The sequence below is a fragment of the Tachypleus tridentatus genome, chromosome 12 (genome assembly GCF_004210375.1).
Source record: "Tachypleus tridentatus isolate NWPU-2018 chromosome 12, ASM421037v1, whole genome shotgun sequence".
In the NCBI taxonomy this organism is placed as follows: domain Eukaryota; kingdom Metazoa; phylum Arthropoda; class Merostomata; order Xiphosura; family Limulidae; genus Tachypleus; species Tachypleus tridentatus.
The window spans coordinates 46,484,765-46,773,122 of record NC_134836.1 but is presented as its reverse complement, the minus strand read 5'-3'; the positions used below and the strand labels follow the sequence as shown (position 1 = coordinate 46,773,122).

General features: G+C 33.2%; 2 protein-coding genes across 10 annotated transcripts; both read left to right on the top strand.

Moving 5' to 3' along the window:
• The first annotated feature begins 17,155 nt into the window (after positions 1 to 17,155).
• Positions 17,156 to 66,625, top strand: LOC143233197 (uncharacterized). 3 transcript variants are annotated; one of them, XM_076469172.1, is made up of 7 exons: positions 17,156 to 17,402; positions 51,621 to 51,986; positions 54,994 to 55,305; positions 58,952 to 58,972; positions 59,176 to 59,196; positions 64,708 to 64,812; positions 66,441 to 66,625. In XM_076469172.1, the coding sequence occupies exons 1-6, from the start codon at positions 17,324 to 17,326 to the stop codon at positions 64,773 to 64,775; spliced, it is 867 nt and encodes a 288-aa protein (XP_076325287.1). In that variant the 5' UTR covers positions 17,156 to 17,323; the 3' UTR covers positions 64,776 to 64,812; positions 66,441 to 66,625. The 3 variants fall into 3 exon arrangements, 1 of the variants encoding a protein (XP_076325287.1); XR_013018024.1 differs by having other exon boundaries at positions 17,157 to 17,402; positions 64,708 to 64,826; XR_013018025.1 differs by lacking the exon at positions 58,952 to 58,972 and having other exon boundaries at positions 64,708 to 64,826.
• An 80,758-nt stretch (positions 66,626 to 147,383) lies between these two features.
• Positions 147,384 to 287,975, top strand: LOC143233196 (uncharacterized). 7 transcript variants are annotated; one of them, XM_076469170.1, is made up of 8 exons: positions 147,384 to 147,840; positions 264,459 to 264,571; positions 266,512 to 266,721; positions 271,170 to 271,247; positions 275,565 to 275,717; positions 277,009 to 277,158; positions 284,667 to 284,787; positions 285,456 to 287,975. In XM_076469170.1, the coding sequence occupies exons 2-8, from the start codon at positions 264,467 to 264,469 to the stop codon at positions 286,031 to 286,033; spliced, it is 1,395 nt and encodes a 464-aa protein (XP_076325285.1). In that variant the 5' UTR covers positions 147,384 to 147,840; positions 264,459 to 264,466; the 3' UTR covers positions 286,034 to 287,975. The 7 variants fall into 7 exon arrangements, with proteins under 7 accessions (XP_076325285.1, XP_076325284.1, XP_076325280.1 ...); XM_076469169.1 differs by lacking the exon at positions 147,384 to 147,840 and adding an exon at positions 154,854 to 154,949; XM_076469165.1 differs by lacking the exon at positions 147,384 to 147,840 and adding an exon at positions 155,632 to 155,777.
• The last annotated feature ends 383 nt before the right edge of the window (positions 287,976 to 288,358 follow it).

The following is a 288,358-nucleotide window of genomic DNA, read 5'->3' as shown; positions in this document are numbered from 1 at the left end:
AAGAAAGTTAAACCTAAATAGTGAAACTCCATTAAGAAGGACTGTGTCCATTTCGTTAGAGGGGAGACAGTTAATCTTGTTGAGAATAGTGAGCTTGATTTAAATATGGGGAGGCAGATATGAAGTGGCTTAAGACAAAAGTTACTGAAATTTTGTCAAGACTTGATGACTTTCACTTAATTAAAGTAAAGGTCGAAGAATTAGTGACTTCCTTTCAATATTATTCAGAGAAGGTAGAAACTATGAGTGAGGATATCACAACTTTGAGAGCTGAAGTTAAGGAGTGTAAACAGGAAAATAAAACATTAAAGCATGAAAATGAAGAATTGTGGAAGGAGATGGCAAGTTTTCGGAGGAAGATGTGTGAAGCGGAACAATATTCTTATAACTATAATGTTTTGATTGGAGGTATTCCAGAGAAGCCTAATGAGAATTTGCAAGAAGTTGTTGAGAAGATTACAACTACTTTTGGGGTTGACTGTGCTCCTACAGATATTGACACTGTTCATCGTATAGGAAAGAAAACAACTGAAAATAAGAGTCCGAGACAGATTGTTGTTAAGTTTTGTCGTAAGCAAATTAAATTTGATCTGCTTAAACTTAAGAAAACTAAATTTCGCTCTCTTAATACTAATGATATTAAGGTCTGTAATGAATCTTATCCAGTTTATGTTAACGAACATCTCTCCCCATATTATCGTGATATTTTCATGCAAGCAAAACGAAAACAGAAAGATCTTGGCTATAAATTTCTTTGGGTATCGAATGGTAATATTCTTATTAGAAATCAGAAACTACTCAGCCCATTGTTTTACGTTGCTTGATTGATCTTAATAATTTATAAATACTGCAATGGCTGATGATTTTGATGATATTGTTGGTGTTACACCAACTTTGTCTTCTCTTTCTGATTTACCAAATGTTTTTCTGTTGGTCATTTAAATTTAATACATGTTAATATTCGAAGTCTTACTCAAAATTTTGACCAATTTCTTGTTTTTTTACAATCAAGCGTTGTTAAATTTCATATAATAGCTTTTTCTGAAACTTGGTTTGTTGAGGATGGATTTGTTTCCTTTTCGATTCCAGGTTACTCCTTTTATTCTTCATCTTCTGGTCTAAATAAGGCTAGTGGAGTGGCAGTTTTTGTTAAATTTGAGATACTGACTATGATAAAAGAAGTGCAGTACATTAAGTCTGATGCTTTAATTTTATTTTGTATGATTCAAAATAAGAAATTTAATCTCTTTGTTGTTTATCGATCTCCTAGATTGCCTGTATTGAAATTTATTGATGAGCTTTCATTAGAATTGAATTTATACAAATATGATATTAATATACTTGTTGGTGATTTTAATATAGATGTTTTGGCATTTGATGATGTTTGTTATAAAAATGCATATTTTAAGTTTTGTCTGAGAACAATCTTCGTATTATTATTTCTTCTCCTACACGGATAACCAATGTTACTAATTCTTGTATTGATCATTTTTAATTAGTGGAAATACTATTAAAATTGTTATTCTTATATTGTTGAGAGTTTTTGACCGATCATTTTCCAATTGTTTTATGTATAGACATTTTATCGGATCTAGAACATGTCTCAAATGTTCAAAAGATTAAGTTTAATGAATTGAGTTCTTGTTTGAATTTTTCAGATTGGTCCTGTGTTATGAATTGTTCTGATGTTAATGTTGCTTATGATAATTTTGCTGAAGTGTTAACTGATTGTATTCAAAGTTGTACTACTACTGTTTCTGTGTCACGAAAGTTTAGAAAAATTAAGCCATGGATTACCAGTGAATTGGTTTTGTTAATGATTAAAAGAGATAAGTTAAAAAGAAAGTACATCAATTTCCTGATGATATTTATCTAAAGATTAGATTTAAGTGTTTAAGGAATTATGTTGTTAGCTTGACCCGTAAGACTAAATGGACTTATTATCATAACCTGTTTAAGAATGCTAAAACTATTAAACAGAATTGGAATATTGTTAACTCTATTATTGATGTTAAAAAAAAATAAGAAATTTTGTAATTTTGGTACTACTGATTTATCTGATTTGAATTATTTTTTTGTTAATGTTGCTAAATCTACTTGCTCCAATCCTAAATTTTGTTCTCAGGGCATGCCTCCTGCTCCTTCTTCTTCTTGTTACCTATATCCTGTTACTGTATCTGAAACTATGAATAATATTTTCTCCTTATCAAATTCAGCTTCTAATGGTGTAGATGGTGTTTCGGTTAAGATTTTGAAAGCTAATGCTAATCTTTTGCACCAATTTTGACTTTTTAATTAATTTATCTTTTACTCAAGGGAAGTTTCCTAATGCTTTAAAGTTATCATTGGTCATTCCTATTTATAAATCTGGTAATATTTCTGATTTTACGAATTATAGACCTATTTCCTTATTAATACATTTCTCTAAACTATTTGAAAAATCTATGAAGATTAGAATTTTATCATTTCTTGATAGACATTCAGTTTTGTCTCCTTCTCAATTTGGCTTTCGGCCTGGGCTTGGAACGGAGGTTGCTGTTGCTAAACTTGTGGGAAATATTACAGAAGCTTTGGATTCTGATCTTCATCCAATTGCTGTTTTTCTTGACTTAGCCAAAGCTTTTGATTCTGTTAATCATAAAATATTGTTAAATAAATTATCTTATTATGGTTTTAGAGGCATTGTTTTTGATTGGTTTTTTCTTACTTTCACAATAGAAAGCAATCAGTTTGTATCCATAATAATTATAGTGATTGGCTTACAATTAATGTTGGAGTACCACAAGGTTCTGTTCTGGGCCCTTTATTATTTCTCATTTATATAAATGATATTCTTTACCAACAGTTTTTGGAGATATCCAAGCCTATGCCGATGATATTGCTGTTGTTTATAGTAAGCCAAATCTAATTAATGAAGCCATTATTTCTAGTGATCTTAATAAAATTAAAATTGGCTTTTCTGTAATGACTTATCCTTAAATATATCTAAATCTTTTCTTCTTCAGTTTAACCTTTATGGTGTCATTCCAGCTTTTCCTTCTATTTTTATCATTCTAGTGATTGTTATACTTACCCTAATTGTAAGTGTCCCAAATTGACTCAAGTTTCCTCTGTTAAATATTTAGGAATTATTTTAGATCGAAAATTAAATTGGCAATTTCATATTAATTCTTTAGTTAATAAATTAAAATATAGTTCTATGCTAATTTTTGAACTTAGTCATTGTGCTCCTTATCATATTTTGTTAAGTGTATATTATGCTCTCTTTCAATCTTTCTTACAATATTGTATTTCAATTTGGGGTGGCACATATAAGACTTTTTTAATTCCTATTCACAAGTTGCAAAAGTGTTTTCTCTCTTATTTTTACTCATAGGCTTGATACCGATTTCAGTAAATTTAACTCCCCACTTTCATATGATAAACTTTATTTATATTTTTTAGCTTTATCTACATTGCATGTTTCTTTTAATAGGCCTTTTAAAGTCACTTCATATTTTACACGACTTCAATCTTTTTTTCCAATTAATGTACCCACACCACGTAAAACAGTTACACTTCATCAATATCTTTATTTGGCACCTCGTATTCATAATTTTATTCCTTATAGTATAAGATCTTCTATTAATCGTGTTAATCAAAAGAAATACTTAAAACAATGGATCTTAAATACTGATTATAATATTCTGGGAACTTTATATTGATTTTGTAAGTTTTGATTTTACATTATTATGTGTTTAACCATCACAGGACGAGTTAACTCTTTGTTGATGGTTTTATATTGATATTTGATTTTTTGTGTCTAATTTATTGCTTAATAAATTTATTATTATTATTATAGAAAATATTTTGTAAGCAATAGTGATTGATCAGCTGACTGGTTATTTTGTGAAGATCCATACCTGATTGGTTTAACCACTTCTGCCGCATCGTATATAAGCAGAGTATTACAAGATATGGAAAGGTGCTATTTCTTGGGAATTTTAACAAAGGATTACAGTGGTGAATTCTACATTACAATTCTTCCAAAAGATACTGAACCATATAGTTCCATTACTGCCTCGCCAAAAAAAAAAAAAAAAGATTACTCAAGTAGATGTCAAATTATAATATCTAAATATGAAAAAAAAAACGTGGTTTATTATTGCATTACTGTCTTGAAAGAGAGAGTGTCTATCGAAGAGAAAACAATGGATTGTAGGAGGAATTTTATTGGCAATAACATTGAGGAGTGCTCTGGATATTAATAACTTCTCTAAAGGAATCAAAAGACAAAGCTCCTTTTATGAGAATATTTGCTATTGCTAATAGAACCAGATAACAATATCTTTCGATAGCTTATTCAGAAACAGACTTTTATAACTATCTTAACGATTTTGCTGATGGAGCATACCTTTTTAAAAGTTAAAGATATTTTTATTTTTACTCATCGTTTCGAGGCCTAATCACGGTATTACTTCATATAAATGTATTTATAGGGCTAAAAACACTTGATTTGCGGAGCGTACTTGTACTAATAAAACTGTTCACCAGTGTACAAGAATATTTTGATAAAGACTTAAACGAAATAGTTTTACATAAGGCGCTAGAAAACACTAAAGAGCTCTACGTAAATCTATAAAATATAGATAGCAGTATCTCAGAAATCTGTTAAGGCATAACATATAGAAAAATATAGTTTTGATTTTTCTGAAATTCATATGTTGTATAAATTTTTCGGTCAACTCTTAAGTACAACTAATAAAATGAAATGAACCTAATTTTCCTGGAAACAAAATTCCTTTAATACAACTAAACAGATCAAATAAATGAAAGAATAGTGCAGTGTGATTCCTGACAAAATGCTCAGTTAACTAATATATAACTATTTAAGTCACATCAAAGTAATTTTACATCCTCTTCGTACTTCCATAAACGTATTGTCATGTCATAATGCTTGTGATAAATACGTGACGTTTATCACGTGTCACTGTGTCCAAACAGTTATTTTTTCCGTATTACGTTTAAATATGACTGACTTAATACACTAGGGGCTATCTTCAGAATTTACAAACTTGCAACCTTTGAAAATTACAATAGAGTTAAATAACATTGGATACTAAAAAAGTGGTGTTAATGTATCATATATACGAGAATACTTAAACGTGAAAATAAATAAGAAAATGATATTAGTTTAACCAAATCGTCTTCGTTAAAACAATGAAAAACGGTTATTAAAAGTATTATCATATTTTGATTACTCTAGTTTCGAAACTATCTGTAAAACTTATTTACGACATCACCACCTGCAAACATGATCTTCAAATATACAAGGTCACAAAATCTGTACAAATATAAAATCGTTCAATGAACATTTTATACAAATACTCAACGACCGTACTTGCTTTTTTTACATTTAAATATTTGCTTTTAAAAATATAAAAGATATTCTATTTATTACAAAAATTAAAATTGACATTTTAATTAGTAAGTTCTGACATGACGATATCGTTCTTTAGTTTACTATTTAATTAAAATTAAATATAAATTATGCTATGAAACAGAGATACCAACATGAATATACATTACACACTAAAAATAAAAACACGCTTAGTATGTACATGGTTGCTGTGTAAAGCCTAATTATACAAACTTATAAAAGATATCTTTACTATGTTTTTTTTTTTAAATTCGCACAAAACTACTCGAGGACTATCTGTGCTAGCCGTCCCTAATTTAGCAGTGTAAGACTAGAGGGAAGGCAGCTAGTCATCACCACTCACCGCCAACTCTTGGGCTACTCATTTACCAACGAATAGTGGTATTGACCGTCACATTATTACGCCCCCACGGCTGAAAAGGCGAGCATGTTTGGTGCGACCGAGATTCAAACCCGCCACCCCCGAATTACGAGTCGAACACCTTAACACGCTTGGCCATGCCGGGCCCTTTTCGAATTTAAATTTGTTTTCTCTAGATAGCACAGCAAGATATATATACATATATATATATCTTTTAAAGAAGACAATAAAAAAACTGGTCTTGTAGCTACCCACCTGGCCATGCTGGGCCTTATCTTTACTGTGAAACGTATCTTCAAAAATTATTTTTGAAAATAAAAACTATAAAACGTAAAGTCGAACATTAAATGGGCACGCGATCCAGGACTAAAACCTCACATATTAAAAATTTAAACACTATAGTAGAATTTCCAACACAAGCATATGTGATTGATATGTAGTAACATGTACTCTTCAAATAACCTTATTAATAAAAACTCTAAACTACATAAAAATGTATATTAAAAAGTAATGGAAATTAACTTTTTAAACTCTACGTAACGTTTTTGATAACTATGTATTTACTAAATATTTTTATACCAAATTTTTATTTAATATTTTACTTCTATAAATTTCCTGTTGTGTAATTTTATGTAACTTGCCTTCTCAGAACTGGATAGCATTTTAATTACATCTGTTATGAGTGACTTTAAGCTTTAAACAGTTGCTTCTTTAAAGCTTTAAAAATAATATTTTACTTAAATGTGTGTGTGTGTGATTTTCTTATAGCAAAGGCATATCGGGCTATCTGCTGAGCCCACCGAGGGGATTCGAACCCCTGATTTTAGCGTTGTAAATCCGTAGGCTTATTTGAATGATTTCCATAAGTAGAATTTTTATGATCTAGTTTTCGAACGTGAATATAATATTTCTTTTGTTTTTGGTTTGGTTTGTTTTTAACTAAGCACAAATCTACATAATTGACTCTCCATGCTCTGACCACCACGGGTATCGAAACTCAGTTTCTAACAGTGTGAGTCCACAGAAATACTATTTTGTAAATGGGGGAGTATTTTTGTTTCTTCATTTTGGTTTTCTCAACATTTGCAAATAGAATTCACCCCTATAAATTTTTCGCAATAGCTCACTGATCTCAGTTCGAAAAACTTAAAAAAATTACTAAATTAAAACACAATAATATTTATCTCTTGTTTCGTATAATAAATAAATTATTCATACCAAGATAAACTTTCGCAGTTTTTCTTTTCCAATTATAAGAAACCATTTCTGAAAACTCTATTTTGTGCCTCCAGTGACTCAGCGGTATGTCTGCGGACTTACAACGCTAAAAACCGGGTTTTGATACTCTTGGTGGGCAGAGTAGAGATAGCCCATTGTGTAGCTTAATTCAAAACAACAACAACACTATCCTGTTTCACACTTTCTTTCATGTTTTATTAACTTTTTATATTCAGATATTTGTATAACATTCATTTGAACTAAGGTTAAACTTTCAGTAATCTTGGTAATCGAATAAATACCTGAAAAGAAGTTATCAGGTTAACATGAATGAGAATATGAATCAATTTGTGTTATTTTTAATACATTTATCCTTATATACACCATTTCAATATCTAAGGTGGCCCAGTATGGCCAAGTGTGTTAAGGCGTTCGACTCGTAATCCGAGGATCGCGGGTTCGAATCTCAGTCGCACCAAACATGCCCTTTCAGCAGTAGGGGTCATTATAATGTGACGGTCAATCCCACTATTCGTTGGTTAAAGAGTAACCCAAGAGTTGGCGGTGGGTGGTGATGACTAGCTGCCTCCCCTCTAGCCTTACACTGCTAAATTAAGGACGGCTAGCGCAGATAGCCCTCGAGTAGCTTTGTTCGAAATTCAAAACAAACAATTTATATCTAAGTAGCGGTAGTGCGCTTATGACATAGTCAGTGGCAGCATGTTTTACTTTTAAATTAACGTTTAATTTGTTTGTTTATGTGTTTTATTTTTGTCATCTCATATTCAGTATTAAATGTTCTACCAAATTAATCTTAATGGTATGTGCATTTTCGTAATCAAGTAAAAGTGGCGAATCCATACGAAAGCAACAACTCAACAAACGAGCTTAGTTAAGAACTGCGTGGCTTTGATATTATTGTGTACGCGGTATGCCATCCACAAAGGCATACAGAAGTAAAACGTCAACACGTATTTGCTTAATGTGTTGAGTGTGCAGAGAAAACAAACGGATCGATCTTTTTAGTTACGGATTATGCGTGTATGTACGTAAACATTAAATAGTCGCATTTGTGTCTGAAACGATGACTGTTAAACTGTTTTCAGAATATTGTTTGTGTTGAAAGAATGGACTAGCATAATTCTGGAGGTTTATGATTCTTGTTGTACGTTTCTTTTATCTTGGAAAATACTGAACCATGTAGTTCAATATACATTTATAAACGCAGAAATTATATTGTTTTTTTTTTTTTTTGACTTAGCGCTCTGCAGAAGATTATATACGTTCGATGTCGTATTATTGAATTACTTAAAATAAACTATAATGTGCGTGTTCTTCAATATGCTGTTCAAAGTAATTTGGGATAATATTCTGGTCAAAATATAATTTCGTTTCGACAATAAAAATTATATTTACTATGAAATATACTATGATAAACTCAATATTGATATAACTACTTAAGTTCTAGCCGAATCAGTTTAAATGTAAATAACTTAAGGCAACGGAATCTTGGATGTGAAATTTATGATTATATAAATTTTCTTTGAAATCCAAGACAGATTTAACAGGGCCCGACATGGCCAGATAAAGATAGAACGTGAATCGTAGTCTGACGGTCGCGGGTTCGAATCCCAGTCAAATAAAACATGCTCGCCCTTTCAGCCGTGGGGTCATTATAATGTAACGGTCAATCCCACTATTTGTTGGTAAAAGAATAGCCTTATAGTTGATGTAGGGTGGTGATAACTAGCTGCCTTCCCTCTAGTCTTACACTGCTAAATTAGGGATTGCTAGCGCAGATAGCCCTCGAGTAGCTTTGCTTGAAATTCAAACAAACCAAACCATATTTAACAGAAAAGTGTATTATAACATTAAAAAAATAATAATGCATCGCTGAAAACTATTAAAGGCTGAATTCGAATACCTTAAATTTTCTTTGGGTTTTCTAACTCTATTAATTAGAGTAAAAAAAATACCATCTATAAAATAATTATATTTCATATTTCAAAAAACTGACCTACAATATCTTATGCGTGCGAAGTGTTTAACTTCGCTTCTAAATATTTTACAACCACCACAACGACATTTATACATCACTCAGAATGCATACGATGGAAAGCTTTTCAACAAATGGGATCAGAAATGTATGTTTATTTTTATTTTACTACAAAAACAAAATACAATAATTACTGTGCAACCTGATGTAAACTTTTACTTACACGTCTTTATGTTTCTATAGCGTGTATGAATAAAGGAGTATATTTTTGTGTTCGATATGGGAAGCGAATCAAACCCTCAATTCTAGCGTTATAATATAAGTCTCGAGGCTTGCTTTAAGACACAGTAGTAAAACACTTTGCAACTCAAACAAGTTAAAAAAAAAACTTGAAACGTGTTTACAAGAAAACAACGTTATAATTAGCTCAGTGATTTATGCCACAGCTTCAGAGCTCAGCGGTAAGTCAGAGTGCTTATAACGCTGAAAATAGGGTTTCGATACCCGTAGTGAACACAAAGCAAATACCTCCTTCAGTTGCCTTGTGCTTAATAACAAGCAAACAAAAAAAGAGGTTCCCTTGCAAATAAATAACTTCATTTTAATGTATCTGCAAAAACAGTTTTATCAGTAAATTCACTTTAAACATCTTTTCGTTGTTGTTTTGGTAATTCATTTCGATATTAACAGATTAAACCAGGCTTGACAGACTACTAAATCTGTCTTAAAAATCTCAGATTATTTGATTTTGTAGTATCAAGTTTCGTTTAAGAACAGTCAACAAAAGTATAACAGGCAGCATTTATGTAACTCACCCCAAAGTTCTTTCTTTCTGCTTCGTGATACACTTGTATAAAATCATTGATATTCAATTAAATATTGAGATCGAATTATATCTTGTTGCTCGCTTTTATTCATTCTTGAGTATTGTATTTTCTCCCAGGGTTGATCAAGTTTATTTGTTTGTTTTTTAATTTCGCGCAAAGCTACTTGAGGACTATCTGCGCTAGCTGTCCCTAATTTAGTGTTGATCATGTACTGCACTGCTATAAACATTGCAGGATTAAACTAATTTAAATATGAGTCGTTGTTTCATAAGTATAATTTAATGAAAATGTGTAAGACATGTAGTTACACTGACACATAAAACAATGCAAAATACCATATTGTTTAAGATAAATGGATAAAACATGATATTAATACCTATATTAATCAGATTCGTTTTCTTTCTATTTCTACTTTCAGCGAAATAAATCACTATTTCAAACACTTTTTGTTGCGCAAGGAAAAATCATCTGGTGCAGTTACTGAGCTGAATACGCAGCTGTAATATAGCGGCTGGTTCTTTTACCATTGTTCGTTACCAATACCTCTAGGTAGATTCCTGTACGTAATGAGGGGACTTCCCAGAGAAGGTTCTGTATCTTCAGTGTATTCCCCTTTTGAACATGAAAATCCACCCCCATTTTTTGCCGAGCATGTCGCCTCGTGAAGTGAAGGAGAGGATATTGGTGGTTGAATGGTGTCTGGGGTACTGCAGCATACATCTTTCGCCTTGAATTTCTGTAGACGGATGGCCTTGGGATGGTATCCAGCGTCAATCGGCTTGTCGTGTTTACTAGAGTCAAATGAGTACCAATGTTGGTTTTTTCTCAATAGCTGTTATGGACATTGTGTCTCATGCTTGTGTTCGGGTATAATGTTCATGCAACTCTGAAATTGCTTCAATATTTTTGTTAGGTATTCTAGTGCGTTACCTCGTAGGATTCTTTTTCCTTTTATTCCGGATCCCTAAAATCCCAATACTTTTTTTTTTAAATCACGAAGACTCTGAACAGCAGTCTCCATTCTATACCGCACCTGTACCTCGTTTTATCATAATGTATTCTTTGTCAAACACGCCTTTAAAGTGGCTTGCTGGCTTTCCGAATCCAGTCAAGAAGCTACATTCTAAGGACATCCTGATGGAAACATCTACGGCAACAAACAGTGAATTCTTCTTGAATTCGAATATCATTGGGGATATACCTACTGAGGTTACTCCCCTTGCTACTTTGAAGTCCTAACGATGAATTATTGTTCAGAGAGATTTAAAAGCCGTCCTCGAGTGAAAGTATTTCTCTGGTTTTTCCAGCCAAGGAGTTTCTACAGTGAGACGTACCTCCACTCCCAAAGAAAGAATTATGCGGCCTACCAGTGTTCTTATTTTGACTGAGTCCAAGAATCTCCTCCTAACCTCTACCATTTGAAAGTTTCTTTGCAGTATGCTACTGAACTTCGATTCTTACTACATCATCCCATGTGGGGTTATATCTTCCTTCTTCAGTGGACAACGCTCTTTTGGAATAGACAGTCTTTGTATCCAAGCGCTGCTGGCGGAATTGGATCTGTCAATGGATGATGTTTCTGCCATTACTGATCAGTTTATCCATAGCTAATTACCATCCCCCCTGTGACCTTTCTTTTGAATCATAAGAGAAAGACAGATACTTCCGATTGAAATTACCGTCTCATCTTTGCTGAAGACCTTTCAAACTCTTATTCTATTTCCATTTATACGTATTGTTCGAAATAAAGTAACTCTGTAGGCTTTTCCGTGGTTTTTTAAGACTTGGTGACTGTTCACAGGATTCCCCTCTACAATTTCTGTGTTTAATGTCTACTTGCATGTCTTTTCTCTTCCCTTGGATCACGTAGAAGCTATGAAGTACATAGATTGTACTATTTACACCGAATATCTTAGCTCTGTACTGGAGCTGGAATCCCTTAACTTTAACTCTAATCCTGTTCTCGTTGGTGTCGAAAAATGACTGCCAAATTTTCCCTCCTCTTCCATTAATATCTAGTTTTTCTGGATAACTCAGGTCATTCTGGTATTCGTGAGAACGAGCTCACTGACACCGCAGTCTAGACCGTCTGCTTTGTTCCGTCATGACTGTGTCTATCTCATAATGGACTACTGTCCTATATTCAAAACTCGGCTTCGTGCCAGTTGGCAATCGACTCGGAGTGAGCAACGTCACCACAAGTTCATCCAGATCAAACCTTACGTTGCTTTTTAGCAGGTTTTTTTTCCGTAAGAATCGGAAAGAAGAAGATACCTTATTGGTCTGATCCACAAGCCCGGCATGGCTAGGTGGGTTAAGACGTTCGATTCATAATCCGAGGGTCGCGTGTTCGAATCCCGGTCGCACCAAACATGCTCGCCCTTTCAGCCTTGTTGGAGTTATAATATGACGGTGAATCCCACTATTCGTTGGTAAAAGAGCAATTTAAGAATATGGGATGGGTGATGATGACAAGCTGCTCCCCTCTAGTTTTAAATATGCAAAATTAGCGCAGAAAGCTTCTGAGTAACTTTGCACGAAATTAAAAACAAACAAAGAAAGAAAGTGATCCACAAATGTATGGCCTTTGTGACTCTGAAGTCACAATATTCCACATTTTACTGTCCTTACGATCGTGAGTGGGAACACCATTCTAGTTATGTCTTTTTTGTGGGTTTACCATTGAAGTTGGACAGTGTCATTAGCGATGGCGATACTGTTCAACCTAATTATGTTTTTTTAATCTTTTCAAGCCTTTGAGCCTTTTATTAACTATTGGACATTGTTTCGTTTTAATTGGATTTATTTTTACAATGCATATAGTTTTACTTTAACATTTTTACCTGTTGTTTAGCGAAGATAGTCTAGTTGTAAAAACAGCCAACCAATCTCGACTCTTCCCCATAATTTTATGTTCGTGTGTGGTCTTTTACAGTGACGTTATTCGATCGCACAATATTTTTGCGGTGGGTGCGATCAAATTGTTAAATTTAACATAAATAACTTTGTTAAAATAGCCTCAGAGGATCTTATGGCTCGTTGTTTCACGTTCGAGAGCTTCTATAATAGCCCGGTTGTTGAAGTTAACACAAATAAATGCTTTCTCTGTTTAAAAGTAGAAATGGTTAAAGTCAGGTGGTTCTTGTGAAATTTTTCTCGAAATTCTTAAACAAAAGCTAAGGAATAATATTAAACAAAGCCATATATCAGTTTATGTTAAGAAAAAGTTCTGATAAAATTTCTAAATCTTTTCCAAAATAATTGGCAATATGACAATGATTATAATACTATATTTTTTTACAGTATATGTGATGTTATAATGAACTAAACAATTCAGGTATATTATCCGTACACGACAAACACTAACATTCATACTGTTATTATTCAAATGTAAGAACTTCAGAGAATTTTGGTAACAAACTGCTCATAAAGGATATTCAAATGTTCAACAGCATTCATAATCAAAACGAGTTTATTTTTCGAACTGAATATATTATACCGAAAATATGAAAGTCGTGTACTATAATATACGCTTATTTCATACGCCCCCACTAGTACAGCGATAAGTCGACGGACTCACAACGCTAAAATCAGGGTTTCGATTTCCGTCGGTTGGCTCAGCAGATAGAAAATATCAATAACTAAATGTTTGTTTTGAACAAGTAAAGTCACGAGCAATCTGCATTTTAGTCACCGAGAATTGAATCCCGGATTTATTTTAGCGTTTTAAGTCCCTAAACTTTCCATTAGCCCACCGAGAAACAACGGAATGTGTCATGAAAAATAGTAGAGTGCTCGAATAATAATAGCAACAGACATCGAGTCTAGTCGCTGAGTATCAATTTGCTTAGTAAAATGAGTCTGGTTTGTTTAAAATTAAGAATAAATCTATAAAATGTGCTCTGGCCACCAACGGTATCGAAACCCAATTCTGACGTTATAATTTCGTAGACATATCGGTGTGCCGCTGAAAGTAGTAAAAAGTGATTTGCTTCAAATAACTCAGCAAATGTATAGGTTATTTAAGACTTGCGCTCATATAATAGTGTTATTTTTAACCTTTCAGAATATTGATCAGTTCGTTTATCGTTTGCACCTCTTTACCACAGATGGAAAAACGCAAATCGCGCTCAGTACTTTGAATGCGTTATAAGGATCACAGCCAAGCTTCTATACTTAGGTAGAAAACAGTAGCATAACAAGTAAACGCAAGTGACGTTAACTATTGTCTATCAGCTCAAAATTAGGGATTGTTCGTGCAGGAAGTTACTGACTAGCTTTTCGATAAAACCGAAAATAACTGAACATTTCATCCACAAAACTAATAAAAAGGTGAATAAAAAAACTAAATGCACAGAGTTAGTTTGCTAAATGAGCAAGTCATTGAAATGAGAAGAAAACATTAAATTGAAGTAATATACCGAAATATGTAAAACTCATATTAGCCCAAAATGTAACTTAAATTAGAATACACCCTGTTGCTATGAGGTAAATTAAAAATATATGTAGAGAAATCTTACAAATAAACTGTGAAAATCAGAGCGTTTTTTTAAGCTCGGCCAGAGCGCCAGGATGCTCAACTCACAATCTGAGGTCGCTAGTTCGTATCCCCGTCCCAATAAATATGCTCAACCAGCTGCGGGAGCGAGGGGGGGCGTTATAATTATGGTCGAAGAATAGCACAAGAATTGGCGAAGGATGGTGGCGACTAGTTGCCTTCCTTCTAGTCTTTCACTGCTAAATTATGAAAGACTAGCGCAGATAGCCCTTGTGTATGTTTGCGCAAAATAAAAAAATAAAAAACTATTAAGCTACGACAAAATACCTGACAAGTGAAAACTCCTTTAGACAAATAAAATACCGAAGTAAAGGAAAATGAATAAAAGTAAAGAATATACTCAGCGTAAAAATACACTGAACTAGAAATAATTATTGTGTTTGTTTGTTTTGAATATCGCGCAAAGTTACTAGAGGGCTATCTGCGCTAAGGACTATTGTGTATAAGGAAACTTCTCTAACGTAACAAATCTTTCAAACTGGGAGAGTTACCAAACGTAACACGAGTTATTAAATAAATAGCTTAAAAAATATTACAAAAACTCAAACTAGGTTCTACTATCAAAATATTATTTGTATAATTACAAAACATAAAGTAATAAAGAAAGCACATCTGATTTTAAAGAATATAATACCGAAAAAATGAAAGTCCCTCTATATTGCACTTGTGTTGTCAAATAATCTATCTCCCACTTATTAAGGGACAAGATAAATGACAATATCCTTGATAAGATCTCCATCTAAATAAAAAAATATGGAGTTAAGGAAAAATATGTGCCCATAAAAACACAGTGTTGAGATGGGTAATTGTTATAAGATCACCACTCATAGTAGATTACGGTCTCCAGAACTGTGATATGGACGCTCTTACAGAAGCGCCTTTTCATAAATTAAAATTATTAAAAAATGAGTTTTATCTTCTTAGGAAGCCTTCTACAAGTGAAATAACTTTGGTAAACTGAGATTAACCACGTTCCTAATACGTAATGAAAGTTTCTTAAAATATATTGTCTTCTGATTTTAGAATTCTGAAAAATTCTAAATATATGTATTCGCTTATACCAAATCATTCAATTGTATATCTAAAAACATAAACAAAACTGTGAACTTTAAAGAATGGTTGTATACTCGTATTTATTTATATCTCACGCTAACGTCACTATCTTATTATTTATTTCCAAGCCTTTGGATATTAAAATAGTAAAATATGTTTTGTAGAGCCGTAACATGTTCCTCAGTGATACAATATACGTACCAAGAACATACCATCAGAAGTTTTCAACTCCAATATTTTTAATCTGCGTTAGCAGGACTTTGCTGGTAATGTGAAATATCAGGTCAATTATTCCTATGCAGAGTTCTCTTTGTTATCAGTGTTATTAACTCTGCAGTTATTTGATGTTAATTTTGATATTTTATAATTCGGTAACGTTGTTATTTTGTACATATATAACTTTCAGTTTGAATTAATGTTTTAATGGATTACAATTGCATGCCTAGAAAAATTTCAATCAGCAAAGCTTGTTATTGTTAGTAACTGTATTTTGCAAATCATGTTAGATCATCTTTCTGTTAATTTATTGTTCTTAACAAGATTCGGGTTAAAATAATAGTAGCTAAATAACAATTAAATTTTAAGGTTTAAAATAATGTACATTGTTACAAAAATATGCAAATTATAATATACATATACATATAATTTCTGAGAAATTATTTTTAGCCCTTCCTCTGAGTAACGGAATCCAACAACAAAATTTTGAATCCTCTCTAATATTATTATATAAACTTGAATCTTGCTTAGGAAATAAATAAAACTATAATAGCATCTATTAAATAATTTCCGGTTTTAATAGCAACGACAATATAGCAAAATCAGGGGAATCTTCGAACTTATGTTAACCATGAAAGAATCGCTTAGCTACCATTTTCGCCAGCTTTGTTGCGCATGTAATGAGTCACCTAGGTTATATTAAACGAATCAATTAAATATGTTTGATCGCGTGTACATTGTTGTAAAACTATTTGTATAATACTAGTGCTGCTTTTGAGATACATCCTGTGTTTCGTTACATTAAAGTTGTGAAATATAAGCATGAAGGTAATATGTTAATGGTTAATTTTCGCATTAACCAGTACGCTGTTCTTGTAGTGGTTTTTTTTTTTTTATGTATCATCAATCTCTATCAAGTTTAAAACAAATGAAAGTCTCAGTAAAATACATTTCTTACGCTTGATTATCTTCACTAAATTTCTTTTCAGGTACAGACATAAGTACCATGTCTAAACTGACTGAACGTGGTACTAATAATTTATACAATATAGCGTATGTAACTCTGTGTGTATTTATTTAAACTTGCATCAAACCTATGATTTATTAGACATATATGTATATATACACTGTACTTACAGTAATATGACTAAATCTGCAAAAACACTAAGCCTACTTTACACACTTTTGAAGGACACATAATATCGGTAGGTGTGTTGTCAAATTGTAATATTTCTAACTACTTTGTGAATATAATGATATTTTACTGTGGGCCTAATTGGTGCTAAACATCATCCATTAATTTCCTGTTACTTTATTTCATCAAACATTTTGTATTTCAATACACTGATTTGCTACTAGAAAGTAACAGTTGCGTTTTTTTTTTTTTTTGTGAAAATACACGACGATTCAATATAAGACCGTCACGATAAAATACCGCCTTGTTCAATAGTGAATGGACGCCACTTGCCACCTACTGGAGAATAGCCTGAATCACGGTGATATATATTTCTGAACAGCAAGACTCCTTCGCACAACAGCACGTGTAGTAGAATCAAGAGTTAGAGTGACGGGAAATTATTTAACTGGCTGGTCAGACATGAACTTCAGTTTGGTTCTTTCCGTTCTTGTTCTCGGTTCTGGTGGTATCTATTGATATATCAACAGTTGGTCTGTGATGGCTAACCAAGGTAAAAGGTATTACTCCAAGGACCATTTCTGGCCTGTCATTCTCACCGTTTGGTTGTCTTTACATGGTAAGTTCTACCAAGATAAATTTATTCGAAAATTAAACTCAGTAAGCACGTTTTATCAAAATGGATCTCATAATGTTTTTTACAACATTTTTTACACTAAATTTCAATTTCTAGTCATTATTCATGTTGTAAAATAATTATCAAGTTTATTCGTATGATTTTCATTTTGCATTCAAAGAGAAGTTCAAAACTCTTACTTAAACTTATATTTGATATTTCGAAACTGTTTAGAATGTTTGAGCTTTCTTGAGCCTCAAACATATAATTTCATGTCATCTAGAAAAAATAAGGAAAATATTCTTACTTCATATACTTGAATATTTTTAACGGTCAACATTTTCTGAAAAATATTGTTTTATTTCAAGCTATTCTATATTTTTCAGGTTTATTTCTTACACTACCTAATGAAACTACGTAGCAACAAAACATACAACTTTTTTAAACATATCTAATATCGAATTATGTTGTTGTTGTTTTGAATTAAGCATAAAGCTACACAATGGGCTATCTGTACTCTACCCACAACGGGTATCGAAACCCGATTTTTAGCGTAGTAAGTCCGCAGACATACCGCTGAACCACCGGGGGACTCGAGTTATGTGACAAACCTTAATGGCATCTAAAACCACTTAATACTTTGTTAAGATGATTTATTTTTAAATCCAAAGATTGATCCAATTTTCATAAAATTTCCCGAGAAACATTAGTGTGCTCTGAACAAAATATTAATTTCAGTTCCCATAACAAAACAATCAGACTATCTATTACGAAACTGGAAAGCAAAATTGTACAAGTGATTATTCATAGATCACCTAACAAGTAAGTGGAATTTTTATGGTAGATTTATCTTTGCCGTTTAATACCATGACATTATGAAAAAATTATTTGCTAAAGCCATAAAATGAAACGGTTTCCGCCTTATTAATATTCCTGCCGTCACCAGTTTTAAGTCTGACAATATTCTGTCTTTATTACAAATATAAAAATGCAAGTTTATACTAATTTGTGTTTAAACCGTTTTAAATTGGTATGATATCTACTCCGAGCAAGGAAAGAAAATCACTACCTGAGAGAACCCGATAACCCGAACACTTTTAAAACAAAAGGAAATTTCCCCAGTCCTTTTCTGATGTATCAGGTGTATTGAAATACTAGTAAAACAAATTAGAATTCACAGTATTTTTTATCTAAATATTGATTTCGTAGGAATGACAATTAGAATCTATTTTATAACTTTCAATTGTAGTCAAGGTAAATGAGATTCACTCAGACAATGTTTCAATTGTAGTCAAGGTAAATGAGATTCACTCAGACAATGTCAATAGAATGACATTAATTTACTTAATAAAATCGACTATTAATCTCTTAAACGACTGGAAACTTTACTAATTTCTTTACTTTTTACCTTGCTTACATATAAAAAATAACAGGAAGACTCAGATTTAAAATTACTGATTACCAACCCAAAAGTTATGTAAGATACATCATCTTATTATAGGCTCTTTTCAAAAATCGTAATGTTAATTATGTTTCTTATTTATGTTTTTCTCCACATTGTAATTACTGATATGTTTTTTTTTAATTTTATTACATTAAAATTAACAAAAAAGCTGTGGATTATTTTATCCTTGAAAGTTTGTTAAATACTAGGAAAAACGATAAAAAACATGTTTTACATGTGTGTAAAAATAAAAGATCGATCTCACCCTAAGGAATGAAACAGATGGTTTTACTAGAAACTAACTAAAGTTGGAAATGGTAACTTTTAAGACTGGACGGTTTGTTAGTTCCCGTTCTCTTCATGTTCGTTCTAATAAGACGAGTTTTGTGGTTGATAGAGGGTTAACCTCTTGAAAAAAATTGTGAGATAGAAGATCAAGATAAACATACGGTTTTCACTGGTAAGTAGTTGTTCCTTTTTTTATAAGACAAATTTATATCCCTGTGTGTACGACACTAATTTCAAAGAATTAACAATAGATTGGGTGACGTAGTTCATTAATCATTTCGATCGTTGACACTGGGCTGATAAAAACAATAACCTGTCAACGTTAGATAATCTAATACAAAGAATGGTATGTTTATATCTGAGAAGAGTATAAGATCATTAGTTTCTTACTATTTCGCTACACACCACCCTTAAAAACAAATATATGCTTCTATTTTACAATTAGCGTTTAAAATGAATACAAGGGTAATATAACTTTAAACTTCTGTACACGCAGTCAATATTCTTTACTTCTACCAAGTACGGGGTTAAAGGAGGACAGTTTAGTCTTCGAGCGCCCCAGAAATATTAACCTTATTCCAAAACAACTGCCAGAACAGTGGAACAGTGTAAGTTAAAAAAATGCGGGTGTTGGACTTATATGAAACAAGTTCTATGATATGCATCATTTTATGTGGAATGGCTAGTGATGAACCATACGTTAAGATCAAGTTGCAGAAAGATGAAATGTAGCTGTAGCATTTATTATATTTTGTTTGGTATTGTTTCAAAAGCCTTGAGCAGTGCCACAGAACAAAATTATAGATAAGATATTGAAAAAAAAACAACGGAGGAAGCGAGATATATATTCATGTAAAACAAAATACGAACACCTATATTTATTGCTGTATGGTATTTTAGTGCGTCGACATAAATCATTTAGATTGTTTGTTTGTTTTTAATTTCACACAAAGCTACTCGAGGGCTATCTGCGCTAGCCGTCCCTAATTTAGCAGTGTAAGACTAGAGGGAAGGCAGCTAGTCGTCACCACCCACCACCAACTCTTGGACTACTCTTTTACCAACGAATAGTGGGATTGACCGTCACATTATAACGCACCCACGGATAAAAGGGCGAGCATTTTTGGTGTGACCAGGATTCGAACCCGCATCCCTCGGATTATGAGTCTTGTTTGTTTTTGAATTTCGCACAAAGCTACTCGAGGGCTATCTGTGCTAGCCGTCCCTAATTTAGCAGTGTAAGAGTAGAGGGAAGGCAGCTAGTCATCACCAGCCACCGCCAACTCTTGGGCTACTTTTTTACTAACGAATAGTTTGATTGACCGTCACATTATAACGCCCCCACGGCTGAAAGGGCGGGCACGTTTGGTAGGACGGGGATGCGAACCCGCGACCCTCAGATTACGAGTCCTACGCCTTAACCCACTTGGCCATGCCGGGCCTTAATCATTTAGAAGATACATGCTTTACACTCCGAAGCTTAAGCATTGCTCCAGTAGAAGTGACCAAGCTTTGACCAACAGTAGTCTACTTGTTTAACCTTTAAACGGCGGCCATCATCAATTGATGCTGCATCCTACAACATTCCCGATGTTTAAGGGTTAACTCAATCCAGTATTGAATATTCTTAGGAACAGAAGAAGGTGACTATAATAACCCAGACATAGACGAAAAGAGGAGCATAACCAAAATATAGTTTAATGTAAGTCTAAGTATAACAGTTTATGGTGTGAAAAGTTATATAATGCTTCAAGTAAGGATAGAAACGGTAGAGCAACAAAATTAATAATAGCTATGGTGAATATCATTAATAAAAATGTATAAATGAAAAGAAATGCATACGTTAGTTTGTCGCCATATCCTTAATATCCGTAGAAAGGAATACAATTTTATGTTTTATAAATATATTTTTCAAAAGTTTCAAAGTTCGCGGAGTATTAAGTTTCTCCAACTTTAAATAATAATTATCTAAGTTATTGAAATCACTTAAATTATCAATGATCAGTATGAGCGCTACACAGCTAGATAAGATAGATAAGATACAGAATATCTATTTAATATGTATGTAATTCAGCCATGTTAGGCCCTTGTACTGCAAAAAATACCCTTCCGTCATCTAGCCATTGTTATTTTGAACTGATACATTCTAGATTCCCAGCTACCATGTTGACACCGACTAGGCAGTAGACTGCCTAAAGGATGGCTCAGGAGACGTCGGGGGTGAGCGGGTGCTATACAGATAACACTGAGATAATCTAGCTTCGCCAAGTCCTAAAAATATGGAGGCAGTGATATATGTGTGATTTAATCAAGCCATAAAGTGAATCAGAATCGTTTTGAAGTTATGCACTGGTTATAAGTACTATTTCATTATAAATTACAACTTTTACAGTACACTTAGGAAGATTATTTGAAAAGAAACACAACAGGAATGATTTTTCTATCACTAGAGAGATCATTCACAAGTATGTTGAGTGGTTGGTCCCCAGATGGGTGGAAGGTAGCAAAGCAACTACATAGTAAGACCCACACCCGCATGTATATGCCAGGCCATAAGGGTGTAAAACTAAACGAGGAAACTCACTTGTTTGCAATAGAAGCTCCTTTATCAAATCATTTACAATGCTACTGGCAGAATATCGACCTCCTTTCTACTAGTAAGGCGAAAGCAGCAACCAAGTTAGTTCTTCATTGACATTTAGAGGGAATAAGACTACTGGAACACAAAGTGTATTGTGTAACTAAGAAAACAAAGTATGGTAAATCAATAGAACAGAATAGAGCCAAAAATGTGCTAGTAACATCAGTAAAGGAACTTTCTTCTTCCTCCTGTGAGACAACCGTCGTCTACATCAAGGGTCAGCGCAACCCTTGGGATTGTCACCTTTTATTCAACAACGAAACACCTTATACGATAGAAATGGTTGTGGATGGCGTGTGGATGATGATGAATGAAACGTGAAAAACAAGATTTAAATAAACAAAGTGTAGATTTTGTATTAAAATATCTTTGTTGTTGTTTGCTGCAGTGCCGCATAACAAAATTGGTGAAGAAATTTCCAAAACGAATGAAATTGTATATTCTATTATATTCTTATAAAAAACGAAGAAAGTGAGCGCATTCGATTGAATCAGGATCTGCTTATATCCTGCTTCTTTCTAACCGACTGTATTACACGTTCAAATAGTTATTCTGCTGATCCAAGAAATCTGGGGAAACTAACTTCTACTAGTCAATCGGAGCAAGCAAAATATTGTTTTTAATCTGAAGGGTATTTTGTAATATTTCTAGTATTTATACGAGTAAAAGAAAGTGGTGAATTATAAAATCTAACTGAGTAAGAAATTAATGAAACACGTATTCAGAGCAATTTTTTAAACTCCAAGATAATGAAAATGGCGGTTATAATTATTACATTACACTCAACAAGAACTATTAATTGTTATTGTATTTGCATAGAAACTTTACTGACCTATAAAAATCACAGATGATTGAAAGTATTAAACTTATCTATTTTCATTATTTGTTAACGGTATCTGTTAGCAAGCAATAACTATTAAAATTCTAGTTAATTGCCACCGAGTTTATGATTAGACTTGTGGTTAAATTACATAACTTTAATTCAACATAGTATCAACTGTTTCAGAATATTTCAATATAACTTCCAAACAGCTAAACGTTTTAATGCTAAAAATCTGCTCTTCTATTTCGTAATGTTTTCAACAATTTAAGGTTTCTGGTTCGGTTTGTTTTGAATTTAGCGCAAAGCTACACGAGGGCTATCTGCGCTAACGGTCCGTAGTTTAGCAGGAGGGAAGGCAGCTCAACATCGCCACCCACCGCTAACTCTTGGGCTGCTGTTTTACAAACGAATAATGGAATTGAATGTCACATTATAACGCCCCCAAGGCTAAAAGGCAATCATGTTTGGTGTGACGGAGATTTGAACCCGTGACCACAAGATTACGACTACAGTGCCTTAACTACTTGGCCAAGCCGGGCTTTAAGGTTTTTACTTGCTGTTTATAAACAACCTTTACTAACATATTTTGGTAATTTGCTAGCACAAAGTCGGTTACAATGTCATGTATTTAGTTTTGATTCACAAAATTAATTATTACTACTAGCCATTGCAAAAGAGTAACTGAGAAAAGCGTTTTTCACATCACTTTACAAAAACAAAGCTTCAGAAATATGTGCACGAACATATATTCAACTTAACATCAAATGTTTAATCATTTGTTATCATGCAAAGCTGCGCAAGGCAAATCTGATATAGCAATCCTTATTCTCAACTGAAAAAAACTATAGTGAAGGTAGCCAGTGAACAATATCCAACACCAACTCTTGGACTACTCTAATCAAATACTAGGATTTTACGGTTACTCTTATAACGTACCTATGATCTCAAATGTTTTGTGGCAATGCTACGAGAGTCATAGATATTGGGATCCACAAATCAATATATCAAATGCGAGCATTGGTAAAACAACAGTGATTTAGAAAACATAAGATCGTAACATAAAAGAGGTTAATGAAGCAAGACAAAACTAAAATTTAACTCTTCAAGCGAGGTTTCAGAATTTCAAAAAAATAGAAACTAGAATCTGGCAAAATGAGGTTTAATTAGAAAGGAAACTCATAATCATTCAGAAATGTTAGTTTATTGAAAATCCGAAAAGCTGTAGTTCTTAGCTTAGAAAGACCAATTTATTTATGTCTGTTAACAGAGTACAAGTCTGTGAATTATTCATTAAAATGATAATTTGTATCTGAAGCTAAAACTTACGAAGTAAGAAGATTATATGTGGAACAAAATGATTAGAAGGGTTATAGTTGTAAGTGAAGGAGTTAATGAAAGTTATAATAATAACAAAAAATAAAATTTCTAGCTGGAACAAAGACGATTAGCCAGTTGATCTAGTTCCTGAAGATTATTATTAAACTTGTAGTTGAAGCTGTACTAATTTCGAGCTCTTGTTTGGTCTGAGGTGGTTAAACTGTTACGTTTGAATCCCACCACACTTATTTATTTTACACAACCTGGAAATGAACATTTTTATTTTTTTTTAAATCGTAAACAACAACTCCTCACAGTGCTTACTTTCTTTAGCGGTTTGAAGCTTTAAGACCATGAAACCATAGCTTAGATGACAGGGTAAAATAATAGGTTAACATTATGTCACTTTATCCTAGTATTAAACAGCATTGCTTTGGTTAACACAGTATTATCCTTATCATGCTAAATTTGATTATTTATTATTATAATTTGTTTACAAAAGTGATTTCTTTTAGCTTGACTTTGTCTTTTCACAAATGTGTAATTTATTGTCACAAATGTTAGGAAGTATTTAGTAATATCCCTTATATCAATGATCAATGGTCACTTAGTTTTTTAAGGTGTTTATTGTGCTCTTTGAACTGGATAGAAATGAATAACTTAATTTCTGGTTACTTCGGTTGTTAACTTATACGTATCTTAAGATAAAAACATATTATTAAATAGCTAGATGTTATTATCAGTTTCAATTTACCTCATAAATTCACACTTTTATGCGATAATATATTACTTTGTATTTCTAATCTTGTTGTACCAGAATATTTGAACGCTACTTATATTCTTGCTATATTTTCTTAATTCCGAACTACAGACAAACCTAGGCAACCTTTATACTTAAATATTGTTAATTATTACTCTTATTTTATCCTTCTATATAAATAAGATTAGCTTATTTTAACAGTTATTTTAACCTTTTAAGGGTTTAACAGTGACCTTAGTACAGACTGTCCTCCCTACAGTAATCTTCTAAAGGATCTCCTAGTTATAATGACCAATTCCATTTGACTTAAGTAACATCTCTCTATAACCATCACTCAAATTCCACACTATTTTCTCTAGTCTTCTAATCAAACAGTGTGATCTCTGTTCCAACTTTTCCTATTCTCTCATCCGTCATGTTTTTTTCTTCGTTGTTGTTGTTTGTTTTTCCATTAACGTCATTCGAATATCCCTCCAGCTAGGTGGTACACTTTCTCATTGAATGAATACCTCTGTTGTCTGGAAAACAGTATGCATAAGTTGTTACCGGACAAACTGTAAGGGTTTCACTCATATTCTTTCGACGACACCTCGTCTTTCGTCTTGAGATAAGGTTTAGGGAGTCTGTTTGGAGTAGATCCCTGTCATGGTTTTCTTTGTTACTGCGTCACATTCTACTTCATATGAACTAGACATATTTTTCCTTTATATAGACAAGCACAAAAAATGTTTAAAATATGTTTTTTTACATAAACTATGCGTCAGTAAATATTTTATTCTGAACTCCTGAAAAAGTCTCATTTGCATATTCTTTTGTTTTAAAGTAACAGGTTTAAAGTCACTTATATTAAACTTTACTTTTGTTTTTATATCTCATTATATTTTGAAATTTCTAAATAAACATTTTCTTCTGCATTGTTGACCATAATATGTTAATCTATGACCCGATTTTTATGTTTTACATTCATTCGATATCAACGGTTGTCAGCTTAATTTAAATGAACAAGATTGCCAGTAGACAACTAGTTTACTTCAATAATTTGTCTTATGGATTTCACAAGGGTTAATTCTATGCCGACAGTGAAAGTACAACTGTACAACTAACAGCCAATATAATTTTCAAGTTAAATAAACCATTTCTAAGAGTCAACGTAGATCATGCTAAGTTCCAACAATACAATGTATTGGAGGAGCTTTTAAATATACTTTAGAGAATAGAGAGAAACTCCAACAAATTATTTTTTTAAAAAAAGACCTTTACTCTCAAGATAATCATATAATTCAACCAGATGAGTTGAAAATGATGTTATCGACATAATTTAACAATTAAATTATATCAAGAGGTATTTGTTTTGAATTTCGCGCAAAGCTACTCGAGGCCTATCTGCGCTAGCCGTCCCTAATTTAGCAGTATAAGACTAGAGGGTAATCAGCTAGTCATCACGACCCACCGCCAAATTGTGGGTTACTCTTTTACCAACGTATAGTAAGATTGACCGACAAATTATAACGCCCCCACGGCTGAAAGAGCGAGCATGTTTGGTGCCACCGGGAGTTGAACCCGCGACCCTCGGATTCAAAAGCCTTAATACGCTTGGCCACACCAGGCCCCAAGAGGTAGTAATAATTAAACTTGTATGGTAATTCATAAAAGACAAACTTTGTAAAAATATAACTAAATATAAGTTTTTCACTAGTATTTAGTTATTCTGTTTTTCGAAGGTATATTTATTTATACACCAGTGTATAATACACCACTTCAGTTTAAGGACGCGACAGTGGATTAGGGAGACTGTCTTATTAATCACATCTATATCACATCAAAAATGGACAAAATCAAGAGACTCGAAAGATATTTACATAGGGAATGGTTTTATTATATCCGATATATCACAAACGTATTATATTTCATATTTGAAATAATAAATAAGACAAAAGATTTACTTGTATTTGAATTAATAAAAATCTACCTGTTTACTGTTGAAAACATGAGAATCATTATAGCTATAAACCTATATTTTGATAAGTTAAGTTGAATACAAAACTTAGGTCGTAGGGCAAGAACCACAACGAATATAAAGTTTTAGTAGAGCACCGTGTATAAGGACTAAATTATTTAGCTTGCATGAGTAATATTATGTCTCCAAACACTGACTGCGTTTAGAAATGCTATTAATTTCTAACGTAATGGTATTATTTCTAACGCAAAATATTCATACACCTAGATCATGACGAAGTGTTCAGATCAAGAATTTATATTTTCCAGGAATTCACTAGCATTGTAAAGTAAAGGAATATGGATCATCTTTGGGTTCAAAGACCAACCAGAAGAAGAGAAAGGATTCAGTAAGTCGAGCCCCAATCGTAGTAAAAAATGCAACATGTTGTAAAAGGTGAATAGCTACAATCACATAGGTCATTGACAAAATCTGTCAAGGCAAGAGTATGCAATATGAAAAGGAACTTTTATCTGAAAAAGTGACACGTGTCAGATGCACAAAATGATATCACGACATTTTCTTACAACCGTCGCATACCTCGACCAGATTAATCATGTTTTTCCATATGAATATATAATGGCAAAGTAGCCATTATTAGCGCTTGTAGATTTCTGTGCGATAACATAATGTTTTTCGCTCATGAACAAATTACGATTACAAACTGCCATCTGAAAATGTTACTTCGTCATTATAAATAACATTTCTTAAAATGAAATTTTGTTCATGCCAAAATTGAAAGCTCATCCCATGATTTTTCCGTACTTCATCTTAGTATGCTCGAGAGCTGCCAAAATAACTTACCTATTAGTCTATCTTGGCAAGCAGCATCCTATCCTTTATTTCCATGTAATTAACAGTACAAACGTTGACGTACAGAATATTAAAGAATGTACTACACTTTTAAAAGTAGACACAATCACTGAAAGAACATACATTAATAAAGGTCTTTCTTATAAGAAAAGTGAACAAATACCTCCGGTATTTAAAACGTTCTATAGTGTATCAGCTGGTACAAATTATCATGACAAAAAGGTTTATTATAACACAAATAATGTTTATAAGTAACCATGTAGGGTTTCCTGCACTGACGTTTCGAATATAAAAATAAACAAAAACAGTTTCCAAAGAAAGGCAACTTATTAGAATAATTCATTAATCGTTTATAAAGAGTGTCATCCACACGTTTAACTACTTTATATGAAAACTATTTTGAAGATGCAAATCAGCATATCTCTTGAGAACCATAGTCGACATAAAGTCTTGATGGACGACATGTAGGTACATTGCTAGCATGATACCACAGAAAAATAAAGGCTTTAACTTACACTTCCTTTAATTTGTTTGCTTTAAAAGTCAGTACAAATTTAATTTAGAAAGCAGATGTTTGTTCTCTATGAAAAACGTAAAACAATATGTTTGTTTGAAATTCGCACAAAGTTACACGACGGCTATCTGCGCTAGCGGTCCCTAATTTAGCAGTGTAAGACAAGAAGTAAGGCAGCTGGTCATCACCACCCACCGCCAACTCTTAGGCTACTCTTTTATCAACAAATAGTGGGACTGACCGTCACATTATAACGCCCCCACGGCTGAAAAAGAGAGCATGTTTGGTGTGACGAGGATTCGAACCCGCGAAATGGGTTTATCACTTGACTAATATTCCTAATGTTTTTATAAAGTTTTTATTTATTGCTTATTATCAGTATCTGTATATAAATAACAAAATAACTCATTAAATCTGTGTGCCTATAACGCTAAAAATCGGATTTCGATACTGGCGATTGACAAAGAACAGAGAGTCGATTGTTTAGCTATGTGCTCAATGAAAAAAAAATCGAAATTTGTTTCAAGCTTTGACGCATTCAACGAGACTTAACAACATTGAGCTGTTTCCACTGAGAATATTTTAGATGTAAACAAAATGTCGTGTTTCTTTTTTCTTGTGATTTCTCAGCAAATGCGTAAGGGAAAACTCCGGTTAGAATCATGCACAATGAAGTCAGTGATATAAAACTTTCAGGTTTTGAAAATATGTTTCGGATTATTATCTTTTAGCACATTTCTTAGTCTTTATGCTTGCAATAGTTTTACAGTTCACATGCTACGAGTGCACTGAAGAAAATGATTACATGTTACCACCAATCTAAATCAAATTGAAAGGATTTGAAAGAATTGTAAAGATGTAAGATATGTACAAAGAAATGGAAAAGTGATACAATCAACAGGGTGCAATATTCCAATACGTATATTTAGTGACCGTATTCAGCTTACTATTATCTGATTGTAACTCCACCTGAGACAACTGTACTTATGTTTCACGTTTTATGGCTCTTTGAAATGATATGGCATATCAAAACACACTCAGATATCTTGTATACCAAGTTCTATAAAATTTATCCAGATTTTGTATGTATAGACTATACGATTTGCACTTTCAGTGCAAATGAACTAAGTTTATTGATCTTTGTCTTATCAATAAAAAGTATCTCTATATTTCACTCTGAAAAGTTTGTTTTGAGTTAAGTACAAAGCAAAACAATGAGCTATCTGTGGGTATACACTATCGGTATCGAAACCCTAATTCCAGAGTTTTAAGTCCACATACATTCCACTGTCCCATTAATGGTTCCAAAGACAAAACATCCAGTTTAATTTTTTTAATTGAATATAACAGACCTCACGATTGATCGCCAATGCACAGTGACTCATCACGTGTTTTTTCACAACAAAATGACCCATATTTTACTTTAGCTATCAACAGGGTTTTTGTTTGTTTGTTTTATTGTTTTATCTCATAGAGGTCTCCAATTTATTAAGTTATGTATGTTACATATGCAACTCAAGAACAATAATACGGCATCTACGAGAAAAAGGCTTTAAAAACCGTAAACATCTTCAACACATCACAAAACAGCTCGGTTAAGCTTTGTTGAGAAACACCAAGCATGGGACGTAGAAAAGCGGAAGAAGGTTTTGTTTTCTGATGAGAAAAATTTAACCTCATGGTCCAGATGGCTTTAAACGTTACTGGCACGATAGAGATATCCCACCGGAGACGTTTTCTACACGTCACAGTGGAGGAGGTTCCATCATGATCTGAGATGCTTTCTCCTTCCATGGAACAATAAAGCTTCAGGTTATACAGGGGGCGTCAAACAGGAGCTGGTTTCATTGACATGTTGGAGAGAGCATCCTTATTGACTGAAGGCTCTCGCTTGTATGGAAATGATTGGATCTTTCAGCAGGACAATGTTGCAATCCACAATGTCCGCAGGATAAAGGACTTTTTCATGGCGAACAACGTGATTCTTTTGGCCCATCTAGCGTTTTTGCTCGAACTGAACCCCATTGAAAATGTTTGGGGGTGGATGGCAAGGGAAGTCTATAAAAATGGAAGTCAATTCCAAACAGTGCATGATCTTCGTGAAACCATCTTCACCACTTAGAATAACATTCCAGCCAGCCTTCTGCAAACGCTTATATCGATCATGCCAAATCGAATCTTTGCAGTTATTCGCAATGAAGGTCGTGAAATTCACTACTGAGACCTCTTGTTACGCATTTCCTACCCTGTTTAGGATTTCTTTTTAGTGTGGTCTTAAACTTTTGACCAGCTAGTATTTAGACTGAGTTCATAGTGTTTACATTTTCCCTATTACATGTTAAAAAAGTTTTTTGTTTTTATTTTCCCTTTTCTCTATTTTCATCTTTCAAAGCTGTACAGAAATAAGTAGTTAGTCTAACAGTGCAAAATGCATATTTTTGTTTTATGTTCATTGGCCTTGAGATTTTGGCCATCAGTGTACAAGAGCTCAACAAATTTACAGACAATGTTGAAACACAGGTACATTTCCCTTGACGGGAAATCTAGCTAGCTCTATTCTTGGTTGGCCTTGCGCGATTTATAAGCTCACTTTTCACTGAGGTAGATATCTAATGCCCTCGTAAAAACACTAACGTCCGAAATGAATTCTCTGAAGTTGAGCTGTTTATAATGTTCGAAATCTATAAATGTTCTTGTTCAAATATCTGAGTTTTTCCGATTAATAAGCATTTATCACAATTTACAGTATACCATCTATAGAAAACCAACAACATTACTCTGTCTCTTGGGCCTCGTCGATTTATAACATTTTAGGGTGAGGCTCTCGAAAGTTCAATTTGCAACAATGTGAAGCATATGTTGTTGATTCTTACATTCGAGAATCTCCTACAAATTAAAGAAGAGGCGGAAATTTTGCAATACACATTTCACAATATAATTACATTCATTTCTAATATATAATAAAAACAAACATCGATATTAATATAAATTAGTAAATCCATTAAGTTTGTTTTTTACGCGCAATGCTAGACAAAAGACTAGCTGTGTTCTGCCCATCACAGATATGAAACCCTGTTTCTAGCTGTATAAGTCCGCAGTCATGCCTGTGGGCCACTTGAGAGCAGATACCAATAGGAGGTAATCAACTTTTTGCTTTGATATTTTATTATATGTAAGTATTAAGGAGCACTTATAACTAATGCTACGTAAAGAGACATTCCATACAAAAATGTTTGCAATTTGTATTAACACCAATGTTATTAACGCTATTTGTGGTCGTCCCTAGTTCTGGCCAGAGGGAACACAGATAGTAATACCATCCTATCTCTCACTACCCATGCTGAGAATTTGACTGCCTCTCTCAAAATGCACCCACAATTTAAAGTATGGGAAATGTTTTGTGTTAGCTCTACAAAGGGGTCAACTTACGCTCCTGCTTGATAATTAAATTAGTCCAATAAAAAATGCAAGTTAATCATGTTTAAAAAAGCGACAAAATCAAAAGATGTAGAATTCAAAAGATGTCAGTTTAACAGATGAATACGGATGACATAGTGAATGACATCGCAAGAGGAACTTCCTCATCTAAACAGAATATCACAGAGTTTAGAATTGCCACTAAAACTAACAAAAAGTTCGCTGGTGGTGTTATATTGGAACCTTATTTTACCGAAATAATTATTACTAACTATATATACGCGTCACAGTGAACGTATACAACTTTGTTTACAATGATTTTTTACTTGCAAATAATCTTCGACAAAGATTGTACAAACAGTTCCCCGTACGCATTGATGAGACAGAGACAAATTGCAAAATAGTATCAGAGGAATGTTAAACTTGTCATCCTTCAGAGAAACTTGTTACAATGAGTCTTCTAAAGCGTAATTAACCTTTCTAAATGTTTCTCTTTATGCCATGAAGAATCCAATCTGGTAATTTCTTTTTAGTGAAGAAAACAAAGAGCATTATACTTGGAAATTATCGTATCAGCGTGTTAACCAATCGGAGTAGAGTATATTGTACTGATATGTAATGAAGACGGCTGGTCTTGTCATCGTATTTATTCAACAGTACATCACAGTTATTATACTGAATTGACAGTTGTTTCTCTATCGTCCATGCACGTGCTATTGACAAGATGATATATATCTGAAACGTAGTTATCCTTGCAAACAATTAGCAAGATTAACAAGAGCAGCTTGAATACACCTGTTGTGTTTAAAATCACTTCATGTGAAAATCAGTCAGGTAGCGAAAGTATGACGATTGGACAGTAATGTCGTGGAAGGTATACTGACGTATTATACTTATTAACATGTTATAAACTGTTACTCTGTGTCGCTATATTTAAGCTAAATAAATTTTAGTTATCTAACCATCTACACATGTATCTACTAATGAGCTCTGTAATCCAATTATGTTACACAGTATTTGTTTCTGTATCAGTTCATTTGGATAGTTCCTTATTTCACTGTACCCTTCCTTATATACTTAGGAGATATGTTGAATACGTGAATGTTTTTGGTTTTTTATCTCTTTTTCCCTAAGCGAATTACCTATCATAATTGATACTCATAATTCTGGAGAATAAGAGTTACAAAAATATTTTTTAGTATAACAAACGTTTACTGTTACCACACTTTTCACAACTATTCTCAATAATAACAAAATGCTTAGATCCAGGGTTCGATTTTTCACACTGGACACAGTATATAACTCAATATTGCTTTGCTTTAAAAGAAACTACAAAAACTAATTATAAAAAACAATATTTTTCTGAACACGTCTCGATTGAAATACTGTTTACATATTTTATTTATTTTAACAGTTGAAATAAACACCATCAGACTCTCAGAAATACAAGACTGGTAATCCAGTTGTTAATTTTCCAGGAAACGAATCAAAAGGTTGTTTTTCAACCACAATAAACTAGCTCTACACATTTAGGTGTTGACACGTTGTACAGATTACAGTCAACCACATTATTCTTCCTAAACCTCAAAATACTTGTATTGTGGCGGCGCTGCTTACTTGCAACCTTCACTGATGAGTTTCTGATCTGTTTTTTTAACCCATGTGTGTATAAAGTCTCGTTGAGGTTGAAAACATCAATACGACAGCAGTATAGTAATTAGACAATATTTGAATGAGTGGACAGTTTAAAAAGTTTCGTTTTCTACTCTAATTGTTCCCTACCGCTAGATTCCGTTAGATTTTTACCGTGGTGAAGCTCAATTATAAAGAAAAATTCTAAAGTTGTGTTATGGAAGTTAAATGCATAATATCCGTGTAGAACGCCATATGTTTTTCGAGATTGTTACAATTTGTTATGATTTACTTTAGACTCGTGGCCAAATAGAGCGAAATAATTTCTATTCCTAAATTATATGTTACAGTGTGTACATATGTGAGTTGTCTGCTTTATAGTTGAATTAACAAAATAATGTTATCGATTTCACAGTAAACTTAAGTGCCAGTTTCATGCTACTCAGCATGTCCTATACTTGCACCATTGCTCAGTCAAATAACGACCAACACGTTCTATTTAATTAAATATATAGCCTGTCTATTTAATCGTATCGTTCTAATCATAGTGACGTGATAGCTTCCAATATTATCTTTCAATTCCTCAAATTTCATTCGCGCACTCAAGCTTTCAGTTTTGATCTTCTTGTCTTTGAGTTTTCAAATAAAATGGTGCAACCTCAATTCTTTAATAATTAAAAATTATATTTTCTGATTATTGTTCTGTTTTTTCCTTTATCACACACTGTCACTTTCTATTTTTTCCTTCTTTATAACTTACTATATTGCTTAGTTAATGAACTTTGTGTAGTTGTAATTATTCTTTGATAAACATGGCACTCCTTATTTCTTTTATTTATCACATTAGTTCATTTTTTTTAATTGTCTTCCTTAAACACCAACGTTGTAATGTATCTTTGATTAACCTCAGAATCTTATGTATTATTCAATAAAAATTACCAGAAGTATAGAACTTAAGTTCTAACGATCAACGTAAATCTTGATTGGTTAATCTTCAGTGAAAACTTGCCTAAATATCTGCAATTAAAAGTAGCATATAAAGTATCAAACAGTTTTCAATGGTAAAATTGAGAGAAATTTAACATGTAACGGATTTACTATTATATATTCATTTTAATATCTATCTTTGTATCACTTCAATATATAGTTGGAAATACGTGTAACTTATAGCGTTAAATATCTGTTGTGAATTTCACGTCTATCCTCTAAATTTGTAGAAAATTCTCGAACGTAAGAATCAACAACGTGTTATGTGTGTAAGTAAAATGCTGTTGCCAACCGAACTTTCGAAAACCTCGCTTAAAGTTTACTCTAAATCGACATATCAACAGATAGTTTATATTGTTGGTCAGCTACAATTAGTATATCATAAGCCTCGGAAGCTATAACGATAATTAACACTTATCAATCGGCAAACCACAAATATTTGACCAGGGACGTTTAAGATTTTAAACGTTACAAATCATTTAACTTCAATGAATTAATTTTGGACTCACGATTTCTATGAGGATATTAAATATCTTCATCTTCAAAACTCATCTTGTGCAAATCGTAAGGCCAGCCAAGCTAGATAGCAAGCTTAAGAGTTTGTTTTGTTTTTTGGAATTTCGCGCAAAGCTACACGAGAACTATCTGCACTAGCCGTCTCACTAATTTAGCAGTGTAAGACTAGAGGGAAGGCAGCTAGTCATCACCACCCACCGCCAACTCTTGGGCTACTCTTTTACCAACGGATATTGGGATTAACCGTCACATTATAACGCACTCACAGCTGAAAGGGCGAACATGTTTGGTGAGACGGGGATTTTAACCCGCGACCCTCAGATTACAAGCCGAACGCCTTAACCCACCTGGCCATGCCGGTCAAGTTTAAGAGAGTTCTAACAATGTCAAATCAGAATTAATTTGTTCTTCGTGGACCTGGATCGTCGATAAAATATTCAGTTCTAGACCGGATAGAAGACTGAATATTGTTTGCAAGTTTGTAATATTTGTATTTATAAATAATTATTTGTGATAACTATTTGTAATAACTGCTATTATAAATTGTGCTTTTGTTTGTATATTAAAATATATTTGTGTTAAGAAAGAAAATTGTGTGTATCAATCTTTTAACAAATATCATAAATCGGTTGTATATCTACATTCAATTAACTTCTAAATTCGAATTAAAATTTTCAACTATTTTAAGTCGTAATACATTAACATACGTAACCTAATAAATCAGACACTCGTCTGAGATAAATAATAAATCGTAAGAGAAGTTATAAAACTTTGATTTAATTATTTTTAAGCATATTAATGTATGTTACTCTATACTCCACCAGGTTTATATGAAATGAAGAAACCGTCCAAAAATAGAATTTTGTGTAACATGAACATAACATCAAATTACAAAATGTGTATGTATAAAATGGATTTATCAAATAAAACAATAGTTTTTGGAAATCCACTCTATAAATACAAATTACAGTAACAAGTGAAATATAACATCATTTTTTTAACATTATGTCATAATGTTATCATTTGATTTTCATAGAAAGTTGGTTGTAACTTAAATTGTAGTCTATATAAAATGAAGCTATTTATATTCTGTATTTTTTAGAGTTGTTATATAGCAGCTGATGTGACAAAGTAAAACTATATTCGAGTTTCCGAATTGAAGTTGGACAACTGGCATTTCAGATTGATGTCACTGTAACAAATACGACAGCTGTATCGCTTTCTATATTGTTAACATGTCAATACACGCACATCAATCAGAAACATTGTCGTATAACTTATACATTTCGAATTACAAAGATATTTGTTTCCTGTTATTAAACAGACCTTTGGTTATCGGTGTTTAGCCGATATTTAATCAAAATAGACATTATTTTTAGTCTTAAAAATATATCTAATCTTGAGCGGACATTTCTGTGATTCAGGTTCGATGGTTTTGTGGTATCACTGAAAATACGCGGTAGCCAATATGCCTTCCTATCCTAAGAGCAAACTAATAAACCTGGTTAGCTAATTTGACACTTACTTTAACTGCTCTGGGGGGAGGGTATTGCTATGTTCGGTGGTTATACATATAAATATGTTCTTTGTGTTTACAAAGAAAAACAGCCAAGACAAGCCTCTTCTTGTATATATATATCTTAAGTTTCTCGGGTACACATTATTAAAATATAGTACAAGTAATATTGTCTTAAAACTTATCACTTGTTTAGGTTCATACTATTCAAATGTGTTTTGTTAAATAAGAAAAGGTTACGTTATCTAAAAGTAACTCTGCTCAGTTGAGGTACCAACAAGAGCAATTCCGTAGTTTACTTAAACTGTAAGTAAACATTCAAACCTTAGAATGAAATTATTTGTATCTATATTAAGCAACAAGGACCAGCATCGCCAGATGGTTAGGGCGCTCGACTTGTAACCTGAGAGACACGGATTCCAATCCTCGTCACACCAAACATGCTTGCCCTTTCAGCCGTGGGAAGGTCTTACAATGTCACTATCAATTCCATTATCCATTAGTAAAAGAGTAGCCCAAGAGTTGGCGGTAGATGACGATGACTAGCTGCCTTCACTCTAGTCTTACAATACTAAATTGAAAACGAGGCCTATATGTGCCAGCTGTCCCTAGTTTAGCTTTGAAAGACTAGGAGATTGGTAACCAGCCATCACCACCCACTGCTAACTCTTAGATTACTCTTTTACTAACAGATAATGGAATTTACTGTTATATATAATGCCCACGCTGCTGAAAGGACGAGAATATGTGATGGGGCAGAGATTCGAAATTTCCTTTTTATGATATTTTACCACATTTAAAAGTTACAGCTTTATCTGTTATTCCTATATAAATATATTTTTTACCTTGCGTCTTTATTTGCTGTAACATCAGCAAGACGTAAAATTAGCTTCTGTTCAAAACAATTTTTACTTAAAGAAGTAATGAAGTAAAGAAATGAACACAATAAATAATCCATTGTTGTTGTGTTTTCTTTTATCTTTTCATTGTTGTTTTATTTTTACACAAAAATCCTTTTATCTTTTTCTAACGTAAAAAAGTGCGTTAGTATTTCCGAGAATACACAGGATGTTTGAATGCAAATCACGTACCTAATGATTTATTCCGAACAGAATAAACTCAAGAACTGCCTATTACCTAAAAAAGCCACCGATTCACATCAAAGTTTACTTCAACAAGAAATAAATATTCACTCTGCGTTTTATGGGAACAAATTGCAGAATTGTGCGTAAAGTATTTAGTAGACAGTATGCTGCTGTTGTTGTTTTGAATTAAGCACAAAGCTACTCAATTGGTTATCTGTGCTCTGCTCACCACGGGTATCGAAACCTGGTTTTTAGCGTTGTAAGTCCACAGACATACCGCTGAGCCACTGGCAGTATGCTCATGCGTAACATAAATAAAAAAGTTAAACTTTTCTGCATGTTTATGTGATAATAACATAAAAATTGAAAAATTAACAGTTACAACAAAAATTTTAAATATATTATTGAAAGCGTTTCAATTCATAACTCAAAGTAAAGTTTACGCAATTATATTCACACACACATATTATTTTGTATATTGAAATGATCAGAATAAGAACAACAAGATAAACAAATCTTTATTTACGAAATAAGAATTCAGATTTTTTATATTTTTTCACCCCTCTACTTTCAGTACTTTGTATCAAAGTTAATGGACTTGTCATGGCCTGATTGTTAGGGACGCTCGACTTGCACTTTGACGGTTGCATGTTTGAATTCTCATTGTCAAACGTGGTTGTCCTTCAGGTTTGTCGACTGACTTATAAAAATAACGGTCAACCTCTAAGTATGTGGGATTACGTTCGTAAATTGGGGAATACAAAATTACTTCTTTTTTATTCTATATGTCAGTAGTAACATTTTAAAATGTATTATGTTATACATTCTAGGCTTAACAAACACAAAAATGTAATCTACACACTGCTTTAATTCTTGCTTAGCTTTAGTTCACACTTAATAAATTATAGTACTGCTGCTGTTTTATTTAAGCAGCTAACTAACTCGGACATGCATAATTGCTCATAGTTTGCGATAACAACATCTGAAAAATACAGCTACGAAAACCGACCATGCAAAATAGCATCAACTACCTGAGAAAAGTGTACATAAAAAAACAAGAAAAGCATTTCTCTTAAATAATGAAAAATTTGTTTGTTTTTTGAATTTCGCACACAGCTTCTCGAGGGCTATCTGCGCTAGCCGTTCCTAATTTAGCAGTGTAAGACTAGAGGGAAGGCAGCTAGTCATCACCACCCCCCGCCAACTCTTGGGCTACTCTTTTACCAACGAATAGTGGGATTGACCGTCACATTATAACGTCCCCACGGTTGAAAATGCGAGCATGTGTGGCGCGACGGGGATGCGAACCCGCGACCCTCAGATTACGAGTCTCACGCCTTAACACGCTTGGCCATGCAGGGCCGAAATAATGAGAAAGGTTACATAAATCTATATCCTGTATCATTATTTGCAGAAGTGCCATATTTTTTGATAAAATGGATGCTAGTGAAATAAACAAAAAATATAAATATTTTAATGCTTTGGTAATTTATATTATCGTTGCCAGGTACGTAAACGTTTAGAATTATTATACAAAAAGAAGTATTGAAGGAGAATCCAAAAAAACGCCGTATTTGTGGAATTACACCACTAGCCTGATAGAGTATTTGTGGGAAATTCTGTCACGTTAATCATGTGTAATATATTGATAATTTCTATTGGAAGACAGCTTTAACCACTTCGCTTCCCCAACGAGATTTTTTTAGTTAGGTTTTTGTTTTGCTTTTTGAATTTCGCGCAAAACTACACGAGAACTATCTGCGCTAGCCGTTCCTAATTTAGCAGTGTAGGACTAGAGAGAAGGCAGCCAATCATCACCATCCACCGTCAACTCTTAGGCTACTCTTTTAACAACGAATAGTGGGATTGACCGTAACATTATATCGCCTTCACGGCTGAAAAGGCGAGCAGAAAATACGTACTCATGTAATTGTATTCAATCCTGTTCTGTTCTATTCGTATCCGTGTTATGTGCTTCCTTCCATTGATTAAATATCAGAGTTGTAATACCTAAAAATATTCGTATTTCGAAGATAATTGTATATTAACTGTCATAGTTAAATACATATTATTTTGAACTTTCAAGTAGAAAAATATTTCACGTATTTTATAAAGCGAAAACATCATTTTATTTTGGTGTTATAATAACATTTCTGTAGATAAACAAGTTAACTATTTTTATCATAGTTAATAGTTCAAAATCTGTCACATAAATTGACTGCATTTTATTTAAGCGGCTTCATTGTGTTACCTATTTGTAATTATTGTTTTTCCATTGATTGGAGAGATATATTATATAAAAAAGCAAAACTGTATGTAATAGCAAGCTAGTAATCCATAATTTATCAGTAAAAGCTCTAACATTAATTAGTAGGCCCGCCATGGCCATGTTGTTCAGTCGCTCGAATCGTAATCTGAGGGTCGAGGGTTCGAATCCCCATCGCATTAAACACGTTCGCCCTTTCAGCCGTAGGGGTATTATAATGTGTTGCCCACTACCAACTACGCTTAGTAAAAGAGTAGCCCAAGAGTTGGCGATGGGTAGTGCTGACTAACTTCCTTCCCTCTTACCCTGCTAAATTAGAGACGGCTAACGTAGATAGTTTTCCTGTAGCTTTGCGCGAAATTCAAACAACAAACAGAATTGTACAAATATTCGGATTAACGCCCAGAGATTTTAAAAGGCTCCTACATAACTCTATCATTGTAAATTGTAAAGCAACAGACAAAAACATGTGTATACTATTAGTAACATTAGAGAAAAATATCAGATATTGTAAATAAAAGATGTCCAATCATCTCCTGTGTATCATTATATTCTACAGTAAAACATCCCGTGTCATTGTTACCAATATAATGTTGGTAAATAAGAACTACTTGTGTAAACATTAATGCACAGTGAAACCAAATGTCCTGAATAACTAGTTATAAATTATTTAAAGTTTAATTTCTCTTAAGAGTTGTTTCCCTAGCGGTACAGTGGTTAGTCTACCGGTTTTTGATTACCGTGGTGGGCAGAGTACAGATAGCCCTATGTGTGTCTTTGTACTGAATTCTAAACAAACAAACGTAAGAGTAAAATTTTAAAATAGTAATATTAAGTCATAAGGTAAAAATGTATCTAATTCTGATACTTTATACTGTAAAACTAAAGTCTTTATTTCGTATACTTACGAAAGAAAAACAAAATTCGCACTTACAATCTGTTTTGTTAAAATAAGTGGATATACCAGAGCATTCGGCCATATTTTGTAAAGAAACATAACTCTCAATGCATAATTCTACTTGTAGTTATTGTAAATAAAATCACTATAGGGACATCTGATGATAAGATAAATTAGTAGCAAGTATTTTAAACTTATGTGCTTTGTTGCAAAAATAATATTGGAGATTCATTCGTAGTGGCAACTTAATTTTTGTTGTTGTTCACTCTCGGGTTACGATAAAAAATGAAGTATTAACTGTGTTGTGCACATAACAAGGACGTTGTTGTTACTTCTGCTTGTATATTACCATCTCAAATCGTTATAAAAACACATTATTAAATAATGATGTAATACTTGTAAATATGAGATTTTTTTCTGACTATTCATACCGTAAGTCCTTCGAATATTATAATAATGCATCCGCTGTGAAACTTAAAACCCCTAAATATGACAAAATACGCTTAACAAGCACATTGTCCCATTTGCACAATATCTTCAGAAAAACGTGGCTAACGTTTTCCAGTGAAAGGATCCGCTAACAAGCAATAAACAAATACTTTCCAAAAAGTGGAGCGCGTCATTGATTTTACAACACAATGTTATTTTCTCTGCAACTAATGGACTTCCAATTTTAACAGTGACGTATTAGTTAGTAGATGAACACAAATTATAGTGGTTCTAAGTGACTGTTGTTTTTATTTAAAGAAATAGTAAATAACAATTAATTAATTGAAAGCTCATCTTCATATACGTGTCTCGTGAAATAATACTCATAATGGCCAAATCGTCAAACTTTATACGATATGGTAAAAAGCAAAAAGATATTTCATGTACCAACCCATTTTAACATAAATTTTATATTTTCAAGGATGCAAATGTCATATAGAAAAGTTTATGGTGTTATTCTGGTTTAATAACATTTCGATCTCTTTAATGCTATCACACATTATAAGCCAATTTAGATTCTATTATTATTATGAAAGTGTTTAAAGACGGTCAGATCATTTTTTGTTGTTTTCACTGTTAAACCGACGTTTTCAGTTTGTTTTTTTGTAAGCAATGCCACATCAGGCTATCTGCTCTGTCCACCGAAGGGAACCGAATCGCTGATTTTCGCGTTGTAAATCCGAAAACATGCCACGGTTCCTGCGGGGACCCGTTTGTTTGTAGTTCAAAATAAAGCTACACAATGAACTATTTTTGCTGTAGCTACTGCAGGTATTAAAAGCTGATTTTTAACGTACAAGCCCTAAGATTTACCTCTATGCTATCGGAACAGTTTTATAGATACAATACAATTTATACAGTTTATCTGAACATTGATTTAACAAACTATGGGAAGACAATATGTATACCAATTAATGATAACGTCAATATGTGCAGTGTACTGAACACTGTATTTAAAGATCATGACATTAAATATTTATGTGGGGTAATATTCACTTTAGTTCATTGAAGAAATTATTCTTTTGAATAACTGATTGTTCCTGCTTAATTTGATATTTATAAATCTTAGTTACACCAATAAGAAAATTACTCGACTTTAAAAAAATGATATCCAAGTAGAGTTCGAACCCCTTAGATGCAACAAAATATTACTAGCACTTTAAGCGCTTTATAATAGTGAAAATCAAACGCTCTGAATCGAAGGCGATTGTTATAATTTCTCTGACATATTTTCTTCCTTCTGTTCTGAAGCTCAAAGGCCAGGGATATCTAGGTGGTTAGGGCCCTGGATATCTGAGGGTCACGGGTTCGAACCCCCGTCATACCAATCATGCTCGCCCGTTCAACGGTGGGGACGTTATAAGTGTGACGGTCAATTCCACTATTCGCTGGCAAAGAGTAGCCCAAGAGTTGGCGGTGGGTGGTGGTGTCTAGCTGCTTTCCATCTAGTCTTACACTGCTAAATTAGGGATGGCTACCATAGATAGCCCTCGTGTAGCTTTGTGTGAAATTCAAAAACAAATAAACAAAAGCTCAGGAACAGCGATGGATAACCTTAATAGCTTTGCCGTAAATATAAAACAGTACATAAAGTTTGACATTTATTTCTGAACAAAATGTTAAAAATTATTTAACCTTATACGATGAAAAAATATATTTCCCGAATTTACGTCGCCACTGAAGCATGTGTATTGTAAAACCTCTAAACCAGTATTTTATTAATTTTATCTTCTTGGTAAAACGTACGTTTTCACCAGCGTATTAAACTTAGAATTTGGTCATTATTTTAGTTTTTATATAGTACATCAAATGTAACGCAACTTCATTAGTTGCTACAACCTTAATTAAAGGAAAATTGTAAGGAACGTTTAACATGACATTAACGTGCTTTATTACGCATAGATATTAAATTAAGTTCCATCAGAATAATTATATGGGTATTATGAAAATGTCATTTTTCCATATTATTATGTTAAAATAATAAGATGTGTTTTGTAAATCTTTTGTGTATCCGTATTATTATGTCAAAATAATCAGGTGTGCATTATCACTCTGTCATATATCTATATTATTATACGAAATTAATCAGGTTGTCATGTATCGATATTATTACGTCGTTAAGCGCATTGTTGTCAGTACCACAGTTGAAAATAAACATATATGTATATATATACTGTACATAGGAAAACCTTATAATTTTACCATTTAGTTTGGCAAAAGCTCTGGACAAAAAAACAACAACAACAAAGATGTCGCTTTATTGTTATTTTTAGTTTTAGAGAGGTGTTTCGTTAAACTCAGTAGTATGTTTCTCAGTGGTTTTCTTTCATGTCAAACTGCTTACACAGCACCAGCTGTGTCGATAACTTCCACATGATTTAAAAATCAATAGCACATTTTTAAAAATTTAACTCTTATTCGTGTTACACGTCAAACTAACTCTGAATTATACTATAAAACATTCAACAGCTTTCTATATTTTCGTTGATCAAATACACAAGAAATGAACCATATTTACTGTTTGACTACTTTCTAATTAGCACCACATTTGTCGACAACTTTGGTTATTCAACAAAAGGTGAATTTACTGAAAAATAATTTTTTTATCATTTCAAGTCGAAATAACTATGAAAAACCCAGTATTTGGTACATTAAGATTTATTATTGGAATATTTTAATTGACTTTCTCATTTTACGATTATTAAACCAACACAATTAACCGAAGTTTATTTTTCATTATCGCTTTCATATTTTCGACTTCCAATAATTTTAAGGGTCTTACCAAACCCAAAAGTCTCTAAAAGTTATTAATGCGAGTTCAAAGCAAACATTAGCTCACTTCAAATTTAGTTTCACAAAAAAGTATAGCAAAGATATTTCTCGACTTTTAATGTTACTACATAAATGTATAGGGTCAGTATCATGTTAAAGAAGTTAAAATTTAAAAATATATTCAATTTGAAATAAACTATTTTCACGTGAAACAATATCTTATTATATACCACTTGAATAACGTTATCAATATTTACTCTTGTACATTATAATATTTAAAGCCATTATTCATAATTATGTCACTAAAAGACCATGACTCCAATTATCTCTTTTTGTTATAAACATTATATTATTTATAGATGGTAATTAATATCTGATTAAATATCAGTTTTCCTTTTCTAATGGAAATACTTCACTGTTATCTTTAACACGAGCTGTGTAATTTTATTCTTAAAATTTAAAAGTATCAAAATTAGATTGCAGTGAATTACGATATAAAACATTCATGTTTCAAAACTAAAAAAATTAGTTTGTATTATTGTATAGTTTTGGCAATCTCACAATCTCTATAAAAGTAACGAAGTTCAATGTATTTTACAGCATCTCATACAAAAACTGTCAGATACAGCTTAATCGATTAAGAGAACTTAGATCAGAAAAATCTAATGACAACTGATGCAGTAAACAAGTATAATATGTTCCTGTTCATATTTATTTACTGGTTTAACGTTAATCTTTGAACTTTGTCAAAAGCACCTGCTCTAGTTTCACCAAAAATAAATAATAATGGCCAAGAAGTCAGTGAATTATGTTCATTGATTGAAATACTCTTTAATCTTTAGACAAAAGGTTTTTTTTTGTTTATAAAATTAAATGTATAGGGAATAGACATATTTCTTATAGGCAGTTCCAGTTATGTCTATATTCATATATAGTGCATTGTGAAACAAATTTAGACATAACAACAATTAAGTAAACTACTTATTTAAAAAAAAGTTATCTCCGCCCTCAGTGGCTTTCCAATAAGTTTGGAGAATTTTAAACAAGTTTTGTTTTCTCAATCATGACCTTTACTTTTTAATCCGAGGGTCGCGGGTTCGAATGCTCGTCACACCAAACATGTTCACCCTTTCAGCCGTAAGGTCGTTATAATGTGACGATCAATTCCACTATTTATTGGTTAAAGAGTAGCTCAAGAGTTGCCGGTGGTTGGTGATGACTCTCTGCCTTTCCTATAGTCTTATATTACAAAATTATGGACAGATATTGCAGATAGCCCTCGTGTAGCTTTGCGCCAAGTTAAAACAACAACAACGAGCAAAATGGAAACTTGAACGCACAGTTAGGAATAATTATATGGATACAGCGTCCCGATATGTCTGCTACAAGGAACAGAAGAAATAAACTAAATATAGTGCCAAAGCCCCCTCTCTCGTATAAGTCACAATGTGGTGGGAACATATTGCACGAAGGTGATTATATCTCAAGAGTGTTTTAATGGGGTAAATTTTTAATGTTGAAACTTCATACAGCAGGATATAAATGTGACTCTTGTAACCTTTTTTCACACCAACATATTTCAAGTAATTAAAATTACAGCCGTGAGACTTTGAATTAATTAATCTAAGTGTTATTTCTTGTGAGATTTATTAGGGTATAATTCATGTTTGACAGAATCAGTTCTATTCTCTTAAGTTTCGCAAACATTTATTAATCAGCAGTGAGACTCAATTGTCTGATATATTTCCACACGACAACTAAAATGGTCTTAGAACTTAACAACATTTTGTTTATAATAAAAATGTTATTTGTTTATGGATAAGAGCATAAGAGTCATTTTAAAGACTACTAAATCATATTAAAACCACACTTCTGCTAACAATAACCCAATCGTATGGTCTTTGAGATGCGATTTCCTTGCTGTCAAATGCACATTCAGATAGATGGCACATATCAATTTAATTAGTTTGAAAAAACTAAAATAGCACTATAAATGTTTTGTCAAGATGATGTCGACAATTTGATATTCAACCAAAATATAATGAAAATAAGTTTTAAAAAAATTTTTGCCCTACGACATGCAAGCGCTGAACTGTGTATTGTTGCATATCAAAATTTTAAAACAAACAGTTTCTCAGTGGTACAGAACAAAGTGTTCTATGTATATAAATATAATATTACTGTCTGTTCTATGTCCATGTAACTACTTTGTAGGGTTTGAAAGGATTCTGACCAAAATTGGTATGGAGATTCTTTATGTAAAAAAAAAATGTACATATGAAACTTTCTTATTGCGTTTTGCAGTTTGTTTGCACCGCAACTTTGCCTCTTGTTAATGGATCTTAACGAAAGTTGGTATGGAGGTTCATTGAGTCCAAATTTCAATTTAGAATTTTACAACTACTTCGTCTCCTGTGGATTAATATTCACTAAATTTGAATATTGTTTCTCAGAACGGCTGGTGTAAGTATTAACACTTTTATTGATAAGGAAAGTATGTTGTTCTCTGCTTATCAGCAAAAGTGTTAATACCCATACCAGCCGTTCTGAGATAAATTTTTATTCCAAGTGGGTTTCTCGTCATCAAGAAATTTGAATATTTGTTGAGTCCATGCTGAGACACGTGAAAAGTTGCTGTTTCGCATTTTGTTTTGATTTTTTTTATCAGCGTTTTTTTTTGCATTTTTACAATTCCATATAAGGGAAGCAACATTCTAAGATAACCTTTTATTAATCATGAATTTGCATAACTTCCATCTAGGGAACAGGTACTCCAGCTAGTATAGAATTGTGCTATAATATTGTGCTTATAAGTAGAGCATATCATTCTGTCTAAGTGAAGTAGCTTTATAAGTGACAACGAAGCAACAATATTTACACTGAGTCAAGAAGTCGCACCTTAATTTTCTTAACATGACTATAGGAGGTCGAGAAACATATTAATGATCACGAAACATAAGAATTCCAGCTCATTTGTATGTAAAGAAAGATGTTATTTCAAATATTTCAATAAACTAACAGAATTTAAAACAATTTTCTATGATTTTATTCAGGCTATTTACTTCTAGGCTTCGTTAGCATTGCCTCATTAACAAATCATTACAAACAAACACTAACAGATGGTTCCTTGAGGGTGTTAGTTTGCAAAATTGCAGCGTTAAAATACGGGGACTAATTCCCGCGGTGGACAAAGCCCAGCGTGGCATCCCGCTAAAACAAGCGTACTCTAACAACTGATTGTTTTAAAAAAACCTGGTTTTTAGTGTTGTAAGTTTACAGACATATCGCTGAGCCACTGGGGGCCTGCTGATAAATATTATTAACAGCTTTGCAGATGATAATAGTAGTAACGTCTTTCTATTTTATTCATAAAAAAAAAAAAAAATACATACATAAATATATATAACAAGAATTGCAATAGAATTTGGCCATTAATTGCCGTTGTCTATCCTGGTTCACAAACTGATGACCTATATCAAATTTTCAAAACAAGTTATTATCTCAGTTATTAATGCATGATCCATCCCTTACATTAAGATATTTTTGCCTGTATTTTACTGTATTTTTTTGTACTAACATTGTTTAAATTTACGCAACAATTTATGCATGGTCGATAAGTGCTGTGCTTGAAATAAAACTCAACTTCGTATTAAACATTTCTTTTAATGTATCAAGTTGGGAATATGTTTTATCATCTTAGGTAATTTGCGATTTCAATGTTTTTTGCGTCATTAAATTCTACTATGAATAACGTAAGTCTCTAATAATCGGTTGGAAATCAGACCCTTGATGGTGTCATCCGTTAGTAACGAGATATGAGGAAAAGAAATACAAAAATCATTCATGTTTTTTATATGAATTTTATATTAAAACTACACTTTGTGAGAAAGTACTGAAGATAAAATAATGTGATGTTTATAAAAATATTCAAAATCAAAGAACGTTTATTTTTTGTTGAATTTCACACAGAGCTTGTTTGTTTTTTTAATTAAGCACAAAGCTACACAATGGGCTATCTGTACTCTGCCCACCACAAGTATCGAAACCCAATTTTTAGTGTTGGAAGTTCGCAGACATATTGCTGAGCCATTGGGGAGCCACAGAGAGCTCCTGGATATAATTTAGGTCAACTGTTTATTACTTTTCATTCAATGACTCTTATTTGTTAATTAAAATAAAACGTTAAAACGTTTAATAAACTAAACCTAATTTCATTCCAAAACTACTGAATGTTTTGAAGATTTTTAACTTCTTCACTGACATAAGTAACCAACTTAAAAGTGCACAATTCAAAAACCAGCGGCTCTAACAATATAACTAAATTTTACAGTTCCTTGTCTTCTTAAGGTTTGTTTGTTTGTTTTGAATTTCGCGCAAAACTACTCGAGGGCTATCTGCGCTAGCCGTCTCTAATTTAGCAGTGTAAGACTAGAGGAAAGGCAGCTAATCATCACCACTCACCACCAACTCTTGGGCTACACTTTTACCAACGAATAGTGGGATTGACCGTCACATTATAACGCCCCCACTGCTGAAAGGGCGAGCATGTTTAGTGTGACCGGGATTCGAACCGAGACCCTCGGATTACGAGTCGAACGCCTTCACACACTTGGCCATGCCGGGTCGTCTTCTTAAGGAATGATGTGTTTTATTTTACCTAAAATCAGCTTAAGATCCTAGGACTACGAGTCGAGTGCTTTAACCACCTGGCCATGCTGGGCCATCTAATTGGATATACTTACCAACTGTGTATATTTCTTTAAAAAAAGCCTAAACCGTATTATGATATGATAAGTATTAGACATGATATTTCTGATAAATACGTCTGTCTAAACTAAGAGTTTAGGAAAATAATTTTTGATTAAAACAATTTTATTTATTAAAATTGTATTCGGCTGAAATATTTACATTAGTATTTTAAATTAATACACATTTATACAATTGGCTCTTGTTTTTAGTTTGTATATTACTGTTGTTTAGAGAATGTTTTCCGATATGGAGTTCGATTGTGAATAAAGTGTAGATAGCCTATTGTATGACCTTGTGTTAAGAAACAACAACAACTATTTAGGATGTGCAGACTTCCATAAAAAATCAGATTAAAATATTTTGTACTTGCTTTGGTATAAATAAACCGCTCTGTTTCAAAACAAATATTCATCTACATTTATGAATAATAAATAAACTTAGTGGTTGAAAACTCAGATATATAAAAATCGATGACTAACTTAGTTCCTATAAACTCCATCAGCTCGCCCTCAGCAAAGGTTTTCTTGGTCAAATAAATGGAGCAAACTGATAGATATATTCAGTTATTTACAGAAAACAGTCTTCACCAACATATGGCGGAATTTCTGCTACACGGTTTCGAATCCCCATCACACCAAATATGCTCGCCCATTCAACCGTGGAGGCGTTATAATGTGACAGTCAATTCCACTATTCGTTGGTAAAATAGTAGCCCAAGAGTTGGCGTTGGGTGGTGATGACTAGTTGCCTTCCCTCTAGTCTTTCATTCCAAAATTAGGTTCGGCCAGCGCAGATAGCCTTCGTGTACCTTTGCGCGAAATTCAAAACAAACTAAACTAAACTTTTGCGAAGTTTTTCTTTTAGTGCCTTTACGTGTTAATAATCTCTCGTTTCTTTGCGTAGACAGTGTACACACGATTAATCGTGCGTCAAAGAAAGATGTCCTAAATATCGTTTTGCCCTTGGAACTACTTCCTCTATCGTTGATTGCTCTCGTTCTGATGGCCCGTGATTATACACTATCGCCCGACACTGCAATTTCCATTGTAACAAGCTTATACAAAAAAAAAAAAAAAACAGTGAGATCAATCTCAGACCACACATCCTGCGAAACGTTTTCACAGAGCAGCCACTTACACGTGAACATCGACTTCTGAAACCGCGAATAAACATACGAACAACACCAGCATTTCTGAAGCAGCTTGGAAGAACCTGATTGGTACATAGTATAATGTTATTTTTTATTTTAATTTGTTCAACATTATATTTTTATGAAGCAAAGAACTCACTGACTTCGAGATGTGTTGTATCAAAACGTTTAAACACGTGACTTCTCAGCCTTCATTAATTTTTAATAATTTTTTACTAGCTTGTTATTTGACACAGGATACAAACTAAGCTTTTATGGAATAACTTTTATCGGGGGGGATTGTAAGGTTCTTTTTCTAATCAAATATTTTACTTTGCCGTTTCACTTGAGGTATGCTTTTTAAACCTTTTTTCTTTCGAATATGTTTACTATTCGAGTTTTTCTAATTCTATGAAAAGCATTAAGGTACTCGTTGCGTCATATGGATCTGTATTGTTTAACAAATATTCGTCTTTAGATAAGGATATGGTCCCCGCTAGTACAACGGTATGTCTTCGGATTTACAACGCAAAATCAGGGGTTCGATTCTCCTCGGTGGGCTCAGCAGATAGACCGATGTGGCTTAAGAAAACGCACATAAACACACAGATAAGGATGTGACGTTTGTATCCAGCCATAAGGTACTATGGAGGCAATGAACTGTTGAGCAGTCGCTGTGAACAAAGTATGTGTAGATATTAGCTAACGTATCCCTCTTTAACGCAAGGGGAAGACATTGGGCCCACGGGATGACGTATAGAGCTTAATCTAAACACCGAATGCTCCATGTTAGTAATAGTATGTGTTAGGTTTGAGGATAGCTGTTGAGTAGATGAAACATCTGCAATCATAAATATCTTATATTATAACTTGCACTATATTTTAAAATACTGAGATTAGAATATTATAATAATTTCAAACAAAAATAAAAACAGTTTGTGAATAAGTTGAATAAGGTTGTGAGCAAAAAAAATATTGTTAATTTTCTACACATATTCAGAAACGCTACACACTTCCTTGTTATCGTTTAAGCCTAAATTAACTTACTGAAGCCCCCCAGTGACTGAGTGGCGTGTCTGCGGACTTGCAACGCTAAAATCCGGGTTTCGATACCCGTGGTAAGCAGAGCCGCGATAGCCCATTTGTGCTTAATTCAAAACAACAACAACAACTTACTGAAGCTCTGCTGTGAACAAAAAATATATTAATTTTGCTTTAAATCTTCTAATTGTTAGTATGTTTAACTTCATTTAATACGTATTGATTGACTACAAAGATTGAGTGTGTTTTATTAAAACAATTTTAAATATGAAAATCACCGTGTCTTTTCATAATTACAATTTATAGGTTGCTTGGTTCCACCATAAATCTATAGCTTTTAAAATGGGTACACAACAGCTCTTTATCACGGATAAAGATCTTTTTAAGACTGGGATATCGTATCTCTAAAATGAGGATATCTTTTATACCTAATAACACTTGAAAACACAAAAACATATACCAACTCGGAGTACTAAAACCATGCAGCAAGAGATCTGTAACAAGTCGTACTGAGCTGTTTTTAGTAAAGTACGGCATCTTGTAACAAGTAATAATCCATAAACAGTGGTAAAAAAATCATTGATATATTCCAAGAAATTATGTTAACAGAGTTTGGGCTCACCAGAATAAGACTTCTGTTCAACTGTCGCACACCTTAAAATGGAATCAGTGTTTATGTTTTTCTGTGTGAAAACATACTGATGAAATTTTAGGATGCAGCACCTATAGATTGGTATGCGATCGAACTGTTGAAAAAAAACGCTGGAAAACCGTTGTTCTCAGACTATTGATTGACTGTGAAAACTCTTAAGGACTATTGGTGTGCTATGGATGTGCTAGCCTATTGAAGAAGCCTTTTTTAATAGGAAATTTTCTGTATGGTTATTTTTAAATGCACGATTATCTGATAGTGTATAACCGGACGTGGTGAAATGGGTATTATCGATATGTTGAAGCTCCAAATTCGTTTAAATGTAATGTACTCTGCGCTGTGTATATAGATGAGAAAAATAGTCACTGAGCGACTCAATTAATTAATTACTAATCAGAAGTATACATTATTATAAAATCAAATATATTTTACGCATACAGTCTAACGCCATTTATATTTATATCTTTGTTTTCCAGCTGGGTTGACTGTCAAGATACTGCGGCTTTCAGTTCCACACTCAGTTCAAAATGGAACAGATCACGTTATTCTAGACTGTGAATATAACTATACAGTAAGTGATCTTCGTCTTGTTGTCAAGTGGTTCTACAACAACAATTTAGAGCCCATCTACCAGTGGATTCCTAAACTGAATTCTCGACACATTTCTGAAATGTTGAAGGGTAGGCTTGACCTTTCTTATAGAGTCAATTCACCTGATCCGTACTTTTACTATCGAGCCCTCTACGTCCAGCAGCCTACTTTGGATATAAGTGGTAAATACACCTGCCAGGTAATGTCTCTTGCTGGTCATGATCAACGGCAGCAGAAGATGGTGGTGTATTGTAAGTGTTGTACTATATTGACTGTCAGAATAGTGGTGTATTGTAAGTGTTGTACTATATTGACTGTCAGAAGAGTGGTGTATTGTAAGTGTTGTACTATATTGACTGTCAGAATAGTGGTGTATTGTAAGTGTTGTACTATATTGACTGTCAGAATAGTGGTGTATTGTAAGTGTTGTACTATATTGACTGTCAGAATAGTGGTGTATTGTAAGTGTTGTACTATATTGACTGTCAGAATAGTGGTGTATTGTAAGTGTTGTACTATATTGACTGTCAGAATAGTGGTGTATTATAAGTGTTGTACTATATTGACTGTCAGAATAGTGGTGTATTGTAAGTGTTGTACTGTTTTGACTGTTAGAATATAACTGTGTAAATATATTTGAGAAGATGTAAGATATAGTTTATGTTTTTGGTGAATATAGAAGCTTAAATATCTCAACTTGTTGCAGTGTTAAAATATTTATTTATATTTTTCTTTTGTTATTGTACTTAGCAATTACTTGTGAAAGAACTAATGTGGCAGAGTTTGGACAAAAAAATAACTTCTTAAAGAAACAAACCAAACCCTTACCTTCCTCTCTACCCCCGGCAGCTCAGCAGTAAGCTAAAGTGTTTGAAATATTAAAGCTCAATGTGCACCTTTGCGCTTAACAACATGCAAATGGTATTGATTAAACAAAATAATAACAGGATAGTTTAAGTATTTCTGTCTGTAAAATGCTAGGAGAGATCATGTTATCTTAAGAACACATACGATAGAATAATTACTAGCATCTCTTGAGCTTTGCACTAACTAGATATAAGAAGACGAGAATTAAACACACCCTTATTATAATTACAATATGAGTGCAATACAGAACGAAGTGTGGTTAAACGCAATAAGTAACAATGCCAAAATTTCACTTAATCTATAGAGCTTTACAGAATTGTATTTAACCTCCCGGTACCAACTTTCATAAAATAAAAAAGACAAAAGTTCATTTAAGTTATAAATGTATTTGCGCTGTCTTAAATAAAACCACTTTACATACTGTTGAATCACGTAAATACTTGAAACACTTTTGGTATTGTTTTACTACGATAATCAATGTCATGAGCAGCCACAATCTAACTGCGAGCTGGTGGTTAGTAGAGAGGACGTAAGATGTTTGTTTGAATTTCGTGCAAAGCTACACGAGGGCTACCTATCCCTAATTTAACAGTGTAAGACTATAGGGAAGGCAGCTAGGCATCACCACCCAACGCTAACTCTAGGGCTACTCTTTTACCAACAGAATAGTGGGATTGACCGCACGTTATAACGACCCAACGGCTGAAACGACGAGCATATTTGTTTTCACGGGCATTCGAACCCGACCCTCTTAAGAACTATTAAGTTATTATTGATCAATATTTAAGTATTGGTAAGATACAACTCAGAGTAAACAATAACCTTACAGCATTTGATTAAAAGAGATAGTTCAAAATTAAGTACAAAGCTGAACAATGGGCTATCTGTACTCTGAACACTAGAAGTATCGAAACCAGGTTTTTAACGTTATAGTTCGCAGACATTTCGCTGTGCCACCGAATGTCGTGATGATAAGAACGAATAGTGTGTTTCACTTGAAAGGTTTTTGATTGATATAAAATATTGGAATAACAATAATAGAGTTGATATTTCAGTATATGCAATTAACAAGCATTTTGAGGATTTTCATTGAGGGAAAATATTGTAATTTTCAATATTTCAATAATTATCAGAACCAATATTGTATTGTACAAATTTTGCAAGCACTTTGAACGATGAGATATATTGAAACGTTCCCTCCAATTAGCAAAAATGGTAATACTCATATTATCCTATAGCCTATTTAGCTGTTTTTGATTTGCATTAAGTATAGCTATACGTAGGCTTTGACTTTTAGTTATTATATTTAGTTTAGTGTCTTTTAGTGTTTAGTTGTCAGAAATGAAAGTATTCTTTGTTCGAAGTGGTAATTACATAACCGTAATGCATCAGCTACCACGGCCCACTGGCCAGGTGGGATAAGGCGTTCGACTGGTAATCTGAGGGTCGAGAGTTCGAATTCCAGTCCCGTCAAACATGCTCGCCTTTTCAGCCATGGGGGCGTTATAATGTTACGGTCAATCCGACGATTCGTTAGTAAAAGAGTAGCCCAAGAGTTGGCGGTGGGTGGTGATCACTAGCTGCCTTCCCTCTAGTCTTACACTGATAAATTAGGGACGGCTAGCGAAGATAGCCCTCGTGTATGTTTGCGCGAAATTAAAAAAACGAACATTAGCTATCACGTGACTGCTTATAAAGTAAAAATGCATTTACTATAACGAAAATTTATTAATAGGCTGCTTTGAATGCAAACTGAAATAAGAATAACAATAACTGAAAGAAACCTTTCATAAGTTCATAATACAATTTCATTAGAACTTTTAAGGATTACAAATAGTTGCTCTATCTACATGGCTATAATGTAGGCTATCAGAAAGGTAAACATCTAATCAGAGACACCTTTAAACACTGATAATTATAACATATTTTACAAATATGTACTACGTACGTAAAGTAATTTGATCAAGATTTAGTCTATTTTTTTATTATACATAAGATCAAACATTCCGCTGCGATGTTTAATTATTTCTTTATATTTTATTTGCTGCTTAATACCTTATATTTAATTTACATATGGAAACATTGGGTCTATTGTTGTAATTATTGTACTGTTTATTTAGTCTTATATTGTCGACGCCTCGGCATCATAACATGAGATAGAACAAAATAAATATAACCCTCAGTTTATCAATGATCAAATTGTTAGTTACTTTCGGTTATTTGATTTGTGGAAAGAATTTACGGACTTGAAAAACAAACAAACAATATGTGTGGAATATTTGTAAATGTTCATAATGATGTTTGTTTTAACGTATTTGTTGTTTTTTATGACAGTTACTGAAGCTAACATGTTATATCATTTATGTGTCTCTTTTTTTTTTTTTTTTCAAGCTCAAGCGAAGTCATTCTCTTTCTCTCATACCGAAATATCTAGTTCAGAAAGAGAAATCTCTTGTGAAGCAATGGGACTGTTTCCTCGACCGGAAATGTCCATCAATGTTATCCTCCCAAAGCACTCAAAACGGCCACTGTTACAGACATCAAAGAAATACGTCAATATTACACGAGAACTATATTCTATTTGGCTCAGTGGAACATTTCATGAAATAGATTTCCCAAAGATAGATAAGATAGTCCTGGAATGTGAAGTTTATATTCCAGAAACAGATTACAAAATATCAAAAGAAATATCCTTTTACACAGGTAACTCCTTTTCCTCACCAAAATTGCTTTCGCCTCGTTTGCTCCAAAATGTTTGGTATGAAGGTTTTTGTTAAAATTGAATTGTGGCCTTATTGTATATTGAAATGGATAGTGTTTAACGGAAATAATTTTTAATATTTTATTATGTCAGAAAAAACACAAACAATTCTCAATCTGAATATAGAGAAAAAAAATAGGAAAAAAAATGGTACAATATTGAAAGGAGTTTGTTGATTTACATATATAGTTCGCCATATATATCAATATGTACCGAATATACATGTGATTAGTTATAATATGATGTTAGCAAATGAAAATTCCTGATTAAACACACAATAATAAAAAATAACGGCAACTATGTTGTAGTTAATTTGTTTATCGCTAAACTTAACAACATAATTAAAATTAGCCAGAACACGTTTTGATGTCATCGTTTATTGAATGAATAAAGCTAACGGTCTATTTTCATTAGCATTATATCACTATGTAGTTAGTTGCAGTATGAGTACAATTAACTTGATAATGGACAGTTTTAATGTTTAATTGATAAGATTGGTTTTAAATATATATTCTCGGGTAAAACAGTTACTCAATAATGAGTGTTAAAACAATCTCTGTAGGACATAGTTCAGAGTTGTCAAAGGATAATACAATGGTGAATACAAACTCTGAGATAACAAAGCCGATCTTTATGAAGCTATGTGGAGAGATAAAATGTTGAAACACATGCCACTTAAGATCTTGGAGGTGTTGAATGGAATTTAGATGATGCATTCTTGCAGGCAGTTCGTGATCTTTATAGTTTTCTAGTTCATGGTCGTATGTTATAAACCTGACATTAACAGAAGTTGTTACACTGCATAAAATCAAAATATGACTTCTCTACCCTGCTAAAGATCGTACGTCTTGACCTAATCGAGCAGAAAATCCACCTCTTCTAGAAGTAACATAAGATCAATGCGTCGTTATTTACTGGTGTTCCTCACACCATAATCGAACCATCGCCGAAACACTGAGCAATGTCGTACTGAGTATACCATTTATCTTTGTCTTTACATGCACGTACTCCAAAATCTTTAGCAGAAGTATGAAAGTCGTAAGACATTTTTAGAGAATAAAAATGCGTCCTTCCTATTTTTATAAAGAAATCCAGATAAGTTATGCTATAAGACAAGATCAACAGTTGGTCTGAATCAAGCTGTCTTCTCATTCATTTAAGTATTCTACTTCTTACAGCTTACTTAATAATAATCATTACAGTCGCTGTCCTGAAGTCTGTACCGAACCTTTTTACAGTTAACATTCAAATACCATCAACTATTTTATGCAGAATAATGACCGCTATGAAGTGCATTTGAACTTCTACGTTTTCGTTCGAGCTCTTTCGTTTTTACCCCCTGCTGGTACAGAGTTAAGTCTCTGGATTTACAACGCTAAAATCAGGGGTTCGATTTCCCTTGGCGGGCTCAGCAGTAAAGCCCGATGTGGCTTTACTATAAGAAGACACAAACACTTTTTCCTGTTTAAGATCTTTAGTTTGATAGTGTGCACAAACCCTTCTCACTACGGATCTTGAGAACAAACATGAGAAGCTAGCTGTTTCGTTTTGTTTTCTTTCTTTCATTTGACGTTTTACGCTAAATTAATAATGCAATAGGACTATGTATAGACAATTATTAATATACAAAAATAATCAAATTTAAAGAAGGTTTTGCAATCTGCTCTTACAGGAGGGTAGAACCGTGTTGAATTTCGTTGTACATTTATTTTACGAACTATTCAGTTTTAATTATTCGACTGTAAAATCCAAGATGCTAATAAGAGGATTAACAGAAAACAATAAAAGATCAACAATTTTCACTAAACTAATACAACTGTAACTGCTCAATCTTAGGACATTTGTAATTCCTTTTTGCGCTGGATACGCGTTTGAGAGTTAAGACAGTATAGTCTTACATCTTCTACATAAAGTGAGACATGAAAAGGCGATACCCTGATTTAGTATCATTCCCTGCCCTGAAATGTATACAACATTTTGCAAGGACACCTTGCTAATGTTATCTCAGGCCTTCGAATTTTTTGTAAAGACATTAATTGTTTTTTTTGTTTATTTGTTTTTGAATTTCGCGCAAAGCTACTCGAGGGCTATCTGCGCTAGCCGTGCCTAATTTAGCAGTGTAAGACTAGAAGAAAGGCAGTTAATCATCACCACCCAACCCCAACTCTTGGGCTACTCTTTTACCAACGAATAGTGAGATTTACCGTCACATATAACGCCCCGACGGCTGAAAGGACGAGCATGTTTAGTGCTCGAACCCACGACCCTCGATTTACGAGTCGAACGCCTTAACACGCTTGGCCATGCCGGGCCCGAAGACGTTAATACATAAAATAAAGTAAAAATAAACTAGTTAATATTACCTTTTAATTTGTTTTTTGGATATTGTCAACTTCAGTTATTTTTCCTACACAACATTTACTTGTTGTTTATATCGGGAAAAACTTTAGTTTGACGAGCCTCATTTTTATTAAAAAACATAAAACATTAAATCAAATCCATTAAACTCTTTTCTTTTAAACGATTATGATATCATGTTATACTCATTGTTATTAAATGTTTCATACACGATCAATATTACTTTAAAATATTCTAAGAATAACAATAATCTTAAAATTATGTTAACTTTCATATGCTCATGTATAAATATCCGATGCAATTGTTCTTAAGTTAATATTTGTAGGATCGGCATGATCAGGTGGTTAGGGCGTTCCACTTGTAATGTGAAGGTCGACGGTTTGAATCCCCGTCAAACTAAACTTGCTCGCCCTTTCAGCTATAAGAGTGTTATAATGTTAGGTCAATCCCACTATTTGTAAAAGAATACTTGAAGAGTTGATAGTGGGTGGCGAAGACTTTTCTCTAGTCTCACACTTCTAAATTAGGGAAGATTAGTGCCGAATAGTCTTCGTGTAGTTTCGCGTGAAAATTCAAAACTAATATGTAAGTTTATTCAGTTTAGATTCGCTGTAACACTAATTTTTCTTTATTTTGCTGCAAAGGATTATTTACATATTTTTTTTATTTTCTTAAATGATACCACTAAGTATCCCGTGCTTTAATAAAAGCGTCCTCCCGCCAGGAGACTCAATGGTAAGATTCAGGGCTTATAAAGCTAACATTGAGGTTTCAATCACTGTGCAGATAGCGAACTGTGCAGCTTTGATCTTGAATAAAGAAACTTTGGTTAAGAAACACGAAAATGACCAGTTAACTTTAGCGACTAAACATTGCATCAGATATCAACAAAACTTAACCAGTACGACTTCTTAGGTCCAGATGATAAACGATAGAAACTAGTAAACAAATATTTCCTGAAGAAATTTTAAAGCATATATAGTCCGATAGACGAAACCTAGAAATAAGAAAAGCGTACATTAATAAACTTCCAAAGTTTTGATAAAAACCTCATACCACTCAAGTTTTCGGAAACCAGTTTATCTATGAAATATATTAATAATTATGAATCAAAGAGTTAAATATCTATATTGAACTCATTACATAGTTGTTTCATGTTTTGTTTTTAAAATTTGTTGAGTTTAATTTTACCGAGTATTATAATTTGGTTTAAAACTTACTTATTTACAGGTATTGCATCTGCAAATAAAGGTAAGCCATGAATTTTGTGTTCATTATTAGTTCTATATAATTAATTTAATATTAATATGCTTCACAAATTTTCTTGTTGTACAAGTATTTTAAATCAATGAAAAATTACTAATAATCATTGTTGTTTTATTGTTTTGTTTGCAAAGTTTTAAGTTTCATTTTACTGAATATATTAATTTGTAAATATATTTAATTATTTTCAGGGTTTTCGACTACAAATAAAGGTAAGTCATGAATTTTGTGTTCATAATACTTCCTGTACTAGCCTATAGCCGGGAAAATGACTGGTCGACTACTACCACCTCTTCCATATACCCTAATTTCACATTTTATAATTAACTGAAATAAATAATTTTTGCGAAATTATGCTTGTCCAACAAAGAGGCAGTCAAACATCTGCAGATTTCTTTATGAGTAAATCAAAAGTAAGATCAATATAACTCAGATTAATAACTTCTAATATAAAGAAAAAACATTGTGTTTTTGTAACAATACGTTCCAACAATGGCTTTTATGTCATGTCCCTTGGAAACAAAATTATAAACTAATATTTTTCTATGTTCATATACTTAAAGTATAAAATGAAATATGTAGGAAAAAACAACTAGAAATAATTTTTTGATTTTTTTTAAATTTAGCATGTTCATTCATTAAAGAAGTTTTTTATTAACCTGTTGACTGCCAAGTATTTCAGCTGCTATGGCAGCTCCTATGCCAGTTTTTTTTTTTTCAGCAAAATTGAGTAGTTTTAAAACAAAGGAAATAAGCAACAAATACTATTTTTCTTTAAGCCAAATTTATAGTAGTGCACAAAATGAAGAAATATGTACAAAACATGAAACAATAATGCACAAAATGTCATTTTTGGGTATTGAAGTACATGACACCTTTAATAATTCACTTTCGTGTGAAACGTTTTGAAGCAGGGGTCAACACAAAGAGCCACTTTGCAATCAGTACATTCATATCTGCTTTCCCTCGTGGATTTATCAGAGCACACTTTACACTTTCTAGTGTGATACTTCTTTCCTGTTTGGGGAATAAGTGTTGGGAAGTGACGTTTTGTAAGGCAAAGCGGGTTTTCCAAGGAAGACCGGTCTCCGGTGGATTTTGGGCGCTGTGTGTGGTAATCTTCAATCAGGGTATGGATGACACCGAGTCCAAACTCCAGGAGAGACAGGTTGTTTCCCAGTGATTTGTAAACTACCAAAGCATTGTACACTGTTATATCCATCATGTGAAAAAATACTTTTTTCTACCACTTGACAGCCTTGCACATACTCAGATAAGCATGTAACACACTGTCACATAAGTCAACCCCTCCCATATAACGATTGTAATCAATGACACGTTTTGGTTTTACAATAACTAAACCAGTAGCACGGTTGATCTTTCCAGTGTTTTGCATGGTATTGTCATGTATTGTACTCAACATGAAAATGTCCCTCTTATCCTTCCAGTGAAAAACACCAATGCTGTCTTTTTGTGCCACTTCCATTTCTCCCCTTTGGATACTTGTGAAGCATTTCGGCATCCTAATTCGATTTTTCATTACTGTCCCACACATATAGGTGTCATGATCAAGCAATGACTTCGCTAAAGTGCCTTGTAAAAAAACGATCCAAATAGATCTTACAATTTTGTCCAAACAATGGTTCCATCAATGTGCGTACAACACGTTCGCCCTGTCCGCTCTCTGTAGTGCTGTACTGTGTAGTAGCACCAGTGTAGATGAAAAAGTCCCAAACATAGCCTGTTACACTTACACATAGCTCATAACTTTTGACTCCAAACCTAGCCCTTTTAGATGGAATGTACTGTCGAAATTCCAGTCGGCCCTTCCATAGTATCAAAGATTCGTTAATACAAACATGTTCGTTTGGTATATATGAGGTTCTAATTTTTTCCTGTAAATGGTCAATAATAAGTTGTATCTTGTGCTGTCATTGGTCAACAATATTTTCCTGTGTATTGTCAGCAAATTGTAGCATCAATAGCAGCAAAAGAAACCGGTTTTTTGACATGCACTGATCAAAAATGGGTGTGGCATGCAAAGGGTCAGTGCTGAAGTACATGGTAATAGTTGGTTTTCTTTCTATGCCCATTAGCATTATCAGACCCATAAATTCATAAATTTCCTTCTCATTAGTTGGTTTCCATGATTTTACTGCAGAATGTTCCTTCAAATCAGCGCGGGCCATCATAGCTCTGCATATTTATTGGTCTCTGTTACAATATGGTTGACAATTGTGGGAGGGAAGAACTTTTAAAAACAATAAAAGGGCTTTGTGTCTTGGCTCAAGTCGTCGTACTGGACACCATGATTTTCTGAGAAATAACTGAAGCAGCAAAGGATTCAGTATTCCAATCATTGTCATTAAGGCACTTTTTCTTGGAACTGTTCTTACCACGACTTGCAATTTTACGTTTACTCCCTGGTGTTATCGCCCGTTTACCAGTGTTGGTTGATGGCCAGTTATGATCATCTTCACTAACATCTGAGTCTTATATTTCCGTATTTTCCAAAGAATTTTCAAAATCCGAATCTTCTGAATTGCCACTGCTATCCTCAAACTCCGAACCAAGTTCAAAATACAACTCTAATTCTTCTTCATTTTGTAACTTTTTCGTGACGCCATTTTAGATCGAAAGTGAAAAAACTTGTAAGTAGGTCAAATGCATGTATGGTGCTGACATCTATCGTTGAAGTTAGGTATTATTGAGAACGAATTAACTCGTCCATGGCACTGTGTTACCGATCGGCTTGGACGAGTTATATCGTCTATGGCACTGAACAGGTTAAAGACGTTGATAATGTAACAGAAAATATCTTAATTCAGAAACGATTCAGGTTTAAAATTGAATGGATATTTCTACTTACATTATAAATTTTATCCACTTTCCTCTAGGATAGTTTATCGTGTACTATGTTTTACTTTATGTTTATTATACCAACATTCACTACACTTACAAGGTTTCTGGGCACACAGCCGTCACTAAAATCGTAATGAACAGACATTAATTGAACTATTCTATTTGAATAAATGCATTTTGGGCTTTATGACTCCTCCTATTTCGATAAATGAAGCGTGACGTGACACACACTGGCTTACATATATATATATATATGTATACAGATTAGAAGCTTAATTTAATACAAATATGCCTAACAAATGTTCCCACTCTATTTATATTATCACAGCGCCCCTCGTTGTTAGACTACAACTCTTCAAACACTTCTCAGTTCCTCTTATTTAAAGATGTTTTAAACAAAGTATAATTATTATCTGTTACTTATATAATAAAGATACGAAAACTATATTGAAATATAGCGTGCTGAATCATACCGGAACGACAGTATCTCTTTCTTAATTGCGTATAGTTAGTGATCTTTTTCTTGTTTCTCTTTGGTTTGATAATTATTGTATTTTTCTCTGTTTTTCAGTTGTATAAATGTATCTCTGTCGTGGAGGCTTTAGTCACTTTATTGCGTCTTTAATGTAACTTTTTCTTATAGGTTTTTATGAGTAATTCTGTTAGATTATAAAATACTCGAGATCATGGGAAGTAGAAAACAAGGATTATGAGTATTTGTAAGAAACAATATTCCAAACACATTAAGAGTTACAGTATAAACGCTGAAAACGGTCGAAACGTTATAAATCAATAGAAACCAAAACTTTGTGATACAAATAACGCTAACTGCGGATGTTTTTGTTCATATTCCTTTTTGTTTAGTCCCTCGTGAATTCAAAATCAGAGAAGCATAAAAATAGCGTTTCAGATTATTTTTGTCTTCTACAAGTCATCTACCAGGAGGATTTTTGTTCGATAGCAGAACTAGGCAGTTAGGTTAAACGATGTGAATCAAAGTATTCTCTAAAGCATTATTCACATGTGCAGTATGGTACTTAAAAATTAGAGTTTAAACACCGAAAAACAGATAAACAGTAACTTAAAAAAGTGTGATAAAAATCACATTAATTACAAATTTTTTAAAATAATTCCTTTTAATTTGTCTATCGCAGATTCAAAATAAGAGGGATGTTAAAAGAAATACGTTGTTTAACGTGAATTTTGTCACAAAGTTTTCCACACATTGGTTTGTAATGCTTCTCCAAATTTTGAATATGACATTTAATAGAAAAGCAGGTTAGTGGGTTTATTTTTCAAACGAATTCAAGAATGCAAAACACATTTAACTGTTTATGTTGTTGTTGTTTTGTGCAATACGAGTTTATCAGATAAAAATACTTTACTAAAAGAAATTTTAAACTATAAAAGGTAAACACAATTTTACTATTGTAACATGATACAGAAATTACATCTATTGTTAGAATGCCTAAGAAAAATTATATTATTTTAAACAGTATATCCAAATTATTTGCATAACTGAAGGTTATTCACACCTTAAATCATTAGATATATTATTTTACGTCGAACAGTGGATCAGTGGCAAGCATAAGGGATTATAAGATTTGGGGCTCGAATCCCACATGGGACACAATACATAGAGCATTAGGTTTAAACAAGCAAAGATGAATTTAAAAGCATTTTTCATTCTACCGTTATAATGAAAAAATAAACCACCTACAGGAAGTGAAACTAAAAATGTCAAAATCTAATATTTTTAATGTTTTCTTTTACAAATTTTGCCTTTAATTTATATATCTTACATACAACGTAATTTTAATTTTACTTTGAAAATGTCATTGAATAATTTTGATAATTGCAAAAAAATCACACGCTTATATAACATAGAATTGTTTATTTATTTTTATATTTTCAAATAATATTTTGGAGAAGTACAATTAAATATATATGACTGTGGACCTCTTGAGCGTATTTTATATACAAGTATTCAAATCGCCACCATAATTCAATTATCTTTTGTTTTCATTTCCATTTCTATTCTGGTTTGGCTTGACATGCTCAGGGGGTTAAGGCACTCGACTCGTAATCTGATGGCCACAGGTCCGAAATCCCGTCACACCAAACATGCTAGTCCTTTCAACCGTCGGGGCGATATAAAGTGACGGTCAATCCTACTATTCGTTGATTTAAGAGTAGCCCAAGAGCTGGCGGTGAGTGAGGGGTAGTGACTAGCTGCCTTCCCTCTAGTCTTACACTGCTAAATTAGGGACGGCTAGCGCAGATAGTTCTCGTGTAGCTTTGAGCGAAATTCAAAACAAACCAAAATTATTCTGGTTTTTGGTAAGTTCGGTAACTAACTTACTTCCAACAGCTCTTCGTACAATATTAAGTGTAGTGGAGACAATCAAAGTTTTACACTTTTAGTTATTAACATGTAAACATATGGTATATGATACTTTAAGTACTTATTCAAATATATATATAAAGACTGCTTTATGTTATACAAATGGTACTAAGTTTTATTTACTGCTTTTTTATATAATTTATTTGGTTTTAGCTTTCTTTTACTATTTTATAATGCCTGTAAATTAAAATATATAATATTATTTGTCATTAAAAATAGTCTGGGAACGTCCTGTATGATTATAATTTTAAAATATATATATACACATATATTTGGTCTTCTCTAAGCTGTTTTACATGGATGTTCTTCAGGTTTAAATTATACATATCAGTTTAGCTGATTAATGGTATAGGTTGCTCGATTATGGTTTTTCTATCTCTAAAATATTACTTTTCTAACATACGAGTAAGTTATTCACATGTCTTTAAAATAAGATTTAAAATACGTTATTTTTCAGAGACATCATGGGTTTTATTCTGGTTGTGCTACCTTATTTGTGTCGGTGCCCCTACCTACAATTCATAACATATCAAGTTCCAGTGGAACAGTGTGTATTTCAAAAGTATGTATCACAAGGTAATACAGATATCTTTATTTTAGCAATATTTATCAAGCTTTGTTTTATACCTATCAGTATGGAATATCATTTCTAGAATTTATAAATATAAATGTGGTTGTCCAACTTCGAATTACCTAATTTATGGCTCAATTTTCACTTAGCTAAAAAGGTCTTTCGTCCCATGACTTGGCCTCGGTTGTTTACCTAGTTAGCTGAAAAGATAAGTGAAAGTTATTATGTACGTCTACATGATAACTTCTCATTAATTCATTATTTTTAATTAATGAATATTGGTATTGTATTTTTGACAAAGAACTCATCATTGAACCGTGAAAATATAATCTTATAACTATGCTTAACTATCTGAAATTTACATACCTATAATTTCTGTACAGTTGACTTAGATAACAGCATATTGCATTTTAATAAACAAATGCTTGTTTGAGAGTATAGATTATTGAAAACCATTTATTCTATAAAAGTATCAATAATTTTCGATTTTTTTGTAAGGGAATATTTATTGTTATTTTTTTACCTCTCTTTTGTACCAAGTATAAAAAGTTAATGAGTAAAGGATAAAGGCTGATATTATCATTATTATAAATATCTTATATTACCGTATATAGGATTATAAATACATACAAAACCTGTGAGCAAATTTTTATGTAGTTAGAATGGTACGATGAAAACGAAACTTAATGGTACTCTTTATTATATGGAATTTATAAAATGTCACATTAGAATATATATATATATATATATATACATATATTTGTAAACTGAATTTACTTTCGTATTTGTAAATTTACATTCGTATTTGTAATACATATATTTGTAAATTTACTTTCGTATTTTTGAAACTACATTCATTTTTTCTGTTCCGTCAACAATAATTTTAATCGTTTGGTTAATCAGGAAATTAAAAAAGAGTAAATATTTGGCAGAAGTTGAGAAATCGTAAAGTGATAGTCATTCAGCCAAATAAATACACCTAACTTTAACAGCATAGAAATTATTAACTTAACAAGCCATTTTGTAGTAATTCACAATGAATTTGTAAATGCGAATTAAATGAATTAAACAGCTTTTAGTGGTAACAGAACTAAATATTAGATTAGAAATAAAAATGAGGAATACGCCCTCTATGGACAGGTGGTTCAGGCACTCGACTCGTAATCTGAGGGTCGTTGGTTCTTAATACCTGTTACACCAAACATGCTCGCCCTTTCAGCCGTGGGGGCGTTATGATGTTACGTTCAATCCCACTACTCGTTGGTAAAAGAGTAGCCCAAGAGTTGATGGTGGGTGTTGACGACTAGCTACCTTCCCTCTAGTCTTACTCTACTAAATTAGAGATGGTTATCGCACATAGCGCTCGAGAAGCTTTGCGCGAAATTCTAAAGAAATCAAACCAAATGAGGAATAGAAAATAAATAAAATAACCAAAGTTTTTTTTAACATTGATTTAAATTCAAAGATGACTTTATAATTGAACTTCTTAAAAGTTTCGTTTCACCAAGTGTGCCTTAAGTTATGTTAGTTGTATTGTACTGCACAAACGCGGTTCGAAGATTTTTCACTTTAGAATTAATAAGAATTCTAATAATTGTTCCATTATGTTTTGGTTTCAGGTGACGTTGAAGCAAACAAGACTTGAAATATGAGACTGACAGAGAGATAGGACGTTAAACTGAAGATTATATTGTTTAATTTAATAAGCTTTTCTTGTACAAAAAAAATACTAGTCACGCTTTCACGTCAGCTTTCTCATTCAAATTTGTTCAATAAAAAATTGCTAAAAAGCAGAACAATAAAACGTTTTGAGAAGTTTTCTCTTGAATTAAACTCTTTTTAAGACTAATTTTTCCCTTGTTAGTAACTAAACTTTGCTTTATGCTTTTAATAAAAAGAAGAAAAACTTAACTACTTAGGTTTCTAATTTTCTATTTGGCCCGGCATAGCCAGGTGATTAAGGCACTCGAATCGTAATCCGAGAATCCAGGGTTCCAATCCCCGTCACACCAAACATGCTCGCCCTTTCAGCCGTGTGGACGTTATAAAGGATCGATCAATCCCACTATTCGTTGATAAATGAGTAGCCCAACAGTTGGCGGTGGGTGGTGATGACTAGCTACCTTCCCTCTAGTCTTAAGCTACTACATTAGGGACGGCTAGCGCAGATAGCCCTCGTGTAGTTTTGCGCAAAATTAAAAAACAAACCAATTTTCTATGAAATAATAATCAATGATGTCGAGAAAACCCACTTGTAGAGAAATATATATGCAAAAACGGCTCGTTTGGGTTGAGAAAATATTTTACATAGAAGAGCGAACAACGTTTTGAAAGAAATGATATTTGATTGCTTTCTTCCTGTTCACATGTGAAGTTAATGTTGGGATGTATAGAGTTAATGTGATGGAAAAAATTAAGTATGTGTTCTGTAGATTTGAACCCCGCAACCGTGTCATCTACATATCTGTACCAGTATAGTGGTGGATGTAATGCTGTGTCAATTGCTTGTGTTTCAACTTGTGTCATAAAAATATTGGCTAAAACTGGTGATACTGGGTTGCCCATGCTTAGGCCATTTGTTTGTATATAGTTTTGGTTGTTGAACATGAAGTTTGTCTTTATCGTGGTGAATTCTATAAAGGTTGCTAATTGGTTGCTGGGAATGTCTATAGTTGGGTTAGGGTCACGGATATAGAGTTCTAAGGTTATTTTGCAGGCTTCAGTGGTTGGAACTTCTGTAAAGAGGGATATAACATCGAAACTGGCCATTAAGGCTTTATGATTAAGTTGATTTAGATTAGACTTGAAATTAAAAGAGTCTTTGATGAATGAGCTGGCTGATGTTACATATTTGGAGAATGCCCATGCTATGTATTTACCAAGATTGTAATTAAACGATTCATATGTGGACATTATTGGACGTAATGGTCAATCTGGTTTATGAGGTTTGGGGATGCCGTATATTTGTGGTGTGCGTACATTCCTTGGGACTCAGCACATGAAACAGAACAGAAACTCAACATACTAAGAAACCAAATAAACACAGCCATAAAACTATGCTCACCAGATAAAATTAACGATGAATTAGACAAAATAAAACAATACTTCATCAACATCAATAAGTTTCCTCCATAAACCGTAGAAAACATTATACGCACACACCTAGACAGAAAGCAAAATCAACCAACAAAAGTAAATATATCTCACGAATCAAAAAACCACGAAACCATATACTGCTGTATACCATATATTCCTGACATCAGCAGACAAATAACCAACATTTGGCAAAACCTAGTAACAAAATATGACATTCCAGTTAATACCAAATTTATTCGAAAACCAGGCACAAAACTGTGGTCTATACTATGTAAAAACTACACTGACAAACACCACACCAACATTATTTATAAAATACAATGTGATAACTGCCACGACTTCTATGTTGGAAAAACAAGTAGAAAAATGGAAACCAGATTCAAAGAACATAAAAAGTCACCTTCACACGTTTTCAAACGCTGCAAGTCAAATAAACACAACATAACCATAGAAAACACTCAAATACTAAATAAAGAAACAAGCATAAACAAACGGAATATTAAAGAAGCCTTACTTATACAATAACTTAAACCCAAAATAAACCAATATAAAGGAAAGCCTTTATACCTATATTAATATAATAAAATAAATAAAATTATATATTCAAACATCTAACACCGCCCTCTACGTTCCGACACTCAGTTACACAACCCCTTTCATACATGTGGTCAGCTTCCGGTCAGTTACCTCTTTCTTTGTGAACCTGACGATGACCGAAGAAGGTCGAAACGTTGTTCGCTCTTCTATGTAAAATATTTTTTCAACCCAAACGAGCTGTTTTTGCATATACAATTTTCTATGTATATGTAATATCACAAAGCATTTTCCTCCTTGTGACACAACGGCATGTCTGTGGATTCGCAGTGCTAAAAACCAGTTTTCAATATCCGCGGGGGGCAGAGCACGGATAGCTCATTCTGTGGTTTTGTGCTTAATTCTAAACAAACAAATGCAAAACGTTCGTTTGTATCCAGTATTGAGTTGTACACAGATGAGGATATTTAGTTATAAATTTGTATCTTAGGGCCGATTTCTAATTATTTTTACGATATACAATATGTAAGCAATTTGTAATGAAGTAACATTTTAACAATTGAAATGATTTAAAATTTTATCAGTGGAAACACAAACAGTTTCACAAAATTTATTTTTACTAATCTAATTTACTCTTTTTAAAGTTATGTCGTACATCAAATATTCTTATTTCTCGTAATAATACAGTATTTGAGAATATCTTATGAATAGTTGAATGTCGATTTTATTCAGAATTTAAAAAGTAAAATATCGTAAATCGATAAATCGAATACACTTAAAATTGTTTTAGAAATGAACGTTATAACAAAATTTTACATTTAAAATATTTGATAGATAACAGCAATTATTTTGTTTTACATTAGTTCTTTGGCTGTGATAAATACACTATTATGAACCAGACAGAGAAAGGCAGAAATGATGAATATTTAAATTATTTTCGATTGGTATTATTATGCTTTTAAAAATATTAAAAAGTTAACTTTATAGTTATTGATAATAAATATGTTGTGCTGTATAGTTATTGATAATAAATATGTTGTGCTGTACCCACTTTAATTAGCTTAAGTACAAAACCTCTAGAACATTCCACATCCTGTCTGAACCCACACTAGAATCACCCGATAAACCTGTAGATAATAAGGATCTTAATAGAATTGTGTATTTATGTATTTTTCAGCCCCCGTGACACTTTTCTGCTTCCTTCAGTTTGAAAATCTCTGAGTTACGTGACAGTGAAATATTATATAATATTTTTTATCCATAAAACAATATTAAACATTGGTGTTATAATAACTACAACATTTCTTTCTCATACACAACCAAGTTTATATATTCATATTAAAAATAAATTTGAAGCTCAATTTATCATTCGATTTATTACTTTTCATTCAGTTATTCGAGTTTCACGGACTTTCACCTCTCTGAACAAATGTAAGTCGAAAAGAAAGGCTATAGTGATTCTGTTTTCATAAAGTGTTTCTAAAATATGTATCATTAATATATTCTTGTGAACTGTTCAGCTGAGAAGTTGTTTAAAATATTAAATATAAGTTCCTGCGGATAAAACTAAATTCACGTGGTTATATTCAAACACACACACACATATACTATGTATGAATATAACAAGTGATAAAATGAATGATTGATTGCCCTACGCATTTAGCTTTAGTATTTTAAATAGCTTGTCAGCTAATTAGGTTAGAAGAATAAATTAGCAACATCAATGCTACACATTCTGGAAGTCCTATACTAATAAAATATCAGTGTGATGGTAAAAAGACACGTTAAAACATCACACGACTATTCATTATTCTCAAAATATTCTTCAGTACAGAAATTGTTGTAAAAAAAAGCAAAATGTAATTAGAAATCGTAGTGTAAGATTCGGTTTGGAACCAATTTGTTTAAGTATTTTTGGTATAATTCTAACAAACACTTACAGAATCCAGGAACTTAATATAAACTTAAATATTTAAGTATTTTAAAATATAATAATTTCCTTTTACATCTGACGTCATAGTAACCAGAAGATTAGTATGATCTAAAAGCCTAATACTTTATATTATTTATATTATAATTCGTTATGCTTCCTTGATAAAATAATGTCTTATTGTTTGTCCTTGTACATTATATAATAAACTTTTAAAATTTTGTTTAAATTAAAGTACATAAACGTAATATTTGTCATTTTCAACTCTTGCAACTAAAACTTTATACACGTAAACGAGTTTTAAACATTGATAAATTGTTTCACTGTATCAAAACGCTTACACGTGAAGTGTACTGATAAATCTAACGACTATCTGGAGAGAATACCTCGACTATTAACTCTACTTAAATTAAAATCCCTCTTGAAACCAATCCTCATTTTAGATGCTTCCTTAGCAGCGAAATTTCATTACAAAATTAATTTTCTTTATATGAGACCGTTACAGCTAAGTCTCTGTGAGCTCTAATTTGTCAAAAAGAATGTAATAATATCAAGATATCGTACCACTTATGAGGATACACAAAAATAATAAAATGTAAGCATTAACTACAACAATATACATTTTTTCTAAATTTACTTAAAGTTACTAACAATCAGGAAACAAAAAACGTTTGTATAGGCATGCACTTCGTAATCTGAGGGTCGCGTATGTTCGCGCCCGAATCGCGTCAAACATGCTCGCTTTTTTAGCCGTGGGGGCGTTATAATGTGACGATCAGTCCCACTATTCGTTGGTAAAAGAGTAGCCCAAGAGTTGGCGGTGGGTGGTGATGACTAGCTGCCTTCCCTCTAGTCTTACGCTGCTAAATTAGGGACGGCTAGCACAGATAGCCCTCGAGTAGCTTTGTGCGAAATTCAAAAAAAAAAATGTTTCCTCAGACAGACTTCCTTAAGTTTCCACAATCTAGAGATAACTTAAGGTGTCAATGCCTTTTAACCTAGCGGCGCCCGGCATGGTTAGGTGGTCAGTGCGATCGACTCGCAATCACCGTCGTACCACACACCCTCGATCTTTCAGCCGTGGGGGCGTTATAATGTGATAGTCAATCCCACTATTGGTTGATAAAAGATTAGACCAAGACTTGACGGTGTTGAGTGATGACTAGCTACCTTCCTTCAACTATTACACTGCTAAATGAGGTATGGCTAGCGCACATAGCTCTCGTGTAGTTTTACGTGAACTTCAAAACAAACAAAAACAAGCCAGCGAAGTATGTTTATAGTTAATTGTACTTGTCATAGTATATCACTATTTGACCAATTGTATTTTCAACACTACATTCTTTGTCTGGTTCTTGAACGATCTGCAAGAATCAAAATAGTGTACAGTATCCAATCACGTGACATTCGCCCTATCTCTTGCCGACAATGTGTTTCACTAAACCCAGAGATCATTACGCTAGTGAGGCTCAATAAACACAGAAGTATTCGATAACGCGATTTATTATTATACACTCTCCTAATTCTTGAAAATCCCCAAGGAACCAATGTATCAAAATTGTTTGATTATTCTAAAAAATATCACAGTTTCTTTGAATGCAATCTAACACTTTTTAAATGAAATTATTTTAATCTAAGGATTTAATTGTTTTAATTAACCATAAACAGTTTAAGAACTTCTTGACTTTTTATTCATTTCAATATTAGTAAACAAATTCAAATTTTATACCTTTAAATTTAGTTCAGTTTTATTTAATTGCAATACAGACAAATATAAAATTTCAAAAATAAACTATCTTAAAAAATAATTATCAGATTGCCTTTGTAATTATGGTAAGAGTAATTATGAAGACTTTTCCTTCGTTCTACCAGTTATTATTGTTTATGCTAAGAATTTTTAACTAAAAATATTAAATTTCAGAAATGCGATTCAAATTTACATCTATCTAAACTTAATTATATATTTTTAGTTTAACAATTAAAGAAATATTATTAACTAAATTTCTAACAGAATCACGCCTGTTCGTTCACATCATGTATGAATAATGTACCTAGACTTGCCTTTTTCGTAAAGCAATTTGTTTCCAGAATTGAAGTATTCATTTTTGTAAGTATAAACAAAAACAACATGAATTTATATATGCCTTATAAATGATTAACGTTTTAAACAATATTTCACATGATACAATTGTGTGTAAATAACATTCTAAATAAATTTATGCCATTCACATTTGCTTTACGATACAATTTGTAATAGCAGTTATTACTAATAGTGGTTTATATTGAAAACTTTTACAAACTAATAAACGTTACTTAGTGTTATATCTGTTCTGTAACTAAATATTTTATCGATGTTCACTGAGAGCGAATTAATTCTAGTTTAAATGCAAAGGTGTTACAAACTTACAAACAATATTCAATCTTCTATGTGGTCTAGAACTGAATATTTTTAACAAAGGTCTAGGTCAGAACGAGAATTAATTTTATGTTGATACACAGACACTTCACTTGACGGGAATGCTAGCTAAATCTTATTTTTCACACGTAATAGGAATAGATAATGATACAAAAGAAATATTAATAAATATTCGGTTGCATTCAAAATAATAAATATTTTTTATTACTAAATTATTGTTTAAACTACTCGCTTTAATAACCAAAACTGCTAATAAAAAACTTCTTTCAGTGTAATTGTTATCACAAGAATATCTTTTTTGCTTATGCTTCATTTTGAAGATTGTATGTCTGTTTCTTGAAAAATACTTTCGTGTCTTGGTTTACCCAGTCTTTAAATCACCCAGATTATTATCATTAGTTTGCTATAAACCAACGAATAAAGCAGAATCTCAAAAAACATTTACTCGGGAACTGCATATAAAATGATTTATGAGCACTACAAGCAGGTAACACTTCTTCGTTGAAATAACTTAGTTTATCATGTTAATCTGTTAATATTTATGCTACATTTTTAAGATCTCAAGCCATTAGCATAAATGATAAATTAACGTCATGTGTACTACAAAGCTGAGTTAAAATATATTTTAAAGTCTTAATTGTTACGGAAATGTCAATATAAAAAAATAAACATTCTTGATAAATGCAATTACTCTTTCGTCGATATCATGAATAAGTCTATGGAATTTCGGATGTTGTATCGTTTCATATCCATTTCACCAATGTAAGGAAGTCAATGTAATACTGAATGAAACTATGCACTCTAACGGAATATAACATTGCAAGTTTGTAACTAATAAAAAACTGACCAGCTACAACAAACTCATTAAAGGTTAGTGATAGTGCTCATGAAACCGGTGAAATCACATATAAATCACAATCACACTTTTCTTCTTCTGTGCGTGTACGTCAAGCTTTGTTCTAATTTACTTGAAAGTCCAATTGGCTCTGTACAATGAAAAAGAGTAGCTAATCAGGTTTTAAATCTGTTTTCGTTTCCGGCTCTTTATCTTTGTTCCACACTGTCAGACTCGGAGAGCTAATATCTGTTGAAAGTTGTTCTTGTTTTCTTCAGATCAGGTTGATGATTCTAAGCCAATATAGTTAGAATAATATGTTTTTTTGGAAGATTTCTTGTTTGTTTGTGTTTTTTTTATCCCAGCACCCATCAAATTATTTATCGCGATAATCGATCAACAGACACCATTAATACAGGAATAAATAAACATTCGTGTGTTGTTAAAGTTTAGATTAGGATTTTAATAACGGTATATTCATTAGCTCAAGTGCTATAAATTTATTCAAACTTTCAAGGACGGTTCTCGATTTCTTAGAATTATATATCGTCAGTTAAATAGAAAGTAAAGATGCAGAATAATCACTTAACGTGTGTAATGTTAGTGTATAACAAAAAATTACTTTGATTTATATTAAGGTTCTTCGATAGTTCTACATTAAACTAACTGAAATGGGTGCAAGTCTAGATCCAGTACTTACCTCAACTGTTTATAATAAACATATCGACTGACTAGATCCAGTACTTACCTCAACTGTTTATAATAAACATATCGACTGACTAGATCCAGTACTTATCTCAACTATTTATAATAAACATATCGACTGAGAACAAAATATGCCTTTCGTAAAGCGAACAAGAAAACAGAAACTGCGGATTTGGTAAATATTATATTTAGCGACATATTAATTAAAAAAAACTATCGAGTTAACAACATAAATGCATTTGTATCAAAGCAATATTTTTATGTGCACAACGCAAATTCTCAACAAATTAACAAGTTACGAAAATAACCCAAGATATGAAAAGAAAAGAGTAATTATACTTGGCAAGAGATAATTTCTGTGACGAATTTCAGGAACATTGTATGTAATTTTGATAGAAAAAGGAAATCATGTTTATAAATAACTGATGAATGTCAAATAACAATAAAAATATGGTTTTTTACAGATTTTCTAAATTTCAGACCTCGAGGAAAGGTTTTCTTCTCATTTTATTAACGCTAATAAATGAAATGAGTATTAATACCAATTTATTTACTTATAACAAAAGTCTGTGACAAAATGAGTGACGTAGATACAGTTAAGTTACAGTGATGTATCAGCTACTAAAATTATCAGCTCTTGATATTAGAACGATGTATTAAATATATCAGATCTGACAAGAAGAAGCACACAAACCACATTTATTTTGAATTTGAAAGTTTGGAAAGAAACAAGTTTTGTCTTCGGAATTCTGGAAGTGCATACGAGCCTTGTACAATAAAATCAGTTACACGAGCATAGAACAATGTAAATCAGAAAGTTCACCGAATTAAAGACAGAGCAATGTTGTCACCAGGAAAGAGCATTTATTACTTTTATGTTTCATGATGATAATTCAGTGAGTCCGAACTTGCAGTGGTTAGAAAAATGTAATTGATAGGAGAATGTTATTTCCCATGCTTTTAGAGCACTATCAATGTATTTTAATGGAAAATTCCAGAGAAAAAATGTTCCTGAGCTGTTTCAGAATTAGAGAACATCATGAAAGAATTTTAGATGAATTATGTTTATGTTTTATATTATGTTTGGGAAGTTTTAAAGAACGTTCTCTAGAATAATTTTATTAGAGATATACAATAAAAAACATATTTTAATGTCACCTCTATTTGTTGGTAAAAGAGTAGCCGAAGAGTTGGCGGTGGGTGGTGATGATTAGCTGCATTCCTTCTAGTCTTATACTGCTAAATTAGGGACGGCTAGCGCAGATAGCCCTTAAGTACCTTTGCGCGAAATTCAAAAACAAACAAACACAAAACTATCTCTTCCACTATAAACCTAGTACGTTACTTTTAATGAATATATAAAAAATATGAAACATTCAATGTCCCAGAAGTTTAACCAATATATCAGTATAGAAAGATTAAAACAGATTATCAATCATGCTTAAAACAGCTAAAATTACGAAATTATACATATATATATATATATAAAATATATTTAGGCAAAATATTACATAAAGGGGCTTGACAAAAAAAGGTGGCCTCCCTTTGAAAATATTGTTAATATATTATATCTTTTATTAGATAACAGAGAAATAAGGCCCGGCATGGCCTAGCGCGTAAGGCGTGCGACTCGTAATCCGAGGGTCGCGGGTTCGTGCCCGCGTCGCGCTAAACATGCTCGCCCTCCCAGCCGTGGGGGCGTATAATGTGACGGTCAATCCCACTATTCGTTGGTAAAAGAGTAGCCCAAGAGTAGGCGGTGGGTGGTGATGACTATCTGCCTTCCCTCTAGTCTTACACTGCTAAATTAGGGACGGCTAGCACAGATAGCCCTCGAGTAGCTTTGTGCGAAATTCCCAAAACAAACAAACAAACAGAGAAATATGTAAAACTACCTGTTTTTAGAACGCACTTGACGAGATCTGTTCAGATATGATCTGAAATCTAATTTTAACACTGGCTTTCATAAATACCTGGACTTTTCATGATTTCATTTACATATTCTCATAAAAAGTGTTGTGCACGTGCTGTAGTTTATTAAATGTTCTTCTTACAGTTAACTTACAAAATGATCAAACAAGTTTCTCTAATGATATTCCCATAATATCTTCTTACAATTAACTTACAAAATGATCAAACAAGTTTCTCTAATGATATTCCCATAATATCATTTGAGCAGTTTAACAATATCTTTGAACTACTGTCCTCGATTTCTATCTTCTGTTTTTCAGTTTCTTAAGTAGGAGTCATTTTCTACTTACTTGGTCTTTGATTATCTAGTCTACATATTCATGTTTGTTTCTAAGCGTAACCATGTTCGTTTATACCCAATCTTGGTAAGATGTAGAGTTTCTCATTAATCTAAGCACGGTGGTCTCGAAGTGGCTTACTTTGAACCAAATACATTTGAATTGAATTTGAAAAAAAGAAAAATACTTTCCACAACCAGTTTGTGGTTTCAACTGAGATCAGGAAATTAAATCTGAATTTCAAATGGAGAGGTTTTCCTTTGTAACTTTTGTTCTGAGTGTTGGGTATATAAATTCCGTCAAAATATGCCCTGAAAACTTTCAAGAAAATGTAATAAAATGAAGCATTGTAGTTTCTGACCACCTGAAGGTGTTGTATACTGAGACAGGGAAGAAAGAATGGCTGTAAAAGTGTCATGAAGTTGTAAATTTTGTGTGTTAGAGCTAGGAGCAGAATGATCAATAAATACCGTGTTGATGTATCCCTTGTCAATATACATTCCACTGAATAGTAGATGATGACAATGACTCTCATCATGTCTTTAGTCACCGCGCATAGAGTAGCGCATCTTTCGCCGATTACTTTTAACCTAAGAGAGACTTTCTAAAATTTATAATTCACTTTCTATGTTACTTTGCATCACTTGAACTGACTAGAGTTTTCATATCCATAATATTTTTTCTTTCTCATAAAACAGCTATGCCTCAGTCAACATAGGTATTATCATAAGTGTACTTAGGCATCTACTAAATAATACACATATATGTGTGTATAACTCATACAAAAACATTCTCTTCCAGAAGAAAATCTAAATGAAAGCTTGGTATTGATTTTTTTCACATATCCATGCGTGAAAAAAAAAACACGATATAAAAAGCACTCCTAATTTACTTAAAAAATCTTAAATAAAATATGTTTCAAACAAATATGTTTTCTACTTTCTCTTTCGGCTCGTCATGGTCAAGTGTTTAGGGAGTTCGGCTCATAATCTAAGGGTCGCGGGTTCGGATCCCCGTCACAACAAACATACTCGCCCTTTTAAGAGTATTATATCGTGACAATCAATCCCCCCCCAAACAAGTTGCTATAGGGAAATCATAATACAATGTACATTGGAATCAATATCGTGTACACACCCTCAGGATTTCCGACTCGCGGCCTCACACGCAATTACGTGGACCACGCCCAATCAGAACGTGTTTTTGTTTGTTTTTTTTAATTTCGCGCAAAGCTACACGAGCACTATCTGCGCTAGCCGTTCCTAATTTAGCAGTGTAAGACTAGAAGGAAGGCAACTAGTCATCACCACTTACCGCCAACTCTTGGGCTACTCTTTTACCAACGAATAGTGGGATTAACCGTTACAATATAACACCCCCACAGCTGAAAGAGTAAGCATGTTTGGTGCGACGTGGATTTGAACCTGCGACACTCAGATTATGAGTCGAACGCCTTAACCCACCTGGCCGAGCCGGGCCTAGCAATTTTTAGTAGTTATTTTGTATTCAATATGATTTATTTTCAATAAAACAACTTTCAAAAAACGCTTTTTTTACGTACACAAGTAAAAATAAATTGAAACTTCAAAAAACTTATTTTATGGATCAACTAGCGTGACTTAGGGAAAATGTATTATCAGTGAAAAATGATTAGAGTTGCAGAATTTGAATAATTTCAATGAACGAAATTCCAATTCAAAAGCTTTAGAAGGAATTGACAATAATATAAAAATCTTTGTTGTTTCTCACACTTCATTTTCATGAATACGCATGTCCTTAGTACCAAATGTCTGTGTTTGTTTAAAGTTAAGCTGTCTTGCTCTGCCCGCCATGGGTATGGAAACCCGGTTTATACACTGTAACTTCACAGAATGAAAACAATATGTCAATAGTGCTATAAAGTCTCAGAGTACAAATAAATGTTTAAAACTACTTTAATGGCAATATAAATACTTCTGTTTAATTCTTTAACTGATCAAGATGTATACGACGGTTGAACTAACGTGTGTCAGAAACATTTATTTAAACGTGACACGTATTGCTTTTTCAACTTGAAATCCTTCTTCATTATTACGTCGGATGCTATTGCCAGAAATTCGTGGACTTTATTTACCACTGATGTTTGAATTGCGGAGACTGTCACACTTTAAACGATGTCGCATTTTGATTACAATAACTGCGATACGTACGACTTGCTGTATGCATGTCTCTTTCTGGCTGGTCCCGATTGTTTTCCACTGTCGTTATGTACAATAAGTGTTCCCGTCTTGGGCATTATAAAGCTCCGATTTGAACACACCCTTATGAACTGAGTGTAGTTGAGTCAAGTGGCGAACAGTTTTCGCCGATATCATAATGTCGGTCCGGCATGGCCAGGGGTTAAGACATTCAACTTGTAACCAGAGAGTCACAGATTCGAATCCCCGTCACACCAAACATGTTCGCCCTTTCAACAATGAGGGCGTTATTATGTAAAGTCAATCCCACTATTCATTGGTAAAAGAGTAGCCCAAGAGTTGACGGTGGGTGGTGATGACTAGCTGCATTCCTTCTCGTCTTACACTGCTAAATTAGGGACGGCTAGCGCAGATAGCCCTCGTGCAGCTGTGCGCGAAATTCAAAAGAAACCAAACCAATCATAATATCAAAAAGTACGCTATGCCACCATTATTTTATCTCAGTTGTGGTTGTCACGTGAGTTTCCGGTTTGCGCATTCAAAATTATATTCATATATCGTATTCAACCATCCGTATAATATTTATAAAAATATTTAATAACTGTATTTTTGTTTTATTTTATCAAAATTAGAATTGAATACCACCAACAACACGCTTAGTTTTTTGTTACTACTCATCTCATATCAATCATTATGCTCTAAGTGTGTATAACTATGGTATTTGATTGTTCTGGTTTTACAGGTGTATCACAGTCCACAATATATTTCGGTAGGTTTGTAAAATGGTTTTTATGAAATATTTAATGTATGAAATAAGTATTATAAAAATTATACTGTCTTTGCTAGCTAATGCTGCTATATTATCAGGACCATTTAGGACCGAACGAGAACTAATAGAAACGTGCGAGAGAAAGCAACTGAGATTGCTCCCACACACACACATACAGATCGCACCTTCCAGTTTAGAGTCCTATATAGGTTATGTGTTTGAGTGTGTGTTTTTCTTATAGCAAAGCCACACCTATCTGAGCTCACCGAGGGGAATCAAACCCCTGATTTTAGCGTTGTAAATTCGTGGACATACCGCTGCACTAGAGGTGGAGCGTATATGGGTTATAAGAGTGAATGGAAAATTCCACTATTTTATCTGATTAGGGTAGCCTTTTCTCCAGTCTATCACTCAAAAATGAAGGACTGATGGCCTTCTTGTAGTTTTGTACGAAGTTAAACACAAACATTTCAACTATTTTCATAAAAAATATATTTTAACACCTCCATAGCAAAAAATTGGGTAACATCTGGAACGTATAAAGTAAAATGTGGTGAATATATCGCTACACAAATATCAATGTATTAACGTATATTAGCTATATGTTAAGAATGTTAGATAACTAGCACTGAAATTGTAAACAGTCTGATTCGAAATGCATTTATAAAACACTGTATCAAGCTAAAACTTCAGGTGTCATTTAAATTTGATATTGATTTCACACAAACAAAAAAGCATTGCCATTTTGTAGTAAAGCAAATAATGGAGTTACTAACAGCATTTTCTGGATCGAATTCAGGAAAAAAAAAGAGTTGATTTTACTTCAATTATATTTTTCTTTTACTTCTTACTAGATATAATTTACTTGGCTTCTCAGTTATCTTTTACAATTTTTTTTCTTGTATTAAGCAATAACTGGTCTATATCACTGGGTAAAATAATAGAGAATATTTTATTTAGTATTGACATGATTACAATAATTATACGACTTGCTTTATCGGTAGCGTTAATGTGACTCACTTTCATATACTTTTCGACTCAGGCGAGTCTCTCGCCAAATGATCATCTACCTCAGAAACATCTCTGATATTGTATCTGTCTTTTCATTCTTTCATGACGTATTAACTTTCATTGTCATCATAACTATATTCATTAAAGACTAAAACATTATTATCAATAAAAGCTACATTGTCATTTTCATCATTACAGCTTCATCATTCATATTTTTATAATAATTTGGCCGTGGACGTTTTCTTCTACGTTTTTCTCATTATTAGTATTTGCCAAAACATTTTTGGTTGCTTTCCCCACGCGTACGACTCAATTTGATAGAAGTTTATATCATACATCACACTTACAACAACTACGAGAGTATGATCAACTAGGCCTGTTACATTCTCAAGTTAATGGTTCCATACTGAAATAAAATTGAAATTTTTCGAAGTCTTTGAAGCAATCGTCAGCAATCTCGAATTATTGATTTGGATCAGTCAGTGGTCCACTGAAATTAAAGATAAATATAGGCTAAACCATCGTCTTTTTAGCCAATGACATTGTTCAAGATAAATATAGGCTAAACCATCGTCTTTTCAATAGCCAATGACATTGTTCAAGATAAAAATAGGCTAAACAATCGTCTTTTTAGCCAATGACATTGTTCAAGATAAATATAAGCTAAACCATCGTCTTTTTAGTAGCCAATGACATTGTTCAAGAAAAGAAACTGAAAAGGAAAGGTGTTTCTGTTGTGTTTTTTTTCAGCAACGGGTAATTGTTTTCTAACCTATATGAACTTGTCCAGTTTGTGGATACGGATGGCATTAAAATATGGAGTTCTAGTAGTTTAGTTACGTTCTTCATGAAAAGATACATTATACAATGAGATTTTCAGTGGTTCTGGTTTAGAACTCTCACTTATTATCGCACATGTTAATCGAAAATAAGTGCATAATTATGTAAAATAACTCTGGCAAAAATCAGATTTTCTAATTTTTGTTGAAAGTGAGAAAGTAAAAAATAATAAATTCCTATTCTGTTTATTTACATGTGACACTAAAGTTGTGTGTTTTCTTATAGTAAAGCCACATCGAGCTATCTATTGCGTTGACCGAAGGGAATCGAACTCTTGATTTTAGCGTTGTAACTCCAAAAAGACTTACCGCTAATAATTAGTTTAATTTTAAGTTTATATTCTCAAAAAGTGGTGCATTAAGGTTATAAAATATCAAAGAAGTCATCTATTTTTACCTATGCTGCATGATAGTGCCTTACGATTGAATGAACGTTTGCATGCATAAAATTTATTTCGCAGTAGAGAGGTAACGCTCAAGAGTCCTGGTATTGGTCCAACGGTCTCGTCGGCATCTGGTATAACAGATATGATATGTTTCACATATAATTATTATCATACATTCCTCTTCACTTCTTATCTGAAGTTCTCATTTAGTAATCAGTTCTAGAATTAATATTAGGTTATCAATACCATGATTACAGTTAAAGTTCTAACGAACACTAATAATACATAAAGATAACTCTATAATAAAATTTAATATAATAATATTATTTATATGACCCCCCGGCGTCTTCCCAGTACGTATAAACACTTATAACACTAAAAATCGGGTTTCGATGCTCGATATGAGCAAAAAAAACAGTTTGCCATTGTATAGCTTCGTGCTTAAAGTACAAAACAAATAAATATAGATGTCACAACCAGCGATCATAACATGGATGAAACACAAAGAACAGGATAATGTTACCTAATGCACATGTCCTTAAAACCTTTTGTTCTTGTTTTGAAGTTTGAAGTGCTGAGACACAAAAATATCAGTCGTCTATATATTTATTAGTGTTAGATATTTAGTAGATCTAAAGTGCGTAGCTTTTAATTAGCACCTGTACCAGTTGTACATTTGGGTACCTGCACGATTATTGTTGTTTCTTCAGCTACCTTCAACTAAAAACACTAAATCCAATTTCGTACCATAATTTCGACCTATACAATCATTAAATTTGAAGTCTAAATGTTTCTAGCTTGCACCGTTATTAACTTCTTGATATTGTCATACCTTGTATTATTATCTGGAGCATGTGAGTAAGCTGCACCTATCCGGTAGATAACTCTGAGAACTCTGTACTGATTTAGTAATTAACTTTTGTGCATTTAAATAGCACATATATGTTGGTTAACATACAAAAATATAGCAAAATTAAAAATTTTAATGTTTTCGAATTCTTCACTATTCCTTTTCTCGAGGCCCGGCATGGTCAGGTGGGTTAAGGTGTTCAACTCGTAGTCTGAGGGTCTCGGGTTCGCATCCCCATCCCACCAAACATGCTTGCCTTTTCAGCCGTGGGGGCGTTATAATGTTACAATCAATCCCACTATTCGTTGGTAAAAGAGTAACCCAAGAGTCGGCGGTGAGTGGTGATGACTAGCTGACTTCCCTCTAGTCTTACACTGCTAAATTATGGACGGCCAGCGCAGATAGCCCTTGATTAGCTTTGCACGAAATTTGAAAAACAAACAAACAACATCCTTTTTTCGACTATTCGAAATCACTCGAAGTTTGGACCTTTATCTTCTTTTATTTCGTTGCATCGTTTGTATATAATCAGAAATGTTAACGTTGATATCTTCAGGACATGAAGTCATTGGAGTAAGATTTTTTTTACAAATTTTAGTTTACAAATTTCATACGAATACCACAATGTTATTATATGTCCGTACATATAGTATTAGTAACATGAAGTATATTAGTAAGTGCCAAGTCTAAATGTAAATAATTTAACTTCCAGTAATTTCACTCCCAGTGCATTTTAGTCTTTGTAATAATTTATTCATTTCAAAAATAATCACAAAGAAAGTAACACTTGTTTAAAATTATTAAAAGTTATGCAAGCTAAGAAACATTCCTTGTAAACAGTCATTTTTTATTATATCTAGCAAGAAGGTTTTACAGTGCTTTGTTTACATCTTTACATTTCTTGTCGTTATTGTCACCCCGATAAAATTGAACTTTCTATAACTGTGTTAATTGTTATCTTTGTTTCAAAGTTAAAATTAATTTTCAAATGTTTGAATGCGTTATGGAACACTAAAACGTATTTTCGACATTAATAAGTTATTACAGGTAGTAAATTTACGTTGAATACAATTATCGGAAGTAATAATACTGCAGGGATAATAGTGGCAAATTACCGTGACTGGATTCTCCTACCAAAGATATAAATTACATAAAACAAAATTAAATTAGCCTCTGTACGAACGTCTTTTTCTTGTTATTATATTAAAATTACTGTTACCTGAAAGCGTTCTGAACAAACCATATCGTAGTTTCAGAAACGTATTTTAAAACCACCTGTTTATTGTTCTTTTTAACTAATATTTTTGTCGGACAGCAGTGAAATGATTCATAGCTCTTTGACGCTTTAAAATTAAACAAAGCAATGTCTACAAAATAAAGTTGTTTCCTGTTGAGAAATTACATTATTAGAAATAAGAACAGAGTACGACGTAACCAAATCTTCTCGTTTCTGTCTCTCATAGTTTTGTTATAGAATTAGCTATTACGAAGCATTAACTGCGAATACAGTGTGATTATAAATTAACTATAGGCATTGAAACAGTTTACTAGGTGGAAACTTGTAGATTTGAGAAAAGTGTGTTTGTTTTTACACGTGCGGAGAAAGAGAAAAGCGATCATCTAGCTTGTTTCCAGAAGTCACTATAGCGTTTGTGCAATATTTTTCTCATAATTTTTAATTATAAGTTGTATTGAATATTGTAGTATATAACATCACTTCACAAATCGCCAGATACAAACTTAAAGCTCACACTTTTATAACTAGTTTAGAATGTATCTCTAGTCAGATATGCTGAAGTTAAATTTGCATATACCAAATGGCTATATTCTCATATCACGTTCATCCTATATACGACCACTTTCGGAACAGGCGATTTGTTGTGATGACTAGCTGTCTTCCCTCTAGTCTTTCACCACTGAATTATGGACTGGTTAGCGTAGATAGTTCTCTTGTAGTTTTGCGTGAAATTACAAACAAATCAAGTTGTATTTGATGTATTATTTAAGTAACACTGCTTGAATTTCCCATTTCAATTTATTTATTTGTCTGATATCATCTGAATATAACATTTTATAGCAGGTCATTATAAAAAACATCAGTATATGGTATTGTCTTTCTTGGTTATTATAATACAATAACTTACGCTTAATAATATCTAATTATCACGTAAATTGGGACCGATGATTTAATCATTTGTCATGAATTTATTTCAATAGTTTGCACTGAGCAAAAACCTGTGTCAAAAATTTACACCCAACAAAAACTATGTTTCGGCAGTTGAGTAAGATTCGTTTATAAAAGTAGTTGATAATACACTGTCAGTACTTGATGAAAGACAGCTATTATTTTAATTTAAATCATCCAATATTTTTATAGCCTCATGTTCAGTAGGACTCGATTACTGGTTCACTTTTAGGATAATATTTCAAATTAAAATATATTTAGTTTACTTTTTCTGTTGAAAGTGTGTGGATGATAATTTTTTGGAAGGTTTAAAATTACATAGTTTAAGAAAAATGTTGAATGTCTTTCCTGGTAGAAGGTATATTTGAAACGCTTAATTTTACTAAAATTAACAATCTGTTTTAGACACAACTAATAAAGACCACGAATCATTATTTAGTTTATCCCGGTAAGAGTGATAATTTTTTAAATATATTTATAATAACAAGAATAAAACCCTTTCTTTCTTATTTTGGGCGTCCTAAAAATCTGGAATCATAGATATTTTAACGAATTTTACAGAATGTTTTTTCACACGCTATCCCTGTAATTCGAAACAAATTTGCAAACAATTTTTACATTCTATCTGAAAACTGTGGAACATATTCGTGTCAAAGGTCCACACTGACAGTCTCATTATATGTGGGTAGCAACTGCGGTACTGTGAGTGATGCTGTTTTCTCTATCTCTCTGGATTACGTACATTAAATTCGACAGCAAACTTCTACTTTCACCACTATTCTCTGTCACACAGGAGGACTAACTCAATCTTCTCATGCAACATAATTAGTCACCTATCTGAAGTTTAAAAAAAAGTTGTAAATCACTTATGTTTCTAGACTTTTCGAACACCCTGTCGAAATTAACGAAGTTTGGAGGAAAAGAAACTTGCTGATTTCACCTAATTTTGTCGATTTTTATTTTTGTTTTCTTTCATTTCACACAACGTTACTCGTGGGCTATTTGCACTTGTCGTCATTAATTTTCAAATAACAGGCTGGAGTCAACCTCAACCACTTCCAACTATTGGGTTACTCTTGTCACACAGTATCGTGGAATCTTTCTGTCACTCCTATAATACACTCACGGATCCAAAAGTATAAAACACTGTATTTTTGGGGTGAAAGGATGCAAAACACGGATATTCATATCTATAATCCGGCTGAAATAAGAAAACACCCGATGGTTTTCCTTTTAGTTTAACATATTAAACCAAGACACTACTGAACAAAGGTTCTTATTGTTATAGCAATTCTGAATGGCAACTCTTATGATTATATAAAGGTTCTTATTGTTATAACACTTCTGAATGGCAACTCTTATGATTATATAAAGGTTCTTATTGTTATAACACTTCTGAATGGCAACTCTTATGATTATATAAAGGTTCTTATTGTTATAACACTTCTGAATGGCAACTCTTATGATTATATAAAGGCTCTTATTGTTATAACAATTCTGAATGGCAACTCTTATGATTATATAAAGGTTCTTATTGTTATAACACTTCTGAATGGCAACTCTTATGATTATATAAAGGTTCTTATTGTTATAACAATTCTGAATGGCAACTCTTATGATTATATAAAGGTTCTTATTGTTATAACAATTCTGAATGGCAACTCTTATGATTATATAAAGGTTCTTATTGTTATAACACTTCTGAATGGCAACTCTTATCATTATATAAAGGTTTTTATTGTTATAACACTTCTGAATGGCAACTCTTTTGATTATATTAAATATCGTTTACACTTTTAACTGTTTTTTTTCAGAATTTTACTAAAGTAATTACAGAGTGAATTTATTAAAATCATTGCGTTTATGCTCATAATTGGAGTTTACAACTTGTTATGCATTTTTATTATAAGCAAGAGTTAATTAAAATGTTAATTAGTGCTTTTTTGAACAATAGAATTAATGGATAGATGAAATAAATGTATCAAACTATTTTATTTCTTTTAATAAATTACTAACTTCACAATTAGCATAAATTTACTATTTAAAAATGGTTTACATTGAAAGAACAGAACAGAAAAACATATGAAAAGTTTGAAAATAATGAAATTTCTAATAAATGTTTCAATATAGAAGAGAAGGGTTGATTTAGTGTTGAATAGTGTTCTCTATTACACTAAGCAAATAGTTATCTATTCCACTTTTTTGCCATCAAGAACAGAGAATTGTGAACAATTTAAGAAAAAAATGATAATGTGCATATATATATATATATGTGTGTGTGTGTAGTTCATTACTTGGAGTATAATTCGTGGATACAAAAAGAAAATCTTATTACCCAACACAACAAGCTTCTTAATATATATATATATATATGTGTGTGTGTGTGGTTCATTACTTAGAGTATAATTCGTGGATACAAAAAGAAAATCTTATTACCCAACACAACAAGCTTCTTAATATATATATATATATATGTGTGTGTGTGTGTGTGTGTGTTCATTACTTAGAGTATAATTCGTGGATACAAAAAGAAAATCTTATTACCCAACACAACAAGCTTCTTAATATATATATATATATATATGTGTGTGTGTGTGTGTGTGTGGTTCATTACTTAGAGTATAATTCGTGGATACAAAAAGAAAATCTTATTACCCAACACAACAAGCTTCTTAATATATATATATATATATGTGTGTGTGTGTGTGGTTCATTACTTGGAGTATAATTCGTGGATACAAAAAGAAAATCTTATTACCCAACACAACAAGCTTCTTAATATATATATATATATATATATGTGTGTGTGTGGTTCATTACTTGGAGTATAATTCGTGGATACAAAAAGAAAATCTTATTACCCAACACAACAAGCTTCTTAATATATATATATATATATATGTGTGTGTGTGTGTGTGTTCATTACTTAGAGTATAATTCGTGGATACAAAAGAAAATCTTATTACCCAACACAACAAGCTTCTTAATATATATATAATATATATATATATATATATATATATATATATGTGTGTGTGTGTGTGTGGTTCATTACTTGAGTATAATTCGTGGATACAAAAAGAAAATCTTATTACCCAACACAACTAGCTTCTTAATATATATATATATATATGTGTGTGTGTGTGGTTCATTACTTGGAGTATAATTCGTGGATACAAAAAGAAAATCTTATTACCCAACACAACAAGCTTCTTAATATATATATATATATATATGTGTGTGTGTGTGATTCATTACTTGGAGTATAATTCGTGGATACAAAAAGAAAATCTTATTACCCAACACAACAAGCTTCTTAATATATATATATATATATATATGTGTGTGTGTGTGTGTGTGTGTGTGTGGTTCATTACTTGGAGTATAATTCGTGAATACAAAAAGAAAATCTTATTACCCAACACAACAAGCTTCTTAATATATATATATATATATGTGTGTGTGTGTGGTTCATTACTTGGAGTATAATTCGTGGATACAAAAAGAAAATCTTATTACCCAACACAACTAGCTTCTTAATATATATATATATATATGTGTGTGTGTGGTTCATTACTTGGAGTATAATTCGTGGATACAAAAAGAAAATCTTATTACCCAACACAACAAGCTTCTTAATAGCAATGACATGTTTTTTGTACTAAGTACCAGTTTAATACAAATATCATTTTTAAATTAAGCATGTAGTATGAAAATAACATTTCGATAACTGTTTTCCAGAAGCGACTAATTTGTTATAAAGAGACGTAAATAATTCTTTCAACTTATTGGTTCATAAATAAAATACAATGTACATATTTTTACCCAAAGATATTTTAATGGCAGTAAATTTCAAAATTAATCAATAATAAATTGCGTTTTTGACAGTTGCTAGAATAAAAAAAAACTAACGATATTTCGAAATTTATATTTGATTTATTTTCTGTAAACCTGCTGTCAGATCACAACAAAAAAGTTTGTGAGGCTCAAATCTGTTATGACAGTTGTTCGCTTAAGTAAAAGAAATAAGAAAAAATAATGTTCAATTTAAAGGACGTCACCCAGAGAGCATCCCATCAGTTTGGAAAATAGTTTGATGCGTTACTATCTTCAACCATTAAAATTTGTTTCTGTACAAACGAAAATTATATTATTAAAAGAAAATACTTTCAAGAATGATGAATTTTTAAAGTTGTGTGCATCATGGAAAAATACGGCTTTTAGTTACACTTCTCTATAAATACCGAAGACTCAGTACGTTATTTTAAACAAATACGGCTCTTAGTTGCATTTCTCTATAAAGACTCAGTACCTTATTTTAAAAAATACGGCTTTTACTTACATTTCTACATAAATACAGAAGACTCAGTACGTTATTTTTAAAAAATATATGGCCTTTAGTTACATTTCTCTATAAATACCGAAGACTCAGTGCGTTATTTAAAAAAAATACGACTTTTAGTTATAGTTCTCTATAAATACGGAAGACTCAGTACGTTATTTTAAACAAATACGGCTCTTAGTTGCATTTCTCAAAAAAGACAGAAGACTCAGTATTTTATTTTTTAAAAATATGGCTTTTAGTTACATTTTTGTATAAATTCGGAAAACTCAGTACGTTATTTTAAAAAATACGGCTTTTACTTACATTTCTCTATAAAGACAGAAGACTCAGTACGTTATTTTAAAATAATTTTCAATATGCAAAACATCAAGTCACAAGAAATCCCCAACCAATATAAAATCGCAATGAAACGGCATTTTTATTTTAAACTAATTCTTACAGATTTATTGCTTATACAAAAAGTATGTAACTGCTCTTTGCGACTCAAAACACTGATACATTCGGATCACAAAAGTGTGTCCAGATTAAATATATAGAATTTCGAGCACGAGGATATCTTTCTTACTTTTACCTATTTCTGTGATTTTGAATAAAAAACAAAAGATGACATTTGCCTATCAAATCGTTTCTTGATATTATGTTCAAACTGTTATTGTATAAAAATAACTTGATTGAGCTCATAGTTTATATCTACAGATTGACAGGCTTAGGTACAGAAGTGATGCTAAGCTAAATTGTGGCTTTATAAAGTAAATGTACAACCCGGTTTATCATCTAGTTCATCACTTGCGACTAAATAATACTAGTTCGTAAGCCCGGCATGGCCAGGTGTTTATAGGCATTCGACTTGTCATCTGAGAGTTACGGGTTCGAATCCCCGTCACACCAAACATACTTACTCTTTCAGCAATAATGTGACGGTCAATCCCACTATTCGTTGGTAAAATAGTAGCCCAAGAGTTGGCGGTGGGTGGTGATGACTAGCTGCATTCCCGCTAGTCTTACGCTGTTAAATTAGGGACGGCTAGCGCAGATAGCCCTCGTGTAGCTTTGTGTGAAATCCAAATCAAAGAAAAATACTGGTTCGTAAAGTTTCACACATTATTTGAAAACCGTGGACAAAAGCAAATTAACTGAATAAAACTAGGTTTCACAAAATAGAGGAGTGTACATTAGACGTATTTTAGTTTGAGTCTATATTTATATAAAATTTGCTGAATACATATTATGATGTTATTAATTTATTATCCTGAAATATTTATAGAAAAACTATTTGAAATACTAAAACTACCAATGAAACCACATTTATCATTCGATTTAACGCTTATCACTTAGTTATTGTTGGAATTTTTTTTACACACAAAAAAAATCTAGATTTTTTTCAGTAAACTCAGATGAAGAAAGTTTCATAGTTTTTTTTTAAAATTACTGATTTATTTATGCAATGCTTAAATATTTTCTAAATTATGCAAGCTGTAGAAAACAATGGTGTCCCCTCCCAGTTGCACAGTGGCACGCCTGCGTAAGTAGAGTGCTAATAATTGGATTTCGATACCCGTGGTTGACAGAGCTCGGATGTACTTTATGTATCCTCTTGCTTAATAACAAACAACAACAGTACTGGGACGTGGATTCCAATGTTCCGCAGATATCCATTTTTGCATAAGAAAAGTAATAAAACTTCATTATTCCGGTGTATTATGTTTGTATGTTTTTTATTAGATTTACATTGCGTCTTCTCTTGGAAATTTTCATTATTGCCATGCGAATATACAAAAATGTAATTGTTAATTACTTTAATGATGAAACATCATGTTATGGTCAATCTCACTATTCGTTGGTAAGAGAGTAACCCAAGAGTTGACAGTGGGTGGTGATGACTAGCTGCCTTCCCTCTAGTCTTACACAGGGACGACTAGTGCAGATAGCCCTCGTGTAGCTTTGCGCGAAATTCAAAACAAAACAAACCTAAATGTTAAAGTCATCAGTTATTTAGACTTGTTGTATTTGCACTCATGAGAAAAAGGCAAAGGAATATATTACCATGAGAGGAAACAAAAAAGCCGAAGTTCAACATAAAGATATGAAATGCACAACATTTACATACGGCCCCCTAGTGGCTCAGCGGAATGTCTGCGGACTTCCAACGCTGAAAACCAGGTTTCGATACCCGTGGTGGGCAGAACACAGATAGCCCATTGTGTAGCTTTGTGCTTAATTCAAAACAATAACAACCTTTACATACGCAACCAGAAGTTTAGGAGAAAATATGTATTGTCATAAGGAAATTAAAAAGTTGTGAAATAAGCAATGTGGTTGTTCATCTGTGAGTGCACGTTAAATAATACACTTACTTATACTGTTTCATTTATTTTTGGTTACCTTTCAATAGACGTCCATATAACGTCTTTGCCTCAAGGATAAGTATAATTAATATTTAATTCTTTGGAGTATAATAAATACAAATTGATCCCCAACTTAAAAGTTATGAAGAGTTATGTTTAGTAAAGTATTGTTTCTCTATACGTTGTTATATATATGAGGCTGTTCAGATAAAACAGTCATAAGCTAAAAGTATTTCATGTTCGAGACAAATAAATATAACTAGGGTAAAGGTGCATTGTAATAAAAGGTACCTGCTAAAAATTACACAGAGGTACAGATGCGCCTCATATGAGATTTAATATATATGCAAATATATGCAAGCTTCACGTTTGAAAAAAAGATAAAAACGTAAATACGAAATTAAGAACAGATTCGAACGCACAAACTTTAGCTTATCATATCTGAAAATATCGTCCGCAGCAAGCTGTGAAGAGATAGTTGCACCTAATCACAACTTATTATTTTTATCTTTCGTAACTACAGTCTATCAGTTATCTTTTGTAACTAAAACTTATGAGTGTTAGCTTTTATAACTATAGCGTATCAGAGTTATCTTTTGTAACCACAGTGTATAAGTGTTACCTTTTGTAACTATAGCGTATCAGAGTTATATTTTGTAACCACAATGTACATGTGCTACCTTGTCTAATTTCAGCGTACCAGAGTTATATTTTGTGGCTACAGCGAATCATTGTTATCCTTTGTAACTACAGTTTATCAAAGTTATATTTTGTAACTGCAGTATATAAGTTATCTTTTGTAACTACAACTTTTGTAATTTATTCTCAAACGCATTACTCCACGGTATGTTAAGTGTAAAATATGAAATGACGTTTCTTGTCATAATAAATTATCAACTATTTATCAGTTGTTTCAGCCAACTGGTTTTGCTACCACAGTTACCAACATCGGGGCATTCTGAAATTAACGACAAGCATCTACAAGTAGGAAAGATATAAATAGACGAATTATAGTAACGTTAGTTCAGCTACACACTCTTCGGCTAACTTATTGGTTAAGAAAATGTATTTTTCTAAATATTAGAAAATGTAAATACATAATTGAAAACTTTGTTGAATTTATCAATGAACCAAGACTTTAATATCCAGAATGATAGCACACTTGTATCAATAGATATTATTGTTCACAAATGTTCTAGTAGATAATGTGCTAGATATTCCATTCAACAAATTACTTGATTGATTTAGAATATAACATAGAATCATTATATTTTATCGGACTTTATATTGGAAATTGTCTATTTAAAATTAATAATAAATTTTACGAACACGTTAATGGTCTAACAAAGGGATCTAATTTATCTCCCTTTCGAGTGATGTGGTTATTGATGTCTTTTAAGATGTCAAGTTACAATAGAAACTAGCGAAACCACAGCCAAGGGAACATGCTTGTAGAAATCAGAAATTTTTTAAGATGTCAAGTTACAATAGACTTTAATAAAACTTCTAAAATATAGAAAATATATAGACGACACCTTAATGTTGCGGTGACGAAGCAATGAAATTCCTAAGGACTTTTTAACTTATCTGAATTATGGTGACGAAGGAGGTACGTTTATCCTGGGGACAATATACACGAATAAATCTTCTAAAGTGTTAACCTTAAAAAACATAATAAATTGAAAATCGGTTTTCCTTATTTGTTTGAAGCTAGGCACAATGCTACACAATAGGCTGTCTATGCTCTGCCCACCGCAAATATCGAAAATTGGCTTCTAGCGTTGTAAGTCTGCAGAAATAGCGCTGAGCCAATGGGAGCGCAGGTTGAAATTTAGTGAATTTTTTGCTACTAGCAGTATAACACCAAGTACCATTTATGTCATAAACTAAGACATATTTTATACATAAGCTTGTGGTTCTGTTATAAAGCAGTACCAGTGGGTATAGGTTATGATTCTTATAATTATATCAAAATTATCTCAAAATACGTTAATAAGCACCCTCAATTTTTCTGACATTTCAGAAAAGTCTTTGGCAGCCCAGCTACAAGTCTCACAATTTACAATGCTAAAATTTGGTTTCTGATACCTACTTGTGAGCACAAATACGACATAGTGTAGCTTTGCTCTTAAAGAACGAACATTTCTGAAACAAAACTGCTGCAACATTCCAATCAATGGTTTATAATACCAGCTTTCATTTCTCCAAACAACATTTTTAACCAGTTACAAAAGGAAAATGAGTGAAATTCAAAATCTATCAAATCAGTTGTATTTGTAGTACAGTGTACATAAAATAGACAAGAACGAACCCAAGGACGGAATTGAAAGAACATAAGTTCGGTTCATAATATGGTAATGGTAACACCATACCCTCAACTGTAGCTCAACATTAATGGAACGGTAATGGCAATAGCAAATTGGGAAAGGTAAAAGTCATAGGAATACACAAACTAAAATAGAAAAGAACATAAGAGAAGGTTTTGCAGAATTAAAAAAGTTATTATCCAGTCGATTTTTTTTTAATTTTCCATTATTTATTACACATCTACCCACCTTCTTTTATCTCATTAGTTTGTTCTACAAAAGCGATTTAATCATTAATGGTTAGAATTCAAAATAAGCTAAGCTAACACTGTATTTACATGCCGACTAAAACAAGCAAAACAATGCTACAATAAATTTAATTTTACTCAAACTAAATGTTGTCTGAAGGTTTCTAAAGTGATTGCAAATATTTTCAAAAACCAACTAATGTTAAGAAGAATATGCCAGGTCACTTAGAATACTGAACTCCACAGCAAATAGTGTTTTAGTTTTGTTTCAACACCTACTTTCTGTCCTGTAAATAGTAAATTTGTTGTCTTGACTCAGCAAAATGTATGTTCTGTGCATTTTGTAGAGCTTAATGTTCTGGAGAAATTAGGAAACAAGTGAGATTTATTAGCTAGCGTCGACTCTGGATTTAGGCCCAACATTGAGTGTCAGGTAAGTTAATTTATACAACTTCAAGTTGTAAAACGTAAAACTTTTCTATTTACATTAATTGGATTAGACTTCTTATTTTACTCAAAATTAAAAGAAAAACACAACAAAAGAAATCATTGCAATAATATTTATTTCATTTGTAGGTGAGAGTCAATTATATTTCATTGATAAGTGATTTTAACTTCTTACTCAACTTCCAATAATTGTCCTCTAAAGGTAAGCGGTAAGTTTAGCACTGAAATCCAAGGTTAGAATTCTCGCGGTAACACAGTGTAAGTGTCTTATTGTGTAGTTTTGCACTAAAACAAACAACAATTTCAATAGCTTGTTTGTTTTTTTAATTTCGCGCAAAGCTACACGAGGGCTATCTGCGCCAGCCGTCCCTAATTTAGCAGTGTAAGACTAGATAAAAAGGTAGCTAGCTAGTCACCACCATTCACTATCAACTCATGGGATACATTTTTTTAACCAACGAATAATGGGATTGATAGTTACATCATAACACCCCCATGGCTGAAGAGGGGAGGATGTTTGGCATGACAGGGATTTGAACCAGAGACTCTCAGATTACAAGTCGAGTGCCTTAACCACCTGGCCATGCTGGATCATTTTAATAACTATCAAATTATTAATATTAAAAGCTGCAAATTCATAATTTGCAGGAATTTAGATTTTTCAGCCTTCATTACATGAAGAAAACACCCATCACATCACCCATAAGTAAATTATGTGCACATTATATAATTTAAGTTTGTCTGCTTATTAGAGACTAGAAATCTATTCCATAGTATACTCCAACAGCCCCCCAGTGGCTCAGCGGTTGTCTGCGGGCTTACAACGCTACAATCTGGGCTTCGATACCCGTAGTGGGCAGAGCACAGATAGCCCATTGTGTAGCTTGGTGCTTAATTCAAAACAGCGGCAACAACATATTCCAACAACCCGAATAACATTAAAAACAATTACATTTTTTTAATATGTATTTCTATACGTAATCTTGGTGTCTATTGATTTACAACGCTAAAATCAGGGATTCGATTCCCCTCGGTGGGCTCAGCAGATAGCCCGATGTGGCTTTGCTATAAGAAAAAACACACGTAATCTTGAATTCGAAATAATTTTCTATAATACATCTCAATAGAAAGTGGCGTTATTAAGGCCGAATACATGAAGACATAAATATACTACGCCTTAAATTTGGGAATATTTGAGACCATAATGAATAACTGTTGTTCGCGTGATAAAGATTAAATAACTTTGGGTCGAGAGGACTTAACGTTGTATTGTTTTGCCAAAATATTACATATCTTCCATCCACCGGTAACAGTTTGGTTATTTTTATGAAAATAATTTCACTGAATAAGACATAAGTTACATTTTCCTCTTCAGATATAATTATATGAGAGAGTTGGAGCAAGTTCTTCCACCATAGCGTTAGACTTGCAGCAATATTTGTTCATGCGAACCAGTATGAGTGCCGCTGGATCTTTGATGTAGAGATTGGACGAAATGAGCCATTTACATTTGTTACGTGGTTCAGAATAAAATTTACTCACAAAAATGATAGTTTCTATGGAAACAATAGCGAGCATGGCCCCAGGTCAACTAACGTTGAAAATTTCTTACTCTCAAAGCATAATCTCCCTTTAAAAATAAAGTAGTAATGTAACAGATAATATGCCTCTACAAAAAGTGCATAACAAAGATAAATCTGGTCTGTGAAACCTAACATTACTTTTTGCAGTTCTCAACAAATCCTTCCCAAGTGACTCATTGTTTAGCTCTGTGTTTGTGTACAAACAAAAGTATAAATCCATCAGATCTCAAATTTAATGCCTTCTCTTTCATATAAGAGATGTTTAAGCACTCGGTCATTTACCTTCACAGATTATTTTCTGTCCACAGGCTCGGCATGGCCAGGGGGGTTAAGGCGTTCGACTCGTAATCTGAGAGTCGCGGGTTCGAATCCCGGTCGCACCAAACATGCTCGCCCTTTCAGCCGTGGGGGCGTTATAATGTGACGATAAATCCCATTATTCGTTGGTAAAAGAGCAGCCCAAGAGTGTGCGTTGGGTGGTGATGACTAGCTGCCTTCTCTCTAATCTTACACTGCTAAATTAGGAACGACTAGCGCAGATAGCCCTCGTGTAGCTTTGCGCGAAATTCAAAAACAAAACAAACATACATCTTCCGTCCATATTATATCTAAATATTAGTGCAGCGCAAAGGACCTATGAATAATATACAAAATCGTGAAAAGCAATTCTTCTCCAACTGTGATGGTACTTTACGTTATTTTCACACTACCTTAAGTACAACTTTATCATGTGTGTGTGTTTGTGTGGTTTCTTATAGCAGAGCCACATCGGGCTATCTCCTGAGTCTACCTAATTTATTATGTATGTTCAATATTTTGTGGTGTGAGCTATAAGTACATTTGGTACAACGTCACACTCATTGGAAATGGATGCTAATATTCGTTTATAAAATCTGATAAAAGTGATACTTAATAGGTTTGGTTAGGTTTATTTTGAGTTTCGCGCAAAGCTACACGAGGGCTATCTGCGCTAGCCGTCCTTAATTTAGCAGTGTTAGACTAGAGAGAAGACAGCTAGTCGTCACCACCCACCGTCAACTCTTGGGCTACATTTTTACCGACGAATAGTGGGATTGGTCGTCACATTATAATGCCCCACTGCTGAAAGGACGAGCGTGGTTTGTGTGACGAGGATTCGAATCTGCAACCCTCGGATGACGAGTCGAGTGCCTTAACCACCAGGTTATGCTGGCCCACTTAATATGTGATCTAAATAATATTAATTGGTGCTATATATAATTCATTAAAATAAAGGCTTGGAAGAGGGCAAAACATGTTCAAATTTATTATTGGCTTAAGCTGTTTTACGATTTTCTAATCTAATATATTAATTTTCATGACTTCAAATAAAGTAGATAGTTTTATGATGAATAAACAAAGAGTTTTTCTCAAATAACCATCTATTCAATAGAAGGTGGAGGTAAAACGCATTTTCAAAACTGAAGTTTTTAGCGCCAGGACGTAGAAAAGATTCTTCAAACGTAGGAGTCGTCAACTTTTGTGTTGTTTGATGTATGACATTATGTAAATTGCTTTAAGCTAAACTCTCCATATCCTATTTTGTGTAGATTTAGCATTATACATAACATGTTACTAATCGTCTGGAATTGCCAAAGGGAAACGCTCTGTTATTCAGTTTCTTACCTAAAAGATGAAATATTGCGAGATAAGCAAAAAATTAATAACAGCCGCTGTAAGGTCCTTATAATTTAAGTACAAAAGGCATAATCACACAATATATTATCAAGCCAGTCATTTTGGTTCTCATCGGAATGTTGAGATAATCCATGATGATCTGTATATCAAGTAGAATAAATGTGCATGATAATTAATATCTGTATATCAAATAGAATAAATGTGCCTGATAACTAATATCTGTATATCAAGTAGAATAAATGTGCATGATAACTAATATCTGCATATCAAATAGAATAAACGTGCATGATAACTGATATTTGTATATCAAATAGAATAAACGTGCATGACAACTAATATCCTCATTATATTAAATTTTAATCCAAAGAGTTCAACCAAAAGTATGTTTTTAGAACTTCCACACACTTCTTTAGATATTGTTAACAGAAAAAACGCCCCCTTCAGTGGCTCAGCGGTTGTCTGCGGACTTACAATGATAAAATCCAGGTTTCGATACCCATGGTGGGCAGAACACAGATAGCATTTGTGTAGCTTTGTACTTAATTCAAAACAACAACAACACAAAAAAATAGGATTTAGGAAGTTATGCAATACGTACTACACACACGAACATATATATATATATATATATATATATTAGAAAAAGTTAAGGAAACCACGGTTTCAGAACGTCTTAGTATTTCACAAATGAAGACGTACAACTTATAAATATTGAGGGTTATGAATCATACGTATGAACACAAGAAAATTAATGAAGAACATAAGTTGGAAAAGTGGGTGAGAATACATGTGATAGTGATAGTACAATAATAAGGAAATATTCACCAAAATATCCACTAATAGGAAATGTGACAATTACGACCCGCTACACATGTAATACAACTATTACTCATGCTTCATGAGCGGCTGTTGAGCAAGTCGTGTGGAATTATTTGTTCGTTTGTTTTAGAATTTTCCACAAAACTACACATCCCTAATTTAGCAGTGTAAGACTAGAGGGAACGAAGCTAGTCATCACCAACCACCACCAACTCTTGGGCTACTCTTTTACCAACAAATAGTTGGACTGACCGTCACATTATAACGCCCCCACGGCTGAAAGGGCGAGCATGTTTGGTGTGACGGGGATGTGGACCCGCGAATCTCAGATTACAAGTAAAGTGCCTTAACCACCTGAGCATGTCTGTCCAAACCAGAATAGAAATGAAAATGAAAACAAGAGATAATTGAATCATGGTGGCGATTTGAATATTTATTTATATATTAAGTGCACTCAAAAGTTCACATTCATATATATTTCATTGTACTTCCCCCAAAAAATATTTGAAAATATAAAATTAAATAAACAATTATCCGTTATATAAGTGTGTGAGTTTGTTTTTTTCATTTATCACAATTAGTCACTGCAATTTTTAAAGTAAAAGTAAAATTACGTAGTGGGTAAAATATATAAATTCAAGGCAAAATTCGTAGAAAAAAGCACCTTAGATTTAAATATTTGCAGTTTCACATCCTGTAGGTGTTTTATTTTTTCATTATAACGGTAGAATGAAAATACCTTTAAATTCAATTTTGCATGTTTAAACACTATGGATCTAGATATTGTATTACAGGGATACGAACTCACAACCATCATAATTTGAGGCGAGCGCCCCAACTACTTGGCCATGCCGAACCAGTTTGAAATTAAGAAGCACGTTTTATACAAAGGCTACTTTCTACTAGCGGCAAAAAGAATAGAATTGCGTGATTTCAGTGTGATACACATCTCTCAAAAGCACTCCAAACGTGTTCGACTGCATTAAAGCTTGGGAAAACGCGATCCGTTCTAATATCTCGATAGCATTGAACCCGAAGATATCTGTTTACAATCCTGTATTTTTGTGATCTGACATTATCGGTTATTTAAATGAAGAAATAGCTAATACACTAGCATACGAGTGCAGGTGAGGTTCAAAAATCATTCATACAGCCATTCGACACGGCAGAAATGTCTATGATGCCATTACCAGAAAATTCAGCCAATATCACTATTCCATCACTTCCAAAGGCGCTCAGTACATGTTCTCCAGAAATAACTCCTCAAAGTGAAACTTTTTCATTGGCGAAAAACATCATTGGCTCATCTCTCAGTGTCCCAAACTGTGTTTGTAAAAATAAATCGACCCAATAAGATGAATTCCTAAGAGTTTGGGCAGATATTCAAACATAAGAGGTCGAATACAGCTGTTTAGGACTAGCTGATGGTTTTAGCCTCCTATTCTACTTGGTCTATAGAGACCCACATCAGTTTTAGGTCACTGTTGTGACTGAAAGGTAACCTGTTATAAGTCACGCAGAGACACTTCCCATGTCTAGAAACAGATTTGTCACGATAGGTAATTTATTGCCAGGACTCAATTTGTTTCTAACTCTTTCTAGTTCTATTATACATTATTCCGTCCTTTAAGCATGATACACTGCCCACGTTTAAAGTGAAAACACTGTTCAACAAGATCAGTTGCACAAAAGTTTAGCTCAAACATCAGAAGATCTTTGTTACCAATTGGAGGTTTCGTACTTTTAAACATGAATAAGACACTTGCATGTTTTGAAGATAATTTGTTATTTAGGTAATGTGCAAATATAGTTTGAGGAGTGATTGAATGAAAACTCTTCTTCTCTGCTCGTTTTTCATTTATATCACAAATGATCATTATGTTTTCTTATGTCTCATTTCTTATTTGACTTACCTTTCGCCTAAATATAGCTCATCATCTGAATGTACAAAGAGTAAATACATTTCGAGATTTCACGTTGTTTGCATAATGTATACCGACACTATAATACCTATAATGTCTTAGTGTAACATTAACACAGTGTATTCTATACCAACAACAGATTATTCAACATTTTTACCCTTTATCTACAGTTCGCTCTTAGTAAACACACGTTACTATAAGCCATTCTCACGCCCAATCTATTCTGATAAAGAAAGTAGTCATGCAAATGCATCGTTGAGAGCCTCGTTTTATTGTTCTAGATTTCTAGCAGTTCGAGAACAAACGACTATTCTGTGCATTACGTATCTCACAAAAGAGTTTTCGGTAACAATTCATATCTTTTTATGGACAATTGTTCGGTTTTTTTTTGGTTCAAGGTAATTTTCTCAATGTACTAAGACATACGATAAGATCGTTTTAAAACACAATTCCTGACTTATCAGTTGCGATTTCTATCGTCAATTCGTTTCAACAAGTAATATACCAAATACGTTTACCTTTCGTGTGTACTTAATAATTTCAAACTTTTCTATTCACAAACATTTTTAAATATTTTAATAAAAATCAATTATAAATTTATTTAATTAGATTTAAAGCTTATTTCACGTTAGATACAAAGTTCCACAATAATATATCACTGCTTTGTCCATCGAGTTAAGAGTACTTAACTTTTTTACTGGACAACTAGAGGGCTAGACCGCGGGAAATCTGTTCTTGCACAAAACGTTTTCAGCTACCACTCTCTGCCAGCTGCACGTATCTCATCTAAATATTATAACTTATCTATTATCACTTTTGCCACACCTTATCGTGACCACTTGAATAAGTTGAAATTCCATTTGTTTATGTATTTATGTGTGTATTTTCCTTATAGCAAAGCCACATCGGACTATCTGCTGAATCCACAGATGGGATCAAACCTCTGATTTTAGCGATGAAAATCCTTAGACTTACCGTTTGTTTATATTCATTAGTAACTTAGAACATGACTGATTGAACATATCTATTTCAGATCAGTACGAAACATAATTACTGGAATTATACACCAAAAGGCGCTACGTGTATAAACTTACAGGGTTTCCGCTGAGACAACAAGGGAAAGGGTGCTTTATTATATATTTCTGATCGCCCTTTCATCCGTGGAGGTGTTATAAGTGACGGTCGTTCTCACTATTCGTAGGTAAAAGAGTAGCTCAAGAGTTGGCGGTGGGTGGTGATGACTATCTGCCTTAGCTCTAGCCTTACACTGCTAAATTAGGGACGGCTTGTGCAGATAGCCCTAGTGTAGCTTTGCGCGAAATTCAAAAAACAAATAAACAAACAACATAAGTAGCTGTGCTTCAATACATTTTTCTAAATCTCCCTCATTCTGAAGGGCCCCGCCTGTATAATGCTTTTTAAGACAAGTTTTGAACGATTGTTAACAGATTTTTGCATGTACAACTGATTCAAGCTTTACGCTGATAGAAAGAGATCTTAGTGTCATGACGTATTATTTTAATAAACATATTATGTGTATTTTTGGCGCAAACACACACAATGAGCTATCATCAGTTGTGTTCTTTGAGGGGATCGAAAATTAGATTTTAACGTTTGAAATTACTTTACATAGTAAATTGTATAATTTAAATATGAAATGGCAACCATTTCTCAATAGAAGTCCATAAGAGCTTCTGGGACCTTTCACAGAACCCATTAATATAATCTTTTAAGTCATCACGTGACTCAAAGTACATGACGATGTATAGAAAGACAAATTTATCAGGATTTTGTCTTGAAACCGGAGATTAACCAGATGATCGTGTAGTATTAAAATGGCCTTCATTAGCGGTTGTTCAATTGTTTTGTATGGACAAACTGGTTGAAATTTTATTGTTGTGAATTTGTTGGTAATAGGATAGCTACTTTAAAAAAGAAACCATAGTGTGCCCTTACTCTTTTTGCAGTATTTGTTTTTTTCCATACGTCGCTATTTCTAATAAGTATTAAACTCTGAACACCTTGGTTCTTTTCTATATACCTTTAATATTCAATTTAAGAGATGACTTTTTCTCTTTCATTTTTAGTATTCTTAATGATTAGCTGAGACATTGCGACTAATAAAATGTCTCCGAGTCTTTTCTCAAGTATAATCTTTGTACTCGTCGCTCCATCCCTTGAACGATTTGAGATCTAATTACAGCCGCGGTTATTTATAATTCTCTTTGGTTTTCAAATAGCGCTCATTTTTTGGAACTTCAAAAGAAAACTATTAAATCATGAATGGTGTCCTTACGTTGATAAAAGTACAGTTGTAATCAGACCAAAGCCTTTATTACAGAGAGTTGAGTATGTTTATACTAAAACTATTTTGAATATATAAACAAGTCACGTGACCACCACAGCCCATATAAAGTGTAATGAAATTAAATGTGTCAAAACTACATTCTGGAATTGTTTCGAGTTATATTATTAGTTTGATGCTATAAAAATATGTTGCTTTTGGTAAAAGCTTGTAACAACTCATTCTGGCGTAAAATATTCATATCATAAATATATGTTCAAATCTAGTATTTAGAATTTCAAAAACATATAGTCTAGGTAAAGATATGGGAAACAAAGGACAATGGAAACATTAGAAATTTTTATGTGTCCTCTTAAAGAAAACTATATTTGCATAGTTTTTGGTAAAACTAATACCTCTGTTATTTTGCAAACTTGTGATATAAAATCTTTTATTTTCATAGAAGAAATAAAAGATTTCAGCAACGAAAATATAAAAATCATTAAATAACACTCCTGTAATGTTTTTAATTCATCATGCCAACTTACAGTGACATATGGTTTTATATTTCTAGACTGGAAGTAAATAAACTGAAGTCCGATTTCATCTTGTAAAGTTTTAAATGTTATCCTTAAGACAACATCTTTCGTTTCGAAAGTTAAATCATTTTATTGAGAACACAGCGTTACCAAGACTTAAAAAGATAAATCTAAGACGCTAGGATTGATTCTTTACTGCTATCAGAACGTGAAAGGTAAGAAATTACGTAGAATAATGCCAAGTATTAGATCGAGTTGACAATGTTTCGTTAGTCTTAGATTGTGGTGTTCATCCTACCCTGCTGTGGTTTATCGAGCATGTAAAATGGATTGGAAGTTATTTTCGTTTTTAAATGAATATTATCTCTTTTTCTTTTGGCGTTTCATTATTAAACATTTAAATTGTTGTTGTTTTTCTATTTCAGTCAAATAAAACTTTATATCATTTAAGTAACATATTGGTGATAATGTAAGAGAAAACCAAAGAGATGCATCTCAAACAAGAAACGATAAAACATTAGGATTAACTTTAATTTTAGCAACAAAGTTATTTTTTGCGGTTGACAAAGGCTGTTATGTCTAAATATATTAATTAAATAATTTATTTATGTCTGCAACTTTAATTACATTTCAAAGAAAGACTATTTCCTTTAAATTCTTTTGTATTTTAAATCCATACAATAGATGCAAAAGATTTACCAAAATCCAACTCAGACGTAAAATATTTACTAAGATCCAACTCACACGTGAAAGATTTACTAATAACCAACTCAGACGTGAAAGATTTACTAATAACCAACTTAGACGTGAAAGATTTACTAAGATCGAGCTCAGGCATGAAAGATTTACTGATATCCAGCTCAGACGTGAAAGATTTACTGAGATCTAGCTCAGACGCAAAAGATTTACTAAGATACAACGCAGGCGTAAAAGATTTACTGAACTCCAGCTGCGACGTAAAAGATTTATTAAGATCCAGCTCAGACGTGAAAGATTTATTTTAAAATATTTACAGAGTGAACGGATAAAATCATTTTACACACATATGTATCAAAATAATCTTACCATAAATTGTTTTCGGGTTTAAACGTATTAGCTAAAACGACAAATTCATATACAAAACTTTAAGTACGTGAACATTTTAAAAATGTTTCTCTATAGTATGTGTATATTTAGTAAAGGGCTGAGATTACTTCCAAAAGGTGTAAGATTTAATTGTAGTAAATATTTTACGAAACGTATTTTACAAATTTTCTATACTTGGTGAACAATCACCCTGGTTCATTATGAAGACTGGTTATGTGTGTTTTATAGAGTGGTTCTTTTGTGAGACTACCATTAACCTGTTTTATTGACAGAGATATTATGTGAAAGTGAACAGTATACGTGTACATATATGCATTTAGGTAGTTAAATACCTTACGAAATCTAACCGCTTTTCTGACGTCTGGCTTGTTCTACATATATTTTAGGGTAGGTTTATGGAAAGGTTTATTTACTTCCATTACACTATTCAGATTCGTCTGATAAAAAATATTATATTTTGAATGTCTTTTCAAAATGCTTTCCAAGAAACCTTGTGATTGGAGTTATATTTTCAATGCTCAAATATTGTGCGTATTTCAGTCAACAATAAATTTATAATTTAATATAAACAATACCGCTATCATACAAAAGGCTAAATCATGAATAAAATTGAAAAGTACAATATCTTATCTGAAACATATTAATGTTATTAAATATCTTTACGGGCATTAAACACTCACTGGTTTCTGGAAATACATGTGGGCCACGCATGACCGGGTAGGTTAAGGCGTTTGACTCACACCAAATATGCTCGCCCTTTCAGCCGTGAGGGCGTTAAAATGTGAGGGTCAATCCCACTATTCGTTGGTAAAAGAGTAGCCCAGCCAAAGGGTTGGCGGTGGGTGGCGAAACCTATTTGCCTTACCTCTTGTCTCACACTGCTAAATTAGGGACGACTAGCGCAGATAGCCATCGTGTAGCTTTGCGTGAAATTCAAAATCAAACAAACAAATACATGCACGTGATAACTGTTTAGAAACCCTATGGTCAAGAAAATGTCTAATAATTAGAGACCAGGTGGGAATTAAAGACCCATGGCGTTCTGAATATTCTTTCATAAAGGGTCTCTTGGGGAAAAAGTTCGTAAAAATTTGTAATAACTTAAACAGGCATAACTTTATGTGCATATTTTCTAAGCATGCTACATTAAACGCATCTACGTTTTTAGGATATTTTCAGTAAACTTTCTTTAGTTGGCATATAAGTGTTTCCAAAGCGTACTTAAAAAGCTTTATATGATGGGAAGCCTCTCGGCTTTATTAAGGTCAGCACGTAAAAAAGAAATAACCTAAACTTATTTGTTAAGGTCTGTCTCTATACTTGCAAAAAAGTAATCTTTAAATTTAAGGAAAAAATAACGTACACGAATTATTTAAGATAGTCCTTTAGCGAACTAAGCTGAGCCATCTTGAATACAACAGACATCAGGTTTAATTTCATTTTTTTACTAATGACATATTTTATAAGCTCCTTGAGCTATATAATTGGCTTATAAAACTCATAATCCAATATTTATATTTATTTGTTATGAAGTATCATTTTTACAAATGTTTTAGAGTTACACCTCGTCCTGTGAATTCAACATTGTTTCCAGAAGAAATGAAACTAGGTGTTTAAACCAATCTAAGTTACGCATCTTAGTTATTTCCTAACTTAAAAATCATTGTTAAATAAGATTTATTTGTTGTTATTTTTTTAATTTCGTGCAAAGCTACACGAGGGATATTTGCGCTAGCCTTTCCTAATTTAGCAGCGTAAGACTACAGGGAAGGCAGCTAGTCATCACCACCCACTGCCAATTCTTGGGCTATTCTTTTACAAACGAATATTGGGATTGATCGTCACATTATAGTGCCCCCACGGCTGAAAGGGTGAGCATGTTTGGCGCGACGGGGATGCGGACCCGCGACCCTCGCATTACGAGTCGAGTGCCTTAACCACCTGGCCATGCCGGACCTGTTAAATAATGAAAGAAAACTTTAATAATCTTTATTTGGATATAATTAGAAACTTTCCATAAATATTCTTCAAAGATATATACTGTATGTAAAAACGACTAATTTGGGTTGAGAAAATTTTTTATGTAGAGGAGTGAACAACGTGAACCTGATGACGACCGAAGAAGGTCGAAACATTGTTCGCTCCTCTACATAAAAAATTTTCTCAACCCAAACCAGCCATTTTTACATATACATTTTTCTCTACAAGTGGGTTTTCTCGTCATTACTGATTCTCCAAAGGCTTTTAAGGCGTAGAAAATATTGTTAATATGCTTCAATGACAGGTTAAATGGATATGAGGAATGCCCATGGAAAGTATAAAAGTATTTTCTGAGATTCTTTCCTTCGTGACTTGATTGTTTGTATTCTATGGTTCTTTACCTATGTTTACATCTCTCGGTTATTTGTGCGAATGTGACGTAATGAAGCCAGTCGATTTTTAATATTTACTTATTAGTAATCTGTAAATATAGACAGTAATTTTAACGATATTTCGATAAAACAACACGAGTTAAACAGGTGTTTGTGTGCATTCAGAGACAAACGCTGATAAATGTGTCAAAACAATTTCCGGGCACCTTGTACAAAGAGGGAAAATTTGTTGCAAATTTTACATATAATATTATTATATTTCAAAAACTAAGATTATATTCGATTAAAGATCATAAAGTATTGTAGAATTCTGCGATTATGTACAGACAACTGGATATTACTAGCAGCTAAAGTATGTGATTTCCTTGGATTAATTAAAGAGCAAAGAAAAATACATTTTAGTTCCTAATCATTATATATAGACTTTATGATTCTTGTCTTCAAACACACATTTTGGAAACCAAGAATAAAAAATAGCTAAACTTTAATCGTTAGATTTCGTTAGGCAGCTGTATCTATGAATGATCTATATATCATTAACTCTTATTAAACAATGTAAAATAGTTTTGCAGTTGTGATATCGTATCAGCATTAAATGATATATTAATTTATCTTAAGCAATGTCGTACTATTCTTTGAAACATTTAGTGTTGGTATAGTGGTGTGATTAAGATATTACAAATTCAAATTAATATTTATAATATATATTTATCACTGGCGAAATATTTTTAAAGCCAAACTGAGATTAGTCTAACATTAACATGCTACATATATGATATAATGACAGCTTTCTTTTACAAAAACTGTTACCACGTAATAGCAGCTGTTTTTATATAATGTAATTCACCAGGTGGTTTGTTTTTATTTTTATAGTGTTTGCAAACAAGGTACTAATTAATCATCACAATAATAAATTAATAACATACACAGCCCAAAGTTAACAAACTAATTTTATATACGTTAAAGTTACAAATATGTCTTTTATTAAGTTTCTGTTATGGACACGTTACTCAAAGTATTCTTACACATGATGGAAATATCACGTATTACAATGTATTATACTAATGTTATACGTGGCATTATATTACGTGCTCTGTTTCAACGTATGATAAATTTATTTTTAATTTTAAAAGTGGAAGTCAAATGATAATAAATCGCATATCTGGGATGTTGTAAGACTTCAGCACTACGCACATTTCCTGTCTTGTAATCTAAAATCGATATGATGTAATCACATTTTCTTGATAGCTTGGTCAATTTCTGAGATATAGATAAAATTACAGACCACCAAACATGTTCACATCTATTTACTATAATGCCAAGGAGTTTCCAAACTATCATTTATTTCACATTTTACATGTAACCCTAAATTTACCACTCGTTTTTGTGTTTTTGTCTAGCTTTATTACCAAAAACTTCATCCTGTAAAATATATACATCCATCCAAACAAGAATACATTAAATTAATTCGTTATCAAAAACCTTATAAAATGACTGAATTAGTATAAATTTCTGAGAAAGAAACACAGAAACAATTGTTAAAAAAATAATTGTAATTTAAAGGCTAGTCTTTTTAATTTATATCTGTAAATAATTCTTGCATTTTAAACAAAATCATACGTTAATACTCCTTTGTCTTGTAAATCCATTAATTATCAAATGAAATTTGCCCATTTTGATTCCCCAAAATGTTTTGCATTTAAAAAAACAATTTCGTGAATTTCGAGTATGACTCTATTTGTTTAATAAAACACACTCGTAAAAATTATACTTTTTCAACAAAATTGAATGCACCTCATAATTTGTCTAATAATTACTTTAAATAAAGTTACATATTTATTGGTAAGGTTTTAGTGAAGCAAGATCAATTAAAATCTATGTATTACAATTACCTTTAAAATTGACAAAATTCTAAACTTTTAAGCGATTTTTCAGTTTTTAAAACTATAGCTAAATTCTTACTACGAAACTATTGAAACAACAAAGTATGCATGCATTAATAATTTCTAAGAAATGTTGAGAAAGTAAAAATGTAATAATATTACATTTATTTCCCTTGAACCAGCTGCTATAGAGAATAACACTTAATATTAAGAAAATACCATTGTTTTTAATTAGATATCCAGCTGTAAATTACAGAAAGATTTGCAGTTACTATTTCTTAAACTTTGTTAAAAGAAGTTATGTGGCTGCCTGAGTAAGCTTTCGACAAGTTATAATCAATAACTATGTGTGTTTTTCTTATAGCAAAGCCACATCGGGCCATCTGCTGAACCTACCTAGGGGAATCGAACCACTATTTTTAGCGTTGTAACTCCTTAGACTTACCGCTATATTAGCGGGGAGCATAATCAGTAACTGAAAGATTTTTGTTGTTGTTTCTGAGTACAATTAGATAAGAAATTAAGTTAGGTTTAATATCAGTATGTTCAACTCATAATTTGTCTCTAATGAACAGAAATGGGTGTATAATAATAGAATAATAATCCTTGAATTTTCCACATTAATATAACAGATACCAAGAAATTATCACTCAGTAATTGTTTTTGAAACGTAATAAATACTTTTTTCTAACAAATGTTCTTGAGTGATGTGAAATGTTGGAAGTTCCTTATTTCTTTTTTTAATCACATTGTACTTTGTTTGAAATAACCAAGTTGCAATAGAAAGCGACACATCACATTCAAGGAGAGTTGTATTATAGTTTATGTGTACTCTTTTATAGAATACATATTCGTGGACTTTATCGAGATAGAATTGGGTTGTCTCTTTGTGAGAATTAGAAGAGAAGATAAATAACAATAATAGTTATTATTGTAATTACCATATTAAATACCAATAATGAGTAAATAATTTAATTATTCGCTTGTCCCGAAAGTGCTGGAGAAAAGGACCATATAATAAAATTAATTGTTTGTTGTGTACGTCATGTTAGCGTTACGTTACAAATTTCTTTTTGTGTATGTGCATTGTTTTACACATTAAGCTTTCTTTTTGTCCTAGCTCTACTGTGTCTTTGGTCTGATAGAATATTTATAGTTATCGAGTGCACATTACGAACATTTATAGATACCACGGTCGAGTTCTATTTCCTGGAGACGAGATGCATGTTATTTTGACAAGTGAACTCCAGTAATTTCTTACAACCATAAAATTGGTAAAAACTCTACACCATAAGCGCCTTCTAAAAGTGGATCTCTCTTCTTCTGGAACAAACCGCTGTGATGAACGAGCTTAGGAAGATGTCAATTTTTGCCCTTATGTACAAACGTTCATCCAATAGCATACAAAAACAAACAAACACAAATATAATATATATACATAATATGTAATACTACATAACATGTAGTGACTTTACTTATTTATACCTTATAAACATTGCAAGCTAAAGATGCTAAGATCTAAATAACCTGTGTGTTAGTTGTTATTTTAAACACTGTAACTTCAGTCTCATTGGCTTATTACAGTTATGCAACTTGTTATTTTTAACACTATAGCTTTAATTTTAATGGATTATTACATCTATGCAAGTTACAACACCATAGCTTCGGTCTCAATGGCTTACTACAGTTATGCAACTTGTTTTCTGAGTAAAGTATTAATTTCTCTGTTGATATGGTTGCACAGAAAAGTTTGTTTTTTACAAAATACATTAAACATCTCCTTGGGAAAACTGTATGTGATCCTTTTAGAGACTAAATTAATAAAGCTACAGATTTCCAGATCCTAAATACCTGAAAAATTCTTATGAATATTAATGACAATTAGAATCTAAAGAATTTCAGATTTCCAAAATAGAGATGGAAATAGTTGTAATCAAAGTTTATTAGCGTTTAAAATAAAGTGTGTTTAAAAAATAAGTTTCTCTCTTTCTTAGAGATAAAAGCACACATTCATCCATTGACAATATTTTATTAATAAACGTATGTTCCTCTTATATCAAAATTCTCGCAATGTTATATAATAGCTGAAACAATAAAAGTTTTATTTTAATTTATCTTAACTCACAGATAGAATATAGTATTCTAAAATAGAATTATTTTTAAAATCATTCATGAAGAATCATCCATAAAAACGCGTAAGATTACAGTTGTCTACCTCCACAATTTTCCTTCTTTCCGCAGAGTGAGGTTTAAACAGTATATTTTCATTCCTTTCATAAAGGTTTGTTGTAACTGCATTGTAAACTTCGTTACCCACAAACGGTCGACTTTCTTATTTAAAAAAAAAAAGTTTAAATCACAAAATTGTTAATTAAGTCAATATTTAGATATTAAATGTGTTGAATTTCCTAAATTGTCTGACAAATCGAGGAAGAATTCCAAGATAATAGGATTCTTTCAACAAAATATATTATATACAAACATCTGAATTCTCTGAACTACGACTAAGTTTAATGCATTAGAATGGGCTGGGCACAAGTTTGACACAATGAATTAATCTTTTTCTCACCCACAAACAGAATCAACGTGAAAAAAACAAGTGTATTTTTTGACATATTTATTTGAAAGTTGTTAATGTGTTCTAAGTATATTTAAACCAAATCAAATCAATCATCTTGTTTTAGACTGAGAAAACGTGGCATTGTATGCTAATAGAAATAATGTTAATGTGTTCTAAGTATATTTAAATCATGTTTTAGAAAACGTGGCATTGTATGCTAATAGAAATAATGTTAATGTGTTTTAAATATATTTAGATCATGTTTTAGAAAACGTGGCATTGTATGTTAATAGAAATAATGTTAATGTGTTCTAAGTATATTTAAATCATGTTTTAGAAAACGTGGCATTGTATGCTAATAGAAATAATGTTAATGTCTTATTTCTGAGGATATCCAAATTACTGACGACAACACTCGCTATAACATGATGGATGTTGAATTCCTGAGACACCATGCAACTTGCCAAAGGAAAATATCACTATGCATTTCTATGCAATATATTGTAAAGTACAAGATGTCTCCCACGAAAGAAAAGTGCACATGACATCCTAATTAAAAGGCCAAGTTCAGTAGGTAGCTATAGAAAAATGAACTTAATATTTCGATTGGTCAACATTCTATCATACATATATTAGGTACACATACGCATAATATAGTGACTTTTTATTTTTTCTGGAACCACAAAAGTACAAGACATCTAACTGTTATCCAGAGCTGTTACACGATCAGTTCAATATGTTATCTGATATCTTCATCACATTCTTTCCTGAGATAACATCCAGACCGACAACAGTTTCTACAAAAAAATAAAGTTACGTCATATATAAAGACAATGATTTGTTTGTTTTAAATTTCGCTCAAAGCTACTCACGGGCTATCTGCATGTTTGGTGGGACGGGAATTCGAACCCGCCACCCTCGACTCAAACTCCTTTACCCACCTGGCCATACCGGGTCAAAGTTTATGACGATATTAAAATAGAAATACCTTATTTCACTTCACTCGATAAAATACTCTGTAATAGATAAACAATGTTGCATAGACATGATATACGATTTACATTTAGAGAAATTTTTTTGTTATAATGAAAGTTTCAATAAAAGGTATTGTGATTTCGAACCTTCTCCAACAGAATGTATATATAATTAATACATATAATATTCATTGTGTATTTTGTTTAAACTATACGATACCTACATTCACATATTAACAATAAAGTATTTTTGTATTTATATACCTTTAAGCTCAATCGACAAAGGCTCGGCATGGCCAGATGGGTTAAGGCACTTTGTAATTTGAGGGTCGCGGGTTCGAATTCTCGTCGCACTAAACATGCTCGTCCTTTCAGCCGTGAGCGCGTTATAATGTGACGGTCAGTCCCACTATTCGTTGGTAAAAGAGTAGCCCAAGAGCTGCCTTCCCTCTAGTCTTACACTACAAAAGTAGGGACGGCTAGCGCAGATAGAAAACGTCTTGTTTTCATATTCAAATTAAGTAGAATTTATGTTTCAGCAGTAGCTGAATATTCGAATTATATTTCGTAGATTTGAAACATTTGCTAGCAGTAAACAAGGCACAAGTTAAACCTCGCTTTCTTTTTAAAGAAAACAAATATTTTTTTTCTTTTCATCTGGTCTTTCATCAAACAGAGAAAAGCCTCAGAGGGATCGTTAGCGCACAATAGTAGTCGTGCTTGCTTTTAACTCGTTTGTGTGGCTTAAGAGCTTGCTTATTATTTAGTGAGAGTGCAATAGTCAGTAAAAATGATCAGTTTAAAAGAACTTTAATTTTCTGGAGATTTTTCTATTTATCTAATGAAAGCTAATCGACAAAGGTCGTTTTTATCAATGGATCATAACACATTAATCAACATTTTACTTTATTTTAATGATGTCACTTTTCAGAGAAATATGAAGTTGGGATATGAAATATTACCAAAGTGTCTTTTATCAAATGAAATATGAATTATAGAGAAAAGTGTCCGTTGAGTGCTATTCAATAGAGCATTAAAAAAGCTTTCACAAGCTAATAGATTAAAAACTGTCAATTCAAATGAAACGTATCTTACAGAAACAGTCTCATAGAATAGTTGCCTGTGGAAATAAATGAGTAGGCTGAATTTAGTGAAACTTACAATGTTAAAAGAAAAAAAAAGTGTTGTATATATTTTCAAAAGTCGACTCTCACCTTCTTCTGGGATAAGGGCTGATGTCGAAGTAAGTGTACACCTTTTTTGATTAATTCTACAAATAAGAATTAATATCCACTATCAAAACCTGTTACTTTGCTAACAATAGGTAATTAAATTGATGTTTAAGAGATATATTAATTATAGATTTTAATACTAGCTGTTTCTTACCAAATTACTCCTGGACAAGACCAGTTTGATCTGTTGGTTGATTTTTTTTTTTGTTTAAACAAATATTAGACCAATTCTCTTCCTTCCGTTTCTCCCTGGATTTTCTTTTATGTCTAGTGATAGGCTCGGCACGGCCAAGTGTGTTAAGGCGTGCGACTCGTAATCTGAGGGTCGCGGGTTCGCATCCCCATCGCGCCAAACATGCTCGCCCTTTCAGCCGTGTAGGCGTTATAATGTGACGATCAATCCTACTATTTGTTGGTAAAAGAGTAGCCCAAGAGTTGGCGGTGGGTGGTGATGACTAGCTGCCTTCCCTCTAGTCTTAAGCTGCTAAATTAGGAACGGCCAGCACAGATAGTCCTTGAATAGCTTTGTGCATAATTCAAAAAACAAACAAACAAATGTCTAGTAATATTATCTAATACATGGCAAACTTATGTTAAATCACATATTCACGAATTTTGATCAATATGAGTATATATATATATATATAAATTGTACTCCATTTCATCTGTTGACTCTGGTAATGCTGTCCCTAATCTTGAGATATCAACCACAAAAAAAAATAGCTACCCAGTAACAACCACCCGCAAATACATGTTGCTATCTGTAGACCTTTTCAGCCATTTTGAGAGCACATTATCATATATTCTATGATACTATTTAAAACATAAAAGTCATTGAACAGAAATGACATAACATAGGTTATGTAAATTTGTACTCTGATAAAAAGGTTTGTAGAAAACATAATATTTTTCAAAACAGTTACAGTTTAGAACTTTCTAGATGTCAAACAACCGAATTAAAAAAAAATGGTGTATACTTATCCCATAACTTACCATTCAGTACTCAGAAGCTTTAATAAAAAGTCTTTCTTTACGTGTCTCCAAAGGAATCAGTAGTAAGTCTTTAGATTTACAAAGCTAAAATCCGGAGTTCGATTGCTCTCGATGAACAAAGCAAGTAGCCCGATATTACTTTGCTATAAGAAAACTCATTTTATTTACTTGAATATGCACCTTCTATTTCACTATAATTTTTTTTAAATATACTTCAATATTAAGAAAGAGAAGAAAACAAATGAATGAAGTATTTTTATAGTCAAGTCATAATGAAAACATTAGCTTATCATTAGCAATAAAACTGTTGTTGTACAAAACTAAACAACAACACTGAATTATATTTATTCTGAACTGACGTTAAAGTTTGATCATTATATTTTCCACCGGTGACTTAGTGGTAAGTCTGAGGGCTTATAATCGTAAAACCAGTGTTTCGATACTTAAAACTGGCACGAAATTGGTAGTCCATTGTGTACTTTCGTGTTTTTCTACAAAGAAACTTACCTCACTTTTACAGAAATTATTCTTAGAACTAAAGCCCCTGTCCGGCATGGCCAGGTTGGTTAAGGCGTTCGACTCGTAATCCGACGTTCGCGGGTTCGAATCTCGGTCGCACCAAACATGCTCGCCCTTTCAGCCATGGGGCGTTACAATGTACGGTAAATCCCACTATTCGTTGGTAAAAGGGTAGCCCAAGAGTTGACGGTGAGTGGTGATGACCAGCTACCTTCCCTCTGATCTTACACTGCTAAATTGCCCGCATGGCTAAGCGTGTTAAGTTGTGCGATTCATAATCTGAGGGTCGCGGCTTCGCATCCCCGTCGCGCCAAACGTGCTCTCTTTTCAGCCGTGGGGGCGTTATAATGTCACGATCAATCCCACTATTCGTTGGTAAAAGAGTAGTCCAAGAGTTGGCGGTGGGTGGTGATGACTAGCTGCCTTCCCTCTAGTCTTACACTGCTAAATTAGGGACGGCTAGCACAGATAGCCCTCGGGTAGCTTTGTGCAAAATTCAAAACAAATAAACAATACAATACATTGCTAAATTAGGGACGGCTGGTGCAGATAGCCCTCGAGTAGCTTTGCGCGAAATTCATAAACAAACAAACTAAAACCCCCTGTAAAGTCAATATTTTCTTTTCTTCAAACTTCTAGTATGTTATCACGATAAAAAGTACTAGCTACATTTGACGCTCACGCTGTATAATTAGCTTAGGAAAATCAGAAAAAAAGAGATAAACTTTGATACGTCTATGTCGGTTATAGAGTGTGAAAATTCTAGCAATGCCGGAAGAAAAACGCATTGGTCACCTCATTAACCCAACTCGGTCAATTACGATAAACCTCAGTCAGTCTTTCCTAATATTTAAAAAGGTCTGATATATGCTAACATAAACATAACTACTTTCTAATCATACAATAAATACAGCTTACAGCAAAATGATAGGTAATAATATAAAAATTCGTTACGTTTGTTTGTTTAGAATTAATTATAAAGTTACGCAATACGCAGTCCTCTGCCCACCTCGTGTTGTGAAACCCGATTTCTAGTGTTGTGAGTCAGCAGACACGCCGCTGTGCCACTAGGGAGCATTCGTGAAGTGATTTAAGGTTGTTTATAAATTAGGATATTACAGGAAACCTAAAGAACAGAAAATTAAGCTATTTATTAAATATAAAGAAAATTATTTTTTCATACAATAAAGACTTCAGCAAAAAATAATCTTTCTGTAGACAGAAGAGATATCATTATATCCTTTAAAGTTGTAATCACACACAAAAGAAGAAACTTGCTGATATCTTGTTATTCTTATTAATAAAACGCCCTGGGTTTACATAAATCACTCAAAAAATTCAAATCTATTGATGTCACTGAATAACTGAAAGAAGACATTTCTTTACTCTAAAGTGATATAAATATTGGACTAGAAACTATTTTATTTTCTCAAGATTTGAACAATAAAGATTATAATAAACTGTATTTCACAATTATAAAAGAAAAACATAATTATTTGTAGTTATGAGATATATATGAGTGATTTAGCTACTAAAAAGAACAATTTTTTACTATCTTTAAGAAACTGAATTTTACATATAAATGTACCCCTAGCTACAAAAAGTTTTACTGCAAATTTAAATTGAAAACGTAGCGAACCGCGCTATTGGTGTTAGATAAGGCTGAAAGCACTTGGATGAAATAAACAGACTTTGAATGATGTTCACCAATGTTTTCAGGGAAATTGCCAATAAGAACTTACGCACTCAAAGCAAGTGTTTTGGGATTTTTCTATACTTATATGGACAAAGTGCAAAAGAAGCTCAAGGTGTTAGTGATTTTATGGAAAGCTTTATGGAAAGCTTTATGCAAAAATTGAAACAGTTTCTCATATATTTATGTAAAATATAAAGTAAGTGTATTCGAACTCATGCTTAATTCATATCCACGTGTTTTTGTTTTCATTTGTTTCTACTTCCCATTAACTTGTTAGTGTTCCCATAATCAGGTGTTAAATCAGTAAGAGATACACAATATACCCTTGAACTCTTTGTTTTCTTTAGCCATTAGATATCATTTCACAAAAAACGTTCTTTCCATAAGAATGTCTACTGTTTTTGTCTTGTTTATCTTTAGATTTGTGATACTTTTAGTTACACGTTAATGAGTTGTTTTATAAAAATGACTCATCAACATATATTTTAAAGCAAAAATAATAATGCAAAGAGCAACGAATTATATATTTTATTCTCACATCTCATACGTTATTTAAGAATAATTTTTCTTCCAAAAATATAAACTATGTATGCCGTAAACATCAGAATAATAATTTGTAACTGTATGAATGAAAACACATTTAGCATGTACTATTTTATTATAGAAATAATCAAGATGATAACATATGTTAATTTCATTAATATGTTCTTAAGTATGGGTATGTTTCACATTTTATCATTTTCTAAGTTACTTCCTATCTTTAATTAGAATGGATAGTGTTTTTTTATGTTAATTAATTCATTTACTTATATGTTAGTGTTGTAAGTCCATAAGTTGACTCTTGTTCCACGGGAGATATTTCTTAAATAACCTTCATGAAGACTAAAATATTAATTGATTATTTCTTTATTTCCTAAAATTTCTAGTTTGAATCTGAAACAATTATTCTGCAAGTTATTCAGTTTTCTCTCTCAGTTTTGTCGTGATGCCCTGGGTAAAACTTGTTTCGTTTACTGGAAAAGGCACTTAACGAAATTCACAATAGTAATTTTCTAAAAGAGGAATTTTTCGATACTTCGCTTCTAATTGTTACCAAAATTATTCTTTGATACTGAGAAACAATATAATAACAACGTTTTCAGTTTTCTTCTCACGTGAAAAATAAAAAGACTCATATAAGGCAATAACTTGTTATTTCAATGCATCAAAATCTTTTCTTTTCAGATTTAAATTAAATCATTAATTGTATTTAATTTAAATTGTAGCACATTACCTATTTATAACTGAACGCATTTTGATTAATCGTAAAACGTACAATATACTTATATTTGAGAACATCGAATTTTTTGTTCAAATAAAATTTTGATATTAAGAATTTAAATTATTTCAAATCAAATTATATTGATTAAATTACCTTATTTGTGAACATTGTAATTTTTAAACAATTCCTTTATGATAAAATTATTTTTGATTTCAGTTATTATACCTCTAGCTTTACGTTTTTATTAAATTAGTTAAGAAAATATAAAAATAAATTACTATTTTATCAATATATAGTATGCCTATTTAATAATAAAAACTTCCAAATCGAGATAAAAAAATTTCGATAATTAATCCAATTCACAACACCTAACAAAAAAAATAATAATGTCATGCCTCAGTTTAGGGTATATTTACGTAGTAAACAAAAGCCCCCTGCTAGTGCAGTCACGTTCGAAATTACTAATGGATATAAACAAATGGGTACATTACTTCTAGTACAGCGGTAAGTTTACGGTCTTACAAAACTAAAATTAGCAGTTCGATTCCCCTCGATGTGGCTTTGCTATAAAAAACACACACACACATTAAACAAAATGAAAAATTGGTGTGTTGAATATCATGAATTTCTTTTTTGAATTTCGCGCAAAGCTACACAAGGGCTATCTGCGATATATCATGAATATATTAGATATTAGATTTGAAAAGTGCTTTTATATTAAAAATAGCTCTGATGAAAAATATTGTAGTATTCATTTTACGAAAATGATTTGTACAGGTGTTGCTAATTGTCTTTCAAAACCAGCAACACAAGCACTTTTATGAACACTAAAGAAACTTGACATGTATCCACATTGCAAGACGCAATAAGCGAAGTTGCTTGTACGAAATAATTCAAGTTAAAAACATAACTCCCATTAATATCATAACAATTCATTTTTCTGGTGTTATTGATGCCAGTAAAGATTTGTCCACTTGAGGAATTTCGTTATATTTACAAAAGTTTACGTCTTGACCCCCATAAATTATAAATGTAGTATAGCCCACCGTGCCTCTAACAATTTTAAAAAATATATATAGATTGCCTTATATAAATGGTTTGGCAAAAGCAGAAATAACTTAAGAGATATCACGCAAACGCATTAATATTCTCTCTCAAAAGTTAATCATATAAATAACATAGTGATTTAGAACTCTGTTTACTGTTACTCATTTTAAAGAGACCAGGCCCGGCATAGCCAGCTGGTTAGGATGTTTGACACGTACTCTGTCAAAAAATCAAATACTAATCTCCGAACAATGCAATTAATTTTATTTTGTAGTCCGGCATGGCCAGGTTGGTTAAGGCGTGCGACTCGTAATCCGAGGGTCGCGGGTTCAAATCCCCATTGCACCAAACATGCTCGCCTTTTCAGCCGTGAGGGCGTTATAATGTGACGGTTAATCCTACTATTCGATGGTAAAAGAGTAGCCCAATGGTTGGCGGTGGGTGGTGATGAATAGCTGCCTTCCCTCTACTTTTACACTGCAAAATTAGGGACGGCTAGCGCAGATAGCCCTTGTTTAAATTTGATGGAAATTCAAAAACAAACAAACAAAACACAGTGGCCATAATAATAACATTTTCAATATCGATTTTCTATATTAAAAAATAAATAAAATAAATGTCTATGACTCGTAAGAAGGCCAATAGTAGCCTAGTGTTTAGAACGTGTGTGTGTGGATCAGAAGGTTCTAGGTTTGCGCGTCGATGCGAGTTGAACTCACCCATGTTTTAACTTGTGGTGCCCTTATATCGGAACCATCGGCACTCATGCACACATAAGGCAACATTCAGGTAAAATATGCTAATATCGTTATCGAATTATAAGGGCTATGATAAGAGATCCTGAAAGAGGACTACGGTAGTCACTTGAATTTCATAATAATGGGCATATTGTTCTTAATATTATACATAGTAGATGTATTTAGTAAGTAGGTTGAATAACATGGGTGTTGGGCAAGGGGCTCTTTTACAACAGGTGTCTGTAAGTTGTTGAGGATAAATTGAAAAATAAACAACTAGCCCTCCACTTGTTTACAAAACAATATATGTATATTTGAACTAGTTAAACGTATGTGCAACAAATTCTTCATACTAAGTATATTAAACTCCTTTAGAATTTCAGTTAGCAAACTCAACTACTTTTCTTTATTTCTATCGTATTTTACGTATAATTCACTTACAGATATAACTTTCAGTAACTGTCTGGTTCTCGTATTTCAGAACAATATCGTTTGTTCCTTTTGTCAAAGTGCACTCCAGCTTGTTCAGTTACTACAGAACTCGCTTTGAAGGAATAAATTATACTTCATATCTCTTTTGAAACTGTTAGTTTTCCTCTAACATATTAATCGTTAAGCTTTTTTACTCCAATAGCGGTTAACTTTACGTTTAACATTCCTTGATCGAACTTTTACTTCTGGTGACCTCACTTTCTCCTCTGCTATTTCCCGCTTATCTCACACTATATATATATATTTATCACTTAGCCGTCTGCTACATATCCTTCACATCAATAAATTTCGATATCCTCAACATCAATGAATTATAAACACAACTTTCAATAATCATCTGCTTTAAACTTTCTTATTGTAAAAAACTAAACAATCATGAAATATTAACTAACAAAATGACTAATTAATATTACCTACGCTAAAAAGCCTTTCATACCATGATATTTTTAAATCTAAAATACGTGACAGAATTTTTTAGTATGTGTATAAATATATTTCCATAAAATAAATTGTTTTCCAATGTTTAGCTCATTGCAAAACCTTTTATCCCTAAATGATACCTTCCGTTGATTGTATGTGTGTTTCTTATAGCAAAGTCACATCAGACTATCTGCTGAGCCCACCAAGAGAAATCGAGCCCCTGATTTTAGCGTTCCAAATCCGTAGACCTACTACTGAACTGGCGGGGTGCACTTCCATTGATATTTCCCTAAAAGGCGTGATGGATTGGGTGGTGATTGTAACAATTCTCATTTGGAATAAATATGATAGCTTTGGTAAAGTCAAAATACTACTGTTCAAGTTAGGTACGTGATACAAATACACAACTATATCAACAGGCCCCGGCATGGCCAAGTGGATAAAACACTCGACTCGTAATCCGAGGGTCGCAGGTTCGAATCGCCGTCACATCAAACATGCTCATTCTTTCAGCCGTGGGAGCGTTATAATGTTACGATCAATCCCACTATTCATTGGTAAAAGAGTAGCCCAAGAGTTGACGGTGGGTGGTGATGACTAGCTACCTTCCCTCTAGTCTTACAGTGCTAAATTAGGGACGGCTAGCGCAGATAGCCCTCGTGTAGCTTTGTGCAAAATTTAAAAAACAAAGAATATCAACAGAAAATTACATAAAATATGCATATTTTTGTGGGATAAGTATGTCAAGGTTGATTGCCAGAACGCAAATATTTGCATTTTACTTATCAACTTATTCGATTTATTAAAAATAAATAAAATATAAAAATGATAGTTTTATTAAAAACAACATAATTTTATTTAATATTATTGGAAGACATTGTTTGTTTTGGAATTTCGCACAAAGCTACTAGGGCTATCTATGCTAGCCGTCCCTAATTTAGCAGTGTAAGACTAGAGAGAAGGCAACTAGTCATCACCACCCACCGCCAACTCTTGGGCTACTCTTTTACCAACAAATAGTGAGATTGACCGTCACATTATACGCCCCCACGGCTGGGAGGGCGAGCATGTTTAGGGCGACTCGGGCACGAACCCGCGACCCTCGGATTATGAGTCGCACGCCTTACGCGCTTGGCCATGTCAGGCCATTGGAAGACATAAGAAGACAATTTATTTCTTATTAAGCATAAAGATGCACAATTTATATCTGTGCTGTGTTCACCACAGGTATCGAAACCGAGTTTTAGCTTTATAAGTATTCTGACGAACATTTGGACGTATGGAAACAAACTATAGAGGGTTAATTGTATAATTAACTACAAAAGTTTAATTTACTGATGTTGTCTTTGCTTATTATACGCATGAAAAATAGGTTTCTTGAATTCTTGCATTTGGGTGTATGCATTTGCAAGAAGCCATAGAATACTGTAACTGACATCATGTTTCACGAAAGTCACTGTTCGAGTACTTTAATACTCCAATAGAATTTACTGTTTCTTATAGATGACATTTTCAAACGTGAGCACATATATTTGTAAAATAAAGTAAGTGAGTAAACTACAATCAACATTCTAATCATGGGGTATCTGTAGGTTCTTGAATCATCTAATAAGCCCTACTTTTCTTTATTGTAGATCTGATTGAGAAATACTTTCATTTGAGTAGGAATGTTCACTTAGCTGCGTATGTTGTTTTCAGAAAAGAAAAGAAATCCTGTAGAATGATCCAGTAAATAGGATTTAGAATGAAGGTAATTCATACAACTGTCGAGGAAGCTCCCACTTCACGTTCAAGACGATATTATGATATGACATTTACAGTATATTAGTCATTAAACTTGTCTTTAACGGCACCTAGGAAAAAGCGTTAACAAAATAGTCATCAGTATAAAAAAGTCATAAAACCTGGTGGTATTACTGAAAAATGAATTGAACAATTGAATCATTAAATTTTAATAGAGGAATAAAACTAACTTAAACTGCAAACTTTGTCTAATAATCTTATATTTACACAGTTATATAGTACGTAAGGTTTGATTGTGGTTTCAGATCGTTATTGCTGTTTTAGACGTTATTTTCTACAACGTTTTATATTTATGTGAAAAACTGTTAGTGTTTGGTTTTCCCGAAATGCTGTGTTCTTTAGCTACACATAGTTCAACAATCTCACATTACGAATGTTTTCTGAAGAAAGGTCTGTTTCTGTTGTGAACGTTTCTCCTGCTATAAGTCTTAGTTTACTGACAGTCTGGTATCGAATCAAATGTATTAGTGTTTAAAATGTTCTTCATTGCGATATGGTTCATATTTGCGACAAGACTAATGTATTACCACTGTGCAATTTTTTTCTTACAAAGAGTAATTAGGCCCGACATGGCCAGGTGGTTAAGGCACTCAACTTGCAATTTGAAAGTTGCGGGTTCGAATCCATGTCGCACCAAACATGCTCACACTTTCAACGTTATAATGTTATGGTCAATCCCACTATTCGTTGGTAAAAGAGTAGCCCAAGAATTGGTGGTGGTTGGGGATGTCTAGCTGCCTTCCCTCTAGTCTTACATTGCTAAATTAGGGACGACTAGCACAGATAGCCCTCTTGTAACTTTGCGCGAAATTAAAAAACAAACAAACGGTAATCAACGATTAATGTACATTTTTTTTGCTTGTATATTATATTAGTCTGTTGATACGTAAATATATTTAACTAAAAACAATCTAGATATCTTTATACATCATTAAAGAAACCAATTTTTGCTAACTGTGGATTCTAAGATGTGTTTTTGTGTTGAATTTCGTGCAAAGCTACACGAGCACTATCTATGTTAGCAGTCCATAATTTAAAAGTGAAAACTAGCTCGTTGTTACCACCCACTAAGTACAACTTGGACTACTCTTTTATCAACGAATACTGGAATTAACAGTCACGTTTATAATGTTTCTAAGTCTGGAAGAACAAGAATGTTTGTGAGAAGAGAATTCGAACCAGCAACTCGCGTATTACGAGTTGAGTGTACTAACCACCTGGCCGTGTACGCGATAAGCACTGTTCATCTACATACGATTTTCTTTTCGATCTTGCTAAACTTTATTTATAAATCAATATTAAGAAAAAAGGCTAAGAATCTTCGCAAGCCATAAGAATAGTGAAGGATAAAAAGTAATTATTAAATGATATGAAGACTATTCATCTAAGACTACTAATTTGTATTAATGAGAAATACAGGGTGGCCCGTAAGTCCTTACCCATCCATATATCTCATATATCTAGTATATCTGTGTGCTGTCCCTCATTCTCGCTGCATAATATTATGCGACGCCATGTTCTGTGAGACAAATGAGCTTAAATCGGCCATATTTCTCTAAGAAAAAAGAAAACAATTATAATTCAAGCATAATTGAATATAACATGATACATATGGATGGGTAGGGACTTACGGGCTACCCTGTAGAAAACCCTTAGAAGAATATTTTAATGACAAACCCAGATAGAATAAAGTAATTTACTCTCCTGAAGAAGAATAGTGAATTATTCGAAAGCGCTCGAGCTTTGGGTCTGTTTTAAAAACCATTGCTACTTTTGTGTGTGATCCTATGTACTAACTTTGTAACCAAAATAACGTATTGGTATCCATTTCACGAGTCAACTAGGACTTTATGTGTTTATGTGTTTGTTGAGTGATGATCGAATTCCACTATTCTCTGAGAGTGTTGACTATCCGTTCAGAATTAGGAGCAACTAGCGCAGGTAGCTCTCATATAGTTTTCCGCGAATATGCCAGATAAAACAAACATACAATAAACAAATTAGGTCACTTTACCAGCGAAACGAGTATTGATGTTTTATTCCATTTGACTTTGTTATCTTGGGGTTTTCCTTTGAAGCTACCTCTGCATAATAAATGTAAACTTCTATTCAAATGAAGTTGGAAGAAATTAACAAACTAATTCAAAAGTTTGAAATTTCAAGCAATAACGTTTACTTAATAAATCTGTTCAGAACAGGACAAGTTTTAGTTTAATAAAAACTTTAAATGGTAACAATTCACTGTTCTTTATATGAGTGATACAAAGATTCGTTCTTAAAGCAGAACACATGGTTAATTCACCAGTTAGAAACTCACTATCCGTAATTGTTATATAGCAATTACAACTGAGGCCGCAATTGCATGTTTACTGTTGTTTTATTTAGTAAAAAAAATAAATCAATGATATTTAAAACATATTTATTCTTTATCTATAGTGATTAATCATTAATATGTACATTATTTACTTTAATAATATCAGATATTAATGTAATAAAATACATATTTGACAGTATGCAACACAACGTTCGTAGATTATAATTTTACAATTATAGCATGCAGAAACTTACAATTTACGAAAAATTTATTATAATTGTCGGTTTTTGAATGTAGGTTTTTGCCTGGACGAACCATAAAATAGTTATGTCTTGGGAAAAACAGTAAAAATAAATTGAATGAAATTTGGAAATAGCAAAAAAAAAGTCTCTAATTATATATTTAAGTTCAATGATGAAAATAGTTAGGTCCATGATTAAAATTATCAGCACAACTCAGGATAATTGTTGAAATTTAATTTTTGATCAATTAAAATACAAAATTAAATTATGCTTTTGTCTCTTTGTGGCTCAGAAATATAACGTGAAACTTATAACTCTATAAAAAGGTTTCTAATTCCCTGATTGTCAAAGTGCAAACGATTGTGAAACTTTGCACTTAAGAATAAACAAACAAACCAGTTTTCACTCGATGAAACTTTGTAAAATGGACGGCAACTGCCTGTTGTCGTCCATTCTACAAAGTTTCATCGTGAATACTCTGCCTAAACAATCTATCAATTTTCACTTATTTCAATATACGTTTTAAATCAGAATATTTTTTGGATAGTCAAGATGGCCTTCCTTAATTTTCAATAGTTTTGATAGAAAATGCAGCAAGTCAACTTTTTTACTGCTCTAACGGAATACTAGGGGTTTAAGTGTTACTCTTATAACGCAAACACAGCAGCAAATTGTTTCTGTTGCAGCAGTAGGCTACAAACCATGAAGTTTCACTTCATAATCAAGCACGTTGTTCTCCGGTGAGAGAGCAATAAGTCTTTGGACGTGCATCGCTAAAATCAGGGGTTGGATTTCTCCTGCTGGGCACAACAAGTAGCCCGAAATGGCTTTGCTGTAAGGATGCACACTCAAGCACGTTAATCACAATATTTAACCTCGTTCCTATATCATAATGTCAAATATTCTGAGTTTTTAAGTCAGGTATTAGCACTGAATAACAACTGGGCCGGCATGACCAGGTAATTAAGGCACTTGACTCATATTCGTTGGTAAGAGAGTAGCGTAGCCTCAGAGTTGGCGGTGGAGAGTGATGACTAACTGCCTTCCCACTAGTCTTAAGCTGCTTAATTAGGGACGGTTCTCTCAGATAGTCCTCGAGAAACTTTGCGCGATATTCAAAACAAACAAGCGCCGAATATGAAACAAATATATCTTTTTATTTGTTACTAAACTTGAAATACAGTCTTATAATTTAAAGTCGTTAACAATTCTCATGTACATATTAGCAATTCCTCACCATAATAACAGCTATTTGAATATTAGTTTATAACTCCAGTTATGATAAATATTTCATTTATTAACTTTAACACATTATTATTAGAGTTAGTTAATTTTATATATAACATAAATGTTTATTGTCGTTTATTTATTTTCCTTCCAGAAGTGTAGGCCTGGCATGGCCAGTCGGTTATAGCACTCGACTAGTAACCTGAGAATCGCAGGTTACAGTCCCCGTCACACTAAACATGCTTGCCCTTTCAACAGTGGGCGCGTTATAATGTGACGGTCAGTCCCACTATTCGTTGGTAACAGAGTAGCTCAAGAGTTGATAGCGGGTGGTGGTAACTAGCTGCCTTCCCTCTAGTCTTACACTGCTAAATTAGAGATGGCTAGCGCAGATAGCCTTCGTGTAGCTTTGTGCGAAATTCAGAAACCGAACCCAGAAATGTAAAACGTTTAAACGAATTGTGACTTATTCGTTTATGAACAAAAAAGTTTCTAAACAATACGATGTTTACCAAGTATTATGATTGCCTTATTTCAACAGTTAGCTAGTCAACAGCACACAGCGTCAACTCTTAGAATAACCTTCCCTGACATCCCTACAAAACGCCCTCTGATGTAAAGTGAAGCGTCAGAAATCGTAATAATAAAAATATATTGGTATCAATTAATTTCACATTCATTGCATTTTAATTCACGGGAATGCTTAATGAAGTTAAAACATTCTAACAGTAAGGCTCGGCATGGCCAGGTGGGTTAAGGCATTCGACTCGTAATCTGAGGGTCGCGGGTTCGAATCCCCGTCGCACCAAACATGCTCGCCCTTTCAGCCGTGGGGACATTAGAATGTGATGTTCAATCCCATTATTCGTTGGTAAAAATTAGCCCAAGAACTGGCGGTGGATGGTGATGACCAACTGCTTTCCCTCTAGTCTTACACTGCTAAATTAGGAACAGCAAGCGCAGATAGCCCTTGAGTAGCTTACAGTACTCTGTGATTCATTAAAGAGACAACATACAATAAAATGCATTAAATTACTATAATACGGATAAAAGACATCTCACTGTAAATTAAAAAAACTTCAAAAAGTGCTTCAGTAAAATGACAATACGCAATCGACAGGTCACGTAACAGAAAATATAAATACTGATCGTATTAGATCTATCAACTTTTGACGAATATATCTACATAAACAAATGATATAGTGAGATTTGTAAATAGTTAATGAAGTTATTTTGAAGAAATGACAACTTACTGATTGGTAATGAGTTGTTCTTAATTTTAGATCTAAAAAAGTACTCACAGCCACTTGGTTCTGGATAATCGCGTATGTTTCAGAGCGTGTTTAAAACACTAGAAGCAAAGTTAGCAACAATAACAAACCTATAAAGGAATAGTTTTGTATTTCGCGTGATATACGTGAAAGTGAGAACACGGTTTACTTGCTGGTTAAGTTTTAATACTTATATTCTCTTTTAATCCCGTACGCAAAGAGAAGCCCTTTTAACAACATCTATTTACATCAAACATCCATTAACAGTAGCCTTGATACTCTTTAAGTATACAGTAACGGGTTTTAATGACCTGTTTTCAAAAGTTTACTTTAAGTTCTTCAAAGATAAATATTTTCGCAATCCAGAACGAAACTTATGAAACCGAGCAAACGTGCATAACCTTAGTGAACTGGCATTTGATTAATTTGCTGGATATGAAAATAATACATTACTATAGAGTAAGATTCGTTCTGTTTAATTGAAACTAAGTTAATTTCGATGCTAAAAACACAAACACATCTATACTTTATTTCAAAAGGGGCATTCGATCTAAGAGTAAGGTGTGTGTGTGTGTGTGTTTTTCTTACAGCAAAGCCACATTGGGCTATCTGCTTAGCTCACCGAGAGGAATCGAACCCCTGATTTTATCGTTGTAAATCCGGAGACTTAGCGCTGTACTAGCGGGGGGACGCTAAGGTAAGTAATTTTTAAAATTACGGTTTAAGCAACTTTGCTTTAAAAGCTAAGCAGCTAGTTAAAGTTAGTGAATTAGGAAGACATTTCAGCTTTTAAAGCAGTGGTTCCCCACCTTTTTTATGCCTCGCACCCTTAAAAAATTTTAATATGTTCTCGCACTCCTCACAGTAGTTATTTATTTAAGAATAAAGGTGAAGGTGGTCAAAACAAATGTTATCTCGAACCCACAAGGGGTGCTAGCACCCCTGATTGGGAACCACTGTTTTATAGGGTAATAATATTTCATAAAAGTTCTTCTCAGCAGTATAACAAACTAAGTAATTTTATAATAATAATTATATCTCAAGGGAACATTTGACGACAGTTGGGAAAAACATATCATAAGAAAGTTATGATGCTAGGAGAACACGTAGGTTTAAAAGAATGAATTAGTTAAGTGGTAATTAGCTAATTATTTAGCTATTAGTGAACTACATAAACTATATATGTCTCCATAGGTACACGTGAGTTGAAACGTTACCCCTTTATTATTACATATATAAGATATAAAAAGTTAGGAAACTGCATTATTAAAATTATATTGACACTACATGCTCTTAGGATGTAGAATTAACACTTTTTTCCTACGTCAGTGCTTATAACAATGCGTGGAACTGTCGGTAAAGAAACAAGTAAAAAATCTCGTGAACACGTGCTATGATAGAAGAGTCAGGCCTACCGATTTTAAAAGTGTTGAATTGATTAAATATATTATATAGAGTAACAAAAATACACTGAAACGGTTTTATCTTTCAGTAATTCTTTTATAGGATCAAAGTAAATTTTCTGAACATATCAAAAAATAACGTTTATTACTATCTTTTAAGATTTCATGACAATTGGTCTATTTATTACATAAATGCTTTACTTGTAAACGTAGCATAGTAAATAGGTGAACATTTAATGTTTGGGTAGAGGTTCCTCCGTGTAACAGTCGTTGATGTTCAACAATATGCCAGTCACGAGTCACATAAACATGTAATTTCTGGTTTAGTTTGGTTTGAATTTCGCGCAACAATATACGAGGGCTATCTGTTGCAGTGTAAGACTAGAGGGAGACAGCCAGTCATCACCACCCACCGCCAATTCATGAGCTACTCTTTTACCAACGAATAATGAGATTTACCGTGCTTATAACTTCCCCACGGCTGAAAGGGCAAGCATGTTTAATGTGACAGAGATTCGGACCCGCGAACCACTTGACCATTCGGGCGTCAGGTAATTTCTGCAATCATTTAACTTATCACTTATGTAAAGCACTGGCGGCTAGGGTGACAACTGCTCCCGTTATATACTGTTTAAAAGAATTTATGCCACATTTTAAAAGATGTGTTACTAAACAACACATTTGCAAAATGTTTAAGCAATATAAAAAGGGATAGTTAGCCACCCTAGTCACTCCCTTCCCCTAAATCCGCCAGTGTAAAGTCCTGGTGAACACACGGACCATTCACATTAAAGAACAAATAATGATTGCTACGGAAATTTGATACGAAAATAATGCTTTCGAACATCACCATGCTATCAACATTCATTAGAAAGCAGAGTCTAAATTTATCACCTAATATTTCAACGAAATTAACACGGCGTAAATAGACATTTCATTTACGGACGTTTACATTTACGTTCGAAATAAAAATTTTGCAATTTGGAATTTTATTTTTAACATAGATGTAAAATATTTCCAATTAAAGTCGTAGTTTAACAAAAGATTTCAATTGTCAATGAATAGTTTATTCTGGAATATGGTTCTCAATGTGATTTCTTGATCATATGAATACTTTTCCAGTTGAATAGAGTTCAATGAATGTTTTCCGTTGAACACCAAATTAGATATTTTACACGAAAGTGGGCAAACAAATGTAATTTTTGTTTTCGTTATATATCACTAGAAATCTATTTTAAGCTTGTTTGATTTCTTTATTTCTCAATAAAAGATGATTTAAGGCCCGGCATGGCCAGGTGGTTAAGACACTCGACTCGTAATCCGACGGTCGCGGGTTTGAATCCCCGTCACACAAACCACGCTTGTCCTTTCAGCAGTGGGGCATTATAATCTGACAGTCAATCCCACTATTCGTTGGTAAAATAGTAGCCCAATGGTTGGCGGTGGGTGGTGATGACTAACTGCCTTCCCTCTAGTCCTACACTGCTAAATTAGGGACGGTTAGCGCAGATAACCCTCGAGTAGCTTTGCGCGAAATTCAAAACCACATGAAATGGTTAATAGGAATTACTTATAATTTCTATTCAGCAATAGTCCTATTAATGCATCCGAACTGAGGGAAGTAACTTATAAATCAACTAATGAAAAAGTAGTATGAGTGCTATAACTCAGTATTTATTAAAACTAATCTAAAATGACAACTATTCATCGAATAACCTCAATATTAATCGTATTTTCAACCATAATTTCAGTAATATCTCACTAGTCGTGAAGTTGTATAATAAGATACTGACGCAGATAATATTCTTAAGTATAAAGTTAATATCATTAATACTAAAATAATGAAAACAACTAAAACATCCAATTCATTATTGTTTGTTTGTTTTTTAATTTCGCGAAAAGGTGCACGCGAGATATCTGCACTAGCAATTCCTAATTTAGCAGTGTAAGACTAGAGGGAAGGCAGCTAGTCGTCACTACACACCGCGAACTCTTGGGCTACTCTTTCACCAACGAATAGTGGGATTGGCGTTACTTTATAACGTCCTCACGGCTGAAAGGGTGAGCATGTTTGGTGAGACGGGGATTCGAACCCGCGACCCTCAGATTACGAGTCGAGCACCTTAACCTCCTGTCCATGCCGGGCCTATTTAAAGTAAGTACACAAATATTTTTAAAGAGTATGTTTGTTTCTTCTTATAGCAAAGCCACATCGGGCTATCTGCTGAGTCCACCGAGGGGATTCGAATCTCTGATTTTGGCGTTGCAAATCCGTAGACTTACTGCTGTGCTAGGGGGAACATTTTTTAAAGGAAGACACATTTGATAACAAAAATGTGCTTGTTTACTACACGGAAACAATTATTCTTTAAGTGATAATTTTACCATTTCATTATAAACATTGTAAATCATATACGATGTTAGATATAGTAGTATATAGTAATACTATAACGCCTCCCCCCACCCATAGCTGAAAGGGCGAGCATGTTTGGTGTGACGGGGATTGTAACCCGCGACTCTCAGGTTACGGATCGAGCGCCCTAACCAACAGACCATGCTGGACCAATAGAAACTGAAGAATTCGCAATATGCTTTACAAAGTGCCCAATAGGTAGAATTAAATCTATGGGAAAAACAAACAAACAAACATGTATAGTTTGGAAGAATTTCTTGTGCAGCTTGTTTTTTATAAAACTGTTAAACACATTCTAAATGAACACACGTAAAGTGTTTATAAACGCGTAAGTGATTCATGTCATTCATTTATTATCATGAAAGTCCTTGCTTGCATACCCTACTTATTGTACCATAGAAACAACGTTCTGGTTTTTAAAACAGTGCAATCTTTTCTTCAATATTATAACGTATCGGAAGACAGAATTCTTTTTTAAAGTTTCCATTTTGACTTTTCTATAAAGTCACATTTACTGACTTACACTCATTCATCTTACAGAGTAGAGATCGAAAACGTTTCAGGTGAAACGATATAGCTTATTCTATTAAAAAAAAAGAGAGATATTTGCGGCTTGAAATGAACACTTAAGTGTCGGCTACTTGAAGAACATCGCTTATCATCTGCTTGAGATAGTGACTACTCGTCAACGACATAAAAATGGAAATCCCTTCTCTCTACATCATTGATATACCAACTGAGGTATATCATTAAGAAAAGACGAAGAATAATGATGTCAGGTTCAATGTCCGACTCTTCTCCTATAATGAAATATGTCCGAAGAATCATATCATGATTTACGAAGCTAAAAAAAAACATGCTATTTAAGCGTTTGAGTGCTTATCTTATTCGGAGTCAATACTGACATATTGACATTTCTCCTTCAACATGTCAAGATATTATTTTTGTAATTTATTTGGATGAGGTATGCAAGACAACAAGTATATTACCAGTAAAACACGTTTAATAGAAAATAGTATCACGTTTAATGCAATGAGATACCACAGAAATAATATAACTACAGATCGTGCTTTATAAGCATGGTCGCTATATACCATAAACTTTCTACAGAAGCTGACGTCGTTTATCTTCCATACATTCTTGTAAGAATAATTTATTTTAAATAAATATGCTAATTTTCGTTTTCGTCTTCGTGTCATTTAATTGTAGTTGATTTTCAATAATTTTCGGATACATAGATCAGCATGTATTTGGTATTTATCAGCATGTATTTGGTATTTATGTTCTCTTATTCGAACGTCAGGTAGAAATGGAAAAAGCTCTTACTTGCTTCGGACCAGCTTGGCCAGATGGCACTCAACTCGTAATCTGAGGGTCATGCGTTCGATTCCCAGTCACACCAAACCTGTGCACCACTTTCAGTTGCGTGGGCGTTATAACGTTACGGTCAATTCCACTCTTCATTAGTAAAAGAGTATCCCATGGGTTAGCGGTGGGTGGTGAAATTTAAAGAGATGCAATCAAATTCTGTTTTTGAAGAAGTTTTTCTATAATTTTAATAACTGATTTTACACAGTTTTACACAATAATCGAGCTACAAAGATGTCTAGGAACTACGTTAATTAAATGTTATATCTATTTATTTCAGTAGATCATGAAAACTCAGTTACAATCTTGAATTTAGTTCTTGTTTCCTTTTTCCTTTCTTACACGAGTATGATGAAAACTAACCAAATTTGTTTTGTTTATATGTTTCTGTTGTTGTAAAATTATTGTTTTATTATAAACTTTTTACCTTATATTCCCTAATACGATTAACAATTTATTAAATGGTTATAAAATTCTTACACAACCTACCTTCAAATTGTTGTTTTGAATTAAGCACAAAGCTACACAATGGGCTATCTGTGCTCTGCCCATCACGGGTATCGAAACCCGAATTTTAACGCTGGAAGTCCTCAGACATACCGCTGAGCCACTGGGGGGCAACTGCCTTCAAACTGCCTCTAATATGTTTACTATTATAACCTATTCAATTATATTTTTCTACTCTGGTTTATGCTTCCAATTTTAATATAAATTCCAATAAAATGTTCACATTTTATCATTTCCAAAATGTTTATGTACAATGTACACTTATTCTGTTGTTGTAAAATTATTGTTTTATTATAAACTTTTACCTTATATTCCTAATACGATTAACAATTTATTAAATGGTTATAAAATTCTTACACAACCTACCTTCCAATTGTTGTTTTGAATTAAGCACAAAGCTACACAATGGGCTATCTGTGCTCTGCCCATCACGGGTATCGAAACCCGAATTTTAACGCTGGAAGTCCTCAGACATACCGCTGAGCCACTGGGGGGCAACTGCCTTCAAACTGCCTCTAATATGTTTACTATTATAACCTATTCAATTATATTTTTCTACTCTGGTTTATGCTTCCAATTTTAATATAAATTCCAATAAAATGTTCACATTTTATCATTTCCAAAATGTTTATGTACAATGTACACTTATTCTGTTGTTGTAAAATTATTGTTTTATTATAAACTTTTTATCTTATATTCCCTAATACGATTAACAATTTATTAAATGGTTATAAAATTCTTACACAACCTACCTTCAAATTGTTGTTTTGAATTAAGCACAAAGCTACACAATGGGCTATCTGTGCTCTGCCCATCACGGGTATCGAAACCCGAATTTTAACGCTGGAAGTCCTCAGACATACCGCTGAGCCACTGGGGGGCAACTGCCTTCAAACTGCCTCTAATATGTTTACTATTATAACCTATTCAATTATATTTTTCTACTCTGGTTTATGCTTCCAATTTTAATATAAATTCCAATAAAATGTTCACATTTTATCATTTCCAAAATGTTTATGTACAATGTACACTTATTCTGTTGTTGTAAAATTATTGTTTTATTATAAACTTTTTACCTTATATTCCCTAATACGATTAACAATTTATTAAATGGTTATAAAATTCTTACACAACCTACCTTCCAATTGTTGTTTTGAATTAAGCACAAAGCTACACAATGGGCTATCTGTGCTCTGCCCATCACGGGTATCGAAACCCGAATTTTAACGCTGGAAGTCCTCAGACATACCGCTGAGCCACTGGGGGGCAACTGCCTTCAAACTGCCTCTAATATGTTTACTATTATAACCTATTCAATTATATTTTTCTACTCTGGTTTATGCTTCCAATTTTAATATAAATTCCAATAAAATGTTCACATTTTATCATTTCCAAAATGTTTATGTACAATGTACACTTATTCTGTTGTTGTAAAATTATTGTTTTATTATAAACTTTTTACCTTATATTCCCTAATACGATTAACAATTTATTAAATGGTTATAAAATTCTTACACAACCTACCTTCAAATTGTTGTTTTGAATTAAGCACAAAGCTACACAATGGGCTATCTGTGCTCTGCTAACGTTTGAATTAATATAATATCAACTCCCTACACTTTATCATATTACCTAATATTCAGGTAAATAAGTTATAACCTATAGAATGGATATAATACAAAATATCTTACTATGAAACGAAGCAGATGTAGTGTCAGGTATGTGACTATGATATATATTTACTGACATTGGTGAAACTACATCGTCTATCAGATTCATGCTATGTTTACAGCCTCAAAAGAAAGTGTAATTATAATTTAAATGTGGCAATAAGGCCTATCTAAGATTCTATTTAACTGACATAATATTACAGAAATCAGGATATTTCTATATCGTCATCTTAGATTTCATCATGCTATTCATCCATTACGAACGAAGGAGAACTAGCTTCGGGTAATAAGTTTCATTATCGTCCCAGTTTTTTATTATTTTTTTGCTTCACTAGGTAAACCCATAGACCGTGAAAAATAGACACAGAATATCACGTATTCTTTTAGACCTTAAGATTAACGAGTTCTTACTACATGTTTTCTTATCAAAATGAAAAGTAATTGCCCATTCAGATGAAGCTATTTACAAGAAAACTCAAAAACGACGTTATAAATTACCCTCTGGCAACGAACTAAGTTAATACATACTTCCTTGCTACAGAACGTTTCACTCACATAAAAAAAAAACTACAATTGGAAAATAATTGTTTATTTTCATACCAGGTAATGTTTTCAGTGGAGAGAAGCAGTCTTGCTTCAAATAATAAAAATTCTAATTTGGCTCAAATATTTTCGGGGTTTTAATATTTGTGATACTGATATAGCTAAAATTTAAAAACAATTAATCATGAGTAGCTCGTTATACAATCCAAGTATTTATGTTCCCAATTTAGCAATGTTGTAAAATTACGTTTGTATTATTTTTATCAAAACTTTAAAAAGTAAGGTGTGCGAAAATGCTCTAAATATATTATACTTGTTATTTCTAATTAAATAATGGCCCGGTATGGCCAGGTGGGTTAAGGCGTGCGACTCGTCATCCGAGATTCGTGGGTTCACATCCCCGTTGCGCCTTTTAGCCGTGAGGGCGTTATAATGTGACGGTCAATCTTACTATGCGTTGGTAAAAGAGTAGCTCGAGTGGTGATGGGTGGTGATGACTAGCTGCCTTCCCTCTAGTCTTACTGCTAAATTAGGGACGGCTAGTGCAGATAGCCCTCGATTAGCTTTGCGCAAATTCTAAACAAACCAATTAAATATTCGATTTTTTTCCTTAAATACTTTTTACAAATATTTTTTATATTAAGATTACTTGTCACTTACTCATAGTGAATTTTTCTTTGTTTTGTTGGTTTGTTTTGAATTTCGCGCAAAGCTATACGAGGACTATCTGTGCTAGTCATCCCTAATTTTGCAGTGTAAGACTAGATGGAAGGCAGTTAGTCATCACCACCCACAGACAACTCTTGGGCTACTTTTTTACCAACGAATAGTGGGATTGACAGTCACATAATAGTGCTCCTATGGTGGAAAATGCAAGCATGTTTGGTGTGACAGGGATTCGAACATTCAGATTACGAGTCGAGTGTCTTAACCAACTGGCTATGCCGGGCCCTTCAATTTAGAAGAATCACCATATTCCTGATGCTTAGTGAGGAAACCAGGTTGATGTGATCAGGTTTGATCAGCTTGTTTTCATTTTTGTTGTTGTTATTGTTTTACTTCGTGAATTAAAGAATGACTAAAACCAGAATCAAAATAAGTTTTTGAGTACACATTTTTTTCTGTTAATAAGTGTCTTTCAGGTCTTTACAATACAGTACATTTTTGTGTTAATAAGTGTGTTTCAGGTCTTTACGATACAGTACATTTTTTTGTATTAATAAGTGTTTCAGGTCTTTACGATACAGTATATATTTTTTTGTATTAATAAGTGTGTTTCAGGTCTTTACGATACAGTACATATTTTTTCTATTAATAAGTGTCTTTCAGGTCTTTACAATACAGTATACATTTTTTCTGTTAATAAGTGTGTTTCAGGTCTTTACGATACAGTACATATTTTGTCTATTAATAAGTGTGTTTCAGGTCTTTACGATACAGTACATATTAATTTTATTTTCCATATTAAGTACTGAGTTATCCATTTTCGTAATTGAACCTACACATTTTTCTATAGCATTACTTGAGAAAATGTCATTAACAATTTCTGATTCTGATTTGCACCAACTGCTACGAGACAGCACAGTGTAAATGATGTAATCTGATACGATATTTATAGTGTACTTGTAGCAAGTGCTTTATATCCAAGACATTAAAACTATATACAGCAAGCAATATACTTATCGATCAAGCATGCTTCTATCACTCAGTTCTTTTCTATATTGATTAAACTAGTTTGATAAAAGCTATTTTCATCATTCAAGAAAATCGATTTTTTAGCTCTCCTTATCTAAATCAACATATTATAAAATGTGTTTCATAAGTATGTTCTCTCTGGTTTGTCTGATAACATATGGTAGTAACTTTCTATTGTAACTCATTTTATTATAGTTTCGAACTGAAATATTTTTAATTTTTAAAGAACAACTGTGGTTACTCTGTCATTAATAATAATATCTTTCATCTGTTCTTAAATTACACCATTAATAATAGAAAAACTGCAAAAAAATTCAAGTTTTTTAACATAACACATCACTCATGTTTACTAGGAAGAATATTCATTAATAAATATAAGACAAGATATCAAGCTACAGATAAAAAGTACGTGTATTTTAGCATTATAATTAATTAAAACTGAAGTTCCTAGCTATAAACTCAGGTCAAATTCTGCTAAATGTGTAATATAAACAAAACTGATTAAAAACATAATAATATTCTGATCTTTATAAGTGAAACGAGCTTTAATCGTATTTTTTGAAGAAAAGTCTACTCAAGTAACTTTTACTTTATTTCAAATCTATGACACGAAACACAAGTATTAGTTGTTCTTTTCTTCTAAAGTATGGTGTTCTTACTTCATATTTTTTAACTTTTAGGTATCGAGTTATGTTTCTGTATCTTATTAGATTTATAACTTTTTAATGTATTTGTTATCTGAATTCCAATTCATTATTTTTTATTCATTATTCCTACATCTTTGGGTCACATTTTTTTTTAATTTGGCAATATGTTCTGGCTAAAAATAAATTTATTAGAAGTTTAATGACGAATAAAAGTACAACGATGGCATTAGACATGTAATACTTGAATGTTTCGGAACAAACATATTCCATCGTTATGTGTGTGCGTGTGTTTCGTATAGCAAAGCCACAAAGGGCTATTTGCTCAGCCCACCGCGGGGAATCGAACCGCTGATTTTAGCATTGTAAATCTGGAGACCATCATTATCAAGGTAAATTAAAACATGGATAAATGTACGATACAAAACTTGCTAAGTTTATTAATTTCCAACACATACTAAACGAAAGTTAAAATACGGAATATAAGAATGAAATAGATTTAAAATAGGTTTAATATTCGACATAAATGTTACACTTTTTCCATTTTTACCGGTATTGCATAAATTACTTAGAACTGAATTGTTGTTATTATTCAGAGTTACAGGCCCAGCATGGCCAGGTGGTTAAGGTACTGGACTCGTTATCTGAGGGTCGCAAGTTCGAATCCCCGACATACCAAACATACTTCCCCATTCAGCCGTGAGGGCGTCATTAAATACGGTCAATCCCAATATTCATTGGTAAAAAAGAGTTGGGGTGGGTGGTGATGACTAGCTGCCCTCCCTCTAGTCTTACACTGATAAATTATAGAAGGCAATCGCAGGTAGTCCCCGTATAACTTTGCGCGAAAAAAAACAGAGTTACAAGTTTATTTATAATGGATAGATCATCTAACTAAAAGTTCAATACCTAATGATCCAGATAAAATGCTTTTAAAATTCTAAATGAGATTGCTATTGATTTCACTGTGCGTGAACTGCAGAGTGTAGAAGATTTGCACTCCTATATCTTCACAGGTTCGTACATGTAACTAGCGTATTCCACTGTCAACTTGAGTTCTTTACAGCCATCGCTTGTATATTTATACAGTGAGCGAGAACACATGGGAGTACCTAATTAATTACGATTCTGATCGTTTACGCTGTTTAGAAAAGTGTGTATTTTCTAAGAATTTATCTTCCTTAAAGAGAGAAAAAATAAATTAACCTAACGTATGGCAGTGAGAGTATTTAGTCCTTCAAAAATGTATTTGCAAGCCCACTCATGGGTAAACTACATCTGTAAACTAACCTCCTACCCTCTCATCTGAAACTCTTATAAAGTGAGACACTCATTACTTCTGATGGCACTCATTCCATAAGTCAAGTACTATTTTATACAACAAAAGTGCCCTAACTGAAACCTAGCGCGTATTTTATAAATCTTAAACTTGTGTCTTTTAGTCTGATTATTATCAGAATAGAGCACAGTCAGAAAATAACTTAACAGATCTTAAGCTAACCCTGTAGGATAACCCTCAAATCCTTTAAATCCTCGTGGTAATCATTCACTGAAGTCTTTCCAAAAGGTCAACATAATTTCTTTAGATAAGAAAACAGTATATGGTATTCCACGTAAGGCTTAACTTGTGATTTATAGTGAAACATAAATATATATTTTTATTTCTAATTCATATATATGATTATACTCACTTTACTGCTAGCAGCCAGGCACTGCTTCATTGAATGTATTGACTTATCATGCCAAGAACCTTATTCTTCAGTCACGCTACTGAATTAATTTTTATCGATATTAAAAGGTTGATTCAAAGTATGATAATCCAAGTCCATTACCTTACACTTACGCGGCCCGGTATGGCCAAGCGTGTAAAGGCGTGCGACTCGTAATCTGAGGGTCGCGGGTTCGCATCCCCGTCGCGCCAAACATGCTCGCCCTTTCAGCCGTGGGGGCGTTATAAAGTTACGGTCAATCCCAGTATTCGTTGGTAATAGAGTAGCCCAAGAGTTGGCGGTGGGTGGTGATGACTAGCTGCTTTCCCTCTAGTCTTACACTGCTAAATTAGGGAAGGCTAGCGCAGATAGCCCTCGAGTAGCTTTGTGCGAAATTCAAAAACAAACAATACACTTACTCAAATATATATATATATATATAATTTAATTGCATTTAATCTAAACAGTTTTATTGTACATAACTGGATTGTGTGTGTGTTTTCTTATAGCAAAACCATATCGGGCTATCTGCTGAGCCCACCTAAGGGAATCAAATCCCTGATTTTAGCGTTATAAATTTCTATGCTTTCCGCTAGTACTAGCGGGGGGCTAACTGGATTGTGGTACTTCGTATTTAAATTGCAAAATTAAGTTGTTACAGCATTAAGTTTCATTGATGAAATAACATAACTACGAAATAGCTCTGATATAATATATAACGTATGTTTGAGACACTTTGAAAAATAATCCAGGCTTAAATACAAATATTTATATATTTTACATCAAGTCAATATCTTACCCAATATATTACACCAAACTCATTCGATATCATAATATACAAAATGTTAGCACACTTTCATTGTGTATCGTTAATGTATTTGTTCGACAGCAAATTCTATTATTAATATTATTGTAAATCATACATAAAAGCAATATCATTAAAACTGATTAATGTACACGAAACACAAATACAGAAATTGAGTACGTTATACGAATAATGCTGATAATTGTTTTAACAGTTCAACCACACAAATATCCATAGACACTGAACTTAGTGCCTCGAACAACAGTCTTTGCCTTGAAAAATAAGAAAATTTGTTTTATTCGTAATCTATTTCAAATATAATATTGTCTAATGAATATGTCAGGCAGATCCTTCTCGACTACGTTACATATTGCTGCTTAGGACACAAAGATGATTTTGCTACTGACCTATGTGCTCGTGGATTCTCACTTCTTACGAAACGCTGCACTTTGCTTACAATGGTTAAGGTACGACTTGTAGTGAGTCTCTTTTAGCATGGCCTGGGACCCAAAGCTTATCCATAATAATTTGTTTTATAACATCATTAAATGCTTTAAAATATCCAAATATTTCTGACTTGTACGCATTTTTCTTGACTTTGTGTATAAATAATTTGCGTCAAAAAGGATTGTTACATACAAGCAAGGCCAAAATACACTTTTGATACGTGCCACTATACGGCAACTTTTTATCAATTCTAGTTGTCACGTAATTCGTTGATTTGAATTTTCTACATTTCTTAAATGCAACGCACCTAACATTTTCAGTTTCTCTTTTTATTTTCTATACAGTTCAAATGTAATAACCCTGTTTGAGTAATCTGATAGATAATATTTTGAAATAAATTATTATTTTTAATCAAAGAATACTGTTTCCTCTTCAATGGAATACTTACTAAGCTCCACAAAAAAGTCATAAATGTAATTAAAATTAATTTTTTTCATCTTAAATGGAAAGTTATTACTTTTTAAATTACTTTGTCACTTTTGAAATTAATTCTACTGTAATCGTACTGCAAGTCAAAAGATTTGTTTTTTGTCCAACATTCCTACAAATGCTATTTCTCTGTACAACATAAAAACTTAACGTTTGAGTATGATAACTATTTTGCAATTGTGTAAAGAAATTTGTTTCATACGTTGTTTACATATTTCTTCTGTAAATCTTTTGTTTAGCTGGTAAGCACAAAACTACACAATGGACTATCTGTGCTTAACCCATCAAGGAGAGTCTTTTATAAATAATTGTTTGGTTGTTTGTTTCTTGTTAAACAGAGATTTAAGCAGCTAGCTATCTATGTTCGGACCGAAGTTTAGTTTCGTAAAGCCAGATGTAAACGGAGGCTATTTTTTCTTAAAACTCAGAGCATTTTATAAACGAATGATAGATTAATATTTTAATAAAAGCACACGACTAGTGTTAGAGTCGTATAGATTTTTATTTTGTTATAGGAGGTTAATCCTCTTTTTTCCCCTTTATTCAATAAATAGTCGGTTTCTCTTTGATTTCTCAAGTTATCGTTTTGAGAGAAGATAAGCTTATCGAACTGCCGCCTACCGACTTTATTTACAACTTCTTGTATCAAAGTAATATATAATTAATTAACTAATAAAATTTGGAAGTATTGAGATTAAGCGAACTGTAACAATAATTTAAAATATCGATATTTTTTTTATAAATAGTGAAGCATGCGTTACACTGATTTGACTACACTATAATAGTTAAAAGTTAAAACTAAATTATCATAAATATTTTATAAATTAGTTATTTTGACATATACGAGATAAAAATAAGAACATAGTTTGAAAACAAATCAGCTATGAACATAGGATATAATATTAGAAAAATATTATAATATATTCCGGCATTTTTATAAAATTATCAAGATGATAATATTAAAAATTAAAATTATAAATTTAATCATTTAAATTATTAGAAGTTTGTTTTTTCTACACTCAATTTGCTTAATGTCGCATATTTAATACCATGAGTATGCACAGAGATGCGAATTGTGTAAAAAATATGAGCAGCATTTCGTTGTAAAGTAACCTAACTGAAAGTAGAAAAAAATAAATATACGACAAATATACCCGAATTTCATGGTATACGCATAGTTTTTGCTACACATATTGGTAATTTCCATGTTGAGTAAAATGTTCGTTATTGAAATGTGACGTCTTAAAAATAAATATTTCTGTAAAACCAGTAAAGTGTAACGTGTTTTATTGTAACTAGATATGGTTAGAGAGTATCTTATTTTAATATTACTAGGCTACAATAATATAACATTTTTAATTTTTGTCCGATCACAATTCTCAACTGTACCATGATATCGATTGTGACTCCAGAAGAAATAGAATATTCACTCAAAATTTAAAAAAATTTTTTCAAAATTATTTAAGTTTTTGACTCACATACTTTAAAAATGCATCAAAAGCTTTACTAGAAATATTTATAAATTTTACCACGTAAAAGACTGGAGGAAATAAAAGCACATTAATTTCGAACGCCAACCCCTGGTAGTCCAACAATAAACATGGAGGTTTACAATGTTAAAATTCAAGGCTCTATCCCTGTGATAGACACAACACAGATAACCCATTGGACAAGTAAGTCACCATGTCGACTGTTTTTATGAAACGAGTAATATTAATTCTAACATTAATAAAGATAAGAAAAACACGTCAATTGTTACATAACTATCTTTATAAATAATGGAGGTTTTTATGTTACTATCAGCAGTAACAAAGTCAAGCTTAGAGCTGAAAATTTTCCATCTTTAGGAGATTGTTAGGAACAAACTACAATTAAATAAAAACCTTATTATTTTCAACAATAAACAACAACAGAACTAATAGCACTACCTTGTGTAACTCCTGTTGATGGAAGAAAAACGAATTAAAGTTGATTGTTTCTATGGAACATTCATTAGGAATGTTGGAAGTCAAACGGGTAATACTTGTTGGTAAATAACATTGCAGTAATTTCTATTATAAGCACAGGCTGTGATCAACTATTTCCTTGGGATATACATAACTAGATGTGTTTTTTTCCAATTTTAATTAATAGTGAACACTTATTCTGACCAAGTGACAATTCGTTTCCTTTAAGAATAACGAAAAAAGAGGATAATTTATTCTAGTGACTCTTAATAATTGTTTGAATAATAAATTCATTCAAATTGTTTTCCGTAATTTGCCTGAACAATTTATCCTATTTATATTGTAGAGGTTTTCCTCCTTACTTTCCTCCTGTATTACTGAAAAGATAATATAAAAATAAAATCTAGTTGCTAGATTAGTTAAATTTCTATAAGGTTTAAACATTTAAAGTAATCCAAGTGCCAAAGTTATCATTTACTTCGAAAGCTCGATTGTTTTTCAAGCATAAACTTGCACAATTGACTACCCGTGTTGTGCAGTTGCAAGGAATAGCTCTGAATTTTGGTATTATTAGCTGTCACGTTTATCTCTGATACACCAACAGAGGAAACCTAAAAATAAGCGGTCAGGTTAATAGTATTTGAATTAGAGATGCAGATATAAAATATGTTATTAATACTTGAATCCACGTGTGCAGGTAAATAGTTATAAAAATAAAAGTAAAAACTTCAAAACAGAGTTTCGGAATAACATACTTTAATTAATAAATTCTGTTTTATTTTCTGATAGCATAAATAATGTCATCAGCGGCGAATCGAGGTTACGTAAAAACCTATATTATCTAAGTTGTCCGGCGAGAGTATGTAGTAAGTAATGTGAGTGGCTGGAAGAATAAAAGTTTGTAAAATTCTATAAAATCAGTTGTAATGATACATAATGTATATTATAAATTACCATGCTCTATAAAATTAGTTGTAATGATATATAATGTATATTATAAATTACCACACTCTATAAAATCAGTTGTAATGATATATAATGTATATTATAAATTACCACACTCTATAAAATCAGTTGTAATAATATATAATGTATATTATAAATTACCACACTCTATAAAATCAGTTGTAATGATATATAATGTATATTATAAATTACCACACTCTATAAAATCAGTTGTAATGATATATAATGTATATTGTAAATTACCACACTCTATAAAATCAGTTGTAATGATACATAATGTATATTATAAATTACCACACTCTATAAAATCAGTTGTAATGATACATAATGTATATTATAAATTACCACACTCTAATTTGAAAAAGTTTGTAAAATGATATCAGTCTAAAAACATTGGTTTATTCGTATTATCTTGAAGTGTTTGGAATTAATAATATCTTTCTTTATTGAGATACGTTTTGGTTCACACATATTTTGAAAATAATTAATTATGTGTTTGGATTATCATTCTTGAAAATTTTATATATTTTTTCTTTTGATAGAAATTTAACTTTATATTTAATTACAGAATCAATTCGGTATGTACCTTGACATGTCATCCTTAATAACTAAAGATTTAAAATGTACGACTTTCACAGGGTGAGACTGATGTGTGTGATAATTAAGAGAGCAGCGTCAAAATTAGTGATTTTTAATAGGTAAGCTTTGTCTTCATCATAAAAAAGATGTCTTACTTATTGTTAAGATTATAATTCGCTTCAAGTCACATAATTATTTCGAGAATTATTATTAGTTTACAGATTTATCACTTTTACGATCTACCTTCATAAAATCAAGGTCAGCGTGTGTGTATGTACGTATATGAAAAGTGATTTAGGCTCTATTTTCATAATGAGAAATGACTAGGTTACGTTTCAGACAACGAAAATTAGTAAACACGTTGTCTCCCACCGACAATTTCAAAACAACCCTTTTTCGTTTGTTTTTTTCACTTATCATTACAGACAAGAGATGTCGCTAGTGTTGTACAAGCATTGTAAACCTTTCTGCGTGTGCATTTTACTTTGAAATATTAGTTGGTACTTTTTTTTATTTACATCATCAACTAACAGATGTCCTCCATGTGCGTTTGGAGAAAAACAATGTGTGAATCTTAATAAAAAAACATAAGTTAAATAACATTTATCTTATGATATTACATGTAATGATTATAAATATGCTTATAAGTAAAACAAAATACATTTGCACATTTTATATTAACAGAAACAAAATTATTTACTTAATATAAATTATAATAAAAATTAATAATCAAATCAGTTTAAATCGTTTTATAAAGCTTCAATTTCTAAAGCATGAATATTTCGTTTCTGCAATAACAGTTAAACAGCCTTTAGACTCCTTGAAGACACTCGCAGGAGAATCATTACGTATAATATGCAAAACTGATTACTTTCTCACTATTTCATTAATTAGAAATTTGACATTTTCAAAATAAAAATAAGTTGTTAAATTTTTCAGTTGGTAAGTACCATATTCCATCGAATGTTGTAGGAGTAAAAGTCACCAGTTAATGAAAAGCGTTGCATTTACTTGAGTTTGTAAAAACAAAAAACTAGGAGTTTCTTTATCGATATCGTGTTCAATTGGTTATTATTCTGAGTCTAACATTAAGGACTGGACCGTTTGCTTAACATATACTTATATTTAAGTAAAATAATGTTTAATTATTAAACTCTGAATACTGGTCACGTAATATTAAGTAAGTTTAACAGCAAAGGAGAAGAATGGTTTGTTTGGAATTTCGCGTAAAGCTTCACGAGGCCGTCATTAATGTAGAATTGTCGGACTAAAGGGAAGGCAGGCAGTCATTACCACCCGCCGCCAACTCTATGGCTACTCTTTTACCAACGAATAGTGGGATTGATCATTACTTTCTAACGCCCCCACGGCTGAAAGAGGGAGCATATTTGGTGTGAAGGGGATTCTTACCCGCAATCCTCAGATTACAAGTAGAGTGCCTTAACTATCTCGTCATGCTGGGTCTCGGTTATCTGACCATGTTTTTATTTTTCTTCATCTTTACACACACAATTTGTTTTTACGACGCGCGTGTTTAGCTTTCAAACCTCAACCAGTATCTCAACCATTGTCAGATTGCTTTGAAATTAATATCACTACTTCTTTCGTGTTCTATCTACTAGCAACAGTGGAACAAAACAATAAGTTTTAAGACATATAGATCTGGTTTTATATAAAAACAGAATCCAGATTTTTAAATTTCTTTAAACTGTTGTGCTACTCTGACAACGAATAGTGCAACTGAATATTACATTATAACGCCGAAACTGTGAGACATGCGCCCCTAAACCCCATGGCCATGCCAGGCCTACATTCATTCTTTATTAATAAAGTATAAGTTTTTAAGTGACTAATAAAAAAATAAATGTTATTTATTTAATAAATTACGTTATTAATTTAGATACAGTTATTGTTACACATTCATCTATGGAGAAATTTATACGCCATGTGTATGTTTCCTTCGTTACAACTTGTAGTGATAAATAACAGCATATTCATTATTGCTATTAAAATTTATCAATTACTTCAACTTACTGAGTCATATATGCGAGAAATGTCACGTATAAATTGGGTAATGTTTTGTGTGTTTTTTTCAAAATAAAGATAATTATTTTGTAACTAAAAATCTAAAAGATAGTTTGTGCCACAGCTAAGGATATTTTTCATATGTCTGATATATTCCCTTCTTGTTCTCAAAATAAGTTTACTATGAAATACACAAACATTTCGTAGTTATTGTGTAATTCGTGTTTCAAAGACACACACACATATATATATATATCGTTATTAATAAATTATTCACACGATGACTTCATTACTTAGCGATTCACAAATCAGTGGTCTTTAAATAGCAGATCAAAGGAATTAATAAATGTGAACACAAAAATAATAATTTACTGAATCGACATTCCTTCTGATCTAGATTCGAGTTAATAAACATAAATAAATGACGTTAATGTCAAAGAATTTGGTGTTAAGTAAGTAAATAATTTGATGTTAATAAAAAATTTAAACCTTATTCTATCTTATAATGACTTTAGTAAAATAAAAAATTACAGTTCAACAACAAGATCATACCGAAACAATTGTTGTTAAACTTATAGTACAGATGGCGCTTCTATTATCAATTTACGTGTCGAATCACAGTTGGCTTCATGAATTTCCTTGTTTCTTGATGACGAGAAACCCACTTGAAATAAAAATATATCTCAGAACGGCTGGTATGGGTATTAATACTTTTACTGATAAGCAGAGAACAACGTTTCGACCTTTCTAGGTCATCTTCAGATTAAGAAAACCTAGGAAAGTGGAAACGTTGTTCTCTCCTTATCAGTAAAAGTATTAATACCCAATTAATTCCCTTATTAGACGTATTCCTCTTCAGAACTGGGTATAACCGAGATAGTGTCGTTGATATACCATTACACAGTTCTTTACTTTCACTCATAAGGTCTTATAATGACAGTTTTAAATTGTTTATCTACAAACTGACTTAACCAATGATACTATACTGGTGTTTTCTGTAAGTATGCTTCTGTATAAACAGGTCCCTCAGTGGCACAGCGATATGTCTGGAAACTTACAATAATAGAATCCGGGTTTCGATACCCGTGGTGAGCAGAGCACAGGCAGCCCACTGTGTAGTTTATGTGTGTGAGTTTTTATAGCCAAGCCTCCTCGAACTTTCTGCTGCGGCCATCGAGGGAAATCGAACCCCTGAGTTTAGTACTGTGAATCTACAGACTTACTATTGTTCCAAAGGGATACTTTAAGTTGGTAATTGAAAATGTTAAAAATATTGTGGTCAGGTTTGTGCTCTCTGAGTGTCTTATTAGTTCATATTCGTTATGAGATATATTTTCAAAATTAACATATAACCTTGGAAGAAAACTTGATACTATTTAGCGAGTACGTGAAAGAACTGTCCATAATAATTAATACTGGTTTCGATAAAATGTTATAGTTCTTCGCCTGTAATAGCTCAAGATTGTTTGAATCAGTCTAATTTTGGACAGATGTAGGTTTACAGAGAGAAAACTAATCATTATATAGTAGGATACATTTCTACGATAATGAATAACAGCAAATGTAATGTTATGTGTTATGCTTATTTTCAAATAAACTAGTCCGAAATATTAAGGGTTTAAACCTGGTGTAAAAATTCGGTACTTTTCAATTCATTAATACACTAACAGCTTACATAAAACGAGCAAATTAGTCTAACAAATAAACAATTGTCATAATGGTACTACATTAGACAATTCTTATTGTTATTATTACATTTAAACTTTCAAACAGTTAAACATACGTATTGTTAAGCAGAAGTTTTGTCGGTGTACAAATACATACAAAATGATCTAGATCACTGCCTTCGACGTGTCTGGACGAAAAACAAATATATGTCTAAGAAGACATTTCTGGTCAAGCAAATGACATTTTCAGATCTAATACGTTTTAATACTTATCTTGTTATTCCATCACCATTGGTTTTTCAATGATTTAATAGGTAATATCAATTTCTCTGTGGACTTTTCGGAAAAAGGAAGTTTGTATGAAGGGTGCTGGACGATGTCTTTGTAGACCTGAAAGTGTTAACACTTTGCTTCAGATTTAATTCTAATAAAGCACTCCATTCATAGAGTTGGTTGATTGGTTGTAATTAAACATGGACGATATTATTTTAATGTGTGTTTAATCCTTCTGGCTGTTTTTATTATACAAAATGATGATCTAAAGATTATCACTTACCAATAATAACTCATTCAATCATCTTAGTTTACTAAGTAAACTTTATTTGGTAGGTTACAATTACGGATTTCTATTTTTAATATGACAGTGTTGTAAACAAATTTCCCAGAGTAAATACGTTTTTTCTTTACCATGAATAATTATCTTTTTATTACATGTAAGGTAAAGGTATAGCGCACTTTGCTAGAAAATGAATATCTATTTTTCAAGTAAAATCAGAATTGGTGGCTCGAGTACGCATATATAAGTTTTAGAAATGACATATGCTTGTAGTATCTAAGAAAAGTGTTAAATAGACATCTTGTTTTACGGAAAACACATGAAGATATGAATATTTGTAAGTCAGTATTCATTCACATGGGAAGGACTAGTTCATTGATCAGAAGACGTGATAAATTAACGAATGAACAAACACGCTATATTTCCTTATATCACATTTAAATCCTTGACATTGGGAGTATAATCAGCTTACTGCAACTAGATACTGCAATACGAATCAATGTGTCTTGTCAACTTCTCGTTGATTGATTTAATGCACTTCATAAACTGAAAAGGTGCTTATAATGGGCATTCTATTTGTATCGATTGTAAAATATCTCATAACTATCATTTGTTATATTCTAATTAAATGTTACAGTAAAATATTCATTCAGAGTAAGCAATAAAACTTTTATCTGCCCATGTTGTTAGATTTCACTTCTATTATTTGTTACTTATATACGATTAAATGAATTAATTTTAATACTTCATGTGTAATATACCATCCAAATTAAATACGTTATATTAAAATGACTTAGGAGCTTCACCATGTCATTACAATCCATGCAATCCATGTAGCTTGTGTCTGGTCAAACAAATGTAGTTTCCACTGTAAAATATTACATCTTAAGGCTGTCATGTCCAAACTATACTACCACTCATTGGTTGCTTTCCATAAGCCATCTAGTTTAAAAGGTCGGCACATTACATCCAGTGACTTGGCTAACATGATTCTGAAGGACATAACATGAATATCTGTTTCATTATACATTGTTTGAGATAAACGAGGGCTGAATGTAATGATTGAGTGAAATATCTCATCTTGGTGAGCTTATACCCAATTAGCCTCGTTTACAGACAAAAAAATTTTAAATTATACTCTTCAAAAAAAGAAACGCAAAAGGCAAAATTTGAGACAAATTGTTAACAAGTTTATTCCGGGTAGTTCTGTATGACACGTGTGAAACTTTGCACATTCACTGCTGAACATCCAAAGTCTGCAAAGGCAAAGTCCACGCTCCCTAGTTGACGTTTAACGTAACTCAACGTCAATAACGAGTATGTCCCCCGTGAGCATCAATAACTGCTTGGCATCTCCTGCCCATGGAAGCGATGAGATGACGAATCACATCCTGTGGAATGGCTGTCCACTCAGTCTGCAAAGCTGCTGCAAGCTGAGGTAGAGTCTGAGGTTGAGGTTGTCGCCGTCGCAGACGTCGGTCCAACTCGTCCCAAAGATGTTCGATGGGGTTTAAATCTGGTGATCTGGAGGGCCAGGGAAGAACGTTGATGTTGTGGTGTCTCAAGAAGACAGTGGTGAGTCGGGCTGTGTGAGGACGGGCGTTGTCATGTTGAAAAACGTTGTTGACGTTCACCATGATGGGTTGCACATGGGGCCTAAGAATCTCGTCGACGGTTGCGTACGGTCTGATCGGAAATCCTACGAGCCCTGATATGGTTGAGGCAGTAGACGTCGCAGTGGTGGTCCTATCCCGAAGGTGACGTAACCGGATGTAGCGATCTTGTGCGAGCGTGGTCACACGAGATCTGCCAGATCGTGGACGGTCACGAGTTGATCCATGTTGTTGGTGACGATTCCATAGCCTTGTGATGGCGCTTGGGTGGACATTCACAGCTCTGGCAACATCTGATCGAGATTCGCCTGCTTCCAAGCGACCAATGGCGTTGTTGCGTTGTGCTTCAGTCAGTCTTGGCGTAACTGTATTGCGTGTCGGTGGCTTAACACTGAGCTGTGGAAACCGAGAACCCGTCACTTTTATAGGGATTTTGCACATGTTGCACTTGCAGAACATGCAGATCTCTCAAACAAATTTATTGGACACGAATACGTTTTGGTGAAAAATCCGATGTTTTCCTCCATTTTCAATGTGCACAACTTTTATTGTCATTTTGGTCTGACAATCAGTGCCTTAACACGTGTAACATCACATACTCTGAGCTTGTAAAGTTATTACATATATTTCTCTTTAAAATAACAAAAATATCCCTTTTGCGTTTCTTTTTTTGAAGAGTATATGTTGCATACTGTTGCCGGGGGCATGTGAACAGCGTTTTTCCACAGATCCTTGTAGTCGTAGTTTCTAACCTGTTAAAATACGCTGCAATTTACTTACCATGGTTAGGATATAAATTGCTGCAAGTCTCTTAGATAATTATCATGGTACTTCAAAGTTATTGATCTATATTCATATTTTACAATGTGATTAAGTGCAAGGTATGTCTTTGTTTTGGAATTAATTGTATATAATTTCAATGCAACTTTTGAATCTAAGTGTATGAATATATTGGGCTGAAAGTAGCTGTTACATACCCTTCCCTAAAGCAATTGATTTTGTTTTTTTGGCATCACAGTACGATAAAATGTTATTTCCCCCAACTTTGTATGGTTTGTGGTTGCTATATGACCTGAATATTTACATATTCAAAACAGCTTAACCTTCTGTAATATATTATAGACATCTAGTCACTCTCCTACTAGTTGTTTCCTTTGCAAATGGAAATTAAGAATCACTAAGTACTCAAATGGTTGTAAAAAATCGTCAAGTGGAAGTCCATATTAATTCATTCTTTTACTACGATTCCTTTGTAAGCGAATAGAATCTATTAAGTAAGCCTATAAATCCTGTTGAAATTGCAGTTTAATCCTTTCCGTGTTACTGGTTCCTTCCTGTGTAAATGAACTTCTTTTCAGATACCTAGCACGTGAACTCCATGACGTATCACAATGATTCAATAGGCTCAATTAAACTCAAGTTTATTTATGTATCCGTGCGAAGTTTTCAAAAAGTAAAGTTTAGCTAATCAGTGGTAAGACGTTTCTGTTAGTTTCTCTCAAAAAATTTTCTCATATACTTACCAATACCAAACATAATAAAGAGAAGCATCCTTTATTAATATCATTAATATATGATTTGTAAATTTGAAGAAACAGGCAGGGGTATATACATAAACATATCCATCATTGTCTGAGCTACTGAAAACCAAGACAAACAACAATCAGAAAATTAAAAATAGCTAGACCAAGTTTATAAGTAAATTAAAACTTATCCGATATAGCTCTGAATTTCTTATAAGATAATATTTGCGATTATATTTATAAACGTTATATTTGGTGATACCGTTTTGTTTTGTTTATACTATTATTGGTAACGTTGTGATTAAAAGATATTTCATTAAATTTGTGACCCTAAATTTTGATTGTATCGATACACACATTTTATGATATATCATCTACCACTTCCTGCTAAACGCTTCGCTAAAGAAACTGAAATGAAACTTTTTTTAATGTTTTAACCACAATAAACAAATTGTTACCGTGTTCTATTCAGAGATTCGTAAAATTATTTGTATCAGGAATTTAATGTTATTCATACCCTTACCTACAGCCTGATAATTATAGTTGAATTATTCAAACTACTTGTGTAAAACACTTAACAAAAGACTTTCAAAACGTCGTCCTCTACACTTGTGTTTCTATAACAGGCAGTTGCCGTCCATTCAGCTTTAGTTTCTTCATAAATACTCCGTCTAAACAATCTATCAAATAACGCATTTAAGGTTTTAATCCGGTCAATTTCCGCACATCAGTGCAAAAAAAATATGTACATCAAATAAATGTTCAAAATTCTATTTAGCTTATATCCATTTCTCTTAAAGAAAGATAAAATATCGCTTGCTTTCCTTTCATTCTGGATTTTATTTTACAACAAATAATGTGTTTTTAAATACACTGATGATTCAGTTTCGTTTAATCACTAAATAAAATGAGTAACATACTCTTAAAAAGAAATAAATTGAGTTTGTTAAATGCCAATGACATATATAGAGTAAAGAGTCGGTGAAGCAATATATAAATTAAACTACCACTTAAATCGATATAAATTTGCAACTATAAACAAAAAAGCGTTATTCTTTCATCCGTCTTTCAAATTAGCCGTAAAATTAACTAGTTATACTGTGAAGGAATTTGTACGCTTGATAAAACTGTAGACTTAAATGTAAGATAATCAACTGACGTATACAAATGTATACATTATGGTCTTAATAACGACGAATGTTCTTCATTCACTCTTATCTTTACCATTTTCAAATTGAATATCAATTTTATTTTAAAGTATTTTAGGGCTGAGCGCTGCAAGGTGGTTAGCGAACCGAACTGTATAACTGAGGTTTTATTATTAACGTTTGGTTATTATCAGAAATTAAATATCAATCCTACATTATGAGACTGTGAGAATGTAATAAGAGTGACTGTCAAACGTCACTGTTCAGTTAAACGAGAGTACTTCAAGAGTGGGTGGTAAGTAGTGTTTGTCGACTAGCTGCCTTCCATCTTGTCTAACTCTTAAACATAAGAGGCGACCAGCGCAGATAGCCTTCATGTTGCTTTGCGTAAAATGAAATAAACAAGTGTTTTACTGGTTGAATTTTTCTTGATGACGAGAAGCCAACTTGAAATAAAAATATATATCAGAATGGCTGGTATGGGTATTACCACTTTTACTGATAAGGAGATTACAACATTTCGACTTTCCTTGGTCATCTTGAGGTTAAGAAAAAAAACACCTGAAGATGACCTACAAAGGTCAAAACGTTGTTTTCTCCTTTTCAGTAAAAAGTGTTAATACCCATAACAGCCGTTCTGAGATATATGGTTGAATTTTTGTTATATCTTTGTTTTTTTTTGCAGGGGGGATGTATACAATACTGTGCAAATATATAAGGACAAAGTCCAAAATTATATTTCGAGCTACTTCCAGGAAACAACGGAAGGTAAATCACAGGTGAAACATCAAGATTGTATTAATCTTCATAATTAGTACAACAGAAATTCGTTGGAAATGCTTAAGCTCAGCAAACAGTTAATAGTTTCTGTGACCCCTTTTGTTCTAATAATGGCACATACCGGTATCATATACTAGTTTCTTGCTATATTATTTATATATAGCTAAGACACTGTAGGGGCTACCTTGTCAGTTATTTCATACCCTAAATTTGATCAGCAAGCTCATTCAAGCAGAACGGTTATGACATCCTTTTATTACAAGTACATGAGAATTCTAAAGAATGATAAGTATTCTTACCCTGGTTCGTTCAATTGTCAACAGGGATCAGTGAAGCATTAACATAGTGTTGACTTTTATATTCTGTAATAGCATGGAAGAATTAGCTCATAAAACAGAAAAAAAGGTTAAATATTTCCTTGTCCTGACGCATTTGTACAATACTGTATGTATATGAACCATATATTATACCAATAAACATCGAGTTATAAAATTTCTAAACTGTTGAGTAAAAATGTTATTTTGATATGAAAATTCTTTGTTAAATTATCTTATAGATCCTAAGAATGTTTCCATAAAATTCATCTTATAACTACAATCCCATGTTTGTGAACTAATGATATATTCAGTAAATTGTTTAGCGTCTGGCGTTTAGCTAATTAATTAGCTAATTATTATATTTAGCTAAAGAATCATTACATTACATTCATATGCCTGAACATCAAAATGTCGTATATGTTTCATTGGCAGTTAAAAGTTAATATGTAAGTATATATATTTTAGTATTTTTATGTGTTAGTTGGCACGTTTATTTATGACGTAAAAGAGACGCAGGAACAACGTTTTATAAAGGAGCTTCAATTCCAGAACAGAACACCTGAGATCTCCTAACAGGTGTTTGTTTCCATACAAAGATGATATCGCATATATAAAACAACAATGGCTAACACTCTGAACATATCTGGTCTATGAAGTAAAGCTAGGAAGATTGCTTAGACAGCTTATTAAAGCGGCTCTAAACACACAAGGTATGAATATTTGCTGTCGTCTTTTATCTCTGTACTAGTTAACAAAATTTAACATAATCCCTTGTTTATTACATTTTTTCTATATTATTTCGTACTTACATATAATATTTAACTATTTACTATATATATGATGACGGCTACAGATAAGCCCATATTTTCTCGTGTTTTCACAGCTATTTTATACTTAGCTCAGTACTAGTTCTTCACTCACAGAATCAAACTCTTTAAAACCTTACTAACATTTTGTAGTTTGTGTTAAGAAACAGAAATGGTCAGGGGAACTGTTCAGACACGCGCGCTGATCAGGGAAGATTGTAAAGACGATGATGTCATGGTGCCATTCACAAGAGCAAAAGTCGTCAGTTTCACAAAGTGTAACGTTGTCAGCGGTACGTTGCTTGATCACCATAACTGTCATACCGTCATGATAACGCAAGTTGTCTGCTATCAGAGAGCGTATTACTAGACATGGCATCATATTTCGAGTATTACACAACAGAAAATGTGTTGCTAGGGCCGCGAAGAGACAGCAGAGGACGGGTTGGTGTGATAAGAGTGCTTTAGCTCAACATGACACTAACTTTATAGTGACAATCAAAGTCTTAAAATCAATAATTTAATCTAACTTACCTAATATTGTGTTTATAATTTCCTTTTATAAATAAAACATTAAGCACTTTTACAAAAGAGGACTGTGGTTCTTCAGATGAATTGTGCTGTAAAATATAGTGTTTATTTATGTAGGAGGTATGACTACCCAGACTGTGTTACCAAAGTTCCATAGGCGGATGGTCTTACTGAGCATAATGTTTGTGTTTCACAAAGGGGGTGAGTGTTTCTGTAAGGAACAATGCTACTATACTTGTCGCAACTTATCTTTATATTTTTCATTTATATATTTAACTATATTATATATATATTTCTATGGAGGATAGTGTTATTTACGTGCTATAGGGGGAACCTACTACTAGATAGACGATATTACGAAAGCACTATATGCGGAAGTAACTACAGGGTAGATGAAGCTACTAAAGTTTTACGTGTCGAGAGTCATACTGAGCATGTTGTATGTTTGTCTTTCTCAACTTACATAGGATTGCATACACATTTCAGCTTATCTCAACTTTAGATTTTAGTTTTCATTTATATAGTCATACTTATTATTTGTGTTTTATAAAGGCGATTGGAATTATTAAGTGGCTTGTATTACAAAGGTTCTATTGACATATCGTCTTACTAGTCATGTATTTTACAAAGGCGGATGATTTTTCTACAAGTAAACAGTTCTATAAGATTGCATACACATTTCAACTTGTCTCATTCTAATGTATATTGTATTAATTTGTATGTCTAATTGTATTACATATGTTTCTATAGATGTACATATCACTAACACATTTAACTTACTGCTGGAAAGTTTTACTATACATAATACATCGTTCAAGAAATATTAAGTGAGACAGTCGACTGTGCTTTTATGACTTAGTAGACATTTAACATATATATCTAAATCTCTAAATATGATGCAATAATTTAACCTACACGCTTACAGTTTCGCTTCTTTGTCATCATGGTGTAAATATACTGCTCGCTTTCAACTATAACTACGATTTGTATTGTTTATAATAGATCTTGGCAAAATATTCCATTTCATACATGTTGCTTTATAAGTTTCACTTACATATGTTTTACAAAGACTGACGAATGGGTGGAATGTGTTATTATAAATTCTTACAAATGATAATGTTTCTTTAGCTAAATAGTATAATTAACAATAGTATTTCTATAGTTGTGTAAGATTTTAACTCATTTGCTGTTTACGTTTAGCAGTAAAACCCTTATTAAAAACTATAATAGCACTGTTACATGTGTGATTTTTATCATACCATTTATCATCCATTATTTTAATGAGGTAAGCATTATGTTTAACTTTTAGCAGTAAAACCCTTATTAAAACGAGACGTCTATTGTAGCACGGTCACATCTGTGATTTTTATCATAACATTTATCATCCATTATTTGAATGAGATAAAGATTTATTTACCTTATATATTAAAGATTGTTTACTTACGATTTGCTCCTGAAAAGGACGCTTATTTAATTCCCATGTTTATAAGTTGATCACTGAAGTTTAAATCATCCATGTTTGCTCATTACTATGAAACTAAATCCTCCTTTCTCTATAGATATTTTCAGAAATGTTTTTCTATAGATTGTACATAGGCTAAAAGCTTGACAAACTCTGATTGTAAAAAACGGTTATGTGTTACTCTATGTAAGTTATATTTTTACTATTTTATCTGTTGTATGTTTGCCAACAAACAATTTCTAGATACTTAATGAACAGTACCAATAGCACACATACAAGTCCTGTGGCCAATTTCAACATATTACCCACACATTTCAGTTGATTTTGAATTAAGATAGGTGACCTCTTGTATAAAACCAAGTGACGTATCGCCTAAGGCTAGAACAAGTATTTGTGTTTTCTTATAGCAAAGCCACATCAGGCTATCTGCTGAGCCCACCAAGGGGAATCGAATCCCTGATTTCAGCGTTGTAAATCCGGAGACATACCGCTGTACTAGCGGGGGGCTAGAACAAGTAATACTTTCATTTCTACAAAACTGATGGATAAACCAGAAATTATTTTCCTGTATCTTTCAAAATTTTACTTGATGCACAATATAACATTTTAATCTTATTAGATTACTAAGGCATCAAATACAGATTTTTTTTACAAATAAACATGTTTACAATCTTTATAGATTCACAATCATAATCTGAAAAGGATACGTACTTATTAATCGAATGATTATTCTTCGACTATTTCAAAACGAATATTTCCTCGCGTGGATTTTGAAACTGTTATAGCGAATGAATTATATTTTCACTTAAAAATTAACCAAGTCATCAGTTACAAATCACTGTTTAGTGTAAAACTCTAAACAACATTCTTTTCACACATAGTGCAACATTCATTCACAACACTAAGTTAAATCTCACTAAATCACTAAATATGTTTTTATAATATTCTGTTTCTCATATTTGATGGTACGTGTACATTTCAGTTAGCATACAATTATTGTAATATTTCTATTCAGTTAGACTCTTTGAACAGACCATTTGTCATTTTAACAATCATGTTTAAGTATCTACTACGAAACTCTATATAGATTTGCTATCATCAACGTGTGTAAGTAAAATCACACGAAACTTAGTACAATCTTAAACTTAACAAGAAATAGAAATTTTAAAGCAATGCTCTGGTAGCAAGCGATATATTATCTTTTACACTTCTACGAAAGGACATCAAATTTGTCATTCGTTTTGTCAATTACAATCAGCATCAAATACAACAAATTTTGAACATGTACACTCAAAGCTTGAGTAAAGTTTAGATATCTAGTTTAACTAATGTAATAATTTAGATAGATAAGACAAATAAATATTTGAGAAAGTTAATAAAACTGAGACGATACACACTCTTACACTTATCTAGGGAGACACGTTTTTATCAGTAAGGGTTATACGTGCAATAATAGATTTATCTTTCTCAAAATTTGTTGGTTCTCAAATGGACCTTCAAATTTCAATCATTAAAAAATCATCTTCTTCAGAGGAAGAATATTCCCCATCTTCATTGTCTTCAGAGCGAATCCTAATATGAAATGCATGATGTCTATTCTGTAAAATGTCAGGAACCCCAATGTAGTAATAAATGAGGAATATATAAATGTTTTACCAAATCATTGGGTAAATAAAAGATATCTATATAAACAAAACAAATAGGACACTTGCCAAAATGGTTTATATGGAGATGATGATTACGTGATGTACATTTTGAAAATATTCAACACCAAGTATAACTCTCGTAACCCATAACTGTCAACAGGTTTGTTCTTTCATTTTACATGCTCATTTACGTATAATCTAGAACTAAAGAACCTTCCAAGGAGTGATACTAAAGAGTTTATTTGTTTGTTTGCTTTGAATTTCGCGCAAAGCTACACGAGGGCTATCTGCGTTAGCCATCACTAATTTAGCAGTGTAAGACTAGAGGGAAGGCAACTAGTCGTCACCATCCAACGCCAATTCTTGAGCTACTCTTTTACCAACGAATAGTGAGATTGACCGTCACATTATAATGCCCCACGGCTGAAAGTGTGAACATGTTTGGTGTAACGGAGATTCGAACCTTCGACCCTCAGATCACAAGTCGAGCACCCTAACCACCTGGCCATACCGGGCCGGTACCACAGAGTAAAACATTACGAGCAATGGTTTGACCTTTATTTATTAACGGCTGTATGTCAACACCACAGCTTGAGAAACAACCTGTTCCATTGTCGTGCAGTAAAAACTAGAACTGGTGTATTTAAACTGATATATAACAACATAGAACTGTGACTGTAAATGTGAGAATTTGGTTTCTCTCACATAGATACAGAGAATCTGCGAGATAAGTGTAAAATACAATAATGTTATACACACTGTCATTGAAACAAGTAGTGTGAATACGTGGCCGTCAGGTGTCTATCTCATTCTCTTACTTGTCAGACAAGGGAAAAAATTCTAGAAAAAACATTTTTAAAAATTTTATATAAACTCACTGGCTAAAGTATTACAAATCACAAACTTATAACATGTTCAGTCACAACCCGCCTAGATAACTGTCTGAATACCATACATCTTTGACACTAATAATGTCTGGACATTATATGCTTCAGTCTTTGATCACTTCTCAACTGATGTAACCTGCAATACGGGCAAAGTCAATTATAATGGAGTATCTCTTCAAATATATTATTCTAAAACATTCCACAGCTTCCTCATAAAATTAAAATGGGGTTACTGAAGTTAAGTTTTGGAAGTCTGTATCATGCTCAGTGAATTTAATACGCACGATTTTAGACCTATAACTGGAAAAAAAAATGTCATCCTAAAGGTAACTTTCTCTTTTAATGTAGACATAGAGCATTTTAGGATGTACCTCTGCTTGATAGTGTGGTGAAATATTCATAGACAAAGCGACTCAGAGGAATCAGAAGACTTATTCCACGTTTGTAAATAATCCCACATTGTTACCTACCCTCCAAAACCTTGCACCGTGAAGGCTATGGAAAAAGAGTCCATGAATTAATTCGTGTTTGCACAACACTCTAAACTATTGTCATTTCTGAACAATGTAAAACTGGTTTATTCTAACGAGATTATCACGATCACCAAAATCCATTTCCGACTATCTAGGCTTCAGTTCAGATGTTCTTTTAATTACTGCTAGTTTGTTTATAGTTAAGAACAAATATACACAATGGACTGTTTGTGCTCTGCGCACTACGGGTCTAAAAACCTAATTTCTAGCGTTGCTAGCCCTCACACATACAGCTGTGCCACTAGGGAACAATTCTTGCTAGAGATAACCTGTTTACATAAAGGGGCATGTTTATTAAATTCAGTTTCACGTAACTCCGTATTCATTGTTCTGGTAGAAAGGAATATTTATGAATTCACACATGTCCTAGTTTTATGACTCTTTCTCTTTCGACGACAGTTTACATTAGTTTTATATACAATAGTTGAAATTTGTTGTTTTTTTTTATATAATATTCATGCAGCATAGACTCGAAATACAGTGGGCTTTATCTTGCAGATATATTCAGCTGTCCCCACAACTTATGCACCTGCTTATGAAATCGCTACAATAATGTCACGCTCAGAGCTTCGTAACTCTTTCGTCTTTCTCACTACGGTAACAACTGCTGCTCATGCAGTAATCCCTCCGAATTTGTAGACCCCTGGTGAATTTATTCAATACTCAATATAGAGGAGTAGATACTAACAATAAAATATTTTGTTTCGCCTTTAGTGACAAATAATCACAGTTTAACAATCAAAACTTCACTGCATACACACACAACCAACTTGCAAGCACCGGTAACAGATGAAAGCCATCGTCGGTATTGATCTGTTTTAGCGCAGTGAAAATACTGTTATATTTTCCTTACTTAAATTCTTAGAGTACGAGTTTACACATCAAATACACGAATGCAAAATGAGCAGCAATGAAATTATCTTAATACTATTCATAGTTGAAGAAGTATATAAGAAAGTATAATGCTTTCAGTAGGTATTGTGTTTTAGTAAATATAGTCATCAATTCTTCAGAGTGGCACAAAAAGTTTCACCATTAGATATTAACCTGAGTATCATGTGACAACCATAGCACTTATAGCAACACTTTGCATGAATATTTTTGATAATTTTATAATGGTGACTTGCTCAACACATACTCATTGGTGTTTCAATATACTGTAGTTGGGTTCATAGCTTCTCGTCAAAGCTTGAATTGGGACCTCCATTTCGGCTAGAATGTCAGTTTTAAATACTAATATCAGTATACAATATTATATCTATTGTCAGTTTTAACTAATAATATCATTATACAATATTATGTCTATTGTGAGATTTAAATAGTAATATCAGTATACAATATTATATATATTGTCAGTTTTAAATACTAATATCGGTATATAATATTATGTATATTGTGAGTTTTAAATACTAATATCAGTATACAATATTATATCTATTGTTAGTTTTCAATAGTAATATCAGTATACAATATTATATCTATTGTGCATTAAGTCTTTGCAAAGTGATAACAGTATTGATTTTTGCATCATTTGTTTCCTTTTCCAGTACAAAAATGAAATTACCTGAATGGATTAATGCAGTATACGTAGACTCCAAACAAAATACAAATAAAGACCCGAAATATACAGCTGGTTAGGGCGCTTGACTCCTAATTTGAAGGACGCGGATTCAAATCCCCGTTACATCAAACATGGTTGCCCTTTCAGCTGTGGGTGAGTTATAATATTACGGTCAATCCCACTATTTCTTGAAAAAGATTATCCCAAGAGTTGTCTGAGAGTGGTGATGACTAGATGCCTTCCCTCTAGTCTTACACTGCTAAATTAGGGGCGGCTGGCGCAGATAGCCCTCGTGTAGGTTTATGCGTTTAAAAAACAAACACATATAAGCATCTATAACCCACAATAATATAACGACATTATTTCATACTTTTAACGAAAGTAATCTTATCTGTTTTATTGTGTGTGCCCTTAATATTAACCCTCAATAGCACAGGAGTTTATCTGCGGACTCACGCCTATAGAAACCGGGTTTCGATACCCATAGTGGGCAGAGCGCAAATAGCTCATTGTGTAGTTTTGTACTTAATTCCAAACAAACAAGCAAATACTTATTAATATACACATTATTTAAAATACAACCTATTTTTATCTTTATGACGAAGATAGTTAGGCATGTTAAGTGTTTCTCGCTACAGCGGAACTCTCAACATTTTCGTTAAACACCAGATTAACCATTTTGAAAATTACCTCGTTCACTGTCCCTAATTAGGCTAGAAGCACGTAGTCAGTATAGTCACTTAAAAAAATCCTTTTTCAAAAAAAATGTGATATTATTTTCGTAAAAAAAAATCTAAGTGGACCTTTATACAGAAATATATGATAAAAATTTTATCTTTTTTTTTCTTAAATACCTAAGGTGGACCTCTATGTTTTATTTTTTGGTAAATTTGTAATTCTTTTTCGTAAAAAAAATTAGATGGATCGCTATATAGAATTATGTGATACAAATGTTATCTTTTATTTAGTAAAAAACTAATGTGGACCACTATGTAGCATTATGTGATAAATAGGTGATTCTTTTTCGTGAACAACTAAGGCGGATCTGTATTAAAAATTATGTGATAAAAATATTATCGTTTTTTAGTAAGAACTGAGATGGACCTCTGTATATAGAATTAAGATGCTGAAGTGTATCTGAGAATAGCCTGTAAATTGTGATATTATTCTATTAGATCACAGGTGAAATGTATCTCTTACAGTGTAGTTTACGTTGTTCGTCAACTTTGTAATTAGCGTAGCGAATAAATCATGAATACAAAAGGAAAGAAATGAGAACCTTTGTTTGTTTTTGTAAATGTGAGTACATTTTCCTTGTTATCAGGTGGAAAGTAGGCTTCGTTTCTATTCGGTTTCTTTTGAATTTCGCGCAAGATTACACGAAAACTATCTGCGTTAGCCAGTGACAGACTAAAGGAAAAGCAGCTAGTCAACACAACCCACCGCCAACATTTGAGCTACTCCTTTACCAACGAATAATTCGATTGATTATCACATTATAACGTCTCTGTGATTGAAAAGATAAGCGAGTTCAAAGATGAGGGTTTGAACCAAAGACCGAAACCTCAAAGTGTTTTGCAGTGATGAAGGAAAACGAAAAATAGCCAAACCTTATATGACATTTATTTTTTAAAAATGCTGTTTTTTGTACATCTCTTTCGTATTATAAAGCTACATTTTACGTAAATACAATATCAATAATATCTTGTTAATTGTTTGATTCTCAGGATTTTGATTTATTTTGTTACTTTCGAACTATTCTTTTTTCTTTTCTGCCAGAACGAGCAAATAATAATTTGTATATAAAAGAACCTAAGATTACTTGAATCATATTTTAATTTATTTATATTTTTTTAATTTATATTCTCCTTAATCTGGCAATGCTGATATCATAAGGACTTCCGCTAGCACAGTGGTAAGTTTATGGGCTTCCAAAGCTAAAACCCGAGATTCGATTCCCTGTGATAAAGAGAACGCATTGAACTCGTTATTCAGATTTGTGCTAAAAACAAAATAAGAAGTTTTTATTAAAGGTGAGCTTTGAGTTAATTAACGTTTCCTTTTGGTTTATTGCCAGAGATTCGTGACTCACGATTTGTAGTTCATGAGTTAATATCAAACTATTATTATAAGTATCATGGATCGACAAGAAAGAAAAACGTATTACAACTCACCTGGTCCAGCATGGCCAGGTGTGTTTAGGCGTTCGACTCGTAGTCTGAGGGTCGCAGACTCGAATCCCCATCGCATCAAACATGCTCGCCCTTTCAGCCGTGGGGACGTTATAAAGTTAGGTCAATCCCACTATTCGTTGGTAAAAGAGTAGCCCAAGAGCTGGGGGTGGGTGGTGATGAATAGCTGCCTTCTCTGTAGTCTTACACTGCTAAATTAGGGACAGCTAGCGCAGATAGCCCTCCAGTAGCATTGCGCGAAATTCAAAACAAACAATAGATCTCACCTGTACCATTCTAGTAGTTACACCACTTGTTGGAGTTTTGTACCAAACATATAAATAGATCTATTTTGATGCTGCAGTGAAAAGCAGCTGCACTGGTTAGATTATGTAAGGAATCAAGTTTTATTAGCCTTGGTTATGGCATGTTACAGGTGCACGTGAAAGTTGCTACATCTCATGTATATTAAAATAGTTTTATTTATAAATGACGCTATCATGTAAAATGGATATGTTCGATGTAGTAGTTGCCAGATAGGTATCAAACAGTTGTAAAATAAAGTTCTACTTACTATTATTTTATCCGCTCTCAGAACTGAAAAGATTACCCCATTGTGCAGTTTTACGTTTAAACTTCTATTATCAAATCATTTTAGTATTTCGAAGTTCTATTGCATTATCATCTCTCCTTATGTAGTGTATAAGATTTTGTTATCATTCTCGCAGTATTTTATCTCTATACAGTAAAGTAAAAATGATTTATTGCATTTTGAGATTGAGGACATCCTCGTTTTTAAGTATTTATTGGTTTTGTCTTAATACATTTATGTTATACATGTTATGTTGTGTTTCTTATGGACGCTTTGTCCGTATATTTCATAAAATATTAACAACCATTTGTTTTCATTGATCAACCAAATACACATTAAATTCTACCTTATATGTCAATACGTTTTTCTAAAGTAACCAAATAATATGCTACGTTTGTAAAAACATTACAAAGATAACAAAATCCCCCTTAAAAAAATGATAAAATATGCAACACATTCCAGGTATTCTTAGGTAAGGAGACCTCAGATCTCATAACATGAGAATAAAATACAATTTGTTAACATGGGTTATTTTCGGTATTACAATGGTAACTGTATTATAGTTTACATGGAAGTGCTGCTATTTTACAAGTATTTTCTAACTCTCCTGAAGGTCATGTGGTAACTTGTTTGTTTGTTCGTTTTTGAATTTCGCGCAAAGCTACACGAGGGCTATCTGAGTTAGCCGTCTCTAATTTAGCAGTGCGACTCGAGCACCCTAAACCACCTGGCAATGCCGGGCCTGTATTGTTACGTTGAACAATAATTCGGGTTTAAGCATAACTTTTATGTGCTCAAACTGGTTCAAGTCAGATGTCATTAAGTCGTTTCCTACAATACTTCTCTCTTGGCCAACTAATGTCACATAAACTAAGAGTGACTATGCCACATTGTCTATTGAAATGAATAAAAAACTGATTACATCATAATATATTCTCAAACCAGCATTCACATATTATATACATATATGGGGGGCTCCAAGTAAGTCAGTGATACGTTTACGAAGATATCATTCTAAAATCCAGGTTCGATTTCACATGGTGAACGGAGAGCAGGTTGTATCTTATATAGCTCTAAAACAGAAACAAACCTGTAAGATGGTACAGACAAAGTCAGATAACCAACTGAACTCGTTACTCATCACAAAAATTATAAATGAAAGTTTATCATTCAACTTCATTCACGAGGATTTGAAATTAATTATTCGATGTTTTCAATATTCCATTGAAGTGCTTTTAAGTGTCCTAAAATTATTTTTTTGTTCTTAATGAACAAGATTTTTCTAAAGAAAATATACTCTTCAAAAAAAGAAACGCAAAAGGCAAAATTTGAGACAAATTGTTAACAAGTTTATTCCGAGTAGTTTTGTATGACATGTGTGAAACTTTGCACATTCACTGCTGAACATCCAAAGTCTGCAAAGGCGAAGTCCACGCTCACTAGTTGAAGTTTAACGTTACTCAACGTCAATAACGAGTATGCCCCCCGTGAGCATCAATAACTACTTGGCATCTCCTGCCCATGGAAGCAATGAGATGACGAATCACATCCTGTGGAATGGCTGTCCACTCAGCCTGCAAAGCTGCTGCAAGCTGAGGTAGAGTCTGCGGTTGAGGTTGTCGCCGTCGCAGACGTCGGTCCAACTCGTCCCAAAGATGTTTGATGGGGTTTAAATCTGGTGATCTGGAGGGCCAGGGAAGAACGTTGATGTTGTGGTGTCTCAAGACGACAGTGGTGAGTCGGTCTGTGTGAGGACGGGCGTTGCCACATTGAAAAACGTCGTTGACGTTCACCATGATGGGTTGCACATGGGGCCTAAGAATCTCGTCGACGTATTGTTGAGCCGTAAGATTCCCTCGAATGTGCAAAAGATCTGTTCTGGCATTGTAGGCAATGGCAGCCCACATCATGACGCTGCCACCACCAAATTTGTCAACTTCCTGCACACAGTTTGCTGCAAAACGTTCACCTCGGCAACGGTAAACACGGGTCCTTCCGCCCTGCTTACGAAGCATAAAACATGATTCATCGCTAAACCAAACATGCCTACATCGTCGATGAGGCCATACCCGATGTGCCCGAGTCCACTGCAGCCGTACTTGACGATGTTGCTGGGTGAGGATGACGCCTCTGACTGGACGTCGAGGTCGGATTCCTGCACCTCGTAGACAGTTGCGTACGGTCTGATCGGAAATACTACGCAGCCCTGGTATGGTTGAGGCAGTAGATGTCGCAGTGGTGGTCCTATCCCGAAGGTGACGTAACCGGATGTAGCGATCTTGTGCGGGCGTGGTCACACGAGGTCTGCCAGATCGTGGACGGTCACGAGTTGATCCATGTTGTTGGTGACGATTCCATAGCCTTGTGATAGTGCTTGGGTGAACATTCACAGCTCTGGAAACATCTGATCGAGATTCGCCTGCTTCCAAGCGACCAATGGCGTTGTTGCGTTGTGCTTCAGTCAGTCTTGGCGTAAATGTATTGCGTCTCGGTGGCTTAACACTGAGCTATGGAGAACCCGTCACTTTTATAGGGATTTTGCACATGTTGCACTTGCACAACATGCAGATCTCTCAAACAAATTTATTGGACACGAATGCATTTTGGCGAAAAATCCGATGTTTTCCTCCGTTTTCAATGTGCACAACTTTTATTGTCATTTTGGTCTGACAATCAGTGCCTTAATCCGTGTAACATCACACACTCTGTGCTTGTAACGTTATTACATATATTTCTATTCAAAATAAAAAAATATCCTTTTTGCGTTTCATTTTTTGAAGAGTATACTAGTACTGCTTTCTGAAAAGTAAACAAACACATCTTATGTGAAATTAACCTTTCGACATTTAATGTTTCTCATACCCGTTGTTGCTATGCACGAAAACAATTTTTAATTTTTCTCATAATATTTTAAACCTTCTTATAAAAACTAATTAAACTTGGATATTACTAATAAACACAACTTTCAAAGTGAGCATACACCACTAGAAACGGCATTTTCCTCCCAGCGGCACAGTGGTATTCAGCGGAATCATACCGCTAGAAACCGAATTACGATACCCGTGGTAGGCAGAGCACAGATAGCCCATTGTATAACTTTGGGCTTAATTAAAAAAAGAAATAAAATTAAAAGCGTTGTTTGTTTGTTTGTTTGTTTTAATTTCGCACAAAGCTACTCGAGGGCTATCTGTGCTAGCCGTCCCTAATTTAGCATTGTAAGACTAGAGAGAAGGCAGCTAGTCATCACCACCCACCGCCAACTCTTGAGCTATTCTTTTACCAACGAATAGTGGGATTGACCGTCACATTATAACGTCCCCACGGCTGAAAGGGTGAGCATGTTTGGCGCGACGGGGATGCAAACCCGCGACCATCAGATTACGAGTCGCACGTCTCAACGCGTGGCCATGCCGGGCCACAAAATTAAAACTGAGCATTGAAATGTAATACTTCTACAGTGTATTATAAATAGAATATCCTTATAAATTATGTATGTAATGCTACTGTATTATCAATAGTATTTTTAAACCATCTCGTTAAGAGTTCCAAATTCAATCTTTCTTTCTTCACATTTTGCTCCAATTAAAAGTAAATTATAAGACAAGCGATAGGACTCAGAATGTGGACAGATATTTTATTGCCATCTATTGGGAGGTTTTGTAAATACTTTGAAATATTTTACAGAAACTTTGCAATTCATAACCTCCACTAAACATTTTTCATACCAGTTGTATAAGGTGTATCTGCAACATTTAACATATAGACGTTAAGCCTGACTCTATGAGTGCCCAGTATTGTTGTCAAATGATTTATTATTGACAAAACATTTTCTCGCTTTATTGGAAATTTGTTTTACTTCATTTTCTCGTGTCTTCCTCTATAATGTGTTAATGTTTCAGTCCTATTAAATTACATATCATTCTCAATTTTTACATCTAATTAGAAATGGTATTTATAAGTATATTTGGTACGCTGTACGTTTGTGGTTTGAATTTCGTGCAAAGCTGCACGAGGGCTATTTACGCTAGCCGTCCCTAATTTAACTGTGTAAGACTAAAGGGAAGGCATGTACTCATCTCGACCCACAGCAAACTCTTGGGCGATTATATAACCAACGAATAGTGGGTTGGATCTTAACATTATAATGCCTAGATGACTGAAAGCGCAAGCATGTTTGATGTGACAGGGATTCGAACTCACGACCTTCAGATTGCGAGTCGAGCGCCCTAGTCTCCTGGCTATACCGAGCTGAATTTGGTATTTAAATAAATGTTGTTGTCCACAGAAAACTGGTAAACACATGTTATAAGGGCAAAATCTTGGACAATGAAAAATTAAGGCCTATTCTGGAAGGTAAATAAGAAGAGATAATCTGGTTAAGGTATAGTTAATGGGTTCTTATTGTATTAAAACAAGATGGCACAAAATAAAATATATTTTGGCTTTCCAAAAAGTCTCACGCTAAAATCATAGGTTCAAGTCCCCTTGGTGTATACATTAGATAGCCCAATGTGGCTTTGTTATAATAAAAGCGCACACAAACACCACAAAACACACGCTTTCCAAAAACAAAAAAGAGAAACGGAACATTAATCTTGCGAAACGTGAACGAAGTTCGTGTGAAAGGTTATTGTGCACATGTGTTACTATGTTTAGCCATCTTGTTAGCGGATGGTGAAATTTTGGATTTCATGTAATTTCCAACAAAATTAAGCAAACATTTCGTCAAGACTGTCAAGTATAAAGTTAAACATTTTATACAAACAGAACTGACAAGTTTGCGTAATTTTCTATTAATTTCACAGAAGCGATATTCGTTGAGCGCATTGTAAACGCTGGTCGCTTTCCTAAGATTCTGAGAGAAAATAACATAAAACAAAATACCACAAGCTAACAAATATTTAAAGTTGACATGAGTATATGTGTATACTTCAAGGAAACTAAATAGTTCGTTGTGCTTTCAAAATATACCAATAACAATAGATAAATACATCTAAAACATGTTAGTTAAGTATAAATATTTTGAGAAAAACTAGAATATCCTGAATTGAATACAGAAATAACAATAGATTCACCCTTAGTTTTAGAGTAGACCATTTTTTCAGTTATTTATTTTCAGTTCCCCGGTGGGGTAGCGGTAAGTTTATGGAGTTACAACACTAAAATCAGGGTTTCGATTCCCCTCGGTGGACAACGCAGATAGCCCGCTACTACTTTGCTATTAAAAAAACACACACACATGCATGCGCAATTCTTTTTTCGCGAATGTCCAACTGACACAGCAGTATGTCTGCGGATTTACAATGCTAGAAATAGGGATTCGATACCCGTAACGGGCAGAACACGGTTAACCCTGTACGTAATTTTTTTTGATAAACTTCAAAACAAATCAAGCGAATGATATAAGTACAAATTAACCTGAAACGTTATGAGGTGATAAGGCCAAACTAGATACTTTCCAATAAGCTGCCATATAATTATTGTTCACTGCTGGGTATGACAACAGATGTTGCCAAAATACAATAACAATGGTGCGTTTAATAAAATCAACTAGGAGACATTAAAAATTGTGTAAAAACTAAAGATATGATTGAATGTTGTTGTTCTTTCTACATGAGGCAGTGGGCATTCCCAAACGGAAAGCCTTTTTCTGACAACACGTCCACCAGGGCTACACAGAATGGAGTTAAGTTTGAAATGAGAAAAATTAGGCTTCAGCGAATCTTGGCTGTATGCGGTCATATGTAACAAAAACAGTTAATCATCTTTAGAATATCATGTCAGATCACGTGATGAAATCTAGAAGCAAATGTTAGCCAGAAAAGCTGTGATCTCTGTCCAAGGAGACACACACACGTATAACGAACATGGATGTCCAAGGAGACACACACACGTATAACGAACATGGATGTCGTTTGTTTCAAGAACGAAACTTCCTTCTTGTATGATTCTTTTTATGTAGTTGACATATTGGCAGTTTTACATTTACAATAAACTAAAACCTATCTTAACATTTACTTAACAGTTGAAATTATGTTATATATATATATATATAGTTAACACGTTCACATTTCTGATACTTTGAACTGTATGATGATAAAGTCCTCAATAAATCACAATACACAGCATTGAAGACAACACTATTTCTTATAAGTTTTTGGGCTCCTTCTTAATGCTATTTATTTATACAATTACTGCATTATTTTCTTATTTTGTTATCTCTAATTCCATCTCTTTCTTTTATAAAATTATTTTACTTTATTTCTAATTATATATTGTTTATCACAAAACTAAGACTTTTAGAAAACATTTTTAACATTATACTATTTTTAAACTAACCATTATCAGATGATAAAGAAGTTTTACTTCCAAATGTCTTTAAAAACCTTTGCAGTTCAACAGGTGTGAAATTTAAAAGCACAACGTACCAAGAATTGGTAGTAGTATGGGTTAAAACAGATCAGTGGCCTTTAACTACAGGAGATTTCAAAATTTATAAAAATGACGTTTTCCAGCCCATGAAGTATCGATATTAAGCTAATACACATTTTGAGATTGAATAAAACAAAATATCGTCGTATCTTTACTGTGTGTGTTTACCTCCTAATTTAGGATTCGTAGCTATGTGTATTATTCAATTAATTTTTTTATGTAGAAACCTCTTGAGAACAAATGAAACCAGATATTTATTTTAATGACATTTTTCCTACGCGTCTGAACGAGCGTAAATTTCGTTATTTATGACATTTTCTTTGTTTGTTTCTTGAATTTCGCGCAAAGCTACACGAGACTATTTGCGCTAGCCGTCCCAAATCTAGGAGTGTAAGACTAGAGGGAAGGCAGCTAGTCATCACCACCCACCACCAACTCTTGGGCTACCCTTTTACCAACGAATAGTGGGATTGATCGTCACTATATAACAGCCCCACGGCTGAAATAACCTCTGGGCGTTGTTATTTTTGACATTCTACTCCTAATTCAAGTAAATCATCAAGTGATATTTAAAGGTATTTCAATGTACAAAATTTACCACGTGTTTTGTTAAGTTGTTTTTTTATGATTTTTCTTTTACGATAACCTGTTGGTACGAAAAATTTCAGAAGTGTTATTAAGTGTTAAGCGAAGCTCAACTATTTTGTTTACGTGAAGGCTCAAACATTGGAAGTAAAAGCACTTTTAAAATGTATATAATTACATTCATCCTTTTGTATTTTCAAGAAAACGGTTTACCTGAAGATGCCTTAAGAAGGTCGAAACGTCGTTCTGTACTTTATTTTAATTAAAGTTTTAGTACCTATACCAGCCGTCTTGAGAATACATTTGTACTTCAAGTGGGTTTATCGTCATCGCGAAATTTATTTTTTCTTTGGCATTACCCGAATTTCAGAAATAATAATAATGTGTTTATTCTAAATGTCATTTTGTTAAAATAAAGATAGAAACGTTTAAATAATCTGTTTCAATACAAGTAACAATTTATGCTAAATACCCTAAAAAATGACCGTTCTAAACAGAAACCTTGTATGCCTGACCAGTCGTTCATTAAGTTTTCTGAAGGACGCGAATGTGATCGACTTGAGTTTCAATTTCCAGCGAGTTTCCAGAGTGACGCGCGTGAGAATAGCAACTTTGTGAAGCCGATTGGCCCCTCACAGTCTCGCTCCAATACCCACGCGAGATAGCAAATTCCGTAAAATTCCCCAAGGGTACTGTTTAATTGGGCGACTTGAATGACCAGATCAGCTTCTAAACATAGGTAGAGAAACAGGCGTGTTGGGCTCGCAGCTTTAGTTTCCGATCTGCTCGTAACGGTTATTCAACGTGTAAAAGACTAGGGAAATTTCGTGTGGGCTTGCGAACACACTCTATGGGAAGTCATGTGGCTGCAGCTATAATAGAACCAAATTGGCGTCATTTACGTTTTGGTTTACCAAAAGGTAGGCTTTATTTAAATACGTTTAAACATATGTCATTTTTCATAAAAAGAAAGTTAACTAGTAACAAATATATATAAAAATCGAAGGAAAACACACAACCATAATTCTTAGGTACGTGTATGTAGTTGATGTTGTATTTACAAAATAATGTTTATTTTATGGCACTACTTACTCTTGCTGCTTTGCAAGTTGTTCTACGATATACTACGTTACAAAACAATGCACTCTAAGCATATCAGCGGTTTGAGTAGATGTGCAGATCTGTCAGCGCTGTGTTACTCCATGACGTAAGCAAAGAGCGCTAACCTATCACGCTGCGCCGTTCGTATTACAAGTGCTACGTGGTTTCGTATCACCTGTGTCGAATAATTTTGGCTGTTTTCCATATCTTTATGTTTGTGACAATGTGCAACTGAGAGACAGTTTCGTGTGATACGCAAGTTTGAAACGCACTTTGCGATAACTTGAGTGAACAAACTTTTCATGTTCTCCCACATTTTAAAACTACTTGTAATAGCTCTGTCAATGAATACTAGAGTCAGGCCTTCAAGAACATGTTTTTGCTATGGAGAAAATACAAATCGAACATAAAAAGTATATATGTTTTGATAATATAAAGTTTAAAATTACCACCTGCAAACACGTATGAAATGTATATGTTAAAAACGTACAGGATCCACCCTTCCGGGATCTAAAGAAGAACTGCTCTTATCAGAAAATCAGAGATATTGTTAGAGATTAAAACGTAATTACCTTACTTCGAAATCTTTCCTCCCATACTCATGAAAAGAGGCTGCTTGCCAATCATACTATGTTTTCAACAGAGATGGATTTAAACATTTTACAAATTTTTAAATACGTAAGATCAAACATGTTCTCTGTGGATTATATTCGAAATATTAATAAGGTACTTAAAAGTTTTCTTTACATTTCTGAGGCGGCATAATTCAGTATTTGTTGCCACCTTAAAAACAGAAAATTAAACAAACACTTGCCATGTATCAGACAGGTGGCAGCACTGCCAAGGTAGGGATGGATCGGATTCTTCATCTGAGTCGGTGTAGTTCAATATTTTGCCCACCTTAAAAATCAGAAAATTAGACAATTGCTTGTCATATATTTCAGGCAGGCGGCAGCACTGCCTATGTATGGATGACTTGGGCAATTCATCCAAATGGCATTTAAAATATCTCTTCATTAGGTCTATGATACTTTACAATGTTTTCGTTTATAAAAATATCTTTGTAATGATGAGTCACAAGTTCCGTCAATGTTTGTAAAATATCATAGCAAAAACTTTGGATTTCTAATTTTTCCTTCTGTTTCGTTTTTATTATATGATAGTTTAAAAACCGAAACAATAGTGCAAGCATTTCCCCTAAGGTGGCGTAGTTTCAAACGGGTTATTCGCTGTTAGAAGTATTATTAATAACTAATATTAATTTTTTTAAATCACAATTGCAGTGTAAACGATGTTATCATTACCCCTTGTAGTTAGCTTTACTTACAAAAATATGGAGTTCCTTCCAAAAACTTAAGTGTAGGATGAAACAAGGATTACCATTAATAACAGGCAACGAATAAATATCACAATTGCAACCTCGTTCTATTTAGAACTTGGCTACAAATACAATATTCCTTTATCTACTGAAACACTGCATTAAAAACGACAGTTAAATAAACACTTTTTTTTTAAAAATGATCCAAATGCAGAGATGGCCAATATCATTCTTTGAAAAACAATACAAACAAGATAGCAGAGATGACACTTGCATAGAGCAATATGTGTTACTACACAGTTGACTTCAGTTTGTTTGAATTTCGCGCAAAGCTACACGAGGGCTATCTGCGCTTTTTGTCCCTAATTTAGCAGTGTAGGACTAGAGGTAAGGCAGCTAGACATCACCACCCACCGCCAACTCTTGGGCTACTCTATTACCAACGAATAGTGGGATTGATCGTCACACCATAATACCCCCAAGGCTAAAAGGGCGAGCATGTTTGGTGCGACGGAGATTCGAACCCCCGCCCCTCAGATTACAAGACGAACGCATTAACCCACCTGGTCATGCCGGGCCTAACTATGAAAGTTTAGCATATAATACACCTCATATTAAACGATATTTGGTTGCTTATATGTATTTCGTACTTCGTTCGTTTCATAAAACATATATTTCATTTCAGGTGTAATACCTTATTCTGATCTTTTAATCAGTATTAATTCCAAAATTACACTTCCGTGTTGTATTAAAAAAAAATTGGTTACAGTTCTCCTAAATTAAAATACAGCGTATACGCTGAATTATCAATACTTGGAAATATAAGTTTACAGACACGAAAATCTACAAAAGAAATACGGTTTTGAGTTGTTTTTATTGTTTTCCCTGTAAGTCATTTGTTACACACACAAAAATCTACAAAAGAAATATGATGTTTATTATTGATTTCCCTGTGACTCATTGGTAAGTTTGAGAGTTTATATTTTATGTCACTAAAGTTCTGGGCTCGATCAGCTGCTCTTAACAGTCAAAGAATAAAGCCCTGTAAATAGCGGTAGAAAAAGGTTATTAGAACTAATCCAATAATTACAGTAGCCCATATTTATTATGAACCGTAAACACGAAATTTTAACATTTATCGAAACGATCATTTTTCGAAGATATCTTTTCTTCAGCAAGCTCATTTGATAATATAACGTTTTCACTATGCACATCTTGTAAACAGCTAGCTTGCTTCTAACATAAAAAATATTGTTTCACGATTAACTAAGTGTTTTGCGATTACCGAAATACCACTAAATATAGAGGTCAGCGCCTCCTATGATCCAGTTTAGATAAACAGTTTGCGAAATTCCTTATATTATCGAGTCATACTGGGCTAAGCACCCATCTCGGGGCCGCGCCTGTAACTGCAAAAGATTCTACCTATTTGATAATGCACCCTAGTTGTGTTTGATGTGAACTCTCAGATCAATAAATCATGTCTACTGCCTTTTCATGGGCCCCTGTCTGTCGTTAATGGTTTCAGTCTCTCTGTTCGCTTATTTTGAAATGATTATATTGAACACAGTCTATACGTTTATATAGGATAGGAATTTTTCTTAAAATGATATTCGTACTGGCGCTCAGCTACACTTAATTGTTGGATAAACATCAAATTGATAGACTGGCATTATTATTATTAAAGCAAAAGCTTTCCTTACATACGTTTTGTTTCTAACACTTTTTAGTACGGTCTTTCTAATTATGTGATTGAATTAGAATTGTTATTAAGAAACACAGAAACACAGCGGTGTATTCCGTCCCAAATGGCTAGTTCTGTAGATAATTAACTGATAATAAATATTTGAAAAGTGGGTGATAAACCAACTTCCACATGGACAAATACGAGAACAAAACAAATAAGTCGTCAACAATTAATTATTACTAAACGTCATAGCTGTTAAGTTTCATATCTTTTTGTATGTGTGTGTGTGTGTATTTGAGATAATTATGCTAAAATAATGTCTTAACAAAAGTTAGTATTTTATTAAGTAGTATCTCAATATAGATAGTTTTGTTGTTTTTACCGTGAGAGGGCTCCATCGTGTAAGTGAAACATTTACTGACTCACATACTAAAATTCAATGTTCTGTTATTCGTAGTGGACTGAGCGTAGATAGTTTGTTGTGTAGCTTCTGACACACAAAAAATCATAAAAACATAAAATTAGGTAAAAATGCACAAAAGCAGTTAAACATTTCAAGCGTGGCCCGATAAGTGATGTGTCAGATTAGGTATTTCCCGTTCCAAAACGTGCATTCAGTTACTGACAAAAAAAAATCTCCCTCCGCATTTTGGAACTGTATATGCACTATAGGAGTGACGATCATATCCCACTATTTGATTATATGAGAGCAGCCGGAGGTTTCTTTCCTTCCAGCCGATCAGTTCAAAACTGGGAACGGTTGGTGCATATTGCCTTCGAATAGCATTGCATTGAATTCAACAAACAAAACACGGAATGTAAATGTGGATTTACCGTAACATTACAACGGTGGATAGAGTGAGCATGTTTGGTGACGGGATTCAAACCCCCATTTCACAAGTTGCTGGTGGATCGCCTTACTCCCAGTCGTGTCAGACACCAGCCTGTGCTGCAAGCCAGAATAGAAAACGTTATCCCAATGTACTTATGATTTGTCTTTGTTTAATAAGGTTATTTTTCATTAACAATGTCTCCGCCTTTTTGTTTTTCTGTTCTTTTCGGCCCAAATGGCCAGGTGGGTTAATGCGTTTGACTCGTAATCTGAGGGTTGCGGGTTCGAATCCCGGTCGCACCAAACACGCTCACCTTTTCAGCCGTGGGGGCGTTATAATGTGACGGCCAACCCCACTATTCGTTAGTAAAAAAGTAGCCCAAGAGTTGGTGGTGGGTGGTGATGACTAACTGCCTTCCCTCTAGTCTTACACTGCTAAATTATGGACGGCTAGCACAGATAGCCCTTGTGTAGCTTTGCGCGAAATTCATAAAACAAAAACAAACAAATAATTTATTTCTTCTTCTTCCAAACAGTTTTCAGTCGTCCGCCATTGTATTTTTTCTCGATGGATTGACTTTGAACTCGGTAGAGTTACACTTTGGTCTAATACACCTAAACTCATATTATTTACATTTTAGATTTAGACCTTTTTAATAATTCTACGGAGCCAAAGATCAGAGAACCTAAAGATGTACATTTTGAGCTTCTGTGCGGCCATATTTACAACAATAAAGATGGAAATTGAGATATATATAAATGTTTATGCGTCTAAGATATTGGCCTATAAAAAAAAAACGGATTTAAACTCATGCATTTTGCCTGTAGTCCCTATGTGGCACAGGTGTATAATTGCATCAACCCTGGAAAGCGGGTTTCGATAAACAAACAAACATTACCTGTATTACTTATTTTTACCATTTCCAAAATACTTTCCAAGTAAAGAATTATTTACTCCTTTTGTCTGAAGAAAAATTCTGAACGAGATTGTCTGAAATTTTTAAAACAACTTGAGATGCTTAAAAAATATTTGATCCGAAGTCATGGGTACAGAGTTTATAAAAATTCCAACATTCGATGCCATTATATATACGGTGTCATTTAGTTTCAAACCTATTCAGATGAGAATATCCTCAACTGTCATTAAGTATCACGACTGACTGAACTCAATGCTACACCTACAATATTTGGCGCATTTTCTGTGATTTCCAAATGTATCGAGAATAAAACGCAGACTGAACAATTTTTGTCATTGTGTTGATAACTTGTTCATCAGTAAGCTGAATATCAAACTTACTAACGATTTCTCGTTTTATGTGCACGTGCCCGAGTTTTATGCTTTTGAAGTTCTCCATCACGTGTAATTCTTCATGTGTGCTGTAACCATGGAAACAAACTGTTATCGAGCTTTCTCTGCGGAAGAGCTCAATCATTTTCTCGATCCACCCACTGGCTAGCGAAGGAGGATATAAACCGCTTCTTCGACAGTATGACCATTGCCTGGCTTTCATAAATATGGTCAATTCATGGATCATGATCTTCAGTGTACATGTAATGTGAGTGGCTTTAGAGACCAATCATTATCAGACAAAACCTCCTGAATAAAACCCACGTTAATACATTGGTATAATTGCCATATAGAAATATAAATAGATTTGTTACTTATTGAATGTTTGATCGATTTATAAAATTTCCCATCTTTACTAGCATATTTTTAATCAATAAAATGATTATCACAATATAAATCTGTGATAATTAAAACAGTGGTAGCCATTGAGGGAAAACAAAGAACAGTTTATCGTGCATCACAAAAGAATAGAAACAGTGGACTAATGACAAATCAGTAATAGATAAAATTACCATCTAATGATAAATCAGTAATAGATAAAAACTACCAGCTAATGGTAAGTCAATAAGGAATACGAACAGGTGCTAATGTTAAATCAGCTAAAGGTTTCAATTCATTAGTTAAGAATAGTTCAAAGAGAGAACATGAGATCCCATTTACTGATGAGTTAAGGAAGTAAATACAACAGTTAGTGATAAGTCAACATGAGTCAGAAACAAGCACTTAATGCTAAGTAAACAATGTGTGGAGAAATAACTCTAATGATAATTCAAGGAGGGATAAAAACTATCAAATCTTATTTTATTAAAGAATTCTACACGATTAAGAAAGTACTAATGTACAGAAAGGGATATTTCTTTTATTTCTTTTAAATTATTTACACATTAAAATTAACTGTAACATTTCCAAAAGAAAAGTTGATATCGCTTTGCACGAACGAATATTATATATTTAACACAATCCATTCAAGATACAGTTTGCCCTATTTATTTGGTGTATGCATATTTAAAGCCACTTTGTTAATTATGTAAGTGGTTAGAACACAATAGGTTAGTAACCTAGATCTGCTGAACGTTATAAAAAAGATAAATCATTTCGCCTAAGATCACTTTAAAATGTGTATATGTAATTACATTTTGTGAAAAATAAATATAAAAAATCTAATTTCTCTACTCAAGCTGGGATAGTGAAAATATAAAGTAATTATATATTTTAATGTAATCAATATTTGTTGAAAGCTTTGTTTCCCCTGAGGCAAGTCACGTTAGTTTTTGCTATTTGTGTGTGTGTGTGTGTTTTTATTATAATAAAGCCACATCAGGCTGGCTATCTGCTAAGTCGTTTTTCGTAGTTAAATAATATCATTACTCAGAACAGGGCATTCACACACGGCAAATCTATTTCCTACAATTAGAATAGTCTTTCAGCTCGCTATTGAAAGAATAAACGAATGCAAAATAAGAAATTCACGGAGAAGATTGTACCCTAGAAGTCTTTAGAGCCAAATATTCATTAAGAATTATAAACATGCGTTGTTCATATATTTAAATCTTTTTTTTTAGGTTGGTTATGTAATTACTTTGTGAACAGGGTATAAAGGAGAATAAAAAACAGTGATAAACGCTATGAATTTAAATGTTTGATTACGAACAGCTATTAAGAATGTTTTGTTCAAAGGGTACACTAATTAAACTACTACTAGTATCCAGGACATTATAAAATTATTTAATATTTCATACAATGATAAGCATTTATTGATCTCTCTCTCTCTCTCTGGTGTTTGAGTATATATATTTGTATACCCAGGAGGGTCGGGTACACTAGACTTCTTCCTCCAGCATCTATTGAGTTAAGGGAAATGGTTTATTCTGAATTTCACGCAAAACTACTCTAGGGTTGTCTACGCTAGGCGTCCCTAATTTAGCAGTGTAAGTCTAGAAGGAAGGCAGCTAGTTATTACCACCCACCACCAGCTCTTGGGCTACTCTTTTACCAAGGAATAGTGGGATTGACCGTCACATTATAATGTCCCCACGGCTAAAAGAGCGAGCGTATTTGGTGCGACGGGGATTCGAACCCGCGACCCTTAGATTACGAGTCGAGGGCCTTAACTACCTGGCCATGCCAGGCCATTCTCAGTACTTTTGGCATTAATGTCATGGCTAAATATATTATTTATAGTCCCCTAAAAGTGAAAAACCATACAAGAAAATCTATCGCCAAATAAAAACATTCATTGCAACTAGTACTATACATGAACATAAATCGTGTGCATAAAATTTTCATATTAGCCAAAAACTGGGAAAATAATGAAGTATATACAAAGATAATCTAGCAGCAACACAAAAAACTTCCACTACGAACTTTACTAAATCCTATCAAATTTATGTCTGACCCATTATCGAATATGCTCGTTCCCCGCTGGTACAACGGTAAGTCTACGGATATACAACGCTAAAATCAGGGGTTCGATTCACCTTGATTGATTCAGCAGATAGTCCAATGAGGCTTTGCTTTAAGAAAATACACACAAATATGCTAGTTGTTTCGTCTGATTTGTGTGTTGTAATATTCATTACAAATGTTCCATCCCATCAATGGTTTGTAGCGGGCACCCCAGTGGCACGGAAGTATGTCTGCCGACTTACCATGCTAGAATCCGGGTTTCGATATTCGTGGTGGGTAGAGCACAGATAGCCGATTGTATGTAGTTATTTGCTTAATTACAAACAAAGCTTATAACACCACATTCAAGGTTCGATTTTTCCCGCAATGGACTACGCAAATAGCCCATTGTTTAGCCTTGCTCTTACGAAATCTATTGCATTAAGCGAAAATTAAACTCTACAGGTTGTTCCAACTTACAGGAGTATCATAACCACGTGGTTAGAGTGCTCGATTTGCAATCTGCAGGTCGCAGGTTCGAATCACGGTTCTATCAAACAATTTCGCTCTTTCAACTGTTATAATGTGACGGTCAATCCCATTATTCATTAGTAAAAGGATAACTAAAACGTTTGCGGAGGGTGGTAAAGACTAGCTGCTTTTTCTCTTGTCTCCCACTATTAAATTAGGAAAAGCTAGAGCAGATATTCCTCGTGCAGCATTGGATGATTTTCAAACCGATGTATTCCGAACAGACCTTAAAGTATATTTTCAAAATATCAATTAATTTGAATTTTTTCTTTGCAATTAGACCGATTATTTCGTTGTTTTGTAAATCATATAAAACGAACATTTAGGAAAATATCCTCATGTCAGTAAACATATATATTAGCACTGAATAGTGATTAATGTGGTCGGCAAATTTGTAACACCTATTGACATTCAAACTCAGCTGCGAATATTAGAAGTTAAATGTAACTGACCCACCTTGAGTCAGTTTGAATAAAATATACTAGGAGGTCAATTAAAACAGCTTCAGTCAATAAACTGTATTTTTTACTTAGTCAAAATATAACTAAGGACAAACATTAGATTCACGGTTAAATATTTCATTCACATACTTTGTTTCAATTTAACTTTACCAAAGTTTCGTTTCGTTTTTGAATTTCGCGCAAAGCTACTCGTGGGCTACCTGCGCTAGCCCTCACTAATTTAGCAGCGTAAGACTAGAAAGAAGGCAGCTAGTCATCACCACCCACCGCCAACTCTTGGGTTACTCTTTTACCAACAAATAGTAGGATTGACCGTAACTTTATAACGCTCCCACAGCTGAAAGGGCGAGAATGTTTAGTATGACGGGGATTCGAACCCGCGACTCTCAGATTACGAGTCGAACGCCTTAACCCACCTGGCCATGGCGGGCGTTTACCAAAGTTTAGAGGTATTCATGAGCTCTTCACCAAAGGTAAGATTTAAAAATATTAACTTTTTTCGTTTCTTTGCATAAAAGTTTACATTACACTCAGAAAAAAAAATTGTTTTTAGAATAATATCAATAAGTTATTAACCTCGCAATTTCTACTATTTCAAAAATATATATGTACAAATTAACAGAAATGGTTTCGTTGAACTTACTTTGATAGTATTATTGTTATTCTGGATAAGTCTTTGTTGCTTCTGGCCCGCTCAGAAGTAGGGAAATATTTTGTTTGAAGTGAAATAAATTGTAGACACCGGCGTTGTTATTTATTCAAGCGATGGTCGTTATGTTATGGTATACTGTAACAAAAACCCTACGTTTGTTTTTGTTTTGTTTTTGTGAATTTCGCGCAAAGCTACTCGAGTGCTATCTGCGCTAGCCGTCCCTAATTTAGCAGTGTAAGACTAGAGGGAAGGCAGCTAGTCATCACCACCCACCACCAACTCTTGGGCTACTATTTTAACAAGGAATAGTGGGATTGACCGTAACATTATAACGCCCCCACGGCTAAATAGGCGACCATATTTGGTGTGACGGGGATTACGACTCGTGACCCTCAGGTTACGAGTCCCACGCCTTAACCCACCTGGCTATGCCGGGCCAAAATCCTATGTATAATGTAACTTAGGGGAAGTAAAAATGTTAAAATTTATTCTGGGTATTTCATGTTCTTTTGCAGTAGATAACATGCAGTTCGTAATTTAATAAACATAAACAGTGTGCTATTCTGACTGAAAATAACCCAGCAAATAAGAATTGAGCTTCATTTGTTAAAGTAATCTCAATCATAAAGAGTTTTCTTATCGTTTGTTATCTAATTTCACTAAAAAAGAAAGGTGTAATGTTACTTCGCTTAACTTTACAGTATACAGAAATGTGGACTTTTAAAACACCACATACAACGATAGCCATTACCATCAAGCATCGCCTCACACTAATGTCCTCTTAAAATGAGGACCGGCATAACGAGGGTGGTGGGCCAAGTGAATCATTAAAGTATTCCATACTATAAATTAAAAATTTAGGGTTAGCCATTGAGCTTGTATAAGTATCAGTTAGGGTGTCAGTACCTAACACATGTGTCCTTTTCTTGAGAAACGAAACTTCTGGCCTGGTATGGCCAAGTGGTTAGGGCACTTGACTCGTAATCTGATGGTCGCGGCTTCGTCATACCAAACATTCTCGCCCTTTCAGCCGTGGGGATTTTATAATGTGAGGTCAATTCCACTACTTGTTGGTGGGTGATGATGACTAACTGTCTTACCTCTAATCTTACAATACTGGATTAGGAGGGGCTAGAGCAAATACCCCACGTGTAGCTTTGCGCAAAATTCAAAAACAAACAAACGAAACATTCGAAAGATTATACAAGTATTATATAAGATATTTAAAGTAATAATAATTTGTTCATAAAAAAAACACAAGGAAATCTTTGTACTTAACTAAGAATCAGTTTAACACACGAGTTATCGAAAACGTCTTATCCGTAGAATAAAATATGGTGTCGAAAACAAATGAAAGCAGACAACTCCGTCTTACTTAAGTATTCGAGTAAGGTGTAGTTTTTCTTTACAGCATGTACTAGCATTTCTTTCAGGATCTCAGTTTTAACAGTAAAGATGTTAATACTCACTGACCTTTATTTCGATCAAAACCGCATCCATTTCGTTTCATAAAGACTTACTAAAAATATCACGGCGGACTGGTAATGCAAAGGCAACAGTTGTAAATATCTTTAATGAACGTTTCGTAATTACACGTATTCTATCTTCAGGAAATTTATACAAATAAAAATTGACAATTTTATCTCTACAATATCAGCGACTGAGAAATCTGAAGTTATGCGTACTGCTATTCAACGTTGTAGGAACCGAGTTAAAAGTGGGGGCACGGATTTATTTAAGAAAATTATCGTGATTTTGATTTACACTAACTGCTACATTATTTTCACACAGTTCATTCCTGTAAAATACATTTCAAACTAACAGCTACATTATTCTCACACAGTTAATTAATTTCTGTAAAACACGTCTCACACTAACAGCTACATTATTTTCACACAATTCATTTCTAACAAACACAACGTTAACCTTGCAAAACATGTTTCATTTAGTAGGTTAAAACTTGTTTTATGTATGTTAAAATAATACTTATTGTGAAATTATTTCACTACTACTAAAACTGAAAAGAAAAACAAGCACTCTAACGTTTTATTTATTATCTTTGACCATAGGTTTGTATTATCAACAATATTTTTTTCGCATTTTTAAATAGACCCACACCTGTGTTAATACGGTTTTGAATTATTATTAACTTTCTTAATGTTTTAGTCAGATAGGCCAAAACATAAAATTGGATGGTAAAGCTATTTAAAATCTAAATTACTTTAATTTTATATTATGTAACTTGTTTTGTGTATTGTGTCACATTTAAGAAAGCTGTGGAGAGCTAGGTAATTTATAAATTTCTCTACGTTATGTGTTTATTGGTCTTCTGTCATTGATTAAATGATATAAGTTTGTTAAAACATTGAATTCCTTTATAATTTTAACGTTCTGGTTCTTTTCTCCTGAGAATCAAATCAGTTAACTTGATCTTTGAATGCAGTTCTCACTTCTCGTTAACTAGACTGGCTAAACCCAGTTAATATTTTGTGAGCATTAAAGAATTAACCGGCTGGAAAACATTGAATGTTTAACTCCAAATGTTTACTACCCTCATACAGCATATTTGTTGTGTTAAAGTCATTTTGTTCTGTTCATTTATTCCAAAGAAACTATTGTACATTATATATGAAATAAAGGAAATTATAATAGTATTCTGAAGTAAGATAAAGTAAGTACTTCTGAGCAATAAAAGATTCAACACCAAATTATAACTTGGTAAAAATTTAGCAGCTGCGCCGTACAAGCTTATTTGAAAATAGTATGTTTAAATAATATAATGTATATAAACGCATGAAACTATTCGCGCATTTTAATAGATAAGCACGTTACATATTTAAAAAACGATGGTAATGTTCAGTACGTGAAAAAAAAACTGTTTCTTGGATAATTAATTCAAAACTATATACATAAAGTTCTAGCTTATAATCTAATGTTTGTTTTGTTTGTTTGTTTGTTTGGAAATTTCGCACAAAGCTACTCGAGGGCTATCTGTGCTAGCCGTCCCTAATTTAGCAGTGTAAGACTAGAGGGAAGGCAGCTAGTTCAATCATATATAAAATAACATACACCTAAAATGATTAATTTGTAATTAACTTGGCTAAACTACTGTTTAACGAAACAAAAGATAGAAAAAAAACTGGCATAAGGTTTTTACTGTTGTTTAGCCTCATATTTATTAAACCAGTGATGTTTTTAGAACACACATTTTAACCAACACTATAAAAAACGCCGCAAACATCTGAGCAATTAGCGTAGTGTATCTATTGTTTTAACATATAAAATTATATGTGCAATTGTTAAAAAAAGAGCAAATACTATTATTGTAGCAAATATTTTGACAACTAAATTTTAATCGCGGTGTAACATATTTCATATTTTAAGTGTAGTGACTTGATTATGTTGGATTTGATTCGGTTTAATCGGTTCATATTTTTCTCAGTCGAATAGCTGACTAGTTTTTATTACTGTAGTATTTTACATTACAAGATTTAAAAAAAAACACTTCTTGCGCGTGACAAATATTTTGGTCACCAACATTTTTTTTATTTCCATATATGAATATGACGAATTCTTTCGTTGCCGAACTTTCCCGAAGTCTTTCTTCGTCAGGTGGTGTTGACAATGTGTATACATGTATATTATGTGGGTTTTTTATTCAAAATAATAATGCGGGTTAACGTTAAGGTTATGTTTATAGTAAGAAAACAAGTAAAATCACGTTCTCTGTTCTACTCAAATCCTATCAGAGAATGTAGAAAGAGAAACAAAACTTCATATATGAAATACATAAAACTAATATTGACAAGTAAACTCTAAATACACGTGTTTCTTAATATGATCATTATCGTGTCAAGTTTGGTCAGAGATACAAAACTAACAGGTACAACTTACAGAAAATATATCGTCACATACAAACAGCTTTACTGTTTATTTGTCTTGTAATATGACTTATTCAACCAATCACATGTGTTTGAGTGCTAAATACTTATACATAGTAGCCAATATTTATTTAGAAAATGCCTCGCGTGAAAATTAACTCATTATTCTAAAATTATCAAATTATATTTATTTTTACTGAACTTTCTTTATACGAAACATAAGAATACTTATTAGTTTAGTAAAAACTTTCGACGTTTCGTCTGATAATACACATACTACTAACAATAACAGAGCACTTAAATTATATAAAACAAACTGATAAAGGGTGAATAATAACTAGCCTTATTTTACTTCATAAACAGATAGAGGTTCTTCGTGATGTCGGGAAACCCACTTGAAGAAAATATGTACCTCAGAACGGCTGGTATGGGTATTAACACTTTTACTAATAAAGCAGAGAACAACGTTTCGACCCTTTTAGGTCATCTTCAGGTTAACAAAAAGAGAGTTAATAGTTATACCACCCATCCTGAGATACAGATAGAGGTTCTGCTATAAATTTATCTCTGCTAAAGATTTCACCGTTTTCACAATCCTCAAAGCATTGATAAGTTAACAAAGAAAAGATTTAATGTGGAAATCCTACAAAATGTTACTTTTTATGAAGAATCTGTACAGCTTTAACAAAACATTTAAATATGTGTTTCATTATTTGTATATACATATAGAAATATGTGCTTACTGCTCGAATTATCTTACTTCTATAGATTGTTTCTTATGATGTGTTTACATCTGGTAAATAAGTAATATATAAGAAAATTATATATTGTTTTGAAACGTCTTTCAGTTACCCTGTAATTTTAGAATTATATAGAAATTTCTCCTTCCCCAGGGGCCCTCCTCTGGTACAGCGGTAAGTCTACAGATTTACAACACTAAAATCAGGGGATTCGATTCCCCTCGGTGGACTCAGCAGATAGCCCGATGTGGCTTTGTTATAAACAACACCAACTCCTTCACCGGGGTTACTGGTGTAACTCAGTATCAAGTTATAAACGAAATTATAGACTGGGTTTCACGTTTTCTATAATTTTCTTGAAATACATACCCAAATTATTCCTATATACGTAAGTTATATCTACAATGCTTGTCGTTTTTTTTTTTTGTTGTTTTTTCACTGCAGTGTTTTGTACGAGACGTTTACATTTACTTCAACGTTAAAAATAATTTTTATTTGATTCTGAGTTTATATTGTTAAACATTATTCTTAGGCCTAAAGTCTTAATCAACAAAGTAACTAAATAACGGATTAAGTATGCGTGGCCTGATTATCATGTTTAAAGTAAACATTATCATTTAGTATAATTAAGAAGCCCAGCTTTGTTTGTTTAAAAATATAATTTTAACTGAATAATTAAAACTGATAATTATATTCAGAACTATTTTTGCATAAACCAACTACAAAAGTAGCTGCTAACTACACCAATATAGTTCAAAAACATTTTTCTTCAAGTCATTCTACTTTAGAAAATGCTTAGTATCTTCTCTAAAGCCTGTGTTCAGAATACGGGATATTGAAAAGTATTTTTCTTTAAAATAATAATAAATGTATTATTTACTTAATTTAGATATCCTGCGATTTAGGACTTTAATTCATTACTACAAACTTTTGTTTTATTATAGGAAATAAAAAGGAAAAATATTTCGTTTATTTTGAACTTCGCGCAAAGCTACACGAGGGCTATCTGTGCTAGTCGTCCCTAATTTAGCAGTGTAAGACTAGAAGGAAGGCAGCTAGTCATTACTACCCACCCCCACTTTTGGGCTACTCTTTTACCAACGAATAGTGGGATTGACCGTCACATTAAAACGTCCCCACGGCTGAAAGGGTGAGGATGTTTGGTAGGACGGGAATTCGAACCCTCGGATTACGAGTCGAGTACCTTAACCACCTGGCCACGCCAGGCCTATATTTGGTTTGGGAACTGTGTCATGAATAAATGATAACATGAAAGACAAAAAAAAAATGATAAGTCAATGGGTAGGAAGAAATCTTCAATAAATAATCAATCAGAGATGTTCTTCAATATATCTTTACAACTTAAATTATATTTTTGAAACTTTAAATTTATTATATTTGTTAAAACTTGTGTGGTGAACTTCATTTTTCTCTCTTCACCAATTTCGCGATAAATCAGTCACTTCAATGTAGATACCTTCTCCAAGGTTCATTTAAACAATAAGTAGGTATTTCTTTTAATTAAAAAAAATCAAAATCAGGTTTCGATCCCTCGTGGTGAATAGATAATATGTATAGTTTTGCATTTAGTAACAAACAAGTACGTTTATGCATTTTAATGTATCTGTCTAGCCTATAGCGTGTAATTTCCGTTTTGATATTCAACTTCTACCATCAGAATATATTTGTTGTTATGATATCAATCCACGAACAGAAATATATTATTCTTGTGATTAATATATGTCTATTGAAAAGAGCAGCCACTTCATTGAAATTTGTGTTCACAAAAGATCAATTTATTTTATACTACTGCTAAGGAATATCCTTAAAACAAAAAATACAGTAACTTTATTTTATAACCTAAAATATCCTTAAAACAAAAAATACAGTAACTTTATTTTATAACCTAAAATATCCTTAAAACAAAAAATACAGTAACTTTATTTTATTATCTAAAATATTCTTAAAACAAAAAACACAGTAACTTTATTTTATTACCTAAAATATCCTTAAAACAAAAAACACAGTAACTTTATTTTATTACCTAAAATATTCTTAAAACAAAAAACACAGTAACTTTATTTTATTACCTAAAATATCCTTAAAACAAAAAATACAGTAACTTTATTTTATTACCTAAAATATTCTTAAAACAAAAAACACAGTAACTTTATTTTATAACCTAAAATATTCTTAAAACGAAAAATACATTGATTTTGTTTTATTACTTGAAATATTCTTAAAACAAAAAATAAAGTAACTTTGTTTTATTACCTAAAATATTCTTAAAACGAAAAATACATTGATTTTGTTTTATTACTTGAAATATTCTTAAAACAAAAAATAAAGTAACTTTGTTTTATTACCTAATATATTTTTAAAACTAAAAAATACAATAACTTTATTTTATTACCTAAAATATTCTTAAAACCAAAGAATACAGTAACTTTGTTTTATTACCTAAAATATTCTTAAAACTAAAAATACAGTGACTTTATTTTATTACCTAAAATATTCTTAAGATAAAAAAATACATAACTTTATTTTATTACATAAAATAATCTTAAAACAAAAATATACAGTTACTTTATTTTATTACCTAAAATATTCTTAAGATAAAAAAATACATAACTTTATTTTATTACATAAAATAATCTTAAAACAAAAATATACAGTTACTTTATTTTATTACCTAAAATGAGAGGAAAAATTTAAGTTATCTCCGCCAAAGTGATTGAGAACAATTAACAAATGATAAGCCTACTAAATATGCATAAAAAATTACTTGATATATTTAATCTATAAAACACTAAGTTCTTTAACTTTTAAGTACTAGTTTTGTATAAACAGTATGTCTGATAAATAACTGGGGTATACGTAGACAGCATGCCTACCATAGAGGTTTGTTAAGTTATTTATATGTCCAAGAGCTTACAAACTGAGTAACCATTTAAAAGGTCAAATTTGCTTCACGTCTAGGAATGCATGGTTGTTAAAACGCTTTACTCGTAATTTGTGGGTAGCGGAATCGGTAATCGATAATGACTATTACCGTAGATGATCCATCTTTACTATTACTTACTATTCGTAAGCCATTAATATTCCAAGAGTTAATAGTGGGCGATATTGATTGCCTTCCTTCTCGTTTATCACTTCAAAATTAGGGGCGACTAGAATAAATATTTCAAGAAAAACATTGCGTGAAAAATAAAAAAAAAACAACTACATAGAATATTCTGCATATTAAGTCATTTATAAGTTTACAAACTTTCAGACTGGATAACACGTTAAAATATACCAGATATTAAGGCAATAACTTAACATTCAAAGCATGTTAAGCCATATGCATAGATCTCATTGATTTATAACATTTGTAATAGCACAGAAGTAATTAGCTTAGATTGTAATATGGCGAATGTTTAACTTCAGACAAACAGGTAGCAACAAGCGCTGTAGTAACACAATATCTAAGACATCCCATTACTGGCAACTGAGTCAGCTCAAGTGCTTGAATCACTTCATTTAAACTGTAATACAATGTAGCTCGTTCAGTGATCCTTCAGGAAAATGTAATATTGTACACATTGTAATGCTGTATTAATTACATTATGTAACACATATTTTGTTCCTGGATAGCATGTGTAATTTCTTAATTGCCTATGTTGTAAAAGTACAGAAAATGGCCATTATTCCTTCAAACTTTACTTTTGTGACCTGGATAATGAAATTTAGAAGTTAACTTATTTTCTATGTAAAATTGGACAAATTGGCACATTTTCACTTACATAAGGTCTGACTAAAACGACATACAAGATTTATATGTATTTATAATAAAGTTGTACAAAAAATGAACAAAAATGTTTAGAAGTGAGTAGTTTTTCGAGATTTGCGACTATAATGTAAATCACTTTCACATATCAGCCCCCAAATATAGTCTCCCATCATGTTTTTGTTGTACGCTCCCAGGTCACAAAAGCAAAGTTTGAAGAGAAAAATAGGTCGATATATTTTAGGCATAAGCAATTAAGAAATAACACTTTCTGCCCAGGAAGAAGCAACCTAATGATATTTCCTCTATGCATGCCTCATATGAAACTGTACGCTTATGTTATGTAGCAGTATCCATGTTGAGTAGGCTTTGCGAAGTGTAAATATATTAAAAAGGCTAGTGAAAATATGTGTAAAAAACAACTGAACACCTTTACTTAATTTTCTAAAAAAATTAAATATGGAACTTACATTTTCAAAATATTCTGTGAATTATGATCTTAATAATTGAGTTATATGGATTATGTTATTAATAATTAAATTCAATTTTGCCTACATAAAACTTACATAATTAATTAATTAATTACAATAAGTCACAGTTGTTTCATTTAACACTGTCCCTCAATCACGCAATACTTCATCTTAGAATTGCATAGATGGCGCCATTTGTTAAAATAACATTTCGAGACAACTATGTCTCCTGTGTTATCTAATAAAGTCGACTTAATGTTGTTTTAGAAATATTGTAGTAACTAATCGCATATATTATAGGTAAGCACGAGGCTGTGAATATATATATATGAAAAAAGTTCTATTTTTCCTTTATAGCTATTAACCAGCTTTATTTTACGAACAAGAAAGTATTCAGAAATTCCATGTTTGTCAGTAACTTCCATTGCATCTGCCTAAAATCGATTCGTTTTATTGATTGCCAACTGACCCCCAGTGGAAACTTCGTCGTAAATCTGTCTCCTGGTCATCATTACATGTGCTTCTCTGTTAGAAACGCCATGGTTCTCTTCTCTTACAAATGTTGTAAAATGTATTAAGAATTGTAAATCCAAGCTTCCTGTATTTCCTTCCTTGTCACCATGGTATTCTGTATTAGGAGAGTTTAGTTTACCGAATAGAATAATATTTGTTGCTAGCTGTCTCGCCAACTTTATAAGGTAACATACACTTGTCAATAGAATCAGGATAAATAATCTCACCTTAAGGGAATTCTATTCAACAACTGGATCAGTCAAAGTGAATAAATGCGTACAATTTTTGTTGTAATCCTACAAATATTGACACCAAACTTTTCCTTCTAAAAAATACATTGTTACATACATTCGAGTTTACACGTAAGGCAGATGGTTGTAACTATCGTTATTATAGGACGTTAATGTATTTCAACAATATCTCAAAGGAATCATAAGAAAAGCTTTAGGTTGTATTTTAAGATCCCTGTAAATCGGCGCGTTCATTTTTCAGTATATTTATTTAATATCAAAGACCACAAACATATTTTAGAAAAAAGTACCTCACATGAAGTACCGTAAGGACTGTAAATGGTCATGTAGCTGTAATTTTGTCGAGAAATTTTTCATCAATTTAAATAATATATCACTACATCTACTTACGCTTCAGGATATAAATACACGAAATAAAAATTATGCTTGCTACAAGTTCTGCTAAACGTCAGTATAGTTCAACCTCAAATACATCAGAAACATGTTCAAATGTATCTAGTTTTGAGTGGGAAGATAGCGTGTGGGCTTCGTAAATGCCAATAACAAAGTGGCTTTCATGTTGTATTAATATATTTTAGCCTCGGCATAGAGACTCATAGAATGACTCTGAGTTTGTACTGTTTTATGTTTTTCAAGTACAAAATTTTAGCTCTTAGCTTTGTCATTTCTTGACTTCTCCGAAACATAATTACAGTTTTGGGTCAAAGAACTCAAACCTTATCGATTGATGTATTTGACTACACTCTAAATCTCATAGATTAATTTACTCTAATTCTAGTTAAAATAATCTCAAGTGCCGCAGCTATTGTTAATTTCCTTTTGTTTCATTGGCATTTGGTTTTGGGTTCTTATAAAAATAATGGCATCTGAATAAATATCGAGATCTATTACGCTGCATAAAAACACCATGTTAGTAACAAGCGTTACCAAACAATCATGTTTCCGTAATTCTATTAACTTTCAAAGCTGGCCATTAAATTACTCAAGTAAAGTCAAAAAACATTTTTATGGCCTAATTCTTTCATTTTATATTTGTATTTTAATTAACTATCTCGTCTTACAAAACATATGCTTATTGTATTATTCGACCTACTTAACATTTTTAGATGCCTTAGGAACAGTGAATAGAACAACAGTAATTCCTTGTTTAAGAGAACTTTGGTTGTTGCGTGCCGAAAACCTGATTTAAAGACAACACCATGATTTTTCCGGATGTAATTGAAAATCTGTCTGTTTCATTGTTTGAAAAATTCCATTGTTTTTTGATTAATTATGGGATAGTACCACAGAACCTGAGGCGGTAAATGGGAGAATAGAATAACCTGAATTCGCGTTCTTAAGCTTTTTAACCTACGGGTTTCTAAGTATCATTATTGTCCGTCATGGTTATATTTTCTTTCCTCTAGGGCTTAGCTGCAAACACACCTATAATGTTTAGCAGAACTCTCTATCTTTTCAGATAAAAACCTGACACTTAAAATTTATTTAAAAAAAAAGATGTGAAGTTCGAATAGCTTGTAAATTTGTTTATACTTTTTAATTAACACAGAATTCATTTGTTTGTTTTTAATTTAGCGCAAACCTACACAATAGCTATCTATGTTAGCCATCCCTAATTTACCAGTGTGAGACTAGGGGGAATGCAACTATGTATCACCACCCACCGACAATCCATGGGTACTCTTTCACCAATGAATAGTGGGACTGACCATCGCTTTATAACACCCCTACAGCTGAAAGAGCGAACATGTTTTGGCGTGACAGGGATTCGAACCCGCAACCTTCAGATTTCGAGTCGAGTGCTTCAACCATCTGACCAAACCGAGCCAACACATTCTTCCTAATACCACAATTACGGACAACAATAATTTTACCCGCTATTATTTCAGTAAACACGTCATATATATGTGATTCTCTTACACAACAAATATTTGTTATTCAGCCAGTTTTGCCAAGAAACTAGCCCGGCCTAGCCAGGTGGGTTAAGGCGTTCGACTCGTAATCTGAAGGTTGCGGGTTAGAATTCCCGTCACGCCAAAACATGCTCGCCCTTTCAGCTGTGGGGGCATTATAATGTGACGGTCAATCCCACTATTCGTTAGTAAAAGAGTAGCTCAAGAATTGGCGGTGAGTGGTGATGACTAGCTGCCTTCCTTCTAGTCTTACACTGCTAAATTAGGGACGGCTAGCACAGATAGCCCTCGAGTAGCTTTGTGCGAAATTCAAAACAAACAAAACAAGCTAAGAAACTTTTCATGAGTGGAGCGAGGAAAACCAACAGTGTTTTTAACACCCTTGGTTATCTTTCAGACTTGACAAATGTAAACATCTTTCTGCAACCTCAAGGAACTGAAACCAGGTTTAAGATGATGAAGTACCCTGGGAAACGTTTTGTAGAATTCATTTTTCACAAATTTACCTGCTAGCAAAACAAGTTCAAAACATTTAACAACTCTCTAGCATTTTATTTCTTGGATTTTTTTTCTAAGTTATATATAAAATAAAAACATAAAACTTGACACAAAACACTTTGTGTAAAAATATTGTTTGCATTTTATTTCAGTTCTATGCAACAGTTTAGCTGAACGGTATATAATTGACGCAAAATGAAACATTGATGTTTGTAATATCACGGCTTTCATTTCATATTTAAGTTCTTAATTACTGTAATAAATAAAATCAGTGGTTGCTGAACATATAAACATGGCTACCGGAGTATGAAGGTCTTGAAACTGAATTTTATTAAAACTGTACAAAGATCGTAAAAGGCTCGGCATGGCTAGGTGGGTTAAGGCGTTCGACTCGTAACCCAAGGGTCGCGGATTCGAATTCCGGTCGCACCAAACATGCTCGCCTTTTCAGCCGTGGGCGCGTTATAATGTGACAATCAATCCCACTGTTCGTTGGTAAAAGAATAGCCTAAGAGTTGTCGGTGAGTGGTGATGACTATCTTCTCTCTAGTCTTACACTGCTAAATTAGGGACGGCTACCGTAGATAGCCCTCGTGTAGCTTTGCGCTAAATCCAAAAAACAAAAAATCTCCCTACTACTAAATTCTTTGTCCACAAGTAGATACCATGTTTTTATTTGTTTCTTTTAATTTTGTGGTCTGTTCATTGGTATTTATTTCAAATAATATACAACGTTAGTTAATTTCAAGTTTTAGTCTCACTTTTGACTAATACATCTCAAGACCCTTTGTTTAATACATCTCTTTGTTTAATTATTGTCTGGTAAATTTTATTAAATTAATTCTTCACCTTTCTTTCCTTCAATTCTGCTGGAAATTAAACAAAAGTTGTGCTAGAATTCTTCATAAAAAGAACTTTATATTTCAAAAATCACTTGTACATGTAAAATCTGTATTTCAAAGTTATGTTACTTCATTTGCACATTTCGAATATAAAAATATACTGAGAACTGACAGAAGTTATTAAACTGCTAAATTACGAACGGCTAGCGCAGATAGCCCTTGAGTAGCTTTGCGCGAAATTCAAAAGACAAAACAAAACATACAAACAGATCGTAAAAAAATGAAGGAAATACTTCTTTTATAGGTCGGAAGAATATCTTCGGATTTACAACCCTAAAATCAGGGGTTCGATTCCCCTCGGTGGACACAGCAGATAGCCCGATGTGGCTTTGCAATAAGAGAAACATACTTCGAAAGAAATACACGAATAATTATTTCTTTTATAATTACTTTTTATGTCTTACAAGTACCATTGTTACTTAGATTTTTAGCCTACTGCTCTCTGAAAATCATTTGTAGTTTAGTTATTTTAGTTATTTTGGTCGAGTTACTTCTATCCCTTAAACTGTATGTGTATTTGGGAATTAGCTACCATTAATAAATTAGCGCGAACATTTATTTAGCATTTATTCTGTTAACTGGTTACAAGCGTTGAATTTACTAATTTATACTTTTCATTAATTAATAAATAATTTTCACACCTAAGTATCCCATTACTGGTAACTAAAACTGAGTGTTTGATTAACTTGTGCTCAAAAGAATATAACTAGAAAATGACATGCAACTGACATATTAAAAACTTTGATGGATGCTTTTGAATCGTTATAAGTTTACAAATATATTTAGAAAAATTACCATAGCGCATCATTAACTACGACTGGGCGGAATTTCATTACAACATCAAAACTACTTTCTTAATAAAAATCAAAATAACCCAGCAAATCACGTTTTGTTAGCGTTTTGCCATTTATTATTTTAACTTGAGTTATGAGTTGTCTCAAAATTCAGAAAATCAAATTTCTTTAAGATACATTTTGCACTAAGCGAGTACATATACCATGATATTATAGGATTATATATATGTACAATTTCACTCTATATTTTTTTTTTAAAGGTAAACTCTAAATGGATATGCCTCTGAACAAGAAAGATCCACTTTTGAAAAGCACTCGGGTTATATTGTTTTTAATCATTTTGTGTGAATACTTCTTGAAACTAAGTGTTTTTCTAACATCATAATTCCACTCTATGTTGGTATTTGTTCAATTAAACGAAAACAAATGAGTGAAACTGGGACCTAGTGAGATTCAAATTACAACTTGCGGGCTCTCATACTCCTTTAGTTATCCTTTCTTAACAACTATTTCAACATCTTTTGTATTGTTCTATGGTAGAAAATCAAACACTGGAAAGCGCTTTTCCTCTAGCCAACTTTGACTATCTTGCACATATTTTCAGAATTTTAGTATATATATGTAGGCATGTGTGAGTGTGTGTGTGTGTGTAGCTTCAGTATTTTTTCAAATTCATATACCTTCTGTTACTTGTACTCACAGGCAAGAATTTATATCCAAAATATTTTATAACTCAAAAACAAATTAGTTCATATATTATTTCTCTCTCTGCAGAAGCTTTGCATGGCCAGTGCAGGTCACCTTCGTGTAGCTTTGTGCAAAATTCAAAACGAACCAAAATTTAGTGCGTATTTTTTTATTTCCAGTTTGACTACATCTAAACAAAATTAATCGAATTGCAACAACTGATTCACGATAATTTTTGCATAGCTTACTGGGCCTGGCATGGCCTAGCGCGTTAAGGCGTGCGCTTCGTAATCTGAGGGTCGCGGGTTCGCGCCCGAGTCGTGCCAAACATGCTCGCCCTCCCAGCCGTGGGGGCGTTATAATGTGACGGTCAATCCCACTTTTCGTTGGTAAAAGAGTAGCCCAAGAGTTGGCGGTGGGTGGTGATGACTAGCTGCCTTCTCTCTAGTCTTACACTGCTAAATTAGGGACGGCTAGCACAGATAGCCCTCGAGTAGCTTTGTGCGAAATTCCAAAACAAACAAGCATAGCTTACTCAGTTAGATATACTTATTATAAAACTTTAAATAACCTCATTAAATCAGTTTTAGCAAGATTAGCTCGTAGATCTACCACAAAATAATACGCATAAAAAGGTTCCATAACAATATTGCTTTTTATACAGACACATTGTTATTTTTTTCCTTAACCCCCGAATAGTACAGCGGTATGTCTGCGGACTGATGCTGCTAGAAACAGAGCTTTGATATCCGTGGTGGGCAGTGCACACATAACCCATTATTTAGCTTTGTGCATAATAATAATGCAACACAAACATTTTCCCTTACAGTAAAAAACCTATCTAAGCCGGAAACTGCATAGGGCGGAAACCTGTACAAGCCGGAAATATCAATTTTTTGCAGCACTATCTAAAGTTTCTCTTATAAAAGTTCACGCTCAGCATGACCAGGTGGTTAAGACACTCGACTCGTAATCTGAGGGCCGCAGGTTCGAATCACCGTGACACCAAACATGCTCGCCCTTTCAACCGGGGGGGTGTTATATAGTGACGGTCAATTCCACTATTCGTTGGTAAAAGAGTAGCCCAAGAGTTAGCGGTGGATGGTGATGACTATTTGCCTTCCCTCTGTTCTTACACTGCTAAATTAGCGACAGCTAGCGCAGATAGCCCTTGTGTAGCTTTGCGCGAGATTCCAAACAAACTATAAAAGGCCCTCTATATGGTGGGAACTTTTTTCACTTATCTCATCTGTCAGCAAGTAAGATTAAAACCTGAGTAAGGCAGAAAAACAGTTTTTGATTAAATATTAATTTCTTATTCAATTAATCATTTCTTTAAATATTAGTAATTTCTTGTTTAATTAATAATTTGTTTAAATATTAATAAATCCTTGTTTAATTAGTAATTTGTTTAAATATTAATAAATTCTCGAACATTTTGTTGCAGTAAATATTGGTTAAATATTTTCAGTTCTTTATTTTTCTGCTGTCATTATATTTTGGCAGTTAAATTACATTCATGATTTGTAGAAATATATTTGTCTTTTAAGTGCAAAATTCTACTTCTTAAACAATTGTCACGAAATAAATAAATTCATATCTTCCTTAATTTTAAAAGATCGTGAGGAAATAGAAATTCTTACTTCATTGCAAGTGTTAAGTTATATTGATGCTATCAAATTGTCTGCAAAAATGAGGGGGGGGGAGAATAAACTTCATGAAAAGGTTGTAGAATTGGTGTTCTCTTTTAACCGCATGAGAAAGTCCATTAAAACAGTTGAAACTGGACACGTTCTTCAAATAAATTTGATTAAGACTTTGTATACTTATATATATTTTGAATGTCTATTTTTGTTCTTATTCTAATAAATATTGCGTACAGTATAATAAAGTTCCGCTCAAAACTTGTATATATTTAAGGAAATGCATGTTCACTCTGTCTAAACCGGAAATTTTACTCGGTCCCATGAGATTCCGCCTTAGACAGGTTTTACTGTAAGAAGTGACACAAATTTTACTACTGCAAAAAATAAAGAACTTTTAGGGAAAAAACGTTTTTGAAGTTAGATCTTTTATGGTTTTTTCAGGTGATAATTTCATGATGTGAGTAAAAATAACATTCTGTAAACACGTATGGTAAACATACTATGCAGTGGGTATGCAACTACATTTTCAATATTTTGGGTTTTCTTCTGCCTAATTGGTTTATTTATGATACAAGTGCCACTTGAACATTCTTTCTGATGTAAGAATCGCTTGAACAATTCCTCTGGTACAAGAATCGCTTGGATAGTAACTCTAATACAAGTGTCACTTGGGAAGTATCTCTGATACAATTGCTACTTGGATAGTCTCTCGTTGTTGTGCAACAGATCGTTTGAAAGTGATTGAAATATACATGAAACACTCTTATACTTACAATACAAATAAAATGGTTTTAGCGGAAAACAGTGGCCCAAGCATAAAATGTATCATTCAGTTATGCTCAGATACAAGAGGAAATCAAATCAGTTCAGATAAACAGAGTGGTAATCGTTCAATTCAACACCGGCCCCTAAACATAGATTAGAAAACTTCGTTATGTGTATAAATAATCTTCGGTGGACCCAATAATCTCTAAATCCCTGATATTGGCAGCAAAGTCACGCTTCTTTAAATGATTTTAATTAATTAGGAAACACTCGAAAGCTGAACAATATCATTAAATCTGAAATACATTAAATTAAAATTTGCTTTAATGGAGACATTTCACGACTGTGTTAATTAAACAAAATGTATATACGTATAAAAATAATTATAATCTAGTTAAAGTTAGCTGCAATAGTTGTCTGAAATCTTAGTATTGGATTGAAGTTTAAATGAGTTATGGCCATGCTATGATTTACATTGAAGAGTGGATTTATACTAAAAGCTTGTAATGAATACATCTAACCACGGTGGAACTCTTGTGTCTGTTTAATTAATGACATTTTACGAGATTCAAACAGCTCACACTAAGCCAATAATGTAAAGGAAATATTTTAAAAGTATCTATATCTTTTAAAAGAATTACTACAAAAATACAATCTAAAACTGGTTTTAGTTACAAAGCAGATAAATAGAGTACCCGCCCATTATCCAGGCATAGAACGTACCAGTTTACAAAGCGTGGATATTCTCAAATTAGCTTTCATTTGTATGAATCTATTTACATCAAACAATCTAAACCAGAGACTAAAGCAGAACTTGAAGAAACGAAACAGACGCCCACTGGCCAGCTATCCGGTAAAGTAGACAGCCTGATTTGGTAATAGCTTCTTTACTTGAATTTAGCAAGCTCGAAATTAAGGTGTCTATCTTTCTTATCTTTAGATATATGTTTGTTTATCAAACTGAAAAATGCAATTTTCTGGTATTAGAGTGTTGTTGGTTTCATACATTCATCTGGTTGGTGATATTTATTTTATTCTTACCTCTTCATTATAACAACAACATGTGTATTTATAAGGATATTTCATACCAAAATATAAAACGAATTTTATATTGTGAAGTAACTTACATTGATATTAACCCTTTCGGCACGGTTGGTGATCGCAGTCAACTTGAAGGCTCAGCGCGGCAGGCGACCTTCCTTTATTACTGTTATTCTTATGTGTTGAGTTTAACAAACATAGTATTGGGTACAATCACTGAATATTTCAGGGACTTTTGTTGAGTTATTGCCGAGATATCATGCTTTTAGTACTGATACCGTAATTAGTTAAAGTATCAAACATATATATTCAACGCAATGCCAAACATTAACAGTTGTTATTCGGTGCTGAAAGCGTTGATATCTGACCAAAGCTATAAACATAGATCATCCTTGAAATCGTATTCACCGTCGTAACAAAACTAATATATGTTAACAAATTAGTAGCAGATACAGATTATCATTAAGTTAAAAGTATTTACATTATTCAAGTATCTGTTTAGATATAGCCACTGTTTACTACATATAATATCGAAAAAGAAAGGTTTCTTCAATCATCTAATTATTTTGTCTAGCTTAATGCGTAAAGTATACATCTCTTACAAAAAATTAAATACTAACTGTATTATGAATTCGAAACTTTCGATATGAATTATTTATGTCCTCTAAATATAATTGGGAAATGTATATATATATATATACTGCACAAATTTAATAATACAGTTTGACGCTTGTGTTAATTTTATGTGTATAAAACTTAATTAATTCAGTTTTACACTTCCTATGTGTTTAGAAATTGATGTGCCTTTGGTTTTTATGAGATGTATTATTCTTCTTTGTTGGTAGGCTTTGAAATGACACTTGTTTACTTATATAGAATATACACTTTATCCCAAAGAACAAACCATTAACACTCAGCTAACAGTTTGCCCTTTAAGTATATCAATGTATTTATTAAGTTTAATCTTCACACAATCTATGGAAGTGTTATACCTTTCACATAGTGCGTTTATATATAAAACGATATTTCTCTCCATATTTTATCATTTTCGATTTACTTTCATACAAAGGTAGAATATCAAAAAACATAACGATGTATCTAAGCTACCAGTAACTATCCAAGTTACCAGTCTCTAACAAATGTTTAATTGTTTTAACCTTAATTGCGCATCCTAGGAACAGTTAGTTCAGTTAGTGACAGAATTGCTTAGTGTTAGTAAAAACTCATACTGTTAAACAAATGGAATTTCGCGTTTTCTGTGGCTTTGATAAATACCTATCAAATTTGTTGTTTTTTTTCTAAATTTCATGTACAATAAAAAGGAAGATAGACTTGAGTGGTTATCTCACATTAGAAAAACCTTACTACCGCCTGCCATCAATTTTGTATTTGTACCATGAGACTTATCTTCACATAACAACAGAGAATTTAGTTCAAGAAGTGTTTGATGTGCTTTGTCGGCTCAAGTTATTTCCGCTCCTCGGGGCGCCGTCTACATTGATGTCACACACTGAGCTCTAACCCCGAGCGTATAATTTTCTACGCTTCCGGTGCTTATGTTCATCTGACAGAACGGTCTGCTGACGGCTTTGTCCGGCGTAATAGCATTTCTGTTGTTGTTGTCGTTGTTGTTGTTTAAGTGACAACATAGTGACTGAAGGAAATAAATTTTGCAGTATACTGTGATTGGTAAAGCGCAACAAGAAGTGAAGTAGGCAACTTAATAAGTTATAAAAGTTCACAGTTTTAGAAAAAGAAACTGAACTACTAGAAAAGCATTATCTTGTTTGTCACTTGACAAGTTTGTATGTAAATAAGTATGCTCTGTGTAACAACACAAAAGCGCTCGACCATGCTCTCAAGGTGTTATGGTAATAAGGCCGTGTTATATAAACTCTGAGACAAAAAGTGTAGTTAAAGTATTATTCTAGTGCGGTCAGGTGGTTGAGGCTCTTGACTCGTAACTAAGGATCGAGAGTTCGAATCCCCGTTCCATCAAACAGAATCGCCCTTCCAGCTATGAGGACGTTTTAATATAGTATAACGATCAATCCAGGTGGTTAGGACGCTCGGCTATTAACATGAGGGTCGCGGGTTCGAATCCCCGTTGCGCCAAGTATGTTTGCCCTTTCAGCCCTGTAGGTGTTATAACGTCACGATCAATCCCGCTATTTGAAATAATAATCAGTGATGTCGAGAAACCCACTTGTTGAGAAATTTATATGCAAAAACGGCTCGTTTGGGTTGAGAAAATATTTTACATAGAAGAGCGAACAACGTTTCGACCTTCTTCGGTCATCGTCAGGTTCACAAAGAAAGAGGTAACTGACCGGAAGCTGACCACATGTTTGAAAGGGGTTGTGTAACTGTGTGTCGAAATGTAGAGGGCGGTATTAGATGTTTGAATATATACTTTTATTTATTATATTAATATAGGTATAAAGGCGTTCCTTTATATTGGTTTATTTTGGGTTTAAGTTGTTGTATAAGTAAGGCTTCTTTAATTTTGCGTTTGTTTATGTTTGTTTCTTTATTTAGTATTTGAGTGTTTTCTATGGTTATGTTGTGTTTATTTGACTTGCAGTGTTCGAAAACGTGTGAAGGTGACTTTTTAAGTTCTTTGAATCTGGTTTCCATTTTTCTACTTGTTTCTCCAATATAGAAGTCGTGGCAGTTATCACATTGTATTTTATAAATAATGTTGGTGTTGTGTTTGTCAGTGTAGTTTTTACATAGTATAGACCTCAGTTTTGTGCCTGGTTTTTGAATAAATTTGGTATTAACTGGAATGTCATATTTTGTTACTAATTTTTGCCAAATGTTGGTTATTTGTTTGCTGATGTCAGGAATATATGGTATACAGCAGTATATGGTTTCGTGGTTTTTTGATTCGTGAGCTGTATTTACTTTAGTTGGTGGTTGATTTTGCTTTTTGTCTAGGTGTGTGCGTATAATGTTTTCTACGGTTTGTGGAGGAAACTTATTGATGTTGATGAAGTATTGTTTTATTTTGTTTAATTCATCGTTAATTTTATCTGGTGAGCATAGTTTTATGGCTGTGTTTATTTGGTTTCTTAGTATGTTGAGTTTTTGTTTTGTTTCATGTGCTGAGTCCCAAGGAATGTATAGTCCAGTATGGGTGATTTTTCGGTGGATTTCTGTTTTGAATTGTGTGTCAGTTCTTGTAATTTTGAGGTTAAGAAATGATATTTGATTGCTTTCTTCCTGTTCACATGTGAAGTTAATGTTGGGAATTACTATAGAAATTCCCAGTAACCAGTTAGCAACCCTCATAGAATTCACCACGATAAAGACCAACTTCATGTTCAACAACCAAAACTATATACAAACAAATGGCCTAAGCATGGGCAACCCAGTATCACCAGTTCTAGCCAATATTTTTATGACACAAGTTGAAACACAAGCAATTAACACAGCATTACATCCACCACTATACTGGTACAGATATGTAGATGACACGGTTGCGGGATTCAAATCTACAGAACACATACTTAATTTTTTCAATCACATTAACTCTATACATCCCAACATTAACTTCACATGTGAACAGGAAGAAAGCAATCAAATATCATTTCTTAACCTCAAAATTACAAGAACTGACACACAATTCAAAACAGAAATCCACCGAAAAATCACCCATACTGGACTATACATTCCTTGGGACTCAGCACATGAAACAAAACAAAAACTCAACATACTAAGAAACCAAATAAACACAGCCATAAAACTATGCTCACCAGATAAAATTAACGATGAATTAAACAAAATAAAACAATACTTCATCAACATCAATAAGTTTCCTCCACAAACCGTAGAAAACATTATACGCACACACCTAGACAAAAAGCAAAATCAACCACCAACTAAAGTAAATACAGCTCACGAATCAAAAAACCACGAAACCATATACTGCTGTATACCATATATTCCTGACATCAGCAAACAAATAACCAACATTTGGCAAAAATTAGTAACAAAATATGACATTCCAGTTAATACCAAATTTATTCAAAAACCAGGCACAAAACTGAGGTCTATACTATGTAAAAACTACACTGACAAACACAACACCAACATTATTTATAAAATACAATGTGATAACTGCCACGACTTCTATATTGGAGAAACAAGTAGAAAAATGGAAACCAGATTCAAAGAACTTAAAAAGTCACCTTCACACGTTTTCGAACACTGCAAGTCAAATAAACACAACATAACCATAGAAAACACTCAAATACTAAATAAAGAAACAAACATAAACAAACGCAAAATTAAAGAAGCCTTACTTATACAACAACTTAAACCCAAAATAAACCAATATAAAGGAACGCCTTTATACCTATATTAATATAATAAATAAAATTATATATTCAAACATCTAATACCGCCCTCTACATTTCGACACACAGTTACACAACCCCTTTCAAACATGTGGTCAGCTTCCGGTCAGTTACCTCTTTCTTTGTGAACCTGACGATGACCGAAGAAGGTCGAAACGTTGTTCGCTCTTCTATGTAAAATATTTTCTCAACCCAAACGAGCCGTTTTTGCATATAAATCCCACTATTTGTTGGTAAATAGTAGCCCAAGAACTGGCGGTGGGTTGTAATGATTAGTTGTCTTCTCTCTAGTCCTATACACTGCTAAGTTAGGGACGGCTGTCGCAAATAACTCTCGTGTAGCTTTGCGCGAAATTAAATTCAAAAGACGAACAAACAAAAAACGACAAAGTTTAGTGTTGAAACTTTATACTTCTTATGGTAAAAACGAACAAAATATATGTAATAATAGATACGAACATGTCTTAAACGTTTGTCCTGTCTCAGTTCTTCCAATTACAAAAGTGAAAACTATGATTCTTGTAACAGAAGCTCATTCCAACATAGGGCATTTCCTATATCAGTAATTCACATTACTAAAATTAAAGTGTATTTCTTGTATCCATAGCATTCATCGCTAAAATTAAAATGTATTTCTTGTAACAGAAGCTTAGTCCAGTATAGTGTACTTCTTGTATCAGCAATTAAAATTACACTGCACAACAATTTTTTTTTAAGTTTTGTTTCCTGAAAAGTTTTTGCTGATTGTGACAGGTACCTGGTTGGTATGCACAAATATAGTTTTGGTTTTGCTTCATCACGTAGGAACTCTCTATCTAGAAACAGACAGTTAACTGTTTACCGGTAATAATGTATTTAATTGCGTTTATGTTTCTAATACACAATTAAGTTCAACATAGTTAAAAATGTTTTGCTCCTGATTTTCGTTTGTATTCAATGTCCGGTGCATGACGTTGCAGTGTCCAACAGTAGTCAGCAAGCATTGATGGATTCCAGTTGCCCTAATATCGTTTTTCCATTGTCGTAATGTCCTGGTGAAACCTTTCACTGTGTTCGTCACAAACAGCACCGATATTTGCGGGTAAGAATTGCAAGTGTGAGTGGAGGAAATGAATCTTGAGTGACATGTTGCACTTCATTGTTTTGTATACTTTGAGAAGTTTGTCTACCAGCTGAATGTAATGTGGAGCTCTGTAATTGTCAAGAAAATTTTCAACAACGTCTTTGAAGGCTTACCACGCAATCTTTTCCGGCTCAACTAACATATCATCGAACCGCTTGTCTGATCTGAAGGCCAACAAAAATGCTCTCTTTGATCTTGGCCTCAGTTATTCTTCGGAACATCTGTCTTAAATAACGAAAACCGTCGCCTTCTTTGTTCATTGCTTTCACGAAATTCTTCATAAGTCCTAATTTTATGTAAAGAGGAGGCAAAAAAAACTTTGCCAGTTCGACAAGCGGTTCATGTCCACATGTTTCTGTCCTGGAACTAACTTTTTACGGAGTGGCCAGCTCTGTCTAGAATAATGTGACTCTTTGGCACGACTGTCCCATTAACATATGAAACAACAGTACTTTGTATAGCCGAGCTGCAGTCCCAGTAACAGAGCAACGACTTTCAGATCTCCACAGATATTCCAGTTGTACTTGCTGTACTGGATGTGCTTCAGCAACATTTCCATGTTCTCGTAGGTTTCTTTCATGTGTGCTGCATAGCCAACATGTATTGAAGGGTTAACGTTGTCATTGTGTAACAGAACAGCTCTGAGGCTTAACATTGATGAATCAATAAAGAGACGCCACTCTTGCGGGTCATGGTCACAACCCAAATCAGAGGACAATTCTTCGATGTCAACACAGAAACAGAGATTGTCAGCTTGTACAAAGAATTTGATTATATCATTTTGGCGGCTTCGAAAAACAGAAATTTTCGTACCTGGTGACAGCAAACACCATTCCTGCAGTCTCGACCCCAACAATTCGGCTTTTGCTTTTGACAGACCCAAATCTCTGACCAGATCGTTTAATTCTGACTGTGTTATGAAATGTGGATCGCCCGAGGATCACGGTTCAAATTCCGGATCAATGTCACTGCCAGTTCCCTGCATTGCAGTTTCTTCATCTGGTTCGTCTAAGGTTCATTCTTCTGGTGGTTTCGGAATTGGAAGACTGTTGTCATGTGGCACGGGTCTCATGGCTGAAGGCAGATTAGGGTATTCAATTGAATTCTTGTTTTTTGGCAGAGAAACCAGACACATTAGTCAAACAGAAATAATAGTCCGTCACATGTTCTTTCTGTTCTCGCCATATCATTGGAACAGCAAACGGCATTGTCTTTCAAGTGCCTCTGAGCCAAGCTCTCATACAGACAGCACATGGCGCACAACAAATATGAGGCGCGCATTCCTGGTCTTGATCACCAATTTTACAGCCAAAGTACAGATGATATGTTTTCTTCACAAAAGCAGTCATTGAGCGTCTCTGATGAACAAGCGTATTCACGCCACAAATACAGCAGAATGTATCGTGGCTGTTACGACATTGACGAGACATACTGACCGACACCAATCGTCCTGTAAAACGTCTATAACATCTAACTTACTTGTTACACTGCTACTGAGTCAATGCTTTATTCTGAAACAATACGTACACACTATAAGGTCTATATTAATCCAATTAGCAGCATCTGTGTATGCAAGCCACTTTTATAGCCTGCTGAGATAGTGTCAAGGTGGCTCCGGCCTGCCCAGGCATGCACGGGCTGCATACTTCCACAGAACAGCTTCCGACCTGGCCTGATTTCATGCCTGGACATGCCAGACTGTATAAAACATTGTTCATAGGTCTCTTACAGAAACGAAAAATTTTGGACACAAATATAAGAAAAAACGTGACAAAACTGAAGATTTTGATGAAACGGTACGTGATGGGCAAATTTGGATGTGATTTTTATGATCAGCAGCTAGAAATCTGTAAGGAACACCCAACAGTGTTCAAGAAGCAAAAACTTTGTTGTGCAGTGTCACTTACGTATGCTTAGTGTATCAGTAGTTTTCATTACTAAAACTATAGTTTCCTGTACAAGTACTTTAAATGTTTATGTATTTCTTCTGAATTAGTCATTTCGATCCGTATCAAAATCGGATGAACTTGTAAATACGTAAACAACTGTTTCTTTCTTAAAACGATATCATACTAATCAGAATTTCAATTTATGAAATGTCAAATAGATTTTTCTGTTCAATGAAACTGTTCACGATAGTGTTGTACTTATCCCTGTCCCACGGGGAAACAGTAGTGTATTTTTTTTCTTTCTTCTTCTTAATAACTTATCTTCCTCACCCCCACCCATCAAAATAATTAATTTTTGTTCTTAGCAAAAGTTAAATGTGTCTGTTAGTTAATTAAGCATGGAACCAAGCAGGCCAGAGCCATAGTGATCTAATACAATGATAATACATACAACATTTAGATTGGAACATTTCGCGAAAGCTTGTTTGTTTGTTTTTGAATTTCGCGCAAAGCTACTCGACGGCTATCTGCGCTACCCGTTCCTAATTTAGCAGTGCAAGACTAGAGGAAAGGCAGTTAGTCATCACCACCAACCGCCAACTCTTGAGCTACTCTTTTACTAACGAATAGTGGGATTGACTGTTACATTATAACGCCCCCACGGCTAAAAAGGCGAGCATGTTTGGTGCAATGGAGATGCGAACCCGCGACCCTCAGATTACGAGTTACACGCCTTAACCCACCTGGCCATGCCGGGCCTTTGCGAAAGCAATCTCCTATAAGTGGCAGTATTGTTTATAAAACACGAACAAACAAAGGAACAAATCGCCAAATTCATATCTTACAGTAACAGCAGTAACTAAGGTTGTCATATTGTCCTTAATGATAATTCTCAAATGAAAAGGAAAACTGAAGTGTTTGTATTTTAATTACTTATTGCCAAATAATGTAAAGAAAATCAAATAATAATTCATTGTCCTCCGATTGTTCAGCAATAGGCTTACGAACTTACATAGCTAAACTCCGCGATTTGATTCTCTGCGGTATACAAAGTGCGAACAGCCCATCATGTAACTTTTCGCTAAGACAATGGTAGTTTTTTTTTTTTATAATTAACCCCAAAACTGCACAACAGGCCATCTGATGCGTCCACCATGAATATCGAAATCCGGTTCTAAGCGTAAAAAATCCACAGACTTTCTTCTGTGACAGTTACCAGAGCAATTGATTTGATTATATGAATTTATGTTATGAATATCGGATACATTTTGTATTGTTTCTCTTCAGATTTTTCTTGATGTGTAGAATAACAAATGAGATTTAGAAATGGAAATCAACTTATGACAGTTGACCACCATATTCTAAAGTAACTGAAAGATGTAGTCTGTGACAGGAAGAATCATTAACATCACGTGCGGGTAAACTTAGGTACAAAAAGTATTGATAAAAATGAATAAAACCCCTAAAACCCGAACGCTTTCGGAAAGTGAACATTTCGTCTTTAGGGGCAAACTTTAAATTATTTTTTTATGTAGTCTTTACTAAGAATTCCGCCCATCCCCCAGCGGCACAGTGGTATGTATTCAGATTTAAAACGCTACAAATCGAGATTCGATACCCATAGTAGTCTGAGCAAGATAGTCCTTTGTGTAGCTTTATGCTCAATACCAAATAACAACTATTTTCACAAACTATATACAGTCGAAAGAAAGCATGGATTGCATGATAACCAGGAAGATCATCAAAACTAATAATTGGAAGATAATTTTAAGTTAATCACGATTGAAGAAACAAAATTGTAAAATGTGACGTAAATATCGCGTTTCAAGTTATTATGCATTAGAAACAACTTCGAGATTGTTAATGCTTAAAAATAATTATAGCGTTACATTACATGTTGAAGAAAGATAGCGATCAACATCTTTGCAGAATTTTCAAAAGTACTTGTAAGTTAGGCTTTGATCACTGTAACATCGGTGTACTGCACACGAAGTATATTTTTATGCAGAATTTTGGTTATCAGTGATTCGTGGCAAACAAAAGACAGGTCTTTAAACTCTGTATTTTTATACACCTCTGATCTGTAACCTATAATAAATTAATTAAGTGGAATGTGAAACATACATGTAGATGAAGTCTGATGGAATCGTTTTACAATATCAGGTTCTACTGCTTTCTTAACTGCCGTTTAAATGATTGCTTTTTGTGTCCACCGCTGGTACACTGGTACGTTCATGGATTTACAATGATAAAATCACGGGTTCAATTCCCCTCGGTTGACTGAGCAAATAACCCGATGTGGCTTTGCTGTAAGAAAACACACTGTCACTTTTGTTGTATATATTTAGGTTCTATCCCAACAGGTTGCAGTGGTAATATACATTACTTTTAGATTAATCTTCTTTTAAGGCGTTTTTGAGTTAAAGTTAATATTAGAAACTACATATTTCCAACATGTATCTGGAGCAAGTTACAACTGAAATAAATAATTTGTTCGGCTAGTTTTGCCTTCCCACTTTATTATATGAAGTAAATTCAAAGCTAGAACCTTTCTTCGATTTTTGCTAGAAGTTCACATGACACAGTAAAAAAAAACTTTCGGACTAAAGTAACATGATAAGTAAACTTTTAACACCAAAATTACTTCATTACAAGTCTGAGTTGATTGATGTTAAGAAAAAAGCAACACACTACACAGGCAGTCTGTGCTTTGCCCATCACGAGTATCGAAAGTCGATTTTTAGAGTCGTAAGCAATCTGACTTACTGCTGAGTCACTGGGAAATAGTAAAACTTGATAAGAGTAACAGTAAAAATATAACATTAAGTTTTGGACGTCTCTTGATCACTATTACTTTTAATCTTATGATACAATAAATGTTCTTTCTTTATACTCTTAAAATCCAGATTTTCTCTTGAGAGGAAATTAAATGTTACGAACATCATTTTCTTGTTCAGTTTCCCTCAGGAAATATATAGATATATATCAGAACTTTCTTTAACATTTTCATACTTTTCATACAATGTTCATACTTAGTAATTCAACAAGAAGCGATGCTTTTTGTTTTTTTGCTACTAGAGGGCTACCTGGGCTAGACATCCCTAATTTACTAGTGGTAGACGGTAGAGAGGGCACCTTGTCCACAACACCCACCTCCTACTCTTAGGTTACTCTTCGCAACTAATAGTTAGAATGGCTGTCACATTATAACTGAAAGGACAAGTACGTTCTGTGATGGGATTCCAACCCACTACCTGAAGATAGCGAGTGGTGCGTCATGACCACGAGGCCATGTTAGATCTGAAGAGCTTTCAAGAAGTTTCATACTATTTGACAGACACGTGTTATTCGGCGCTTACTCGTGCATCTAGACGTAACCTAAACTAACAATGTTTTCCAATATATTTTCCTTTTTCATGTTAGAAAGTGTTTTTCCTTTTTTGTTGTTGTTATTATTAACATCATGTTTATGAGTTTTGCTTCACGTGCTTCTTGTCATATTTCACGTTGTAAAAAATTAGATATAATTTAATGTTGTGTTTAAATTTTAAATGTGTATTTCTAGTTGGAATAAAAGATTCAGTTTTCAATTTTGTTTCTTCTTAAAATTCACTGTCTCAAAAAAGACGTGGCTTAAAAGGAAACATCAGGTACTGTTTGTGGAACTTATAAATATGTACTGCATCTCGTGACATGTAAGTACGATAATAGTATGAAAAAAAGAGAAAAAATATTTTTCTTTCTGTTTCTGGTTTTCTGCAATCCGAATAATATATATATTTGTTTATTTATGAATCTGTAACAGCCGTAATATTATTTTTGTACATATCTGAAAGCGCAGCAATTACAATTGCAAACGATTTTTTATGTTGTCGTTGTGTTTTCCGCCATACAAATTTCAGTATCTATTTCATTCGTACATGCTAGAATAACGCATTTCAAAGTAGTTGCTATGGTAACCATAGTCGTAGTTTTCAGCCGCGATTCTTACCTGGCATGGGAGACGTACAGACTTGCTAAGTAGACTTTCTATCAATATAATACCTCTGACGCAGTAAAGATCAAGTCGGAATCGCAACTTGTAATGCTTTCTATGCCAGTTTTATCTTTCGGGGCGATATATTATAATATATCATAATTGTCAGTTTTGAAATTTTGTCCTAACATTTCATACATATAAAATACACATTTTTACTAAAATTTGCCCTTTCTAGGATTGAAAAGCATGTTGTTCCTGATGGGACAGTGATAAGTCTGCGAACTTACAACGTTAAAAATTCAAGGCTCGATTCGCCGGGGTGGACACAACAATTATAATAGTATTAGTGGTGTTAAAAAATCAATTTAAAAGTTTTAGTTTTAGAGTTCAATTTCAATTTATTTCGCATTTTATTGCAAAATTACTTTTGAAACTACTGCTCAATAACAATAATTGTTGGGTTTTTGCAAAATAAAAAATAACTAGTTAAGTCTATTTATTAACACTTGATTGACGTGTATTCCCCTTTCTTATCCTTGTTTTAACAATTACAATAAAAGAGAAGTCAATGATAAAAACGTATTCTCTAAAAAATCGTAAACCATAACTAGTGTGTTGGTATTTCCTTCTCGGCTGTAGGAACCGCTTACAAGTGATTATGTTTTCTTAATATAACACCATATCATTTTTTGTATTTATTTAAATTCGACTGTATTAACGTATCCTAACCACGAGAAATCGCAATGAGTTTCCTGATCGCAATGAGTTTTTTGTAAATTCAGAATCAAAGCTAAGAATACGTCTTATAAGTTTCCTGCTCAGATTTATATAACATTATTAACAGTGGGTTTATGAAAGTTCCTTCCACTGGTCATTGTTACGTGGAAGTAAACAACACCTTTGTGTACTCAAATGGATCAAATACGGATATGGTTTTATTCTTATAAGTCACTCAAATAAAATTGTTTAAATCAATTTCTCTCGTCATTCTCTTGGTATTATAATGTTATCTATATATTTGTAACATAGTTTTCTGTTGCATGTTGTATTCGGTCACGAAACATAGTGATGGTGTTCCTGCTGGTAATATTAAGCTTGTTTTTTAATCCTTTAGTGCTATCTTTTCAATTACAGTACGGTGGACGGACAATATCCGAGATTACCTGGCAATGTTGAAACAAAAATACGACAGCATAAAACAGTATCTAAACAGTAACAATGAATTTCAAAACAAAAGAACCAAAACTGCAGCTCTTTCGGATATTAGACCATACTTCTTCGTGAGAATACAACGTGCTTTCGAATAATAGAATATTATTCTTCATAAGAATAAAGTGTGCTTTCGAATATTAGACCATACGTCTTCGTGAGAATACAGTGTGCTTTCCAATAGTCAAATATTCTTCTTCGTGAGGATACAGTGTGCTTTCGAATACTGTGCTTTTTTTTCAGAATTAAACGGTAACAACGTAAGAACGCTGTGCTGCACACATTTAGTGTAAATAAAAATGGCTATTTTTCACGATATTAAAGAGAGCTTTTAAATATTAGTCTATTCTATGTGATTCTGTGTTCTAATTTGTCAGAATTAAACAGTAAGAATGTTGTGCTACACGCGTTTCTGTAAATAAAACTTAAGTACCTTTGCTTTTTCTCTTCATATGAAATAATGAATGAAATGGATATTTAGAAATACTGAAAAATTATGTCACGTCAAATTTTATCATATTTGTTATTTTCGTTGCCAAACTAAATCTACGACACGTGGCTGAATAACAGTATTTTTCATTAAAAATAGGGCTTTAGTAGTTTCGTCTTTATAATTAACTCATATGAAAGACTTTGAAAATCATTTATACTAAATTGTCTGTTACAAAAAATCAACTATCGCTGTTTTGGTTGTTTGTACTGTAAACAACTAAACTATGGTACTAAATTCTGCGACAGTTAATGTATATAAATTTCACATACAAATTAAAGTAACACTTTTATTCAGATACATTTAACTTTTTGAACTTCTCGCAATGCTATACGAGGGCTAGCGTAGATAGCCCTCCCTAATTTAGCAGTGTAAGACTAGAGGGAAAGGAGGTAGTCATTACCACCCACCGCAAACTCTTGGACTACTCTTTTTTACTAACTAACAGTGGAATTGACCGTCACTTTATAATGCCCCCACGGCTGAAGGGGTGAGCATGTTTCGAGCGACGGGGATTCGAAGTTGCGACCCTCAGATTACGTGTCGAGCGCCTTAATCACCTGGCCATGTTGGGGCATTTAAATTTTTCAAATACTGTAAGGTTTTTTGGTTGTTTTTTTCAATTTTCTGAACAACTATTACGTCATATCACTGATACAGTCGTCGGTAAGTTGAGTTAAACTAATAACTCAGTTTATTAAAAGGTATTTATTTGAGTAAAATTGTTTCGTAGACTTTGTTGTTTGTTTGTTTGTTTTCAGAGCAAAGCCACAATGACCCCAGATTTTAGTGTTGTAAGTCCGTAGACTTACCGCTGTCCCATCGAGGGACCGTGATTTTTATAAAGAGCACTAATTTTAATAGTATTTCCTATATGAAATTGTGAAATAAAACATTTAGCTCTACATTTTATAACATCTTATAATAAGGTATACATAAAACATTAGTAACTTACACAAAAATGTTAGTGATAAATGTTCATACATCTGGTATACTTTCTTTTTCAACAAGTGCGTCTTTATTTGATATCCTGTAATTTATTCTTTATTACGTTTTAATGGGTTTTTTTACCTACTAATTGATTAACTCACTTACGCTTTGAACCATATGCAAATTAAAGTGTTTTCATGACAACGATATTGTCTTCAATCAGTATTACAGATATCAAAACACGACAGAGCACAGGGTTGCTTAAAAACAAAAAACTGTCGTATGTGTCTTCGGATTGGTTGTTCGATCGTATATACTTTTAAAGTTAGCCACTTTTAAAGTCTCAGATGCGCGTTCGCATTGGACGTTTTTTTAAAGTATCCAAATTAAAGTGTATGGGATTTGTTCAAACCCCCTCCCTCCTGATTCGTTTTCCACCAACCACATTCAAAGCATCTTCAACATTAACCCCACCGCTACTCTCTATACAACCATTTATATCCCTTTTTTTACTCATCTACATTGTTGCTATGGTGACGTAGGTATTGATTGGCACGAATCCTTCGTCTCCATTTGAACGGAAAGGGGCGTTCTTATGAAAGAGTTGATGTTAAATAATAAACCCTTTGCGTTTGATGTTCGATATTCTTAAGATACTATTATTTGGAGCCTCGAAGTCTGTGTAATACATCAACTGTACTTATTCACATTTCTCTAGTTCGTTTTGCTTTACTTCGTTTTATACTTACGATTGGTCTATCAGACCAAATAGTATATAGATATAAAATATTATTCCTAGTAGCGGACTGTTGATTATTTCGTTAGCCTTTGCATAGCTTGATAATCAGTTATTGCCTTTCTTAAATGTAAAGCTAAGTTTTTGGTTTTTTTTTCACCTTCAGTTGAACCTTGTTGCTTAGCGACTTCCACAATTTACCAGAGTTTGATGTCACTCATCACTGTATAAGTTTCATGTATAAATTAGATCTCTCACTCCTACACATTTAATTGCTATTAAGAAATTTATTGAACAAAGTATCGCATGTGAAAACCTTTTTCTATACGCATATTAGTAAAACGTATGATATCGCTTGAACTTTAATTTCCAAAAACCTCTATTAGTCAGATTTCAGATATTGTTTTCTGTCAGTAGTTATGCGTGTTTTCATGTGTTTTTTTTCAGAAACGTATCCCTAAAACTTCTTCAATTACATGATAATGTCTTCACATAATAACGTAAGACTGTTAAAACATAAATAACTTTACACGAACAAAACTAGTCAAAAAAATATATCTGAAATTTGTAAACGCATTCAGAAATCCGTTTATCTTTGTCAACATATATAGTGTAAATTTAATGTTTATATTTGGAATATGACGAAATCATGTATAAGTAAGTAACTATAATACAATATATATCAACCTGACTTGTATATTAATTAAAGCTAAATCTTAAAACAAGTAACGTAAATAATTTTAGGAAAAGAAAATTCCACTTTCAGCCTTTACAATAAAAAACTAACTTACGTAAAATGTTAGGTTTCAGACACCATAGAATACGTGACAATTGGAGTAAAAATGTCAATAAATTTTACAGCCAAATAACAAGAGATTTTTCTTCTGAACTTCATGAAACCAAATATTTTATACTAGCACGACAACATGTTATTTTACTTTAAAAGAAGTCGCTATTACTACAGTGGGATTAAGGTTTTGTTTCTGTTTTTTTTTCAGATAAATTTCTGTAAGGAAAATCGTAAAATTCAAAAATAAAATCGTTAGCACAACAGGATAATTTTTTTGTATTTCTCATTCTGTAGGAACTGGCATAATTTACATGAATTTTTTTTATCTTGATCGTATTTCAAGGAAAATGTGTGAAAGTTTTTTTTTCCTTAAACTCCAGTGCATTTTGCTTTATCATGACAAGCTAATCGGATCAGCGAAGAGCTTTTAGATATCGATTGAAAAAGCTAATACAAATTATCGATTGGTGTTACTCATACAAGACAGAACTGGACGTCTTCCTACCATCAGGTGAAAACATTTTTGGTGGAGCCGATTTCAATGTGGTAGTAGTGTTCAACATTTCAGCAAGCTTTAAGTTTATCTTACATTTGGAACCGAAAGACCTTATTATCTCGTCTAGAATGGAGAGACACTGAAATATAGCCACAATTACTGCAAGAAACGTAGTTATACCTGTCCAAAGCCAATATTTTATTATTTATACGCGGATAATAAAACGTATATATTTTGTGTTCAAGTCCTTACTAATATTTAAACAGTTTCCTAGACATTTAATTTTGGCTATCTTTGTTTTTTGTTGCTGTCTTTTAATAATAATACTATTTCTTGTACTATCCTACAGAGCAACTGAGTGGAAGCGTCAAAAACATTCTTTTTAAAAATACATTTTTAGCATTGATTTACCGCCAACACATATATAATCGCAAAAGAAGAAATGTCACAAACCATTGTAAAGTTATACCACTTATACAAAAGTGTTAATAGTATCATTTTAAAGTGAAATTATCTGTGACTATAGCATTCAAAAGCATCAGGGATATTCCATTTTTCAGACATGACCAAAAGGTCAGATGTAAAACACCTAACCCTAACTGAATCTGTAGCTTGCTGTTCATTTCTACATCTATTGTTTTAATAATGTCTGATAAACTCAATATCTCCGGAACTTATAAATGTTACAGTTACCTATATTTTCAATTTAAAATGATACCATCAACGCTTGATACAAATGGTATAATTTTACATTGGTTTGTGATATTTTTGCTGGCACTATCATATATCTGTTGAGGCGTGCATTTATATTACAAATGCTGTATTTTTATATAATTATCTCATCAGGGTATTGCCATGCTTTGATGTCATAGAGATAATTGTGAAATATATATATGTGTGTGTGTGTGTGTGTGTATAAATGTTTTTTCTTGCTTTTAGGTCTTGAAAATGAAAGAGTAACTGATATTCAAGTCTTAGGATAATCCAAGACTTATATTTATATATATGTCTTTTATCTGGAAGTTTTTCAAGCTAAAAACTCTTGGAGATCAACTAAATATCCTTTTGGGCAACATTTTGTTATAAAATTAAATTTCCCGTGTTTTTTTTAAATTGGTCTCTTGAAGATGATGGAATTTTTTCACCGAAGCATGTGGAGTTTTTAATTGTATATTTTAACTTTATACAATAAATTATTGTGCATCTTTAAATGTTGGATGTTCTTACTTATTTTATGAAATTTATGCACAAGAACGGTATTAGAATACACTGAACATTTAATGTTTTTTTTCACTTTTTTATTTAGTAATCACATTGAAATTTATCCGATCGTTAATAACACGTTTGATGTACATATAATTTCAACAAGTCTGGTTCAATGGATTCATTAGTATTTGTGAAGAGAATCTGTGAACAGTTTTTATTCTATATCGCTATGTGCGGACATTTCAGTTCAGTGAACGCGCCACACCCAAACATTCAGCTCGAGTGGTTTGTATCTCCATATAAAGTGGCATTCCAGAGGGCTTCGTTCTATGATTGTTTACCTAAAGAAACTTTTCCAGTTCGTGTTAGTACAATAATGTACACGTTCAGAGTACGAGAATATCTCTAATAGAGAATGATTATTGTATGTCTTTGTGAACTCTAGTTAAAATAAAAGTAGAACAGTATATTTTAACACAGAAAGTGTTTTTTTTTAATCAAAGGTTTTACCTTATAAATAACAAATTAATTGTTTAAGGTTCAAAAATTATATTTGGTTCTTTTTACGCACGAAGCAACACAGCGGTTTCTGTGCTCTACCCACCATGGATATCGAATCACAATTTCTAGAATCGTAAGCCTACAGACTTGACGCTGAAGCACTGGAGGGTTTATACGAACAATACATATTATCACATTTTTGTGTCAGTTAACTTCATTATGCTACAATTTTTAAACCATAATTATTATATTAGCGTGTTTATAATAATCTAACGCTTATGACGAATCTTCCTCACCCCAATATTTTCTGGAATTAAGAAAAAATAATATCATATGGAAATAAATATTGGCTTTTCGTAATAACGTTGCATCTTAGATGATTGCGATGTGTTCATATATCTGTGTTTGTGACGGCGGAAATACGTTGACTTACAACGCTAGAAATCGGGTTTTAATAACCTTGGCAAGCAGAGCACACATAGCCCATTGTGTATATTTGCGCTTAACTTCAAACAAATGAACAAATAGTTCGAAAATTTTCTATATAATTATTCTGCTTTATCTTTGTATATTGTTTACCTTAGAAAACACATTACAAGCTTCAAGATTATAGTAACTGAATGCCAGCGGTTTACCATAATTTCTTATATTATAGATGCATTAACCACTTGCGTATCTAGGAATGATTAAACCTTGTGCGTTTGTACATACGGTTATTCATTATACATATAATTATTCGTTCCTGAGCAACCACAGTGAACTTAATCAAGATCAGGAATCCTGTCACGAATTTATGTTAATGATATATTATCAGTTATATCATTATTCAGAAAAACCGGTTTTCTTATCACGATCTCTCGCCTGATGTCGAACAAAGATAAGCCAACATTAAAGTAATTAATTCAGTAGCTCTCAGTAAACGGAGACATGAGTTGTTATCATGCTCTTTGTGCGTGACAGAGCAAAGCAGGATACCACACTACGTATTTTGTAAATGTACCGAAGAAAATTTTAAGCGCAAAAAAAAATAACAGAATGAAATAATTTCACCAAATTTAAAGAGTTATTTCGTACTATTAGTTATCAACCTTCTGCACTTCGTGAAAAAATCTGATGAAACTGAGTGAGATTTGTGATATGAATATAAAGGTTGTTACACTTCATAACGGCTTAATGACATATCTTCTTGTGTTATTGGAGTTAATTCGGTAAATTATCATGAATATTACATTTTTCTTTTAACGTTTCTGTTTGTACTCATAACTTAAGTAGTTGATAATTTATACCTAAAATGTAAGTCGTCAAAAGACGTTCGGGTCTCAACTCACTGGATACGTTGCCCAGCTAATTGACTAGTTTCCATTATTTAATAAACATTATATATTCTTAACTGATTCTCTTTTAACAATAAACTAACTTTATCGTAATTTAACAGACGAAAATAGTATCTATATATGAGCATACGTAACTTTCATTTAATCTTCGTTTAGATTCAGAAAGAAACATACTAAAAGTTTGAAAAACTTCTAACACTCTGTCTGTGCGATTCTTTAAAAGTTCCTCTGGTATCCATCACGAATAGGTTATAACAGAATTGCATTATGAACGTTTTGCAGAGTTTATCACGAAATCAATTATTTTGCTTGTGCATTGGATTAACTAAGTACAAAGCGTTAAGTGGAAACAGAGAAACCGAATATTTTAAAAAGATATTCACAGCATATATATAAGAACGTGTTAATCATTTTTCAGAATATTTACAAGAGGAGTGTATATGAAATACAGAAACAACAAATCTTTATTAGAACACCGAATCACTGACAAAGATTTCTAAACGCAATAATTTATCAGTTCTTTTATTTTTTCAAATAGTAGTTCTAATACTGAACCTATTATTGATCGTTTGCAAACCTAATGTTTAGTGTATTTATTAGTATTTTTAATTTTTATTTTGTATGTTTCTCTATTTATATAGCAAAAAATATATTTTTTTTATCGAAGAGAAACTAACCGTCTTTTCTTTTGGCTTGTCATGTCATAACGGTCAGAGGGAATATAACTTTGGGGTATTGGCTACATAGTTAAATAATAGAAGTATTTTATAATTTTGTGATGTGAAAAATAATAAATGTTCCTCAGTTTCGATACCCTTGGTATCACACCAAACATGTTCGCCCTTTCAGCCGTGGGGACGTTATATTGTGACGGTCAGTCCCACTATTCAGTGATGTCGAGGAAACCCACTTGCAGAGAAATATATATGCAAAAACGGCTCGTTTGGGTTGAGAAAATATTTTACATAGAAGAACGAACAACGTTTCGACCTTCTATGTAAAATATTTTCTCAACCCAAACGAGCCGTGTTTTTGCATATATAGTCCCACTATTTGTTGTTAAAAAGTAGCCCAAGAATTGGCGGTGGGTGGTGATGACTAGCTGCTTTCCCTCTAGTCTTGCACTGCTAAATTAGGTACGGCTAGCGCAGATAGCCCTCGTGTAGGTTTGCGCGAAATTCGAAACCAAACAAACAAAACAAACCGATACCCTTGGTGATCAGAGCACTAATAGCCTAGTGTGTCACTTTGTGCTTAATTCTAAACACACACACGCCACGAAGAGAGATCTGATAATTCTCCAATCTTTGTACATGTCGTGGCCTGGCATGGCCAAGCGCGTAAGGCGTGCGACTCGTAATCCGAGGGTCGCGTGTTCGCGCCCGCGTCGCGCTAAACATGCTCGCCCTCCCAGCCGTGGGGGCGTATAATGTGACGGTCAATCCCACTATTCGTTGGTAAAAGAGTAGCCCAAGAGTTGGCGGTGGGTGGTGATGACTAGCTGCCTTCTCTCTAGTCTTACACTGCTAAATTAGGGACGGCTAGCACAGATAGCCCTCGAGTAGCTTTGTGCGAAATTCCAAAAAACAAACAAAACAAACAAACTTTGTACATGTCTTGACTACTTGTTATGTAATGATGAAATAGAAACCCTATAACCCGATTGCTTTTGAAAGGTGGACCTTTCGAAAGTGTTCGGTTTGTAGGGTTTCTATTTCATTTTTATCAAGGCTACTTAGACCTACGTGCTTTTAGAACACCATGTTATGTAATGATCATATTTACGTTGATTTAGAGGAGAGGCAAACATTTTTGTTTCTTTTTCGTAGATTTCTAATAATTATATGACTTGTAGAATATCCGCAATCATACAAAATAAAAAGCTTTGAATGATATAGTTTCATGTTAATTTAATATTGGTTTAAAAGTATTACGTCTAATGCATACGCCCTCTGGGAAATAATCAAAGTTCAAAGATAATGTTACTATTGGAGACGAGTATTCTGCTTTCATCTATTTTATTAAATTAAAAACGTTTACAAGTACTCACAGATTAAATATAGTAAAAAGCACAAAATTAACGAAGAAATTATATTGGATATAAGTCATTGTTTCGCGAAGTACTAATAATCCAATTAATGTGTATATTAATTCTTCGGCCTAGAACAAACAACATTTCACAAACAAACAGTTACATGAGCCTGTGTGGTGATTAAGTGATGGATTCTAAGGTAATAGAGAGAGAGAAGCACTGCATTGTTATAGAAATCCTAATTGGCAAAATAGTCTCGTGTCAGTCACAAAGACAGAGTAGTAATAAAAAATACATTTTTAAGTTTGTTCGAAGACAATGAGAACCATCCAAAACCATGTTTTGCATTGTTATTGCCAGAATTATCACATGCTTTTTAACTCGCCAACCAACTCATTTTTAACACTCTTATGTTATCTTATATAACTAAATTTACAGAACTCCTGTATCATACCTCTCAATGTAAACAAGAACTCAAACACTTAATACTAATATTTTAACACCCTGGTGTTAGACAGCTTCTATAAATAAATTTATAAAACTCCTGTATCATACCTCTCACTGTAAACAATAACTCAAACACTTTATACTAATATTTTAACACCCTGGTGTTAGGTAACTCTAATGACTAAACGAACAAAAGACTCCCACCCCTAACCTACTGTTATTTTAACAGTCCTAAGAGATAGGTAACTGAAGTTGCTATTTATCAAAAAATCTAATAAAGTGTCATGTTTTTACCAATAAACTTTAAGCTAATCTAATTATCTAATATCTACTGGATTTAGAATATTGGCAACCACTTCGTTTAAGAAAGTGTCCAAAAACATTTTTTTTAATGTTATAGGTAACTTCACTTTATTGAAACGAATCAGCCTTAACTGCAAACACGACTTAATATTCTAGATATACTGTATGTAGAATATCCATGTTAAATATTACGATCATTTCAATCACATAATAAAGCTATGTGATAATAAAGATATTTGCACTCACTCCTGGTAAAATGATTACCTTTAAGAATCAGCTTACCAATCCCAACCACAATCTTTGAATGCGAATAATAGATTAGCACCACCTGTAAGGCCACTTATGGCTAAACTTATAAGCTTTATAGATTTGAAACAGGTGTTTTATGTAAGTTGTAGATCACTACGCTGTTATCACTGATCTAAGTGTAGCTGTTAGAGGCAAACTTACTTTGGTTCGGATGTTAGCGCAGGGAAAAAAAAAAGATAACGTTAATAACAAATGCATTTATAAATATAGTCTAGTTTCGTCTTCTCCACAACTTCAAATTTATATTTTTGAAGAATATTTTCAGTGCCATAAGGCTCTATAGATATTTTAGGATTGATTATATGAGCTTTTGGATTATACATATGAAAAAAAACAAATAAATTATTTCAATGTGAGGTAATATGTTTGATTACGATATACTGATTTGATTCAAAACAAATTTGATAATCTTACATGCCTTCACCTTACGTAAGTATTTAGGAAGATAAGTAGGAAGTAGCGTTTCTTGGAAAAACAAAAAGTTTGTAATTATATATTTGATTCTTAAGACACTTTCTCGTTTACTGTCTCATTCAAGCGCCCACATCAATATGTTACACCTGCCTTAAGTCTGATAGAATTGTATATCAAATATGGTTTTTATTAAGTCCTCTCTTTTATGCTTGAAAATTGATGTAGCTCACATTTCTTTCAGCAGGAATTTTGTTTCGTCTCAGAGTAAATATTTGGTTGTGGATATTTATCTAAAAGCTAGTGATATTCAAAAGGATTTGCCAGTAAACTTCCGCACACATGCTATTGGCCTTCCTTATCCATTTACCTTTCTATAGCTGGTATGGCCAGGTGGTTAAGGCACTCGACTCATAATTCGAGGCTCGCAGGTTCGAATCCCTGTCGCTTCAAACATGGTCGCTATTTCAGCCGTGGTGGTATTATAATGTGACGATCAGTCCCACTATTTGTTGGTAAAAGAGTAGCTCAAGAATTGGCGGTGGGTGGTGATGACTAGCTGCCTTCCCTCTAGTCTTACACTGCTAAATTAGGGACGGCTAGCACAGATAGCCCTCGTGTAGCTTTGCGCGATATTTAAACCTGTATTTTATTTATAAATTTTCTTCCTTTTAACCCTATAGCAACATAATTTTTTTGTGTAAAGTACTGAAACTTATGTAGTATTTAAAACTGTATAAAGTTTGGTATCATATACAATACTGTGCAAATATGTTGGGACAAGAGAATGTATTGTCATTATTTTCACTTTATGGGGCCAGGGTGAAAATACTTATCATTCTTTAGAATTATCATATACTTGTAACAAGGGTATGTCATAAGAGTTCTGCTTGAATGAACATACTGATCAAATTAAAGGTCTGAAATAACTGTCTTGGTACCCTATGCAGTGTCTTAACTATGTAGAAAGAAGCTAGCAAATTGCCAGTAGAACAATGGTTCGCATAAAAACTTTACTTGATGCTGGTTGGACTCGTCTGCATATTGCTGGAGACGTGAAATGCTCCCCAAAACACGGTCAAGTTCGTCCTAGACTGTGAGACAGGTGAATTTGAAAATAGAAAAGGAACACATAAACTCAATAATACTGGTGATAAGTATCTTTGTTTATGCAGTCTTTGAAACAGGGGAAGACTGCCACTGATCTCAAGTATAAGATAAACAACTATGTATTAAATGACAGAAAAGTGTCCAGATCTATGTGATCCAGAAGACTTAATGAAAATGGAATATTTGGTTGTGTAGCAGTTAAAGAAACCTTTACCTCGATCTCCAAATCAAAACAGTACTGTGGATGGTTGAAGCGATGTGTTATGGAGGGATAAGTCTAAGTTTGAAATGTTTGGTTTGAAAGCATAGGTTGCATACCCAGCGAAAGAATGGTAAAGGTCACATACCTCAATGCATGGCACATACCATGAAATATAGGGGAGGCAGTGTGATGGTTTGGGGGTGTTTTGTTTTTTTCTGCTAGGACTGTTAATGATTGAAACATTGTGTTATGGACGGATGAGTCCAAGTTTGAAATATTTGGTTAAAAAGCGTAGGTTGTATACCCATCGAAAGAAAGGTAAAAGATTCTTACCACAATGCATGGCATCAAGAAAATAATGACTCCAAATATTCATCCAATCTATGCAGAAATTACTTAGTTAAGAAAGATGCTGCTGAAATTATTCGAATAATACAATGGCCTCATAAGAGCCCCGATTTCAACCCAACTATTGAGTAAATCTGGGATTTGATATATCAAAAATTTTACAAATAAAAATTACATACAACAAACAACTTTATTTGAGTGCATTGAAGACATTTGGAGAGAAATCACAAAGGACACTTTGATTAATCATGTTGCAACAATACCTGAATGACTTTTAGCAGTTATTAAAATAAAAGAAGGAAACACAAAATGGTACTTTTTTGCTGAACTCAAGCACTTTCACTGAATTTTTTATTGTACTAAATATGAAGATTAATAAAAGTTTGATGTTTCACCTGTGATTTACCTTCCATTGTTCTTTGAAAGTAACCTGAACTCTAATTTTTGACTTTGTCCTAACACTTTTGCATAGTAGTGTAAGTCATGCTTTTCACTCAGACTAGACGCATTTTTAAATGTATTTAAAATATTTATGTATTTTTTTACATAAGACATTAAAACGTAACTCCTATCACAGAAACTGGAGATTTATGTTCAAGTTTGCATTTTATTTGAAAAACTGGTTTGAAAAACTGGTTTGTGTGACTTAATAGTGAGATTGCGATGAACTTATTAAATTAATAAGGAAAAAAGCGTAAAAACTACGGCTATTTTCCCTCAAAGATTCCTCCATCCAAATCTGTAATCGAAGTGCATAGGTACTGAATACACATATTTATATCATTTATAAACATACTCGCCCTCCCAGCCGTGGGGGCGTATAATGTGACGGTCAATCCCACTATTCGTTGGTAAAAGAGTAGCCCAAGAGTTGGCAGTGGGTGGTGATGACTAGCTGCCTTCCCTCTAGTCTTACACTGCTAAATTAGGGACGGCTAGCGCAGATAGCCCTCGAGTAGCTTTGTGCGAAATTCCAAAAAACAAACAAAAGACTTAAGGTGAAGGTTTCTAGTAACTTATATATAAATATTTTTCTATTCCTTTTAAGATTTTGTTAGGCATTTGATAAATGTACGACCCGATATCAGGTTTAAAATTTCAACGTTTCTCTTTTCGTTTTTACCTCACAGACTGATAATCTCGTTAGATAATAATATCATATAACCTTTTGTTGAGGTTCTTTATAAGAGAGATGTCCAGACCCTTTGTGATAGAAAACCTCTTCTCCCATTGTCATTCGTGGACGTATAAGACCATGTTTAAGCAGATCAAAGTCACAGAAGTCCACTATACTATATTGTGTAACTTGACAGATATTTGGTTGAATGGAACTACCTGTGATTCCAATTCTTTCTCACGAAAACAACCGTTAATTTTGAAATATTGCGGTAAACTTTTGAACTTTCATCAGCTCTTAACCTCGTTTATTCTCTTGCTAACGGTATCACGAGATACGTTCATCTTCGTCACAATTACTATTTTAGCCGGAGGGTTTTAGCTTATAGCTTTGCTATAAATTGGTTTGGAGAGTTGTTTCAGATATTTGCTGTTCTTAAAGGTCCGATGTGGTAGTTTTCTTTGCTTTCAGAAAGAAAATCAAATTATCTCTTTTTCGAAATATTTTGTCCTTTGACTCTATGTCGTTTAGCAATCTCGCTATATGAGAAACGTCCTCTGAAAGGTCTATGACACGTTTCTTCAACCGTAAAGCTACACGTTGCGCCATTGCACTCAGACACAATTAACTTTAGGCTTCCCGAGTACAACTAAGATTTAAAGTTTTCTCTAAACATAATAATTTTGTAGACCAATATATTTACTCAAGCCAGACAGTTCAGTGGCAGTTTTTCATTTAAAGGTACCAGTAAGTTAATGTTACTTACTTGAAAAACTCGTAGCGCAGTAATAGTTTCACTTTCATTCTGTGGCAACTTCTTTCTCGTTGGTTAACCGATGTCAGTTAGCCTGTTATCCATCTGGATAACAGCTTTAATGGAATATATTTTTCTAACTTAAAAAAATGCCATATGAAACCTTAAAAATGTAAACAAAAATACATGAATTATAAATGTGAGTTAGACAATGTAATGCTTGGCTCAAAGAAGTCGATATGTTTACTTATTGTTAAAGGTCATAATCACTTTATTAAATCTCTTCCTTTCTTCACTGGGAGAGTAGAATCGTGAGTTTTGCACCAGTTATTAATTTTTTCTATAAAACGCATGCAAGGTATGAATACGGGTTAGTATGAACGTTCTCAGTACTATTCTATCTTCAATGATTTGTATGGGAATCTATAAGTGAATTGTTCGAGTCAAATTGTAATAAATGTAAACTTCCGATTGGATCAAAAATAAGAATACAAACCAATATAAACTTACATTTAGGAGACCATTTTTTTTAACCAAACTGTAATTTACTGAAGGTACACAATAATGGAAACATAACTAACTCAAAGAATATTTTTATGTAATAATTGGCAGCTGAATATATTAATAACCACTGATTTGATTATTTTGTGTTTTACGTTTTTTGGCCAAAGAAATGTATTGCTTTATTCGCCCTTAGACTGAAGGAAAGTCCATCTGAAACAAACGAGCTTATCTAATTAGTTCTCTTTGCCTTGGGCTAGGACTCTGTTCTTGGCCTCAAAATGTGAGAACCAGCACATCAATTAATCTATTTTTAATGTATATATATATATATATATATACAAAACGTTTATTTACTGAAATTCGTTTTAAATTCCAATATAATTCATTGGTGTTCATTTTTTTGTTTTTTTTGTTCACAGTACCTTAATAAGAAAACGATATTTGATATCATTGTGTCTCCTTACCACCTGGAAACGAAAGCATGGTATATATAATTATATGAAAATTAACGATTTTAAAAAATATGAGCCATTCTTGTCAAAACCATCCTTATAGGATGTTACTTTTTTTAAAATACGGATTTATTTTCCGTTTCATCAATCTGAACCACAGGTAATCTTAGAGGTCTAAAATTATTGTCAGAGGTGATAAGGCAATGCTCTATAATTTTACTACGTTCCCATATTGAGGTATATTAACCAGAGGTCTTCTTTCTGCGACAACCATCGCAGTTGATATTATAACAATAATAGAGATCAGTAGCAGAAGTTGGACAAACCGTCATTTCTCTGTGATCTTCGTTTTTTATGACATTATAGCACAGTCATTTGTCATATGGCACGAAAAGGTTTCCATAACACTATACTGTATATAGAGGTCTTTCTTGAGTAAAATGATGTTATATAAGAGGAAATAACCTATAAAATTACAATTCAACCAATCTTGCCTGCTACATAATTTCACTTGTAAAGAGCGACGTTGATTTTGGGTTCATGATGGATATGCATTGATATGAATAGCAAATTTTGGCCATTGCATTCAAGGGCTCTCGCTGTATAAACTCATGTCATGTGTTATTTCTGATTATAGATTTAATGATGTTAAAGTAATATTACTATGAATTATCAATGACATCTAGCCAAATCAGTTAGATCATTTTAACACTTTTATTTATCCCCATTAATATCGATTGTTTTAGGCATTATAAAACAAAAACTGTTTGTTTAAAATTCGCCCCCGCTAGTACAGCGGTATGTCTCCGGATTTACAACGCTAAAATCAGGGGTTCGATTCCCCTCGGTGGGCTTAGCAGATAGCCCTTTGTGGCTTTGCTAAAAGAAAAACACACACTCTTGTTTAAAATTCAAAACGCATTTGGTGACAAGCTCAGTGTCTGAAAAGGTAATATTTTGTAATAAAAATTATTAATAAAACATTTTATCTTTTAAATAGTGTCGTAACAGCATAATCACTTTGTATTTTATGTTAATTTTTATGTTCTAATCGGTTATCTGATTTGTTCGTTATTACTGGAACAATAATAAAGTTCCATTTTATCAAGTTAAAGATGTTGTCCATCTTTAAACACACGTGTACGCATAACAGAAACTAATGACATTATTCGATACCTGAAATTTTTAAAATTTTGTTTCTCACCCACACACTGAGATAGTACATGATGTGTTTTACTACTGGGTATATTTAATAGTAAGGTGAAATGATTATTTGAAGTAGAATCATTTGTTATGATACCACGATAGGTGTTGTGGTTAAGAGACGCGTAGAATAAACTTATGTCACCTTCTACTGGATAGAATTGTCAATAAAAACATTTTAGGTTTTTTTTTCTGCAACCCGTGTCCCCTGCTAATACAGCGGTAAGTCTACGGATTTACAACGCTACAATCAGGGGTTCAATTCCCCTCTGTGGACTCAGCAGATAGCCTGATGTGGCTTTGCTCTATGAAAGCACACACTGTAACCCATATTATTAAAAACTCTACTCTTTAATGTATATTTCTACAAAAAACTTCTAATTAATAAAAGAGTAATTACAATAAATCAGCAGAAACTTTCAAATAATATAATAGTAATTTGAGTTTAAAGACGATTTTAAAACATAAAGTTCAGTATTCATTTTGATTTTAGTCCGACATAAAGAAAAGTGTCAATATATTTATAAATTTATTGGGTAGTAACGTCATGCATAAGACTAGAGGGAAGGCAATTAGTCATCACCACCCACCGCCAACTCTTGGGCTACTATTTTACCAACAAATAGTGAATTGACCGTAACATTATAATGCCCCCACGGCTGAAAGGGCGAGCGTGTTTGGTGTGACGGGGATTTGCAGTGTGAGACTAGAAGGAAGGCAGCTAATCATCACCACCCACCGCCAACTCTTAGGCTACTCTTTTACCAACGAATAGTGGGATTGACCGTAATATTATAACTCCCCCGGCTGAAAAAGGGAACATGTTTGGTTCCACGGGGTTGCGAACCCGCAACCCTCAGATTACGAGTCGCACGCTTTAACCCAACTGGCCATGCCGAGCCATTTAAAATTGTAACCATGTGTATGAATTAATATGTAATACTTTTAATATTACTGTTGTAGTTTGCAGCCGTGTTGCTTCGACAATAAATCATTTTTCAGTGGATATCCAATTAAATACAATTGTTGTAAAGATTCCTCATTCATCTCGCTTATAGAATTTTAAAAACATTGCTTTGGTTTCTCTCCATTGCATTCTGCCGTCTATACACCTGTAATTTTGTAACATTGTAGAATATCTTATTTCCAGAGCAGACAGAATACATTATAAAAGTAATGTTTTATTCTGTTCCTGGTCATTCGAAGTAAACAGCGCTACGTGTCTTTCTACCACTCAAGAGCCTTCGTAGTGAAGACACATCTCCTATTCTTTCTCTTCTGTTTTTTTTTAACTTGGTCGGAACTCTCGATCAGTTCTCAGTTATTGAAAGGCAAAGCCGTTGCGTCAAGGACTGACATTCGTCGCTACTTGAGTAGAATTTCCTTCTCCATTGGATTTTTTTTTTTATTTTAGATCTGGTGTCTGCCGCCTATGGAAAATTTCTGCATCAAATCTTTTTACGTAGGGGAAGTAAGTCAGCAACATAAACGGCGCTGCCCGGCACGCGCCACAAAGCAGCAGACATAGTCCACTCGACCTCGTGCGATGGCTGTCTCGTGGAGCAAGCAAAAGTAAAAACATAAAAGTAGCGTGGTGCAACACCAAGAAGTACCTCGATAACTACTGCCTCATTGCTTTAGTTCCTAAAACATCTGTACTTACCTCCTTCTAAGAAGCCTGTAATAAAAAAAGAGAGAGAAAGAAAAGAAACGGACGATTCATCTTTGACCAGCGGTCATCACAGCTGTCGTGCTGTATGGAATACCTATTTCAGGTTACTGCTGATAATCGAAATCTGCCAGGAAGCAGTTTGATATAGTCTTATTGTAAATAGGTAAACGTTTTGAATCTCATTGCCTGTACCTAAACTCATAACTTTTTGCTACCGTTTAAGTAGAACAACTGACAAAGATTTTTACAGGAAGTTACGATATATTATGTTAATCTGCGTTTGCACTCTGCTTAGTCAAAACACATTAAGAACAACCCGTACTGGTAATCAAACTGTTTGTTGTTTATAAAAAAAAAAAAACGTTCAGTTTAAATATTAGTTGTTGAAGTGTGTTCGTTTTCAGGTAAAAATGTCAAAAACCTATCGTATTCGAATGTTTTTTTAAGACAACGTAATATTATTTTAATACGTTTGTATGATAAAGTTCTTTATTACGCAGTGATAAAGTTTATTGCTCAATGAAGTTATTTAGAACACTTATATAACATAAAGAAAGGCATTCTATTTCATTCTAATCTGTGATTGTTTCAAACGTGAATACAGAAGATGGAAGATATTTTACATTCAGAAACAGGGGATTAGATATTAGTCGCTTAAAAATCACATCCGAGCTTGTAAGCTTCCAATCACGTTCTATTCTTTCTGAATGGCAATCAATATCATTGAAAATGTATACAAATAAGTCTCTTGTTTACTGGTGCACTACAGAAATACCGTATTTATTTGTCTATATTATATATAGACAAAACTTAAATATCACGCGTATATTTAATCATGTGCAAATGTCTTCTTCATTGACCACTAAACATTGTTTTTCAGTACAGGTGATGAACTGTGTTTGTTGGAATGTTCAGACGTTAAAGTATATAATGCTTGTTTGGTACGGCAGAACAATATTTCATGCAGTTAAAACTGTGTTATGTTCGTAAGGTTTCGTAAACAATAGCATAAGCGTTTCAGTAAACCACGCCCACTAGTGGCACAGCTAGATACAACGCTAGAAACCGGGTTTCGATATTCACGGTGGGCAGAGCATCAGTAGACCATTGTGCAGCTTCGTGCTTAACTTCAAACAATAACAACAATAAATCAGTATTGAAAATGGCAGCACAATTGTATCTTGAAATTGATTTACTGTAATACACTTGTTATTCTTTTCTTTTTTACAGTTTGTAAACAATGCCAAACGCACATTCTTATTTTGTTGGAATGTGAAATGAAAAACAAATTTAAAGTACAGACCAATAACCTTCAGTTATTTTTTTTCGAATTACAACACATTCCTTATCATACTGCCAGTACTAAGTGAGCTATTTCCAAACGTATGCGATACATTTTGGTATCTTAAGTTTAGCGGATACAGTTTTAATTGATATTAAGACATCTATGTGTATATAATAATTTTGTTCGTTGTATTGAAACAGTAAAATCGTATCTTCAACTTATGGGGTGACAGTAAAATAACTGAAACACTGATTAAAAAAACATTTTACAGTATTTATTAGATAAGTTAAAAAAAACATTTTGTGATGCTAAGAAATATGACGCCTATAATTCAAATAAATGACACTAATCTGAGTGAGTTGTACACTTCCAAATTACATTATGACGTCTATATATATATAGGCCAGGTGGTTAAGGCGCTTGACTCATAATCTGAGGGTCGCGGGTTCGAATCCCCGTCGCACCAAACATGCTCACCCTTTCAGACGTGGGAGCGTTACAATGTGACGGCCAATCCCACTATTCGTTGGTAAAAGAGAAGCCCAATAGTTGGCGGTGGGTGGTAATGACCAGCTACCTTCTCTCTAGTCTTACACTGCTAAATTAGTGGCGTGTATCTTTGCGCGAAATTCAAAACAAACAATATATGCTTCATTATTCTCTCAACTTTCAAAATAATTTATAATTGATCTTTGTTTAAAGTATGGTATCATTAACCTTCGTTACGCTTCAGTTATTCTTATCTTTCACCTTAAAATATTATAATTTAAAATATCTAAAATCTGAGTAAATTTAATAATAATAGATTGCTTACATAATCGTAATCTTAGGGTCGCGGTTCGAATCCCCGTCCCACCAATCATGCTCGCCCTTTCTGCCGCGGGGGTGCTATAACGAAACGATCAATCCTATTATTCGTTGATAAAAGAACTAGCTGCCTTCCCTCTGGTCTTTAACTGCTAAATTAGAGACGGCTAGCGCAGATAGCCCTCGTGTAGCTTCAGGCAAAATTCAGAAACCAAGTATAAACTTACATATCTCCTGCAGAGGGTGCTCATATTAGTATGTGAATGACCGTAGAGAATACAATAGCAGCAATGTAGATATTTAAAATCACCGAATGAAATATTTTTGTAAGCCTGTTTAAGGTCACTCATATATAGAAAGCTCCCTTATTAGAAGGTAAGATGAAATAACAGGAAATAGGTCGGAAATATGTTGAATATAAAATTGGCCAATTTATCATCACTCACAGTTAATTAGATGGTTATGTACCTGTCAGAGTCATAAAGCATACATCTGTAATCACTAGTTTAACAAGTCAGCAAATGTGTTTTGAAAATTTACATTATATTGCATGCACTATAGTATCTTACCCCTAGCCTATGTTAATTGTATATGTAGAAATCTCAGAAGCTGTGAAAAGATATATTTTGTAAAATCCATCAACCAGTGGCATTGTCATACCACTACTGTAAAACCTAACATACAGCTCGGTTTTGCTGGCTCAAAACTGGTCTGGTTAACATTTAAAAGATATTTTAGTTGTTGGTGTAATATTTGTTTGTGCAATGTAAATAGAAGATTCAAAAGTAACAAATCAGATATCCTTAGAAGTATCCGCACACCACACTTCTACACCAACAAGGTATTAACTATTAGAGAAAACAGATTAATCTCTGTTTCAATTAAATAAGTCCCCCCAAGTGGCACAGCGGACTTATCAGCACAGATACACTATTGTGTAGTTTTTCTGCTTGTTTCTAAATAATCAATTAACTAAACTGCTTAGGTTTCGAATCCATACGTTCAAAGAGCGATATAACAGAAGAATCAGGCCCAGCATGGCCAAGCGTGTTAAGGCGTTCGACTCGCAATCTGAAGGTCGCGGGTTCGAATCCCGGTCGCACCAAACATGCTCGCCCTCCCAGCCATGGGAGCGTTATAATGTGACGGTCAATCCCACTATTCGTTGGTAAAAGAGCAGCCCAAGAGTTGGCGGTGGGTGGTGATGACTAGCTGCCTTCCCTCTAGTCTTACACTGCTAAATTAGGGACGGCTAGCGCAGATAGCCCTTGAGTAGCTTTGCGCGAAATTCAAAAACAAACATAAAACAAATAGAAGAATCGCTTATTATAATAGTTGCTGAAAAACACCAACTAGTCTATATTATTGTAGCTGATAACTTATTTTAGTACTATTACTTAGGCTGTTTATCATACATACAGATACTGATTGTATAACGTTTTTGTAACAGGCACCAACTTAATTCGTAAAGAAAAATACTTATAATAAATATTATTTTACTTTTAATTTGAATCTTTAAGCCTAGATTAAACAAAAAGCAGCATTATTACGTACAAGTCAACGTTTATCCTAATTTTGCTCAGGTAAAAGTTTGATTGATCAGAGTAAATAGGACTATTATATTTTTATAACAGACATTAGCATACTATAGAAACGTTTTCGAAATGTCATTACAATCAACCTGACTTTCTGGACGAGCCGTTAATCTAGTTCAGATAACCGTGATAGACACAGAATGTATCTGTATGATAGTCGACAAATGGGCAGATAAATTGGCAATATACTTAACTTATTCTGTTATTCTGCACAGAGACAATGACATCGCGTGTCTTAACTGACAGCCAGCTTTGTATATCGTGTATAATTAGGTAGAATTTCTCTTCGACATACGTAATACACTTTTGCTATTGAATCTAACTATAATTCATGTAATTCCCATGTTCATAGCGGCGCGTAATAGAAACGGTCGGTCTAAGTCCTATCTTGGAATTAAGATCGCACGATCACAAACCTTGTTGCCACCACAATCAAAGTTTAAACAATCGTTACAATAACAAACAATAATTTTCATTGTCCATCTTTTCGTTTACAATCCATTTAGTTTATGTAAAATAGTAATGTTAATAAAAAATGGATTTCACTGATGTTCAACCTCTGTCCAAATATAATAAAACATTCGTGCCTTGCATGTTTCCCTCCCGTGTCCCCCGCTAGTACAGCGGTAAGTCTAACAACGCTAAAATCAGGTGTTCGATCAGATAGTCCAGTGTGGCTTCGCTATAAGAAGACACACAGACTCCGCTCCCGTACTTTACCAGCAAACAGAATAACGTTATTATTTCGTAAAGAACATGTATAAGAAAGAGTGGAGTGTGTTTTTTTTTATAGCGGACTATATGCTGAGCCCACCGAGAGGAATCGAACCCCTGATTTTAGCGTTGTAAATCCGTAGACTTACCGCTGTACTAGCGGGTAGGCTATAAGGAAGAGAAACAAGTTTTAAGACTCAGGCATACTAGACTTCTATACCAACAAAGTATTTACTATTCGAAACAAAACGAATTAATCTTCATTTCAATTAAATAAATTATTTTTTCCATCCAGTGTCACAGTGGCATGTCTGCGGAATCACACCACTAGAAACCAGGTTTCGATACTCGTGGTGAGTGAAGCAAGATAGTCCATTGTGTGGTATTGTGATTAATTTCAAATAATCAATTAAATAAATTGCTTATATTTCGAATCCATGCGTTCAAATAGTGATATAATAGAAAAAACATTTCCGACAATAGTTGCTTAAAATGTAAGTAGTAGTATTATTGGCTAAAATAGCTCTGTATGATTAAATAATTTAAGGACATCCAATGAGGTATTGTGCTGTGGCACTAAAACAAAGTATTAATATTCGAGGAGATGAAAAGTTATAGACATTGTACGTTTTAATCTTCATATCTATCATAGGTAATTTCTTCAAAATGGTTATTAAGGTTTCTATTAATAGCTACCAAATGTTAAAATTTTAAGAAGATATTTGTGGTAGGAGACATTTTCCATAAGATGAACATTTCACATTATACGTTCAGGGCTCTAAATAAGAATACAGTATGTCACTCTCATATTAAATAATGGTATTCTCTTTTCATAGACGAGCATAAAAAGTTGGTAAATGCAACTTAAGACCCAAAATTAAATTATTTAATTAATGTAGTGTTATCGATAGGTCGACTTGCTTCTCGGTTAAGCTTAGTTCGAACGGTAATGCCACGTAACGCCTGTTAAAATAATTTTAACTTGTTACTTGTCAAAACTGATCTGCCTTTAAAATGTTAAGTGAGGTTAAAACATATTACAGACCTTTAAAATTCCATATAAATTACTAAGTGTAAAATAACAAAAGACGAAGCAGTAAACTCAATACCTATGGTAAAAATCACAGTACGCTGGAGATTCCATTGGCTTGGTTTTTACTTCATATCTCTGGTTTGAAGTCTGGAATTTGTTTATAACAAAATATAAAGACTCGACAATTTTCAGAATGTAACACCTTAATGTTAAACATATTGTAATGAAGTTTAGAGTGTCACATGAACTACAACAATCACATCTAAAACAAACCCAATTTTATAACTTCTCTTAGTTGGATCTAAAGAGGCGTTCGGAAAATATAAAGGGGACAGGAATAACAATATATAATACTACGTGTTTGAGTTTGAACCAGTACAGGAAACAAATAAAATATAACAAAACAACTATTGAAAGGTGATTGTCAAATGACGCACTGTGTGAGTATTATTAACTTACCTATTTACTGCGTAATTATTATTCATTCACGTGTTTTGCTGAATGTCAAGTAAAACATTGCAAAATTATCATTAACGTCGTGTGGTTATTGTCAACCGACATTGGTGGTGAATGTCAATTAGAATAATTTGTAGTTCTAACCAAATGACACATTATGACAAGTGTAGGTTGATTGTCGCATGATATTTCATGTCTGTCTGCAGTGATTGTCAGCTGGTTGAACCACTGAGTAATTTCAGTTTTCACATCATGTAACTTAATGTCTATTCTTTTTCTTTACTGTGTAGGGTATTATTTATTTATATAAAAAAATTGTATAATTACTGAAAACACTAGAATTTTTTCTCAATCACTGAAAATTTGCTTCTGAAAAACAAAATTATTAACTTTAAGCATTTGTTTATGTAGCATAGAGTCAAAATTGAATATTTTCGGTAACGTACAAAAGTACATAAGACCTTTCTGGAAATCACTGACATCCTTCAGAATGTGTCTCTCATTTCTTTATCTTGTGCTAACTACGTATGAAACGTTTTATTTTATATACACAACGTGTAATAAAATAAACTATTAAGCTTATTACAAAGAAACGAGATTTTTTTCTGAACTCTTACACAGGATTAGGCATATGATGATAGCCTGAATATTTGCTTTCTAATTAATTTGCAAGGAGAATGGATTTTACGTTTCGTTTTAATATTACGTATAGACATCTGTTTAACTACGTTACAAGATATGCTAATTATAAAACGTTTACAAAGGACTAATTGGATTTTTTAACTAAATCAGTGAATTAAAAACCTGACTCTTCTTAAACAAATCCGATCCGAAAATTATTTTCTTCCTGAGAATATGCTCAAATATAAAAAAATTTAACAGGAAACGATTATATTTGAAATATATATTATACTTGTTTTAGTGCATGTTTTCTTATAGCAAAGCCACATAGAGCTATCTGCTGTGTCCACAGAAGGGAATCGAATCCATAATTTTAAAGCCATAACTCTGAATACTTACCGCTGTCCCACCGGAGGACGTTTGTTGTAATAAGATCTGTACCTGTGTGTTTTACATCGGCATTCAGAAAACTCTTTAGTTAAATTTGGTCAGGAATAAAAACACTAGAATTTATATTGGTATAAAGACCTAAAATAACTTTACAATTTATACTTTCATTTCAGTTATGAAAATTCAAATATTTCCAATCCATTGCATAAAATATTAGTGTTTGTTGTGAAGAGGAAAATGCTTAAATTTATTTTACAGATGGAACAGGGAATCTATTTTTTATTATATATTTGAAAAATTATTGCTATTTGCATAATATATTAGTATCTGTTGTGAAAAGAAAAATGCTTAAATTTCTCTTACAGATGGGCATCCCGGTCGCGCCAAACATGCTCGCCCTTTCAGGCGTGGGGGCGTTATAATGTGTCGGTCAATCTTACTATTCGTTGGTTAAAGAGTAGCCCAAGAGTTGGCGGTGGGTGGTGATGACTAGCTGCCTTCCCTCTAATCTCACACTGCTAAATTAGGGACGGCTAGCACAGATAGCCCTCGAGTACCTTTGTGCGAAATTCCAAAACAAACAAACAAACAAAACTCTTACAGATGGAACAGGGAATATTTTTCGTTATACATTTGAAAAATTATTGCAATTTGCATAATATATTATACCACAAATATATCCATAGTTTTATATTTAAGTTATATATGTGTAATCTCATCTCAACAGACAGCTTCTAAGAGACTAATAACATTTGGAGTTATATCATATTTGCGAGTTTGACCAACCACAAAAATAAAAATAGTTGAATTAGCTCTTCTGTGTGAAAATTTCATTTAGATATGCAAATACAAGCAAGTAGTATTATCATGTTAACCGTTTTAACTTAATTTGTAAAAAAAATAGTATTGTCAGAATAGCCATATGTTTGTAACTTATGACCAGTTTTAGCTTAGCGTTCGTGGATATTTCAGTTAACTGTAATTCAAACAGTTTTTATATTTATAATAGCATTTTTTCGTAGTTACCACATTACATTAAAGTTTTACACGGGCTACTGCATGTACACTGTAATTCCATAAACAAAAACATCGCTCAGCATGGCCAGGTGATTAAGGCACTCGACTCGTAATCCAAGAGCAGTGGATTCGAATCCCTGTCGCACCAAACATGCTCGCGCTTTCAGCCGTAGAGGCATTATAAAGTGATGGTGAATCCCATTCTTCGTTGATGAAAGAGTAGCTCAAGAGTTGGCGGTGGGTGGTGATGACTAGCTAGCTTCCTTCCCTCTAGTCTTACACTACTAAATTAGGGACGGCTAATACAGATAGCCCTCGTGTAGCTTTGCACAAAATTCAAAACAAACAAAGACACTTACAATGTGTGTAAACAGACACTGTTTATATAGTGGTATATGCTATTGTAATGTAAATCTGTTTAGCACTTAGAAAATAAAACGGTTCGATATTTAGTCATTTGTCAAACCATGTTTCTAAAACATTAATTAAGCTAAGAAAAATATATTCTTAAGGAACACATATTAAATAATTTTCATCCAATAATTTAAAACATTTTAGTGTTTAATAACAAGGTATTCTCTTTTTTGTTGCTTTTATATCAATTTTAGTTAGAAGTGACTTCTTGTTAAAGCTTTGTTTGCTTCTTATTATCATGAAGTTGCACAATGTATATGCTATGCTTCCCGCGAATATTGAAACTCAATTTTTAGAGTTATAAGCCCTTAGGCTTTCCTTGCGATTTACCTACTTGAAACAGTTCTTCGGATAGATGTATTTCAAAAACCAAACTTAACCGAATTTACTATTCGAATTATTTTAAAATAATACTGTTTTATGCGTTTCCGTTTTCTTTAACTGTACTTTCTTAATGAGGTTAAAACATATGAAATAAGTTTGCATTCCATATTGTATTATAAAATTGAACATAAATAATGTGATCATTTTGCGATCGTTTCAAACTCTGAGAACACAAAAAGGAACTCACCCTTCGTAAAGACGTTTTCCTAAGTCTCCCCATGATGTTTTATTTTAATAACATGGACCATACGTATCACATAAATGAATCTTATACCCTCCTTGATCTCTTTGAATCCGACACCTAAGATGTCAGTTCTCAGAAGAATTCGTAGTTTGATTTCCAGAAAGATAGATTAGATAAAAAAACAAACTTTGGGCATTATAGATTAGTGAGATATAAATCAATTAATTAATTGTTATGTTTTACTTCTCATCACGTAACTAGTAATGATACATTTATTGCTTACTACTTACTTATAGTTAACTTTATATCTTTAAATTAGTCCTAGAATGATTACTGTTCAGGAAGTTAGCACTTAAAACTGCGTCGAATAATTTCTGACTAATTTGACCAATTAACACTCCTACGAAAAGACGTTTCTAGTCCTGATTTCTCCAAGCCCGTTCCCCTGGCTGTGGTTTCGATAGATAGTAGATAGGGACAGTGGGAATCTCGTTAATCCATTCATTAATGGATTTAAATGGCAATTTCATTTAAATACAAAATTATTAGCCTAATATTAATAACCTTTCAAGTTGCTCTGGGGCCTATTAGGCCCCACTTTTCGTAGGAGTGTTAAATGTCACAGAAAAAAGTGGTCATTTGTGATGTTACGAAACAAATTAAAATCAAGAAATATTCTTATTAATGCAAACTTTTCCAGTTTTTACAATTTACTCTTGTTAAATAAAATGGTTGTATGGTAACACACTAATTAAATAAAAAATAAACTAATCTTATCCGCATCTACACCTGTGATGAAATTAGTGTCGGCATCTTTACTCTGTGCTGCTACCTACCTGATACAGTATGTTCATTATAAATTTGGGGATACCAGAATAACATCAATATATTGGATATTATATATGGCACTAACTATATACAAAATTTTATCATGAATATCTTGAAATGAGTATTATATTACATTAACACAGATCGTATAAATTAAGTAAAAGAAAAATTGTTTTTATGAGTGTTTTCATAATCTTTTACACTATCAAAACCTATTAGTTAAAACCTGTTGATAACTTCAACATACAGGTAGTGTGTATATATTTTATCTTATTATAAATTAACTAACAAAACATGTCAGTATTATGAAAGTATTGTGTACGTTATTAACAGTTAAGTTTCTAACTGGTTTGGAATTTGTGTTCACGAAGGAATGAATTATTTCCGTTAAGATTTGTTTTATGTTCGCTTCATTCACATTTCGTTGTTCATCTGCATATTGGAATGAACGTAAAATGTTGACGGTTACTTTAATATATTTTTGACATAAGTTTGGTTTCGGTTAGAATTTCGCGCAAAGCTACTAAGGTCTATATGCACTAGCTGTCCCTAATTTAACAGTGTAAGACTACAGGGAAGGCAGCTAGTCATCACCACCCACTGCCAACTCTTGGGCTACACTTTTACCAAAGAATAGTGGGATTGACTGCACATTATAACGACCCCACGGCTGAAAGGGCGAGCATGTATGGTGTGAAGGGGATTCGAACTCGGGACTCGAAGAAATGTAATTAGCTCATGTTTAGTGAACACGATAGAAACCAAGTTGTCGGCGTACGGTAACCTTTCATAGTTTATCTTAGAAATCCTTGTAGTGTGAAAATGTATTATAATAATTAAGAAATTCAAGTACCTAAACATTACGAATATTGAATTACTATTGTTGGTTAATGTAAAGCTATAAAATCATTGTGCTATTCATTTGCTACCCAATAATAACAACAACCGTTATTTAGTGTTCTCAGTATAATATATAAATGCCTATCTACGTATCTGTTTCTCGAGTGAAGTGATATAGCTTATGTTGACGGTTGAATAAGACATTGCGTGGAGTATCATATTTCAACGTTTGGCTTCACTAGATCAAACATAACTACTGAATGAGTCTAAGGTGTGTTTTCTGTTGGCGTTATTACATATTTATCTTCTTTATAAGCTTGTTTCAAATTCGAGAAAATTATGCCATGAATTTATTTCACCTTAAGCTCTCTTAGAGCCTTCTCGATCTGTAAAACTATATCATATATTTCACATTGATTCATATTACTTAATTAAACGTTATCCGTTTTTTATTTGTTATGAAACTGATATATTAATTTTGTTTATGACATTTTTCAAATCACACTTGTTTCGTTAGTAAAGCTTGCTCTTTTTCTTCTGCTTTATCAACTGATTTAGGACCAGTATGGCCAAGTGTGTTAAGGCGTTCGACTCGTAATCCGAGGGGCGCGGGTTCAAATCCCGTTCGCACCAAATATGCTCACCCTTTCAGCTGTGGGGATATTATAATGTGACAGTCAATCTCATTATTCGTTGGTAAAAGAGTAGCCCAAGAGTTGGCGGTGGATGATGATGATTATCTGCCTTCCCTCTAGTCTTAAATTGCTAAATTAGGGATGTCTAGCGCAGATAGCCCTCGAGTAGCTTTGCGCGAAATTCTAAAACAAACAAACAATCGACTGATTTGATCTTTGCATAAACATTATTCCTTTAAAATTCTATCAGATTTTTACAAGTACATCTTAAGGATATATGGCTAAAAGATCACAATGAAGTATTCCCAAAGTTGGTTTTATAAATTTTCGTTACTGTTTCTCTTATTCCTAAATTAAGAACGACATTTCCAGAGTTACATCTTATATAGCAAGATGTTTCAGGACACAAAAATATAATTTTTATTGTCATTTTATTGGCATGAAAACGTCGTATGTTACTCTTATATTCATATAAGTATGAGAAATGAGAATTACAATTTTTTTATAATATATTGTATCAGTATAATCAATTTTGAAGAGATTTCTTTTTCACACAAATTACTTTGCTTGTGTGGCTCGAGTGTTTTTCAAGGTGACAATATGTGTATTTTAACAACAAATAGCCTACTTAAATAATTTCATTACAAAAAAAGAAGGGTTTAAGGAATAGGTTCTCGATCAACTAGAAACTTTAAAAAGTGAACAAAATTAAATATTTCGACTTCAACCAACTTCTGAAGAAAAATCAAAACTTGTAAACCAGATTAATTGTGATTGTAGTAAAATAATCGCCATGAACAGAGGAAATATTGGAATTGTAAATGGTTTTTAATGCTCGTGTTTGTTTTGAATTTCGCGCAAAGCGACACCAGGACTACCTGCACTAACCGTCCCTAATTTAACAACTTAAGACTAGAGGGAAGGCAGATAATTATCACCACCCACCGCCAACTTTTGAGCTTCTCTTTTACCAACGAATAGTGGGATTGACCGTTACATTATAACGCCCTACAGCTGAAAGGGTGAGTATGTTTTATGCGACCGGGATTCGAACCCTGGATCCTCCTATCACGAGTCGAGTGCCTTAACTACTTGGCCAAAACGCTAGTGATTTAACTTTATAAACAATTGTTTTATTTTCAACGAATGATTACTGGCATAAAATAAGTTAAGCAAATGACACGCAAGGTGTTTGGCTGTTGTTAAGCACAAAGTTACAATGTGCTGTCTGTTCTTTCACCACATATATTTGTTTTATAATACAGCCTCATTGAACTATCTGTCGTGTCCATCGCGGTGATTCAAACACCACATTTTGGCGTTAAGTCCGGGAACACCACCATAAGTATCGAAACACGATTTTTAATGTTATAACGCACTCAAAGAAATGCTTTTCTCTCAGATTATTGTTATGCATTGTATCCATATCGAGGAAACAAAGTAAAAAATAAACTGAACACATTATTCAACATTTCCCAAGATTTCATTGTTTAACGGTAATAAAACACGTATGTGATTTTCTTGTCGTTGTTTTGTTATTTAGCCAAATTATTTTTCATGTATAATACAAATTTTTTCCCCAGATTAAGAAATCAACCAGCAGATGAATGGTATTAATTTACTCAGCCATTTCTTACCTATATATCATCAAAGATGATTCAGTTTGAACCACTTTAATATACGTATACTTTAAGAGAAAAGTTAAGTCATAGTCGGCTGTAATAATAACATATTTTGCAATCTCAAGGAATTAATGACGTAATAGCAGATTGAAAAATAACCTAGCAACGCAAACTAGTGGCTGCCAATTAGCAGGTCTTAGGGCTCTTAGATATTCTGCTAGACCTCAGCTGTTTAAAAATTATAATTTATATGTTTTTACCTTTGCAGATGTTTTGTGAATAAAACACCATTGATCCATTACATCACTTTGTGAACGTAGTGAAAACACCGTTAGGTGTTATTTTGGTTGACATTATTTTGCACATGCGCAATGCCAATAGTCCTTACATAATGACGTATTTTTGAAGAACTGGGTTTCTATGTTCGAAAAAATTCAATATTTCTAAATTTTAACACAGTAAGTAAATATACTGGCACTACTTTCTATTAAATATTATCAGATGTACGACGAATTTGTATCATGGCCGACGGAACATGAGTTTTATCGTTTATTTGTTTCTATTTTTGCAAAATACATTTAGAACTATTTTTGCGTTCCACGATAGGAACTAAATGTGTCGGTTTCTATAACTACGCGAAGCTTGTAGCATACTGAAACAGCATTTGTTGCTACACTCTGTGTATATTTCACCAGTTGTTGTTTCATAAGCACTGACAATGATGTCATTCACAACACCGTTCTGAGGAAAACTGTAAACAGTTAACTGAAATTCAGTTAGACTGCACACATTTTATACAACTGATATATAATTATATAGAAATGAAATGTATTTGTAACTTTCGTAGCTATAAGTCTGATGACAGACTTGATATTGTTTTTCTCAGTGTGATAGCTGCGCAAAATAATGTGAATACGGCTGAAAATTCCGTTGTAGCGTGTATATTTATTTGTAAGTAATATGGTTACAATCAGTATGTTATTTTGTGAATTGCGCTCGCCTCACAGGGATATCACTTTCCATTGCGTGTTAATGTTCGTTTTGGTGCGACATTTTACGTTCAATTTTACGAATAGAAACAAACCTAGGAAATTCAGTTTCTTGAGGGCCGTTTTTTTTTATTGTTGTTTTCACATTATTTCTTTCAAACTTGCAAAACATTCAGACTAAATGTATACGGAGTTGTGTTACAAAAGTAGACGCATCTTATCAAATACAAAAACTTCCTTTGTATTTCTTCATGTGCAATAAACGTTTGAAGAATTGGTAAAAATATTGCGTATCAAGTATAAGTGTAAGCAAATAATTTTTAGATATTTTTATCGTCTTACATTTTGTAATACAAATCTGTATTACTCAGTCTGAATGACTCTGGAAAAAACAACTTTTGTATACCCTAAAAATTTTATACGTGTATTTGTGTGTATATATAACTTTTGAGTTCGAAAACCTACACAAATCTTTTATATAGTGTTATGTTATTTTTAGAAGGTGATAACAAGGAAAATTATGAACCTCGGAACAAAAAACAAACCTGTTATTAATTACGTTTTTCTTAGTGTAATTACTTTTATTATGTATAGTTTAAATTAGGAATTACTCGATATTAATTTATATTTCTTCCTTCTTCCTTTTGTCCTCAAAATAAAACAAGAATAGGATATACGAAGCAAGAAATATTAAAGGAAAAGGATGTTTTACGTAGGGTGCAAAACCGTAATCGAAGGGGAAAAAAGACCAAGTCATGGTAACGGCATGTACAGACTAAAAACATGACTTGTTTCTATGTTTTGTTGGTTTCTTTCCGTTCGTCAGTTGTTAACCACAAGACTACCCAATGACTATCTGCGCTTTTTTCAGTGCGGGAAAAAAACACGATTATTTAGCGTTACAGCTTTTCAGAGTTGCCACTGAGCCAGTTGAGGGAGGGATACTATGTTACACTAACATGCAGTGCTGCAGTTTTACCCCTACGAGACATGAGAATTCATCAAACATTATTACAATTGCACAGTTATAACGTTGAGTTGTATTTCAAATAAGATAGTTATGAAAATAAACCTATTGAAAGACAGTTTAAGATTGACTTCTTTCTTAGTTGGTATAAATGAGAATAAAGAGCTTAGGAACAACTAATATAAGCAGTAGTAACTGGTCATATACACAAGGACGAAGAAAGTAAAGAACGAAAAATCTTTAAAATACTCTAACTTGTAGGAATAAAATGAAAACATTTTACATATATATACATATAACGATTCTGCAAACTGTTTGATACAAATTGAGCAGGCCCATGGCCAGGCATGGGAGTGCGACTCGTAATCTGAGGGTCGCGGGTTCGCATCCCGGTCGCGCCAAACATGCTCGCCCTTTCAGCCGTGGGGGCGTTATAATGTGACGGTCAATCCCACTATTCGTTGGTAAAAGAGTAGCCCAAGAGTTGGCGGTGGGTGGTGATGACTAGCTGCCTTCCTTCTAGTCTTACACTGCTAAATTAGGGACGGCTAGCACAGATAGCCCTCGAGTAGCTTTGTGCGAAATTCAAAACAAACAAACAAACAAAATGAGATTCTAAACATGGATCCGACATTAATTAAAAATGAAATTTGTGGGTTAAAAGTTACAAGTAATTAGCAGATCATGTCAGAACTGTTAATGAACGTTATCAGTTGTAGTTGCAAAGAAACTTCCTCTACAACTGATAAACAGAGATATGAAGAACAGTTTGGTAATTTTGTGGAAAGCTTTGACAAAGACAAAGAGTTACATACGAAATTCTCTAGCTTCACCATCTCAGAAAAGCTCATAATTGCATAGTTTTTCTTGCCATTCCAGTAAGAAAAATTACCAAAATATTCCGGTTACAAATTAGCTTTCATTTCTCAAAACAAGATTCTTAAAAAATAGTTTTGGTTCAGTTAACATAGGTAAATATTGTTTCCAAAAATAGTGTTTTTGTTTAACAATTTTCTACAAACACTTTGTCTTGAGAATTAGTTTGGCAGTTTCATGACTATCCTGTTAAGTTAATTTTGACCAAACAGTTTTGATCAAAAATGATGTTAAAAGTATAAACACAGATATGTGCATTATTATTATAATATAGAAATAACACTTTTGAAGTTACAGGAAACTGGTTAGGAGACCGACATCAGTTTCAGTTGGTGTTATAAGTATTGTCCATCGGTTTGATTGTTTGTTGTTAAATACAAAACAATACAATGAACTCTCTGTGTTGTGCCCGTCATGGGTAACTAAACATGGTTTTTTTTAACATTATAAGCCTTTACTCTTACCGCTAAGATACTGGTGGACTAGTCGAATGAAGATCTATTAATGCGTTCACTCAGGAATTAATAATAAAGTAACTATTTTTAATAGAGCCTTTAACATTTTTTTCATACATTTTGATAAGGAACTGAACACCGTGGTAGTTTTAAATATTTTTTCATTTAGTTTTCTTAATCAAAGATTTCAAATGAGCCATTCAGTGCTAGAAATAAAGCAAAGTAAATGTCATAGTATAATTGAATTAACGTATAGAAAAACATATATAATATTGATATATTTCTAGTGATTATATCACAAATGGGGTAAGACGTAAGTGGTTCTTTTAGAACTTTTTCTTATGTGATCAGTTACATAAGTAACAAAAAGCAGCCGTTTTTTACATTCAACAGATTTGTCAGTGAGTCTTCATTTTTCTCTACTGTCCACTGAGTTGTAGCGAACTGGATGCTATAATAAAATATTTGTGTATACAGATCCTTTAGGGACAAAACCATTTTAAACACAAAAAGTGATTTATTGACAACTGTTTTGCCAGTTCTTCTTGAATTTTAAACCTTATTTTTTCAGCAATGTAGGTTTTTCTACAACGATTCCCTGTTTTCTATTATTCCCTTTGTGCTAAATAAATATTAGTTCATATCTTCTGTGAAAGAAGTCAATTCCAATTTATCTTACACAATATTTTTTCCCAACAATACGTACAAAACAAATGTTTTCTCTAGCCCTTTGAAAGATTGTGCTTTTCATTTGCATAGCATTTTATTGTTAATTAATTAAGTCGACTATTGTAGGACATCTTTCACCATTTTGCGTAATGAATCCTAAAAATCGCCAACTAGAAAAACGAATGAAATAGACATATTTTTACTATATACGATACCAAATGTTAACGCATGTCATAAATTCTCCAAAGGTTATTACCTTTCATGTGTGTGTGTACGTGCTGTAGGCGTGCATACTGTCTATTTCATACACCCTTCCTGTATTATTTTTTCATAATTTTTGAAGGCACTGTCTATGTATTTGTATTATAAAATGTCACTCAAGTGAGCCACTAAGTTACTCTCACCTTGGTTTCCTATTGAATTGGGTCATTCAACTGGAGTGACACATGTAGTTTATCATGAGAAATATTTCTATAAAATGGAACATAATATAGAGAAATGCACGACGATATATTCCATTGGCAAGTCAGATGATGTTTCAAAGATACAACCACTCTTGTTTTGCGATGGTAATGATCAATAGTCTTGTAGGCGTCATCTACACTCTAAGAAGATGAATGTTATCGTTTCGTATATATAATAGTACAGTTTTTCAATGTGCAATAGACAGATTTAATTTTCAAGGTTTCAGACTCAGATTTAAGATACACTAAAAAACTCTTTTGTTAAGGTGCTATAAAGTGCACGTATTTACCTTTGTTTTTCCGTACTAAATATAAATTGTCTTGTTATATTATATGTTCTGTACAGTCTTTTTCTTTACCTCAATTTTAGTTAAAGTCTAAAAGTTTAGATTGCATTACAAAGAATTTTATGTCTAAATCTACAATTACTCTGTGACTTGTATTTGATTATTCTTTGAGTAAATTCAGAGAACTTGCAAACACCATAGAGCAGGTAGAAAGGATAAAATGTGGACCCTGACCATAAAATTTGTCTTTTTAGGGTCTTTTTATTTTTTTCCACAAAGTACATTTGCCTGTGCTCTTTGAACTCTATGTTATCAAGTCGAAGCTTTGCACTTAAGAAAATGACACTTTACAATGAAAAGCACTAATGGCAGTAAAGAGTTGGTGACTAAGGTTATATGGCTATTGAAGTGGCTCAGAGCTATCCATTCCTGATAGTCAGGCTTTTTATGCTGCAAAGATCCATCCAACACTGCAGCACAATACACTGGTTTCTAATGAGTGAGTGGAAATTCCCTGGCCCTCGAATAATTTTTTGTGCTGTAACAAATGCTAATGATTATCTTGACCTAAATATCACTCTTGTAGGGAAAACCAAAGTGTATTCTCTCAGTTTGGGCAACAGCATGAGGCAAATAAGAGAGGATACCAATTTTAACCAACTGCATAGCACATGCAGAAAGTAGCAGTCAACCTCAGCTATAGCTATTTTAGCTCTGGTAAGCTAGAAGAACTTAAGAAGAGCCTGACCACTGACTTGTGGATGACTGAAACAAACAGCTTGCACAAAGATTTTAGGAAATGTAAATATACAATGGAACGATATAGTGTTTCTGGCCGTTAGTTACATATTTCATGATGTTGGGTTTAACTTACAATAGATGGCAGCACCTTACAGCACCACAGATATTGACACATAGGTGGAATATACATCTAGTTATATCCTACTGTTGCTACTCGCCACAGGTGGTGAAACAGCTGTTGATCTTTGGTGAATTGATGTTTTACTTCTACCACCTATTCTTTAATACAATTAATTCTATCAATAAATAATTGAAAATATTATTATATATGTATTTTCTACCCCTCTATATCTATGGCCCAGCATGACCAGGTGGTTAAAGCACTCGACTCGTAATCCAAGAGTCGCAGGTTTGAATCCCAGTCACACAAAATGTGCTCATCCTTTCAGCCGTGAGAGGCGTTATAATGAGACGGTCACTTCCACTCTTCGTTTGTAAAAGAGTAGCCCAAGAGTTGGCGGTGGATAGTGATGATTAACTGCCTTCTCTCCAAGTCTTACATTACTAAATTAGGGACAGCTAGCACATATAGCCCTTGTGTAGCTATGAGCGAACTTGAAAACAAACCAATGCATATCTATAAAATCAGTTTGTTTTTTGGCATATGGTAAAAATATTAACATAGGCTCTACAATTTTGGCTATTATGAAAGGGAGTCTAGCCAAAACTCATAACATGTTTCGTGACATTTAGTGCTTACATACATGTGGTTTTATACACGTGTATGGGTATTACGCAATGTCATTTGTGAGTTTTATATAAATCATCTGCAACTGAGAACACGACTTATGAGGAACACCTGAAATATGAAGGTGCACTGTAGAGCATTCTTTGAAGATCAAATGCACCAAATCTTTCCATTAATGCTGCTAAGAGAATGTTTTTGTTTTCATTCTTAATATACATGTCAGATAGCGAACCCTCAGTGGCTCAGCGGTATGTCTTCGGACTTGTGTAACTTTGTGCTTAATTCAAAACAAGAACAGATAGTAAAATTTTAATAAAAAAAAAGGAAAAGAGTAATAGTGAAGCTTACACTGCATTCATAAGAAAATGTATTTCGTCGTAATATGTACTGTAGGAACATTACTTCACTACTTCACTTAAACTGAAAAGAAATATTCGTAACTGAAGTCATTCATCAAAAGTGAAATTTGAAAACAATACCTTATATCATTCCGAATATAAACGTGGTTATGGCTGAATATTTAAAATCATACATATTTACTTAATACTTTCTTAACATTGTTTCGGTACACGGTGCAGTTGTAATACGTAAAAAATACAGACTGTGAGTATGCAGCCAGAATATCTTACTTTGCAGTCATATTTCCTGTATACTTAACTTGTATCTTGAAATTTTCTGAAAGGAATTGAGATTTCGATGTTAATGAAGTTTAATAGTATGCATCTGTACACTGGCTGATATGTTTTGGTTATTTATGCAGTAGCCAGTGTTTTCAGTCTTGTCCTCCATTTTGTTCCAACTGGACCCAGGTTCTGTTTGCATAACAATTAGACAGTAGGGGAGAGAATGTCATTGAGTTCCAGGGTAACTTCGTTAGCTGTTGTCATGGAAATGATAGCAGTCGAAAACACAGCTTGATGCAAGCCAGGTATAAAATATTGTAAAGCCTGGCACACCCAATACGTCCATATTACGTTTGATTTGTTGTTTGTTTTATATTTCGCCCAAAGTTACACTAGGGTTATCTTCGTCAGCCGTCCTTAATTTAGCAGTGTAAATCTAGAGCGACGGCAGTCAATTATCACCACCCCCCGCCACCTATTTGGTTACTCTTTTACCAACGAATAGTGGGATTTACCGCTTATTATAACGACCCACGGCTGAAAGGTCGAACATGTTTGGTGGGACAGGAATTCGACCCCACGATCCTCAGATTACGAGTCGAGTGCTCTAACCATCTGGGTCCACAATAAGAGGTTTTGTTTTTTTTTAATTTAGCGCAAAGCTACTCGAAGGCTATCTGTACTAGCCGTCCCTAATTTAGCAGTGTAAGACTAGAGGGATGGCAGCTAGTCATCACCACCAACCGCCAACCTTTGGGCTACTCTTTCACTAACAAATAGTGGGATTGACCGTAACATTATAACGCCCCCACGACTTAAAGGGCGGGCATGTTTGGTGCGACCGGGATTTGAACCCGCGACCCTCAGATTAGGAATCGAGAGCCTTAACACGCTTGGCCATGCCAGGCCCACATTAAGAGGAATGCATTAGTCTGTAAGTGGTATACACATGGGTACATGTAAGCTTGTAGAAATGTCACTTGGCCATGACAACAGTTTTAATATCCTGTCTAAAGATATCTTTAGGTTATAGAGCTGTTCTGATTAAAGTTTTAAACTACACTTCTAAAGAAACTGCTAATCAATCATAATTTTATTCACCTCACATTGTAATTCAGATATTTCTATTCAAGTTCATAATTATTTTGGCTATTTCGTTTTCAAATAGCTTTTACTTTGTTTTAAATGGTATTATCGAACTCGTCAATTCACGCACCAAAGTCGAAGTTTAATACACCGAAATCTATTTGTTTGGATACTTTTCAAATGTCTCTTGCTATTCTGTAGTTACAAAATCTCCAAAAAATAACCTATTGTTCAGTCGATTAGGTCAAGACTAATGGATAAAAATGTTCTGTTCATCTCTACCAGTTGACAGAAAAGCCGTATCTAACTTAAATCATGAACTGATTAACCGTCAAAACTCCAGTATTTCCAGTATCCGAGATCACTTGGAATAAAACTGTGACCAAGTACTAAACCAACATAAGAGAAACAGATCTATGAGGACTGTAATACCCCCATTATTCCTTTGAACTATTTTTAACTAATAATTCGCAACATAAATTGTAAATCACTTGGCAAACGTGTAGTTTGAGTAACCATATCGAATTACTTAATGTACTAGCTGGTCGCGAGTATACCTTATTTAGAACTTTTGTTATAATTATCATTATTTATTATCTTACCCAACCTAACCTTATCTAGCCTAAAACGCAGTTTCAGGTTTATATACACAGCCATTGGTTCAGTGGAACCTCCTATTTTTGTAATGATAAAACTGCTGACACTAAATTCACGAAGCAAATAATTACCTGTGTTGTATATAAACGGTTTGGATTGTTTTGAATTTCGCACAAAGCTACTCGAGGGTAATCTGCGCTAGCCATCCCTAATTTAAAGTGTAAGACTAGAGAGAAGGCAGCTAGTCATCACCACCCACCGCCAACTCATGGGCTACTCTTTTCCAACAAACAGTAGGATTGACCGTAACATAATAACGCCCCCACGGCTGAAAGGGCGAACATGTTTGGTGCGACGGGGATTCGAACCCACGACCCTCAGATTACGAGTCGAACGCCTTAACCACCTGGCCATGCCGGGCCGTACATAAACGGAAGAAACCCTGAACGCCCAAGCTTACGTAATCATTACGATACTGCTATCAACATTGAAACTAAATGTAACTTATTTATTGAAAAGCACCCTGGAATAATAAAGCATGCTAACATGATATTTCAGTAATGCATGTAATTTCAGTGTACGTAAATAATTGTCACTGAGTGAAATAGCTAATATTCCATTATTGTACAGGGTTGTTTATACTAGTAATATAATAAAAATGAATAACTGTTTTGCACGTACATAGTGTAGCATTTTAATAAAATAAAACATGCGTATTTATGTTAATTCAACTCTATCTTCCCATGCAGTGTTACAACAAAATAGTAATTTGTTAACTTATCAATGGACGTTTGTGAATTGTATGTGAATAGCAGTTGTTTAAGTTATATTCCATGCAAAATTTCTTCCAGATTTAAACTCTAGTTTTTACGAATTTTCTTGGTGGCATTCCCGAGACTCCCACAACATTAGCATGCTAATTGTACTTTACACAATAAAGTTGACTCTTGAACTCACAAATGAGACACCCTTTTCAAACATTATGCGTGCACTGTCTTAAAGTAGACATGTTTAGAATTTTTTAAAGTTTCAAAGAAGCAATAAGCGGATAATGACATATGCTTGTATCTTGAAATACTTTCTTTGCCAATGAATGTTCTCCTACCTGAAGCCTGAAATAGATTTCTTTGCCTATGAATGTTCTCCTACCTGAAGCCTGAAATAGATTTATACTTTCGTTTGTTTCGAAATTATTTGGAGTTTTTGATGAACTGTTTGAGATTTGGAAGCCATTTTTGAGAAACTCTTGAAATTTCGAGATACCATAAAGCCGGGCTTATACCTTGGGCACATGTAATGACTAATGTGTTGTATGATAAATGTAAAAATCAAATAGCAAAAATCGTTATGTAGTCCAATAGAGGCCAAAGTACCTTTGGAGGAAATATTCTGTTTTACAAGTTACTTCAAACACGGGTATTCGGTTAAACTAGGTTTTCAGAACGAATAGGGCATTATCCAGTTCTCTAATAACTTAATTTTTATATTGCTGGGTTTAGGATGTATATATCAAAGGTGTGTATAGACAGAGATGTGATGCTGACGCATGCGTTCGAAAATATCATTTCCCTTTTACACTTTCGAAGATGAGAAACATAATTGATAAATATATTTTATAGTTGCGGGTGTATGAAGAGTATATAGTAGCCAGAATATTTCTTGCGTATCAAACTTTTCAAATTACTTCATAGTTACTCTTAAAAATAACTTGTATCAACTATATCTAGTAATGCATTAGACAACTTTTGTTCATATTCGAAGAAATAACATCTCTCGTTTCTGAACAAGCATATCAAATTCCATTCAGGAAGTTAGAGATTGTATTTAGAGCTTTGTTTTTAAAGTTCACTTCATACAATATCGCCTTATGGTTAAAAATGACCTGTTATTTGTTTTATCTTGCTTTTATTGTTCATTCAAAGGTTTTGGAATTTCATCCTACTAAAATAAATGTACCATGTGCTTCAGCTGGTTTTATAATAAATTATTTTGATTCTCGTCTGACAAGACAATCTGGTGAACTCCCTCGGTTTAATACAATGTTTATAGATTCAGGAAAACGTTTGACATTTTACAGTCAATGGGAATGTGTACAAGGTTACATGTTATCCTTTACATAAGTAACAATCGTTCTCAGCTGGGAATTTAAAAAAAAAAAACTCCTATGTAATACACTAAAATTGCGCAATTATCAAGGATGCGTTTCTCTTAACTTTCCAGTTATCAAAACGTTGAATCATACCGTATGCGCGCGCACGCGCGCTCAGGAGGTTCCTAGTCCGCTTGACAAAGGACACGGTTTGACACACGTGCTTGGAACTGGTCACGTTGGAAAGCAGCTGTCTTTTGGTACCACATGAATTCAGTGTTACAACGATGTTGTCTTGGTATGTAAAATAAAAGATTACTGTTACTCTGATAAACAGTGAATAATTGTGTAACAACGTCTGAAGGATTAAAAATATTCATAAAGAATCTAACATTATTCTTACAAAGTGCACTTTTCTGTGAAGATGGCAAATACGCATTGTTGGCAACCCTTTGTTCATCCTAAACTGTTACGGAAAAATAGACTGATAATTACACTGAACTTCTAATTGTATTCCATTCAAAAATTGTTTATAGTTAACGTATTAAAATAATTACAAATCAGTAGTATTATCTTGCCTTACTAGTCTGATGATTATAACAATTTCATTACTATCTGGAATTAACAGATAAACAACTGAATAACGTTACTTTTGTATAATAAAAATTGAAGCAAGCAAGTGGTGTATTTTATTATAGCTTTTCAGAATTATTTCAAGAAGTTTAAAACTTTTTTTAACAAAAGTAGCAAGCAAATAAGATGTTCATAAATTCATTAGACTAGGTTTAGTTATAGGAAATAAACATCACAATGTCGCACATTACTTAAGAAGTAATAACGTGTTTTGAGAAAATATCGCGTATTCTGAAGGTAAAAAGTATATTTTAAGTATATCAGTAATAATAATCAGGTGAATGATTTAGCATCAAAAGATTAGTGGGCTCCGCATGGCCAGGTGGTTAAGGCACTTGACTCGTAATCTGAGGGTCGAGGGTTCGAATCCCCGTCACACCAAACATGCTCGTCCTTTCAGCCGTGGGGACGTAATAATGTGACGGTTAATCCCGCTATTCGTTGATAAAAGAGTAGCCTAAGAGTTGGCGATGGGTGGTGAAGACTAGCTGTCTTCTCTTTAATCTTACATTGCAAAATTAGGGATGGCTAGTGCAGATAGCCCTCATGTGGTTTTGCGCGAAATTCAAAACAAACAAACAAAAGATTAGTGGCGACTGCAAGAAAAAAAGATATATTGTTGAATTATTTTTACTTTTAAGTGAAAAGAAAGATGCATATGAAATTATCTTGAAAGTGCATTAGTTAAAAAGAAAGAAACGGAACTGGAAACTATCAGTTCATCAGTTAGCAGATTATAAGTTGTTAAAAAGTGAATTAAAAGTAAGCTCCACCAACCAAGGGCTTACTCCGGACGAGTGAAAGGTTTTGCACTCATTAATTAAAAGTAGTAATTTGCTTGGTAGAGCACACGTCGGACGTGTGAGAGGTTTTGCACTTAGTCTAGCTCAGTACAGCTAAAAAACGTGTATCACCACAAGAACAATTGACGTGAATCTAGTAGACAACATAGAACCCTTAAATAAGGCCTTATTTATGTGTATTTGTTTGTTTTTAGTATTTCACGCAAAGCTACACGAGGGCTATCTACGCTAGTTGTCCCTAAATTAGCAATCTAAGACTAGAGGAAAGGCAGATAATCATCATCATCCACCGCCATCTCTTGGGCTACTCTTTTACCAACGAATACTGGGACTGACCTTCACATTATCATGCCATACGGCTGAAAGGGCAAGCATGTTTGGAGTGACGGCGATTTGGACCCATGACCCTCAGATTACAAGTCGAGCTCCTTAACCACCTGGCCATGACTTATTTATGACAGAAATGTTTTACCAACAATACATGATATAATATTGCATCGATTTCAATAATTTACCCGAGAAATTACCATCCCATTAACACTATAAAAGCATAGTCATGTTTGTAAAAAAAAAGATAGAAAACATAATTTAAAAAATAGGATCATTCACGTAGAAAGAAAAAGAATATAATTACATGAATGCAATAATCTGCTACTACAGAATCTATTGCAGTAATATTCAGTATTTGTCTGTTCTGGAAATGAGTTCCCACCTTACTATCGAAATGCGCATGGGCGCGCTCTTTCAACGGATGTAAACAAAAGGCAGGTGCAGATATATTTTTGGTAGACATTTTCTACAAGAACGTATTAAAAACTTCTAACGTTACTTTATTGACACCACTAAGGACAAGTAGTGCTTGTCCTTAACTAAACTGAACACAAGCTGCGACTTTGTTGTTTTTTATTGAATATAGATTGCACCTAATAAAGGTTTACCTAATGTTAAGCCTAAAACAATGGTCTAAAAATATTTCGATGTCTGCGATTACAATTCTTTCTTGTTATTCTAGAAATCCTGTATTTCAAAAAGTTATGTTGAAATAAAGGTACTAATTTGACAGCAATTGTTTTGTGCGTTTCTACAAGTAAAAACAAGCATGTACTTAGGATTCAGAGTATGAGAACTACCACTTTGATATGTTACATGAACATGTTTCATATGTTTACCATAAATACGAACTTACAAATATACAGTATAAAATTTTATATTAAACATACTATGTAGAAAATTATTCAGACAAAAAAAATCACTTGTTTTTTTTTAACATGCGTTAACGATATTTTGGCAATTTGTAAACCGTTGTGTGTTACTTTCGTAAATAACAAAAAAAGTACTTTAATTATATATTATAATTATATATTATGATTACGAGATTAATTGATTTAATTAACATTTAATTTTCTTAATGGCGTCACATGAGACCGACCACATGACGTTTATTGCGCGTTATTTTGACGTCAGCAAACACTAGAAAAGATTCCGGAACTAAAATAGCACAATGGTCGCGAGAGGAAGCAGCTTATGGTGGGACAATTACTAACCTGTCAAGGCCGCCGTCTCGGTATCAGTCGGCGTTTCCAACCATGCTGCTACGTGTCAAACGACTTGACGTCGATACAAATAGTAATTTCAGTTTCTGGTTATTAATAAATACTGAAGAAGCCGATTTTGTATATAAAGCCCTCTTCATGTATGACGATTTAAATCTTACCTCAGTCTAACCCACACAACCCGGTAGTTTCGATACACTTAGCATAATTTTGATTTTTCAGGTAAGTCTTAACTATGTCAAACTGTTTATAACTGGATCTAGTAGCTTGTTTTTGTATGCTTATTTTGCCGTAAAATAGTAAAGTGATTGTTAAGTTGTAAAAATTGTTTTACATAATTTCTATTCCGTTATGACTGCAGTGATTGTTCGTATTAGGTTTCTGTTTCATACATTAAATAGCACTGCTCTCTTGACGTTATAAGGCGAATCACAGGCATTATTGTATTGTTAAATATTGTTGACTTCAGTTTCGATAATAGTTTTGTTTCATTGTAAATTATTTTTTAATCCATATTTAGTGTACTATTTCCACTTTCTGATAAGTGTGTAAAATATCTATTGCAATGGATATATGTAGAGATACTATTGTTACGACTATATACAGTATTTCTTCTAGCAATCTAGTTCTATCATTGATTCCTGGTTACCGTGGTGTCTCTTATTTTCGGTTATTTTCTTTTCTAAATTCTACTGATGGAATATTTATTTCCCCAATGTCTTTCTGCGATTTAGTATGACTTTTTTTTTTCTTTTCAAACTTTATCAAGTTCGTTATTAACGTTTGATTAATTGATTATTTAGAATTAGGCACAAAGCTACACATTGGACTGTCCTTGATCTGTCCAAAACGGGTATCGAAACCCGGTTTCTAGCGGTATGAGTCTGCAGCCCAAAAAATTGTGAGCAAAAATTCGAAATTCGCATGAGTAACCCTTTCTTATATTTAATAAAAAAACACCTTAGGTGTGAAAAAAGGTTCGGCCAAATACGGATTGAGCGTGTGACTTTTATAACAAATGACGACCAAAATAACATAACAAATGACGACCAAAATAACATAACAAATGACGACCAAAATAACATAACAAATGACAACCAAAATAACATAACAAATGACGACCAAAATAACATAACAAATGACGACCAAAATAACATAACAAATGACGACCAAAATAACATAACAAATGACGACCAAAATAACATAACAAATGACGACCAAAATAACATAACAAATGACGACCAAAATAACATAACAAATGACGATCAAAATAACATAACAAATGACGACCAAAATAACATAACAAATGACGACCAAAATAACATAACAAATGACAACCAAAATAACATAACAAATGACGATCAAAATAACATAACAAATGACAACCAAAATAACATAACAAATGACGACCAAAATAACATAACAAATGACGACCAAACTGTTCATATTAGTTCCATTTTGGTTCGAGTTGTTGTACAAGTACGGATTCTTTGATTTTGAGCTTGTTTGTATTTGTTTCCCTACTTAGTATGTTGATGTTTTCTATTGTGTTGTGCTTATTTGATTTACAGTGTTCAACAACGTGCCGAGGTTTGTTTATTTATTTTTGTGTGTGTGTGTTCTTTGAATGAATCTGGTTTCCATTTTTCTGCTTGTTTCTCCGATACAGATGTCTCGGCGTTTGTTGTATTGTATTTTATAAATAATGTTGGTGTTGTGTTTGTCAGCGTAGTTTTTACATAGTATAGACTTTAGTTTTGTACCTGCTTTTGAATAAATTTAGTGTTTACTGGAATGTTATGTTTTATTGTAAGTTTTCCAGAAGTTGGTAATTTTTTCGCTGATATCGGGAATACATTATATGCAACAGTGTAAGGTTTCATAGTTTGTTGTTTCTTGGAATTCATTATTGTTTGTTTTGACTGTGTTGTTGATCTAGGTGTGGGCATTAAATTTTTCAACGGTTTTTAAAAGAAATTTGTTGATGCAGATGAAGTGTTGTTTTATTTTGTTGATTTCATCATTAATTTTATTAGGTGAACATAGTTTCGTGCCTGTGTTTATTGGGTTTCTTAATATGTTGTGTTTTTGTTTTATTTCATGTGCTGAATTCCAAGGAATGTATAGTTTAATGTGGAAAAAAAAAACAAGTCCCCCGCTAGTACAGCGGTATGTCTCCGGATTTACAACGCTAAAATCAGGGGTTCGATTCCCCTCGGTGGGCTGAGCAGATAGCAAGATGTGGCTTTGCTATAAGAAAACACACACACACACACTCTAATATGGGTGATTTTTCTGTGGATTTCTCTTTTGAATTGTCTTTGGTTGTTGTGATTTTGAGGTTAAAAATGTTATTTTGTTTATTTCTCATGCTGAGGTGTATGAAGTTAATGTAGTTAAAAAAAAACAAACTAAGTGTGTTATGTAGATGTGAATCCAGCAATTATATCGTCAACATATCTGTACTAGTATAGTGATGGGTGTAAGGCTGAATTGATCGCTTGAGAATCAATCTGTATCATGAAAATGTTGGCTAGAACTGATTACATGGAATTGTCCATATCTAAACCATTTATTTGAAGGTAGTTTTGGTCATTGAATATAAAGTTAGTTTTGGTGGTAGTGAATTCCATAAGGGTTGCTGGTCTGTTACTGGAGACGCGTATCAAAGGGTTAGGGATATAAAGTTATAAAGCTGTCTTACAGGCTTTGATAATTGGGACATCTGTGAAAAGGGAGATTACATTAAAACTGGCAATTAAGGCTTTATGGTTTAGTTGATCTAGAATAGATTTAAAGTTAAAAGAGTCTTTGAAAAAGGAGCCGACTGATGTTACATATTTAGAAATGTCCACGCTATATATTTAACGAGGTTGTAGTTGAATGATTCATAGGTCAACATTAGTAGTAATGGACAATCAGGTTTGTGAGGTTTTGAGGTGTCATATAATTGTTGGATGCGTAAAGATTTTCTAAGATTGTATTGGGTTTTGTCATTTGTAGTAGCATTTTGTTTGGTTGGTTTCATGTGTTCTTGTTGGATTTGTGTGTATTGGCTTAAAAGTGTTTGTATCTGATAAAGTATTACTCATTTATTGAATGTACTCATTTGTGTTCATTATAACTATTGCATTACCTTTATTTGCTTTTAGAATTTTGATGTCGTTGTCTTGTTTTAGGTTGTTTGTAGAATTACTATCTTTCTGTGTAAGGTTATTTTTAGATTTCTTTTCTGTAAAATTATGTTGATGGTTTTGTGTGAGAATACTTCGAAAGAGTTGTTTTAAAGTTGTTTTGGAGAAATAGATCTTTTCAGTTCTACCTGAAAAGATTGGTTGTTGATTGTGGATGGAATTGCTGTCGCAGTTGTCTTTTTTCTGGTGGTTGTTTTCCGTTTTGTCGGTGTTTTCAGTTTGTGTAAAATCAATCACTATCATTCTGTCTAAGTTTTCCAGACAGCTTTCATTTCTATGGATGGAAAACTTTCTGGTGTTAATACGAAATTGAGTTCATTGTTGAGCAGATGTATCTCTTCAGTGCTTATTGTCGATCAGATGTATTAATTATGATGTTGGCGTAATTTTTGTTGTTAGCACCTCAGCTGATCTAGTTGTTTTTTGTTGTTGTTATTGTTGCAGCAGATTTTGTTTTCCTTGTCCTTCTTACTGTTAACTAGATTGACGTTGCGTTGTATGAGTCCATAAATGTTGGTTGAATGCAACAGGCCAGTAGATGGTCTAGATTCTTTTTTTGTTTACCTTTAGTCTTACACTGCTAAATTAAGAACGGCTAGCGCAAATAGCCTTCGTTTCGCTTTGCGAGAAATACAAAACAAACATAAACAATAAAAAATACAGTTCTAGTGTAAGTGATGTTATCATTACCTCTTAAAGCTAGCTCATTCCCGTTACCAAACATGCTCACCCTTTTAACCGTGAGGATTTATAATGTGACAGTCAATCCCATTATTCATTGATAAAAAATGCAGCCCAAGAGTTAGCGGTGGTTGATATCGATTAGCTGTCATCCCTCTAGTCTATCACTGCTAAATCAGAGATGGCTATCGCAGTGCCCCCAAGTGGCACAGGGGAATGTCTGCGGACTTGTACTCCTGGAAACTGGTTGTCGATACTCGTGGTGGGCAGAGCACAAACAATTCATTGTGTAGCTTCGTGCTTAATTACAAGCAAACGAAAACTATCGCAATGGTTTTGCGCGAAATTCAAAACCAACCCAAATTATATACCAACAACAGAAAAGGATCATATGTGCCTCCAGTACTATTTCAGTATCACAGATTGTTTGCAATAAGTAACTGTCACTGTGACTCAAGGTGAGTTGTGACTCTTACGTATAACTGTTACTTTGCTAAAATAATACATTTTTATCACCACTAGCTTGCCCAGACTGCCAAGAGAAGCCATTATCAGATACATAAATTTTGACTTTAGGGCCATTTCTCCCCCCTTTGCCTTCTAGAATATACAACTGGCCAAACTTTTTAGACATAACTATTATGTCAAAAAATGACGGATAACAAAGTCTTGTTACTAGCACATCTGTGTAAGATTCATAGTGCTAAGGATGTTTTCTGTTGTAAGCAAGGTTAAATATAACATTTTTAGTTTAATAACATCAGATATTGAAAATGTAGCATAATTTATCATTAACGTTCTTGTCAAGGTTCACTGAACACTTTCTAGACTCATATGAAACAGAAATCTAGCAACCACCTGAGTTTCCTACTGCCACCCGTTAATTACCAGTTACTTACTGTTTTTATTCTATATTGCATTCTCAAGGAATATGCCATCGCCAATAATCGGTTTTATAAACCACTGTCTTTTAGCATCTATTCTTCTATAAAACTACTGCAGGAGATATATCATCCACTTGCACAACTATAACTACAACAACAGGATCTGAATAAATACTGGTATCCGGTGTATGAACGCGAAACAAGACGTCTGGTCGCACTCTAAACTGGTAATCTTGAACTACGCTAAGACAAAACTATATTCTACTATTTACTGATCTTTAAAAGTAGGAAGGCATATTACTGAACACTGGATTCAATGTCAAATGTTTTTTATTGACGTGATTTAATAGAATAGTCTCTAGTCCCTGTGGAAGAGTGTTCTCGTTCGCTTAGCCATAAGTCTTCATGTCACATTAATCTTATAAATGGCAGTATTCCACTTAGTTTTGGTTCTTTATGACAATGTCTATATTTTTCAAACTATTCGTGGATGTGTTTTCAACCTAGAATTTTTTTTTTCTACTGGATGCATTAAGTGATTTAAATCCTACCCATGAAGAATCAGAATATATTACTAACAAGGAGTAGAGAATATGAAAATCTCAAATTAACCGAAATATACAAATGATTCATTTCAAAACCGCTATTGGCTTCATGTAAATATAAACTTTTGATCAAAGACAACTATCTGTATAGATCAGAGCTAAAAAGTAACTCAGAAATGATGTTTATTTTTAAAGTTCCAAGACAAGATATATGACGAATTTATGACAAAAAAACAGGACTTTTCTTATGTATTCAATTTATACGATTAAATTGGATTTTAATATAACTTTCAATACTCCATTAACATGCACAATTCTTAAATAAATAATAAAAATTCGGTGTTATTATTGCTTAAATTCTGTTAATATCTATTATTGGTGGTGTTGATGATATTTCTATATAAAGTAAACACATAAACTATATATCTTGAAAATCTTGACAGATTAAATAAAGAATATGGTGTTTAGAAATACATAATAGGCCTACTAATATTAGTGACTTATTACAACGGACTTACAATGGTTGAAACCGGGTTTTAATACCCATGGTTTGCAGAACACAGATAGTCCATTGTGCATCTTTATGCTTACGTTCAAACAAACAAGTTTATTACAAATATTATTGTAATCATTCTTTACCAGCTTGTAAAAGACGTACACCATAACAGCTGTTATGGAATCAAAGGGCTCATATTAATAGTTATCCAACCACTGCTGTGTATCTTCTACCCCAGTAACCTGAGAATCTGTGGATTGACCAAAACTCATTATTGGCAATAGATATAACAGTATGGTTGAAATACTATTATTATTATATACTCTTCTAATTCTGGACATTCCTTCAAAAAATGGATTAAAAATTTAGCGTCTAAAAATGTAATAGGTGTAATACTAACGAAATGTTATAGACATAATCTTAGAAAATAATAGAACTTATTACTGGATCGTTTCCTCATGAGCTAACGGTAAGATCGCGGAGTTCAAACAGTATAATCCACCTTTCGATTTACCGATATTACCGAATCTGATTGTATTGCATATATATTAATAATTATTTAATACATTTGTCAAAAAATAAACGAGATCGGAAAAGTGAAATTATACAATTATGAAAACAATATTTGAAGAACAATCGAATGCCCCATTTTTTTCTCTACAAAACTATATATTCCATAAGATCAAACATTGTTGATAGTAAAAAATTGGTTTATTGTTTCTATTGGGATAGATTTACGCCTTACTCACCACAAAGGGTATTTTAACTTCATAAAATGATATACGTTAATGAATTTCCATGCAATCATTTCAACGTACAAAACTTAACCATATCTATCTTCTTATCTAATAGTTTGTTTTCTTTATTTCACTTTTCGTGAAAGTTCCTTTGTTTAGAATTAAGCACAAAGCTGGACAATGGCTATCTGTGCTCCGCCCACCACGGGCATCGAAACCCCGTTTCTAGCGGTGTGAGTCCACAAATAAGCCGCTGCCCCACTGGAGGCTTTTCGTGAAAGAATAACTAGAAACGTCAATTTTAAGCAACATAATTTCTAATATTAAGGACGACACGTCATCTTGTAATGTTAGGAATCGTTCTGTTTCTTTGTTTATTAATTTCGCTCAAAGCTGTACGAGAGCTATCTCCGCTAGCCGCCCCTAATTTAGCATTGTAAGACTAAAGGGAAGGCACCTAGTCATCACCACCCACCGCCAACTCTTAGGCTACTCTTTTACCAACGATTAGCGGGATTGACCGTCACATTGTAACGCCCCCACAGAAGAAAGAGCGAGCACATTTGGTGTGATGGGGATTCGAACCCGCGACCCTCAGATTATGAGCCGAGTGCCTAAGCCACCTGGCTATGCCGGGAGAATCGTTGTGTCTGTGACAAGCTGAGATATGTTTAGATTTTGAGCCCCAGTAGCAGTTTCTAGAAAAATTCTAATTTAACTTACCGCTTCTCAACTCTCTGTGTCGTAGAATTTATACAGTTACAATGTATGACTTTTTACAACTGCCATGTAAATTATACACCCTACTGCTGCTAGTTTAATTATTTTGCTCCATTGGTTACTAGTTTGTTAGAATTGGTACACCGTAGTAGTCACTACTTTGGTATTACTTTACGGAATGTCTGCAGACTCACACCTCTAAATACCGGTTTCGATACCTGTGGTGTGCAGAGCACAAATAGACCATTTTGTAATTTTGTATCTCAGAATGGCTGGAATGGATATTAACAATTTTATTGATAAGCAGAGAACAACGTTTCGACCTTTCTAGGTCATCTTCAGATTAACAGGTTTTTTTTGTTAACCTGAAGATGACCTAAGAAGGTCGAAACGTTGTGCTCTGCTTATTAATAGAAGTGTTAATGCCCATACCAGCCGTTCTGAGATACATTTTTATTTCAAATGGGTTTTTCGTCATCAAGAATTGTGTAGCTTTGTGCTTAAATCTAAATAAACTTTGCTAGTTTTTGCTGTTATAAAGTTATCCACTCGAACAGCCACTGATTTGGTGCTGATCTATCAGTAGTTACTATTCTGTTAGGACTCCTTACCCATTTGACCAGTGACTTGTGTTAATGTATTCTCGTTTTGTAAATAATAATAAACTGTTCTGTCTCACTCTAGCTTTCAAACTTTCTTTTTAATATTTCTTACAGTCTAAGTGATGCAAAGTAAGTTCAAATATAAAATATTCAGTTTATCAGCTCTTGTGGTTTTGTTTGTTCGTACAAGGTTACACAATGGGCTATCTGTGTTGTGCCCAACATGAGTATCGAAATCAGCTTTTTAGTGTTTCTGCACTTACTTCTGACGGACGTGTAAGTTGATGTTGATTTCATATGAATTTTCTGCGAAAGAGAGAGAATTTCAGGTAACAATATTAAATTTAATTAATAACAAATAAATACCTTAACATTTATTGGACCCCCAGTGGCTCAATAGTATGTCTGTGGACTTACAACGCTAAAAACCGGGTTTCGATACCCGTGGTGGGCAGAGCACAGATAGCCCATTGTGTAGCTTTGTGCTTAATTCAAAACAACAAGAATAACATTTATTGGTTCATCTTTCCTTTAAATAATTGTTTTCGGTTGAATTATATTACATTTATTGTTTGTTTTCAGACGTCAGTGAGTGAATAACTAAAATTATTCTTCCTCGATTGTATTACTAAACAGCATTTGTGCGTTTTCTTCAGCTCTAGGAATGAATGGTGAAGCTTCTTGTGACAGTGACGAAAGCAATACTGTGCAGGATTCCGAGGACCTTATTCCTGAAGATGACACTGACTCAGAGCAGGCACTCAATCTGGCAAGTCTTTTTCTTAAGGTTTCACAGTAACGCTCAATGAAGAAAACACCATGAAACATTACATCTTCTTGTTGTCACTTATATCGAATAATTTCTTTCAGTACTATACTTCTGTATATTACTACGTTTATTTTAGTACACTTTACCTGTCAAGGTATAAAAAAACTTCTTTTTACTGACAAAAATACCACTTGAGAAATATATATTTTGAAAGGTATTGTGCTAGCGTGTGATACAATTCGTCAGTTTATTTTTTATTACAATTTACAGCTTTTAAAGCAAGTAAGATTAATGTCCAGAACGATGACTGAAATATCGTACCTTTTCTAAAACACTGATTTTACTTATTTTGAAGTGCACTTTATTAAAAATTAAACACAAAATGAAACCAAAAATTCACCATTTCGCATTTTTGTTTTCTCTCGTGGTATTTAAAATTAATAAATTCATGTAAATATGCAGTTAATTTTCATTGCACCATACAAGAATATTTTGTTACGTTCCTAAGATTTTTGAAATATAACAGATCGTTTTAACTTTTCAAATTGTGTTGTCTTTAAATCTCACTTTTTTACTTTTCAAACTTTTCAGTCTCTTATTGTATAATATCTATCTTATTTTTCATAAAATGCTCCACAGATATTTAATGTTTTCTCTGCATTTTCTCGATGTCGTGTTCTTCACTCTTATATCCTCTGATGAATTATTAGAATTTTAGCTTGTTACATTAAGAATTTCATTTTGAATTTGTATTACTCGTTGAAAATAAATTAGGTTTTTTTTTAGTTTTATTGTTTTTATATTATCGCTGTCATGTTACACTTAAACTTAGTTCCAGTTTCGTCATCAAGAATTAAACCTAATTTGTTTCACTGTTGTACTATTAACGTTAAAAAAATCACTTGCAGGCTGAAGTGCCATGTTAAAATATTGAGTTTTTATTAACCCATAACTTTCCAACTCTTCTTCAACTGTATTTACAACATGAGAGTGAAACTTTAACCTCATGTTATTTTTACGTTAATATGTAGCGCATCTAAATGGCATTAAAAGTCTTGTATTGTTGACGCATTGAAATTCAGTTTCTCACATTTTTTTTATTATAATGTACATAAGCTGAGTTTATAACTGTTGTATCTTTACATCACAGGATACTCTACTGAACAGTCAAGCTCATGTTGAATAGATGTTCGGCTATCCTGTCACACAATGTCATTTTTCAACACTCCTCTTATAAAGTTAATCAACTTATAACATCTCGATGTCATGATGGATAAGTGTTACATTTGTTATATTTTTGCATACCTATTTCAGTTTAACTCATTCTCGGTTATCTTTCAATATTTTATTACATAAATATTCCACTCACTAAGCTGTGTATATCATGTCGAATACACGTTCAGATTATATTCCTATCGTTTACTGTGTCGAATGATGTGAAACGCTAACAGAAATTTTACTTGGAAATGAAACTTCTCTTGAGTTTCGACTAGAATTCAGTTTTCAAGTCTCATTTCTCATGAACACTTTCACCAATGTAACCCATTCTACAAGTTTGTTTATCCATTTAGCCCTTTGTTTAGTAATTAAATGTTACGTTGTCTCTTCTACTGATTGTAGAAGTTCACAGTTTTCAGAAGTAATGTTAAACATAAATTTAACTTATGTTTTCAGCCGGCGTATTATATGTATATCTATATATCTATACAAAAGTTATGTGTTTCGTCATCGACAACATTATTTCATATTGGTTTCTAAACATCTTTCCTTCTCCTATTAGGTTTTGTGTATAATATATCACTATTATTAATATTTTATTCAGTTTGCATTAATTACATTTTTCTAAATTTCCAAAGAGCTCTATTGTGGGTTTACTTCGTAAAACATTTTCCTCATCTTTCCGTAAGAGGCAAACTGCAACCTTGATTTTTTTTTTCTAGGCCTTATCTGACGAGCCTGAAGAAACTGAAACCATGCAAAAGAGGCAAAACTTGAAGCACGAGTCTATTAGGTTTTCTAACTCTTCTGGTAAAGAATATTCTAATGAATTTTCGACTGTCAGTCACTCTGTCACCTCTTCCACCATTACTACCACCTCAGCAGCAACCTTAGCAGATGCAGATACGACAGGACAACTGTCTTATAGTCAGGTATAGAAGTATTTCCAACTTATAGTTACAACTGGAAGATTTTGTATCATTCAGCTTCCTGATTTTATAAGTCCATTTCTGAATTTTCTAAAATACTGTAATCTATACACATTATGATAAAATGTCTATAAATTTTTTGCGAATTTTAAGATTTTAACAAAATATCCTATCAGTAGTAATATATTTTTAACATTACACACTATTAAACTAACAATAATTAAATCACGTCATTTTTTACTGGCTCTCTATGGTTTTCAACCAAGAATAATGTGAATATAATAGCATTTCAAACACAATCTGTTTATTCCATACTACTACCAACGAGGCCTTTCACTAATGCTAGACCTTATCATGATTCCAATGTTTATTACAAATAAGGTTTTAAATAATCATCTGTATATTATAATACAGTCGACCTGATAAGCAATTTAAGAGATGAGTAAGATTTGGGTCTACTAATGCATAATGTATCACTTTTATATAGCTGTTTGTACCTAATCGTTTTATAAGTTTACGAATTTCATATTTTTGGTTGGTTAAAAATATGAAGGTATTGTCTAAACATCGGAACAATTTAACAGTAGTGTATTTCTAAACATTTAATACTAAAACTTCTCCGTACACGTGGCCTGGCATGGCCGAGCGCGTTAAGGCGTGCGCTTCGTAATCTGAGGGTCGCGCCAAACATGCTCGTCCTCCCAGCCGTGGGGGCGTTATAATGTAACGGTTAATCCCACTATTCGTTGGTAAAAGAGTAGCCCAAGAGTTGGCGGTGGGTGGTGATGACTAGCTACCTTCCCTCTAGTCTTACACTGCTAAATTAGGGACGGCTAGCACAGATAGCCCTCGAGTAGCTTTGTGCGAAATTCGAAAACAAACAAATCCTTACACGTCATTTAGCAGTATTGTATTTCTAAACATTTAACACTAAAACTTTTTCTTACACATTATATTTTGCACATTTTTTTCCTTTCACGTTATAAGCTAGACGAAATATATTTTATTATTTGTGGGATTATAATTCCTTGAAGACGGCATGACCAAGGTAGCTATGGCACTTGAGTTGCAATCTGTGGGCTCGAATTTCCGTCAAACCAAACATGCTCGCCCTTTCAACTGTGAGGGATGTTATAATAGGACGGTCAATCCCACTATTCTTTGGTAAACGAGTAGCCCAATAGTTGGCGGTGGGTAGTGATAAGTAGCTGCCTACCTTCTAGTCTTTCACTACTAAATTAGGAACGACTAGCGTAGATAGGCCTCTTGTAGCTTTGCGCGAAATTCAAAAACAAACAAGCTTCTTTGAAAAATTATTCTAGAGGTAAAACACACATCTTATAACTAACAACATCAAATGTCTTTGTACCACGTTACAGATTTTTTGTCTCTTCTATGTGAGGCCTTATGGTTACCTATTACTGACAAAACAAAATCTCTCCTCATTTTAAGCCTTTGTTGCGTTATAAGGATGGAAGTCAAGTCCTAATATTCGGCCAGACAAGATTATCCCAAAAGTTAGCAGTGAGTGCTATTGACTATCTGCCTTTCTTCTAGTCAACCAGCTCAAAATTAGGAAGGGCTATTTATCTTAATATCTCTTTTCTCACATGGAAAGATAACGCTAATACTCATGGAAATTACATCACATATGGCTCATCTGCTGCTTTGTGTTAACGAAAATAAACAAAGCATTTCAGTTTGGGTCTGTTTTTTGTTTGCTGCAAAAGGGGTATTTGTGTTGTACCCACCATTGGTGGTTAAACACAGTTTTTAAAGTTATAAGCCGTTAGAATCATCTAAGTAAAAATAATTAGATCTAAAAGAGACGTCCTGAAAATAAGTAAGAAATTCAAAGTCGTTTATGTAAAAGAATGTTTTATAATATTTCACCATACGAGGTATTAAAACTTTATTATTCTTTATTCACAATATTCAGGATGGTTCAAATAGATGTTTTAATATCCTACCAGGGACCTGGTCAACAAAATTCAGGATGGTTCAAATAGATGTTTTATTATCCCACCAAAGAGACCTGCTCAGCAAAATTCATAACGGTTAAAATAGATGTTTTATTATCCCACTAGGAACCTGGTCAACAAAATTCATAACGGTTAAAATAGATGTTTTATTATTCCACTAGGAACCTGATCAACAAAATTCATAACGGTTAAAATAGATGTTTTATTATTCCACCAGGGACGTGGTCAACAAAATTCAGGATGGTTCAAATAGATGTTTTATTATCCCACCGAAGAGACTTGGTCAACAAAATTCATAATGGTTAAAATAGATGTTTTATAATCCCACCAGGGACCTGGTCAACAAAATTTAGGACAATTCAAACAAATGTTCCAGTATTCCACTAGTGACCTGGTCACTAAAACCTCAATATAAACAATTTTGTTTGTTTTTAATTCCAGAGAATGGTGTATGTATAGTTTTAATAACTTGCTTATATTGTAGAAGTAAATCTCTTTTTCCCCAAAGAAAAACGAAACGCAATATGCTTGTTAAGAAAGCTGATTTTTTTTAAATTTAAATGTTTTGTTGCATGGCTTGTTTAAGAATTCAAGATGCTGTATATGATACAGTGGAATACAGTTCCTGCTTTTAGTTGTAATTGCTTTATAAAAGTAGCAATCAATCCCATCATTTGGTTTAAATAGCCATACAAAGCTGTTGCTACGACAAATAGTACTGACTGCTTTCCATCTGGCCAGAAGTTTGGAATTAGAAAAGACTATACATATTCTCTAAGAATCTCTGACGTGGCAAGTTATTCTGTCTATTCGAAAGGTGCTATTTAGATTGAACATTTCAACTTGTGCATCATACCACAGTAAAATATATATTTTCTTAAACAAGTATTCTCTGAGATATTTAGTATTCTTCCAGATAAGTTTAACAAGATTTTGGTATTGTTGGTTTGCTTTGTACTTTCATTCACAGATAAGTAAGCAATAATAAGTTCGACATGGAGTGACTGTGTGTATGTACGAAGTATCAGTGTCCTCTGTCTTATCCACTCTAAAGTGGTATGTTTGGAAGGCTTAGTTACAGTAACAATACGAAAGGATACTCAATGAAAAGAATACATTTTTCAGTTGCGTCATACGTGAACGTGGCCTAGTGGTTATTGTATCGGATTGATTGGAGAACCGAGGACCTAGGATTCGAGATGTGATGCTGACAAACACGCTTCAAAGTTTTAGATGTGGTTGCGTTATAAGAGTTGCAATAAATCCCACTATTAGGTTAAGAGTAGCCGTTTCGTATAACCGGTGCTTCGAACTGGTTGATTTCTCTCAGCCTGCCACTCGACAGTAAAAATTTAAGAACGCTATGTCTGGGAGACTTTGAGCTCGCCGATTACCCCATTATGTACATAGCGTAAGGCAAATGAATCATTAAACAAACATATCCAGGTAGATTGAAGTAGTTCAATGAGTTGGTAGGTCAATGAACGCATAAATTACATTTTTTAGGTTTCCAGTAGGCAGGTTTAATTTTTTTTCTATTATTTGTAACTGAACAATTCTTCTCGGTGCATTTTATGAATCCAAAAAGTGTATGAAATAATTAATATTTATATTATGATTCAACATAAACGTGTGTTATTATATGAAAGTCCATCACAGTAATATCTTATATGAAGGTTATTTGATGGTGATTATCTTAATATTCTCTTTTCCCACTCCGTCAGTTACTCAATGGGAAGCGTGAGAACTTGTAACTTCTGGTGGTTATATCACCGACAGCTCATTGTGCAGTTTTGTGTTTAACAGAACAAATAACATGTTTCTTCTCGATGTGTGTATATTTGTTTGTTTTTAATTACAGAGCTACACAATGAGCTATCTGTGCTGTGGGGTGCTCTCAGCTTGAGATTCTTTTTTGTGAATTTCGTAGAAAACTACATGGCGGCTATCTGCGCTAAACGTCCCTAGCTTAGCAGTGATAGCCTAGGAGAAAGGCAACTAGTCAGCACTACCAATTGCCAACTCTTGGGCTATTCTTTTACCAACTATTAGTGAGATTTGCCGTCACGTTATAACGTTTCCACAGCTGAAAGAATGAGTGTATTTAATGAAAAGATTACGAGTCGAGCGCTCTAACCACCAGTCCATGCCAGACCTACTCATTATGTTAATGTGCTTTTTATTTGAAATTCCTTTTACATTTTCTATTAATTCTTCAAACTACTATGGAAACTCACTCTAGTAAACTAAATTTTCAAGAATATTTTATACGTATACTTATGAAACACAACTTACTTTTTAAGATTAATTAAGAAAGTGATATTACAAATGAAAAACTTCATAAAGAATATAGAAATAACAAACTGTGGATTTAAAGACATTTCGAAAGCATTTATCTCATAAGTTTTGTAAAAAAAATATGCATTTTATTTGCATAATTCACGTTTAATATATTTCCTTTCACTCTAGTTACTCGCTGCCTCTGCTCAAGGACAACCGCCATTTTTAATGCCGACAAGTTTTGCTCAGCACTTGCTAACAAGAAAGGTAAATGTTCTAATTAGTAACAACATACCGTGAGTTAAACAATCCAGATGTTTTGTGATTACTAAATATTATGAAACTGTTTTAATTTCAATTTTCAAAAGTATTTGTAATGTAAAATAGTTATATGGCATTCCTAACTATCCATAAGCAAAAGTGCTTGTAGATCATTACTGCTTATCAGTAGCACATCCAATAAATTATGCTCCTGACAACTAAAAAAATAACAATATATTAAACTTTTTTATATATATGTACATATATATAAATTTTATTTCAAAGTTCCAAATTATTTTGTCAATTAATTAACTCCACGATAAACTTTGGTTATTGTTAAAATCGTTTTAGTTTCATCTAACTTGAACACCATATCTATCAAAGGGAAGTAGGGGTGTCACTACTTTTTCCTTTTTTAAAAAAAATTCAAGATTACTTTCTATTTGTCATTTATTTGCTATTACGATGCTAGAATGGAAACTTCATGAGTCTTACTCTGACAACAAATTATAACGAGAAGTAAAAACTTTGAGAACATCACGATTGATAGATTTACTGGCCCCCTGCTCGTACAGCGATAACTCTAGGGATTTAAAACCCTAAAATCAGAGGTTCCATTCCCTTTGGTGGGCTCAGCAGATAACCCGATGTGGCTGTGCTATAAGAAAACATACACACACACAACTCTATGGATCAATTGAAACACTAAAACATTTAACAATCGATGCAATAAGAAAAATGTGCGTTACTATTTAACACTCCTTAAAAATACATGAATGCTATATCATTATTTTTGGCTGTTTTGTTTTACCATAGCTACTAATATGGTGCGTCGATTGAACTTAAGCATTATTTAATTTCTCTGGTGCATATTGATATATAAAATAACAATAAGCATATAAGAATTTAATATTTCAACCAACTGAAACTTTTTTATTTTTAATTATGGTTTGTGTTTGAATGAAACGCTTCTGAAGAAGTTGTACAGCGAAACGTTGAGTGTCCAATTAAAAGAAAAATAATGTTTTGTTGTCAGGTTATTTATTACTAGTATTTGAGTTATACGTTGTTAATGTTATAGGTTTGTTAAAACCCAAAAAACATTCATCTTATTAGGTAGTTACATGTCTTTGATATCTGTTCCTAATTGAATAACTGCTGTGTAAAGAAACAGTCACATTACTTTAGAAAACTCCGTTTCATTGACAATTTGTAAAAACAATGTTCATTTCATTTATTAAGGGTAATATGTTTGTACTTCGGGAGAAAAAAACACGGTTTCTTAAATTATTAGATCTAGCAAATCTTGAGAAGCACTAGTGTTTGTGCAATATCTAACATAGAAAGCTCAAATAAATCTAGATTTTCTACAATTAAAGGTCAGGAACTCGTACACTGTCATTCATTAAAGGTACATAAAATGTTGCTCCCCAGTGGCTCAGCGGTTTGTGTACGGACTTACAACGCTAAAAACCGGGTTTCGATACCCACGGTGAGTAGAGCACAGATAGCCCATTGTGTAGCTTTGTGCTTAATTCAAAACAACAACATAAAATGTAAATTATCAATTTTTGTATTCAAACCTTTAAATTATTCACTGTCATTTACGATCACTCCGATATGAATGAAATTAAGGTATTTTGCTTATATTTGTCAATAAAGTATTTGTTTGTTTATTGAATTTCGCACAAAGCTACTCGAGGGCTATCTGAGCTAGTCATCCCTAATTTAGCAGTGTGAGACTAGAGAGAAGGCAGCTAGTCATCACCACCAACCGCCAACTTTTGGGCTACTCTTTCACTAACAAATAGTGGGATTGACCGTAACATTATAACGTCCCACGACTTAAAGGGCGGGCATGTTTGGTGTGAGTGAGATTTGAACCCGCGACCCTCAGATTAGGAATCGAGAGCCTTAACCACTTGGCAATGCCGGGCCAGTGAATAAAGTGATGTCGACCCAGCATGGCCAAGCGTGTTAAGGCGTGCGACTCGTAATCCGAGGGTCGCGGGTTCGCATCCCCGTCGCGCCAAACATGCTCGCCCTCTCAGCCGTGGTGGCGTTATAATGTTACGGTCAATCCCACTATTTGTTAGTAAAAGAGTAGCCCAAGAGTTGGCGGTTGGTGGTGATGACTAGCTGCCTTCTCTCTAGTCTTACACTGCTAAATTAGGGACGGCTAGCACAGATAGCCCTCGAGTAGCTTTGTGCGAAATTCAAAAAAAACAAACAAACAAACAAACAAAATAAAGTGATTTTTAAAGATTAGTTAATGCACTTCAAACGTGTGTACCTTCACAAAATTTTTAAAAGTCTACTATTATGTATGATAAGCACATGTTGACACAATTCAATGGTAATTTTCCTGAAAGGTAATGTATAGATAAGAAATGTGCAATGAACCCAGTACCTTGAATCATTACGTAGATACAATATGATGGTCTTATGGACCGTTTACAATCAACTTATTTTTCAGTCCAGGTGTTATTTCAATAAAGAAAATTGTATTGAGTTTATTTTTAAATGATATTGACTGTATTGCAATGTTGGCAAAAATTTTCTGGTTTCGATACGATGGGCGCATCCAATACGCTATAGCGCTCAGGTTCGCGAAGTAGCCGCGAGGATTATTTTTGCCACTGAATGCCACAATTTTTTTGTCATTTTACTGAATTAAAAAAAAAAGATCACTACTGAACTGAGTACTTTTTGACAGTTGTCATTCCTATAAGAGTGTTTGTTTGTTTGTTTTTTAATTTCGCGCAAAACTACTCGAGGGCTATCTGCGCTAGCCGTTCCTAATTTAGCAGTGTAAAACTGGAGGGAAGGCAGCTAGTCATCACCACCCACTGCCAACTCTTGGGCTACACTTTCACCAATGAATAGTGGGATTGACCGTCATATTATAACACCTCCACGGCTGAAAGGGTGAGCATATTTGGTGGGAGTGGAATTCGAACCCGCGACCCTCGGATTACGAGTCGAGTACCTTAATCACCTGGCCAGACCGGCCCATTCCTATAAGAAGTGTCAAAGGGAAGATATTCAATTCAGATCAGTTTATTTGGCATCGTATAATAAAGTTTTGCACGTTCATAATAACATCATGATGTATATATACCAATACATCGAACAGCAAGAAATACATACTCATTCACGTTCCCTCTTCATGAGTTTTTTGTTGTCCATGCTTTTATTTTTAAAATAATTCTTTGATCAGAAGAAGTCACTTATTTCCTTACATTTCTTCACGAAAAGAAACATTTTTGAGCTTAAAATTTGTTTTCTCTGATTTACTGTTCAACATACACGAACATTGACATATCGATGTTAATACTGATACGAAATTGTAGGAATTGTAAAAAAATAAATAATTTTCATTGAAGTACTGTTGAAAGTAAGCAGTTTAGAAACATATATTTTTGGCCAAGATTAACCATTCAGGATATCCAGAACGTGATAACCAGACAGACGTTTGACTATTATACATACGTATATGGATTAGTCTTGTGTTTTTAACAAATAAAAAGAATGCGAAAAATGGATATTGATTAAGTTTTAAGGATCACGTCCCCTTCTCCTAGTGGCTCAGCAGTAACACTGTGGTCTTAAAATACCATATAGCTCCTTGTGTAGATTTGTGCTTAACATGAAAATTTCACAGTTATCTTAAACCACATTTTTTTTTACAACTACAATGTTACATCACTATGGAATTAGAATAATTTTAGAATAACAGAATAAGTAATTTCTTTCTGTTTTATTATTATTGTTTTTGTAAAGCACTATGATAAAACTGATTACAATTATTTCTTTGTTCTTCCTAAAATCGTCCCATAGTGGCACAGCGGTATATCTGTGGACTCGCATCGCTAAAATCTTGGTTTCGATACCCGTGGCAGGCAGAACACAGATAGCTCATTGTGTAGCTTTGTGCTTGATTACAAACAAACAAACTTCCTAAAATCATGCACTGAATGCTTAATGTTATGCTAATTATTAAAGAGCTTGAGTTATTTTATTCGCTCTAATGAATGTTTATAAATTACGTGTTTTGTTTATTTTATCATATTTTACAGTCATTTTTATCACTGTAGTAGGATTGTCTAAGTTTTCTCTCTAACAAAAAAAGGAAAGTGTGTGTCCAAGCAACAGCACGAGCTTTCTGTCTGGACTGTGTTGAACTTTAATTATTGCGTTTCCACCATATCTTATGATTATGTAATAACTGTATATGTATCTATTTATAAATGGTTAACCATTTTTATAATGTTGTCTTTCATTCTTTGTTCGGTAAGAAAAATACTTTTTGGTTACCATTAGGCACCATTAGGCCCTACCTTTGCAGGGTCTCAGCTAAATCTACACGAACTGCAACAACAGCAACAAAATCTTCAGGGGTTAGGACAGCTCCTACTTCTTCAACATGGTCAACTACCTCCTAGTGTTCAGGCTCAGCTATTTCTTCAGAGTCAGGTATTTTTAACGTCATAAACAACTAACAGACATATAGCACGTAAGGCATACGAAAGTATACAGAATTTATATACCTAACAATAATTCCAGATGTGACTGTGGATTTTTTTTCTTTTATTCCTAATGTATTTTAAAATGTCAGGAAAACAGCCTATATACTGATATTCCATAAGTATTTGGTTATTAGTCCAGTTATTAAATACATGCATTTTACTTAGACTTGTATATTTTGAAAGAATTTCATAGATTAAAATAGTATTCTCAAGACGGCTAGTATTGGTATTGAAACTTCAGTTAAAATAAAGTACCCATACAAGCTGAATTGAGAATACATTTCTACTTCAAGTTGGTTTCTCTTCATCTGGTTTCTCGGAAACCTGATAATATTTTGAAAGATGTTACATTTATGAAAATGTTCTGAAATCTTTAAAGCGTGTACGACTTTGATTTTACTTTGTAAAGTGCTATAGTCTCTTTTTAGTTATTACTTAAGCTTTGTGGTACAAAAATGTTTGACAACTCAATTAAAGCCATCAGTAGAGAATATTCATTGAACAGTGTCGTCAAAAATGCCAAATAATCTATTTTATGAATGATTTATGAAGTGTGTTTAGCGGTATAACGCAAACACGAACTTGGGATCCACATCACGTATTTTAGGAATGATTTGTGAAGAGTAATTAGTGATAAAACGCAAATTCGAACTTGGGATCCACATCACGTATTTTAGGAATGACTTGTGAAGAGTGATTAGTGATAAAACGCAAACACGAACTTGGGATCTTGAGATCCGTAGCCTGACATGCTAACTATTATTCTGTGTCTGGGTTTCCATTTATTATGAAATACTCAGAATACATAAAATGATGTCCCTCGCTGAGACAATGCTAAGTCTTCGGATTTACGATACTAAAATCAGAGGTTTTATTTCCCTCGATGGATACAGCAGATGGTCCAATATGGCTTTGCTCTGAGATAAACACACACAAATGATGTCCCCAGCGACATAGCGGTATGTCTGCGAGCTCACACCGCTAGGAAACGGGTTTCGATACCCCTGGTGGACAGAGTACAGATGGCACATTGTATGACATTGTGCTTAATTTCAAATAACCAATCAATCACAAAATGACAATCGTAAGCTTATATCTTACCTACCTATTCAGAGGTACTAAAAATGCATAATACGTTGTTTCTAATACAAGAATGAGAAATCGCAATTTTTTATTTTTTTGGATTACGATTCTAAAAACATCAATAAGTGTTTTGACTTTTAAATAATTTTCTCCAGGGTCTTCTGATGCATCAAGCATTACACAACCTGCAGTTCCAAGCTGCCACTTCTTTGAACTCTGGAACACCAAATCCACGAACAGCTGTTACAGCTTCTCACACCCATGAACCCAGCAAGCAAGAGCTCGTAGAGACTCTACAACCCAAGGTTGTTTTTTAACTGTTACTGGTTGTGATCAAGTAATATTCTTCCCCTTTTAATAAAGTTAATAAATTATTTATATGAGTAAGTTTTGTAAAAGATCAGAACACTAGTAAATTAATACGGGAATTAGTTTAACTTTGATTCAAGGATTAGGTGGTCAACAATATAATTTGTATAGAAACTTTTTTTTCTTAAATACAACAGTAGTTGATTGTTCATTGACATACTATAAATAAATATATATATATGTCATATAGGCGGAAAACAGAATATATACAACTTATGTGAGTCGTAACAACACTGAACATACGTTTGCTCATATTTCATGTATATTATAGACTTACATAGAAAATTATATCGTACGTTTGAGGCTATCACAAATTCATGTTATGTTCAATGGATGAAAAAGTTAATATGGATAATTAGTAACTAAATAAATATGCATAACCATACATTACAAATACTAAACGCAAGGATGACTTCCATTAAATATCAAAGCATACAGCAAAATGTGACTACTTTATGAGCGAAACACAGCTGTTTTTGCATTACTATTTTATTTATTTTTAAGAGTTAAGTTGTCATTAGATACACACACGTATACACACTTGCTACGTCTTTCATTTTTTTGGTGTTGTTCTCAAACTGTATTTTTTGGAAATTACTACGTGTAACAATTTTATATAAAATATCACCAGTTCAACTAAAAATATAAATCTGATATATTTGTTCCTCCACTGTGTGATCTACTTGATAAATTTTTCTGGTCCAAAAACATTACTTTTTCACTTTGACTAAAATATGGTCATTATGAGTTCTTTTTCTCAAATTGACAAAACAACAACTCTCTGTAAAATGCTAATTATTTTCAGTTGATCAAAGCATAATCATTGTGTGTTTCTTATTTCAAATTGACTAGTTCATGATCATTTATATATATTTTTTATTTTATGAAGATGTTTATTGTTATGTGCATTCTAGCTACAAAAGAAAGTAGGTGTTTTCCTTTAGGCGTGACAAAAATTCCTCTCGTTATAAAGTCTAATTGTTTGGTTTGTTTAGAACTTTGCACGAAGTTACACAAGGGTTACCTGCACTAGTCATCCTTAATTTAATAGGGAAAGTAGTTAAGTAACGCCATTCACCAGTAATTCTTGGGCTACTCTTTTACCAACAAATATTAATCTTACCTCTCACATTATAACGTGCCACTATTGCATGCGGAATTCTCAGATTGCGAGTAGAGCGCCTTAACCACCCAGGCCATGCCAGGCCTGGAGTACGTTTGTAATTCCATTACTTTAGCAGTGTGTCAGTTGTTGTTTCAGTTGGAAATATCAAAAAGTGGATACATATATAAATAAGTATAAGCGCGGACTTATAATAGTAGAACTGCATTTAACAACGTTTGATCTATAAGTGAGCAATTATATTTTCTGTAGCTTTTAGAAAACTTGAAAATTTATCTTTTGGCGAATAATAACAATTCAATTTATCTTTTATTTTTGAATTTCGCGCAAAGCTACACGAGGACTATCTGCGCTAACCGTCCCTAATTTAGCAGTGTAAGACTAGAGGGAAGGCAGCTAGTCATCACCACCCACCGCCAACTCTTGTGCTACTCTTTTACCAATAAATAATGGGAATGACGGTCACATTATAACGCCCCCACGGCTGAAAGGTCGAGCATGTTTGATGCGAGGGGGATTCGAAAACACAACCCTTAGATTACGAGTCGAACGCCTTAACCCACCTGGCCATGCTGGACCTCAATTTATCTAAAAAAAATAAACAAAATATAATGATGAATCAAGAGCCACATGAAACATTTTATCTGAGATCTAGTGAAAACTAGATAGAAGTGTTAATTAATAATTTATTCATACAGAGAAGTATATTTAACTCCATTACTTCACGAAAGACTTCGGGAACATGTTCGCAAAAGTCGTGAAAAGTTTTAAACTTTTGATATAATTTCAATAATTTTTGGAAGTTGCCGTCTCCTTTCTCTCTAAATTATTTATATACGATACGATACGTTCAGTTGTGGCTCCAACTGAATGTATTCATGCAGATGTCACAAGTGACTTGAATACCTAATGAGATAATCTCTCACAAAGATAGGTATTAAGTTTGGAAATCATAACATCTTGACCATTTTATTATTTTATTATTGCTTTGTTTTGTTTGGTTTTTGAAGTGTGTGTGTGTGGGGGGGGGTGTTTTCCGATTAGCGAATTTCTCTTAGATGATTATTAGTACCTGTTTACTAGAGAATCAAAAATATCGAGTCACGAAATGTACTTAATGTTTCTCCCTGAACTTCGATGGTAGTATTGTACAAATGTATAAATAAAAAATCCAAAACAAAACAATACACAGTACAAAACGCAAAGAAAAGTGCTTGAAGTGGGTTTAAAATTGTTCCTCGGGGGAAAGCAATAAGTTTACGGATTTCTAACAATAAAATATAGGCACAATAAGTAGCCTAATGTGGCTTGGTTCTAAATCAATCTCTTATAATTTCAGTGTGCTCCACCGACAATTGTAAGCTACATTAAAAATAAAGTTAAATATAAAATGAAAAACAGCTCTTACAAGTTAAGTTAAAAATAGGAAAAAAAATCCAAGCGCCTGAGCTATAAGTCCAGAAAAACAAATTACAATTTGTTTGAAAGTCAGGACCTTCTACAATCAAATTTTAAGTTTAAGTAAAATTTACTAAAAGAAACGTTAAAGTTACTAAAGTTATTAAAATCCTCCAAAACTTCTAAAACTCCTGCTTACTGGGAAGTCTAGGCTTTATATACAAAAATGCACGTGCATCATTGGAAGCCACGCTTGCACACGCAACCCTCATTTACTGCGATTCCTGAGCGTAAAGAACGTGACAGCCCATACCAATTATCCTATTCAGTGACAGAAAAAATAATCGTTTATCTCACAACTATACGAGTAATATTTCCCATAAAAAATCATAACCAACTGTCATTTAATGAATTCATGTGACGTTTGAACCGATGGAAGGAAAAATTGAATGTTTTACTTAAAGGTAAATTTTACAGAAAAAAGAAAATTTTGCAGTCAAAAGAACTACTCATACTGATTAATTTTGCAGGTTCACATTTTTTATAAAAAATATGTGCTAATAAATGAAACATAGAACTTGGTGCAGAAAAAGCCCTTTCCGAGCAGCAATCCGAACGTTTTAGTTTTTACGTTTGCCGCTAGGAAAAGTACTGTGACGTAATAGTTGTCAAACAAACCGCCAACGCCAGCTCATTCAATGTAAATAAACATGGCCAGTTCATACGGAGAAACAGAGGCGGAGTCTGTTTTGACTTTGTGTTCTGAACAGTGTCGAGTAGCTCCATATCAATTCAAACCTACTCTGAACGAACCTAGAACAGTTACTTTTGACACAGATCTGACAAGTTATAGTGATGAGGACAGTTCTACGAGCGAAAGTAGCGGAACTGTGAGTAATACTGATAGCGCCCAGGCCGGTTGCGAGTCGGTCATACCTCCAGTGGAAGAATGGTAAGCCTAAGTCATGACAATGGTCGCCACGCAACGAAGCGTGTTTGGCAACTATTACGTCACAGTTGTAAAACGTCACGGAAACAGCCGAACGAACAAGAGGAACTTGAGTTCGAGGTCCCGCATATTTTGTTTCATTTTTTACTCGAAAACTAAAGTGTTAAAAAATATGGCACACAGGAATTATACCTAACCAAAGTATAGTTTTTAAGGCAATTATTAAATTTGTTGAAAATTCTCCTCTGCATACGCACTGTACTGAAAGATAATATAAATATTTCAAGAAAATTTAGATATTATCTAAGGAGCGATGTTAACACATTGTACTGAACTATGCTAAACATTTCCTTCCAAGACTGACCCATCCTTCTCTAATTTTAAAAATGCAAAAAAAAATGTTAAGCACCATTATAATGGGATTAAATCCTGTTGATGATGTCGTTATTGATGCTCTGGTGCACACTGTATAAGTTCCCATCACAGTAGTGGTACTTCTCATAATGTTGCCATTTGGGCTCACTCATAGCATCAAAACTATAAGGTCAAAGGACATGCAGAAACATAACTATTGGTTAGGCTAAGGAAATTAGAGTATCAGTTTGTAGCTCAAGTTCTAAAAAAATAGTTGTAAGAGTATAACGCTGTTATCCATTGTCCAATTTTCAGCATAAATCTACTACAAGTTTTGAAAATATTCTAATTAAAGAGTGTTTAGAGTCATGTGATATTCGCTTAAGCAAGTAGTATAGATATATATATATAATTTTTATTAAAACAGCTGTACAGATTGCATGGGAATGATGACAAAAAACTGTTAATCTAAATTCCATGGCGTTACTATAAAGGAAACTATTAATATTTTTACAGTGGAAGAACTACCACATACATTTTAAATAAACTAGATGGTTCTGTAAATCTACAGATCTGTTCCAAATAATATAGTTGCGACCTTAAAGCTAATGTAAGTTACTATCGAATGTTACTTTCTTACTTGCTGTAGTTTGTTGGTGTATATTGAGAAAGAATCCAATGTCTAATCAAAGACACCTTAGGTGTGAAGAAAAAATGTGTAGAAAAAGAGGATTGAGTGTGAAACTTGAAAGAATGAAATAAAAAATGGTGACCAAACTGGTAGCTAAACTTATAGTATTGATAATAATTTTACTGTAAATATTCATTCATTAGTTAACCAGACTACTTCTATGTTCAACTTGGGGCATGATGGTGAAAACAATCAACAACATATACTAATGTGCATGTAGGTTTCCAACTGCCACATTTTGCCACATACACTAATAGCTATTGACTGCTTGCGTCAAAGGTATATAATCTATGTTGGATATTATCGTGAACTATATTTCATAATCACAGTGCTGTACAAGCGTTCCGAAATAAGAAATAAACTCACAGTACAACTTAACTGAAATAAACTATTTAACCAGAATTAACTTTGCCATAATCAATATTTGTTCTGTTACTACATTCTACAACAATACACTTTGAAATCAACTGGGGCTAAAAACATCGAGCAACAATAATGGACATACACTTTCCAAAATGGCCAATAACCACGCAAGTTTGGGACGCTTATTACCTTATGCAAATTTCTGTACTCGTGTTAGTTGGCATTATAAGAAAGCAACGTAGATAACAAGACCTATTCTATTCAAATTAGTCACTTAATTCTGTGTTGCGAATAACACAATTCCTTCACTACACATGGCTCAGTTTTCTATGTAACTAAAAGAATAATGTGTATGCATGCTGGGTCCCTCACTTAGTATCAATGGTGACTAGTAAGTACTGATTACTTTTCTCTTGTTCTCTGAAAGGGATCCAGTGTTTTCCAGGACTGTTTTCTGGAGGGGAGAACCAACATTTCTTTGCTGGAGTTTATCCTCTCTAGAAACGTATTTCACAGTACAAAACTAATGTTGTAGTACTGGAACCAGCAATCAATAACACAGTTCAAACTGACTAGTATAATTATTATTAGATGCTTACATTAATTCATGTAATACCCTACTGGCCTCAAGTTATTTCTGTATAAAAGCACTTTTGACTTTGCTTGCAAGTACTCATAGGTCATGTCTAGAGTTTAACGCCACTGGGCACCTTCCAGCATGTCTAATTATTAATCTGTTAATAGTAATGGTAAAACATTCAATTACATAAATAATTTTGGGAGTAACAAGTTGCTTTGTCTCCACTGTATACATATATCACCTCGACATAAATATTTCCCAGGCTTGTTCATGGTATTTACTATACTAAATAGTCAGTATGATAGGATATCAACCTTGGGGTTGTTGGATAATGAAATCCCAGTTCCATCTCATCAACGGGTTTTGCTGGATTTGTCATCAACATACTTTGAAAAGTTACATTCCTTCTCAAAAAGGGTCTTTACTACTACTATATACATTGTCCTCCTCAACCCTTAGTACTCACTGTATTGAATCTATTTTACCCACCAACATCTGATTACCTTCTCTTACAGAGAAGCTCCTCCTTTCTCCTCTTATCTCTATCATCACATGAAAGGTTGTTTTGTTTCATCTACTGATGATATTACTTGGACAACAGTCGCTTCACTTCACAGAGAGTTTCCATCCCTTGCACCCAATCATTTCCTGATATTTTACTTTTGAGTGCCTTTTGGTAAAACAACTTATGTTAGTAAAGCTCATCCACCAATGTCACCTTATTCTTGCCTCGTGATAGGGCTGGATGCTTTCCTTCACAGTGAAGCTTCTTACTACCCCAGTGATAATCGATTTCTTATATGAGAGCTCAACGTGTCACGTGCTAGCATAGCGACTCTTGTTGGTGGATATCGTCCACCACTAGCTATTTATTGCTTGGGTTTCAGCACAAAAATATGACTCACAACATTAAAAAAACTCTCTATTGGTCCTCCGGTCTCTGCTTTAACTAGTTCGTGAAGCAACTCATGTTGGTGAAGGTCATCCATCAACACAACTTTTATCGTCTTTACTTTGAGTAGCATGGTCTATATGCATACTTCTCCTTCTTTGGTTGGTAATATTTAGGAATCCTATAAAGACCATACCACTCAGTGTTTGGATACCATACTCTGTCTACTGCCTTCATCATTCTTAGTCATGTCAGTTTCACTTGTGCTGAGCTCAGTTTCAGAGAGAGAACTGCATCAGCCCTTCTAGCAACACCAAGTTGTATATATTCTCCTTTTCATACTCAAAGCTGCAACATATTAGCAGCCAAGGACATCTGTAGTATTGCCAAAAGCTACAGAACACGTATGGAATTTCCCCAGATTTTATCACAATATCTGTAGGCTGAACTTCCCAACCTTCTATAGATTTTGTACTTTACATTATTCTGAAACATTCATTTCTACCTTCGTTATAAGTTGAGAGTTCTGACTAAGTAGGGTGTGGAAGAGATTGACCATTCACCCACTCATAGACAACAGAAAACTCCCTAACAGCCATATCCTCTGATCACTAGACCAAACTTTTACTTCTACTATGTGGTATTCACTGGCTTATTTTAAGGCTCACTGACTGTTGGTTTAATAATCACAGTATTTTCCTCAAATTTTGATCGAGAAAGAGAGGATACACAAATTTATAAATCAAAAATATTTATCTTACATAAAGACAAAACACAAGTGGAAATGTTTATGGCGGGTTTATTAAAATGGAAATAGAAGAAATAAGAAACTTTTAATTCTTTCTCTTACCAGTTCAGTGTACTCCTCTACATTGTGGACAAATGCAGTATACGTAGATTCCAAACAAAATAAAAGTTAAGACCCAGCATGGCCAGCTGGTTAAGACGCTCGACTCCTAATCTGAGGGACGCGGGTTCGAAAAGGCTTAAGTCAATGTTTGTTCTTACAATATAATAGAAATTATTTAAATTTCCCGATCGTTTACTAAAAATGTTTCACAATTTGGTGTCTTTAACCTTCTATAATTCACCAGAATGATCCAGCTAGTTCACACGTAATATCTGAAGATCAAGAAACTAAGCCTGTTGAAGTCACAGACCTGGAAGAACTGGAACAATTTGCCAAAACTTTTAAACAGAAGAGGATAAAACTTGGTAAGCAACAGACATGTAGATTATTTCAAGCGTATAAAGTTATGAGTCAAACCTAACACAGCAAATAAAGGTGATAGATAATAGGCATGCTACTAAATTTACTAATTCGTAAACGCTCGTATAATTCAACGTACTTTTTTTCAAATATAATGAAAAACTAGAAATAGTTAATCAAAAACGAAATACCTTTTACATCTTAAAGTACGTTTTTACTTAGAGTAGTTTCTAGACGAGGTATTTGAAATCAGCTTTTGATACATTGTGTTGTTTTTTTCTTCTCACGAAAAATGAATTTTTGACATGAGGTAAACTTTATATATTTTCACCAGTAATAAAATATTGACAAAGACAGTACCCGCTTATGTTTCTTTTATTTAAAACATGTATAAATGTTAGAAATGTGGTATAATAAGAAATGTACTTACCCTTTATCGTCTAGAGGTATAAACTGATGAATAAGTAACTTTCTCAAGCTGGCTTTATCAGCTGATACAGTTAAACACTTCTTGTTTTTAATTCATCAAAAAGATCGTTTTGAAATATGATGCATATTTCTACTTTCATTTATTTCTAAAGTGTCACTGAACAGATAATACTACTAACCAGTGTCGTTAAAAAAGCGATATATTTGCTCTAACATGTTTTTTTTCTTCTTCATTTTCATGCAGGGTTTACTCAAGGAGATGTTGGATTAGCAATGGGTAAACTCTATGGAAACGACTTCAGTCAAACTACGATATCTCGATTCGAGGCCCTAAACCTTAGCTACAAAAATATGTGCAAGCTTAAGCCTCTCCTTCAAAGATGGCTGGAAAACGCTGATAACTCTTTCAGTGTCAATTCTCTTCCCCATGTGAATGCTCAAATCGCACCAGAAACATTTTCACGCCGACGAAGAAAACGAACCAGCATTGACACCAATGTGCGATTTGCTCTAGAGAATGCTTTTATGGAGAACCAAAAACCTACCTCAGAGGATATTGCTCAGTTAGCTGAATCATTGTCTATGCAGAAAGAAGTCGTCAGGGTATGGTTTTGCAATAGGAGGCAGAAAGAAAAGAGATTAAATCCTCCCATAACGTCAACAATGTCATCTCCTTCAAACATAGCTTTTCCTGTCGCTGCTGCTAGTACATCCATGTCTCCCGAGTTTATGTCAACTACAGAAACGTCATCCAGTCCAGTTCCTTCAATTACTAACGTCATCACTTGTCCAGTCGCTACCTCATTTTCTTCAACCTCGTAAAGTGCCAATTTTACGTGATAGCGTCTTTTGTGACAGAATTAACTTTTTACTTCAGAATGAAACGTGAAAGAACAGGAGTCTTGATTAAAAACAAACAAAAACAGTGCTCTCGTCGTTGTGCTTTAATTTGTTGAAAGAAATTGTGTTTGTTGTTTTAATTACACATTAAAATTTATGTATGTTATTTTATAGTTGTCGCGGTTTCTAATGGTATTGAACATTGGAATATTCAACCAAACAGAATTAAATTATCTAAATATGAATATTCATACGAAAGCCTAAACAGCTGTTTTACTCTGGAAAGCTTTTATTATTTGAATGTTTAACGTACTTACATATATGTGTGAATTAAGCGGAATTGTTTTAGAAGACTCAGGGATAAAACGTTTCCTCGATTACTATTAGTCACTCAGAAGTTTATATGAACTATATTACATATACATGCATTTATATATTATATTCATAATAATTTTCAGAATGTTATATCCAACAGTCTTTCCTAAGGAAATTACCATGTGCAGATCATGTTTTAAATATTTTTTTGCTTAAATATCTTTACATTTAGAGATTCAGAACACTTACGATAATAATATTATAATAGTTATTTCTGCATCTGTGTAAGTGAAAATAATCTTTGTTCAGGCTTCCAAAGTCAATATTACTCCAAATGTATTTTTGAAACGTAAGTGTGCCGATACGTTTTTAATACGTGTTATTTATAGAAAAACTGAGTCAGTTGCTCCAACGCGGGCCTCACAGAAAGGTACATTCGGGTCGTTGAGATAGCACTTATAAATCACGTGGATGGTCAGTGTATTTTGGAATAATTACTTGTGCTAGAATGATTCATCCTATCTTCTTCCATTACTATTTTGAAATGTTGTTCATTGATTTGTCATGTAGTCTATTTGCTCTGAATTTAGCGTTAAAGCTTGAATAAGTGGAAGTAAAAGAAAAAAGTATTTTGTCTATACATTTAGATCTATTACGATAACTTGTATAATTTTTGTAAGTGTCTATATGTTACGAATATTCACTACCATGTGAATATTCATGGATATTTTTAATCTGACCAGAGATGTCCCGAAACTGAAGCTCATTTAAAAAGAGAGAGAAAAAAACGTCATTTCTCTTATTTTTACAGAAGCAGACTTTTAAATAAATGTTTGTTTGTAATGAATTTTTTTTACATTTCTTACAAATTATGGTTGTTTACGTTTTCCGTTTTGCAAGGGAGAGGTTTTATTATGTTATCTAAATCGTGTCTTTATACAATAAGCCTTCTTTAAATTATATCCGTTTTTTTTTCACATTTAGTCATGTTCTGAAAAAATCTTAGTACAATTTTTACTGCCCCAGTGTAAACCCCAACCAACTCCTACCTACCTCAATAAACTGTTTATCTACTTTTATCAAAAGCCTTCCACTTCTTTTCTTCAACCACGGAGTGGAAACTTTAACATCCTAGGAAATGCAAAGTCACAAAGAATTTGTATTCATATGCTAACAAAAATATGCTTTCTCTTGATATTGTATCCCCACTTTCACTAAATATTTTTGTTTGTTTCTAGTTAAGCAGAAAGCTACACAAAGGGCTCTCTGTAATCTACCCACCACGGGTATCGAAATCCGGTTTCTATAGTTGTAAGTCTGCAGGCATACCGCTGTGCCACTAGGGGCACACTAAATACATACTGACGATGAATATAAAGTATTATCTCTTTGCCAATACAACGGACCACGATCTTGAAAATTAAAATGTTTTGCTTGTTAGCTCCCTTCTTGTATTGCCGTATAATTTGTCTTTGGCACGCGTTTTTATCAATCACAAGTTATTTTAAATCAAAATCGCATGTTCATGTTTCAACGAAATAAATAAATAAAGTATGTATATCTGTTGGTTTTATATTTTTTGTACTGAATGCATTCAGCTTTGTTTGCTCGCTGCATGCATTTATTAGTGTTCCAATATTTAATTTAATTAAATATTTAATTATTTCATCACTATATGTCTTTGTTTTTAGATTCAGTGGTGAAACTCTCGTACTTTTGTACGAGTTCGTTTTCTTACGTGTGAGAACAAGTCGACTACTCATTAAGATAAAAAATGCAGTTTTTCTCATGTTATCATCACATTTCGTACGTCCATACGACAATGAATCATCATTTGCCATTTGCTTCAGTCATAACACTTGCATTTTAATAACTTAATATTTATGCGACATATATTATGAAACATAGCTGAATAACTTCGAACATTTCAACATTCATTGTGACGTTATAGAATGTATTCCGTCCTAAGTTGTCATACTTATTGGAGTTTCT

Coding starts and splice junctions, on each gene's coding strand:
- LOC143233196 (XM_076469165.1), top strand. CDS start 155,699: ATGACTACCCAGACTGTGTTACCAAAGTTCCATAGGCGGATGGTCTTA. Junction 271,248..275,564: donor AGCACTTGCTAACAAGAAAG/GTAAATGTTCTA, acceptor GGTTACCATTAG/GCACCATTAGGCCCTACCTT. Junction 277,159..284,666: donor TAGAGACTCTACAACCCAAG/GTTGTTTTTTAA, acceptor ATAATTCACCAG/AATGATCCAGCTAGTTCACA.
- LOC143233197 (XM_076469172.1), top strand. CDS start 17,324: ATGGCTAACCAAGGTAAAAGGTATTACTCCAAGGACCATTTCTGGCCT. Junction 17,403..51,620: donor CGTTTGGTTGTCTTTACATG/GTAAGTTCTACC, acceptor TTTGTTTTCCAG/CTGGGTTGACTGTCAAGATA. Junction 59,197..64,707: donor GTTTTCGACTACAAATAAAG/GTAAGTCATGAA, acceptor GTTATTTTTCAG/AGACATCATGGGTTTTATTC.